Raw genomic sequence first — 220,427 nt, 5'->3', positions numbered from 1 at the left:
TTTTCGTCATCTGGTGACGCACGCGCCGGCTCCGCCTTGACCGTGGAACGCCGCGTGCCAGCGTCGAGCCCGCTGTCAGCTCTCCCGGGTGTGTCCCTAGAAGGGGACTTGCCGGGCCACATGGTACCTCTGTGTTTAATTTCAAAAGGCAACTCTAGAAAGGACATCAGGGCCTCACGGAACCGTGGGCTGGAGGCTCAGACTTGAAGACGGCACCGCCGGGGGCCCCGGGAGGGCGCCTCCCCGTCCTCCAGGCAGGCCGCGGGCTCGGACTGTCCCTCGCTCGGCCCGGAGCGAAGGCCCGGGCGGGGGGTGGCTTTGGTAGCCCCGTGTCAGGCGCGTCTCCCCAATCCTGCTGCCTTCACCTTCCGGGGTGACTCGGAAGCCAGGCCCGGGGAAGCCCCCCGCACGGGCAGGCTCCTCCAGAGCTCCAGGGGCGCCACGCCCCGGGGCCCGTTCTTTGCCCTCTCGAGCCTAATGTGGGTGTTCCCAGCAGGTGCCTCAAGCCGAAGAGGAGCCCTGGTGTCCCCGACAAGCCACAAGCTGCCCGACGGGCGAGGCGCGCCGGAAACCTGCAGGGGGAGGACGCAGTGCGCGCGGGGCGAGCCTGGGGTCTCGGGAAGGTCGCCCTTCCTTCCGCGCAGAGGAGAGCGCGGCGGGCGCCGCTGCCTTCTGAGCGGCTGGTGTGCCAGCGCCTTGAATCTTTGCATAATCCTCTGGAGTAAAAGCTGCTCCCTCCTTTTTACAAACGAGAAAACCCAGTAAACGGGCTCCGGGGGGTGTCGCCAGGGTCACACAGCCCCTCGGAGCCGGGCTCCGCACCCAGCTCGGTGCGACCTCAAGCCCTCGCTCGTTTCCCAGGTCCCACCCGAGGTCAGGAGCCGAGCTGCAGCGTAGACTTGGCAGATGCTCCGCTCGCACGGGGAGTGCAGCTCCACAGAGTGGAGCAAGAACCCACGGGGCGAGGGGGCGCTGCGGGAGAGGGGCGGGTGCTGCCCCGGGGAGGCTGCAGGAGAGGACGGGCACTGCCCCGGGGAGGCTGCAGGAGAGGACGGGCACGGTCCCGGGGAGGCTGTGGGAGAGGGGCAGGCGCTGCCCCGGGGAGGCTGCGGGAGAGGACGGGCACTGCCCCGGGGAGGCTGCGGGAGAGGGGCAGGCGCTGTCCCGGGGAGGCTGCGGGAGAGGGGCAGGCGCTGCCCCGGGGAGGCTGCGGGAGAGGACGGGCACTGCCCCGGGGAGGCTGCGGGAGAGGGGCAGGCGCTGCCCCGGGGAGGCTGCGGGAGAGGACGGGCACTGCCCCGGGGAGGCTGCGGGAGAGGGGCAGGCGCTGCCCCGGGGAGGCTGCGGGAGAGGACGGGCACTGCCCCGGGGAGGCTGCAGGAGAGGACGGGCACTGTCCCGGGGAGGCTGCGGGAGAGGGGCAGGCGCTGCCCCGGGGAGGCTGCGGGAGAGGACGGGCACTGCCCCGGGGAGGCTGCGGGAGAGGGGCAGGCGCTGTCCCGGGGAGGCTGCGGGAGAGGGGCGGGCGCTGCCCCGGGGAGGCTGCGGGAGAGGACGGGCACTGCCCCGGGGAGGCTGCAGGAGAGGACGGGCACTGTCCCGGGGAGGCTGTGGGAGAGGGGCAGGCGCTGCCCCGGGGAGGCTGTGGGAGAGGACGGGCACTGCCCCGGGGAGGCTGCGGGAGAGGACGGGCACTGCCCCGGGGAGGCTGCAGGAGAGGACGGGCACTGTCCCGGGGAGGCTGTGGGAGAGGGGCAGGCGCTGCCCCGGGGAGGCTGCGGGAGAGGACGGGCACTGCCCCGGGGAGGCTGCGGGAGAGGACGGGCACTGCCCCGGGGAGGCTGCAGGAGAGGACGGGCACTGTCCCGGGGAGGCTGTGGGAGAGGGGCAGGCGCTGCCCCGGGGAGGCTGCGGGAGAGGACGGGCACTGCCCCGGGGAGGCTGCGGGAGAGGTGCAGGCGCTGTCCCGGGGAGGCTGCGGGAGAGGGGCGGGCGCTGCCCCGGGGAGGCTGCGGGAGAGGACGGGCACTGCCCCGGGGAGGCTGCGGGAGAGGGGCAGGCGCTGCCCCGGGGAGGCTGCGGGAGAGGACGGGCACTGCCCCGGGGAGGCTGCAGGAGAGGACGGGCACTGCCCCGGGGAGGCTGCAGGAGAGGACGGGCACTGTCCCGGGGAGGCTGTGGGAGAGGGGCAGGCGCTGCCCCGGGGAGGGTGCGGGAGAGGACGGGCACTGCCCCGGGGAGGCTGCGGGAGAGGACGGGCACTGCCCCGGGGAGGCTGCAGGAGAGGACGGGCACTGTCCCGGGGAGGCTGTGGGAGAGGGGCAGGCACTGCCCCGGGGAGGCTGCGGGAGAGGACGGGCACTGCCCCGGGGAGGCTGCGGGAGAGGGGCAGGCGCTGTCCCGGGGAGGCTGCGGGAGAGGGGTGGGCGCTGCCCCGGGGAGGCTGCGGGAGAGGACGGGCACTGCCCCGGGGAGGCTGCGGGAGAGGGGCAGGCGCTGCCCCGGGGAGGCTGCGGAAGAGGACGGGCACTGCCCCGGGGAGGCTGCAGGAGAGGACGGGCACTGCCCCGGGGAGGCTGCAGGAGAGGACGGGCACTGCCCCGGGGAGGCTGCGGGAGAGGGGCAGGCGCTGCCCCGGGGAGGCTGCGGGAGAGGACGGGCACTGCCCCGGGGACGCTGCTGGAGAGGACGGGCGCTGCCCCGGGGAGGCGGCTTTGGAAAAAAGGCGGATGAGCGGGGAAGAAGGGAAAATGAGTAATCTGGCTCAAATGTGAAGAGTTATCATCAAAATATTTCCCAAATTGCAAAAAAAAAATTAAGGGGCCGAGGGGTGCCAAGAAAATAAAGTGCAAGTGGACTAGGCGTTGGCTTTTTTGGCAAAGGAAATTTGTCTGTAATCACTTTTTAAAAGATACAAAAGGAATTGCCTCAACAATGTGATCGCTTGAGCCTGGCTTTTATGTGTTTCTTCAGAAACATTACATTTTGAAAGGAACCATATTAGCTGAAGATGTTGAGTTTGCCTGTTAATTGCTTTCTATTATAAATCCAAGCAACATTTAACACCAGCTCGCTCAAAAAGATCTGGAAAGCTAAAAGTAGAAAAAGGCTTTTTCTGAGTTAAGGCTCTGGTTTCCGAGTTGAAAATGAGTGTTTTCAGGTTCGCAGAACACCCATTTTATATCGTTTAGGGAGATTGTACGAGCAGAAACCCTGGGGCTCTAAAGATTCCTGCTGGCTAAGAGACCTTAGAAGCTGCTTCCGAGGCAGATCGTGCACCTACGTGCCACCAAGCAAGGTTCATGCCCAACAGAGTATTTATGATGACTTCATAATGGGTGATCATTATTATTCTTTGTCTAATTCTTTCTGTAAATTGGCCAAATGCCACGATCTTTACAGGATTTGCCAGACAGAACCCCAGGCCTTCTGTGGCCCTGCATACATCTGTTCAGAATGTTTGAATTCATCATCAATGATTAAAAACAAAAATGTCTTGTACAAAATTCTGGATTTCCAGCTTATCCAAGAACACCCATCGAAATCACAAGACCTTGCAAACTCGAGTCCTTCTTCTGCCCAGAAGAAAGAACTACGTTCCCAAAAGCCCCCGCGCACGCCTCGCTCCGAGCCGCGCTGGCCACCCTCTCAGGGCTCAGCCGCAGCCGCCGCGTCCACCCGCAGCCTCGGCTCGCGTTTCCAGCAGCGCCAGCGGGTTGGCATTGTCCAGAGCCCCGCCAACGCCGGGTGAAGGTGGTTTTAATTTTCCCCTTCTGGGCGTGTGCGGTGGGGAATCGATGAGGTTTTGATCTGCGTTTCCCTAATGACTAATGGTGTTGAGCAATTGTTGGTGTGCTCATTCGCCATCTGCGTCTCTTCTGTGGAGTGTCGCGGTCCCAGCAACGGCTGGGGTTTGCAGCTTCTTCCCGCACCCCCGCCCACCCCTCCCAGACCCCAGCACCGGCCGGTCCATGCCGCGCCCCTTAGAGGACAAAACCCAGGTCCAGGGAAACCCAGCCGGGGCCAGCGGGCCACACAGCCCCGCCGCAGCCGCCGCAGCCCGGCCCGCACAGGGGGCGCGTCAGGAGCCCGAGCCCCTGCCGCCAGGCGCCTCGGCCTCCGTGCCCGGCTGCTGCAGGGAGGAAATTTCAGGGAAGACCCTCACGGCACAAGGGAAAGTTAGGGGAGGTGTACTGGGTTGAAGAGTGCCCCCAAAATTCATGTCCCCCTAAGCTGTGCAGTGACCAATTTGGAAATGGGGTCTTTGGAGCCGGAACCAAGTTCAGATCAGTTTGTGCTGGATCAGGGTGGCTCCTAAACCCAGCGCACCCGTGTCCTCGTAAGGAGACAGACGGCGCCGCGGAGGGGGCCACCGCGGGATGGCGGGGGCCGAGCTCGGGGGCGGGGGGCGGCCACGAGCCCAGGGCACCGAGGTGGCCGGTGAGCCCCGGCAGTGGGAGGAAGCTGGGCCCTGCCCACACCTGGCGTTTGGACTTGGCTTCTGGCACTGGGAGCGAATAGATTTCTGTTGTTTTAAGTGCGGAGTTTGTGTTGCCTTTTTTTTTAAAGATTCATTTTTGAAATTTATCTCTCCCCACCCCTTCGTTGTTTGCACTTGCTGTGTCTGTGTGCCTTCCTTGTTTCTTTAGGAGGCACCGGGAACCGAACCCAGGACCTCCCGTGTAGGAAGGAGGCATCCAATCGTTTGCGCCACCTCTGCTCCCCGCTTGCTGTGTCTCTCATTGTGTTTCCTCTTTGTGTCTCCTTGTGGCGTCATCTTGTTGCATCATCTTGCCATGCCAGTCCCATCGTGTCAGCTCACTATCTTGCTCATCTTCTTTAGGAGGCCCTGGGAACCGAACCCAGGACTTCCCGTGTGGTAGGCAGGTGCCCAACTGCTTGAGCCGCATCCATTTCCCCTGTATTGCTTTTTTGATGGCAGCCGCATCTTGGGGAGGAGCTAGGGAAGAGGCAGGCAAACATAGCAAGGAATACTTCAAGTACTACCTTCCTGCACTATTGGAGCTCTTTTGTCAGCTGAAATCCTCCATAAGGCAGAGACGCTCACTCGCTGCTCCCTCCATCTCATCCTTCTTTCTCCTACAGATAATTTATAGTCGAGCAGAGCTGTCCCGCGGCTGGCAGCGGGCCATCTGGAGCTAATTACAGACCTCCTTTGTATTCTTTACATGGTTCTGTGTGTGCTTATTTCACTTCTCCAGCCAGATTGTGAATTCTTCGGGTCAGGGGACCGTTTTTTGTCCTAATCCACACCGAGAAGCAGGCATGTCACTTGATACTTGTTTTAGATTAACGGCTGATTCCAACAAGGGCCAACTAGGCAAAAAAAAAAAAGAAAAAAGAAAAAAGAAAGCAAGCGAGGGAATTGTGGTTTTCTAAACATAGACTGGTCCTTCCCTACAGAAGGCCGACCTCAAAACAGGTCGGCCGAAGTTTCACCCAAACGAGCAGTTACGGGATCTGAACAACCTCATCTAAATATAGCGCTAAATAGAGGTCAGGAGCTTCAGGACACATGGCACGCCTCATCCGCTCTTTTAAAGTCTCGAAGCTGGCCAAGAGGCGTCTTTGTTTCCTGGTTCCGAGTGAAAGCAGGACTAAGCTCCGTCTATGTAGCGTAACGCACACTCAGAATCCTTGATCGTCGCCAGGCCAAATTACATATATTTGGAAAAACACGAGATGAACAAAGAATTGAACATATATCGAGACCAGTGCAACAAGCTGGCTTCTCAAGATGGGGAGCCCAGCAGGTGCTCTGGACTTCTTCTCTTTGGATTGGCGCAGCCGCAGGCTCACAGCAACCCGCAGGAAGCGCGGAGTTCCCAGCGCCCTCGTGCTCTAGACTTACACATACGGGGCTTCACTGTCACGTCTTGGGGACGTCCTTGTGAACACTGAAGTGCTGCTGACAGGCTGGGGGCCTTTGGGACTTTGGCCCCGCTCTCCCTTCTCCAGAGGTGTGCCCCCTCCTGAGTTTGACGCCTGTCCTTCCAGAACTTTCCCTGTGGCCTTCAGGTCCCTGTACCCAGAGACAAGGAGAGCTCGTGTGTGTTTTACGTAAATAGCGTCACATTATATTCGATTAATGGTTCTTTTGATTTTTTCGTGCAGCATGGCTGAGAGATTTCTGTGTTGAATCTGTCGGTCTTATTTACTCTTAGCTGCTGCATGGAGTTGCCAATTATGAATGTCCATCTGTTGATTTAAGCCATTCCCAAAGCTTCCGGGGGAATTCTGAAGCCTCTAAATTTCAACCAATTTGACCAGTTGCTTCTGTCACCTGAGAATACGTAATCTTGAATTTCCTTAAGCCTCTTAAAATCCCTGCCATTTTAAGGATTTCCCCTCACTACCAGCCATATGTCAGGGTTCCTTTGGGGAGAAATAGTGGAATTCTCCCATGTGGCCCCTTCTTTCTCCTATATATTCATCTGCCCAATTTACTTAATGCTATTCTCTAGCCCATTCCTTGCTAAGATAAAAACAGTCACAATTTCTCCACGATGTTGATCAGAACCTGGTCCACGGAGGTGACGGGAACAGGCCAGAGTGAGACTGGGAGCTTCCAGCATCTTCCCACGGCAGGGGGGCCCGAGAGGAAGGCGGCCTGGGGCAGGCAGAGCCGGCAGGGGCGCGGCACAGGAGCCCGCCCCTGGGGTGACCGCGAGGACCGATGGCCGGTGCCCTCGGCCGACTGCGCTTGTTTTCCCTCTGCGCGCTCAGCTGGGCTGGTGACGACGCGGCCCTCGCCGAGCCACAGAGCCTGACGTCGCGTCTCATCGCGCGCGTGGCCCGTCTCGGCGGGCTTCCTTTTCCCTTCTCCTGTCCTACCTCTCGTCCCTGTTAGCTTCCAACGTGCAAAAGGCCAAAAAAGCCAGGCCGTCTACAGCTGGACCCACCACCTGCTCGATGGCCTGCCTTAGCCGTGACCACACGTCGTCCCCACGTGGCCAAAGTAACGTGACGACAGGGCCCCAGCACGGCCTCCTCGGGGAGCGGCCCGAGCAGCAGCTACTTGGCAACATCCTTCACGGTTGCTGTAACCAAACGTCCTGGGAACGGGGCTGATGGGGACGTTTGCCTGCCCCCTCGTTACATTCATGTGTTCTTGTCTACATTTGTCATCCTTGAATCTCTGCCCAAAATTTACATCTAACTGCCTCTTCTTCATCGTTATTTCCCATCAAATAGCAAAACCCTTGCGTCCCGGAGGCTGTTACAAACACTCTCGTCGAACACGGGTTCTGTTTCCTGGTTCTGCGCCGACTCGCACGTTTGAACTCTGTACGGTACCTCGTACCTCCTAGAAGGCGGCGACGGGAGAGGAGCGCACGTCCCGAGGGGCCCACTGCGTTTCCTGGCCACACCCCCAGGCCTTGTCGAAGCGGGAAAGCTCAAGCAGGGAGCGGAGAGCCGAGGGCACTTTCACAGGCTGAAGAAAGAAACGGGGACCAGGAGGAGAGTCTGCGGGCCCTGTCTTGCGCCTACGATGGCTCTCGCCGCGGCGCGGGAATCGGCGCCCACGGGTGGCCTGAGCTGCGGTGAGGGAGCGGGACTGCGTGGCCGCGGCGACTGCGGATTTATGCCCTAAAGAAAAACGCCAAGGTGAGGGCATGCTTTTCCGTGTACGTTTTTGGTAAGGTGTGTTCTTTTTAGGAGTCCTTGGTTCCTCGGAGGCCGCGTGTTGCGGTCAACAAGAACCCAGGCTGGAGCCACGCGGGCATGAGCCGCGATTCTCCCCCCGCAGACCGTGGGACCCCGGGGAGCTCAGCCGCCTCCCTGGCCTGTGCTGTCCTCATCGGCAGAGCAGGGCCTGCCAACGGCCCACCCTCCCGGGCCCTGGCGAGGGCTCCTCGGGCGCTCAGGACAGGGCCTGCACGTGGCCATGCCCCGCCAACGACCCCGAGAGCACGGGGGCGAGGCACGAGGAGGAGGACGGCTGCCACGGCGCCCCGCTTCCGCCAGGCCTTCGCGCGTCTGCCCCCCCACGCCTCCTTATGCTTCCAGAGGCAAAACCTCGAGGGGGACCCCAAGCGTGCTTGTTGTTAAGCGTCTCAAGGTCGGGGTCGCGTAGATTTTCCCACCTGCCGGAGGGAACGCGGGCTTCGTCCCTCGTGCAGTCCCGCGGCACTTGGCGGTCTCGGACCCCGCGTGTCTCTGGATTCCCGGTTCAGCCACTGCCCAGCTTGGCGCTTCCTTTCTCCTCCCAGGAGCCCGCAAGCGGCGTGACCCCCGTGAGCCCCGCTGTGGGCTGCGCGGCTCCCTCCGGGCCGATGGGGGGGTGGCGGTGCCAGCGAGCACCCTAGCTCCCTCCGCTGCGTTACACGACCGGGGGCTCGTTCTTCTTTCCTCTTTCCACAGCGTCCTTCCCCACGCTTGGTTCTCCCGGGAAGGATTTTGTTCAGATCCTTGCAGATGATTCTGGAACCTTTCCCTGGCATGGTTAGCAGGTACACGGGGAGCCTTTCCCCAGGCCGCTGGCCAAACCCCTCTCCCCCCACGCCCCCGAGGACACCGTGTGGCACCCGCCAGGGAACACGCGGCGCAGCGGGCCGGTGGCCCTTGTCTACAGCCGGGGCTCGTCCCCAGGCGGCCACGAGCTGGGGTGGAAATTCAGAAAACATTCCTGGGGGCCTGGCGGTGTGGGCGGGTGTGATCTGTTCATGACATAGTGCACGGTGGAGTGTGGCTCAGAAAGGCGTCCAGGCTCCACCTGCCTGGCCAAGGGCTCTGGGAACCAAGAAGGTCAGGAAGGCCTGATTTCAGGCGATCCAGGTCTTCTTTTCACATTTATGATTTGACTTGGCACATTTTTTTGCCTAATGATCTCTGGGCACAGGTACAAAGGGACTAAGAAGGTGATTCCTGCCACGACAGTAATAATCTGATGAAGGGCAGGGAAGGCGGCGGCCACCTGACCGCCCCTGCAGCCAGAGTATCAATTCTAAGTGCTTTAAAGTAACGTGGAGGAGATCAGCTTCAGGAACCAGGGAGCGAGGACTTTAATGATTACATGAATAGCGTATTTTCCTTCGATGATGTGAAGCAAACTTGGAATTAGCAAGCATGAAGCAAACAGATGAGTTCAGAGCATAAAAACTTGGTACTTCCAAACTTCTTCGCACTCTGAGTTAGGCAATTTCTTCAGTGTGGTCTCTGGACACCCAAAATATAGAGTCAAGGACATTAAACTAATTCAGATCCAGAAACATTAGCTATTTAGGTTTTTCAGGTCTATCTCCAGACTGTGGTACCCTGGAAAATGTGGAGAATATTAAAAACATCAAGCAATAAATATTAGTCATCACTTCAAATGTTTTATACTCTCCAATTTTTTTTTTCCTGAGCTTAGGGTGTTGAGTTTTATTTTGAGAGTACAATTCAGCATCTTTTTATTTTATTTTGAGGTACCCGGGGCTGTGGAGGGAGCCTGGGACCTCATGTGTGGGAAGCTGGTGCTCAGCCCCGGAGCGGCCTCGGGCTCCCTGAGCTGGTTTTATCATTTGCTTTGCTTGTTGTTTGTTTTTTTTTGTTCTTTCCAGGAGGCACCGGAAATGAGCCGGGGGCCTTCCATTCAGCATCTTTTAAAATCCCGTCCCAGTGAGAGACTGTCAGGCCCTTTAAACAGTCAGTAGCCTTTGTTACTTCATTTTAGCAACAGTAAAATGTGAGAGCACTAGTCCTCACTGGAATTTTAAGTGGATTGAAAGTCTTTATGGGAAATGAGCAGACCTGGCAGGAAACCTAACAGCTGGGAAGAGAGAGGAGTCTGTTAAACCATTTTCTCCCAGGACTTACGAATGATTTTAGGACCGGAGATGCAGAGAGACCTCTTAGCATGATTACTAAGTAAAGTCCAAGTAAAGTGGGTTTTTTCCTTTCAAAAAAAAGGAAGGGCAGATTCTCTGTCTTTGGAATAAAAAGGTAAAAAGTGGCCCTGATGAGGTTTCCCTTGGCCAGAAAGGGAGGGTTTGGTAATAAGCTGTCCTCTCCCTGCTGGCACGTGCCGGCCCGCGGAGCCCTGCTGACTTCCAGGGGCCTGGGTGGGGGCCTGGGTGGGGGCGCGGGCCTGCCCGGGCGCTGGGCACTTCCCCGCTGCCCAGGACGGTGGCCGCGCGCTGGGCCCTGGGCCTCTGCGCTACTTTTAAGGAATTGCTGCGCCGCCCCGGCCTCCTGGACGCTGGTCGGGCTGATTTGGCAGGAGAGGCGCATTCCACAGGCTCAGCACAACAAATAAGCACGGGTGGGCCCCGAGGAGAGAGCAGGGCCGGGCGGCTCCAGGCAGGGCGCAGGGCCCCCCACCCACGGGAGCAGGCACCTGGGGGCCACGGCCCCCGCAGCAGGACGTGCAGGGCCCCCCACCCACCGGAGCACACACCTGGGGGCCGCAGCCCCCACAGCAGGACGCTCAGGGCCCCCCACCCACGCACCTGGGGGCCCCCGCCCCCGCAGCAGGACGCGCAGGGCCCCCCACCCACTGGAGCACACACCTGGGGGCCCCCGCCCCCGCAGCAGGACGCGCCGGGCCCCCCACCCACTGGAGCACACACCTGGGGGCCCTCGCCCCCGCAGCAGGACGCACCGGGCCCCCCACCCACCGGAGCAGGCACCTGAGGGCCGCGGCCCCCGCAGCAGGACACGCTCTAAGCCGCGCGGGACTGGGCAGGGCTCTGGTGGGCCGTGAGGTTTGAGCAGCGCCCCCACCCGGGGGCCTGGGGGCCGGGACGGGGCTGGGGGCTTCACCCCACCCAGCGCTGTCGTCCAGCAGCCCCACAAAGGCCACGGGGGCTCAGGGCCCCCACGTCCTCCAGGATGGCCCCCGGTGCCTCACGACGCACCGGCTCAGCACCCAGCGCTGGCGGTCCGCTCATCGGGTGGGTGCGGACGGCATCCCCTTCCCTCCAGGCCCACCCACCCGCTCCTCTTCCCCCTCGGTACCTCTTCGAGTACAAACCACAGCGACCCCCGGCTCACACCAGAAGCCCGGGGGGAGGGGCTGCCTCCTGGAGGCCCTGGCCACCGTCGCCCTGCCAGCGTGGCTTCAGAGCCGCCTCGACGTGACCCCTTCCCATCCCACTGCCCTTCCCAGTCCGAGCCGGGCCAGCCCTCGGCCACTGGCCGCAGCTGCTGCTTCAGGAGACACAGTGCCCGCTGCCCGTCCCCGACGATGACCTGTCAGCTCTACAGCAGCCCGAGCCAGCTTTCAGAAAATGAGCGGGCTCAGGCACTCTTCTGCTGAAAGCCTTCTGGAGGGTTTCCCCATTACACCAACTCTTTTTATAAACTGGAGAAGTTGAGGGTCTACGGAAAAGCCATGCAGGAAATAGAGAATTCCATGTACTGCCCTCACGCAGCTTTCCCCACACTTGACCCTTTGCATTAGGATGCCACGTTTGTCACAACTGATGGAACAATGTTGTTATAATTACACTATTAACTCTAGTCCATAGTTTACATGAGGGCTCACTGTTTGTGTTGTACAGCTCTATGTTTCTTTAAAGGATTTTTATTCTAGTAACATCCATGCGAGCTGAAATTTCCCCTTTCCACCACGTTAAAATATCCAGTTCTGTGCCTTGAGCTGCATTCTCCATGCCGTGCGGTCGTCGCCACCCGTTACCGAAACTCTTCCATCTCCCCAAACAGAAACGCGGACCAGTCAGCCTTCACGCCCGTTCCCGCGCCCGGGACCCTGTATTCTAGTTTCCAAGTCTATCAGTTCACTCATGCTAATCCTTCACATCAGCGAGATCATAAATATGTGTCCTTTTGTGTCAGGCAGAATTCCTTTGGCTTTTTACACTCAACACGTCTCCAAGGTTCGCCATGCCGTCACGTGGATCAGAACTGGGTTCATTCTCATGACTGGTCCCATTCCATCGTATGGAGACACCACATTCTGTGTATCCTTCATCTGTGGATGGGCACGTGGGGCGCTTCCATCTTTGGGCAGTTGTGAATAATGCGCTACGAAAGTTGATGCGCGTATGTATCTGTTGGAGTCCCTGCTTTCAATGCTTTGGGGCACACACCTAGAAACGGGATTGCTGGGTCATATGGTAATTCTACACTTAACCGACTGAACTCCCTAAATCGTTTTAGCTTTAATTATTTAGCTCAACTTACTAAATAGTTTTAGCAGTTGCCAAACTATTTTCCACATGGCTGCACCATTTAAAATCCTACAATGAACGAGTGTTCCTATTTCTCCACATCCTCTCCAACACTTGCAATTTTCTCTTTAAAATTCTGGTGGGTGTGAAGTGGTGTCTCATTGCAGTTTTGATCTGCATTTCCCTAATGGCTGAGTGATGTCGAGGGTCTTTTTCGTGTGCTTTTTGACCATTTGTATATCTTCTTTGAAGAAATGACTATTCAAATGTTTTGCCTATTTTTAAATTGGGTTATTTGTCTTTCTGTAGCTGAGTTGTAGGATTTCTTTATATATTCTGGATACTAAACCTTTATCAGATATACGGTTTCCAAATATTTTCTCCCATTCTCTAGGTTGTCTTTTACTTTAATGATGAAGTCCTTTGATCCTCAAAAGTTTTTAATTTGGTTGATGTCCCATTTATCTATTTTTTCCTTTTGTTACTCACGCTTTGGGAGTAAAATCTAAGAAACCATTGTCTAACACAAGGCCCTGCAAATACTTCTTAGTCTTTTCTTCTAGAGATTTTATAGTTTTGGTACTTATGTCTTTGATCCATTTTGAGTTAATTTTTAAATATAGATGAGATAGGGACCACCTCCATTCTTTTAACATTTGGATATCCAGTTCTTTCAGCACCATTTAGTGAAGAAACTATTCTTTCCCCATTGGATGGACTTGGCACCCTTGTCAAAGATCAATTGGCCACAGACATGAGGGTTTATTTGGTCTCTCAGTTTGATTCCATCAACCTATATGTCTGTCCTTGTGCCAATACCATGCTGTTTTGTTTACAGTAGCTTTGTAATAAGTTTTAAAATTGGGAAGTGTTGCATTCTCACTTTGTTCTTCTTTCCAAGATGGTTTGTATTTGGTAGCCCTTCCTCTCCCCTTTCCATATAAATTTAATGATTGACTTTTACATTTCTGCAAAGAAGGCTATTGGAATTTTGATTGGGATTGTGTTGAATCTGTAAATTGCTTTGCATAGATTTGACATCCTGGTATTTAGTCTTCCAACCCATAAACATGGAATGCCCTTCTATTTACAAAGGTCTTTATTTCTTTCAGCAGGTTTTGTCATTTTCTGTGTATAAGTCCTTTACATCTTTGGTTAAATTTATTCCTATATATTTGATTCTTTTAGTTGCTATTGTAAATGAAGTTTTTCTTGATTTCTTCTTCAGATTGTTCATCTGATTGCTCACTACTGATTTTTGCATGTTGGTCCCATACCCCAACATTTTACTGAATTCATTTATTAGCTCTAGTAGCTTTGTTTTGGTTTTTCAGGATTTTCTGTGTATAGGATCATGCCATCCACAAATAGGGAAGGTTTTACTTCATCCTTTCCAATTTGGATGGGTTTTATTTCTTTTTCTTGCCTAATTGCTCTGGCCAGAACTTCCAGTACTATGTTGAACAACAGTGGTGACAGTGGGCATCCTTGCCTTGTTCCTGATCTCAATGGGAAAGCGTTCGGTCTTTCACCACTGAGTACAATGTAAGCTGTGGGTTTTTCATCTATGTCCTTTATCAGGTTGAGGAAGTTTCCTTCTATTCCTAATTTTCTGAGTCGTTTTTTTTTGTTTGTTTGTTTTAATCAGGAAGGAATGCTAGATTTTGCCAAATGCCTTTTCAACAACAATTGAGATGATCATGTGGTCTCTTCCTTCATTCTGTTAATGCAGTATATTACATTAACTGATTTATTATTTTCTAATGTCGAGCCACTTTTGAACACCTGGGATAAATACCGCTTGATCATGGTACATAATTCTGTTAGCACGTTGTTGGACTTGGTTTGCTAGTGTTTTGGTGAGGAGGTTTGCATCTATATTCATAAGGGATATCAGTCTGTAATTTTCTTTTGCTGTGGTGTCTTTATGTGGCTTTGGTATTAGGCTGATGCTGGCCTCTTAGAATGAGTTGGGAAGTGATCCTTTGTCTTCAATTTTTTTTCAAAGAGTTTGTTAATTCTTCTTGGAATGTTTAGAAAAATTCACCGGTGAAGCCGTCTGATCCTGGGCTTTTCTTTGTTGGGAGTTTTTTGATTACTGATTCTATCTCTTGTTTTTGGTTTGTAAAGGTCTTCTATTTCTTCTTGGGCCAGTGTAGGTAGTTTGTATGTTTCTGGGAATTTGTCCACTTTATCTAGGTTGCTTAATTTGTTGGCATACAGTTGTTCATAATTTCCTCTTATAATCCTTTTTACTTCTGTGTGGTCAATAGTAATCACCCTCATTCATTTCTTATTTTAGTTACTTGTGTCCCCTCCTTTTTTCTGTAGTCTAGCTAAAGCTTTGTCTATTTTATTCATCTTTTAAAGAACTAACTTTTGTTTTCATCGATCCTCTCTATTGTGCTTTTATTTATCTCTGCACTAAACTTTGTTATTTCCTTCCTTCTGCTCATTTTGGTTTTACTTTGCTCTTCTTTTTCTAGATCCACCAGATGTGAGACCTTTGCTGTGTTTTCGTATAAGCATTTAGAGCTACAAACTTCTGTCTTGGCACTCCCTTTGCTACATCCTATAAGTTTTGCTATGCATTGTTTTTGTCTTCATTTGCCTCAATATATTTCCTAATTTCCTTTGTGATTTCTTCTTCAACTTTTTGGATATGTAAGAATGTGATGTTTAATTTCTACGTATTTGTGAATTTTCCAGTTATCTCTCTCTTAATGTTTTCTAGCCTCATTCCATTGGGTTTAAGATGCATGGTATGATTTTATTAATTTTGTACTTACTGAGTTTTGTTTTGTGACTTAACATATGGTCTACACTGGAGAATGATTTATGTGCATTTAAGAAGAATGTGTCTTTTGCTGCTATTGGGTGACGTATTCTGTGTATATCCATCAGTTCTAGTTGGTTTATAGCATCATTCAAGTCTTCTGTTTCCTTATTGATCTGCTGTCCTTAATAATCTTTTATTAAAGTGGTATATTAAAGTCTTCTACTAGTGATGTAGAACCATCTATTTCACCCTTCGGATCTGTCAATATTTGCTTCATATACTTTGGGACCTGCCGTTTGGTGCATATATAGTTATAATTGTTATGTCTTCTTATTGAATTGTCTCTTCACTAGTATATTGTGTCCTTCTTTGTTCCTTGTAACAGTTTTTGAACCTAGTCTATTTTATCTGATATTGGTATAGCTCCCCCAGCTCTCTTTTTCTTATTCTTTACATGGGATATTTTTTCCTTTCATTCCCTTTCAACCTACTTTGGTCTTTGAATTTAAGTCAAGACTCTTAAAAACAATGTATAATTGGATCAAGCTTTTAAAAAAATCCATTCTCACAGACTCTGCCTTTTGACTACAGAGTCTAATCTATTTACATTTTCAGTAACTACTGATAACGCAGGACTTTCTTCTGCCATTTTGCTCTTTGGTCTTGGTGGGTTTTATACCTTTTCTGTCTCTCATTTCTCCTGCTATTGCCTACTTTCATAGTTATTTGATTTTTTTGCAGTGTACTATTTTGAGTTCCTTCTCATTTCTCTCTACATATATTTTTAGATATTTTCTTTGTAGTTACTGTGGGCTTAAATTTTGCTTCCTAAATCTGTAAAATCATGTTTGATTTGATACCAATTGAGCCTCGATAGCATACACATATACTATTCCTCTACCCCTCCTTCCCTCGCCTTTTTTGTACTTTAAACAATCACATCTTCATACATTTTAAGTCTAACGCCATATACTTATCATTAATTTCAATGCATTTGCATTTTAGAGCCCATGAGAAGTAAAGAGTGGCGTTACATATCCCCCCCATAATATAATAGTACTGGCGTTTGTCACTAGCCATCTGATCACCTTTTCCAGGGGTCTCCGCTTGTCTACGCCCCTTCGTCCCTGAGCAGGGCCCTTTCCTCCCGTCTGAACGGCTCCCTGCAGCCCGGTGCAGGCAGGGGTCGTGGTGCCGCGCTCCCTCCGCTGTGGTTTTCCTGGGAATGCCTTCATCCCCCTGCGTTTCTGAAGGACGTTCTCTCCGTGTATACAGAGCTTGTCTGGCAAACATTTCCTTTCAGCACTTCAGATATATCATCCCACCGCCCTCTTGCCTCCATCGTCTTTGCTTAGAAATGGCACTTAATCTTTTTGGGCTCCCTTGTACATTACACATTGCTTTCCTCTTGCAGCTTTTGAGGAAAATGCAGTTTTGCGAGTTGTCCGAAGATTCTGCGGGGAAATGGCCCCGGAGCGTCTGAAGCTGCGTCTTTGTCAACAGCTACCTCCCTTCCCATTCCTTTTTTTTTTTGTGGAACGCTTCATGGATTTGGGCGTCGTCCTTGCGCAGGGCCACGCTGATCCGTGTCGTTCCAATTTGAGTGGATGCGCTGCAGAAGCGAGCACCGCACTCCGGCTTCAATGCATACGAAGTCCCCTTGGCCACCTCGGGGCCGTTGTGGGCTGACACCCCTTTGCTTGCTGTGCTCTAACCACACTGGCTTTTGTAATTCTCAGGAATATCAGGATCGCTCTTGCCTTGGGAAATTTGAAGTTGTCTTTATCTGGCAAACCCTTCCCTCAGGTTTTCGCAGGCTAGTCCTGTGTGATCATTCAGGGCTCAGCCCTTGGCCGCTGGCCAGCGAGGCCTTCCTCGACCACCCAACTATAGTAACACTTTCCTCCCCGTTCGCCTCAAATTTGGTGACGCAAAGCAGTGACAAATTTAAAGCACTCATCATGAGCTTATGCTTTGCACCTTTCTTATATTTTGTTTCCTTGTGTGCTGTGTCTCTCCTCACCCCTCATCACCTTCAAGAATGTATGTTCCTCAAGGGCAGACACTTTGCCTTCCGTGTTCACTGCTGTGTCTCCAGGGCCCGGAAGGGCGTCTGGTGCTCATAAAGAGGATGTAAGCGTACCCTCTGGTAAGGTCGTGGCGAACGCCCCGAGGGGACGGGCATTTGCAAGCGGGGCCTGCTGAGCTGACGGGCGTGGGTGCCTGGGATCCTGCTGCTCGCCCACCGAGGCGTCGCGGGGGGTGGGTGCAGAGCGAAGCCTGATGCTGGCACTGGGCCTCTGGAATGTGGGGGAAGTTCAGGACATTTCCTCCCTTGGGTAACAGCACTACTCGGTACCCCAAAGCTCCTGAGGCCCCGCCCAGCAGCTTCGGCTCCCTTTCCTCCATCCCTCCCACAGACGCGCGTTAATCCTGAGTTGGTTCCACGGGACATGGACCATCATATGGCGTCTGTCCTCTGGGAGCTGATGATCCACCAATGGAAGCAGGACACAGAGACTCAAAATCCAAGGCAGAAGGTAGGTGCTGTGAGACAGGTGTATTCCAGGGGTGCTTCACCTTTTTTGATCCAAGGAACTCTTGGCCAGTCAGGTGAAACCACGGATCCTAAGTCCACGATATACTGGGTGGTATTTAATAAACCTATCACACCTGCACCAACACGTCCCCGCAAGACTAATGTTTCCTTTCATTTCAGGTCAAGCTCACGGAGCCCTTGTTAAGAGCCCCTGGTGTGGAACGACCCTCTGGGAATTCAGGGACGGGATGAAGAGCCAAAAGGATGTTGGGAACACTAGTTTAGGAGCTGAGCTGCCCGGTTCAACCGCTCGTCCCCTTTTGTGTTACTTGTGTCATCTCTGGCAAGTTGTTTAACAGTTCTGTGCTTCTGTTTCCTTACATATAAAATACAGACACTATCAGTACCTACCTCATAGAATTATTGGAACTGTTATATAAAATAATTCAGATAAGCCATTTAAAACAGCATCTTAATATTAAAACTGCATCCTGGATTGAGGATAGAGGCTTTTTAGATTAAGGATGGGTAGGATTTGAGTATAAAGTACAAACAAAAAAGGGAATTCCAAGTGGAGCCATGTGAAAAAAGAAACAAGGAAGGGCAAGGGTTGGCAGTAGTTGGAATAATTCAGTTTGTTTGGAAAAACAGGAAGAGGAAGATGATAATATTGGGAAGTATGTGGGACCATAATGAGGAAGGACATGTTAGGAAACATTCTCTTTCTGGTAAGTAATTGTATGTCACCAAAGATTTCTGAGCAGGGAAGTAGGTGAGATGTCTTCATTTCTATAATTATTTAACAAACTTATTTCCTTCTGCTTGGCTTGAGCTTCTTCCTTTTCTAAATTCTTAACAGGGAAGCCGAGATCATTGATTTAAGACGTTCCTTCTTTTCTAATCTACTCATTCAGAGCTATCAATTTCCCTAAAGCACTGCTTTAACTGTACCTGACAAGTCTGGACATGCTGTGTTTTCATTTTCACTCAGTTCAAAATACTTCTAGTTACCCTTGAGAGTTGCTCTTTCACTCGTGGATCATTTAAGAGCATGTTGCTTAATTTCCGAGTGTTTGGAGATTTCCCTCTTATTGATTTCTGGTTTAGTTTATTTCATTAGGTCCAGAAAGCATACTTGTATGATTTCATTCTTTTAAATTGCTGGAGGCCCGGGGGACGGCCGGGGACACGGTCTGCCTTGGCGCCCGACTGACGTGACTTGGGAAGAACGTGCGTCCTGCGGGTGCTGGGTGGGCCCCTGGAGCTGTCAGTGGGATCCAGGCCGCTGAGAAGCGGGCCCCGTCTGCCGCAGCCCTTGCTGCCCTTCGGTCTCCTGGTTCCAGCTGTTCCTGGGAGAAGAGCGCTGTGGCAGTCTCCAGTTCTAATCGTGGATCTGCCCCCTTGTCCTGTCGGTGCTGCCGTATTTTAGTGTGTGCGTTTTGAAGCTCTGTAGTTAATGCTTTGCTATTGTTAAATCTTTCTGGTGAATGGACTCACTTATGCAGTATCCCTCTTTGTCCTTGGTGATTTTCTTTGTTCTGAAGTCTCTTCTGTCTGATACCGATACTGCCAGTCCAGGGTTCTTTTCGTTAGGGTTTGTGTGGGGTATCTTTTTTCCTTCTCTTTCTTTTTAAGACTCCTGTATCCTTACATTTGAAATGAGTTACTTGTAGGCAGCATATACCTGGGCCATTGTGTAAAATTGAATTGGACAATCTGTCTTCTAATTGGTATATTTATGCCATTTTAGTTTAATGTAATTATTCATAATTTGGTAATTTGGGTTGTGAAGGAAAAATTGCATTGGACAATGTTAAACAAAACAATGGGTTTATTCAAGGAATGAGGTTGGAATTCAATTCCACTGAAACGAAGGACGGCAGGGCTCTTTAAAGGGTTGGGTAGGCTGGTGGAAAGGGCTGGCGGACTCTAGGGTGTTGATCACTGGGATGGATGCCTGGTTCACTGAGTCTTCAATTAGGCCCACTTGATTTGGATTTTCCTTTTTGCTGTAATTAGGCCACCTGGATCTTGCAAAGGCCGGGATAGGGATAAAGAACTCCCAGATTCAGCTCCTGTTAAGAACTTGAATATTATAGAGGCCAGGGTGGCGGGAAGCCAGGGCTGGAGTCAAGGAGACGCCTGTGCAACGCTGGGTCCCGCGAACGGGAAGCGATGGTTGTCTTGGTTGGGAATTAGGTCAATCGCTTTATTATTTTTTTCTTTTTAGTCCTCTTTCCCTCTTTTCTGTCTTCTTTAGGTTTATTGGAGCACTTTTCAGTATTTCATTTTAATTTTTACTTAGTCTTTGTGTAATTTTTAGTGGTTGCTTCAAGGATTAGAAAACATTTTAAGTTTCTTAACTTTTCACAGTCTATTCAGAATCAATATTTTATCACTTTGATTTGAATTGATAGTCAAAAATGATAATGCATCGAATCATCAATTCAATAATTTATCATTTCAATTTGAATGTAGGAAACTTGACAGTCTTTTACCTACTTCCCTTTATGCTACAGTGGTCTTATATTTTAGATTTACACAGCTCCACTGGACAATGTTCTATTCTTTGCTCTCAACTGTCAAACCTTTTTTAAAGGCTCCGGAGGAGAAGACTGGCCGAGTCTCTCCACCCAGAGTCCACCAGTTCTGCTGCTCTGCCTCCGTTCCTGACGTCCCAGGAGGTCTTATTCTCTCCTGTCTGAAGAACTTCATTTAGAAATTCCTGTAGCGGACGTCTGTTGGATATGAATTTTCTTAGTTTTCCTTCACATAAGAATGTATTTCATCTCTATTTCTCAAGGATATTTTTGCTGGATGTGGAATTCTGAGTTGACGGTTCTTTCTTTTAGGCTGTTGAAAATAGCTGTTTCTTTCTGCTACTATGGCTTCCGATGAGAAACCTTCAATAATTACAAATCCTTGTTCCCTGTAGGTAATGTGCTTTTTTCTTTGGTTGCTGTCAAATTTTTTTTCTTTTCCTTTAGTTTTCAGTGGCTCAGTTATAATGGGTTTTGGTATGGATTTCTTTGGATTTCTTTGTTTGGGGTTTGCTCAGATTCTTGAATCTGTAAGCATAATCTTTCACCAAACTTGGAAATTTTACAGCCACAATTTCATAGAATATTTTTCTAACACCACACTCTTCCTCCTTTCCTTCTGGGATCCTGACAACATAAATATTAAATCCTTTTTTTTAAAAGATTTATTTTATTATTTATTTCTCTCCTCTTCCCTTCCCCCCCCCCACTGTCTTCTCTCTGTGTCCATTTGCTGTGTGTTCTCCTGTGTCTGCTTGCATTCTTGACAGCAACGGGAATCTGTGTCTCTTTTTGTCCCATCGTCTTGCTGTGTCAGCTCTCCGTGTATGTGACACGACTCCTGGGTGGGCTGTGCTTTTATTTTTTCACATGGGGTGGCTCAATGTGGGGTGCACTCCTTGTGCATGGCACTCCCCTATGCAGGGGACACCCTTGCATGGCACGGCACTCGTTGTGCACATGAGCACGGCTGTGGGTGGGCCAGCTGCACACGGGCCAGGAGGCCTTGGGTTTGAACCCTGCACCAGTGGTTGTCCCATAGGCCCTTCAGACACTGTCCCCACCCCCCGCCATTTTCCTCTCATTATTCAGATTGGTTAGTTTCTATTAATCTATTTTCAAGTCAGCAGTGAGTTTTTATTTCTGTTATTGTATTTTTCAGTTCTAAAATTTCTAGTTGTTTCACTTTATGTTTTCCATTCCTTTCCTACTTTCTTTTAGCTTTTATTTCAAGGATGTTCATGGCTGCTCATTTGGGCATTTCCAAAATTGCTGTTTTTAAAGTCTTTGACAGATAAATTTCAACATCTGTGTCATCTCGCTTTTAGTGTTTCTCTGAGGACGTGATAACTGAACCAAAACTTGAATAACAAAGGTAAAGGAAGGAGGTTCTAGGCAGAGGGGAAAGGGCATGGAAAGCTCTTGCTGTGGGATGGTTTCGGTGAGGAAGGAAAACAAGGCCAGTGTTTGGGAAGCATGGAGAGCCAGCTGGAGACAGTAAGACGAGAGGGCAGAGGAGGCCAGAGGAGCTGTGGGGACAGAAAGGAGCACTGAACTGCAGCACCACCGCCGTCTCCCTCCCTGGGAGGCGCTCCTTCTACCTTTCCATGTAGCACTTGTCACTTTCTGTCACTTTATTTGCTAGTCCTTCTTGACTCATCAACTGTCTGTTTATCCTGCAAGAAGGTAAACTCCCCAGATTTTGGGATTGTTCTCCGTTAGGCACGACCGATGGATCACGGTGTTCAGAGCAGTGCCTGGGGTGGTGCAGGCACTCAGTAAATAATGGGAGTGGTAGAGAAAAAGGAGTTCATGATGGAAGGGAAAACGGATGCTGGGCAGGTTGTGTCGTCATCATCATCATCATCACAAGCAGTTATGTAGACTTACTATATGCCAGGCTCTTTGAGAAAAGTTATATAAGATTACGTTTTTCATTTCAACCTTATGAGTTAATTGCTGTTATCATCTCCACTTTGCAGATGAGGAAACTGAGACACAGAGTTTAGTATTTTGCCCAAAGTCACCAGACCGCTAGCGAGGAAGGCAGTTGACACCAACTTTGCCTGTACGGAAACAACGCGCACCTGCTCTGTCCATGCGGTGTGTGAAGAGGGTGGAAGGGGTGGGAATAGAAGAGACAGACGGAAGATGGACGGGCAGTCCAGTGGACCTGCACCTGACTGGACGCTGTCCAGGAATCAGGAGCCAGGAGTAGATGTGGCTCTGAGGTTTTGGGTCTGGGGGAGCGATGGCACCCCAGACTAAGGGGGCACGACAGATGCAGCATCTCAGCGCTACGTGGGGGCACCCACTGACCGCTGGTCCAGTGCTTCCCTCTCTTCTTCGAGCGCCGGGCCCATCCTCCGCCGCCTTCCCGCCGCCCGCGTCAGCACAGCGAGGGCTCTCCCAGGAGCAGCTGCACCCTCTTACTGGCTTCACATGACCCAGGTTGTTGTTTGTCCGTGTGTCCAGCTTGGGCTCCTGGGGCTTAGACTCATGTCGTCTCCCCAAACGACGGTGGCCGCGTAGCCTCCGTGTCTCCAGGTCCGGAGGCGGGATGCGGGCTCACGGCCATCTGAATCCCGGCTTCGAAGCTTCCGCCTGGGAGAGAAGGACTTCACGTCCGTGCCCGTGTCATTGGCCAAAGCGGGGCACGCAGCCGCCCTTTCTCTGTTTCCCATCCCGTTCCTAAGGAAGCGCCGTCCTTCCACGTGCCTGGAGGAAGGACAGAAGCGTTCGCCGAGCACACCAGGGCCTCCCGTGTTCTCGGCTGTCTGAGGTTTGCATGTGGCTCTGCCCGGCCCTGGGGGGGCACCTCACTCGTTCCTGGGCCCATCGGGTCATCGCGTCCTCCTGAGAGGCAGCGGGCACTTGCTGCTGATGCTAAGGGTAGGAAAACGCTCCTTCCCGCGGAGCGCAGACCTCGACGCTCCAGCAGCCACCTTGCGACTCTGAGGCCTGAGCCTGCTAGAGACGAGAGCCAACAAAACGTCCGTGGAGGCTGAAAAGAGAGAGACTGATTCCTGATGACAGTCACTGAGTCCTAAAATGGCCGCACTATCCTCTGGACGTTTTGCTGTTGGAAAGTGCCCCTCCTGCTTTAGTTTAAGCCTATTTTGAGCTGGGTTTCCTGTCACTTGAGCAGACAGCACTCTGACTGGTGTAGGCTTGGAGGAGGAGGTTTGGGGGAAGGGTATTAAGATAAATCTGTTTTTTGCTGTGGTTTAAGTTATAGTACGCTAATAACCAATAAGAAAATTGGGAAACCCAATCGAATTTCAAATCCAGATATCTTTTGAAACATTTCTAGTTTAATTCCATTTTAGAGTCTCCATGAGATTCAGGGTTAGATTTTTTTTTCCCCTCAGCCCTCCCTGGAATAAATCCCTTGAAATACAACTCCATCTTAGAAGGTTTTTTCTGGGGTGGGGTCCCGCTCTCTCCCCCACTCCAAACAGGAAAACCTCAAGCCCCTGGACCTCGTGACCAACCAACAGCCCTTACACTAGAGCGTGCGCCCTGTTTCCTGCCACGATGCCTGTTCCCCCAAATGGCCTCATCACCCCTACATCAACAAACCTCCCCACCAATGTACAGCGTCTGCCGAAACGTCCGCTCCTTTAGGATCTGCCTCCTGTAGGAGTCGTGCACCTTCCCTGCACACCTCGATAACTGTTGTCGTGTACCTCGTGGTTCCTCGGGCAGCAGCCCCCGCCCCAGCTGCACCTAGACATGCCCCCCGGGAGACCCCCTCCTCTGGTGGTGGGTGCGGATGTCAGGCCTGGGAGCCCCCTACACAAATGCTCGCGCCTTGCCAGGCTAGACTTGGCCGAGCCTGTCCTCGGTCCGACGTGTGCCTGCAGTTCTGCTCAGCTCCGTGCCCGCCTCAGGACGGGCCCCCCTTCTTACTCACTGAGAAGTGAGGGGTATTAATTAATTCTAGCCCGGCTGCAGCGGTTCAGCCTGGTTTTCTAAAAAGTGCAAGGCTGCAGCTCGTCCTTTTCCATGCAGTGGATTTAACCTCCCAAGGGCGACGCGCGCTTGCTGGGAGCCGTATTAGCTGCTGGCGTGGTGAGGATCGATGACGGCTGCTCGGGGGCCCACGGCCTCTGCACACCCCCCTGGTTCACATCTCGAGCTGTCCCCCTCGCAGCAGGTGCGTCCTGGCTTAGGTGGCTGTGCTCGTAGGCAAAGTCAAAAAAGTGCACCCTGGACTGAGACACCGTCTCAGATGAGCCGTCAAGGTGAGGGTGGCAGCTCTGCCCGGCCCCGGGGACCCAAGCTGCTGCGAAGCTTCGGCTCTGCCCTCCTCAGCCCATGGGGTTTAGGGGGGCGGTTTAGGGAGGTTTGATTCCTACATGTGAACACGCGCCCTTTTTAAAATTTATTTATTTATTTTTAAAGATTCATTTTTTATTTATTTCTCTCCCCTTTCCCCCACCCCCAGTTGTCTGCTCTCTGTTTCCATTTCGCTATGTGTTCTGTGTCTGGTTGCATTCTTGTCAGCAGCATGGGAATCTGTGTCTCTTTTTGTTGCGTCATCTTGTGTCAGCTCTCCGTGTGTGCAGCACCATTCCTGGGCAGGCTGCACTTTGTTTCGCGCTGGGCGGCTCTCCTTACGGGGCGCACTCCTTGCGCGTGGGGCTCCCCTACGCGGGGGACACCCCTGCGTGGTTTGTGCGCATCAGCACTGCGCATGCTGTGGGCATGGGCCCACTCACCACACGGGTCAAGGAGGCTCAGGGTTTGAACCCTGGACCTCCCTTGTGGTAGGCGGACGCCCTATCAGTTGAGCCACGTCCGCTCCCCTGCTCGTCCTTCTTAGACTGCTGTTCCGTGGACTTTGTCCAAAGCCTAGAGTCGTGGAGCCACCACTGCAAGGCAAGGTCAAGTGCAACCCTCCCCAGAGGCGCGCTCCCTTCACCCCACCCCCTGCCTCCCCAGGGGGACCCCAGGGGGACCCCAGTCTCCCACCCCTTTCTGCTTCTGTAGGTTTGTCTTTCAAGAGGGACATAGACGGACTCATGGAGCAGAGGCTTCTGCATTAGGCTTCCTTCACTCGGGGTAATGGCCCTGAGATTTACACTTCTGGGTGAAAAGAGACTTTGCCCCTTTCCCTAGCTGGGTAGTGCTCCAGTTAGGATCCTCCACAGTGTGCTTACCCGCTCACCAGCTGAGGGCATTTAGCTGCCCCCAGTATTTGGTGCTTAGGAATAAAGCTGCTATAAACAGCTCCACACGGGTTTTTGCATGAACATATGATTTCTTTTCTCTTGGGAAAGTACCTAGGACTGGGCTGGCTGGGTCACATGGCAGGTATAAGTGTAAATTGATAAGAAACTGACAAACTATTTCAAAGTGGCTGACCCATTTTTCATCCTCAACTGCAATTTCCAGTAGCTTCGCCTCCTCCCCGGCGCTTGGCCTTTTCAGGGCCGCGCCCACCTGCCCTTCCAAGAAGGGGTGTAAGGGTATCTCGTTGCCGTAACTAGCATTTCCATAGTGCTCATGTTCCATCCATAGGCATTCTTTGTGAATTGTCTGCTCAAGACCCTTCACCATTTTTAAAAAATTGGGTTGTTTGTTTGAAGACTTGAGTTTTACATTTTGATGAAATCTAATTTCACTATTTTTTCCTGTTACGATTTGTGCTTTTTGAGTTTTATCTAATAAGTCTTTGCCTTACACACAGCCACAAAGATGTTTCCCTATTTTATTCTAGAATTTTTATAGATTTAGGTTTTACATTTGACCTATGATTCAATTTGAGTTAAATTTTTGTTGCAGTGTGAGGTAAGGCGATTGCTTATTGTTCCAGCTCTGCTTATTGGGAAGGCTATATTTCTCTGTTGTATTCCCTTTGCACATTTGCTGAAAGTCAATTAACATTATCAGTATGGCCCTCTTTCTTGACTCTGTTCTATCTCATTGATACATATGTAATTTTCACTAATACCACTGTGTTATCAGCCAAAGGGGTGCTGATGCAAAATACAAGAAATTGATTGGTTTTATAAAGGGTATTTATTTGAGGTAGGAGCTTACAGATACCAGGCCATAAAGCATAAGTTACTTTCCTCACCAAAGTCTATTTGGAGCAAGATGGCTTCCGACATCTGTGAGGGCTCAGGCTTCCTGGGTTCCTCCCTTGCTTCTCTCTGGGTTCAGGGTTCCTTCCTTCCTGGGGCTGGCTTCTCTTTCCTCTGCGTGCTGACTTCCCGGGCTCCAGCTTAAAGCTTCAGCATCAAACTCCAACATCAAAACTCCAACATCAGAAACTCTCAACACTGTTCTTTGCCATGTCTTTTATCTGTGAGCCCCACCACCAAGGGGTGGGGGCTCAAAGCCCAAATCACAACTCGATCATGCCCAGGTGCAGATCAGATTACAAGCATAATCCAATATCTATCTTTGGAATTCATAACCATATCAAACTGCTGCAACCACTCTCTATTGATTACCATCACTTTATACCAAGTCTTGAAGTCAGATAGCAGAGTTCTCAAATTTTGTGCATGTTTTTCAAATCAGTTTCAGCTATCCTGGTATCTTTGACTTCCATACAAATTTTAGAATCAGTTGTTGATTCCTACAAAAAATCCTGGTGGAATATTGAATGGAATCGTGTGACTGATATTTTCATGGAATAGTTTGGGGAGAATTGTCATCTTAGCAGTACTCAATATTTCAATCAAGAACACAGTCTACCTGTCCATTTATTTCAGTGCTCTTTGCACATATTTCATTAGATTTATGCCTAAGTATTTTGATTTTTTTGTGCTTTTATAATTGATAATTTTTATATTTCACTTTCCATATATTCATTGCTAGTATTTAAAACTATGATTCCCACAGGTCCTGTGGTCATGGCAGATGGAGTTCAGTGCCATGTCAATTGGCCCTACTTTGGAGTTTGTGTTTCTGTGTGATGGAGCTGGACTCAGATGTGATCTTTGTCCACAAGCCTCTCCTGTTACTTTTACTGGAACTGTGGTTGTTGCTGGGGTTTAATGTATACCCAGGGGACCTGAATCTCTGGACTGACCATGTGATAGCCAGGCCCTCGGCCTCAGCAGATTTGCAACCCCTACACTCTGGTTTATGGGACTTACCCCACTCAGCTAACATGGAGGGGAAGAAGGTCAACCACCACACCAGGGAGCCAAGAGTGCCTGCAACTGAAAGCAGGAGGATTGCATCCAGCATCCATGTGGAATCTAAGCCCCCTCTTGATATAGATGTGGAGTGGATACAACCATTCTAAGGTCCACAGGATGGAGGAATAGAGTATGGATTAAAGTGGACTTTCTATTCATGAACTATTGTGATTAGTAATCAAAGAAAATGTGGCATTGGTGTGGAGAAAGTAGCCATGGTGGCTGCTGGGGGTAGGGAGTGGGAGGAAGAGATGTGATGTGGGGGCATTTTGAGGGGTTGGAGTTGCCCTGGGTGGTGCTGCAGGGACAGTTACCGGACATTGTATGTCCCCCCATGGCCCACTGGGTGGACTGTGGGAGAGTGTGGGCTATGGTGTGGACCATTGACCATGAGGTGCAGCGGTGCTCAGAGATGTACTCACCAAGTGCAATGAATGTCTCATGATGATGGAGGAGGTTGTTGTTATGGGGGGAGAAGTGAGGGGAGAAGTGGGGTGAGGAGGGTGGGGGTATATGGGGACCTCATATTTTTTGAATGTAACATTAAAAAAAATAATGACAAAAAGTAAATAAAACTATGATTAACTTTCGTATTTGACCTCGTATCTTGTGGCTTTGCTATGTTCTCTGTTAGTTCTAGGAAATTTATGTTCCATGAAAACTACCCATTTAGTTTACAAATCACTGCTTTGAGTTTACTGACAGACTCAGGTAAGTATCACCCTAATCTAATTTTAGAACAGTTTCACCTCCCCAAATCCAAATAGCTTTCTTCTTAAAATTTCAAGTTTAATTCCGTCATGGCTAAAGAACCTGCCTTCTGTGATCTCAGCACTTCATCTGCTGAGTTTGTCTTATTGGCCAGAATGTGGCCTTGCCTGTGGCTGTTCCCTGTGCAGTTGAAGAGGCCCCGTTTCCTGTTGCTGGGCGCGGGGACTGAGTGTCAATCAACACACTGGTTGGTGGTGTCGCCCGCTCCTCTGTGCGCATACTCAATTTCTGTCTGCTTTTATCGATTCCTGATTCCAAATAAACAGTGAATGTGTTTATTTCGCCTCTCAGCGCTGGCAGTTTTTGCACCGTATAATTTTCAAGTTCCATTGTTAGATGCACACACGTTCAGGACCGTTAGGTATTGTTGGGGAGATGACCCTTTCTCCTTAGGGAATGACCCTGTTTCTCTTGTAACATACTGTTCTGAGGTCTCCTTGGTCTGATATTTATATCACCACTCCAGTTTTCTTTTGATTAGTGTTTGCATAATTTACCCTCTCCTTCTCCTTTTGTTTTTTAACCTAGCTATGTCTTTATATTTAACCTGCATTTCTTATGGACAGTTGGGTCTTTATACTTTGCTCAATTTGCAATTCTCTGTCTGGTATGTGGTGTGTTTGGGTCACTGATTTGTTAGTCAGCCCAAGGGGTGCTGAGGCAAACTACCAGAACTCTGTTGGCTTTATAAAGGGTGTTTATCTGGGGTAAGAGCGTACAGCTATCAGGCCCTAAAGAGTCCCACCCAAGGTACCGTAAGAGGTACTTTCTCCCCAAAGCCTGTTCCACGTGTTGCAGCAAGATGGCGGGCGACCACTGCCCGGCCTCTCAGGGCGTCTTCCTCGTAAGGCTTGGGGGGCCCAGCTTCTTCACCTCAGCCATCGGCGGCGCAGGGCTCGTCTCTCCCTGGGGCTTCAACCGTTTGCGCCTTCTCCTTTCTGCCACACGGCAGGACCGAAACGACCAAGTTCTCTCCTCTTCTGTGTCTTCTTGAGTGAGGGTCCATTTAGATCAGCCCACCAAGGGGCGGGGACTCAGCCCCAAGCCACGCCCCACTGGCGTGGTCGAATCAAAGGGCCTAAGTAGATTCAATCAAGTAAATTAAACATCGTTGAATGTAATACAATCAAAGGGATCACACCTAGAGGAACAGACCAGTTTACAAACAATCCACATCTCATCTCTTTCTGGAATTCAAAAATAATATCAAACCACCACAGCTCACATCCAATGCAATGTCTGATGTGTTTGGAATAAAATCTACTGTCTTGTTTTAGAGTTATCCCATCTGTTCCTTGTTATTTTTCCTCCATGTTCTCTCTGTCTTTGGATTGAGAATTTATTATTCCATTTTATGTCTCTTATTGGCTTATTATTTATACCTCTTTAGCATTTTTTCCATGATCGCCCTAAGGCTTCTTTCCCAGTGGTTTCCACAGGGCTTCCCTCTTTCATTCATCACAGAACACCTTCCAGGAACACTGCACCTCCCAAGAGTAAGCTCCCACTTCCTCCTTCCCATCGGCTGCCGTTTTTGTCAGGCATTTTACTTTTACACATGCTGTAAACCCACAGCACCTTTTCTTTTACATAGTCAACTTTCTTTTATAGCAATTAAAAATGAGAAAAAAATGTCTTTCATATTTACCTCGATTTACCTCAGTTCCAAAGATCCTCACTTCTTCTGGTAGGTCCGTGTCTGTCTGGTATCACATGGTCCTGCCTAAATAACTTCTTTTAACATTTCTTGTCATACTGGTCTGCTGGTAATGAGTTCTTTCAGTTTGTGTTTGTCTGACGAAGTGTCTGTCGCCTTCATTTTTTTATTGAGATATAATTCATGTCCCATAAAATTCACCCTTTTAAAATGAAAATGTTAGTGTAGTCACAAGGTTGTGCAGCCACCACCACTATCTAATTCTAGAACATTTTTTATCACCCCAAAAGAATGCTCAACCACTGAGCTACACCCACTCCCCTATGAGAGCTGGTTTTTCATTTGTTTTTAGGAGGGGCTGGGGATCGAACCCAGGACCTCGTACATGGGAAGCAGGCGCTCAACCACTCGAGCAACGTCTGCTCCCCTCTCCTTCAGTTTTGCAAGATAAATTCAGTAGGTTAACAATTATGGGTCGACAGCCTGTCCCACCCATTCCCTCACCCTACCAGTGCTTTCGATATTTCACTCCATTGTCCTTAAGCTTGCACAGTTTTGGATGAGAAGTCAGCAGAAATTCTTATCTTCATTCCTCCCTATGTCACACATTTTCCTCTTGCTGACTTCACGATTTCTCTTCTATATTTGATTTTTGACAGCCTAATGGACATAGTCCAGGTGTGTGTGTGTATTAGGTATTTATTTTGCTTGGGTTGTCTGAGGTCCCTGGGTCTATGGTTGAATGTTTGTTTCTTATATTACAAAACTCTTGGGCATTATCTCTTCAAAAAATTTTTCTGTCACATTTTCTCTTTCTTCTACTTCTTGAATTTTAATTACACATGTGCTAGATCATTTGATGTTGTGTCACTACTCTTTCATGCTGTTTTTAAAGAAATTGTCCTTTTCACTTTGTGTTTCAGTTTAGGCAATGCTAATTGACTTACCATAACGTTCACTGATTCCTTCCCTGGCTGTGTTGAGTCTACTAATGAGCTCAAAGAAGGAATGTTTCATCTGTTATCTTTTATAAATTTCTAGCCTTTCCATTTGACATCTTCATCTAATTTATCTCTCTGCTGAAATTTGCCATCTGTTCTTGAGTGTTGTCACCATTTCCCAGTAAGGCATTTAACATATTAATTATACTTATTTTCAATTCTCTATCTTAGAGTTCCCATATCTGAGTCTTCTCTGAGTATGGTTCTTGACATTTTTGAGTGTGTTGTAATTTTAGAATGAGTGCTGGGCATCTTGATAAGACAGTGGAAAATGAGGTAAATAGCACTGATGCTGGGAAGTGGGCACACTTCCTTCCAGCTAGACCATTACTCTGCATGTGTGTGTGTGCGTGTGCGTGTGCAGTGTGTGTGTGTTACATCAACCTAGTCAGGAACTGGCTGGGTTTGGTGCAGTTGCCACGGCTCTCTTCAGTGCACTGCTGCCTTTGAATTCCCCTGGCATAACCGGTGCCCGGTCGGGCTGGTTTGGCAGAGACCTTCTCCTGGTTTCTGCTCCACGCTCCGTTTCGGGTCTTTCCCGGGTGCCAGCACCTCAGAGGGGATCCCTGACGCTCCGCCTACACTCTGCGCTGGTTCTTGCCTGGTGGTGGAGACGCAGGGCTGTGCGTTCCTGGTCCGAGCTCGGTCGTAGGCACCCTAGGGTCCCTCTGTCCTGGGCAAGGGGCTCCCTCGGTGGCCCTGCCCCTCCCCCACAGAAGGGGCTCTCTGGTTGTCTGCTCCTCTCTGCGGCTTCTTTTCCTTCTCCAGCTGCTGGGGTTCTCCCCCGTGCCTGGGGGCAGAGGGTCGGCTGTTCTCCCCGGAACCTGTGGGTTTTGTTTCTTGGGGGGAAAACCCAGGCAGGCTCCCTGCCTTCCTGCAGAGGCGGTCACTGCTCTGGGCTTCGGCTTCCACCTCCTGGAGGTCTGGGGGAGAGCCTGGCCCGGGTGTGAGCTCCCTTCCACCTGCGGCCCTGGGGTCCGCTCTCCCGCGAGCCCACACCTGGCCCCGGCTGAGTACGTCTCACCCGCGTGGGCTCCGTCCCCCTCCGTGCTCTGCCGCATGTGCACGAGCTCGTGTGGGACGGTCCTCGGGGGCGCCCGCCTTTCCTTAGAGCTGAGGGCGGGTGGCTTCCTGTGCCCGCAGCTCTCTAATGGGGTTGAGGAAAGTTATGATGTTGTAGGTTACCTGGCTTGTTCTTGCAGGGGTTTTTCTACACCTTGGAGGACGAGCGTGGATTTCCATTCTCAGGCGGCGAGAGTGGCTGCACATCTGCTTACCACCTCCACGTTCCAGACGGGAGACGAGCCCCGGTGAGGGCTTCGTGAAGAGCCAAGATCACCAGGGACTTTCCTTTGAAACGTTTTCCCAGAGGTCTGTCCCAGAGATATCTGTTTTATTGGCCACACGGCCACCCTGAAAGGGAGTTTTGGGGGCGCTGCTTTCAGTTATCTCATTGCCACCTGAAGCCGTTTGGAATTCCGTACAGAGAGGAGAGAAGTGGTACTGGGCGGGCGATTCGCAAGGCTCGTCGCGCGTGTTCTGGCCTGAAACACGCCTCAGCTAAACGGCTCTTAAGCCTCTGCCCTTCCCCTCCAGCTCCGAAAAACCGCCAGCGGTGTGGACCCTCCGCTGCGCAGAGCAGCCCGGCAGCTCGGGGCCGCACGAGCCAAAAACGTCATCCCAGGGGGGCGTGACACGGGGAGTGGAGCGCCAGTCTAGTGGAGGGACCCCAGGTTGTCCCGCTGCGTCCCCAGGGCAGCCGAGGAGGACGCTTTGCCACCACAGTGTACCCTGGCCGAGAGCTTGCTGCGTGGACACCAGCCCCCGGTTTCCAGGCATGAGGGACGGGGCTCCCCTATGCACCCCATCTGCAGTACCAGAGAAGCTCAGGGCGGCTCCCTCGCGGTCCCTGGGCGAACGGCCACGAGGTCCTGCAGGGGTGAGGCCGGGGCCGCGCGTCACCCCCATGACGCGGCTGGAGCGAGGAGCGCAGCCATGGCCCGCACGTGCCCAGGCCGGGCGCTCCAGGGGCCTGTTGCTTGTCCCTCGACCTCCGCTCCTGCGCCCTCCCCACTTGGGCCTCCCCCGCACCAACACCACGTTTCCGTGGCTTCTCAAATGTGTCGCACTGACCGGACTCTTCATTGCACGGGATGGAGAAGGAGCTCACGCCCGCTGGAACCAAAGCGGGTGTCACTGGCACCACAACCGAAAACCAGGCACAGCAGGACGCAGAGGCTGAGCCGATGCCACAAGCCCTTCTCGCCCGTCACCTCGATGCTGCCCGTCACTTTCTACGACAGCCAAGTCTTCTGTTCCTAGTGAGAAAAACGGACACCAGCGATTTAACAACCGGTAGCGGCTCCAGCGGGGAGGAAGTCACCTTCTCTCTCCTGAGGCCAGTGTGCGCGACGCAGCGAGAGGCGGATTCGCTCCGGCCAGGCCACGGCGCCCCTCCGGCCGGGCCCCTGCCCCGGCACTGGACAGGCGCATGGGCAGGAAGAGTTCTCCAAAGGGGCAAAGGCACGCGTGTCTCAGCAGAAGGGCAGGGACGCCAGGCAGGCCGGAACAGCACGCATTCGCGGCGCATGCACCCGACCCTGCGCTTCTGCCCAGTCCGCGGCTTCCTTCCAGAATGTTCTTCCTTCCCTTATCCATGGAGAGAAAGAATCCCCTGTTCCCTCGTCACATCCTCGGTGAATTCACTCCCGCTACCTTCTGCGGTTCCCTGGGCGCCTCTGAACAGGTTGTTTGGGGTAAACGCAGCAAGACGCCAGCGGCCCTTGCTGCGCCTTTCAGGTAAGATGGTGTGTGGAAGGATGCGCAGCCGCCGCGGCTGTGGTTGGCGGGGATTTGAATTGGGCGTGCAGAGCCCCCCGACTCTCGCCATGCCCTTCTCCTCGGCCTGCGGGGACCCCACAGCGTCTCTGTGGGTGAGAGGACGCTGACAGCTGCGCGGCTGCCCGTCCCCAGCTGGCTCGGCCGCGACCCACCCCAAGCGTCCTGCGCAGTGGCCATTCCCTCGCAGAGGCTGCTCAGCGCCACAGCCCGGCTGCCCTCCGGCAGCCTGCCCCGCGCGGGCCTCTGGACCTGCACCGAGCGGAGCGGGCGTCCCTGAGGCCGAGGGCGCCCGATCCAGACATGCTGCTGCGCGCCCGCGGGGTGCCTGTTCTAGGGGTGCGGGGCGCCCGCGGGGTGCCTGTTCTAGGGGTGCGGGGTGAGCAAGACCAGCGCTCCCTGCTCGCGCGGGGCCCCCGCTGCCGGGAGGTGAAATAGGCGTTTACAATATACAGCGCACCAGGCGGTGCTCCTGGCCTGCCCACAGGCGGGGAAGGCCTCAGGGGCAGGCAGTCTCCCAGAGAAGGGGCACAGCCCGTGGTCCTGGAAGGGATCGAATAATGCAGGAGGAAATGTCCAAAAGGACATTTTTGGGAAAATTGAGAAAAAGTGGAAATTTTGGCTGTAGGCTGTGTGGCCACGTTCAAATCCCTGAACTGGACCCCTGCACGCAGAGTGGCCACGCGGGGAGCCTCCGTGTTCTTAGGAAACGCGCCCAGAGCGATGTGTGCAAACTGCCCTCCGACGTTCAGTAAATGGATAGACAAACAGAGGGACAGACGGGTGGACTGATAGAAGGTAGAATGGTGGCAAATGTGGCAAAAGGTTAAAATTTGGTAAATCTGGTTATCTGGGTGGGGGTATATTGGACTTCTCTGTATTATTTTTGCCAGTTGCAAGTTTCCCATAAGTTTGAAATGATTTCAAGATAAAAAGTTTCAAAAAAGAAGGAAAAGGAGGAGAAGGAGGAGGAAGGGGGGAGGGGGAGGGGGAGAGGAGGAGGAAAAGAAGAAAGGAGGGGAGGGAGGGAGTAGGGAGGGGGAGGAGAGGGAGGGAGGGAGGAGGGGGAGGAAGGAGGGGGAGAAGGGGAAGGAAAAGAAGAAAGGAGGGGAGGGAGGGAGTAGGGAGGGGGAGGAGAGGGAGGGAGGGAGGGAGGAGGGGGAGGAAGGAGGGGGAGAAGGGGGAGGAGGCGGAGGTGCCCTCTGAGCACGGCCGGGGTCTGGGGTGAGGCAGGCAGGGGCTGCAGGTTGCCGGGTGCTGCTGTGGCGCCTCCACGCCCAGGGCCCGGCTTTGGGGGGGCTCGTGGTCTGCATACCTGCGCAGGGAGAAGTGAGAAAAGCACAAGCCTGCAGGTGGGCCCGAGGGGGACGAGCCCCTGCAGCAGGCTCGGCGTCCTTGGCCTTGTGGTCAGTTTTCCTCCCGGCCCTGAGCTGGGGTCCCTCACGGCACCTGGCGGCAACTTCGTGATTTTAAAAACCGCGCGGCAGCCTCACTCAGTCCCGGGCCCGGGGGGCGCATGTTTCCGCAGCGATCTGTCGACAACTCAGGTTAAAAGCTGTGCCCAGCAAAGGGGCCGCGCGCCCGTCACCCACGCTCGTCTCCCTCCCGAGGGAGGCGGCTGGGACCTGGACCAGGGCACGGGCAGGGCGGGCCGGGGCGGGGGCAGCGCACGCCCACAACCAGCCGTCCAGGGCCCGCACGCGCCCACAACCAGCCGTCCAGGGCCCGCACGCGCCCACGACCGGCCCGGGGCCCGCACGCGCCCACGACCGGCCCGGGCCCCGCACGCGCCCACGACCGGCCCAGGGCCCCGCACGCGCCCACAACCAGCCATCCAGGGCCTGCACGTGGCCACGACCGGCCGTCCAGGGCCTGCACATGCCCACAACCAGCCCAGGGCCCCGCACGTGCCCACGACCAGCCGTCCAGGGCCCCGCACGCGCCCACGACCGGCCCAGGGCCTGCACATGCCCACAACCAGCCCAGGGCCCCGCACGTGCCCACGACCAGCCGTCCAGGGCCCCGCACACGCCCACAACCAGCCGTCCAGGGCCTGCACGTGCCCACGACCGGCCCAGGGCCCGCACACGCCCACAACCGGCCCAGGGCCCCACACGCGCCCACGACCAGCCGTCCAGGGCCCCGCACACGCCCACAACCAGCCGTCCAGGGCCTGCACGTGGCCACGACCGGCCGTCCAGGGCCCCGCACACGCCCACAACCAGCCGTCCAGGGCCCCGCACACGCCCACAACCAGCCGTCCAGGGCCTGCACGTGGCCACGACCGGCCGTCCAGGGCCCCGCACACGCCCACAACCGGCCGTCCAGGGCCCGCACATGCCCACAACCAGCCGTCCAGGGCCCGCACATGCCCACAACCAGCCGTCCAGGGCCCCGCACGTGCCCACAACCAGCCGTCCAGGGCCCGCACGTGCCCACAACCAGCCGTCCAGGGCCCGCACGTGCCCACAACCAGCCGTCCAGGGCCCGCACGTGCCCACAACCAGCCGTCCAGGGCCCGCACGCGCCCACAACCAGCCGTCCAGGGCCCCGCACGCGCCCACAACCAGCCGTCCAGGGCCCCGCACGCGCCCACGACCGGCCGTCCAGGGCCCCGCACACGCCCACGACCGGCCGTCCAGGGCCCCGCACACGCCCACAACCAGCCGTCCAGGGCCTGCACGTGGCCACGACCGGCCGTCCAGGGCCCCGCACACGCCCACAACCAGCCGTCCAGGGCCCCGCACACGCCCACAACCAGCCGTCCAGGGCCTGCACGTGGCCACGACCGGCCGTCCAGGGCCCCGCACACGCCCACAACCGGCCGTCCAGGGCCCGCACATGCCCACAACCAGCCGTCCAGGGCCCCGCACGTGCCCACAACCAGCCGTCCAGGGCCCGCACGTGCCCACAACCAGCCGTCCAGGGCCCGCACGTGCCCACAACCAGCCGTCCAGGGCCCGCACGTGCCCACAACCAGCCGTCCAGGGCCCGCACATGCCCACAACCAGCCGTCCAGGGCCCCGCACGCGCCCACAACCAGCCGTCCAGGGCCCCGCACACGCCCACGACCGGCCGTCCAGGGCCCCGCACACGCCCACAACCGGCCGTCCAGGGCCTGCACGTGGCCACGACCGGCCGTCCAGGGCCCCGCACACGCCCACGACCGGCCGTCCAGGGCCCGCACATGCCCACAACCAGCCGTCCAGGGCCCGCACATGCCCACAACCAGCCGTCCAGGGCCCGCACATGCCCACAACCAGCCGTCCAGGGCCCGCACACGCCCACGACCAGCCGTCCAGGGCCCCGCACACGCCCACAACCAGCCGTCCAGGGCCCCGCACACGCCCACAACCAGCCGTCCAGGGCCTGCACGTGGCCACGACCGGCCGTCCAGGGCCCCGCACACGCCCACAACCAGCCGTCCAGGGCCCCGCACACGCCCACAACCAGCCGTCCAGGGCCTGCACGTGGCCACGACCGGCCGTCCAGGGCCCCGCACACGCCCACAACCGGCCGTCCAGGGCCCGCACATGCCCACAACCAGCCGTCCAGGGCCCGCACATGCCCACAACCAGCCGTCCAGGGCCCCGCACGTGCCCACAACCAGCCGTCCAGGGCCCGCACGTGCCCACAACCAGCCGTCCAGGGCCCGCACGTGCCCACAACCAGCCGTCCAGGGCCCGCACGTGCCCACAACCAGCCGTCCAGGGCCCGCACATGCCCACAACCAGCCGTCCAGGGCCCCGCACGCGCCCACAACCAGCCGTCCAGGGCCCCGCACACGCCCACAACCGGCCCAGGGCCCGCACACGCCCACGACCAGCCGTCCAGGGCCCCGCACGCACCCACGACCGGCCCAGGGCCCCGCACGCGCCCACGACCGGCTCGGCGCCCGCACGTGCCCACGACTTCTCGGCTCTGCCCGTGGCCCGGGAGGTGCCCCCACCCTGCCCCAGCCCTGCGGGACCCGAGACCCTGAGAGGGTGAGCACTGAGGGCGAAGTTACAAATCACGCCCTGCGCCCCGTCCACTGGACGTGCTCCCCTCACCCTCTGCAGGGAGAACGCGGAATTCCCGGCTTTACTCCCGTTTAAAGCCAGCACGACTGAGGGGAGCGTTCACTAACGTTCATCGAGTGCTGTTCTCTGCCTCATAACAGTCGTCATAGTCTACGTGTATTGAGCAGCAGTTTTTCTTAGCTTTTGTTGAGTGCTAGATACTCCCAGCTCGGCCCCTGGGGCCTGGCGTATCATCTCATGCTTGGTCTAAACTCTGTGGAGCAGGGACTCCTGCTTCCATCGCACAGAGGAAGAATCTGGAACAGAGGAGCTGAGTAACTTGCCCCAGGGCACACAGCTGCTTAGTGGTGGAGCCAGTAAAAAGAAGTCAGTTGAGGAACCTCGCCTGGCACGGCAGGGCGGCGAGTGTCACCGTGGTGTGTGTGTGTGTTGGCACACGCGTGTGGGGTGGACTGGGCAGCTCTTCTAGTGCTGGGTAAACCGAGGCACCGGCTCGTAGTTTTCACACCGAGAGCCCCCTTCTGGGTGCTGCGGGGAGCGTGCGGGCCACGGCGTGCGGGGACCCTCGAGCGAGGCGGGCATCTGGCCTCACGGCGCCCGCTGACTCTGAAAGGTTCAGGGGACGGCTGGCGGGCCTGCCCGGGCCCCGCAGGGCGCGCCCCGTTCCCACGCGGTGGCTCCTTCCCGCTCCTGGGCTCGGCGGGACCGGGCGAGGCGCCGCGGGGTCCTGGGCTCGCGGGCTCCCAGGGCGCCCCGGCGGCCCGAGCAGGCTGCAGTTAGGACCCAGCAAGCGGCGCCCGGGCGCGGCGGGACATAAATAGCGGCGGCCGCGGGAGCCGCCCGCGCAGCCCGCCCAGGCCGGGCCGTCCCGTCCCGCCCAGACGAGCCCCGTCTCGAGCTTGCGGCAGCGGAAGCCCCAGGGGCTGCCCAGAAGCCCCGCGCCCGGCCCCGCCGCCGGCACAGGCGCCCTGGCCGGGGGGGCGACAGCTAGCGGGACGCCGGGGCCCCCCAGCCCGCGCCATGCGCTCCTGGCTGCCCGTCTGCTCCTGGCTGCTGCTGGTGTCCCGCGCCCCCCAGGTGAGCGCCCAGGTGGCCCCCGGGGGGCCCCGCTCAGCGGCTCTGGCGCGCGCGTCTCACCCGGTGCTGTTTTCCCTGCAGGTGCCCGGAGCCCCCGCCCCCGCCCGCGGCCACCCAGGTGAGCGCCCTCCGTGCGACCCCCGCTGCCCCCTCGCCCGGCCTGAGGCCTGCTCCCCGCAGGGTGCCCGCCGCGGCCTCTGTCGCGGGCCGCTGAAGCCACGCGGGTACTTGAGCGCACTCGGGGCTCCCTGGCCCGCGCCCCGCAGCCGCGAGGAGGCCCCCGAGGGCCGCCGCGCCCTCCCCTCCCCGCGTCTCACTGAGGGCGCCCCGGGGCGTCTGGGGGACGCTGCCCATGGGGGGGGGCGCGCGGTCCCTGGGTGGCCCCTCCGGGGAGGAGACCGCGCAGCTGCAAACTCTACTTGGAGCGGAAGCCCGCGGGCCCTGCGCCAGCCCGAGAGCGCGGCGGGGTCCCCTCGGCGTCCTCTGTGGGGTCCCCCTCGCCCTCCTGGGCCCCCGCAGGACGGCGCCTGCCTGGCCGCAGGCCGCAGAGGCGGTGGCCAAGGCCCGGCCTCCCTGGGCCCGACGTGCTCGGCCCGCCACGTCCCTCGCCCATTCTGGGGGCCGGGGCTGGGCCTCTCCCTCCTCGTCCCCAAGGGGCTTCTCCTGCGCGGGGCGAGGGGCAGTGGGTGCCTGGGGCCCCCTCCTGGGCCCAAGGCGCCCTGCGGGTCTCGGGACTAAGACGTCCCAGCACCGCCCCGGAGAGCGAGGTGACAGCGAGAGCCCCGCGCCCCGACGAGGAGGGCGCGGCACAGCCCGAGCCCCCAGGGACAGCTGCAGCCCCCTCCCCGGCCCCGAGGCCCCCGGGGGTCCGCTCTCGCAGGGACCCGCGGCCCCAGGGAGCTGCTGGGCCAGGTCTGCTGTGCGCCCCGCTCCCCGGGGTCCTGCAGCCCCTGCCGACCCCAGCTGCCCTCTAGGGCCGGATGGCATGGGGGGGGCGGGGGCTGGGGCAGCGGGGCAGTGGCCGGGGGGGGCGCCACGTCGTCTAACAGCGAGGCGTTCTTTCTGGTCGGGGGTCCCTTGCGCTCTCTTCCCGCTCACCCACACCAGCACCCACTCTTCACAGACCTGCCCCCCACTTCCTTCCCGCTGAGAGTCATGGCGGCTGTGGGTCCCCAGCGCAGCTTCCCGTGCGACGAGACCGCCGCTCCTGTCCTCCCTCTCCCGCCCTCGCTCCCCTCTCCATTTTCCGTCTTCTTCTCTTCTTCTTTCTTCCCGCCTTTCCCCGCTCCCTTCCTTCCTCTCTCCCTCCCGCCCTCCACAGAGCCCGCTGAGGGCGCTGAGGACGATTTTCCTGTACCTCCTCCCCCTGCTTCCTTCCTTCTCGTGCCCTCTTCCCTTCTCCCGTCCTCCCCTTACCCCTCCCTTCTCTCCTCGCCACCTCCCAGCCTTCTCCTCTTGATGGTGACCTGCCCATGACCTGCCCATGACCTGCCCATGACCTGCCCATGACCTGCCGGGCGCCCCTTCTGTCCACGCGTCCGGCCTGGGGCGGGGAGGCCACGCAGCTCACGCCTGAGGCCCAGCTCCTGCCCGACCCCGACACACACTGGCAACACCCGGGATGGCCCCAAGTGCAAGGCCACGCGCGTCCCCTGGGGCGCCCAGCGGCACCTGCGCGGCCCGTGGCAGCGCAGGGCGTGTGTGCGTTTGTGGCCCGCGACGAGGCTATGGCCCGGGCCGCGTTGTCCTGAACGAGCAGCGGCTCTTTCAGTGGTTGGCCCGAGGCGCGCAGTGACAGGTGACGGGTGACGAGTGACGGGTGCGGAGCTGCCTGGGGAGCCACCCGTGGGCGGGAGTCAGGGACGGCACGGGGCGTGCGAGAAGCAGCAGCCGAGTGGACGCCCAGCGCTGAGGCAGGCCCAGGGCTGGCCTCGCCCTCCGCATGCCCCCTGCCAGGCCCCCTGCCCTGCCACACCGCTCCCCTGCACCCCAGCGGGGCGGCCAGTGCTCCCAGGCCCTCACGGGCACCCGCCTCTGCTGGCTCAGCCGGGTCCTCGCCGCTTACTGCTGCCGGCTGCCGGTGGGGGGGGGGGGCGCAGGTCGGTGCTGAAGGCTGGGGGGGGGGGGCCCGCAGGTGGGTGCTGAAGGCCCAGGCGGGGCACCGGCCACAGGTGGGTATTTTTCAAAATACCTGCTAGCCCAGGTAGCTGCGCGGTCACAGGAGTGTCTCTCTGGCGTGTAGGTGGTGGCTTCGTGCTGTAAACAGCAGAAAAACAGCCTCCAGCCATCTTAGGCCTGTGCGTAGCCGAGCTCATCTGCGACTACAAGTTGTCATGGGCAGAACGCGAACGCGTTGAGAGGAGAGCGCCAGGATGCTGTCCCGAGAGGAGAGACCAGGACGCAAGCAGCTGGATGGTGCCCAGCATCTGGGCCCCGGCCGCCTCGGCTCCCAGGGGAGGGCTGGTCAGTCTAAATCCGTAAATGGCCTCCCTCAAGGAATCGCAGATCAGCTTTTATTTTAAGTTTATAAGCATGCCCTTTTATAGTTAACTTTTTTAAAGAGGAAAAAGGAACTTAAAGAAAAAAAACAAGGCAAACCCTGTCGTTATCCAGCAGTTTGCTTGTCGCAGGGTCAACGGAGCGGCCGGTTGCTGCCCGGGCAGGAGGACAGGGCCACGCGCCTCCTGCCCTGTTGAGAGATCCGGAGGCCGATGATGATAGCTTATAATTCCCTACGTCGATACAGCATCGTAGAGTTTACAGAGGACCGGTCGTGGGAAAAACAGGGGCTTTCACCTTCCTAGTGCAAAATGAGCATTGAGGATGGTGTTTTGCAACAATGTTGATGCCCTATGGAACAAACGGAGATTTGGCAAATATGGATTTTTTTTTGGCACCAGAATTATGATATGATTTTTCTATGTTTATTCATCCATTTATTTGTTCTTTCTTTTCATTATTCATTCTACCTATAGAGGTGGAACATATAGAGGTTACTTGCTAACATCAAAATTTGGGGAGCTTTCAAATACAAAAATCCAAATTTCACATTGTAAACACACACTCATACTCACACACCTACACGGACACCAGGCACCATTCTAGAACTGACAAAATCCCTGCGTCCAAGAGGCACGGAGCTGGACGTGGGAGAGAGACAAGAGGCTCATAATCGGGAAACCTCTCCCCGCGCCTGCCCCGGCGCCAGTGCCCCGAGACGGCGGTGACGCTGCGAGGGGCTCGAGCAAACCCATAAATGGCCTCAGTCACGAAACCGTGGGTCAGGTTGTAGCCAGGGCCACGGGAAGACCGCTAAGGGGGCGCGAAGGGGGTGAGGGTGGCCGGGACAGCCACCCTGAGGCCTGAAGAGTCAGGGTGCGGCGGGCGGCACCAGGCAGCGCGTGTGCCAGGAGCAGTCCTGGGCAGGGGGACGAGCGGCGCGTCGGAGGGAAGGAAGACGGCGCCGGGAAGCCTGGCTGAGAGTCGCCGTGCGCGGGGCGGGCTTCCGGGGTGCTGAGGGCCTGCGCCGCGCTTCCCACCACCAGCCCAGGGGGGGGGCTCCCTTAGCCGGCACCGGGCAGGGGGACTGGAAGGGGTAGGAGGAAGGAGATGAGAGGCTTTACCCTGCACACCCAAACCCAATCAGCAGACCCTTCGGGACGGCGTGCCCTGCCCACGGGAGCTCGCCCCGGGGCCCGCGGGGGCCAACACCACCGCACCCCGATTTTGAGGAAAGAGAGAGCAGAATGCACGACGGCGCAGCAGGGAGCAGGGCGAGCCTCGGCTCTTCTCCTGGAGGGGAGGGGTGGGGGTTGTTGCATGGTTTAGAGGGGCTTGGTGGAGGGGAGTGACCCCGGATGGGGCCAGGCGCTGTGGTTTCAGGCGCAGGGTGACGCCAGCGCGCGCGGCTCTAAACCGAGTTCGCTGTTCCGCGCGGTGGGCGCGTGGGAATTCTGGGATTGGAATCAGCTCGGGTGGCTCCGGCGGCTCCTGCTTTCTGCCCGTGCCCTGGGGCTGGGACTGCTCCTGGGTGGCTCCAGCAGGTGCTGCGGGCAGGAGGAAAGTCCGGATTCTTCTTGCGGTGACGCCAGCGAGCATCTTATGAACAAACATGAGGGGGCTCCAAGAAAAGGGAAGTGGAAACTTCTGCAAGCCAGTAAGGGCGGGGCTGCTTTGGAAAGTGGGTTAGCAGGTGGCGGTTCCGCTGGAGAGCTTACCTGGAGTGACCTGGAGTGATTCATAGCTGGGGTGACGTCGGCTAAAGGGCTCTCTGGGGGGGCAGGGCTGGGGGGCTGCTTAGAAGCCGCAGCGGCCGGGGGTCCTGCTGGGCGCGGGGCTGCCTTAGGCCCTCTGAGCTGCTGCAGGCCGAGGCAAACGCATTAGCTGTCAGGACACCTTGTATAGTTTTTCAAAATACTGAGATTTTCTTGTTCTGATGAAACTTTAGGGCTTGAGTTCTTTGCTCCTTGGGTTGTGCAAGGGAACCTACTGGCTGAATTTAATCCATTTGGCCATCACACAGTGTTTGGGTGTTTTAAAAATCGCTGATGTTAAAATTTGGGACTGTCAAATAAAAAGTGTGGGTTTCTGAATTCTCCTTAAAAGCTGGGAGGCCTGGCGCTGGTGAGCCCAGCTTCCCGCACAGCAGCAGCTGGCAGGTGCTGGGGGGCAGCTCCACGCCTTGGGGGGATGTGCATCTTCTAGGCAGCTGTGGCCCTCTTGCCCCGAAACCCCTAAACCCGTCAGCGTGCCCCTGAGAGTGACACAGAGGTCCGGCATCGGCACCTTCCTTTGTGTCTGCACCTTCCAGGTTGACGAGCTCCCTCCCACTGGCAGCTCCTGGCCTGTGGGCCTCTGACCTGCAGCCCCACCATTGCTCATTTCAAGTCCATTTGACTAACTCAGTTTAGCTACTCACAGACCCCTGAGGCAATTTAGAGGAAGGGGCAGGCTGTCTCCTGATGGTAGACCTTCTCCTGGTGGCAGGCTGTCTCCTGACGATAGACCTTCTCCTGAGGGTAGACCTTCTGATGGCAGACCTTCTCTTGATGGTAGACCATCTCCTGATCGCAGGCCTTCTCTTGATGGTAGACTGTCTCCTGGTGGCAGACCTTCTCCTGATGGTAGACCTTCTCCTGATAGCAGGCCATCTCCTGACAATAGACCTTCTCCTGATGGTAGGACTTCTCCTGATGGCAGACCTTCTCTTGATGGTAGACCGTCTCCTGATGGTAGACCATCTCCTGATGGCAGACCGTCTCCTGATGGCAGGCCTTCTCCTGATGGTAGGTAGACCTTCTCCTCTTAGCAGGCCATTTCCTGATGATAGACCTTCTCCTGATGGCAGACCTTCTCCTGATGGCAGACCTTCTCTTGATGGTAGACCTTCTCCTGATAGCAGGCTGTCTCCTGACAATAGACCTTCTCCTGATGGTAGGACTTCTCCTGATGGCAGACCTTCTCCTGATGGTAGACCGTCTCCTGATGGCAGACGGTCTCCTGATGGCAGGCCTTCTCCTGATGGTAGGTAGACCTTCTGCTGATGGCAGGCCATCTCCTGATGATAGACCTTCTCCTGATGGCAGACCTTCTCCTGATGATAGACCTTCTCCTGATAGCAGGCTGTCTCCTGACAATAGACCTTCTCCTGATGGCAAGCCTTCTCCTGATGGTAGACCTTCTCCTGATGATAGGTCTTCTCCTGATGGCAGGCCCTTCTGGCCACCAGTGCTGGTGGACATGGGCCCACATGTCAAATGCCAGCAGCCTCCTCCACTGAACTGAGTGGGGCCATTGTAAATAGGGATGACAGGAAGGGACCCAACCATTAGGAATCTTTTCTCACCAGTGTACTTTACGAAGACAAGGAGCCTGAGGATAAAACATCTGTTCTTCATAGAGCAAATGCTATTTCCTTTCCAAGCTTTTCCCCAGATGAACCGAGTAACAAGTCTGTGCTGCTTTCCCCTCCTTGAAATGAACAGGCTAGATTTTAGAGGAAAGCATGGTAGAAATGAAAATGAATTTTTTGGTTTTTACATTTCAGCTCCTCAATATTGCGTTTCAATAACGGAAAACCTATTCCCCTGGACATCAGCTGAAGCTGTGAGCTCCTTTTTGGATACCCCCGAGAGGGAACTTGTTGTTTGGATACTCCTCTCTAGCTCATATTTTAGACCTAGCTTTCTTCTCGGCTCCCATTTTCTTCTCTGTATGTGACAATGGAAGGAGAGATGCGGATGCAGACACCCCACCACGCAGGATGTGCACTGCTGGGCAGCCTGCAGACACACAGCCAGACACCGCACGAGAAGTGGGCGCCTGCGCCTCGTCTGAAGCCGTGTGCGCAACTCCGTAAAGCAGGTCCTGCGGTTCTTCCACGCGTGCCTGCTCTCAGATTCCTTTGGGTTTTGTAGTATACTGTTCTGAGTCCCTTCTCATTTCATTCTGTATGTGTTTTTCATATATTTTCTTTGTGGTCACCATGGGCTAACACATAAACATCCCAAATCTACAATAACCACATGTGATTTGATACCAACTTAACCTCAAAGGCATACACTGAATTTGCATTTCTTTTTCTTTGACCTCATTATGTACATTGCCCCAATATTCTGATGGGTTATTTTTAAATAGTAGGGGTTTTATTAGTATAATAAATTCAATACAATTTAAAGAGAAATAAGCACATTTCTGTCACATGTATTATGTAAAAAATTTCCCCCAGTTTGACTTAGCTTGATTTTTTTCTGTGAAGAAAATTAAAAATTTTATGTGGTCAGATCTATAACCTACTTTGCCTTTCTCAGAAACATGTATGTTTTATTTGATTACAGTTAAATTTTGATCCATCTGGAAACTATTTTGGTATAAAGTAAGGCAGAGATTTTAACTTTTTTCATATAGCTAACTGATTCTAATACATTGTACTGAATATTGTTAAATGACATTAATAGTATTAATAATACCTTTATATCTTAAGTGAAAGTCCCATAAATGATGAATGACACCTTTATCATAAAGTGAAAGTCCCATTTGGAAGGATTTGTGAATTTTTCTTCCACTAAACTGCATTCATGTGAGTGCCAAACCATCTTCTTCTCTGTAGCTTTATAAAATGTCTCCATAGCTACCCTCTCTTGTGTCCTTTTCCCTCTCTGAGTTTCCCCTTCTCTGAATTTCCCTGGTCATTATTCTTGCTTATTTGTTTTTCTACATAAGTGTCACAATCAGCTTCCTTCTCTGCACACAAAAAATTCTGTCAGTATTTTTATCACAATTTCCTACTATTTAAAGATTAATGGAAGAATGATTAAATTTTGGGGGATAACGGGTCTGCTTTTCCAAGAACAGAGTAACAGATCAAGTCCTTCCTTGATTCAAGGGCTTTTTGATGTAGTTAGGCTTCATTCTGGCATGTTTGTTTGTTTGTTTTTTTCATGAAGATCTCGTACAGCTTATCTCCAGTTCTGAGATGTTTTCTCTTTATTGATTATATGTATACATGAGAACCTTTCTTCTATTAATTGTTAGCATTTTGTTCAAATGCAAGAAAGCCACTGACACTGTATGTTACATTTGTGTAAGTCGCCTTACTGAATTCTTTTTTTGTTTGTAGTAGTTTTCCACTTACCAAATTCTTTTCTTATTTGTAATAGTTTTCACTCTGGTTATCAAGGCATGCGTCATTTGAAAATAATGATCATATTATCTCTTTTATAACTACTTCAACCTTCTCTTTTGCTCCTGTGCGAGTGCCTCGCACACAGCCTGAGAGCTGCACGCGGTAGTGGGGTCGTGGGCCCTTGTCCGGGGCTCCACCATCACGCGCGGCGACCCTTGTTTTCTCGGGTGAAGAGGGGTCTTATTCCTACTGTTCATGTCTCATCCTAGTAGGGAGTATTCCTTGATTTCTAATTTACTAAGATATTTTTAAAACCAGGACTGCTTATTCAATGTTAAGTGCCTTTTTAATATCCTGCATTGTTGCTGTGATAACTTTTACTTTGCCCTTATTCTACAAAACATACGGTAAGCCCTTCTTTATCTTCAGTTGTGTGCTTCCTAATGGTGATTTAAAGTTTTACGCTTCTCCCCACAAGGGTTTGAGGTCCTGGCTTCTGCTTCTCATTACTGGCCGCTGGAGAACGTGGACGGGATCCATGAGCTGCAGGACACGACTGGAGGTAGACGCGGGCGGCGAGGCGTCCGCAGACGCGGGGGGGTGGGCGGGCCAGGACAGCACGGGGAGCGCACCCCCATGTCGCTTCCCTGGTAACTGTCATTTCAAAGTATTTCAATGGGATTTTTAGATATTTTTTAATAATTGGAAGACAGACTTTACAATTCACATGATTATTAAGTCGTGTGGTTTCCCCAACAGCCGTGCAGTGGAAGCTGCTCGTTCTGTGACGCGAACGGGGTGTCTGAATGTGGGTTTTCTAAGTAGACAAAACAGGTGTAAGCAGCCCTGAGCGAGCTCCGGCCAGACCCCGCACGAGGATGGAGCCCGCGGGGCCACGGGCCCCCGCCCACCTGGATGGGCGTCTGCACCCAGGAGCGGCCTGCGGTGCCCGGGCACCCGAGGAGCAGGTGGCCTCGTGGCCTCAGTCCAGGGGTGCGCGGGTGGGGGGCCCCAAGACGTTGTTTTCCCATCTCCCTAGGAACACTTTCAAGAAGTCCAGGTTCCGTGCGGTTTGGGCGCTGCCACGCCTTTGCCTCCCTCGGCTCTTGCCCAGGCCGGAGGGCAAAGGGCGCTCACGGGCAGCGCCCCGCTCGGCGCCAGGCGGTGGCATTTGAAGACCCTCGGGCGCGGCGCAGGGCTCTGCTGTCTGCCCCAGCACAAGCACACGGTGCTTTCCCTCTTCCCTGGGATTTCCATCTGATTACAGTCCTCAAGTTAAAATGAGATAAGGATAATGTCCTGCCAGAAATCGCCCGGCGGCTCTAAAACGCCCCGTGGCGCTGGCCGGCAGAGGCGCCCGGTGGCCGAGCCTGTGCCATCGGCTGGCACTGAGCAGAGGGGCGCCCCGCGCCCCCGCTGCGCCCCTCCCCGCGCCCGCCCCACCTGCACCCACAGGGCCAGCTCAGGCTGGACTGAGCTGCTTCCCTGCTTACCAGCCAGTTCTCTTCTCAGGGCCTCTATTTTAAGGCTTTTAAGAAGGGATCATTTCGCCAAGTGTAAATACTTTGTCAAAACAGCTTCTGGAGGACGCGGCAATAAACGCTCAGGCGTTACCTCGCACCAGCACTTGAACAACTTCCCGCATCGCTCCTCAAAGCCCTCGTCCCAACTCACTGCTGCAGATTACATCGTGACTTTTGTCTTTCTGAAAAGCTTTACGTATGAAAAATGATTTTCGTAAGGTGATATTGCTCAGCTTCAATTACCTGGAGGTCAAATTCTGTTCACCGAATGTCCTGTCTTCCGGTAAAATCCTAACTCTACTGACGTTTGTCCCCAAAGTTCCGAAGGCTGAAGGCTCACCTGCCTCCTTCCCTGGAGCCACTGTCTATGTCATAAGCTCTGCTGGCGTATTTCCATCTGATTACAGGCCTCTTAAGTTAAAATGAAAAAAGAATAAAAGCCCCGAGTACGTTTTCCTGCAGGGAGGTTGAGCAGCTTTGGAAACCCCGCCTGGGTTTGCAGCTCTGTTATTTGTGGCTGAATTCTCTGTCGTTTTGTCCATTTGTCCTAATATCATGCAGTTGTTTTCCTTCCCTGTCTCTGTTTCGTGCTCCTGTGGCATCACCACTCTCAGTCCTTTCAGCCGGTCTCCTTGACGGCCTGAGTTCGATTTCGAATCTCTCAACTAGTATTCACACGGGGACGGGAGCCCGCAAAGGGGGACGACTGTCTGTGGCCACATTCGGCCGTGCTGCCCCCTGGCCCTGGGACGGAGCCGGGCCGCCGGGGTTAGCTGCCACGTTGGCACCGCGCGGGTGGGCACGAGGGAGGGCGGCGGAGAACGCGAGGATGTCCCCTGAGCATGGAGAGCGCGCCCTCCTGCGGGCGAGTGGAGAGACGGGGCGCCATGTGTGTTGTGTTTCACTCATCGTTGTGCTTTCTCTTTTGTTGTCTCACCCAGCTTCACGAGCCCACAACCTCACTGTGCTCCCCTCCCATAACGCCACCTTTGTGTATGCCAATGGCTCTGCCTACTCTAACTCCTCTGCGACCGTAGGTGAGCACTGGGGACCTGGGCCTTCGGTCGCGGCGGGGTCTCCCGTGAGCCTGCGGGCCGGTCCAGTGTGGATGTGTAAGGAGTCAGCGCCCCTGGGCTGGCCAACGAGCACGTACTCCAGGGGAGAGCGGTGGGGCCCAGGGACTAAGAGGAGCCCCTCAGGATTAAGCCTAAACGGGCGGCACGGCCGCAAGAGCGGGCAGGGACAGGCCAGCCCGTCCAGTTCCTGGGATCTGCCAAACCAGCCGCTCCTTTTCAGAACAAAACAGACGAAGGGTTAGATCTTTTCTCAAAATAGAAATTGTTTGGATTTTCAAATGGGTTGTATTCTTTGGGGAGGAAAAACAAGCCCTTCTAATGGAAAATTAAAGTTGATTTTAAAATACCGCATCAAAAATTTGATCTCTTAAAAACAGTTCAATCAGCATTTCTTCTTTAGCTGGAATTCCATTTCTTTACAATCATTAGAAGCTGTTTTATTAAACACACACCCACGAGAGTCCTGGTTAAACGATTATCTTACTTAATACCCTCAGAAGGCCATGTGTTTCGTATTTTTCCCAGGCCGCTCAAAGCGAAGGCCATCATGGATTTATTTGATCAGTGTAGAAAGTCAGTTCAGATGATTTATGTCTCACCCTCTGATCTCTTTTCAACAGATAATCCTGACTGCTAGTTCAGCTGGGAGGCACTGAGCTTCCCAGATCAATTTGCCAAACAAACAGTCTGGTTTAGGGTTTACACATCCTAAGCCAATTATGTAACTGCTAGTTATCCACTTAACTTTGTAATGCATAAATCCCCCCTAGCCAGGAAGGAGCTTGGGGGGGTGGGGGGAAGGAGTTTGAAAACTGCAAGGAAAACCCGGAGGCCCTCTGAGCTGGTCCCACAGGTTAGCAGGCGGGAGCCGGCGTGGGCCCTGCTGTGCCTTGAGCCCCTGCTGTGCCTTCAGCCCGGCCGCCAGGACCACCCTGCCCAGGCCTTCCAGGAGACGAGTCTCTGGGCAGCCCAGACCCCACGTCAGGCTGGTTTTTATGGCCTTTGACCTCTGCTCCGTAGCCATTTGCCGCGGGAATGGAACCAACAGAGCCGTTTAGACAGAGGGGTGAGCTAACTACAGGGGTGACAGATCCTGTAGTTAGCAGGATCTGTCGGCTTTCCTCCCGGAATCTGAAAATGGGGTTCTTTTAAAATCGTGGGGAGACACGCCTAGGAGGAGGGGCCCTCAGTTAGAATCAGAGAGTCCAGCGCTGTCCTGTGTTTAGTGTGGGGAGGGGGTGGGAAGGGCTCTTAAAGCCTGAGGCTGAGTTCAAGTGCAGGGTCACAGCTGGCTTTCACAGCCCTCCAGGCAACTCAACGCTGGGGAAACAAAATTATTATAATATTATTATACATAATTTGTTAATGACATGCAATGAATAAAAAACTATCGTTATATATTGCATCGATGTGAAGGTATATAAACAATATAAGAGCCATTATACACACATAGTTATGTGGAAATGGTATCTGCTCACATGCACGTTCCTGATAAGGCTGATGCATGTCTTTAAATTTTTAATTTCCTAAGACTATTAACATGTGATATGAATTTTCCTACGTAGATATCATAGAAGGAAAGGTCAGCAAGGGGATTTACCTCAGGGAGGAGAAAGGAATCGCCCTCCTCTACTACGGGAGCTACGAGAACTCCTGCATCAGCGACCCCGGGCAGTGCGGACCTGAAGGTGAGTGGCGCGCCCGGCCCCGCTTCTGCAGGGCGCTTCCTTCCAAGGCCGCGTCCGCTCCCCCGGCCGCGGCAGACGAGAATGCGCCGCGCTTGTGGACTGCAGGAAGTGGGAAGATTTCAAACGTGTGTGAGGGGAGGGAGGGCTGGGGATCCGGGCAAATACAATTCTAAAAACTAATGCAAAAGACCTGTTCCGAAGGCTAAAGAGCATGTAAAGCATCTCATAGAGAGGTGAGATCAAAATATCTCATCCTGAAAAGGGGAAGAAAGCCTGTACAACCAGTACAGTGATGTCGCACCAGGGTCTGGATATGGCCGTGTCATTTGTGGGAAGGAAATGGATGGTGTGGAGTTTACGAGGTTATTTCTGCCTCTGGGATATGGATGGCCGCTCTGGGCAGGACATGCTTTTGATGAGCCGTGTCATGGATTTGCTTCTTTTGTACCCACCGAGAGCAGCGGGGTGGCAGATGGAGCTGTCCCAGCAAGTCGCTGCAGGCCTGGGGTTAAAATATTACCCTGGGCAAAACACACACACCCAAAAAGAGGAAGCGACTGTGCCCCCTGTGAAAAGTACCTTGTCCTCTAGCATCTGAGCTTCCGAGAAGATGCATTTGAGCCATGTCTGAGCACTTTCTGGGAAATTGTTCTCTGCCAAGCAAACAAGTTCCCTTATCTTAGGCAAAATGAAAATTTCTACTTCTAGGGGGAAAAGAGAGTTTAGGGGAAGATGCACGGCGTTTGGTCATCACCAGGCCTTACCCAAGCTGAGCTGCGATGAGCTAACTGTGAATGATTCTGGGACGAATGGACTGCTTTCCAAAAAAAATAAACTAGAGCTGAGCAAGGCACAGACACATGGGAGGGTTTTGGACTTTGCAGAACCCCAAATTCTGAGAACTGGTTTGAGGCCTGAGCCCACGGCCAGCTCCCCTCGGCTCGAGCTGCTCCAGCCGTCAGTCGATCCGGAGGCACACCCAGCCTGTTGTCTTCCCCAAGCTGGAAACAGCCCTGGGCTGGGAGGCAGCGGCCAGCGGCCCTTGGTTTACAGCCCGTGTGATACCTGCGCCTGCCCTCTGCCCTTGGCCGGGACACTGTGGCCCGACGGGAGGTCGCTGTGCCTGCCTCAGCGCGAGCCTGGCGGGGGACCGCTGCGGCCTGCTTGTAGCCGCAGCCCACAGCTGCGCGTCTCAGGTGACCCGCCATGCGCCTTCCAGTCCCGTTTCACTGTTGACTCCCTTCAGCATTAAAACGATGACAGGAACGACCAGAACTGGGGTGGCAGAAAGGGCTGTGGGCTTTGGCGTCTCGTCTCACTCAGTTCATCACTTCCTGGGCACCGTTTAAGGAATTTTTACGTGACCGCTTTCTTTAGAGCAAGGCCTGATGTAAAGGCAGCCAGGAAGCCGCCACCTTGGCTTGGCGAGACGGCGCCGAGCAGAGGGGAGGCTCGCTGCTTCTCCCGCTGCCTCCCGTGGGGATCTTGGCTGCACAGTGACCGCCGCTGGGGCCCGGTGAGCGGCAGCCCGAGGACCCGGGCGCGTTGCCGCTTTTATTTGCCATCTCCTCTGCTCTGGAGGGTTTCCCTGGGCCTGAACCAGCTGGTATTCCTGCGTTCAAGAGGAACAAGACTTGAGCAGGGAGGGGCTGCCAGCCTTGTCCAAAGGAAAGGCCGGGGAGCCCTGGAGGAATTCGAGGAGATTCCAGGGGGGCTTGGCCCAATTAAAGAACACAACAGCTGGGTCTTTACTTCAATATACTCAGCTCATCGGACGTGTGTTTTCTGAGCGTCAGTAGACTTTAAAAATGAGTTGATTCAAGGAATACAGTTCATCTTTGTCATAATAATACAAGTAGTATTCATTTATGGGGGAAACTATGGGAGATTAAAATTTAGCAAACATTGCCTCAGCCTTTTCATGTAGACTGAGCCACCCTTTCTCCACATTTTTCTTTGGGGAGGGGGGGTGGTCCACAAATTATAACTTATTATTTTTATAACAAAAAATTAACATTTACATAAATTAGCTTAGCTTCCCACTGCAGTCCAACAGGTCAGCTGCTTTGGTGCATCTTATTTCCAGGTCCTTTTTTTTCCCTCTGTTCATATTTTTAGCTGATACTTTTTTGAAAGTCTGTTTGAGGAACAGAGTTGAGGTCTGATCTTTTCAAAGAGAATAAACATCTGCGGAATCGAGCTGTCCTCTCCGCGTGCTCCGACAGAAAGCAGAAGCTGCTCTCTGCCAGCCCTCCCTGCCTCCACCCTTGCTGCTAAGGTCGGCTCTTTCCAGAGCTCCCCTCCAGCTGCCTTTCTAGCTTCCTTCGTTGCCGGGCACCAGCTCTGGCACCTGTCTTTTTCAAACAGTGCCCCTGGGCAGTTTTGGCATGAGTGGGGTCGGGGCACTGGCTGGAAGTGGGGGAAGCTTTTGAGGACCCTTTGAGAGGAAAAGTCCTCGATATCTGACCATTCTTGAAGTGTTCTCTGAGAGATGGGTGTCTCTCCTCTCACTCCCACCACTAGAGGACCCAAAAGTGGGAAACTCTGAGTAGGAGGGGTCGTTCTCGGAATACTCTAGCTCCTTCTTCCACCCCCCTGTGGGCCCGGAGAGCTCAGGCCAAGGGTAGCTTCTGCAGAGAGGCGCTCCGGCCCAGGCGAGTTCCTCTGCCTTACTTTCGAGCGCCACGCCCTTTCCCGCCTGGCCCTTGCCCCAGCGCGCTATGGCGGGTGATCCGTCTCCCTTTCCCTCGCCAGCTCCACGAGGGCCGTGACGGTTTGCCTTAGCAGCCGCCATGTTCCCGGGGCCTAAGCAACATTTGGCACAGAGGACATGCTTACTACACATTTACCGAATAAGCACATCGAGTCTAACTACCTTTTGATGCTCGAATCCCTTTAAACGCACCCCTATCAGTTGTTTTTTTTTTACAAGCCTTTGCTTGAATATTGCAAATAACAGGCCATTCGTCACAGCTACAGATGACCGTTCCATTTTGAAGCTCCTCTAACTTCCTGAAAAGTTTTCTGATATTGGGCTAAATTCTGTCTTGAGTCACTTCCACACATTACTTCTAATTCCAGCTCAACGAAATCTCTTAGGCTGCTTTCAGTGAAGAGCCTCCCTGCCCCACCCCTTAGCTTTACGTTTCCTGCCTTCCGTGAAAGCTTCCTCCACTATTTTCTTCCGTGCATTTGAACTTCTCTGCATATAAACACGGAGAAGGTGGCTAACACTCTAGCAGCGGCCGGACAGTCTCAACTGTCACCTTGCCCTTTTCTCAGCGTTGATATAAAATTTCCCCCTTTGCTTTAGGCTATTAACTTCGAAAATCTGTCAACCAAATGCTAAAATATTTGCAGGACGGAGTTCCGGGTCAGAAGCTTCCAGCAGGCCTGGCCTGGGTCCACCTGCTGCCTTCCTCAAATGACGCGGGGTCGTGGGGACCTGGAGGGCAGGGCGGGGCACGGGCCCCAGGGAAGCCTTTACTCAGTCCCCTCACCTTAGGGGACCCTGGGGCACGGGGAGGGAGCGGGCACAGGGAGGGAGCACAGCAGTCTGGAGAAGCATTTCTCAGAGTGCTGGCAGCAGGGTCACCTGCTAAACTGGTTAAAAATGGGCGTTTCCAGGCCCTACCCAAGACCTGGAGGGTCTGCAATTTTGGCCACAATTTCCAGGTGATTCTCAAATACCACATCTTCAAAGCTGGCCCAGATGTGATCTGGTGGGGATTCTGTGGCCCTCACAACATTTTGTACTTTAGCTGCCTTCTCAACTGTTTTCAATTGACGTACTACCTTATGTCCCCAGAAAAGGAACTTCTCATGCTTCAAATAAAAAAAAAAAATCCAAATCCTAAACATGAGAAATTTTAATTTAAAAATCTATGCTTCTGGCTTCTCATAAAATTTCAGAAAATCCACCCATCCTCTGCCCACCTGCTAGCAGTGGCTTCCCTTTGGGTGGGTCCAGTCTTCTCCAGCTTCCTCAGGCGCCAGCTTCCTGAGGGAGCTTGAGGGCAGCTGCCATTTGTCACCACGGCTTGGCTTGCCTTGTTGTCCTCTTGGAGGAGCAGCCATAAGGGAAAAGGGGCAATTTCTCAGCCCCACGAGCTTATCGGGGGGCAGCAGCCTGTGTCCCACAGTAGCAGGCATTTCAAAGAGAGACAAGAGCAATTCGCACCCCCCTTATGAAAGATTATTTTTTAAGAATTTGATCTGCAAAAGAGCGTGTGGGTATTGAACAAAGGCACAAGGCGCCGTCCTGGCGAAGGCTGCCTTCTCCCTGGTGCGCTCTTCTGGCTGGACGGGCATCTGAGCACCCCGAAGCCCTGGCTGTCCCCACTCCGTCTCCCGCCGTGTTCCATCTAGCGCACGTTCTCCTGCCAGCACGTCACGCTCAAGGCTGGCTGAAGATGGCAGCCCTGGCCCTTCACGCAGTGCCCTTCTGGCGTCCTGTCTTTCTCGCACGGTGGACTTCAGCTCTTCCTCTCCTTTACAGGTCTCACTCTTTGCTGCGTCATTTCTCCCTCTCCACTTGGCTGTTAAGGCAATCGGTGTCCTCTCCTGCTAATTATGGGCTTGGAAAGCATTCTAAGGATGTTGTGTTGACACTTCATCCGCCTTTCAGCTTCTCTTTCTTAGTCAAAGTCAGAGGCTGTTGGGGCAGAGAAAGCCCTCCAGGTCAAGCTCTTCAGGTCAAGGTGAGGTCTGTGTATCTGTGAGGTACATGCCTGGCCATTGTGCTCCTCCCCTGTTGTGGGTTCTGTAGGGTTAGTGAGAGCGCCTTGGGGACCATTCTCCTTGTGCATCTTGTCACCGGGGTGTCACAATCCTGAGAACAGATAGCAGAGTGTTTGAAAATTGTACCAAGGGGGACTGCAAAGCCAGATCAGATTCTGTCCTCACACGCCACCCCCTTAACCTAACTCGCCCCAGAGTCCGTCAGGACCTGAGACAGGATGGTGTTTGCACCAAAGAACAAGTCCAAGAACGAGTTCTTGTCTGTAACTGGTGTAGGTCAAATGAGGCAATTATCTCAGTTTCCAATGATGGAAGAATATTTAGGTGATTCCGAAATTTTAATCACTTTAAAACCACTGTGGCAATTTTTTTTTACCATACACAAGATCCACCTGAGCCATTATCATACTTAACATTTTTCTTTAAATTTTTCTTACCTATGTTTGATTGAAAAAGAAACTTTCTATCACTCCCGTGAATGGAAAACCAACACTAATGCCAATAAATAGACGACACCTACCTTACTAAATTCTAACTGGGTGTCATTACCTGCCGAAGGCTCTAGGTTTGAGATGTGGTATTTCTTGTTAAAATGGGGATTAGCAATTGCCACTCACATACGAATGGACTTTTTCCTTGTCACAATCAGAAGAATTAAAAGACAACTGAAAAGGGAATAATCTTCTCACACTGTGGTTCAGTGTTACTGAAGACGTGTCTCCATGCTGCCTAAAAGTCACGTGGGAATCAGTAGCCACGACCACAGGGTGTGAACTGCCGACCCTCGAAACCCCCAGGAGAAACTCTCCCACCCCCCAGTGCTCCGCTGAAACGGGGAGGTCTAGAAAGATCCTGCGACCGTACAAACTCCACCGTCCACCTCCTGCCTGGGGAGGGCAGAGGGGCAGGGACTCGCGGCCCTGGAGGCTGAGTCGACCCTCGTGCGGTCGCCAGGCCGCCAGCCGGGCCCCCAGCAGCGCTCTCCTGGGAAGCCCTTGCTGGGCGGGGTCTCCTCGGCGCTGCTGGCCTGAGCCGTCTTCAGGGCCGCCTTCTCCCCCCGCGGCAGGTCAAGGGGAGCCTCCCCGGCCCTACGCTTGCCGGGGCCGGGGCCCGGCGGGGGTCTTGGGCAGCTGGAAGGGCCTGGTATTTGGTCACTGCGTCGTGGAGAGGCACCAATCCCAGAGCCCGGAGCGCTGGCGTCTGTCCTGCCCGGTGGCCACCCGGAACGCAGAACGACTGGGAATCCTAGAGCTGAGAGCGTCCCTGGACATCACCTGTTCCAACCAGTTCATTTTACAGATAAAGAAACAAAGGCCTGGATCCTGGGAAGCTTCTCTTAGGCCCAAACCGGGAGAACGTCCAGCTTCCGAGCCCGAGCTGCGCTCAGAGGAAGAGCCTTCCTGGCCTCGGGGAGCCCCGTCTCCCTTTCTAGACTTTTTATTTTGGGGTAGTTGTAGCTCCACATGAAGTGGTAAGAACCAACCCGGGAAAAGGGGGGACTCCTCACCTGGCTCCCCGCGCAGAGCCCTGGCATGCCCGCCGGCGAAGGTCCCGGGGACCCACCCGGAGCCGCCGCGGCTGCTGTCCTCCTTGGCGTGAGACGCACCTGTGCGCGCCTGTCGTGTCAAAGCCTCCTCTGTGTCCAGACCCGCGAGGTCTTTGGAGGTAGAAGACTTGGCCGGATTTTGATTTCTTTAAAAAATTGTCATTCTTTCTTTGCCCGCACTTCTGGGCTCCTGAGCACCCAAACATTTGCCTTTTGGCAGTTCTTTCCCAAGCTTCGAACTGTGCGTTGAGCGAAAGGCAAGCCTGTGTCTCTGATTCCTCGAAACGTCCTTAGCTGCGCTGGACACTGACGGGTGTTTGGGCGCTCCCCGCTTTTGAAGTCCTTGGACACGTGTAGGTCCCTCAGCTCGGCCAGGAGTCAGCAGCCTTTGTGCCTTCGGGGTTCTGGGGTGTAAGCGAGGCTTGGCACTGAGCTCCCCGCCCCGCCTTCCCTGACCGGTTTGTCCCATGGCTGACGGCCGTCGGGGCCAATGCCTGTAAATTAACAGAACGGCGGACGGCGTGGGTGGGAGGAGGCCACTGCCCCACGCGGGCCGTGGGCCTGTGTCCCAGGTCAGTGGAGTCTGTCCTCCATGTCCGAGGCTGTGGCTGGAAGAACATTCCCCAGTGCTGCCCTGGTCACACCAAAGCCAGGGATTGTCTCCTCACCTGCCCCAGGCCTCTGTAGACGGGACTAGGTTTCGGGTGAGATGACAAGTTGACCTGACTCAGGAAGGCAGGACGTCGGAGCCTGGCGGGTGCTGCGCAGCCAGCCTGAGGATGCCAGGGACCCCCAGCCAGGAGCACGGCCTCCGGAGCAGGAAGAGGCACGGGGCAGGATCGCCCTGGGCCCCCAGGCCCCCGCAGTCCTCCTGCACCCGGCTCCAGCCCCGAGGCTCCGGGTGCCAGGTCCGCAGTGAGCTGGGGCAGCAGCAGGGGCCGACATGCAGGCGCAGCGTGCGATGCCCCTTGGGGCCCAGTCGCAGCGTGCGATGCCCCTTGGAGCGCAGTCGCAGGGTGCAATGCCCCTTGGGGCCCAGGCGCAGCGTGCGATGCCCCTTGGGGCCCAGTCGCAGGGTGCGATGCCCCTTGGGGCCCAGGCGCAGCGTGCGATGCCCCTTGGGGCCCAGGCGCAGGGTGCGATGCCCCTTGGGGCCCAGGCGCAGCGTGCGATGCCCCTTGGGGCCCAGTCGCAGCGTGCGATGCCCCTTGGGGCCCAGGCGCAGCGTGCGATGCCCCTTGGGGCCCAGGCGCAGGTGTCAGACCTGCTCCCACCCTGGCCGCCTCTGCCCGGCACCCAATTCCCTGCTTCTCTCCCCTTCCTCTCCACCCGGGCCTGGCTAAGGCCTCTCCGTCCCTCGGGGCTCAGTTCCAGGGTGACCTCCTCCGGGAGCCTCAGGGCCTCAGCTCGGATGGTGCCCTGTGAGGTACCGGCCGTACACGTGCGTCTGCTCTGCCGCTCGCCCCGTGATCACCCTGGCCACGTGTTGGCCTCTAAGGCCCTCGGCCACCTCCACAGCAGTCCAGGGTGCAGGCCCTGTCTGCGTCCACACTTCCATCTCCAGATCCTACCTCAGGCACCAAACGGACAGCTGCAGCGCGAAGGCGCCCGGTGTGGTCAGGGCGCCCCTGCCCGGGGTGAGCCTGGCAGCCGTGGTGTCCCCGTCCTCCGCTCCCCACGCTGAAGTCCCTTCCCTGCGCTTCTGCTCTGGCTTCTCACAGGAACCCGCACTCAGCGCCAGAGCTGAGAGCACAGGCCAGCGCGCCTCCTCCGCTGCCAGCCCTTCACCAGGGGAGACCTGCCCCGCGCCCGGGGGCTGCGCTCGCTGGAACCTGAACGCCGTGAGCAGGCGGGGGAGCCCCTCCTGTACCCCTCTGCCCTGGGTGTCCTCCCTGCAGCCCTCTCCATTTGGGAGTCAGGAGGGAAGGTGGGAGCCGCGGCAGCCCTTGGGAGGCTTCGGGCCGCAGCAGGGCAGGAGGGCAGCTTGCGTCGCTTGACCGCCCGGCGCCAGCTTAGGAGTTTAAGCAGCTGGAGCTCCGCAGAACCGGGCTTGGGCCAAAGGGGAATTTATCGGCTCAGGTAACCAAATGGCCTCTGATGAGACTGGGTTCTGGTCATCTACTGCTGCGAAACCAACATCCCCAAACGTGGTTACTGCTCACCGACCTGGTGTCGCCGGCGGCTTGGTGCGTTGACAGGGCTCAGCTGCGCGGCTCTCGGCTGCGTGGCTCTCGGCTGGGGTTCTTGTGCAGTTGGGGTAAGACCTCAGCCGAGGCTGGGGTCCTCCCAAGGCACAGCACCACTGATTTCCACGACGGCTTTCTCCACTCGTGTCCCTGGCCCTTCCAGGTGACATTTTTCTCCCACAGAGCAGCCCAGACTCCTTCTGTGCTGGCTGAGACCCCCGAGAGGCAGGTACCGAAGCTGCTGGACGAGGGAGGGGCTCACCTGGGCTCAGCGTTGCCGGGTCAGCGCCATCACAGGGCCCACCAGGCCCCAGGGGTGGTGGAAGGGGCCTGGTGTCCTGATGGGAGCCGAGAGGAAGGGACAGATTGCTGTGGCTATCTTCGGAAAATGCGTCTGCCAGAAACCGGCCACTCACCCTCCTCTGGCTCTTCTCGAGAAGCTGCCTTGGCCTGACCGCGATGCCAGTCCAGGGCCCCAGGTTTCCATCTTAGCAGCTGAGGTGGACATCCCCAGACCACTCGCTGATTCGGACCAGCTCAGCCTTAGTTAGCCTGGGAGACTGGTCAGCGCCCCCACAAGACAGGAAACGAGAGTGGAAGGCTGACTCCAAAGGAACGCTGCGAGGCTGGGATGGGACGAGGGAGCGGAGGCCGGGTGGGCCAGCGCCGCTGCAGGCGTCCTGCCCACCCCCTTGCACGGGCCTGGGGAGAGCTGCTCCAATTCGGCCTTCCCCACTCCCACCCGCTCTCTCCTGCCCACTGTGGAGAGGCCAGGAGGCTGAGATGACCGCCCACTGTGGAAGGGCAGGAGGCCAAGACAACTGCCCACCATGGAGAGGCCAGGAGGCCGGCACAACCATCCACTGTGGAGAGGCTGGGAGGCCAACCTGACTGTCCACTGCGGAGAGGCCAGGGGGCTGAGATGACCGTCCACTGCGGAGAGGCCAGGAGGCTGACATGACCACCCACTGTGGAAGGGCAGGTGGTTGAGATGACCACCCACTGCGGAGAGGCTGAGAAACCAATACAGCCGCCCACTGTGGGGAGGCCAGGAGGCCAAGATGACCGCCCACTGAGGAAAGGCAGGAGGCCAAGACAACTGCCCACCATGGAGAGGCCAGGAGGCCGACACCACCGCCTGCTGTGGAAGGGCAGGAGGCCGAGATGAGTGCCCACTGAGGAGAGGCCAACACAGCCGCCCACCACGGAGAGGCCAGGGGCCTGAGATGACCATCCACCGTGGAGAGGCTGGGAGGCCAACATGACTGTCCACCGTGGACAGGCCAGGGGGCTGAGATGACCGTCCACTGCGGAGAGGCCAGGAGGCCGACACGACCACCCGCTGTGGAAGGGCAGGAGGCCGAGATGAGTGCCCACTGAGAGGCCAACACAGCCGCCCACCACAGAGGCCAGGTGGCCAAGACAGCCGCCTCCCAGGCCAGGAAGCGCAGGCTGCCTGGGTTCAAATCCCGACTCTGCCGCCCACCAGGTGTGTGGTCTGGGTCAAGTTACCCAAGCTCCTTGGGCCTCAAGTTTTCTCGCAGCAACGACGACAGCCGCTCCTGGGTGGTGGGGAGGGTTACGAGCGTCAACACATTGAAAGGTCTTGGCTGAGCAGCCTGCTCGTCTGATGCTCATAATCATACTTTCCTTTATAAAGCATTCTTTATATATTAAGGAGATCCATTTCTCATCTGTTATATCTATTACAAATATTTTTTTCCTAGATTGTCACTTGTTTTAACTGTTATGCAAATTTATTGTCTTGCAGATTTTTATGCTATTTATGCATTCAAATTTATTAATCTTTTCATGTAACTTCTGGACATATTTTATTTTTCCTTTGTCTTGATGAGAAAGATCTTCTCTTGCTTTTTTTTTTTTTTTTGGCCTGGATTAGGATTTAATACTCATATTGAGAAAAAGATACCAAAGCAAATTGTCAATGCTGTGCTTATTTCGTGTTCCCTCAGATTTTTTCTTTTTGTATTAAGAAGCCCAAGGGCATGAAGCAAAGTTACTCAAAATGCTAATAGTAGAACCTCATGATGAGCTTTTAACTGTTGAAAATGGCAGTTAGCATTCACGCGTAAGCTGCTCCTCCGAGAGAAGAGCTGGGCCTCTGGGTTCCATTGTTTGCTTCCCACCCTAACCTAACTTGACGTTTAATCTTTCAATTTTATTCTACCCCCTAGGCAGGAAGGTACTTGACCGGGACAGAACCATTTTGAATTGAGTGAGAGGAATTTTTAGATGGAGCAAAGATTTTGGAAAAAATGGACTTCTGTGAATGCTCCTGGGAATTCATTTCATAACAAAAATTTCGCAATGCACTGTGTTCATTTCTCTGTGAAACTGGCTGTTTGAGAGGAGAGAGGCAGGGCAGGGAAGCCTGGGCTTTTTCTGGGCTCTGTGAGGCCGTGCGCTCTTCCCACGAGGCCAGAAAGACCCCTGAAGCCAGCGTTCCTGCTGGACCTCCTCAGAGGCCGGGCGGTCCTGCTCCTTCCCATTCTTTCCCGCTCCTTCCCATTCTTTTGAGGTCCTGCCTGCACTACAGAAAAAAAAAATAGCAAAGCAGGGCTTGACAATTTCTGTTGCGTCGATGCCCATCACATAATGTGAGTGCGAACACGGTTCTGAACCCCATGAAGTCTGTTCATCCAGAGACTCCGCAGTGGAGACGGCCTGGCAGCAAGGCGCAGGTCTGCCCTTCAATGGCACAGGCTTGTCTTTGTTCAGGCAGTGTCTCCGTGGCCACTTGATAACGCCCACGGGTCGATTTGGTGGCACGCATGTCCACAAGGCAGCCCCTGCCCTCTTTGACCCACCTGGCCCACTGCAATGAAATTTTAAAAAAAGTAATGGTGTTTATAAACCAGGACGCATGACGTGGCTCTTTCTCTGTGAAATATATTCATAGACGAGGTTCTGGAAGCAGCAAGCGCCAGGGGCCCTGGCGACCCGAAGGCGGGCCGTCAGTGGGGCGCTGGGATCGCAGGAGCAGGCTCTGGCGTTTGTCTGCCTGGGGCTGGATCAAATACTAATCTCCTCCTAGTTTAGTGACCTTGGGGAAACTGTGCCTCTGCTTCTTCATCTTATAATGGAGGTGACAGCAGGGTTGTTGTCATTTAAAATGAGATCATTCATCGAAAACTCGGAGAGTGCCTGGTCTTTACTGAGCTTCCTATAAACATTAGCTCTTAGAGTTGTCGGCATTTTATGGCTTTGCGGGGTACTGAACAGACATTGCCTTAATAATAAAAAAAAAACTGCTTTTATAACGAAAAATAAAAAGCAGAGAGAACGCTCTGCCTCTGAGCAGCGAAGCCCCCTCTGTGTTGTGTTGAGAACTGACCCAGTGCCTCCTGTCCCCAGGGGTCACGTTCTCCTTTTTCTGGAAGACACAAGGAGAACAGTCCAGGCACACGCCTTCTGCTTACGGGGGGCAGGTCATCTCCAGTGGGTTCAAGGTCTGCTCCAGCGGCGGCAGGGGCTTGGTGGAGGTGTACGCGCGGGAGAACTCCATGACGTGGGAAGCCACCTTCAGCCCTCCAGGTAAGTGGCGGCTTCAGCCTGCGGAGGCTCTCGTGGAGGAGCAGGTGACGGGAGGAGCAGGTGATGGGAGGCGCCTAATCCCACAGAGAGCCCTGGCCCTGTGGCCGCCCGGCCGTGAGCTCCTTTCCTCTCCGGGGCTGCTTGGGAAGACTTAGCAGAGGGGGTGATGAGTGTCCCCCGAAGCGGTAGCTTTACAGAGGTGAAGGGCCCAGCTGGTTGTGAGCTGTGACCATCACAGGTCACTGATGTGCTCCAAGCCTCAGTTTCCCCCTTTGTACTGACCTCGTGGTCCTGGGGACATGACACTGAAGACCGCATGCCAATGGCTCTCCCTCCTCCTCCTCTCCTCCCAGGGCCCTCCCCACCCCCCCCCCACCCCCCCGCTGCGCCCGCTCATTTCTCTTCTTTTACTGGTAGAGGCTTGAAGTTGCTGGAAACTGGAAATGGCTGTTGGAAAAGAGAGGCCGCGGTTTCACGGGAAGGCAGGCAGGCACGGGGGAGAGGAGGGGAAGCCTGGCGGAGCAGGCGGCCGTGGGGCCAGGCAGCCGTGGGGCCGGGCGGGAAGACACGAGCATGGCCGAGCTGGCTGGAGGGCGCCGAGGCGAGCAGCAGGCCCCGCTGGGCAGTTTCCGTTCTCTGGCATTGCATGACCGGGCTACTGGGCCCGAGGTGCCAGGTGTGGGCGGAAGCTGGCGGTGGCTGGTGCAGGTCAGGGTGGGAGCCGTGGAGGCTGGGGAGGCCGGCGGGGCCTCGGGGTGTCTCAGGGCATCAGGGAGGTGGGCCCAGCGCTGGCTGGAGAGGGAGACCTGGAAGATGAAAGTGCAGGGGACAGAGGAAGGCCAGGCGCCCTCCTCAGGAGAACGTGGCGCCCGACGCAGATCTAGTTTCTGCTCCGTTTAAGGAGGCAGCACGGCTGAGCTGTCAGGGCCTGTGGCTCTGGCACCAAACACCCCAAGTTCCACTCCCCCTGTGCATGCTGGCTGCGCAAACGTGGGCACATCGTTTAGCCTCTCTGCCCCCGTTTCCTCACTCACGATGGTAATAGTGCACTATGTCAGAGGGCCGCCGTGAGGGTTCCGTGGGGGGATACAGAGCCTGAAGTGTGGGTGCCGGGTGCGCCAGCCTGCTCTGGTGCCGAGGGTCAGTGCCAGCGTGGCCTCCGCTCCTGTGGAGCAGGAAACTCCGCTGACGTGCAGCAGAGAGGCCTTGGTCCCAAGGCCAGAATCCATTTTGCGGCCCTGCATGCGGCCCGGCTGGCCGCCTCCTCCAGCTGGGACCAGGGTCTTCACCTTCTCTCCCTGCTCCTGGGGCTGGTGGGCCCGGCTCCGTGAGCAGGCTCTAAAGTGAAGTCAGCTGGCTGCTTACCCACCCAGGGACACGGGAGAACCCTAGAGGTCCGGGCCTGGCCAGGGCTCTTCACAGGCACGTTGGAGGGATGAGCAATTCTTGCTCTCGAGCCCAAGGGCAGAGTACTTTGGACTCAAGTGCTCTCCAGAGACTCAGGTTCTTAGAAAGCCGCAAGCTCCTGAGCAGGAACCCCTGACGTCACTGCGGGGTGGCTGGAAGCGACCAGCTGCCGGGGACAGCGTGTCCTCCACAGGGCTGCCCCATCCCCCCGGCAGGGGCTTCCAGGACGAAGTCTTGACACGAGCGCTTGGACACGCAGCGGGCCCTTGCCAGCGCAGGTGGCGTGTGAGCCTGTGAGTGCGTCTCTCAGGGCTGAGCACGGTCCTCGGGCCGGAAGGAGCAGGCGCAAAGCGTGCTGCTGGAGGGTCCTGGGCCAGGCACCCGTGGGCTACCAGCGGCCCGGGCTTGGCAGGTCTTCACGTAGGCGCCCCCGACCGGCATGGTGGGAGCCTCGGCAGGGGTTTTGATGGTTTTGTGTTAGGTATAGCTATTCGTTAGGATTTCATTTAAAAATCAAGACTCTCCAGCTTCTCTTGGAAACAGATGAGCCATGTATCTCCCAGGGTAGCACTGTGCGGGCCTAGCGAGAGCTACCCCTTTGGATGGGGCACCGCCCTTCACTGTGCCACGGCCAGCAAAGAGCATACCGCCCGGGGAGGCAGCTACAGCGTTTGCCTTCTCCCAGCCTGCGACGGCGGTGCGCAGGCAGGGGGGCCGTGCTGCTTTTTGGTAACTGGCTTCCCGTCTGCTTCGCTGGGGTCTGGGCCTTGCCAGGGCCAGATATTTCGCTCCGAGGCATCTGAACTGGCGACTCTTGCGTTGAAAGGTCTGGGACTCACCTTGAACTGCTTTTGGAAGCTGTGGGGTGGGGCCCAGCGCACAGAGACCTTCTGATGGCAGCCGGCGACCCCGTTAGGGGGAGGGGCCCACCCCCTGGCGCCCAGCGGGGCGCTCGGCTCACCCTCTCTCTCTTCCAGGCCCCTACTGGACTCATGTCCTGTTCACGTGGAACTCCAGGGAGGGGCTGAAGGTCTACGTCAACGGGACCCTGAGCACGTCCGACCCGAGCGGGAAAGTGGCTCACGCCTACGGGGACCCCAGCGCCAGCCTCGTGGTGGGGCCTGAGCAGGACCAGAGCCAGCGCTACGAGAGCGGGGCCTTTGACGAGTTCATCTTCTGGGAGCGGGCCCTGACCCCTGAGGAGATCGAGATGTACTTCAAGGCGGCCATGGGTCAGTGGGGGGCGTGGCCGGGCACCGGGGCTGGGGCCTGCTCCCGAGGGGGCCCCGCAGGCATCTCCCCTTCCCCTCTGCTCCAGCGGGGGTGACGCACAGGGAGCACAGGAGGTGAGGCGTGTCCTGTCGACCTCGTCCCCAGGCCCTCGTTAGCACACCTGGTCCCCAGGACGGAGGACCCACCGCTGTGCCAGCGTCAGGCAGAGCTCCGTGCGTGCCTGCTGCTTGTCCTGTGCTGATTGGCTTAGCCCGGGGCCAAGTGACCACCCCAGAAACTGCTATGGGGTCAGCCCCACCCAATATACCAAGAGGAGAGGGGAGGGCTGTGACGGTCGGGCTCTTGTGTCAACTCGGCCAGGTAACCGTGCCAGGTGTTTGGTCAAGCAGGCACTGGGCTAACTGTAATCGAAGGGCATTTATGGACTTCAATCACCATTGACTTTACTGCAGGAGTAAATCATAAATAGGTGGTTACAGTTATGTCAGTCAGGGAGATTGCCACCAGCAGTGAGTGACGCTTAACCCAATCAGTTGAATCCCTTAAAAGGGGAAGTGATTCCGGCATTGAGAGAGAATTTCCCAGCTCGTCTTTGGACAGCCAGCATCTCCCAGAACTCATCAAAAACCTTCTTTGGACTTTCATTGGAGCCCCTGGTTGCGGCCTGCCTGCGGAGCCTGGACTAGACTCTGATAAATCTCTTACTATCGACGGGCATCCCTTGCTGATTCTGTTTCCCTGGAGCACCCTGACTACCTCGAGGCCCCCGAGGACAATGGGGGCTCCCCTCAGAAGGGGCAGATGGTGCAGCCAACACAGCACGTGTCCAGGCAGCGCGGAGCCCTCCGGCCTCCAGCTTCACGGATCAGGACGGGACTCGTTCCTTTCACGGAACTGATGTGAGGACAAAACACGTTGTGTTCAGAAGAAAAAAATGACACAATCTTCTGCATGATCTTGCCCAGGTCTTAAGGACTGTCACCCTGAGACCAAGGTGCCACCTGTGTGTTCCTGCAGTCGTCAAACAAGCCTGCCTGCCTGGAGCTAGTAACTGGAAAGAGGCGCCTCTGTCCCCTCCTCACAGCTGTCCCAGCAAACCCTCATCCTAAGGCCCCTTGGGCTCGGGGAGGTGGCGCCCCTGTCCCTCTTCAGGGCGGGGGCTCTGCAGCTGAGCCGCGTGCAGGTCACCCTCGCCCCCGCCCTTCCAGGGGACTCCTCTGCGTCCTGGGGAGGGCGCATCCTGCACTTCCCTGAAGCAGGCTAGACACGTCAGAGGCCACAAGCTCTGCCAGGGCAGGGGAGGACGTAGAGCACGCCTGGGGAGAAGCACAGACGGAGGCCCACCAGCCGCTTCTGTGTATAAAATCACCTTTTATATTATGACTAGCATGAAGGATGCTCAAAGGCAATTTAGGAAATAAACAGAAAGATAATTTGAGCTGGGAAAGGACACGCAATCGCCCATTAGATTGACTGATGGGTCCTTTATCTTGCCAGGAAAAGTCCCACTTGAAGGCTCCTCAGGTCACCTCACTGTCCCTGATGCTGGGAGGTGCTGAATCAACACTGATCTTCCTCTGAATGACAAGAGGAGACACTGTCTTTGTCCTTAATTAAGCATTATCATTTTTTTCCAGGAAAGCAAGTTTTATTACCTTCGACACCACCCAATCTCTTCAGGACGCCCACAGTAGACACCGTGGTGAGAAGACGCTCTTCCTCTGGTCCCTCCATGCATGCCTTTTGGTAGGACGTTTGTCAAGGGAGGTGGCAGCCCTTCGATCCCGCGCCTGTGTCGTCATGAACTACGAGGAGCAGTAATCAACGGGGAGCCCCGTTCCACGCATTCCTGAGCTAAGCGTGACTGAGGAGGGCACCCTCGGCCCCCTGCCGCCTCGGGCGCCGAGACTGCTGGGGAGCAGGGGGCACTGCGGCGGTTTCCTGGGGGAGGTGGCCAGGACGCTCCGCTTCTCTTTGTGCCCTATTGCCCGATTTTGGAGGAAAGGGTCTATTTGTGTAGAAAACGCCCTCCCCTGGAATTAGTACTCATAATCAGAGAGCTTTTCCTACTTGGGATCTTTAATGGGTCAGGGAGCACACAGCCTCTTGAAACTGTCCGCGTAGGTTCAAACCCCAGTTGTACCACTTGTTCTAGCGTCAGCCTCTCTCTGCTTGATTTTGGCTTCTGTCAAATGGGTACGCGTTTCGTGAGGTGGTTATGAGGATGTTAATATATGGAAGGGACTTGCAAAAGTGCCTGCTACAGGGCAGGTGCTGTGAGCGTCATTTTCATAGGATAGGAGCGTCAGACCCGTGGAGCTTCGGGAGACTGTCTCGGCTTTAGTCCTGGGCAGGAACTCAGGTCCCTGATTTCTTTTTAGATGCCTACAGATGCCTACCATCCCATCATAACCAACCTGACAGAAGAGGGGAAAAACTTCCAGAGCCCTGCAATTGTCCTGAGTTACCTTCAGAATATATCCCTCAGCTTACCCGATAAATCTCTCTCAGAGGAAACAGCACTGAATCTCACTGAGGTAAAGTGATTCTGTTCCTTGGCCTTGCAGGTCAGAGGGCAAACAGCCAGACTATAGCCTGTGGATGGATTTTGTTTGAGCTGAACAGGGTTCCAAAAAATTGCACTTTCACATAAAAATCTGGATTTTGCCCGGTGTGGCCAGCTCCACTCAGCTCAGTGGTGCCCCCTTTGGACGGCACCTAAGGTTCACTCCCATGTCCCCACCCCCCACCCCTGTAGACACTGGACTTTGCAGGGAGAAGATGGAGTTGAGTCTTCAGTGGACCTCACCACGGGGCCGTGGGCCACGGTCTGATCACTGTGACCCAGTGCAGTGACTTGTACTCCCGTGGAGAGCCCCAAAGTCATCTGAAGTCCTTACTGAAGGTGGCATGCATGTCTTCAAAGTCGAGATGCTCTCCTTTCTCTCTCAACCTAATGCTTTCTAGGTTGAAGCAGAGGTGGAGTCAGGGATCTGTGGATTATTTGCTTCCATTGCAGCCCTAGGAACCTTGTCTGCTGGCAAGAAGGGGCTTTTGCGATCGGCACAATTGGAAAGTACAGCGTGAGGGTTGAGCATGGCGAGAGGAGCTGGAAGGGTTTGAACTACCATCTGCAGCTAGTGGCTGTGGGCAGTGGGTCACGTTACCTAAAGTCCCCCTGCCTCGCCTGGCTCATCTGTGACATGGAGGAGTTAATAAAAGGACCCTCCTCACTGGATTACTGCCATGATGAAGCGTGTTCCCAAGGGCCCAGAACATGGAGCTAGCACAGGCGAGCATTTTAAAAGAATTTACGGGTCTTAACTGTTTTCTTTGCTAAAGGCAGACCCAAGGGAGCAGAGGCAACCCATGCGCTCAGGGACCCAAGATGTCCTGAAGTGGGGGTCGCTGGCCTTGGGGTGCAGGCGAGACGGGTGAGCGGGAGCCTTCTCGGACTGACCCCTTCGCTCACACGCACGGCAGGGCAGCTCGAGGCACCGAGGGCGCCTCATGCTCCGAGGAGGCCCAGGGCCGGGAGGCGGCGACGACCGGAGGCCAGAAGCTCCCGGGAAGGGCGGACGCCCAGGGGCTGAGGGGCTGGGGTAAAGACCCGGGACCCCCCCCGCTCCGCCAGCCCCGGCCGCGTGTCCCCGGATTCCTGGGCTCGGCTGCCCGCTGTGAGCGCCCCCAGCTCTCCGCCGCGAGGCTCTCCGCTGTGAGGAGCGCGGCCCGCGGCCCCCGCGCTGGAGCGCCCGCACGGCCGGGCGGAGGCGGCGCCCCCGCTGCGGAGCTCGGGCCACCAGCGCCGGCCCCGGCTTCCTGCTACAGACGCCGGGCAGGACCCGCACCGGCGCCCGCGTCCCAGGGAGGCTGAGGAGCGAGCGGGAGGCTGAGGAGCGAGCGGGAGGCTGAGGAGCGAGGGGAAGGCTCGGGGCCTCGCCCTCCTTTCCTCAGGGCGGAAATCTTTCCCCGGGCACCGCGCAGGTACCGCTCACACCTCATTGGTCAGAGCTGGGTCACATGACCGCCGGGACCAATCACTGGTCAAGGGCGCAGGGTTGGCGGGTGGCTCAGGCCAATCAGAGCGAGCTCTCGGTGGTCCGAGGCCGCCAGGCTCTGAGTACATCCGGGTCCTCACAGGGAAGGGGGCTGCGGGTGCTGGGGGAAACCGGAAGTGTTTGCGCCATCTGATCGCTCGCTGTGCGCCTGCGCTGTAGGGACGTGTGGTGAGCCCGTGGGGCCGTGCCTGGTATGCAGTAAGTGCCTAATGAATATCAGCACTTCCTCTTACTGTCGCCTGAGCGCCGCGGGGGTCACCGCGACAGGCAGCACCTAGTATGCAGTTGGCACTCAGTCACCGCCCAGAGTTGGCGCCGTCACTTCCCTCTGAGGGCGGCTGTGCTCAGGGGCGTCGTCCTTCTGCGTTTCCAGGACGTTTCCAGGACGTGGAGGAGGGGACGCCCGAGTGACGCTCCAGGCGTGTTTGCTGAACGGCCGCTCGTGGGCGGCTCGTGTGATCACCCAGGAAACTGGCGTGTCCTCGCCCCCACCGCACTCGAGAGCGGCCCCTGACGCGTTACTGAGCACCTTTGTCCAGCTCCTCCTGTGTTCCGGGCGCTGGGCTGGGTGCCGGACACCTGCCACGTCCCTCCTCTCAGGAGAGCGCAGCCTGGGCTTGTCCTCCTTCAACAGGCCCTGGGGCCACTCAGAATCTTCCGGAGGCCCGTCCTGCCCCCGTGGGGTCTGGACCACAGGCCCGCGAGCGTGAGCGAGGGCCCTCCACTCAACCCTCGCCTGGCTCCCTTCTTATTCATCGGTAATCAGAAGGATCTGTTTTGCACGCAATGCTGTAGTGGCAGCAGTTAGACGTACAATTTCACAAATGAAAACCATCAATACTGCAAGCTGTGCATAATGGGAAGCAGGCCGTGGAGGCTGGCAGCAGCCACCAGGAAAAATTGGCAGTGTGGTTGGCAGGAATGAAATGGGGGAAACAAAGGAAGAATCAGTGCCAAGCCAGGCAGGCCTGCAGGCAACGCACGGCCAAGGATCGTCTGCTCTCTGCCAAGCCAGGCCGTGAGAGGGGATGGGGTCCCGTATCCTGAGAGATGTTGAAAGGTGCAGAGGCATTTTGTAGCCTGCACCAGGTTTCTGTATTGGAACACAGATCTATGTAGGAAACACCTTTTCAGAGCTCAGAGCCTTCCTCTCTCCCTGCTGCTCTCTCCATCTCAACTAAACGTGGCTGCACCAGGCCTGCAGACCCAAGACTGGTAAAGTCAGTGGAGGAAGAAGTCCTGCCGTAAGGCAAGAGAGAAGCACCACGGCTGTGGTCCCACGGAAGGCATCCAGCTCATCCACAGGGTGCAGCTGCTAGCTGCTTGGCTCCATGGATTTTAACCTGTAGGGTGACCTCTTCTGAATTTTCAAGGGAAGCCCCAAACTTCAGTTTTTAAAATGGCAAATCTCCCAGCTTTTAAAAGTGGGCTGGTGGGAAGCAGATTTGGCTCAACTGATCAGGCATCCACCTACCACATGGGAGGTCCAGGGTTCAAACCCTGGGCCTCCTGACCGTATGGTAAGCTGGCCCAGGCACAGTGCTGATGCGCGCAAGGAGTGCTGTGCCACACAGGGGTGTCCCCTGCATAGGGGAGCCCCACGCGCAAGGAGTGTGGCCCGTAAGGGGAACTGCCCCACGTGAAAAAAAATGCAACCTGTCCAGGAATGGCGCCGCACACACGGAGAGCTGATGCAGCAAGATGACGCAACAAAAAGAGACACAGATTCCCAATGCTGCTGACAAAAATACAAACGGACACAAAACACACAGCAAATGGACACAGAGAGCAGACAATGGGGGGGGGGGAAGGGGAGAGAAATAAATAAAAATTTTAAAAAATAAATCTTAAAAAAAAAAAGGGGGGCTAGTAACTAAAATTTAAAAAACAATAGATGTGCAGGCCAAATGGAAGGCAGCTGTGGGCAGATCCAGCCTGCGGCCCTCCCTGGGAGCCTCCGATGTGCACCTGTGCCGAAGCGCCTGACCCCGGTGTCCTGAGGAGGATTGCACAGATTTACCCCGAGCCCCCCTGATCTCTGCGGCTGATTCAGCGGGAAAATACCGGGGAAATCAGTGTTGGCATCCATTATTCCATCTTCCACAATGTCCTGACTTTTCACTACCAACGAGAGACAGGTGGGCAGGAAAATGACAAGGGGTCCTCTCCAGTGCTGGCCAGTTACGTCGCCATTCACCTTAGGCGGCTCTTGAGCACTTGGATTGTGGCTGGTCCAGGTTGAAATGTGCCGTAATTGCCAGGCACACGCACGCGCTTCATTTCAAAAACTACAAAAAAGAATGACGTATGTAGTAACTTTGTTATTGGTTATGTGTTGAAATGATAGTTTCAGCTCTATTGGGTTAAATAGAACATAGAATTAGTTTTACCTGTTTCAGCATCCTTCCCGTGGCTACTAGAAAATTTAAAAGGTCAAATGTGGTCCATGTACTTCTGTTAGACAGCTCTGCTCTGGGTCAAGAGTCAGCAGACTACAGCCCTCAGGCCTGTTTTCGTAAGGAAGGTTTTGTTGGGACACAGTCGTACCCTTTCACTGACGTATTTTCTACAGCTGCTCTCATGCTACAGTGGCTGATTTGAGCTTTTGGGACAGAAAATGTGCAGCAGGCAAAGCCGTCACAGCGGAATCTACCGATCCTGGTGCAGGTTTCCAACTCTACCCCCTGGACCGCAAGCCCCGAGGGCAGGAACGCGACTGTTTCCTTCATCGTTGACACGAAGGCCTTACCCTTTAGGGGCCTGATAAATACTTATCGAGTGAATAACAGATGAGGAGTGAGCAGTTCTGCGGAGGTTTTCTCTAAAGTTCGGTGTCAGAGTGAGAGGGAGAGCGCTGGTGGTGGACTGTGGGAGACCCAGGTCAGGCTCTTGGCTGCATTCTGGTGTTTATAGTGGGAGACAAGTGGTTACGAGCCTCTGGGAGTAGTGAGAGCAGGGAGGCAGGCCAGGCATAAGGCAATAGAGAGTGGTGGGGACAGGGGCGAGCTGGGAACATGTGCCTGGGCCGGGAGGCGGCTGCTCTTCAGCTTCCGTCATTTGTGGCCATGTGGGAATGTGGGCTGGGAGGCATCCACAATTCTATTTTTTCCCCCAAAGAAGCAGGAAATCCACATGTTTTTATTTTAAATCTCCCAATTTGAAAATGCTGGAAACTCATTTCAAATGTTTAGACTTTGTGGCCAAACTAAACATGATTTTAAGGCTGAGGTGGCCAAGGGACCCAGTGCCTCCCACTTTATGGCAGGTCAGAGCAAATCACACACACGGTTTAGCACCAGCTGTGTTTCCCACCCCAGATTCGGCAGGCATGATCCATCCACCCACCCACCCACCCATCCATCCACTCATCCATCCACCATCCATCCACCCATCCACCCATCCACCCATCCATCCCTCCATCCACCCATCCACCCATCCATCCACCCATCCATCCATCCATCCATCCACCAATCCACCATCTACCCACCCACCCATCCACCCACCCATCCACCCATCCACCATCCATCCATCCATCCACCCACCCATCCACCATCCATCCATCCATCCATCCACCCACCCACCATCCATCCATCCACCATCCATCCATCCATCCACCCATCCACCCATCCATCCCTCCATCCACCCATCCACCCATCCACCCACCCACACAGGCAGCAGTCACTTCCTGAGGGCCTACCTGCGTACCTGAGCAGAGCTTGTCTGACACCTGGTTGCCTGCCCCGACTGCAAGGCTGCCAGAGGGAGCACACAGGAGAACGTCTATTCGAGGGCTTTGTAAAATATATCCTGCTACACTTGAGCTATTTTTGCTCGTGACTGTATGAAAAACTGAGCTGGTGCTTGGCAGAGGCGTCTTGGGAGATGTAGTGACCACTGAAAGTCTTAGATTTCTCGGCTTAATGGTGTATGCTAAGTGGTGTCATTTTGTCTGTGTTTAGACCTTCTTGAGAAACGTGGGACAGGTCCTTCACCTGCCTAGTTGGAACGCTGTGTCAGAGGTAAGGGACAAGAACACTTGATCTCCAGACCCTACGTGCCTTGGGAACCACCTGCCTTCCTGCAAGTGGACCATGTGGCAGATGAACACTTCTTCAAGGAATGAGGCATCTCAAGCCCCAGGCTGGGCTTTTAGAGCTCGTTTTTCCTGGCTGATTCAAAATGGCTTGTCTTCTCTACGGCTCAGGAATTACGAGGGCCTCAGGGACAAGCCCTGTCCTCGGCTGCTCACAGGGCAACGCTGATTTTTTGGTGAGGAATGCATATTTGGTTGAGGTTTGTTTGTCATTTTAGATCATGTATTGTTTCTATCACATCATCCTTGAATGGTAAAAAAAACTGTATTCAGTGTTTAAAGGCCACCAGATGAAATGAAAAAGAAGTAGAACATGTAGCAATATATACTTCATAATTATATGAATCAAAAAAATAATTTTTTTCTTAAATGATTTCTCCAAATAAATAGGAAAATGGAGTAATTTTTGTTTCATTTTAAAAAATAACTTTAATTTATTTTACTTATATATAGCGTAGAGAAGTTAGAAAATACACATAAAATATGTAACATAAAAATCATCTGAAATCCTAAGACTGAGAGATAAAAATTGGAAATCTCTTACGTGTATCTCTTCTCCATTTTTCAATCCACTCAGACACACAGATGTTTTGCAAACGTGCTATAAATCTGGTTTAATCTGTTTTTCCTTAATCATGTCAAGAACATTTTCCAATGATATTAAATATTCACCTGTAAAACCCTATTAGTCTGGATAAGCTAGGTTATACTGAAGCGACAAATAGACCCTGAATCTCCGTGACTTCGCACGGTGCTTCTTACTCGTACAGAGCCTGGTGGGGTCAGAGGCGCCTGATCCCCTGGTGAGCGGGGGTGCTGGCTCTGGCCACCTGACGCAGCTCCCGGGGGCGCCGTGCGGGGCCGGAGAGGGGCGAGGAGGATTTACCCGCCAGCGCAGCAGAGTGAGAGCAAAGCCCCGATTCTCGCCAAGCCTCTCGGACACTGAGGATTTGAAAATATAAAGCCCATCTCGTTCTCTCGCGATAGCCGAGATTGCGCAAGGACAGGGTCCTTAACCTTTTTTGTTCCACAGACCCCTTACTGAGTCCACGCTATGCTGTGTATTACTTAAAAAATACACACACCGGTACCACCATGCCCCACAAGAAAGGTTTTTTTCCTAAAGATTTTTCTTTTTCAATTTGTTTTATTTCTTCTCCCTCCACCCCCATTGTTTGTGCTTGCTGTGTCTCTTTACTGCACTCAGCGTCTGCTCATTTTCTTTTTTTAGGAGGTACCGGGAACTGAACTCAGGACCTCCCATGTCGGAGGCCACCTCTCCTCCCTGCTTGTTGTGTCTCTCATTGTGTTTCCTTGTTGTGTCTCCTCACTGCGCCAACTCACTGCCTCATCTTGTTGCATCAGCTTGCTTCACCAGCCTGTCCCATCAGCTCAGCCTTGCTTGTTGTCTTCAGGAGGCACTGGGAACCGATCCCAGGACCTCCCTTGTGGTAGGCGGGTGCCCAGCTGTGAGAGCCACATGTGCTTCCCAGCATAATGTGTTTTTTGAATTTCAATTCAAGCTCATGGGCCCTTTGTTAAGAATCCCTGCACTAGGGTTTACGTTTGATGAACTTTTTATTTGAACAGTTTGGCAAAGGGAGACAAACAGGGTATGGGCTTAATATTGATACATTTCTAACTAGAAACAAGTTCTTTTTTTAAAAAAAAAAAGCACAGCCCTCGGCATTCTGGAGTGCAGGGAGCTCTGCATACAGAGCTACAGCCTGGACTCCCCCGAGAACAACCAGCAGGGACCCCTGGTCCATGGGTTTTCTGGATCATTCTAAACTTGCTTTTTCTGAATGCTCTGCTGTGAATACAAGCACTCGTGAATCTGCTCCGTCTTTGGCTGGCTTGGAACCCACGAGTCAGCCCCCAGCCACACTGCTGCGCTCCGGGCCGGGGTTCTCCACGTACTCCAGGGAGCTTGGCCCCCTCGTCTGAGCACGGCAGCCCCGGAGCTGTGGCCGGCCCGGCCCAGTCGTGTGGCCCGTGGTCCCCAACTGCTCCCCGACCCTGTGGGGTCTTATGAGGACGAGCCAGGTCCTGATGCGCCCTGGAGGGGCGAGGCGGAGCGGGTGGGAAGTGCCGAGGCCCCTGCCCAGGGCAGTTGCGGAGCTCGCTGCATTTTCACCGCTTCCTGCTTGTCGTGGCTCCAGGACGAGGCTGTCGTGCTGGGCCTGGTCAAGACCGTCGACGCTGTCATGGGGCACATCGCGCACAACCTGCATGCCGGCCGGCCCCAGGTCTCCATCGCCGGCTCCTCTACTGCGGCAGGTGGGTGAGGGCAGGTGGGTGAGGGCAGGTGGGTGAGGGCAGGTGGGTGAGGGCAGGTGTGGAGAGCAGGTGTGGGGCAGTTGGGTGGCAGGTGGGGGCAGGTGGGGAAGGCAGGTGTGGGGGGGAAGGTGGGCAGGGAGGTGGGGGGAAGGTAGGTGGGGGGGCAGGGGGGACAGGTGGGGGGTAGGTGGGCGGGCAGGTGGCCTGCTGGCCTGTCATGCACTCCCCTGGCTGGGCTGCAGCGTGGCACCTGCACAGCCACCCGTGGGTACCTGGGTGTGGGTACAGGGCCTTAGGGTGATGTGGCACCTATCCTGAGCGTGTGAGAGCCAGTGTCCTGGAGTCCGTACGGGGCTGGCGGTGGTCCTGGGTGCAGCTGCCACCCCTGCTCTGGGGGCTCCCCCTCCAGGTGGTACCGCCGCCCCTTTCTCGGCGAGCCGCGCTGCAGGCACAGGCTGGACTCATCCGTGTCCATGGCTTTGGTGGCACTGTGTCTCTGAAGACACCTGCCCGGGGCAGGGAAGCGCTTCCGTGTCAGGCGTCCTCTTCCTGTCCGGGGGCCAGCGCTGGGAGGGGGCTCCTGCAGGACATCACGGCTCCGGGGTGGGAGGCCCCGTTAGAGCGCTGGAATGCGGGGCACCCGCTCCCCCTCCCCCCTGGCCCTTGGTTCTGGCCGTTGTCACTTCCCAAAGGTACTCAGGCCCAGGGAGCTCGTCCTGTTAACAGAAAGAAGCAGGTGGGGTTCTGGGCGCCCCGCTGTGCCGCTGACCTGCCCCCGCCTCCTGCAGAGTTCTCGGTGGCCAGGCTCCTCCCCACGGCGCTGAACGCCTCGCGGTACCGCTTCCCGGCCCAAGGCCACAGCTATGTCGAGGTCCCCCGGGAGGCCCTCCGCGGCCCAGGTGAGTGCGCGGTGCATCAGGGCAGCCAGGCCGTGGCCTCGGGGCAGCCTCAGGCCCTGGAGGGCAGCGCAGGCCGTGCTCACGGCCCAACCACCTGCACTTGACCCCCACTCTACGGGGGACTCTGGCCCTCATGTCCTGCCAGACACCTGCAGATTGGCCACCCCGTCCTCTGCTCAGGCTGCCTCAAGCAGGGTGACCCTGAGGGGACGCCAGTGGCTCTGCTGCCCGCGCCGCAATGATGCCCCTCGGCCCCTGCCAGGTGACCCCTCCAGGTCTTCCCTCCCCTGCTGGGGGCTGCGTGGGTTGAGGTCGTGGCCTCCTGGCCGAGGCCATGGGGCCTTCCCAGGCTCCACCTGTGGGTCAGGGCAGGGCGGGCCCAGCTGTGCAGCATGTGGCGGCGTCTGTGCCAGCTCCCGTCCCCCAGCCTTGGGGTCCCTGGCACTCTCGCCCACCTCGACTGTGCCAGGCTCCGGGGAAGGGTGGGGACGCAGCCGTCCCCGGAGGCTGGCTCTGCTCCACTCCCCAGGGAGGCCTGCCTCTGCGTGCTCAGGGGCTGTCCTCCTGGAGGGGCTGCCCTGGGTGCTGGGTGCAGGGCGTGGGTGGGGCTCATCCCCCGCGGAGCTGACGGGTGCCTGGCTGTGCTTCCCCCCAGCTTGGACGTCCGTCGTGGGCCTGCTCTACCACTCCATGCACTGCTACCTGAACGACATCCAGCCAGCCGCCACCAGGTGGGTCTCCCGGGGCCCACGGCCTGGGGTGGGGTGGGGCTGCACCTGTCTGCTGGGGACCAGTCACCGTGCACCACGCCCGCGTCACAGCCACACACGCTGCAGCAGAGCATGTGCCATCCCAAGCCCGCGGCTCCACGACGAGAGCGCGGGAACACCACAGCCCTTTGTAGAAGACTCAGAGGCACGAGCCTGCGCTGAGCAAGCCCGTGGGCGGAGAGGAGGGAAGGAGCTGTGCCAGGGGGCACACAGGCCACTGGAACTGATGGTGTGAGCCGGGACCCTCAGCCTCTGCTCCCGTATGTCCACGTCCTCGGAGCTGTCCTGGACTGAGGGGAGAAGCCAGCGCAAGTCAGCGGGCTCTGGGGCCGACGCGAGCCTGGGCAGGGCTGGCTTCAGGCCGGCTGGACCAGGGGCCCCGAGCACAGCTCCGTCCGCGCTCCGTGCTGGCGCCCTTCTCGGCAGGCCCCTCCCGGTCCAGGGCATGGCTGGCTCCGGAGCGTCCAGCTCGCACGGGTTTGGGTCCTGAGACCTTGGGAGAGCCAGGCAGCCTCTTTCCAGAAAGTGCTGCAGAAACCCAGGCAGGCCTGTTGCACACACGCGTTTTCCCTGTTAGTCACATTTTGCCTTAGTTAGAATTGATGGAACAATATTATTATTATCATTCTGTTAACTGTAGTCCATACCATATTTTAGGGTTCACTGTTTGTGTGTCTTCTTTAAAGGTTTTTACTGTGGTAACATACATACAAAGTAAAATTTCCCATTTTAGCCACATTCAAATATAGAATTCAGTGGTGTCAGCTGCATTCACAATTTGTGCCCCTCTCACCATCATCTGTTACTAAAATGTTTCCATCATCCCAAAAGAAACTCTATACCCATTAAGCACCAACACTCCATTCTCACCCCCAACCCTGGACCCCTGCAACTGTAACCTAGTTTCTGACTCTGTGACCCCAGCAGTATCTGTCCTTTCGTGTCTGGCTTGTTACTCAGTATAATGTCTTCAGGGCTCACCACGTTGTCACACGGATCAGAACTTCAGTCCTTCTTATGGCTGAACCCTAGTCCACTGTTTGCGAGGACCGCGCTGTGCTCACCCCTTCCTCCGTGGCTGGACACTCGGGTTGCTTCCCCCTTTTGGCAAGCGTGACTAATGCTCAAACACCTGTTGAGTCCCTGCTCTTACTTCCTTTGTACCTAGAAGTGGGATTGCCAGGTCGTATGGTAATTCTATACTTAACTTTCTGAGGAACTGCTGGGCTGTTTTCCACAGTGGCTGCACCATTTTACATTTCTTCAACAATAAATGAGTGTTCCTGTTTCCCCATGTCCTTTTCAACACTTGTTATTTTCCACTTTTTAAATAGCAGCCATTCTAGTGAGTGGGAAAAGGTAAGATGGCTTTTTGGCCATTGTGTAGCTTCTTTGGAGAAATGTCTATTTGAGTCTTTCATTCATTTTTAAATTTGTCTTTTTTGCTATGGAGTTGGAAGGATTTCTTTGTATATTCTGGTTATTAAACCCTTATCAGTCATGTGTTTCCAAGTATATTCGCCATTCTGAAGGTTGCCTTTTTACTTTTGTGACGAAGTCTTTTGACACACAAAGGTTTTATTTTGAAGAACTTCTGTAGATCTGTTTTCTCTTCTGTTGCTTTTGCTTCTGGTGTAAGGTCTAAGAAACCATTGCCTACCACAGGGTCCTGAAGATGTCTCCCTGTTTTCTTCTAGGTGTTTCATGCTTTTGATCTTACATTTAGGGTTCTAATCCACTTCACGTTAATTTCGTATGTGGTGGGAGGGAGGGTCTGCCTCTGTTCTTGTGTGTGTGGAGACCCAGTTCTCAGCACTGTTTATTGAAGAAACAGTTCTTTCCCTGTCGAGTGGACTCGGCACCCTTGCCAGCAGTCAATCTGGTCCTAGATCTGGGGGTTTATAAGAACTCTTAATTTGATTCCTCTGGTCTGTATGTATGTCCTTGGGCCAGTTCCATACTATTTTGATTATGTGGCTTTGCCGTAAGTTTTAATATTTGCAAGTGTGAGTCCCCCAACTACAGTCTTCCTCTTTAAGATGGCTGTAGCCGTTTGGGGACCTTTACCCTCCATATAAACTTAACGATGGGCTTTCCCATTTCTATGAAGAAGGTCGATGGAATTTGGATGGGGATTGGGTTGAATCTGTAAACTGCTTTGGGTAGAGTTGACATCTTAATGAGCTTAGTCTTCAAATTCATGAATTCGGACTATCCTTTCATTTATTTAGGTCTCTTTGCTTTCTTTTAGCAATGTCTTCTAGTTTTCTGTGTATAAGTCCTTTACATCCTTGGTTAAATTTTATTCCTAGATACTTGTTTCTTTTAGTTGCTGCTGTAAATGGATTTTTTTTCTTGATTTCTCTTCAGATTGTTCATGACTACTGGTTTTTGCATGGTGTTCTTGTAACCCACCACTTTGCTGAATTTGTTTATTAGCTCTTGTAGCCCTGTTATGGATTTCAAGGATTTGCTGTAAATAGAATCATGTCATCTGCAAATAATGAAAGTTTTACTTTTTTTTCCAATCTAGATGCCTTTTATTTCTTTTTCTTGCCTGATTGCATTTACTTGTGTCTTTGAATTTAAGGTGAGTCTCTTGTATATACCACATAGTCTGGTTGTGCTTTCTTATTCATTCTGTCAGTCTCTGCATTTTTTTTTATCCATTTACATTTAAATTAAGTTCAATAATGCAGGACATTCTTTTGCCATTTGCTCTTTGGTCTTAGTAAGTCTCATACCTTTTCCGTCCCTCAATTCTCCTGTTAATTCCTGCTTTCTATCTTTAATTGATCAGATTTTTCTTTGTGGTTACCATGAGGCTTAAATTTAATTTCCTAAACCTGTAACAGTCATGTTTGATTTGATACCAGCTCAACTTCAACAGCATGCACAAGCACTTCCTATACCACCTTTGTCCCCCCACCTTTTTGTCATCCTTCTTTCAGATTATCTCTTTATACATTGAATGTCCCAAACTATAGTTTTATCATTACTTTTTATGCATTTTAGAACCTTAGGAAGTAAAGCGTGAAGTTACGTAGCAAACACGCAGGACGGTAGTTCTGGCTTTTGTAATTGTGGCTGCCTTTCCACCTCCACCACTGCCTCGTGTCCTTTCTTTTCGGTCTGAAGCACTTGCTCTGGCGCTCCGGCCGGGTGCACGTTGTGGCGATGAACTTCTGGAGCCCCCGCGGCCGGTGGCTTGTGGCCACATCATGGCCATCTCGACCTCCGTCTTCTTGTGGCTTTCTCTCCTCTTTCTTTTCCTCATCTGTCTCACAAGCTCTGGAAGGTCACTTGTCATCAGATTTAGGGCCCACCCAGTAACCCAGGGCGATCTCATCTGGAGATCCTTGACTGCATTTGCAAATACCCTTTTTCCAAATAAGGCCAGTCACAGCCTCCAGGCGCAAGGACGTGGGCATGTCCTTTTGGGGGGCAGCATTCTGTGCCCATCACTGACGTGGGGTGATATTCGCCTGCCTTTCTGCTCTCTTTAGAACTTCCTTCGTGCATCCCACCACTGCATGCACGCCATGTGTGTCTTGCGGGCTTTTGGTTTGGACCAAGGACATTTCCCTGCAAAACAGTCATCAGGGAGAATAATCAGATTTATTGGGTCAAAGGAGTCTTCCGAGCTGCCGGTGTCTGAGAGGGCTCTGCAGGGTTTCCGTCGACATCTCCCGGGGCTCGAGGGCCTGCTGCCTCTCCGGCTGCAGCCCCGTGTTCTTGACGGCGTTCTCGGGCAGCCTCTTTGCTCTAAAGGAGGAACGAGAGGCCGTTAGATCTTCGTGGAGCTGTTCCTGTCAACACGTCATAGCTGCAGTTCCAGGAACAGCCCGTGTGCTTCCTGGAGGCCTGCCCTTTCGGGAAATGTGCTGGAGGCCACGCAGAGCGGGCGGGGACATGTGCTGGGCCAGCCCCGCTGGCCCTCGCCAGGATGGCGTCCCGGAACTCCGCGTTCCAGCACAGCCCTGGCCGGTGCCAGGAGAGCCGAGCGCGGAGGCCACGGGGCCCAGGCGGGAGAGGCGGCACGTGGCGGGGGTCTGCCCAGGCCTGCTCTTGCTCCCCGGTGGTGGCTCGCCTCACCTCCCCTGCAGCTGGCATCAGCCTTCGATGAGCAGGTCCCTAGCAACAGCACCGACCCCGGGGTGAGGGTCCTGAGAAGGAAGCCCTCGAGGGGTTTGGGCACCGAGCCTCAGAGAGCAGGTCCCGAGAAGCAGAGGTCAGCGTCCCACCCACAGAAGGGTTCTATCTCAGAATTTCAAGTTTAACGTCGAATTCTCAGCCCAGGTTCTAGATGAGAGCCACCCCCCGCTTCCATTTTGTAATCATTTCTATTTACTTCCAAGGATTGCTGAGGCAGCGAAGTACAAAAGCTGCTTGATGTCCGCGGCCAGTTACCTCATTTCCCTGGAGATGTCGCCGCCGCCCGCGCTCTCCCCGAGCTTAGCGGGCGCCCCACTCATCACCATCCGCCTCACGCACAGGCTGGTGAGTCAGGGGGCCCACCCTCCTTTCTGTTCTTTGGTTTGATTTTGTTTTGCTTTGAGGAATGTTCGATTGTGTGAAGACTCTTAGATGGCGTTGGTGCAGGCCTAAGTGGGTGTTTTTCTCCCCCAGAGTTCCTTTTCCTTCGTGTTTGCTCTTGAACTGTGGTGGGAAGGCCCCTCGGCAGCACCCAGGCTTGGCACCCAGCTCTGACATTGGGGAAGGAGGGCCGAGGCCAGATTTAGCCTTCACAGATGTGTGCAGCAGCCGTGGAAATTTTTCTGACTTTAAATGAATGCGTTTTGGGGGTAACTCGGCCAGTTCTCAGTGATCTTGCGTAATAGCCGTTAGCATGATGAAGAAATATGTTCTGCCTGAGAGAAACACCCTGACGGACCTCGGATGGGCCATTTACACGGCGAGCTTTGAGTGACGAGCCGTTTGTCCCGATGCACCGTAACTTGAATTCTCCCAGTGTTGAACTTGTTTTCCTCGGGGGGTAAGCATGGCCGAGGTTTTGGGGCACGGATGTGCTGCTCTCCCTAGAAGCGTCAGGCTTCCTTCCACCCGCTGGATGTCCTGAGAGAAGGTGTTCATTCCGTATTCTGCAGCCACGGCGGTGCCAGGGACCGATTTATATGTTAATGAAATATTTGTCGACTTGAAGGTTGTGTTTTGCATGGAAATTATTGAAAAACTCAATATTACGGGGACCTGAAGTGATACTAAAGAAGTTTCCCACAGGATTTTCTATTAGGCTCTGTTTCATTCTGTTCCACTCCCTCCACCAAGATTACTTGAAGGCCTACTGCGTGCCAGGAGCTAGACCAGGAGTCTCTTCCACCGTCCACACGTAACTGTTACTGTTTTCCCCATGACAGTATCAGTCAGTCGTTTACTGCTAAAAACCCTCCCTCCTCCCTCCCCTGAGCCCCAGGTGACCACTCACCATTTTACTGTCTGCCTAGTTCTGCCTTTTTCAGAATGGCCTGTAGTTGGAATCCTACCACATGCAGGTTTGCAGGCTGGCTTCCTTCACGCCCCCGAGCACTCACGCTCCGTGTCTTTCCGAGGCTCTAGAGCGCGTTGCCTTTGATTGCTGGATGTTCCATCGCGTGGGGACGCACAGGCTGCGTCTCCATGCCTGGTGGAAGAGCGTCCCGGCTGCTTCCGCGTCCTGGCAGTCCCGGATGCGGCTGCCGCACATGCGTTTGCCGGCTGGCGTGGACGCCATTTCCAGCTCCTGTAGGGAAACACCGGGGCGGGGCCGCCGGGTCACGTGGCAGCAGGGGTGCAGCTTTGTGAGAAGCCACCAAACTGCCTTCCGAAATGGCAGCGCCATCCTGCCCTCAGCCACCACGGATGAGCGCCTGCGCACGCCCTCGCCAGCACCTGCTGACGGGGTTTTGTGGATTTCAGCCACTCGGACGGGCGTGTCGTGGTACGTCCTCGTGGGTGGCGGTGCGGCCGCTCATCTTTCCTCCCATCACCCGCCCGGCCCATTGCCCTTTCCCAGGGCAAGAAGAGCTCTTTCTCTGTATTTGCTTTGCTTCCCTTCCTTTCCTTTCCAGGCTCTCTGCACTGGGTCCTGCCCGTCCACCCCAAACCCACCCCAACTCAGCAAGCTCCCCCCCGCCCCCCCCCAGAGCCCTGCATGCCTGCTCCCACGCCCTCTGCCTCCTCACCCACACTTGCAAACGTGGGGGAGTTCTTTGGGTGCAGCCAGCCCCAAGGTGCTTTTGTCTCCCTGGTCTTTGAGTGTGGACGGCATCAGGCACTCTCAGGGCCTCTGCCCCGTGGCCCCCCAGCATCCGTGGTGCACCCCCTCCTCGGTGCCTCCTTCCCCGCTGCAGCACTGATGCCCACCCCCAGGCTGGTGTCCCTCCAGCTGCCCATGTAAACACTTCTCCTAGGGCAGGAGGCGCCCGTCCCGCAGTGCCACGAAGCCGTCTTCACCTTGGCCTGCTGCTGGGCTCCTGCCCCACACGGCGTCCTCACCAGGCGCCCCAGCCGGCCCTCCCCACGCGGGCCTCTGCTCCTTCTCCTGACCTCCACCTGGGGCCCTGCCGTCGCCCGGTGCCTTGTCCCTGCCCCGTGCACTTCCCACGGTGACTGTGCTTTCAGCGGGCCCTGCGTCCCCGCGGCCTGCTCCTGCCACGGCCCCAGCCCTGGTTCAAGCCCTTATTGCTTCCTGCCTGGCCGGCAGCTTCCTCGCCGGCCTCCCCCTCCTCGTTCCCCCAGATCCCCAGACCCACCTTTCAGAAACACAGGTCCAAACCCACTTCACACCCTGCGGTGGTGACTCAAGCATCTCATGGCCTCTTAGCGCGGAGTCAGCTCTCCTCGGCCCCCTGACCTTCCTGCGCCCCGCTCCCCTGGCCTCTCATGCGCTGTTTTACCTCTCCACCTGCCTCACGCTGCTCTCCTTGCCCGGCAGGCTTTCTTCTACCTGCCTCCCACCTCCACATCACCTCGGTCACCCAGCGCCCTCGGGTCTTTAAATCGGCAGAAGCCCCCCCACGCTGCCCTCCACTTTATTAGACGTCGCAGCATCACGTCGTAGCTGCGGTCACGTGTTCTGTCGCACCAATCCGCCTGCTCCCTGCCTTGAGGTCGGAGCCCCGAGTCAGCGCCTGCAGCGCCTTCCCCGTTGTTCTTGGACACGCGAAGCGAGAGGTCTTGCTGGGGACGCGCACCCCGGCCGCTCGAGTAGCGCCGCACTGCGCTCTTCTGGTTTCAGATCTCCTCATGGAAACAGGCGCCCTTCCCCGGGGCTCCTGCGTTTGGGGCCTTCCTGGAGGTCTGCTTTCAGGAGCCCCCGGGCGTGCCGCCTCCCGTTCCTAAGTGCAGGGCGGCGCGGCGCCCGCGAGAGCCTGAGCATCAGCTCAGCTCCGGTGAGGCGCGAGCGGGCGCCCGGGGCCGTGAGGCCGGTGCCAGTGAGCCGCCTCTCAGTGCGATGGCTTTAGAGAGGCACGTGTATGACAGCGGCCACGCACCCGCTGTGGACACGTGACAACACTCGCAGCCCCCCCGCGGCTCAGCGGGCTGATTCGGGGTCTGGGGTGACTCCATGGAGCGTTCCCGTCCATGGTGAAAATGGGCTTTTCATGCAAATCGCTCGCCCCGTGGACGAGTTTCTTGAGACGCGGCCCGGGCCTGGTCTGGACTCGCTCGCTCTTCGCCCACGAGGCCTGCAGAGAGCCGTGGCTCAGCGTGGCCGCCTGGCTTGTTGAGCAGACGCAGACAGCCCCCGTGCCGACGAGGGGGTGTCGCAGCCTTGCGTCGTTACTGGTTTACGTTCACAGGATTCCCGCCGATTCGCAGACAACGGGCCTTGGGGAGCACAGGCTCCCCTCTCCACCCCGGTCTGGGAGTGCCGTGGCTCGGCCTGATGAGCTGGGCGGGCTCGGAGCTGCTGACCCGAAGGGGCGGCCCTTGTGGGGAAGCGGGCACGTAGCATGACACGGGGGCGCTTTAGCGTTTCTAGTACTGGGCTCTCCTGAGGCTGCACCGAGGTAGCTCAGCCTGAACTCAGGAGCCCACGGCAGCGGGAGGACTGGAGCTGCAGGGCCGGAGCCCCCGTGGGTTCTGAGGGGGCGGCTGCCGGGGAAGGGGCACCGGGCTCAGGCCGCAGCGCCAAGGGAGACGCAGGTGTGGGCGGCTCCGAGACAGGGCCCTGAGCAGGCTTGCGCCTTTGGGTGCTGCCGGCTGGCCGAGGGGAGGCCTGGGCAGCCCAGAGAGTTTCAGTCCCAGTGACACGGCTGGGGCAGCGCCTGCCAGTAGATGCCCACCCCTGCCCACCTCCCCCAGGCATCCGGGTGCAGAGCTGGGGAGGGGTCCGCGAGGGGCAGTGCACGGGGAGCGCCCATGGAGCCAGGGCACCGGGGTCGCGTGCTCTGGTGGCGTGGCCACCTCCGCCAGGCCCTCCTACTTGTGAGCATGGCGGGGCGCGGGGCGGGCGCAGGGCCACAGGGCGTGTGGCCACGTGCAAATGCCGGCACCTTCCGACTGCCAGACGCCCAGTCAGCCGTGCACACGTGCACGCGCACGCAGCCAGCGTCAGGCCGGGGTGGGGCTGGTGTTTTGTTTTGTCACGGCTCCTTTTACTTGCATTTTTCTCAGGAGCCAACGAGCCTGGCCTTTGGTCTTGAGACCCCAGACCCTCTGGGTCCCTGCGGCCCTGCGGTGGGAGTCGGGGGGGCAGCCCAGCTCGGGGCGGTGGCGACGGGAGCGGCCCTGCGACTGCGCCTGCCGTGTGCCTCTCCGTGCAGAGGCGTGGAGCTCCGTGGCTGACCCGGAGCGCGTCAGAGCCCGGGGTTCAAGCCCCACTGCGCTGGCGCCCACGCCCTGAGGACCCCACCGCGGCCCTGTCCAGCCCCAGAGAGCCACCCGGCCATCCTCGCACGACCTGGACACGCAGTGACGGAACCGGGGTCTTGCCTGTGGGGAGGTAACGAGGCGGCCATGAGCACGTGTCTCGAGTTTAAGCCTGCCACGCGCCTCAGGCTGATGTCACCCCGCTGCTGGCAGGCAAGGACCCCGGCGCTCCGAGCACCACATAGCTGACGAGCGGCCAGGCGGGCGGGGGCCGGGTCTTGACCCCCGCCCTGACCTTCCTCCACAGAGCGCCGCCTCTGGCGTGAAGGGCCGGCCTCCTTCAGGCAGCGCTGCACCGGGAGCCGCCGAGGGCCCGCCCTGCTCCGGCCGCGCCGGGCGCCTGGTCTCTCCAGAGCACTGAGGAGTGGCAGGTGTGGGGTGCTGGCTGCCCCGACTCCCTCCTCCCCACAGGCTTCGCTCTCCAGGCCGGCCCTTGCACTTGAGTTGAAGAGCTATTTGGCACGCTTGTTAAAAACACAGATTCCTGGCTGATCCAGCAGGTGCACGCCGACGCTCCATGCACATGTGTGGAAACTGCTCCAGCCGCACACGCAAACGCCCTGCCCTCTGCCAGTTCTCTGCCCCCAGTTCCTGACGGGTGTCGTTCATGGGCCCCTCTTTGACCTTGAACCCTTGGGTTGTTGGCAGACGGCCCACCCCACACGCGGAGTCCCCTTTACCGAGTCGAGCGTCCGCCCTTGTTACCATGCTGGCGCCACCCCTTCACACACAACCACGTCCGACGCGGTGAGCGGGTTGATGAGATGCCCCGAAACGGAGTCCAAGTCGGCCCTTAGTGGGTCGCCGGCACCGGTGAGAAGCTTTGCTGGGGCTTCAGGCGGCAGCGGTGGTGCCGTGAGGAACGTTCGCAGGTGGGGGGGGCTCGGAGGGGTGGGTTCGCTGTGAGCAGGGGCCCAGCTGCGGCCAGCTGGTTAGGGCTCCTTGCTGAGCTGGGGTTCGCCAAGCGCCAGGCTGGCGGGGTCGGCGCCATCCCGGCACTGCCGGAAAAGGCCGGGCCCTTGGGCTGACAGATGTATGGCCGCCTCTGCCTGGGCGCGACGGCGCTGGCGCAGGCCTCCTGGGCAGCCGCGAGCTCACGACATCCGTCCAGGCAGGGCGGCCTGCTGCAGGGATGGCATCAGCCGAAGTGGCTGGCGGCTGCGCCCTGCTGCAGCTGTGCCCTTGCAACCTGTCCCCTCGGAGACCAGCGCGTGACATCACGTGCCAGGCGCAGGGTCTGGGGCGCGGCGGTGCGTGCCTGTGGGAAGGCTCACGTTTGCCGCTGAGCATGGGCGCTTCGGGAGGGACCACGGGGACGAGGTCCGTGAGTCAGGTCAGCTCGCCACGTGGCCCGAGGCGGGGAGCGGGTGAGGGCCCGGCGGGGGGTCACTCTGGAGCACGGGTGGGCCTGGTCCAGGCTGTGGGAGGGGTCTGCACCGGAGCGTCTGGGCAGGCCGCGGGCACGAGTGCAGGGCGCAGGGCTCCGCGCCCACGCGCGGTGGCCTGTGGTTGAGGACGTCGGTGCTGCGCGTGCCCTCGCTTCGGGCCCGGCTTCCGGGCCGTGTCCTGGGGTTCAGGCCCCTCCTCCTGGCCTCGGTGCTTCCGGCCGTGCTTGTGCCCTTTGGGCCCTGGACAGCTGCCCCAAACGGCTCCAGCCACACGACCTCTGGGGTCCCCGCCTGCCTGGAATCCCGCGTGGCCTGCAGCTCCGCGGCTCCTCCCGCTCCCCGGGGAGAAGTGTGCCCTCACCCGAGTGCCAGGGCCGCCTCTGGAGCTGGCGTGAAGTCGGGGCCCGGGCCCGTGGCCTCGCTCCCGGCCTCTGCCCGTCCCCCTGGCTTCCAAGGGCCACACCTCTCGTTTCCAGGAAACCCCAGCCCCCCCGCTGCCACGAGCTGGCGCTGCGCTGCCCTGGCGCCTCTGGGCCAAGCCCCCAGTCGCCGCTCCGTGCCACCAGCTGCAGGTGCTCCCCCGAAAGCCCCCAGCTGCAGGTGCTCCCCCGAAAGCCCCCAGCTACAGCTGGGCAGGGCCGGCAGCTGTCGCCGTACCAAAGAGCATGGGCTCCTCCCTGCTCGTCAGCTCCGGGACAGGCAGGAGGGCAGCCGGTGGGCGGCCCTGCACAGGGCAGGGGTGGCTGTGTTGCCTTAGAGGGCTGGCCAGGGCAATGGGGGTGGGGCAAGGGGGGGAGGGTTCCAGGTGGGTTCGTGGTGACCGAGCGACTGGACGGTGGGAGGACTGGGGGTGCTGCGGATTTTAGAAAGGAGAAACCGGGGCTGGTCAGAGAACCCCGCCTCTGCTCACCCCACGCTCATGGGCTTAGATCCGCCAGCCCAGCCAGGCGGCTCGACCCAGCCGAGTGGGCACCTGCCCTCGTGTCCAGCCTCGGGGCCTGGGCGGCGAAGTGCTGCTCCCTGAGGTGTGGGGAGGGGGGTCACGGGCGGGGCTGGACGGCGGGGAGGGCGGGAGCATGGGGGGAACAGCCCGTCCTAAGAGCCGGGCGGTGGCTTTCCGAGCGTCGCTCCACGCGGGTTGTCTGTGTCCTCTGCTCGGGCGCAAGCGCCACCGGGGCGAGGCCGAGCCCCTCCACGGCCCATGTCTGGGCGTGCGCTTGGGCCCTGTGCCCGCAGGAGCTGCTCGGCTCTGCGGGAGGTGCCCACCAGGCTCAGCCCTGCCCGGCGGCCTCCCCCACCTGCTGCCGAGGCGACACAGCTGGGTGCACCCTCTCTGCCCGCCGGGCCCACCCCTTCCGGCAGCTGAGCCTCTTCCCTGAGCAGTCTCGAGGCATTTGCCTTCTGTCCCCCGTCGCTCCTTCCGCGTTGCTCCCCGGCCCCAGGTATCTGTGCCCTCGTATCAGTGCAATCCCAGGGCTGTCGTCTCAGCTCCCGCCACCACGACGCACCGTCCCGTGGTTCCCGCGCTGGGCCTGGGCTGCTCCAGCTCGCACTCCCGTGGGTGCCCCTCTCTCCTGGAGCTGCATGTGCTTCGGGCCTTGACAACACCCCTGGCCCATCCTGTGCCTTCCGTCCTCGGGCTCCGGACGCGGTCCCTCCTCCAGGGCGCAGAGCCGAGGCTGGCCCCTGGCTCAGGGCTGCGGGGGCCCTGCTCCGAGGGCCTCGCACTGGCGGGTAGGAAACCGGCACGTGTGCACGGCCACGCCTGCATGCGCCGTCTCCGTCCGCGCAGGTTGCTGAAAGCCAGCCTCCCTTTCCCGGGCCGCTGAGCAAAGCTCCAGAACAGGGTTGCCTTTTAGAGCGGGAATTTTGTTAGAGGAAAAGCTTCCGGTCCCGAGGCTGTGCCATGTCCAAATCCAGGCCCTGTCAGAGGCGCCGTCCGAAGCCAGCCACTGGGCCGCGGGTCCTGCCGCGTGGCGACAGGTGCCCCTCAGGCTGGTCTCCGCCGGGGCCACGCCGGGGCCGCCCGACGCTGTGTGTGCGGTTGCTGTGTCGACACCACGGAGCTAAGACGCTGCTCCACAGGGCCTTCCTCCTGCCCTCGCCGGGGCGGATGCTTCGCCCCCGAAAGACAACTGGGCCCCTCAACTGGGCTCCTGTCTCCTGTTTGCGGCCCATCAGGGCCCTCCCTCCTGGCAGGCTTCCGGGGCTTTGTGACGCAGCTCCTGGACCCAAGCGTTGGAGCTCCTCAGGGCTTCCCTCCGAACCCTGGGCCTGCGCCCCGGCCCTGCCCTGGGCCTGTCCACCTGCCCCGTCCCCCCATCCTCCTGCCCCGGCCCTGGCCCCCCATCCACCTGCCCTGGCCCCCCCGTCCACCTGCCCCGGCCCCCCCATCCATCTGCCCCATCCCCCCTGTCCACCTGCCCCATCCCCATCCCCCCTGTCCTCCTGCCCCTTTCCCCTCTACCCCCCGTTCTCCTGCCCTGTCCCCCCCATCTGCCTGCCCTCTAGCTGGGCCAGCCCCCTGGTTTTGGGCTGGCCCTCTCTGGGTGTCTTTTCTGACGCGTGGGCACCAGCACGTGTCCCTGCCCTTCTTCCACGAGGCCGCGGGCGATGAAGGCACCTCTCCCCGAGCCGTGGAAGTTGGCCGTCAGCCACACCCGCCGTGGAGCGCGTCCGTGGCTCCCCTGGGGGCTCCTCCTGGGGCGTCGGCCGCCCTGCCTGCGGGCTCCAGTCGCTCCCACAGCCTCCGGTTCAAGCAGCGCGGCAGCGCCCGCCTCGCTCCGCGCCTCCCCGGGCTCCGGTGTTGGGGAAGCGAGCCTCTTCCCGCACGGGAGCTCCCACCGCCCCAGGCCTGCTGCCCCAGCCGACCTCTCGGCCGGAAGGGCTAAGCAGGAGTCCACCCTGCAGTCGAGCTCCGTGAGGCCACAGCCCTCACCGCGTGCCCCTCACGGGTGCCTGCGCAGGGCGCCATGGCCCGCGGCCGGGGCATCGAGGCTTCGCTGGGCTGCCGTCGGGATCTGAACAGAGCAGGGGTCAGCGGAGCCCAAAGTGGCCGCTGAAGACTGCGTGTGCCTGACCGCAGCAGCAGGGCCTGGGGCAGGGGTCCCCTGGGCTGCGCCTGCAGGTGCTCTAGCCCCTCATTGGGGGCCAAAGGCCTCCGTCACCAGCCCACGAGTGGCCGGGCCCTGGCGTGGCCGGTGGCACGAGAGACGCTGCGCCCTTGTCCCCGCAGGGCCTGCACCTCCCAGCAGCATCTCCGCTCGTGGTCCTGGCGTTCTGCCCCGAGGCTGGGGGGCCCCGGGCGGCGGCCTTCTACAAACTCGCCTCCCCCCTGCTGCAGCGCCCACTCAGGCCCCTGCGAGCCTGCGGCTCTTGGTGGAGAGTTCATCGAGGCTCCGCTCAGCCTTCTGCGGAGTAAGGAAGGCGCTGGTTTGGGAAGCCGAGAGCGCACGGCCCTGAAGGAAGGTGGGAGAGGCCGGCCTCGGTCCCTGCGGCAGAGCAGACGCGTCCATGAGAGGCCGCAGGTGTTGGCACCCCAGAGGATGGCAGCTGGAGTGTGTTTGGGCCTTGCAGCCTCCGGGCCTCGGGCTTTTCCTCTGAAGGCTGGTTCACATTTCCCAGGGCGTTCTAGAAACGCTCTGGGGCCCATTTGTCGGCTGGGAAGCGGTTTGCCGGGGGCCCCTGGTGGCGCTGTGAGGCGTTGGTGGCCCTCCTCCTCTTCCAGGGCAGGTGGGCCCGGGGTCACAGGCTGTGCTCGAGCTGTCCTTGAGGCTGGGGTGGGGCTCCTGCTTCTCCCGGCCCTGGGGGGTGCGGGCACGGGGCGGGCGCCTGCTGCATGGCCACGGACCAGGCCCACCGGCCGCCCCGGAGGCTGTTTCTGGGGCGGGAGCCCGCGCTGGTCTGAATACCTTGGGCCCCTTCGGTTAGCCTGAATGTCCAGGCGCCAAGGCCGGCAGCGAGATGAGTGGCTGTGCGGGCTGCGGCCTGGCCCCGGGCCCTGGGCTGCACACCCCAAGGCGGGCGGCGGGGCCGGCGGGGGCTGAGCGCTCCCAAACGCCGCCTTTCTCGGGCCCTGGCCGTGCCCTCTGGGGGCTGACAGGTCACCAGGCGCTTTCCTCCCTCGGGGCCTCTTTCCACGCCTGGGGGAGCGCGGGCACCGAAAGCGACAGCCCCCCTAGCCCCCTGGGCGTGTGCACAGGTCACGCCCAGCGGCACCGCCTCATAGGACAGCCCTCGGGAGCCCCGGGCCGTGAGAAGGCCGGTGGGCCTCTTGGAGACTCTGGTGCACGCTGGCAGGACCCGTCCTTGTCAGGGAGAACCCCCGCCGGCCTCCACCCGCTGCTCAGGGCAACAACTAAACGTGTCGTCAACGTTGCCCACGTCCTGGGTGCAGCAGGCGTCTCCCTGGGCCCCCTGGTCCGCCTCGTTCTCTTCGCTACAGTCTGCTCTAGAACGAGTGCCCGTTCATGCATTTAGCCGCTTCAGCACAGTTTGGGACTCTTAGGAACTGTCACTCCGCGTTCGAAGGCTCCTCTCCGCAGCTCAAGCCCGAGGATGGCTTCCTCTTTCGGGCCCCGGGGAGGGGGGCGGGGGGCAGCTGCTGCTTCTCCAGGCCTTGTAGTGAATGGAAATGAAGTTTTCTTTTCTTCCCACCGTCGTTCGTGCTGCAGCAGGAACCCAGAATGTTCCCCTGGAGACTTTCCTTCAGACCCCGATGCCCGCATAGGACTATTTAAAGCACACACAGACACGTAGACGTATGCACGCGGGGTGTCCGTCTGTCTGGTCACAGCGCCTGACGCCCCACCCCGCATCGGTGAGCAGCAGGAGCCTCGGGCAGCTCTGGTGCACCTCAGTGCCGCACCACGCAGTGAGCTGCCTGCCCCGGGGCAGCCTGTGTGTTTTCCCTTCATGAGCCCACGTTTCCCTGTGCCGTGGAGCTAGAGCTGCACGGAGCTGTCCACCCAGCGCCTTCCCTGCGTCCACTCGGCCCTTTCACCGGTCAGCTCATGAGCAGCCCACACTGCACCTGCACAGCCACCTGTGGCCTGGCCCGTCCCTGCCCTGCAGTAAATTCCTGCAAGTGCAGTTGCAGAAGTCTGCACACCTGTTTCTTGCTCTCAAGTGTATTTTGGATGTTTAAGTGAGATTGCTTTCCTGCCGGGGAGTGAGCCAGAGAATCAAAGTGCTCTGGCTGGAAAGGGCTCAGCTTACCCAGCCCACACTGCTCCCCCACCGTTTACAAACGACAGTGTCCCCAAAGCACGCCGCCCTTGCAGAAACGCGCCTGCCAAGCGCACGGCCCGACAGATTTCCACCAAGGAGCGCACCCAGGAAGTCGCCCCGATCCAGAGCAGCGTGTGACAGCCATCGCTGCCCTTCCCCGCGGCACCCGTGGCCAGTCTGCCTGTTTGGACCCGGTCCGCGGACCTGGAGCCTGGGCCTGGCCTCTGGGCCCGGCTCCTGTGGTCAGCCCTCCGCTGGCAAGGGTCCTACAGGCAGGTGACTCCCTGCTCCATGTGGTACTGGCTTATCTCCCCTCCTTCCTGTGATTCCGCACTCCCCTGTGGTGGGCGGGGACAGCGGGCGCTGCGGGGATCTCTCAGCACCTGTCTTCTGGTAGCGGCATGCAGGCATTTCTGTTTGGCCCATGCCAGCAGCGGGACGGCTGGCCCGAGGCTGTGCTCGCGCCACCTGTAACAGGTGACAGGTGATGCTGAGCGGCCTTTCCAAAGCGGGTGCCGACTCACGCTCCAGTGCAGTGTGTGAGACACGAACGGAGCATTCGGGCCGTCCATCTTCCACCGTTCCCGTCGCTCCCGTGGCCGCTGGTCTCTCACTCTGGTTTTGCTTTCCATTTTCCTAACGATTAATGACATTGCTCGGCTTCGGAGGCGTCTTTTGGACATTTTTGTATCCCCTTTTTTGGTCTATCCTATTCAAGTCTTTTTTTTTTTTTTTTTTTTTTTTTTTTAAAGATTTATTTATTTATTTAATTTCCCCTCCTCCCCTGGTTGTCTGTTCTTGGTGTCTATTTGTTGCGTCTTGTTTCTTTGTCTGCTTCTGTTGTTGTCAGCGGCATGGGAAGTGTGGGTGGCGCCATTCCTGGGCAGGCTGCACTTTCTTTTCACGCTGGGCGGCTCTCCTTACGGGGCGCACTCCTTGCGCGTGGGGCTCCCCCACGCGGGGGACACCCTTGCGTGGCACGGCTCTCCTTGCGCGCATCAGCACTGCGCATGGGCCAGCTCCGCACGGGTCAAGGAGGCCCGGGGTTTGAACCGCGGACCTCCCATATGGTAGACGGACGCCCTGACCACTGGGCCAAAGTCCGTTTCCCCTATTCAAGTCTTTTGCCCATTTTTCTTTTGAATCATGTGCTTTTATCTGCATTGATTTTTAGGTGCTGTTTATAGATTTTGGATATGAGTCACTTGCCGCAGAGACCTGTTGCCTGTCTCTCCCCGCCGGGTTCGCCTCTGTGCTCGCTGGTGCCTGCTGGCGGCCAGCAGTGTGGCTTCCTTGCCGGCAGGTCACGAGCCCTTCCTCTGTGCTTCGTGCTCTATGGGCCCTGCTCAAGGACGTCGTGAGGATGTCCACCCTTGATGCCTGAGAGCAACACGTTCACATCACGTTTAGGGCGGCCGTCCTTCTGGAACTGTCCTTTTGTTTTTTTCATATATCATATCTTATTTTCTTTTTCATTGTTTTTTTTTATTGTATTTTTTTGAAGATACATAGGTCACAAAAAATGTCACTTTAAAAAATATAAGTGGTTCCCGTACACCCCCACCCCCCCACCCCACTCCTCCCACATCGACAACCTCTTTCATTATTGTGGACATTCGTTGCATTTGGTGAATACATTTTGAAGCACTGCTGCTCCTCATGGGTAATGGTTTATGTTGTAGTTTGTATGCTCTGAAGCAGGATCCAGATTCAATTTTTCCTGTATTCACCTCCCTCCATTTGCTGGAAAGATAAACCTTTCCCCCTGCACTGCAGCATCACATTTGGCCAAGTCAAGAAACCGTTTAAATGCGGCTCTTTCTGGGCTCTGTTTCTGCAGCCAGTTGGTCTAGACTTGGGCAGTACCGCAACTCGTACTTGCTGTCACTTTGTAACAAGTCCTGAAATCTGCTAATGTAACAGCTCCAGCTTGTTCTTCAGTGCCTGCTTGGCTATTTTAGTACACGTTGGGAAACTGCCCTTCAGGAAGGGTCTAACAAATTACATTCTCACCAGTGGGGCGTGAGTGTCTGTTTTCCCACAGCCTTCCAAAATCTGATAAGTGACAACTCGTGGTTATATTTATTTGCATTACTTTGATTACTAGTGAGATTAAACAACTCTTCATATGTGTAAGTTGGACGTTTGCACCGCCCATATTTTTAGGTGGCACATTCACTTCTCCCTCTTTGCTCAAGCCCTTCCAGCCGCAGTTGTCTGCCTTAGAGTTGCCTCCTTGCCGCCAGCTGCAATCGACCACCCAGTCTTAATTTTTGCCACCTTTCCCATGTGCAAGTTGAAGTGTTTCCGTTGTCAAATGTATGTTTGTTTTCTTTGGAAGGAGCCTTGCAGTCTCCTCCAGCTGCTGTGCCAAATCCAGCGTTACAAACCACAAGTGCAGTGGTGGAAACCACAGAGCCTCGCTCACGGCCCTGGGGGGCGGAGCCGAGACGGGGCTGGGGCAGAGCCGCCGCGTCAGCGACCACGTCCCCGGGGGAGGCAGGTCCACCCAGTGGCCACCCGCCCCTCCAGCTTCAAACCAGGGAGGCGAGTCCCCCAGCAGCCACCCGCCCCTCCAGCTTCAAACCAGGGGAGGCCGCACCTCCACCTTCCCTCTCTGGCCCCTGTGTTTCCGCCCCACTCCCAATCTCAGACCCCCTGCTTCCCCCGGGCTGGCCCTCGTGATGCCTGGGCCCTCCCCACCATCCGGGAAGTCTCCCATCTCGCAATGGCCAGCCGTCCCCGAAGCCACGCGGGTGACACAGCCCCGGGCTCCGGGCTTGGCTTGTGGGGAGTCCAGGGACCCCGCGGGGGTGGGCTTTCCCTAACCCCCACCAGGTAAACAAGGTAGTCGGCGTCGAGGCCTGCTGTCTCTGGCTGTGGGTGGGAGACGTCAGGCGCTTGCTCCTCGTTCCCCCGGTGGGCGAGGCCCGGCGGGGAAGCCGCACAGCTGCGTGTCGGGCCGGGCTGGGCCGCGGAGCTGCCCGCCGGGGCTGAGCCAGATGCCTTCCCTCGCGCTGGGCAGCCAAGGCTCGACGCCCCAAAAGAAACAGAAGAGCCGGGCGGCGGCCCCACGTCGACGCTCACCGCTTGGCTAATACGCTTGGGGGGGGTCCACGCAGACCCCGTCGTGGTGAGCGCATGCGGAGCGCACCAGCGGACTCTGGAGCTGGGTGACCCCTGGGGGCGCGGCTCCCGGGACCCCTGCGTGCACTGCGGGGAGCTGGTCGTGCTCGGGCAGCAGGGCTGGGGGCTAGGCTCGCTTGCGCAGCAGCGGCTCCAGCGGAGCCCGTCCCTGCATCCTGGCAGCATGGCGGCCTGGCCATTGGTGCGACGGTACGGGCATTCACTCAGCTGATTGGTTTAGCAGCTCGTGTGCACCCTGCGCGGCTGTGATGCAGGCCTGAGCAAGACGGATGTGTCCACACACAGCCCTCTGCTTCCCAGGCGGTGGGGGAGGGGGGGCAGCACGTGGCGTTGGGGTATCAGTGTCTCTTCTCCTCTGGAAGTTTCCAGAACTCCTAGAATTCTAGTTGGGCCGGGCCGGGAGAGTGGCAGTGACAAAGGCAGCGAGGCAGTCACCGCTTAATTAAGAGCCTGCACGCAGCCCTCCTGCCTTAGCCGGGAGGGCCTGGGGCTGCCAAGGGCTGGGCTGGGGGTGGCGAGGGAGTAGCCGCCGAAGGGGGTGCAGCCCGGTCCTCCCAGTATCCCGCTCCCTGCCCCCGCGGACATGTGCTCAGCCAGAGGCGCACGTGGCCGCGCTACTCTCTGTGGCTGCTCCGTAAGCTGCCGCGTCTGCCGGGAGGAAAGCGGCAGCGTCCAGTGGGGCCCCTCCGTGGGCAGGACTGGGGGAGGTGGGCTGCCAGGCGCCGACAGAGGGGCCCGCTGGTGGCCCTATGTCCTGGTGGCACGGGGCTCCACATGCGGGTTCTGCCACATGACGGCGTGTGTGTCCTGCCCCTTCGTGGGGCGCTCCCTGGGCCCCTGCGCCAAGTGGGCTCACATCTTCCATGAATTGCTTTTCAACAAGGGGGCTAAGTGCGTGCAAGGGAAGCACCATCTCTCCAGCACGGCGCTGGGAAAACTACTCGACTCTACACGCGACGAATGAGCCAGAGCCCTGGGGATCGAGTCGTGTCCCCAGCGTGTCCTGAGCCCTGGCCCTGCGGTGGGAGCCCATTTGTGAAAAGGACCTTTGAAGATGTTATTAAAGTGTCCAAACTAAAGGCTAAAGCCCTTATAAACAGATAAAACTGGACACGGGGAAGCTGGGAGTCCACGGCCCCCGAAGAGAGAGGAGAAGACGCTGCCATGTTCATTGCCGTGTGAAGGAGAAACCACAGAACCCCAAAGAGGGCCAGCCCCCGCAGACAGCCCCCCAGGCAGAAGCCAGCCCCCGCAGACAGCCACCTGGGCAGAAGCCGGCCCCCCACAGACAGCAGACAGCCACCTGGACAGAAGCCGGCCCCCGCAGACAGCCACCCGGACAGAAGCCGGCCCCCGCAGACAGCCACCCGGACAGAAGCCGGCCCCCGCAGACAGCAGACAGCCCCCCGGGCAGAAGCCGGCCCCCGCAGACAGCCACCCGGACAGAAGCCGGCCCCCGCAGACAGCAGACAGCCCCCCGGGCAGAAGCCGGCCCCCGCAGACAGCCACCCGGGCAGAAGCCGGCCCCCGCAGACAGCTACCTGGACAGAAGCCGGCCCCCGCAGACAGCCGCCCGGGCAGAAGCCGGCCCCCGCAGACAGCCACCTGGGCAGAAGCCGGCCCCCGCAGACAGCCACCCGGACAGAAGCCGGCCACCCTCCAGCCTCCAGCCTCCGACATTGTGCCCAGAAGAAGCCAATCCGCTGTCTGGGGTCTGTGTTTTCAGCTAGGAAACTGACACAGACCCCTACTTGACACCATCTACAAGAGTCAACCGAAAACGGACCAAGGACCTAAATACCAGAGCTGCAGGCTAACGACTCCCAGAAGGCAGTGCGGGGGCAGCGCGGGGGCGGCCCGCACACCTGGGCCTCGGGCAGGGAGTCTCAGACCTGATGCCAGAAGCACACACAGCAAGAGAGACCGTGGGCAGATGTGTGACCTCATCAGAATTCAAGACATTATCAAGAAACAAAGAGACACCCTGCAGAACTGGAGAAAAGAGTTACAAGCTGGATAGAGGAATTAAGAGCCAGAATCTATAAAGAACTCTCACAATGCAGCAACAAAAAGACAACCTGATGGATAAGCGGACAAAGGGCTTGAATAGACATTTTCCAAAGAAGATATGCAGATGGCCAATAAGCATATGAAACGATGCTCAACATCATTGGCCATTAGAGAAATGCACACAAAAGCCATCAGGTTCCCCTTCACACTCTCAGGGAGGGCCATTATTAAAAGAGCAGAAAGTGTGAAGTGCAGTGCTGTGGGAGTGCAAGGTGGCACAGCCACTCTGGAAGACAGTTTAGCTGTTTCTCAGAAAGTTAAATATAGAATTACCAGGGAAGCAGACGTGGCTCAAATGATAGAGCATCTGCCTCCCACATGGGAGGTCCAGGGCTCAAACCCTGGGCCTCCTTGACCCGTGTGGAGCTGGCCCATGCGCAGTGCTGATGAGCGCAAGGAGTGCCCTGCCACGCAGGGGTGTCCCCCGTGTAGGGGAGCCCTACGCGCAAGGAGTACACCCCATAAGGAGAGCCGCCCAGCGCGAAAAACACAGCCCACCCAGGAGTGGCACCACACACATGGAGAGCTGAGGCAGCAAGATGACAACAAAAAGAGACACAGATTCCTGGTGCCACTGACAAGAATGCAAGCAGACACAGAAGAACACACAGCGAATGGACACGGGGGCAGGGGAGGACACAACAAAGGGGGGGGAAGGAGAGAGATAAATAAAATAAATTTTTTTAAAAATATATATATAGAGAGAGAGAGAGAACTACCATATGACTGAGCAATTCCAGTTCTGGGAATACATCCAAAGAGAGCGAGAACGGGGTCTCCAACAGACACCTGTACCCCCACTCTATGGCAGCACTATTCACAATAGCCAAAAGGTGGAAGCAACCAAGTGTCCATCGACAGGAACGGATGAGCAAATGTGGGCCCTGGGAGTGGGTGTCGCACAGGGTTGAGCACCTGCTTCGCGTGTACGAGGTCCCGGCTTCAGTCCCAGTACTTCCTAAAAACTGAGGTGCAGGCCCTCGTTGGAATCTATTATGACTGTGTGTGTGCCCTCATTGGAATCTGTTATGACTGTGTGTGTATATATATGTGGATGGAGTTCTGAGACATGCTGCACCTTGAACCTTGGAAACATGCTGAGTGAAGTAAGGCGGGCATGCAGGGACAGATGAATGGTGTCACCTGGAGGGGACGTCTGGAGAGAGCAAATCCGCAGGATTTGTGGTTGGAATTCCCTGGGGCCCAGGGCAGGGGCGGGGCTGTGTGTCTGGGGGACATGGAGTGTTTGCAAATGAGATTAATTTTAAAAATGGCTCGGATCTCAGAGGCAAAGCAACATGCCCTCAAATCAGCTTCAAGAGAGGCCACCCCCCTTGCTCTCATGCCCTCGGGAGCACCCTTTTTTTAAAAAGGTTTATTTTCTTTCCTCGCCCCTCATTCGAGCTTGTTGGGGCAGGCTCCGTGTGTCGTGGACCCTCACCTGCCCATGTCCTGGCTGGGGACGGGCTCCGCTGGAGCTTCTACCCCCGTGTCCCTCTGGCCTGTCCGGGGCGCGGTGGCGTGGGCAGGTCTGCCTCAGGTGTGGGAGAAGCTCGGGGCCACGGCTCGCCGTTTCTTGCCACGACGGTGCCTGTGCCGGCTTGTTCCCCCTCAGCTGGGAGTTCACAATTAACAGTCACCTGGGGAAACCAGTTTCTTCTTCCAAACCCACCGTGTAACCGACGAGCGAGTGAATCCTTTACATGGGAAGCATTTTAGCCCTGGCCTGGCAGTTTGAAGCGCTCTTATGAATTCCCAAAGGACGTTTATTTAAACTAACCTATTCCCGTGGGTGCGATGCCCTTTGATTGCGTTAAATTGGGTTGGAGGTCCTTTGATTTGACTTGATATAATGGCGTTAGGCTTCGATTGCGCCACGTCGCGAGGCGTGAGCCAGCGGGTCTCAGCCTCGGGATCTGCTGTAAATGGAGACACAGGAAAAGGAGAGAGAAGGTCCGGAAAGAGGCAAGCCCCGTGCCAGCTGCCCCGCGCTGCGCTCCGGGAGCTGGGCTCCAAGACGCGGGGCCCGAGGGGGCAGGGACCTGGGCAGAGGCCGCCCGCCGTCTTGGCTCGCCGCGCGCCTGGGTGCCAGCGTCAGCAGCTGACTGTGGTGGGGACGCACCTCGGGTGCAGCTTCAATATGGACATTTCTCAGACTCAGAATGCAGAGCTTTTCCCAAACAAATCCCCTGTATAAAAGCCACCCCCGTTCTGGTCCTCTGCACCGGCCGCCCTTTGGCAAACACCCCGGCCCCTGGTCTCACAGAGATGTAGTGGGTCGGGGGGCGCCAGGCCAGCCCTGCTCCCCGGGTGCTCCCCGGCCTCCCTGCACCTGGGCCCTGGGGACTGGCAGGCCTGCCTCTCTGAGAAGAGCCACCAAGCAGCAGGCGCTTGTGGAAATATGTCCTGATTATAAAGGAAACACGCTCTTGATAAATCACTCGGAAAACACAGGAAATCAGGGAGGAGAAACTTAAAAAGTCACGCACACCCAACCCCTCACGGCCTCTTGGCTGGTACTTGTAGCGTTTTCCAGTTACGGGGACTGTTTTGAACCCTACAGTGCTAGAGTCCTGGGCGCCAAGGCAAGTACCACCCGACGGGCTGGTTTAAACAATGGGAGTTTATTGGCTCATGGTTTTGAGGCCAGGAAAATTCGAGCATTGAGGCGCCACCGAGGAGCCTCCCTGGAGATGGCGGCCCTCAGACGGGCTGCCGGCGACGCTGGGGCCTTGGCTCTCCGCCACGCGGTGCTGCGCACGCGGCGTCTTCTCTCCCCGGGCTCCACTGCCTTCCTCTTCGGCTCTGCGCGTGGCTCTGTCTTCACAATCCTCCGGCCGTGGGGTGGAGGCCCAGCCTCACCTGGCGCACCTGAGCAGAAGTAACGGCGCCAGGAGGCCATCGCACCCCCAGGTGTGCCTCGGAACGTCGGTCGCCCCTTGGTGGCGGCCCTTCTTGGGGGCAGATGGGGCTGTGTGTCCTCGAGCCCCGTGCCATCGTCCCCGGCAGGGGCACTGGGGGAGCCTGGAGCCCTGGGCTCGGTGCAGGCCCCCCGGGGAGGGCCGGAGGGTCGCTCGTTGGGTGGAGGGGCGGCCGTGATCGGACGCGGCTCCCCGCAGCTGGGCCCGGCACCTCTCCAGGAGGCCACCCTGCCCCTCCCTGCGCTGGGCGGGACCCCGTCCCGGGGGCGCCCCGAGCCACCCCCAGCTCGGCACTTGGCAGTTTATTAAACGCACCACGGCGCGCCGTTCGGCTCGGGCCTCCAGCAGCCCTGGGGGAGCTGGGGTGCAGGCGGCACGGCCGGGGGAGGCCCGCTCCTGAGCTGCGGGTCCCCAGCCCAGGGCCAGGGCTCGAGCCGCGTGGCTCAGTTCCACGGTCGCGTCCTGCTCCTGGCAGGTCACCTGCCGCCACCGGCGCTGCAGCCCACGCGGGAGTGCCCACGGCCTTGCGGAGAGAGACGGTGTGAGGGTGGCGCCTGAGGGGACGCTGCTTCTCCCACTTGGACCCCGTCCTGCCCCCGTCCTGCCCCCAGCCTGGCCCCATCCTCACCCCGACCTGGCCCCGTCCTTGGCTCTGTCCTTGGTCGTGGCCTGGCCCGGCCTGGCCAAGATTGCCGCGGGAGGTGCCTTCATTAGCAGCAGGTGGGGGCTCTGGAAGAGGGGCGGGTGGATGGCGAGGGGCTGACGAGCACCCACAGGCCGTGTCCCCAGAAGCGGAGGGCCTTCGGGAAGAGGAGCTGAGGCGGGCCCAGGAGCGTCCTGAGAGGGCGCTGGCCCCAGACGCCGCACGAGGCCGAGGTGGGGCGCGAGGGGGGTGCTGTGAGCCAAGGTGTGCCAGGGGCGGCGGGGCGGGGGCCGGGGGCGTGGGGGCCGGCTCCGCCACACCCGCCTGGCCTGGGGCCTCCAGCGCTGGGAGAGACCCACTTCTGAGGTCTGCCCTGCCCAGCGCGGGCCTGCGTGCGGCCTCGGAGACCAGGACGCATGGTGGTCAGCGCCGCCCCCTGGCGCTGGGGTGAGCCCGTCTGTGCACTGAGGCCAGGAGATGCGGCAGCAGCTTCCCCGGGCCTGAGCGGGTCAGTGGGCCAGCGGGCCAGCGGGGCCCCGGGGCCGTCCAGGAGCTGGGCCCGCCCGTGCTCAGGCTGCGGGGGTGCCGCTGATGTGCCGTCCGCGGGCCTTCCCGGGCTTGAACCGCCTCCTCCGGGAAGGCCGCGGGGGCGGGCAGGGCCTGGCTGGCCGGGCGGGGGCCTGAGGGCTGTGCCCCAGGCGGCACATGCTGACGTCCTGAGCCGGGTCAGGCCACCATGATGAGGGGTTCCGGATCCAGCAGCTTTTTATAGTCCAGCAAACGCCCCGTCTTCTGAGAAGCCGGCCTCCTTGTGGGCAGCACGGGATTCTCAGCTGGGCGCGGCCCGGGGCCTGGGTGTGTCCACACTCAGGGGTCCAGGCCTGGGGCGCAGGGCGGGCGCGGCCCCTCACCCTCCCGACTGCGGGAGCTGGCCCCCCGCGCCCCGGGCAGGGGTCCCGCCTGCCGCCCCCAGTTCTCCCTGAAGCTTTCCTGACGGGCAGAGGAGGTGGACTAGGAGGAAGCCAGGGAGAGGGTGAGGGGGGCGCCCTGGTTTAGGGGCCGGAGGGGCAGGGCAGGGCCAGAGAGTGAGTAAGCGCCCGCTCCCCAGGGCCGGAGCTGTGTGGCCGCCGCAGTCCCCGACCTCGGCAGGGCCCTGACCCCTGGCCCCGGCTTCTGCCTTGCAGAGTTGCGCACAGGGTGGTCCCAAGAATGTGAAGAGCTGGTGGGGGCCACACAGAGCGGGGCAGGGTTGGGGGGGGCACTGGTGGGGGGGCACACAGAGCAGGCCTGGGGTTGGGGGGGACACACAGAGCAGGCCCGGGTTGGAGTCACTGGTGAGGGACACACAGAGCAGGCCCGGGTTGGGGGGGCACTGGTGGGGGGACACACAGAGCAGGCCCAGGTTGGGGACACTGGTGGGCGGCCCTGCGGCCCGCTGCAGCCGCTCGGCTCCGGCCTTTGTGCGGCCTCGGGCCCAGCCTTGTCTTCACCCCACGCTGCCCGGCTGGAACGCCAGCCTTCCCTTGCTCCAAGCAATCCTAGGCAGAGCCACCGGGAAGGGGCGGCGTGCTGTGTAGTTCTCCTATTCCGCGTGAAAGCGCGTCCGTCGCCGACAGGTGCTGCCCAGGCAGAGCGCGCAGGGTGGTCTCGGACGCCGGCCGTGGCCGGGCAGCCTCTGGCCAGTGCTGGTCCCAGGGCTGGGGCCGCTGGTCCCACTGACTCCCACGACGCTCACGGATGCCGGTGCTATGGGCGGGCGCCACGCAGTGAGGCACGTCTTGGAGAGCCTGGCTCTTACAGGGGCTCCCGGGTTGGGGGGGCACAAGCCCACATCTCCCCCAGGCTGGCGCACCTCTCCCAGGGCTGGTGGGGCGGGGCACACCTGCTGGAGTCAAGTCGAGGCCAGTCTTGTGGCTTAGCTGCCACCTGGGTGGTCCAGGAAGCGGCCCCCTTGCCCTGGCCTGTCCCCGTCCCCATCCCCATCCCCATCCCCCAGAGGGTCTGCGGGAGCTGGCTGGGCTGCCCAGCGGTCCAGGAGCCCGTGCGGGGGGCTGGGACTCCGGCGATCCCTGCCCGCCGCCCGCCGGGGCTCGTTCCTTGCCCTTTGGGGCCCCAGCTTTCCCGCGAACTCGGCAGCAGGACTGCCCCGCGGGCCGCCACAGTCAGGACTTGCTGGCAGTGCCGCAGGGACGTCCTCGACGTCAGGGCCGGGTGTTCCTGCAGTTAGCACGCCACCCAGCCTTCTCCAGCCCAGATGTTCACAAGGCAAGACCATCCTGCCTGCCGCCTCGCCTCAAACATTCACCTGTGCTCACCTGGCGAGACGAGGCTGCCGGGCCCTCGTGCCGCTGGAGCAGGGAACGACAGCCGGGCGTGAAGGTCAGGGCTGTGACCGTGCGGCCCAGGAAGGAGCAAGGTGCCCCTTTCCCTCGGCCCTGAGCCCGGGCCAACGGCACCCTGCTTTTTGTTTCATTTTCTCCTGCTTGATTTGAAACAGACCTCGGGTATTTGTATTTAAGTGGCAAATTTCTATATATCAAAACTTTCGTGTTGAAGCAAATTGGGGAATCTCAGTAATAAGGTACAGTTTTCTGGCTGGTAAAGCCGGCAGCCCCAGTGGACGCCCAGCCTCCTGAGGGTGTGAAAGTAGGCAAGAGCCTCGCTGGGCCGGTCGCGCCTGGCTCGGCTGCCAGGTGTGGGAGCAGCCAGGTCAGATGGCCCCCGGGAGGGCGGAGTCGAGCAGAGCCCCCGGCTGCCTCAGCGAGGCACAGGACTGGACAGGCACTGGCACCCTTGGTCAAAATTTTCTACATTGACCACAGCACCGGGAGGGGGTGAGCAGGGGTCGCGAGTGGAGACTCCAGGCACGGAGTTAGGGTAGAGAAAACTGCCCCCAGACCCTCCTCACCCCCTGCCCAGCTGGGAGGGCTCAGCTGAGCTACCTGGCCAAGATCAAGGCCTCGAGCCCCGTGGGGGCCTCCGTGTGCGGGCTCCCGGGCTCAGGTCAGTGCAGCAAGTGCCTGGCCAGCGAGGGGCCCGAGCCCGAGGCTGCCCCTCGCTGCAGAGCGGGCCGGGCGCGGCCGTGCAGGTGCCAGGTGAGCCTCGTGAGCTCCTCGGGGCCCATCTGGGTGGTTGGCGCAGGGGTCCAGCCAGGGCCAAACCCCCAGACGTTTCTCCACCAACAGGAGGAGAAGAGGCGGCCGTCCACTTTCCAGCGTGGCCGAGACGATGACCGAGACCCCAGGAGGGGGTTAGGCTGAGGTCTAAAGGGGAGCCCTCCGAACCCTCCCCTCCCCCTCAAGTAAGGGGGTCATGCTGTGACCCACTGCCCACAGTCGGGGACGTGTCTTCAGGAACCCGGCACGGTCTCTGACAAGGGAGGCTCCTGCGGCCGCTGTCCACGGGGCGCGCCTCTGTTAGGCCTGGAGAGACAGACGTCAGGAGAGGACGGCTGGCAGAGGCAGAGCCGGGGGGCTGGAGAGCCGGGGGGGGGGCGGGCGAGGGCTGAGAGCCGGGCTCCGAGCTCTGCCTGTCTGGGCCGGGGCCCCGTGCGGCTGCCTGTCGTGCGCGAACGGGCTGCAGCTGCGGGGAGGGCCCCAAGCCCCCCCCGGGAGCCTGGGGCAGCTGGGGACAGACCCCCGCTTCCTTCCCGCTGGTCATGCGTGGGGAGGGGAGGCCGTTGAGGAAGCCGCCGGCAGCTGAACGCAGTTCTGGTCGTCTCCTGACCTCTGGCCACGCCGGGCCCCTGCCAGCGCCTCCACAGCCGGGCTCTCGCCTTCCGACCAAGCACCGTTGTCCTGGGGCGGACGCGCCGCTCCTGGCTCCCAGGCTCCCCGGCCGGGGTGATCGCGGCTGACCGCGGAGCCGTTTCCTCCGGGTGCCGCGGGCTTCTCCTGTGGAGGAGCCGTCAGGAGGGCGAGGGCCCTGCCCGGCTCAAACCCACACAACATGGACTCACCTCCATGGCGACAGCAGAGGGGGACAGAGGGACAGAGACAGAGGAACAAAGAGGGACAGAGACAGGGACAGAGGGACAGAGACAGGGACAGAGACAGAGGGACAAAGAGGGACAGGGACAGAGACAGAGGAACCAAGAGGGACAGAGACAGAGAAACAGAGACAGGGACAGAGACAGAGGAACAGAGACAGGGACAGAGACAGAGGGACAAAGAGAAGGACAGAGGGACAGAGAGACAGAGGGATGGAGAGGGACCAAGACAGGGACAGAGCTACAGAGACAGGGACAGAGGGACAGAGAGAGAGGGACAGGGACAAAGACAGGAACAGAGATGGACAGAGGGTCAGAGAGAGGCAGGGACAGAGGGACAGAGACAGGGACAGAGGGACAGAGGGACAAAGACAGAGGGACAGAGACAGGGACAGAGAGAGGTAGAGACAGAGGGACAAAGACAAAAACAGGGACAGAGGGACAGGGAGAGGAGAGGGACAGAGCGAGGCGGAGCCCGCCCTGCGCCCCGTGCGGTGAAGCCTGCAGGGACGCGAGTGGATTCTGAGCAGCCAGAGCTGCCCGTCCTGGACGCGCCTTCCTGGGGGTTTTGTGGAACTGACTGAAGGAAGGTACCCGAGGTCCTAGCAGTTCTTGGGGGCCCTGGTGGCCCCGAATGCAGGGGTCCAGGGAGGGGCAGCTGTAGCGTCGGCCGCTGGACCCGCCGAGGACCCGGGCGGCCCTCCTCTCCTCCAGCCGTGGACGGAGCACGGCCCGCCGGCTTCCCCGGGCCCCTGGGCCTCGTGTGCCCCACAGGACGCGTCCCTGGGCCCAGCCGGCCCCACACAGCGTGACGCGTCCGGGGCAGCAGGACAGACGTCATTTTATTTTGCCCAGCGCCAGGGGCTGTTCTGTCAGGTAGCCCCCCTGGCTCCCCAGTCCCTCTTGTGACGACTTTCTCCTAGAGTGCTCCCTGGAGCTGCACCTGCCGCCGTGCTGCCACCGAGGAAGTAGCTGCCGGAGGTGACGGCCGGCTTTTAGCTGCCCCCGTCACTGCCCCGTTTTCCTGGGCTTTAGAATTTTCACCCCTGGTTCTTGATAGTTACGCCCTTTCCTTTAATAAATGTTCTTTTTTCCTTGGAAATCCCTTCTTTGTTGAAAGCTGCTTAATGATGCCAAAGTAAAAATTTTCCCCGGCAGCAGATGTGGTGGTTAGGAAAGGACCTGAAATGGTTTGTGGCCTGGAAGTGGCAGGCGCCCATTCCGGAAGTGACCGGCCATGCTCACGCTTCAGGACCTTTGGGCTGCGGCCGAGGCTGGGAGAGCCCCACGGCCTGTCCCATTACCTTTAAGCTTCGCTGTACCTGCTCAGGTCTTTAATTCTCCCCGAAGGTCCGTCTGCTTTTCCTTTTTGGGTTTGAGGTGGGGTGCCATGTACTTAGCTCGCTGTTTGCTATTGTCCAGTAAGCTGTTCTTGGCTCTCTGCTCTTAGTCTTATTTTTTTGTTTTAGAGCTAAAACCACAAATATTTATTCCTTATGGTGTTGTATACGGCTTAGTATCTGAGGCAACCCTCTAAGTTCTGCACTCTCTTTTGATTAAAACATTTCTCAGCTAGCAGTGACTTAAAGATTTCTTCCATATTAGAAGTAATTCAACTTTCTCCCTAAAATCCTGTGCCTGATTATTTCATTTTTGTTTTTTAAAATTGTGAAATGTTTTTACATATAGGAAAGTTTAGTGAATGCTTGAGAAACACCCTATACCAAGCACTTGTTCAACAAACCTTAGGTTTTGGCCATATTCAGGTACAGTCTCAGGAAAAAAATGGCACATTAGATAGAGGTGAAGCATTCCCTGGTTCCACCCCTCTTCTTTTCCCCAGGTGCAATCCCTCTCAGCCTGCAGATGCAATCCCTCTCTCCACTGTAAATGCAATCCCTCTCTCACCTGTAGGGGCAATCTCTCTCTCAGATGTAGGTGCAAATCCTCTCTCAACCTGCAGGTGCAATCCTTCTCTCAGCCGTAGGTACAAATCCCTCTCTCAGCCTGCAGATGCAATGCCTACCAATCTGTGGATACAATCTCTCTCTCCACTGTAAGTGCAATCTTTCTCTCAACTGTAGGTGCAATCCTTCTCTTAGCTGTAGGTGAAATCCCTCTCTTAACCTGCAGGTGCAATCCCTCTCCCAGCTGTAGGTGCAATCCCTCTCAGCCTGCAGATGCAATCCCTCTCGGCCTGTGGATGCAATCCCTCTCTCAGCCATAGGTACAAATCCCTCTCTCAGTCTGCAGATATAACCCCCACCTCAAATTTGGTCTTTGTCTTTCCCTTGCAAGGTTCTGCTATATAGAGTTTGGATTTATGAACCATAAATAGGGCTATTTTTCAGAATTTTAGATGCTCTGTAACAGTTAAAATGAATTACCTATCAACATGCTAAATCTTAAAAACGAAGTTTTCCAAACAAACCGGCCAGCTAGATGGAAGGGGACAGCATTTCATTTTGCAAGTGCTCCGAATGGATGGAGCCACCATTCTGCTGCTGGTTGTTCATCCAGCTTCACTTTGGGGTGATCCAGGTCTCAGAGGGGTTCGCTTTCCGGCCCGTCCTCGTGAAGACCCGCTGCGTCGCTGTCTGCTGTGAGGCCGAGCCGCTCTGGACGGTCGTCTCCAGCCCCCACTCCCGGCTCTCCTGGGCCTCCTGGGTGTCCATCGCCTCGCGGGAGCCGTGTTCCTGACAACCACGGGATCGCCTTCCGGACCGGGGTCCCCTGGGCCCAGGGCTGCCCTCAGCAAAACAACAAAACAGAAACCAGGCTATCAGGGTGGGACTGGCATGCAGAACTGCACGCAATTAAAATGCACAACGCCTGCGCCCATAAACACACCTCCCTGGGTAACAAACTCAAGACCACGGACTTGCACGTCACGTGAGCTCCCTCGTGGCCCTCGGCCATCCCTCCCTGCTCCTTCCTGGTCCTCCCGCCTCCTGCCTCTTCCAAGGCCACCAGATCCTTTCTCTGTGGCTGGAGGTCAGCTCGTGCTTTCTCGAGTTGTATGTAAGTGGACCGTGCAGTACTCTTTGTTTCCCTGGCTTTGTTCACACAGCAGTTATGCTGGGATCCCCATGGGGTCCACAGCAGTGGAAAGCTCTTCCTCTGGTCGCTGTGTGGCCATGCCTCCGTCTGTTTGCGCGTTCACGTGCCGATGGACATGGGGTCGCCCTCGCCTTCAGCTGGCGCAGATCAAGCGGCTGTGGACATCCACGCACAGGCGTGCCCTCTCTTTCCTTTTGAACAAGCACCTGCAAATGCGGTGACCAGCTCACGTGGGAGGTGGGTGTGTACCTAGTGAAGAAGCTGCCAGACCGTTTTCAAAGTGGTTGTGACTTTTGCCTCCCCACCAGCAGTGTCTGAGAGTCCTCTGCCACCACCCCTTGCTAATGCCTGGGAACACATGTCCTTCTAATTTTAACCACTTTAATTTGGTGTTCCCTCATGGTGGTTTTAGTTGCATTTTCCTAATGACCAGACATTGAGCATCTTTTCGTGGTTTATTTGCTTTGCAATTATCATCTTTGGCTAAGTGTCCAAATCATTTGCCCACTCTTTAATTTGCTTTTTTATTATTGTTTCGAGAGTTCTTTATATTTTTTGGAAACAAGTCCTTTATCAGATATATACTTTGCAAATATTTTCTTCCAGACGGTGGATTATCTTTTCATTACTTTCCAGTGCATATTAAACATTTACAGAAATAGACCATACTCTTGGCTATAAAACAAGTCTTAATAAATTTAAAACAATTCGACTCGTAAGCAGTGGGTTCTGTTTGCCTCCTCTTAGCAGGGTCTTTTGAAGAACGGTTTTCAGTTTATGAAAGCCTGACCTAAAGCCTTTCTTCAGCAGATTGCCCTGGTAGTGTCACAGCTAAGAAATCTTTGCCTGACCCATGGTTCCACAATTTTCTGTTTTTTCCTAGAAACTTTGTAAGTTGGGCTTTACATGTCGATCTGGATGTGTTTTGCGTTGAGTTTTGTAGATGGTGCAGCATATGGCTGGGAGTTTGGTTTCTTCAGCACGGAGAGCCCGCTGTCCCCGCACTGTAGGTTGTGAAGACTGTCCTTGCTCACTCAGGGCCTTTGCTCCTTTGGTGAAACGCTTGTTCATTTACCGTCGTCTCTTTCTGGACTCTGCCCTTTACCCGTCGTGATGTAAATCCGTGCTGCCTTGGTTATGGACCTTTTTAATAAGCCATTAAATCAGGTAGTGTTAGTCCTGCAACTTTGCTCTTTTTTTCTCAACATTATTGAACCCGCCAACCAATGACTATGGCCCATCTCTCCATTCAGTTAGAGCTTTAATTTCACGTAGCAATGTTTCGTAGATTTCCATGTCCAGGTGTGGTACATCTTTTGTCGTATTTCATATTTTTGGATGGTATTGTAATACTTTTTGTTTTTGTAGTGCATATGTATGGCAATGTATATGTTTTTTGTTTCAATTTCTGATTGTTGCTCATACAGAGAAATCATTTGATTTTGGTATATTGATCTTGTAATTTGCAATCTTGATAAACTCAGATATTAGTTCTAGCGGCTTGTTTGTCGATTACATCTTGTTGTAGATTACATCTATCTAGAAATAGTCTTGTCGTCGATGAACAAAGACAGTTTTAATTCTCTCTTTCCATTCTGGATGCCTTTCATCTCTTCTTGCCTGAAGTCATTGGCTAGGGCCTCAGAACAACACTGAGTAGAAGCTTTGAGAGCGGACGTCGTGCCTCGTCCAGGCTTTCATGGAGCATGCGTTCAGCCTCTTGCCGTTGAGTGGGATGTCGCCGTGGGCTTTGCGTGAGAGACGGTCCCTCTATTCCAAGTTTGCTAAGAATTTTTATCAGGAACGGAGGTTGGGTTCTATTAAATGGTTTTTGGTTTTGTGTTTAAATGTCTGTTGAGGTGATCACATGGGTTTCCCTTTTAATTTACTGTGTTAAATTACACTGATGACCTTTTGAATGTTAAACCCACCTGCATTTATTTCTGTGACAAGCCCCCTCAGTCACACTGTAGTAGCCTTTTCATATATCACTGGACTCGATTTGCTAAAATTTATTTAAAATTTTTGCATTTATATCCATGAAGGGTATTGATCTGAAGTTTCCTTTTTTGTAATGTCTTTATCTAGTTCTGGTGTCTAGTAATGTTGGCTTCATAGACTGAACCTGGAAATATTCTCTGCTGCTCAGTTTTCTTAAAGATTTTGTGTAGGATTGGTATTACTTCTTCCTTAAAATTTTGGTAAAATTCACAAGTGAAACCATTTTCTTTATTGGAAGGTTTTTAACTAAAATCTCAATTTCTTTAATAGATACAGGGCTCCTCAGTGAGCAAGAGTTACTAATTAATGTGTTTTAAGTCTTTTTTCCATTTCTTCCAAGTTTCAAAGAGTTGTTCATGGTATTTCCCTTTTGTTGTTTTGATGCTGTAAGAGTCAGGACTGATGCACCTTCCTTACTCCTGGGTTTTGTAATTTGTACCTTCTTTCTTTTTTCCCCCCATTATCAGCATGACTAAAGGTTTGACAATTTTTTTTGATCGTCTCAAAGAACCAGCTTTTGATTTCATTCAGTTTTCTATTGTTTTACTGTTTTCAAGGTCACTGATTTCCGCTCTCATCTTTATTATTTCCTCCCTTCTTCCTACTTAAGGTATAATGTGTTATTCATTTTCCAGGTTCATAAGGTAGAAGCTGAAGTCATTATTCTGAAAACTAGCTCTTTTTCTAATATTACTGCAATATATTGTCCCCTAAGTATTGCTTTTGCTGCATCTACAGATTATTTTGATATATTGTCTTTTCATTTTTATTCCATTCAAAGCACTTTCTGATGTAGTCTTTGACCCAGGGGTTATTTAGAAGTATATTATTTCATTTCCAAATATTTTGGGATTGTTCAGGTATCTTTCTGCTGTTGATTTCTAATTAAGTTCCACTATGGTGAGAGAACCTACTTTTTATGACTTGAATTGTTTTAAATTTATTAAGACTTGTTTTATGACCTAGAATATCATCTGTCTTTGTAAATGTTTCATGGGCACTTGAAAAATTATGTCACTTGCTATTTTGGGGTGGAATATTCTATAATTGTCAATTAGATCAAGTTGTCAGCATGTTTAAATCTTGCTGCACCCTTGCTGATCGTCGGGGTCTGCTCATTCGATCAGGATCAAGAAAGCAGAATTGAAATCTCTGGCTCTAATTGTGGATTTATCTATTCTTCTTGCAGATTTATCCATTTTTACTTCATGTGTCTTGAAGCTTTGTAATTAGGTGTATATGTTTAAAATCTTGATTAATTGACCTTTTTGTTTCTAAGAAGCATCCTTCTTTATCCCTGGTACTATTCTTTGTTCTAAAATTTCCTTCTTCTGAAATAATTATAGCTTCTCCAGCTTTCTTTTGATTAGTGCTATCATATAGCTTTTGTTTAATTATTTTTATGAGAGAAGTTGTGGGTTTACAGAAAATCATGCAGAAAATACAGTTTCCACCTACCTCCCCAACACATGCAGTTTTTCCCATTATTAAACTTTTGCATCAGTGTGAGGTGCCTTGTTAAAATTGACGCAGTATTATTATACTAACTATCATCCACGGTTTGCTTTAGAATTCACTTTTGTGTTGTACAGTCCTGTATTTTAAAAAAAAAAGTTTTATCTAGTAGCATATATCCAACTTCAAATTTCCCCCTTTTAAACTACATTCAAATATATAAATAAGTGATGTTAATTATATTCACAATGTTGTATATTTTATGTATTTCTATTTTTAACTTATTTGAATCCTTAGATTTAATGTAGATTTATGGTAGGCTGCATATAACCTAGCACTTGTGTTTTCATCCAACATTTCACTGTATTCCTTATGATTGGGGATTTTTAGACAATTTATAACTAATGTGATTTTGATATGATTGGGTGGAAATCTGCAGTCTTGCAATTTGTTTTCTAGTTTTCTCATTTGCTTTTTCTGCTTTCTTTTGGATTTATTGAGTATTTTTGTGGTTCTCTTTTATCTTCATTATTTGCATATTAGCTGCAGCCCTTTTTAAATTTTAGAGGCTGGCTTAGTGTTCACACTGCACCTGCTAGTTTAGCACAGGCTGCCTTCAGTGGTGTTCTCCCACCTGCTGTGTGGGTGTGAGCTTGGTGAGAATAAGCCATTTCTCCCCTTCAGGCGCTGTGCTCCTCTCGGCAGGATTTTATTTCTGTACATGTTCAAATGTCATCACATTGTTGTTATTTTGGCTTAAGCAGTGCATCATATTTTTAAGCACTTCAACAAATAAGTGAAATGTGTGTGCCCCGTTTGCAGTGCCCCCACACTCCTCAGGCACCGCTGTCCTGCAGGAAGCTTCCTTTAGCATTTCCTGCAGAGCAGGGCTCCTGCTGGAAAGTTCTGCTAGCTTTTGTAGGTCTGAAAACGGTTTTATTTTACCCTCATTTCACAAGGCGTTTCCCGTGGCTCCTGGACTGCAGGTGGGCGTGTTCTCCCCCAGCAGCCTGAAGGGGTGCCCTGCTCTCGCCTTGCTCACAGCCCTCCTGGGGAGAAACCGCCTGCCCTCGGGTCTTTATCCGGCCTTGTAGTTTTCACCACTGGAAACCGATGTGTGCCGTTTCTGGAGCATGAAGCTATTTAGCTACATCTTGAGCCTGGTCATGGCTTTTTAGTTTGGGGAGTCAGATTGTCCCAAAATTATACATAATTTGTGTATGGAAAATTGTGAAAGACATTGAAGTAGACCAAAAAGCTCACTGAGCGTCGTCAGTGGAAACCCGCGTCATCTGGGTTATCTGTTTCCACGGGATCTTTCCCCTTTCGTTGTCTTTGGGTTATCTGAGAATACCGGTACAAATTCCAAAGACTCTTGTCCATGGAAGTACCGATCTTGTTTGGCAGAGTGAGTTCATTATCTCCCGTAAATATTGATGAGTTTTGCAGCGTTGTGTCTGTCAAGCACATTTATTGTGGCATTCCCAGTGGCCTCATACATGTATGCGAAGTGACAGCAACATCTTACTGGTTCCTCATTCATTAGGGAGTTAAATGATATTTTTTTATATATTCAGTTTCTATCTGTATGAAAGTCAGGATTTTACCTACTTAAAAAAAAGTTATCCCTTAATAAGTGGGAGGAGACTTTCAAGAGAAGACTTTATCCTCCAATAACTTAAAAAGAGGTGATTTTGTTTTTGCATTCAAGGCCTAGGGAAATTTGGGTTAAGTTATTTTATTTATGAGCTCATAAAATAGAGTAGCAAAAGGGGGAAATGGGAAACGAAGGAGCTTGGCAGAAGTACGTCCCACCATACAAAGGACGAGGCTCACAGAATTTCATTTACAGTTTCTTTCTTAGCAGTTCTGGGGAGGGGCATCGCGAGCTCCTAAGCTGCTGCTCTCCCTCCTAAGTGAAACTGCTCATGTGTCAGGGAAAATAACATCATTTTTAATGTGGTAGGCAAGAGGGTTAGAGACTAAAGCATGATTTGTTAGCAGTAGCACGCACAGAGCCAGGCTGTAAAATAGATCAGATTTTTACAACCTTTTAAGCTTACCCCATTATTTTGACAGAAAGAGAAGTGCTACATTTCCTGAGAGGTTCTGATACAGCCCTCTGTGATGAGGGTGAGGCAGACCTAGAATTGAAATTTCCTGATTATTTGCAAACCTACAGCCCAGAAGATTATATTAAGAGCTCTGTTTGGTAGTCTGTTAGGGAAATTTGTTTTTCTTCGAACTGTAGCATCACTGATAGACATAGAGGCAGTGTTTGCCTGTGCTGATAACAAGCTCTTTTTCGGCATACAGGAGAGGTTCCACTATGAATTAATTAATTGGTCACAGCTCATAATCCCAGAAAAGGGCTTTCTGGCATAGGAAAAGTTCCTGAGATGTGGCATTGGAAAGAAGGTCCAATTAGCATGATTGATTTCAGCCCCAGAGGAGCTCCTTTCCCTGTCGGAGAGCATCTCCGCGGGCTCAAATCCGGCCCTCCTGGAGACCCGGCCCTTGGCAGACAACCGAGCAGGAGGCAGGTTCCCCTGCGGCGGCCGAGCAGGACATGCTGGAAGCCGTGGTTCAAGCTTCCCCTTTCCCCTGTGCTTAGATCACAGCATAGCTGGCATTAAAAGGGAGTTTGCCGAGCATCCTGGAAAATTCAAACCAGGTTTCTAGGGAAAAGTAATTTATAACGCAAATATTCTGTGATCTAGAGACATCTGGGAAGAAAGAACATTCCAGAAAGAGGCCGAGAGGCAAAAGCCGAGCGCTTCTGGGTGGAGCGCGGAATGTGGCACAGGAGGCGGGGAGGAGGCAGCAGCTCGCGGGCCAGCGCGGGCCACCGGGGGTGCTGGCGCTTCCAGGGGAGGCCAAGCAGCTCCTGCAGCTGGGCCGGGGCGCGGCAGGGGGAGGCGGGAGGGCCGCGGCGTCGGGAAGGCGCCGCGGGACCCACAGCCCCCAGCAGCCGGGGAGGGGGGCGAGAAGGAGCCCAGAGTACACTTTCCGCAGGGACCGGGGCGGTGGGACGACGCTTTTGTCCACGACGTGTGTGTTCTGGGTGGAGGATCTCTACTGGAGACAGCCCCGCATCGCAGCTGCGGCGGCCAGTGCTTCCAGAAGGGCAGGTTTCTAGTGCGTGGAGAAGCCTGCGGGGTGAGGAAAGCATGGAAGGGGACTGGCCGCTGTAGAATGACGGAGAAAAGGGTCCTGAGGACAATTAAGGCCCATCTGTCTGGGGGCGTGAGGATGAAACAGGAAACCAGCCGGCGCCCGCCTAGCCCGTCCTGCGGCCGCTGAACGCAGCGGCCTTCCTCACCCTGATGTCGTGGCGGCCCGGGCGCTCTTGGAGGACCTCACCCTGGGCTGGGAGGGTCCTTGGCACAGCCATCTAGTGGCAGGAGAACTCAGGGTGCAGCGAGTGTGCACGCTCAAGACGGGTGCAGGCGCGCTTGCACGAGTCGCGCGCGCCGCGCCTGCTGGGGCTGGTGCTCTTTGTTAAGGCAGCTCCCCCTTTTTTCCCCTTCCGTGTAAATTAGGGCTTGGGGGTCTCAACAGTGTCTTTGGCCTGCCTTACGCAAAAGAGGGACTGGAGTGAAACTGTCCCGGGAGGGGTCGGCGAAGCGTGTGGTGACCGCCGGCCCCTGTCCTCGGTGTCTTCTGGCTTCGGGCCGTGGGCCCTGGGCCTGGGCGGTCGGGGCGCTGACCAAGGATGGCTGTCCTTGGCCTCCACGGCCGAGTCACCACCCTTCCCCTCCTTTCCCTACCTCGATCTCTTCCTCCTTTCTTGCTCGCCTGTTCTTCCTTCTCCATGCAGCACTGAGACTGAGCTTTCGTTCTTTTACCTTTATTACTTTATTAAAAAGTAGAAAGTCTTCAGGAACCGGGACAGCGGTTCCTGGGTCCTGCTCGTCTGGCAGGAAGGAGCTCCGAGGCCAGCGTTCAGCTCTGTGGCTTTGGAAACTTCCATGGATCCGCTCCCTGCCGCCCCCGACACTAGATGTTCTCTGCGGGCCCAGGTCTTATATTTCTTGGTATCCCTCCAGAGTGCTCAATTCCAGTCCTTACACAAGTTCTCTGTAAATCTTTGTTGCTTGTGGGATTGCAGGGGAGGCAGCATGAAGGAATGGGAGCTGGGCACGGGTGTCTTGGGCGCTCTTGCCAGGATCTATCTGAGTTACGTTGGGTTTGCCTTGTTACTGCACTTGTGAGCTGGAGCCACAGTTTTACTCTTCTCTTTGATCTGTCTTCATTTCTGATGTTCCAAGATTCCTTCTTTGATCATTTCCATTCTGTTTGAAGAACTAACTTCAGGGAAGCAGATGTGGCTCAATGGATAGAGCATCCGCCTACCACACAGGAGGCCCAGGGTTCAAACCCCGGGCCTGCTGACCTGTGTGGAGCTGGCCCATGCGCAGTGCTGATGCACACAAGGAGTGCTATGCCATGCAGGGGTGTCCCCAATGTAGGGGAGCCCCACGCACAAGGAGTACGCCCCTCAAGGAGAGCCACCCCACGTGAAAAAAGTGCAGCCTGCCCAAGAGTGGCGCCACGCACATGGAGAGCTGACACAGCAAGATGACACAACAAAAAGAAACACAGATTCCCAGTGCCGCTAACATGAATACAAGCGGACATAGAAGAACACACAGTGAATGGACACAGAGAGCAGGCAGCAGGGGAGACAGGGAGAGAAATAAAAAATAAATCTTTAAAAAAGAAAAACTAACTTCGGACATAGAGTAGGTCTGCTGGCAACAAATTCTCTTAGTCTTCCCTCTTCTGAGAATGTCTTTATTTCTCCTTCATTTCATTTGTTATTGTAATCAATTTTATTGAAACTTATTTACGAACATACAATCCATCTAAAGTGAACAATCAATGGCATTTTGAATAATCAGAGTTGTACATTCATCACTTAATATTAGAATATTAGAGAATTTTCATTATGCCAAAAAAAAACCACTCCAAAACAAACAAAAAACCCTACCCTTAGTAATTACCTCTCAATCTCTCTATCCTTCCTCTGCCATACATAACTGCTACTCTATTTCCATTTCTATAATTTATTTGTATTTGCATTTTGTATAGATGGAGTTGAACAATAGATAGTACTTTTGTCTAGTTTCTTTCACTTAGCATGCTTCCTTTTTTACCATTGATGGAAGATTATTTATTACCATACACTACTGTCCATAGTTTGTTTTGTTTGTATTTTTTCCAAATACCACCTTGATATTAACACTTACAACATTAACGTACATTCTTTCTGTTTCTCAGAAAAACATTCTTATACATGCAATATTAACCTTACTCCTTTTTCACATGAGGGTTCACTGTTATACAGTCTCAAGTTTCATTTTTTAGCTTTCTTTCTAGTGATATGTATGACCTTAGGCTTTCCCTTTCAACCACTGTTATACCCCTATATTAATGCTACTAATTACAAACACTGTGATGTGCTTTCACCATTCCTATTCATTTCCAAGCATTTCCAAACAATCTTTTTTACCAATTTTGCACAAATTAAACCTCAGCTTTCCATTCTCTAACCTTTTATTTTCTGGTGACCTATATTCTAGCTATTAACTCCATGAGTTTGCTCATTATATTTAGATCCTATTAGTGGAATCATACAGTATTTGTCCTTTTGTGGCTGGCTGGCTTCACTCAATGTCATGTCCTCCAGGTTCATCTATGTTGTCATGCTTCATCACTTTCATTTCTTCTTACAGCTGTGTAATAGTCCATCTTGTGTATAGACCAGTTTGTTGACCCTTTCATCAGTTGACGAACACCTGGGTTGTTTCCATCTTTTGGCAATTGTTAATGCCACTGTGAACTTCACTGTGCACATGTCTGTTTGTGCCACTGCTCTGAGTTCTTCGGGCACATACCCAGTAGTGGCACCGCTGGGTCACGTGGCAGCTCTTCCTTAGAAGCAGCACACTTCCACAGTGGCTGGACCATTCTGTATCTCCACCAACAATGTATTTCCCTTTCATTTCTGAGGGTTGTTTTCACCAGATATAAAATGTAGGGTTGGCAGTTCTCTTCTTCCAGCACTTGAAAAATGTTATGGTCCTTCCTTTTGGTCCCCAACGTTTCTGATGAAAAATTCACTGTCATTCCAATTGCCTTTTCTCTCTTGCTGCTTTCAAGATTATTTTCTTTGCCTTTAGTTTTCAGACATTTTCTATGATATGTCTTGGTATAAATTTCTTTGGGTTAATACTGTTTGGGATTTGTGCATCACCTTGAATTTTCTGCAATTATTTCTCAGAATATTTTTTCAAGTATTTCAAACTGAAAGGAAGTTTTTCATCTCCTTCTAAGACTCCAAAAACATAAACACTAGCTCTTTTGTTGTTTTCCATGGCTTCCTGGTGTTCCTTTGTTTTCAGTCTTTTTTTCTGTGGTTCTGATTGGTAATTTCTATGATTTCATCTTCAAGTCCACTTATTCTTGCTTCTGTCTTCATTCTCCTGCTAAGCCCATCCATTGAGTTTTTATTTCAGTTATAGTATTTGCAGTTCTAAGATTTCCATTTCTTCTTTATATCTTCAATGTATTACTGATACTTTCTATTTTCTCATTTTTTCAAGAGTATTTATATTTTCCTAAAGCATTTTTTTAAATGATTGCTGCTTTAAAAGTCCTTGTCACTTAATTCCAGTGTATAATTCAGTGTTCATATCTGTTGACTTTCTTTTCTCATTCAAGTTGATATTTTTCTGGTTCTTAGTCTGATAAATGGATTTTAAATGGTATCCTGGACATTTTGGTTGTTATAAGACTGGACCTTATTTAAATTTTTTGCTTTAGCTGATCTCCTCTGATGTCATGCTGACGGGACAAGGGTTGTGCTACCTTGGTACTGCCCGCTGGGAAAGAGAGTCCAAGTTCCACACTCAGCCTCCTTTGACAGCTTGGTGGAGGAGCGACTCCTGAACCCGCTGGGCTGAGGTGGAGGAGTGCGCCTGACGTGCAGGTGTGCGCCTGACGTGGAGGTGTGCGCCTGATGAGGTGTGCGCCTGACGTGGAGGTGTGCGCCTGACATGGAGGTGTGCACCTGACGTGGAGGTGTGCGCCTGACGTGGAGGTGTGCACCTGACGTGGAGGTGTGCGCCTGACGTGGAGGTGTGCGCCTGATGAGGTGTGCACCTGACGTGGAGGTGTGCACCTGACGTGGAGGTGTGCACCTGACGTGGAGGTGTGCGCCTGATGAGGTGTGCGCCTGACGTGGAGGTGTGCGCCTGACGTGGAGGTGCGCGTCTGGGGTGGAGGTGTGCACCTGACGTGGAGGTGTGCGCCTGATGAGGTGTGCGCCTGACGTGGAGGTGTGCGCCTGACGTGGAGGTGTGCGCCTGATGAGGTGTGCGCCTGATGTGGAGGTGTGCGCCTGACGTGGAGGTGTGCGCCTGATGAGGTGTGCGCCTGACATGGAGGTGTGCACCTGACGTGGAGGTGTGCGCCTGGGGTGGAGGTGTGCACCTGACGTGGAGGTGTGCGCCTGATGAGGTGTGCGCCTGACGTGGAGGTGTGCGCCTGACGTGGAGGTGCGCGTCTGGGGTGGAGGTGTGCGCCTGACGTGGAGGTGTGCGTCTGGGGTGGAGGTGTGCGCCTGACGTGGAGGTGTGCGCCTGACGTGGAGGTGTGCGCCTGATGAGGTGTGCGCCTAACATGGAGGTGTGCACCTGACGTGGAGGTGTGCGCCTGGGGTGGAGGTGTGCGCCTGACGTGGAGGTGTGCGCCTGATGAGGTGTGTGCCTGACGTGGAGGTGTGCGCCTGACGTGGAGGTGCGCGTCTGGGGTGGAGGTGTGCGCCTGACGTGGAGGTGTGCGTCTGGGGTGGAGGTGTGCGCCTGACGTGGAGGTGTGCGCCTGGGGTGGAGGTGTGCGCCTAATAGAACTCCCTCCTGGCCAGGAAGGAAAGGGTGTCTGTGCCCTTCTTTTCATGTGGCACTCCCTGGGACCATGCGGGGCGCTTGTACCACTGGGTGGGGATGAAAGTCCGAGATACCAGCACTGATGCCACCTGGTACCGCCCTGGCTGGAGCGAGGTGTGGGTGTCTTGCTACGCAAAGCCCGCTCAGAGGATCCGCGTTAAATGAAATGCATCACGGGAGGAGCAGATGTCACGCCCAGGGGTCTGCAGGATTCCCCACCGCCAGGGGTCTGCAGGACTCCACCTGCGCCCCCCTGTCCCCCGGATACTGTGGGCAGGGAGCCCTGAGCCTCTGCGAGGCCAGAACGAGGCACCAAGAAGAAGCAAGGTGAGGCGGGGTCAGGCATCCTGGAGCCCACACGCAAGATGCTGAGCTATTCACACCCCGCATCCCAAGCTGGTTCACCTGGTGGCTAGTTCCATGTCCCCAAGTAGAATGCAGCCAGGCAGAAGGTCCTGGCATACGGCACAGGGGCGCCTACCCCTGCACTCACCTGCATTCCCCCTGGCTAGGCGCGTGACTTGTAGAGGATCTGAAGCTGATTCAACTCTTTTTTAAAATTAAAACACTTTCAATTTTGAAAGAATTTTTCATTCACAGGAAGTTGCAAATGGTCTCGTGTAGTCCTCATGATTCCATCTTACAGAAATACAGTGCGATATCCAACAGGAAAGAGACGTCGCTGCAGGGTGGGGCGCGGTGCAGACCCTCCTGGAGGGTGTCGGAAGCACCACCACCTCAGTGCACCAAGCTCCCCACCTCCAGAAGGAGCCCCGTCCCCTCCCTGCGTTTCACACCATTCCCGCCCCAGCCCCGTGTCCAGCCTCTGGTTGTTCATTCTGAGGATGGTGCGTAAATGGAATCACCGGGAGCTTTGAGACCCGTCCACTTGCTGCGTGCATCAGTAGTTGGCACCTTTTGCGGCTGAGCAGGGCTGCACAGTGGAGATGACCATAGTTTGTTTAACCAGTCGCCTTTTGAGGGACAAGTGGCTGTTCTCAGTGTTGGGCTGTCGTAAGTAAAGCTGCTCTGAAAAATCATGTACAGGTTTTCCTGTGGGTACGTTTATATTCTTCCGGGATAAATGTGTCGGGATGCAATTGCTGTATCATATGTATGTTTAATATTTTAAGAAGCTGCCAAACTATTTTACATTCCTGCCAACAGTGTCTGCAAGAGCCACTTTCCTGCATCCTCGCCAGCATTTATTACAATCACTGCTTTTAAATTTAGTTGTCCCCATTGTGGTCTTAATTTGCATTTCCCTAATGGCTAGTGATGTTGAACATCTTTTGTGCTTATTTGCCACGTATATATCTTCTTCAGTCAAATGTCTCCTCATGTCTTTCGCCCATTTTCTAATTTGATTTTTTTTTATTTAGAGTTGTTTCTATTTAAGATCTTGATATGAGTCCTGTGGCAGATAGGTGGTTTGCAAATATTTTCTTCTACTCTGTAGCTTGTCTTTTCATCCTCTTAACAGATTATTTTGCAGAGCTGAAGTTTTTTATTTTGATGAAGTCCTATTTATCGAGTTTTATTTTATGGATTGTGTTTTTGATGTCATAGCTAAGAACTCTTCATTGAGTTCTAGGTCCCAAAGATTTTCTCCTCTGTTATCTCCTAAAAGGTTTGTAATTTTCTGGCTTATGTTTAATCTATGAGCCATTTGAGTTATTTTGTATACGTTTTGAGCTTCAGGTTGAGATTCTGTCTTTTATTATTTTCTTGGCCTGTGGCTGTCCAATTCTCCGGACCATTTGTTGAAAACACTGTCCTTCTGCCACTGAATTGCTTTTGTATCTTTGTCAGAAATCGGTCGGCCATGTTTGTGGGCTATTCCTGGTTCCCTGTTCTATTCCATTTATTCATGTGTCAATCTACCATGCAGTTGTGATTGCTGTAGCTATGTAATGTCTTGAAATTGTTTAAAATGATTCCTTTAGTATTATTTCAAAATTGTTTTAGCTTTTCCAGCTCCTTTTCCTTTCTATATGAATCTTATAGTCTTGTTCATATCTACAAAAATTCTTGCTGGGGTTTTAATGGGAATTGCATTAAACCTGCATACCCATTTGGGGAGACTACATCTTTACTGTGTTGTCTTCCAATCCTTGAACAAGGTATGTCTCTCTATTTATATCTTTAATTTAATCAGTGTTTTATAATTTTCAAGAATATAGGTCCTGTACATGTTTTGTTGGATTTACACCTAGAGATTTCACTTTCTTTGGAGTGATTTTAAAGGACATTGCAATTTTAATTTCCATGCTCACTGTTCATTGCTAATTTATGGAGATGCAGCTGGTTTTTGAATGTGTATCTTGGGTCTGCTTCCATGCTAGACTCATTTCGTCGTTCTAGGAGTTCATTTGTAGATTGTTTTGAAGTTTCCTGTGTAGACAACTGTGTCCTTTGCAGATGGGGCCTGCTTTATTTCTTCTTTTCTGATCTGTGTGTCTTGCTTCCTCAGTGAGAGCACACGCCCGTGTGCTGTCCGCACTCCTCAGGGCAAAGCGGTCGGTCTCCCACTTAGCAGGAGGTAGCACCACGCTGTTTTTGGTAGATGTTCTTCATTAAACTGAGGAAGTTCCTCCTCTCTTCCTATTGTTTTGAGTGTTTTTTTTTTCCTGTTTTAATGGATATATGATCATGAGATTTTCTTTTTCTTTATCCCGTTATATGGTGGGTTACACGGATTGATTTTCAAATATTGAGCCAGCTTCAGGCCCTGCCGCGTTCCAAGTGCAGACCGCCAGCATCTATCATGTAATCCGTGTTCCCTCTAACCATCACCGCCCGTGCCTCATGGGTACCTGCAGCACAGTTTATGGGACCATAACAAAGAGTAATGATGCTCGGTCTTCTTAAGGAGACTATTTCTTGATGGAGAGAGGTTATTCAGGAAAATTGAGGCTCTCCTGTTTTCTATAGGAAAAAAAGTGCTATTCAGTGGATTTGTCTTAATTCAGACAAATCCTAATGTGTTGTTCATGCAAGCAGCCTTTTAAAGGAGTTTTCCCTCAGCGCGTGTGAATTAATCCCATCCTCAGGGCCAGCTTTGAGCCGGGGCTCCGTGTTCTCCTCGCCCCACCCCTCTGCCGTCCCCTTTGTCCCTCCCCAGCTCCTCCCGCTCCACGCTCCAGCTCTTCCGCTGCGTCTTCCCCAGCTGCGGCGAGGCCAGGCGGCCGCCCCTGACCCGCGCTGCTGCCTGGAACCTGCTGCTCTGCCGCCAGACGGGAGGGCTCAGCGGGGGCAACGGGAAGGGCTCGGGGGCTGCCCGCGTCTGGGCTGATTTCGCAACAAAACAGCCCACACGTGGGAAAGCCAGCTCCTGGGGAGCCCCGGGGGCGGCAGCTCTCGGGAGGGGCCTCCGGCTTGGCCGTGGGCTCAGCCGGCTGCGGGGGCTGCGGGGCTGGGGCGGGAGCCACGGGACACGCCGAGGGCAGCTGCTCTCCACCCGGGCGGCGGCGGCGGGCGGCCTCGGGCCTGTCCTGTGTACTGCAGTCCGGCCTTTCCTGATCCGGATTTGCCGCCGCAGTGGCAGTTCCCTTGGTACTGGTGTAGCTGAGACCCCCGGGCTCGGGCCCCTGCTGTGCGCGGCTGCCTCTGGCGACGAGGGCAGGGGTCTGCGGGGCCGTGGGCGCAGGCGTGTTACAGAGCGCGCTCCCTGCGGTTTCATGGCGTGCACGGGTGTGCGCTCGGCTGCTGTCGGTGTCCTCAGCAACTCGGGGAGGGGCCGGCCTCACGTCTCAGAGTCAGGGAGGGGCGCCTGGACATCGCCAGACCCCTCGACTTCTGCTGAGTGGTCTAAAAAGAAGTTACCGCCTTCCGTCCTGAGAGTCCCCCCTCCCGTGAGCGTCTCCAGGGCAGCCGGTGGGCCCCTCTCCTGTCCCCCCCACCCCAGCTCCTCGGGCCAGGGCCCCGGGGTTGGGGGGGTGGCCACAGGCCCTTTCTTTGGACTTTGGGGAGCTCTGGCGTCTTTCTGGGCCGCCTGGGCACTGCAGGCATTTCTGGGGGTTCGCAGGTAGGGGAGGGGCCAGATGGGGAGCAGGGGCCCCGCAGCGGCCAGGCAGGCCCTGCTCCGCTTGAGCTAAGTGGAAGGCCTCTGGGTGGCCGCGGAGGAGTCAGTTAAACGAGCAGGCCACGGCCCCAGTGGCCTGTCACAGGAGTGGCCAGCACCAGTGGTTGGTAAACAAGACCTGGCGCTGCGCGTCGGCCACGGGGGCCTGGGAATAGCCACCACGATGTCAGGACCAGCTGGCTCGGCTGCCGCGGGCCTCCACAGGTGCGCTCGGGCTCCGCTTTCCTCGCCGTCCCCGGCGGCGACGGGGCGAGGCTGTGCTTCCACGTGTGAGCTCGCTCCTTCCAGGGGGCCGCCCTGGGCTTGCTGTTCACGCCTTTACGTGGAACGTGGTGGCTCCGGGGCCCGTGGCCTCTGCATCCTGGAGCGCGTGGCTCCCTGCCTGCCGTGGCCCCGCTCCCGGGGGCCCCTGGAGTGGACAGGGCAGTGGCCGTCCGGCTGGGCCTTCCACCTCCCTGCGGGTCCCTCCGCAGCCCTGGCTGAGGGACGGGGAGACCTCACAGCCCTCTCCAGGGCATGGACAGGGGCGCCACGAGGCAGGCACCGCCCTGATGGGCGGCCGGTGGAGCTCTGGAACCAGAGGAGCCCCAAGCTGCGGCCGACCGAGGGTGCTGGGGCTGAGTCTCTAGGCGCAAGCAACTCCAGGTCTTTAAGGGGACGTGGCCAGTGACGGCACTCACAGCGTGTGGCGGGGGCCGGGCACCGGGTCTGGCAGCATTTAGGACGGAGCTGGTGCTGGCAGGAGGGCAGGGTGGTGAGCCTCCCGCGACCTGGGAGCTGGGCAGGGAGCAGCCTGTCCCCAAGCCGAAGGCCAGGGCTGGGAGGACGAGGTGCGGCCAAGCGCCTGGAGGGCGTTGCGCGTGGGCGCAGAGCTTCATCTTGTATCCGGAAGTGAGCCCTGTGGAGACCGAAGAAGCTAGCATGAGTGCGGTGGCAGCTGTCACCTATTTGCAACTTTATGACAAACTGTCATATCACGTTTTTCTTATTTATCTTTTTCCTTTTTTTCTTTTTCGTATTACACATATACGTATCGATGCACAGACTTGCCCCGCACCAACTTAACTGCCAGTCCTGATGGCCAGCGACCCTGCGCCTCCGCAGCGGAGGGCTTGCCGGGGATTTGGTCTCGCTCCCTCCCAACAGGCTGGGTTCCCAGCCCCACCCAGGGGGCCAGGCGCACGCTGTGGGGATGTCGGTGCGGGGGGATGCGCCTGGGGAAGGCCCCGGGGCCTCCTGCTCGGTCCTGGCAGTTCCTGGGTCACCCCCTGCAGGGCACCCGGGAGGCTTAGGCGCTCCTGGGGTGAAGGCACACAGGGCCGCCCCGTGCCGCGCCTCCTGTGGCTGGGAGAGGGCTGCACGGTGCGTTTCCCCGGCCACGTCGGCGCCAGCTTATCAGGACCCTGTTGTCCTGGTTGCTGGCCCTGGCTGGCCTCTCTCCGGCGCCGGCCACCTCGCAGCCGGGTTGTCTTGTCTCTCGGCTGCCCTGGCGTGACTCCCCTCGGCTCTCCTGCCTGCCTGGGCTGCACTAGTGCCCCTGCCACCTCTGCTCCGTCTCTTTCTATTCTGGCCCCACCAGGCCCTCGGCTCCCCACTGCCGGCCACCAGCCTGCCCCCTGCCTTCCGATCTTCTGCTCCTCGAGGGAACACAGCTGGTTTTAAGGTGGTTTAATGTGCAAATGTTGGCATTTTCCTCTATCAGCAAGAACTTTGGAGGCCCAGATGAAAGAACAATAAGCACTGCTTGGAAAACTGAAGTAGATTCACCTGCATTGGGGCCATTTGAGTTGGATTTTAGAGGGTGAGTAGGAGTTTGCTAGGCAGAGAAGGGGACAGCAGCCTTGCCTGGAGGCAGCAGGGGCAGCCCCGGCCGTCCGCCCACCTGAAGCCACAGGAGTCACCCAGCGTCCTCCCGCCTCCGCGCTGCCCGGCCTGCCATGGCCCTGCCTCTCGGTGCTCCCTGGAGACCACCCGGGCCCAGTCCTGCTCTAGGGTGCGCCAGCGCCAGCCCGTGCCTCTGAAAGCTCCACGCCCGACCAGGGGTCCCCGGGCCAGCGCAGGGGATTGGGACGCACTTTCTGATCCATTTTGGGCATCCTCTTGTAACTCAGCTCCCCGTGTAACTTCAGCGCCTTCTTTCTCTTAACTTGTTTTCTTGAGGTGTTCACATGGTCCCGTCCCTGGGTGTCGCTCCTTTCACCCGGGCAGGCAGGTGTGTCGCTCCTCTCGCCCGGGCTGGCAGGTGTGTCGCTCCTCTCGCCCGGGCAGGCAGGTGTGTCACCGCTCTCGCCTGAGCTGGCAGGTGTGCCATTCCTCTCGCCTAGGCTGGCAGGTGTGTCACCGCTCTCGCCTGGGCTGGCAGGTGTGCCATTCCTTTCGCCTGGGCAGGCAGGTGTGTCGCTCTTCTCCCCTGGGCTGGCATCACCTGGGCTGGCAGGTGTGCCGTTCCTCTCACCTGGGCAGGCAGGTGTGTCGTTCCTCTCACCTGGACAAGCAGGTGTGTCGTTCCTCTCGCCTGGGCTGGCAGGTGTGTCACCGCTCTCACCTGGGCTGGAGGTGTGCCATTCCTCTCACCTGGGCAGGCAGGTGTGTCACTCTTCTCACCTGGGCTGGCAGGTGTGCATGCTGCTCACCGCTGTGAATGCAAAAAGCAGGGTCTGCAGGTGGGGAGAGGGGAGTGTGGCGTGGGCAAGGGGAGGGCAGGAGGAGAGGGAGAGGTGGGGTCATAGGTGCCCTCGCGCTGCGGGCTGTGGCGCTGCGCCTCGCCCCGCCTCCTGGGCTGAGCTCGCCGGCTCCAGGGCTGGCTTGGCCTCAGGACGCCGTGTTTCCTTTGCTTCCAGACTCCTCGCCAGTCCCTCGAGGCCACCAACGAGAGCAACCGAGTGCTCCTCTACTGCGCCTTCCTGGACTTCAGGTGCCGGGGCCGGCGCGAGGACGGGCGCGGGAAGCGGGAGGGGTGTGGGGCTCGCCCGCCCTGCGCCAGGCGCCACGCCCGGGCCAGGGCCCCGCGGCAGTCTGCAGGAGCGCCTTACCCGTGCCCGCGTGCTCCCTGCGGGTGGGGTTAGTGTCCTGCCAGGCCCTGCGACATGGAGGTGAGGCTGGGGGCCCTGCGGCGGCATCGTCCAGCCGCGCAGGCGTGGCCTCAGGAGGAAGCAGGAGACCCCTGCTGTGCACACAGCTACACAAGCACACATGCGCACGCAGGCACCTACATGTACGCACACTCGCATACGTACACCCGCAAACGACACATCCACGCACGTCTATTCACATCACACATACGTGGACAGCACACACAAACACGCATGCCCACCTCGATGCAGATGCTTGCACATGTGTGTGTGCGTGTGTGTCTCACAACACGCACACTCCCCACGGGGGCGGGGAGGGCGGGGCCCCTGGGAGCAGCAGTGGGCGCAGGCTCTGCCCTGGAGCGGGTGACGCACACGGCCCTGGCTGTGCCATCTGCTCCCTGCCGGGGCCCTGCCGCCCTCGCCCTCGGGCCACCGTCCCCACACTCCCTGCGCAGCTCGGGGCGCTACCGCCGCCCCTCTGCCCCCAGGCACCTGTGCTGACCTTGCCCACCCCCGGCCCTGCGGTCTCGGGGGTCCAAGGTAATGCAGAGCGGTCACCCAGCCCCGGCCCCACACCCTCGGGGACGTCTGTGTCCCCTGGGCTGAGACTCAGACACTCCTAGCCTCCTTCACGGGCGCCGGCGGGCGGATGCAGGCCGGCTTGGCACCCGGCGAGCCGGATGGCGCCGCTGCTCCACACCTGCCAGGCGTCGTGGTCACACTGGTAGAAAGCAGCGGCAGCCGAGCCTCCGGTCCCTCCAGCCTCGCGCCGCTGCCGCTGTTCTAGCGCGTGGCAATGAGCACAGAGCGCGCAGAGAGCGGATGTGCAGGCGTCCTGGTCATAGCGCATTTATTCACATCCCCCCTGGTGGACTCTAGGTCCCTTCAGAATTTCCACTTGTATCCCATCGTTTGATAAAGATCCTCAGCCTGTGTCCTCAAGCCTGTCGCGGAGACCCCCGAGCGGGCAGGGCCGGTTGCGGGACGCGTGCGTTCACGGTTTTATTTCATGTGGTCCAGTTGCTTTTCCAAGTGGTTGCGCCAAAGCAGCCACGGCCTGTCCACTCTCAGGCCTCCCTGCCCGCCGGGGAGGGAGGCGCGGGCAGGGCTGCTTCCACCCGCATCTCCCCGTGGCCGGCGGCCCTGCATCCTTTCTCAGCACCCTGCCACGGCGGGCGAGGGTGCCCACGGCAGGCGAGGCTCCCAGGTGGGCGAGGGTGCCCACGGCGGGCGAGGCCCCCGCTGACCCCCCTCCTGCCCTCAGCTCCGGACACGGCGTCTGGTCGGACCAGGGCTGCGCCCTCGTGGAGGGGAACCTGAGCGCTTCCGTATGCCGCTGCACCCACCTCACCAACTTCGCCATCCTGATGCAGGTGGTCCCGCTGGAGGTAAGAGCAGGACCTGCCCCTGAGGCCCTGTGGCGGGGCCTGCGGGCGGACGGGGCTAGAGCCACAGCCAGCGGACAGGTGCCGCGGCGGCCACAGCCCCGCGTGGCCGAGGACCGCGCCCCCTCCCTGGCCCTGCGGGACAGGGCGGCCTTTGCTGCGGATTTCGAGGCAACACGTGCGGAGCCATGGGAGGCGGCGCGGCCTGGGGCTGCCCGGCAGAGCCGGCGCTGCATGGGGAGGTGGACGGGTGCAGCTCCCGCGCCTCGGGTGGCCCCACTCGCGGGACACGGGGAGGGCAAACAGCTATTTGCGTATTTCCAAAAAGCACAAACAAGGCTCTTTCTTTTTAATCCAGTCGTGGAATTGGCGCCGACACTATGCCTTAGCCTAGAGCCCCGTTGCCCAGCCCGCCACCCTGTGCCCCCAGCTCCCCAGGTGCGACCGGAGTGGGGCCCGTGCCGCCCCCGGCCCAGCTCGGACGAGCGTCAAGGGGGGAAGGCAGCGCCCCCTGGGGACGGGCGCCGGCCTGCGCCTGCCGCAGCCGTCAGGGAGGTTTCTGCGCCTGGAGGGAGGGCGGGGTACTCGGGGAAACAGGGGCCTGTGGACCCGGCTGTCTGCCAGCAGGCCCTGCGCCCCCACGGGGCCCCGGCCTTAGACCGCGCAGCGGAGAGCTCTGTGCAGGCAGGCGGGACCCCGTGTCCCCTGGAGGGCACCAGCGAGCAGCGCCCCTCTACCTGGACACCCTTCTCTCAACTCCCTCCCCCTCCCACTTCTGTCCAGAAGCCCCAACTGGACTTAGTTTTTCCAAGGTCAGGGCCCTGCACCCTGCGCTGTGAGCCTCGCGTGCTCAGGAGACGAGCGGCACCACGGCCAGCAGCTAGGAGAGGAGAGCGCAGCGCGCACCGCCAGGCGGAGAGCGAGCCGCCGGGCTGCCTTTGCGTCCACCACGGGAACAAGCAGGGGTGCCACAAGGCCCACCCACCCCTTCTGTCCATCCTGTCCTTTCCCTCCTGCTCCGCCCATCTCATCCCATCTCCCTTGTCCTTTCCACCCCGTTCCGTCCAGTCAGGAAGACAGGAAGGCGGCCGGGGGTCTCCACGGCCCCTGCAGGTGCTTCTGGGGCGCAGAAACCCTGGACCTGCATGAGCCGGGGCTTGGCCTGGCCCGGGACCCACCAACCAGGGACCCAGGCGAGCGCAGGACCGCAGGGCCAGGAGCCAAGGGCACTGCTGCCCCTGGGTGACGGCTCGGGCCTGGCCTCGAGCGCAGACTCACAGAGGAGGGGCTGTCGTGCTCAGGGCCTCGGGACACCCGGGGTCACACGAGGGGGCGGGCTCGCGCCCTGCTCTCCACGGCGCAAAGCTCAGGCTGCAGACCCCGACCTGGGCAAGACGAGCCCGTCCTCCCCGGCGGGGGTCTCCTGGTGGGCGGGAGCCGGGAGAGGGTCGTCACACCTCCCACGGGATGTGCTGTCTGTGTGCGCGGTGGGGGAGGGCGGAGGCTCACCCGGGAAGTCAAAACTTCGGGGCCACAGGCCCTCGGGCTGTCGACCCCACCCCAAAGCTGCCACCCTCGGCAGCTGGCGCCAGATCCAGGCCCTCAGCGGTGGCTTCCCCGGGCGCACAGCCCCTTCCTCACCACCAGCAGCGCCGACTCCAGGTGGTCTAAAGTTATCCACACTGACAACGAGCATTTTCACGAACATTCCAAAAACCAGGGCAGAGCGCACAGTCGACACCGAGTCTGTGGCACAGTTAGAGTCACCCCAAAACCAGCCGACTTCCCTGAAGCCCGAGGCTGCCTGGGACCCTGAGCTCTCGGGACGGCCCCTGCGGGTCGCATGGGGGTCCCCGAGACCGCCAACCCTGCCCCCCTCTGCGGGTCCTGAGAACTCCACCCCCCGACCCCATGGGTCCCCAAGAGTTCCACCTCCACCCCCCACAGGTCCCCAAGAGCGCCACCCCCACCCCCCACGGGTCCCCAAGAGCTCCACCCCCCCACCCCACAGGTCCCCAAGAGCTCCACCTCCACCCCCCGCGGGTCCCCGAGAGCTCCACCCCCACCCCCCACGGGTCCCCGAGAGCTCCACCCCCCCCCCACCCCGCGGGTCCCCAAGAGCTCCACCCCCCACCCCGCGGGTCCCCGAGAGCTCCACCCATCCGCCCTCTCTCTTTAGGTCCGAGCTCTGCCCCCCACCCCTCCCTCTGCAGCTCTCCGAGAGCTCCACAACCCCCCCTGCCCTGCCCCTCCCCGCCGCCTTCTCCAGCTCCTCCTGGAGGCCACTCTCTCCTGAGCCGGCCCTTTGTGAGGAACCTGTGTCCGCTGGAGATGGGATTTGAGTGGATTTCTCTGAAGTGAGTGGTTTTCTCTAAATGGCCTCACTTGTTCACATAAATACATGATTTTTAAGAAAAGGTATGGCATTATGATACACAGAAAAATAGACACACTTGTCATAAATTGGAAATGACTGTGATTGAGCTTGTTTCCTGGTTCCTACAATTGCATATTTTATTGTGTTCGCCGTGTCTGACATTGGGGTGCAGCCTACTGATGGCGAGGCACTTTAGTTGGCAGCATTTTTCTTCTTCTCACTTTTTCTTCCTTGTCTCTTTGCAAACATAAAATAATGGCACAACATGCAGTCAGTGGCGTGCTAGATTCAAAGTGACAGCGGCCGGAAGGCAGCGGTGGAAGGCGTGTGTCGGCCGCGCTCCGCGATGGCCTCTGCGTTCCTCCTGTGTGCGCGCACCTCGCCCAGGTTGGCCCTGAGCTGCCACAGGGATGCCCGCTGACCGAGGAGGTGGCTTTGGATGAGCAATTTACTGATACCGCCTGTGTACACAGCTCGCTGCCAGCTCTGGGGTACACAAAGAATAAGATGGGGAAACGGATGTGGCTCAAGCAATTGGGCTCCTGTCTACCATGTAGGAGGTCCAGGGGTCGATGCCCAGGGCCTCCTGGTAAGGGCATGCTGGCCCACGCAGAGTGCCAGCCCATGCGGGAACATGGCCCCACGCAGGAGTGCCCCCATGCGTGGGAATGCTGCCCCACACGGGAAAGCCGCCCCGTGCAGGAGTGCCAGCTGGCGCAGCAAGATGACACAACAAGAGACACAGAGGACAGACAATAGGAAGATGTAGCAGAACAGGATGCTGAGGTGGCCCAAGAGAGTAATTGCCTCTTTCCCACTCCAGAAGGTCTCAGGATCAGTTCCCGGAGCCGCCTAATGAGAATACAAGTAGACACAGAAGAACATCCAGCAAATGGACACAGAGAGCAGACCACGGGGGGAACGAGGAAATAAATACATCTTAAAAAATTTTTTTTAATTAAAAAAAAAGAATAAGAGTGGGTTATCTGCCTGGCTTTGGCCTAAAGGGCTTCGCATGGTTAGAACTTACTCAGAGACGTGTGAGCGGCTCAGGTATCACAGCCCCGTCCCTGCGTGGCTGCAGCAGAGACATTGCACATCGCTGTCACTCAGAGCGATGGCTATGCTTTCTGTGCTTATTTCTTTCATCACAGTCTTTCTTGTTCCCTCCCACTCTCCTCCATTCACTCTGTCCTTCCATCCACCCACTCATCGGTCATCTGTTATTCATTTTTCCATCCATTTACCTATCATCTGTCCATCCATCCATTTATCTACCTCTCCTCTATTGTCGATCATCTATCCATCCAGCTATGCAATCACCTATCATCTGTCTGTCCAGCCATTTATTTGCCGTCTTCTCTCTATTCTGTCTATCCTATCTGCCTATTGATCTCTTTCTCTCTTGTTTGTAGTTAAAAAACAAGCAGTAAAGAGCACTGAGTGAAAAGGAGCTTCTCACCCCCAGCTCCTCGTTTCCTTATTCTGCTCCCCGAGACCACTGCTGAGGGTGACTCCTCGTCTCCTTCCAGAAAGATCCTCTCGCTTCCCAGCAGAAGCACCTGCACTCTTACACAGATGCCAGCTCCCGCGAGCAGCGCCTGTGCCTTCTTCTTGCGATCTGGTTCCCCCGGAACACTGGTCCTCCCGTTTTCCCCATTTTTTCCAGCTGTGGCGGGGAGCCGGGGCCTGGGGGTGTTCGTCCGTCACCTGCTGGGGCCACTGGGGAGCTCCCAGCTCAGCACTGCGCGATCTTGTTCACACTTCTCTGCAGTGAATTTCTGGGAGATGGATTGCTGGACAAAGGAAATGAGAATTTTAATTTCGAGAGGCATTGCCACGCTGCTCTCGGGAGATGTTATACCAATTTACACCGCTGCCAGCAGCGGCGAGAGGGGCATGGACTTGAAACGTCAGTTGCAGCGGCACGAGTGCATCTCTAGGGCCTTCTCCTTCCCTGAGCCGTGACTTCTTCGAACCAGGGAGCTGGCCCTGGGCCGACCTCAGTAACCCGAGCCCAGGGCTGTCACTGGTCAGCTGGGGGGGCAGCCCCTGGGCTCAGGCAGCAGCTGTTTAGCCTCCAGGAGGAACCCCGGCTCGCCGTTCTTCACTCGGGTAGAGTGATCTCCACGTTCACTGCAGCAGTGAGAGCTCAGGAGCGCAGGAGCGTGAGGAGGAGGAGCGGGGAGGGAGACGTGCCTTCGGGGCTCACTGCGCAGTGCGCCCCAACGACGTGCTGTGACACAGCTGGAAAGGGCGTCGCCGGAACAAGAGACCAGAGGTGGGCCGCGCCCGCCAGGACGCAGCAGCGAGGGCCTGCGTCCCTGCAAGGAGGATCCTGCGTCAGTAATGCGAGCGCCCGCCAATGGCGTGGCCCGTCGTGGATGCGAGCAGCCTTGGGGGGCTCGGGAGGACTGCGCAGCTCCCGCGTGCAGAGAACGGCGGTTCCTCCACCTCCCTCCCCCCCCCCCCCCCCCCCCCCCCCCCGGTCAGGACGCCCCAGGAAGCCCGTGTGGCGGCCACAGCGCAGGCTGTCTTCACACCAGCCGTGCGGGGCCATTTCTAAGGCGCAGTTAGGTGAGGAGAGCAGGGTAGAGTAAGCCACAGGCAGCCCTGCGCATGCCGCGCCGTGTGCGTGATCGTGTCCCGGTGGGGGAGCCCGATGAGGTGGGGAGACCCTGGACTCAAACCCTGCCCTGCGCTCTTCAGCCCCAGGTGGGGCCACGGGACATTACACATGGACGCATGGGCGCGCTTGGCCGCCGGGAGGCAGTGCGGGCCGGGCCTGCGCAGGGGCTGTAGGCGCTCTTCTGGGCACGCGAGGCCGTAGCTGTGGGCCCGACACAGGCCGGGGCTGGGAAAGCGTTCGCAGGGAGGCGCGGCTCCTGAGTGGCAGGAACTCCAGCGTCCTTCTCCCGACGGCGGAAGCTTCTAGAGACAGTGGCAGCCCCCTGCCCCACACAGGCCCAGGGTGGCCACAGCCGAGGGGCAGGGGCCGGAGGCTGCGCCCAGGAGCCCTGCACGGGACCCCCCTTTCCCTTCAGGCAGAAGATGGGCCTGGGGTGTGGAGCCCAGGGCAGCAGGCGGGCCACCGAGGCGGCCCCCGCCAGCGCCCTCGCAGGTTTAAACAGATGTTTAAACGGTGGTCGGTTTCCAAGTCCAGATGCGTTACTAGACTTGGATTTCCAGCTCTTTTTTTTTTTTTAACAACAAAGGTAGGAGACCTGCTGCACGAGCTGGAAGCAGGCTGGCCGGGCTGGCAGACGGGGCGCGGGGCTCAGCGTCCTGCTCGTGGCCAGTCCCCTGCAAAGCCCTGCTCCCCTCCCATCAGCACGTGGACGCCTTTGTCGTCGTGCTGCTACCGCAGGACGGGCTCTTCCCAGCAGACGGGCCCGCCGGCCGCGCCACAAAGGACAGCGTGTCCGTTGGTCAGGAGGTAGTTCCTTGTGCGTGCTCAAGCCAGGAACTGAGCAGCTCTTCCCCAGACTGGCTCAAAGTGAGAGCGGGAGCTAGGGTTCTTACAGAGGGAAAAGGAAAAGTTAACAAAGAAGTGATGCCGTAGCGCTGCGGGGCGGGGACATGCGATTCCCAGCCCAGCATCGTCTCAGGCACAGCCAACCCCACCTCTATCTCGGCAGCCGATGACGCGCGGCTTAGATGTAGCTCTGCGGCGCCAGGCCTTCCCACTCCTGTCTCAGACAACCGCTCACGGCCATTGCGCTTTTTGTCTCTGGGGAAAGTTACAGTTCGCACACTCCGTGTTTTGCTTTGAGACGTGATCTTATTCCTGCGAGCAAAGCTGAGGAGGTCGGTTAATACCCTTCAGGGAACCGAGTGCAGGGAGGAAACTTGTGAAACTAGATGACGAGAAAACCAGCCCAGTTAGCATAGGGTTTCCAGAGCTGCTTATGAGGACGTGGCAGCGAGCGCCTTCTCCACCTGTCAGAGGAGGGAAGGGAGAAAGCAGCCGCTCGGGCAAGTGCCAGCCGCCGCAGAGCACAGGGTGATGGGGAGCCCGGGGTGCAGCGGCACCAAGGGCACCAAGCGCCCGCCCTCCCTCGTCTGCCCGCGGCCATCCAGGAGCACAGCCTCCTCCTAGGAGCACAGCCTCCTCCCAGGAGCACAGCCTCCGTCCAGGAGCACAGCCTCCTCCCAGGAGCACAGCCTCCTCCCAGGAGCACAGCCTCCTCCTAGGAGCACAGCCTCCTCCCAGGAGCACAGCCTCCGTCCAGAAGCACAGCCTCCTCCTAGGAGCACAGCCTCCTCCCAGGAGCACAGCCTCCTCCCCCTGTAAACACAGCTGGCGCTTGCGGAACGCGTCCCATCGTGGGGGTCGCCTCCGCGCCCGCCCGCCGCCCTTCCTCCTGCACCTGCCCACGGCGGCTTCCTCTGCGGGGAGGACCTGGGGGTTGCAGGCTTTTCCCCCACAGGCAGCGGCGTCCCGGCATGTTCCTCCCTGCCCCTGTTTGTGAGCGGTCGCCCCAGCAGGCGCAGGCTGCCAGGCGGGACGCACCTGTGCTTCTTCGCTCACCTTAGGGCCACGTTCACCGAGGCCTACCTTGGTGCCGGTGGTGTCTGCGTTGTCTCACTGCAGTTGCACAGGGCAGGAATCTTTAGCCATTTCACAGGTGAAGAGCCTGCGGGTCAGAGAGGGCAGTGATGCTCAGAGCCCCAGGGCCGAGAACAAGGAGCCAGGGTGCCGACCTGGGGCTTTTCTGCACTAAAGCCTTTCCTTGTCACTGCTCTGTGACTCTCAGCGACGTCCCAGGGCAGGGCCGCTGGCCTCGGCAGCTCACCTGTGCCTGCCCCCGCCCCGTGAGGCCCCTTGGGAGTGCTGGTCACGTGGTCTCTCGGGGTCCTGCGCTCCGCGGGCCCCCCACCCCCACCGCGAAGCCCAGCGCCCGGCTTGGGCAGAGATGGAGGTCACAGGTGACGAGTGAGGTCACAGGGGCCAGTCAGGCCACCCAGGCCGCGTGCCCCCGCCTCGGGGCGCTCAGCTGGAGTCCGGGCTCTCCCCGGCGCCTGCACTCGGGGTGCTGGCCTGGGACACCCCACCCGGGAACCCCTGCTGTCTCCCGCCTTCCTTCTCCCAAGCTGGGGCAGGGAGCAGTGCAGCCTCTGCCACGCCGCGCCTCCGTGGCACGCAGACCAGGCGTGGGACAGCTGCAGGTGAGGAGCTCGCGTCTGCACCCCGAAGTGAGGGCCCATGGCCAGCTTCCGGGCCTGGCTGCCCCTGGCTCTGGGCTACGCGAGGGCTGGTGTGGCCTGCAGCCCCCCTTGGCCCCTCTGAGGGGACTGTCGCCTGAGGAAGGCTGTGGCCTGGGGCTCCTGGTGAGCGGGGGAGACGCCAGCCGGCGGCGCGCAGTGGGCCTTGTGCAGGAGGCCAGCAGCCCTCGCCGTGGCTCCCAGGCTCTGGGCAGGCCGCTCAGGCTGGGGCCCATGGGGGACCTGCCGTTGACACGCTAGCCCGCACTGTTCACCGAGCTACAGCAACACTCTGCTGTGGTTTAGATGGCGCCGGGGCGCAACCGGCGCTGGCTCGCAGTCTCCAGCGCGCTCGTTTAGGAGCTGCTTCCTGACCCTGTGAGCACCACCAGTGGCTGCCCCGCCCCCCCAAAGCCCGTCCAGGCACCCGCCTACCTCAGGGCCGCCCGCCCCCAGGGCCCCTGGTCCAGGCCGCTCCCCCCCCAGCCCCGTCCAGGCCCCTGACCAGTCCCCTGACCAGCCCCCACAACCCCCAGCCCCCCAGCCAGCCCCCAGCCAGCCCCCTGTCCAGCCTCTGGCCCAGCTCCCTTGCCAACCCCCAGCTCAGCCCCCGCAAGCCCGGCCCAGACTCTCCCAGTGCCCTGTCCAGCCCCCATCCAGCCCCCCAGCCAGCCCCTGTGCAACCCCCATCTGGCCCCCCGTCCAGGCCCCCAGCCCCCCATGCAGCCCCCATCCAGCCCCCTAGCCCCTGTGCAGCCCCCGTGTAGCCCCCCATCCAGCCTCCCGGTCCAGACCCCCTGTCCCCTGCGCAGCCCCCCCCCCCTCCAGACCCCGCCTCGCTAATTCTCTCCTCTGCCCCGCAGCTCGCGCGTGGACACCAGGTGGCGCTCTCGTCCATCAGCTACGTGGGCTGCTCGCTGTCCGTGCTCTGCCTGGCCGCCACGCTGGCCACCTTCGCCATCCTCTCGTGAGCACGCTGCGGGCCCGGGAGGGCGACTGCCCTGGGGACGCGTCGGGCGCTGGGTGCATGCAGTTGGGGCCCTGCGCAGGTGTCTGGTTGACGGCGGCAACTTCCCTCGCTGTTCGGGGTCAGGGAGCTGGAGGGGCGGATGTCCTCGCGGTGTCCCCACCTGGGTCTCCCCAGGCCCTCGGCCGCCAGGCGAGGCTGCGACCAGCCGCTCCTCACCCGACGGCGTCCCCCCAGGCTCAGCGGGGGCAGGGCCGGGGACTTTCCCAGGCCCACTTGCCGGACCCGAGGGTCTGGCCAGAGCTCCAGGGCCTGGCGGGGGGCCCAGGGGCAGGCCTTGGTGGGTTCCTCGGGAGGAGGGGGGCCGACCCGGGAAGGGGGGCCTGGGGGGGGCAGGCTCAAATGGGGGGCCCCAGCCCCTGCTCTGGATGTTCCTCCCGATCCCCTCGTGGGGCCTCGGCTGCGGCTCAGCGGGCAGCGCTGAGGGTGACAGGTGCAGCCTGGGGCCCCCGAGGGCCGGGCTGGGTGGCAGTGCAGACGGCGTGAGGGCAGAGCCTCCGCGCAGCGATCAGCGGGTAGAGGAGGGGGCGCTTGTCGTGGGTGGTCAGAAAGCGCTTGGGAGGCGTCTTGAGCTGGGCACGAGGAGCCGCCCCCCGCTGGTGCGAGAGCCCGGGCGGCGCGAGACGGCGGCCAGAGAAGCTGACGAGGCGGAGGGCCGGGCGCGCCGAGGCGGGGCCCTGCGGGAGCTCGGGCGGCGGCAGCACGGCCTCCGGGCACCAGCCCTCACGCCTCCCTGTGCCGCAGCTCCGTCAGCAGCGTCCGGAACCAGCGCCACCACATCCACGCCAACCTGTCGCTGGCCGTGCTGCTGGCCCAAGTGCTGCTGCTGGTCAGCTTCCACTCCAGCCCGGCTCGGTGAGTAGGCACCGCCCGCCGCCCGCCGTCCGCCCCCGCCCGCGGTCCTCCCGCACCACGGGGACCTGGCGCTGCCCGTCGGCGCGCCCTGGGGCTCAGGCCGCCCGCCCAGTAGTGGCCGGGGCCTGCAGCTCCTCAGCCACACCCGGCTCGCAGGTCCCGGGCAGGCTGGCGGCCACTGCGCATCCTGGCCTCGCCACGGCCCGTCTGCCACGCGCTCCCAGCTGGTTTTGTCTTCATGGCGGTGAAGGTTACATAACGCGAAGGCTGCGTTGCGTCAGCAGTTAGCAGCATCTGCACCGTGTCCAAAGCCGGGCACCCGCCACCTCCATCCAAGTGCAGCACGTTGCCCTCGCCCTGAAGGAAACGCACGCACCGGGCAGCGCAGGACTCTTGACCCAACCCGCTGCCGCCATTTCTCTCCCCGCACACAGGGTTCTGCCGTCTCTGTACCCCCGCGGGGTGGGGGGCCAGCACCAGAGTCCCCAGCGGGCAGGCGAGCTGAACGCATGGGACGGACCCTACCGCCCGCCCGTGCAGGGCAGCAGCTGCGTGGCCGCAGCACAGCAGGCATGGTACCGGGCACGGCGGCCCCAGTGCCCACGGACAGGCACACAGAGGCACTCGCCGGGGGTGGCGGACCGGGGCCTGGCAACGCAGATCTGCCCTGTGCCTGCGCCTGCAGTGCCCCAGGGTGGAGCCCACCAACAGAGGCATGCAGCGAGACCCCCGGTGCCCACCTGGGTGGGGGGATGCCTGGGGCCCAGGATGTCTTGGTGTGCACACCGGTCAGCGGCTGCGGCGGGAAGCACCCAGGCCTGGGCTGCCATGGGCAGCTGTGAGAAGAGAAACAGAGGCTGGAACGGTCCACGCCCAAGGGTGACCTGGGGGCGTCGCAGCAGCCGCCACTCCACGCCCTCCGCCGCCGTGGCTCCTTCTGTCCTTGCACTCCCCGGGGGCGCCGCCGAGCCCCCACGCACCTCAGGGACGACGGCCCCAGGGTCCAATGACCAGGCGCTTCCCCAGCCCCAGAGCCCCGTGTCCCCCAAGGGCAGCCAGACTTGGCCCCAGCACCAGCTCCACGGTCCGTGCTGCAGCCACGTCCACAGAGCGACCGAGGGGAGACCAAGCGGGGGTGGCGACGTGGAGAGCAGCCCCCAGGGCCCGGCCCCTCCATCGCGCCCGGCACTGAGCGCGCAGCCCGAGCCGAGCCGGCCGTGGCCAGGGGAGGGAGCAGCAGCTCAGCGCTGGGTGGGCGCGCTGGCTCGGCGCAGGAGGCTTCCAGGAAGCCCGCGACGCCACAGCGGGCAGAGGCGGGTCATCGACCACGAGACCACGTGGGGGCTGCCACCAGGGCCCGTTTAACAAGCTGACCTCTGGGGGAAGGAGGTGAAGGCGGCCCGAGCGCACCCCCTCCTCGCCCACGGGTGGCGCACCCGGAGCCCAGGGCGGCCCGCGCCTTCCCGAGGGCGGCGGAGGCGGCCGTGCCCCACACGAGGGCGGAGGGGCCCCTGGCGCCGCAGGCTCCCGCCCGGCCGACGAGCGGCGCTGGCGCCTCGTGACCCAAGGGCGGGGGCTGAGCGCCGAGCCAGGCCGGCCTCCGGGAGCCACGGGGAGGCGCCCTGCTGCTGCTGCGGCCCCGCGGCAGCCTCTGAACGGGCGCAGCCTGCGACGGCCCCGGCCCGGACCCCGCGCCTGTCCTGGGCGCTGCCGAGAGGGGCCCCTCCTCCCCTGCGGGCCCCCCTCACGGGCCCCGGTCCAGGACGGTTCGAGGCGGCACTGGGCACGCAGCGGGCGGCTGCAGGCACGGGCCGGCCTCGCGCTGTCCTGGAGGGTGCCCTCGAGCTCCACGTGGAGCATCAGAACGAGCTTCTCGAGTGCCGTGGGGCCCTGCGCCCGGGCGACCATCGAGCGTCAGGGCACGAGGCTGCTTGTCCAGCGGGGCTGTGGGCAGCGGGGCCTGGGTGCCGCAGCGGGAGGGGCTCCGGGCTCCCACCACCCGCGGGGCTGACACCCGGGAAAGGGCTCCTGCTGGCCCTCCCGAGGGGCGTGCCCACTGGCGGCAGCTCTGCGGCCTGGGGGGCTGTGGTGGCCAGTGTCATCACGCCTGTGGGCTGGGAAGGGCCTGCCCCCCAGGAACGGGGACGGCTGGTCCTGGGAAGGGGCCCGGAGGAGCGGCTGGCAGGGGCGATAGGAGGCCCGGGACCCCATCTCGACTCCAGGGTACTGCGGCAAGGAGGCTGTCACGCAGGAGCCTGTGCGTCCATGAACTCTGGAAGTGCAGCTGGGCGCGGCCGTAGGGCCAGGTCTGCCCGGGTTCCCTCTTTTACGCGTCCCCCTGGTCTCCCGTTCCCTGAACCTTCCTTCCAGAGCCTGCGGGCGAGGACCCCACGGAGAGCCGAGGACGCTCCCAAGGCCCCCGCGCCCCCGAGGTCATGTGCAGGATCCTCGGGCGCCAAGAGTTTAAAGAACAGGGTGCCAGCCAGGCGGCTGCGTGTCGGGGTGCCAGCCAGGTGGCTATGTGTTGGGGTGCCAGCCAGGCGGCTGCCGTGTTGGGGTGCCAGCCAGGCAGCTGTGCATCGGGGTGCCAGCCAGGCGGCTGCGTGTCAGGGTGCCAGCCAGGTGGCTGCCGTGTGGGGGTACCAGCCAGGCGGCTGTGCACCGGGGTGCCAGCCAGACGGCTGCGTGTCGGGGTGCCAGCCAGGTGGCTATGTGTTGGGGTGCCAGCCAGGCGGCTGCGTGTCAGGGTGCCAGCCAGGTGGCTGCCGTGTGGGGGTACCAGCCAGGTTTGCTGCCGTGTTGGGGGGCCAGCCAGGCAGCTGGGTGTCGGGGTACCAGCCAGGCGGCTGCGTGTCGGGGTGCCAGCCAGGTGGCTGCGTGTTGGGGTACCTGCCAGCTTGCTCTTGTGCTGAGCACAGACCTCTCCCTGCCTGCCAGTGGGAAACGGGGTGTCCCTCTGGATGCCAAGCCCAGAGCCTGTGGGAACTAGCTCTGGGGAGACCTTGTGCATCTGCCCGTCGCTGCTGCTGAGGGAGCCGCCGTGCTGGTAACTGCGCAGCTGGCCGCTCCTCCAGGCGGACCAGCCCACCTGCTTCCCGGCCTCGGCGTCCACCGCCTGGCTCCTCCCGCACTCTTCCTGGTGGGCTGCGTGCCCACATCCGCTTGGAGTGGACCTGCCGGGTTGTGCGCTGAGCCGGTCCTGCTGCTCACGGCCGGCCTGACTCCTCACCCTCTGCTAAGCCGGTCACTGTGCCTGGGGACGCAGGGCTGAGTGGCCCATTTGGGCAGGTCCCTTGCACTGAGAGTGGGGCAGCGGTTTCCTGGGAAGAAGAGGGCCCCAAGAGATGGCGCTGGGAGGCACACGCAGCCCCGCACCCTTCGGGCTGACGCTGCCTTTTCTCTGCGCAGGTGCCGTGCCGGGCGCTGGCCGTGCTGCTGCACTACTTCCTCCTGAGCACCTTCGCCTGGATGCTGGTGGAAGGCCTGCACCTCTACAGCATGGTGGTCAAGGTCTTTGCGTCCGAGGACAGCAAGCACCTCTTCTACTACGGCGTGGGGTGGGGTAGGTCGGCTTGCTCCGTCCCTGCCAGTGCACGGGGTGGGGCGGCGAGAGCTCCCTTGGTCAACAGATAGCAAAAGTGCCCTCGGGAAACTTCTTCCAGCCTTCTTGACCTGGTTTGTTCATCTGGGCCATCTTCTCAAAGAACCAACTTCTGGCTTTATCACTTTTCTCTATTGCTTTCTTATTACCAGTTTCATTAATTTTTGCTCTAATTTTTATTTTTCTTCTACTTGTTTTAGGTTTAGATTGCTCTTATTTTGCCGGTGTTTTAAGGTGAAAGGTTAGGTTATTGATTTTAGATCTTTTTTCTTTCATGGAGGCAAATTTATGGTTACTGCTTTTCCTCCAAATACTGCTTGAGCTGCATCCTTTAACTCTTGCTATGCTGTGTTTTCATTTGCATTCAACTCACAGTATTTTCTAATTTCCATTTTGATTTCTTCTCTGACTCATTGGTTTTTTAGAAGTGTGTTGTTTAATTTCCCTGTATTTGTGAATTCCTCAATTTTTTCCTGTTATTGATTTTTAATTTCATTCCATTTTGGTCAATTTACTTTTTATGATTTGTCATTTTAATATTTATTGAGCTTTGCATTTGTGGCCTAGCATCTGGTGTATCCTGGATAATGTTCCCTGTGCGCTTGAGAACAACATCACTCTGCTGCCACGGGGTGGAGTGTTCCACAGATGTTTAGAGTGTTGTCCACGTCTTCCATCTTCTCAGCCTTGGTCTAGTTCTACCCATTATTGAAAGTGCTGCCCTGGAGTCTCCTGCTAGATTGATGACTTGCTGACTTGCTTGTTTATCCCTTCAGTTCTGTCGGGTTTCACTTCGTGACTTTTGGTACTCTGTTGTTAGGTGCATGTATGTTTATAAGTGTTATGTCTTCCTGATGGATTAACCCTTTTGTCAGTATAAAATGTTTCTCTTTATCTCTAGTAGCATTTTTAAAGTCTTTTTTTGTCTGATTTTAGTATAACCCACTTCCACTTTCTTGTGGTTGCTGTTAGCGTGGTATTTCTTTATCCCTCCTTTTGCTTTCAAGTCATTTGTATCTTTGACTCTAAAGGGCATATTCTATAGGTATATAAAAATATAGTTAGATCTTGTGGGTTTTTTCAAAAAAAATCAAGCCTGAAAATCTCTGCCTTTTGATTGGCTAATATAACATTTAAGATTATTATTGGTATAGTTAAATTCACATCAGCCATTTTACCATTTTATGGATGTTGCATGTATTTTCTCTTCCTCTATTCCTCCTTACTGTTTTTTTCTTGTATTAATATTTTTTAGCATAACATTTAAGTTCCTTTAATAATTTTTACACTATTTTTCCATTTTTTTTTATAGTATTCACTCTGGGGTTTACCATATACATCTGAATTTATTAGAATCAGCTTCAGATTTATACTAAATTACAATGGATATAGAAATGTTATTTTTATATAGTTTTATTCTTTCTCCCACTTTTTGGTGATTTTATTGTTATATATACATATATATTAATGTACATACTACAACCCAACAATACATTGTTGTAATTACTTATTTAATCTTATATTTTTAAAGAAGCTGAGAGAAGAAAGGAGAGCAAGTATTTTTATAGGGCTTGTTATATTAACCTTCATTTGCTCCTTTGGACTTGAGTTTCCATCTGGCACATCCTTACTCCAGTATGGCTTTGTTCCCACCTATCTCCTCTATTCTGTTTTTTGAGAAAAATATGACCTTTCTATAAGTTCAACAATGCAATTATATATGTGTTGTTTTATACCATTGCTTTTAGAATCAGGTAAGGGGGAAAAGGAGCAATATCCATTTTGTAGTCGTCTATGTTTGCGTAATTTCCTTTAGTGGTGCTCTTGGTTTGTGTGGGTGTGAGTTTTCACATTACTCTCTGGGGTCACATGCTTCCAGCCTGAAGAACTCCCTTTAGTGTTTCTTGAAGGCAGATGTGCTAGCATCAAATTTTCTCAGTTTTTCCATATTTGGAAATGTCTTTTTTTCACCTTCATTTTGAATGATAGTTTTGCTAGATATAAAATTCATTGGTTGACATTTTTTCTTTCAGTCCTTTGAACACGTCACCTTGCTGTCTTCTGGCTCAACTGTTTTTTCATGAGAAGTCAGCTCCTAATCTTTTTGGGCCCTTTGTCCATGAAGAGATGTTATCTCTTTCAAGATTTTCTCTGCCCTTTTAACATTTTACTCTGATATACCTGGGTATAGCTTTCTTTGTACTTATCTTACCTGGAGTTGATTGAGCTTCTTGGATGTGTAAATTGGTGTTTTCCATCACATCTGGGATTTTTCAGCCATTATTTCTTCATTTTTTTCTCCTTTCTCTCGTCTTTCTCATACTCCCTTGATGGTGTTCAGAGTTCTCTGAGGCACTATGCATTTTTCTCTATTATTTTCTTCCCGTGTTATCCAGCTGGCATATATTGTCTTTATCAATCTATCTTTAAGTTCCCTGATTATTTCTTCTGCAAGTTTAAATCTATTCAGCCCCTCTAGTGATTTTCCATTTTAGTTGTACTTTTCAACTCCAGAGTTTCCTTTATAGATATATAATTTCTCTCTTTCTTAATGTCCTCTATTCATGGGACATAGTCATCATGCCTTCCCTTACTTCTTTAAGCAGGCTTCCTTTAGTGCTTTGAGCTGCTTTTGAGGCTTCATCTGTTAAGTTGGACACCTGAGCCCTCTCTCAGGCAATTCTGTTGCCTGCTTTCTTACCTGTGCATGGCTACACTTCCTGGTTTCTTCAAGGGTCTTGTTGATGTTGCCACGCTTGGCACTTTAGATAATACCATATAGCAACTCAGCTCTTGATCCCAATCCCCTGCCTCTGTCTGCTGGTCTCTGCAGCCACTGGCTGTACTGCTTAGTGGACCCCTCTCCCTTGCAGCGTGAGCCTGGGAAGGCACCGCACCTCGGAGTGGTTGGTCCCTGTTGGTTTTTGCCATCGCTCTGCTAAGCTGTCTGCAGATGTGGTGGCTCAATGGTCTGCTCTAAGCCACTGCAGCCCCTTGGTGGGCTAGTTCAAGGCCATCTCTGGGGTGTGTTCTGACAGCAGGAGGGCTCCTCATAGCTGCCTCTCCCCCTGCTTCTCTGAAGAACCCGCTGGCATCGGCGCTACCCGCTGCTCTCACGGAGCTACCAGGCCCCTCCTCACTGCCGTCTCGACAGCGGCATTGCTTCCCTGCGGGTAGAAGGTCCCCGAGCTCAGTGCAGTGGGAGTTCTCCTGGGGAGAGCTCGTGGCTCTGTTCTAAGGCCTGCCTCGCCCTTGGGCAAAGCTGGGAGCCATGGTTCTGGAGCTGGGTGGGGGCAGCAGCCCACTCCTCTTGGACTGACTCCAGCCTGACGAGCAGGGTGCTGGGGGGGGGAGCCTCGGATATCAGAGCAGGGCAAGGCCCACCATGTGCGCTGCCACGACGCGAACGCCAAGCAGCCCGAGGGCCACCGACCAGGGTGGCCAGCTGCCAGTAGCAACCTCACCCCCTCCCCCTCCCCCTCCCCCTCCTCCCCTTCCCCTCCCCGTCTTCCCCTCCCCCTCCCCCTCCTCCCCTTCCCCTCCCCGTCTTCCCCTCCCCCTTTCCCTCCTCCCCTCCCCCTCCTCCCTCCCCCTCCTCCCCTCCCCTCCCCCTCCTCCCCTCCCTCCTCCTCCCCTCCCCCTCCTCCCCTCCCCTCCCTCCTCCTCCCCTCCCCCTCCCCTCCTCCCCTTCCCCTCCCCGTCTTCCCCTCCCCCTTTCCCTCCTCCCCTCCCCCTCCTCCCTCGCTCCCTCCAGCTGCACATCTCAGCCCACGGAGCCCCCGCCGTGGACAGAGAAACCACCACACATTCTGGCTGCGCTTCTTCCCTGCCAGCCCCTTATTCTAGGAGTACGAGACCTCATTTCCGCATCAGGAGCAGCCTCCCTTGAAGGTTCTCTGGGGGAGCAGCTCAGGGCAGCGGGCGCTGGCCGGCGCGTCCCTCCTGCCCCCGGCCTCCTCTGCAGGGGCAGTGGGCTGCTCGGCTCAGTGCCGAGGCCTGGACCCATGGAGGCTGCTTCGCTCTCCCCCAGCGGGGAGGGGGCTGTTTCAGCCTCAGGGCCGGATCTGTAGCGGGCTCAGAGCCCCGCACGTGTGGACGTGGAGCACGTCTCAGGACGGCCCTGGAGGGCCGAGCCCGGGAGGCGCCGTGTGCCGTCCTCTGAGATCCGGGAGCTCATGAGCGAACGGAGCCTCCGAGCGTGGGGAGGTTAGAAACGGGCTCCTCTGGCAGGGCCGCAGCTCCAGAGGCCTTCGGAGGGCGCTGGGCGCCGGGGACGCGGGGCCCGGGCGTTCCGTCCCCGTCGCCCTGGTGCTGCCTGCGCCCCCTCAGCCTGGCCAACGCCGGCCCATTCTGCTCTGGATGGGGCCATGTGGCGTCTAGAGCAGCGCGCTCAGGTCAGGCTAGTCAGCTCTTCAAAGCGATGAGTCAAAGCCACGAGCCCGGTGGTCCTCAGGGCACATTGAGGAAACGAGGCATGCAGCGGGTGGGGCATCCTGGGCGCTGGCAGCGGCCGTCCACAAACAAATAGCACTGGCTTCACCTGAGAGTGGTCTCCAGTGAGAGCAGTGCGCCCAGAGCGGCTCGAGCACAGCGGGAGTGCTGGCTCGAAAACACGGGCAGCTCGACGTCCAGTGGGCCCGGCTCCCGCCTGCCAGGCTGCCCTGCTGCCTGGGCCCTGCCCGGCCTGCCCTCCCCTGCCCTGCCCGGCCTGCCCTCCCCTGCCCTGCCCTCCCCTGCCCAGTTCTGCTCTGCCCTGCCTGACCCTATCCTGCCCAGCTCTGCCCTTCCCTGTTCTGCCCTCCCTTGCTCTGTCCTGCCCTGTCCTGCCCTGCCCTGCCGTTCTGCCTGCCCTGCTCCATCTCGGCGCTGCAGGCACCCCGTGTGTCAGAGGCCACCTGCACTCCCGCCCACTCCCTCGCCCCCGGAAGCACAGTGGAAAGAGAACCCTCCCAGACAGTTTCACTGAGGCCTCACCGTCCAGAACCACAAACCCATTCCTGACCAGTTGCATGGCCAGGGGAGCGGTTCCCCATCCGGTCCTGGTCACCTGCCGAGCCGTGCCGCCGTTCCCGCTCAGCGGTGCCCCCCGCCTCACTGGGCGTTGGTCTTGGCGTGGCCGCCCTTGGCCCTGTGTGTGTGACGGCCGCTTGGGCGGGACGTTCTCGGAGGACAGTCTGTTCTGCAGCAGCACCAAGCACAGATGGACCAACGGACGGAAGGGACTGGACGCAGCAGCTTGACGCTCTGCTCTGGCTTCCCGCAGGCCTCCCTCTCCTGATCTGCATCGTCTCGGTGGCGGCTGCCGTGGACAGCTACGGGACAAGTAACAAGTACGTGAGGCTCCTGCTGCGCGTCTGGGCCGGGAGGCCGCGGGGGAGGCCGCGGGGGCGGCTCGGAGCCCCTGGGGGCGGGCGCTGCACTGGGTGCATCTCCCGGAGCTGATCACGCAGCCTGCCGCCATGCAGAGCAGCGCAGCCGCGGAGACAGCCTCCGCCGGGAGCCCCAGCCGGCACACTGGGCGTCCCTCTTGTGGACCTTTGCCCCCTTCTGGGTGGTCAGTGCCTGGGACACAACAACTGCCCGAGAACCTCCGGCCGCGGCCTGTGGACGCAACTGTGCGGGCCCCGGCAGCCCAGGTGGACTGAGGGTCCCAGGCCCCGGGTGCGGGGACAGGAACCAGGCAGCCAAGACCTGCCTCCACTCTGAAAGCACAGCGGGCAGCATGTGGGGGTGTCAGGGTGAGGAAGGCCGGCGCGGGGGCCAGGTGCATTTCCAGCTCCAGGACCGTCATCAAAGGCCCCGCTCAGGCCGTCAGGAAGGGGCTTCCGCTGCCCGGGAGCTGCGGCCCCCGGGGTGCCCACGGCATGGGGAGGGCGTGGGGCGCTGGGGGGAGGGAGGCGGAGCACTGCCTGCTGGATGCGGGGACCCCCAGCACCTGGAGCCTAAGGATTCCCACCTTGACGACGCGCGGCGCGCCGAGCCATGGGGAGCGGGGCTGGGGCTCGAGCCTGGCCTGGCCGGGGTCCAGCGCCTCCTTTACCGTGGAGTTCAGAGGCTGAGGCGCCACTGGAAGGGGAGGGCCCTTTTCAGAGCCCTCGGGCGCCCTAGGGGCCGGCCCGGACATCCTGCGCGGTCCCCTGGAGCAGGAGCCTGAGGGGGAGGCAACCCCGGGAGGGCGCGGGGCTCCTGGGGTTCCTGGGGGCGCGGGCGGCAGTGGGCCCCTGCTCGGGACGTGGCGGGCGCACACACACGGCAAGCGCTGGGAGCCTCCACGATGCCCATTGGGCCGCATCCCCGGAGAGCACTGCCTCCTCTCTGCTCCCGGCGCCTGCCCAGGAAGGACAGCGGGGGCCGCCCTGGCCGGGAGCTCAGGGACGGGCCCGCGGCCTCAGCTTCCTCATCTCAGGCCGGGAGGAGTCCCAGGGCTGCTGTGAGAGCCAGGGGGGGACACGCACGTGGCTCGGAGGTCATGTGGCGGGAGGCTGTTAAGGGGACAGGGAAGGAGGGAGGAGCCCCCCGAGACGCCCACCCAGGTCAGTGAGGACCATGGCCCCCGGCTGCCCGGACCCCACCCCTGTGCTCGGGACCCCAGGGCTGCCTGGACCCCGCCCATGAGCCCAGACCCGCAGCTGGGTCCCTGGCCGTTCTGGGCACTCTGAGAGTGGGCGTGTGGGGAGCGGGTACTTGCTGGGTCCTGGGGTCCCGGCAGGGTCTGGGGGGCATCCCCATCCTTAGCTGCCCACTGCGGCCCCGGTGAGGCTTCGCCAGGAGGGCGGAGCCTGGCCACGACCTGCCAGCCCTGTCCCCATGGCGGCCAGCCTGCGGGCGGAGCTGCCTTACCGCTGCCCAGCAGGTGGCAGTGACCCGAGCTCCGCCACGCACCTGGCCACCGCGCCCGAGCCCCGGCAGGCGCCCGTGGGCTGGTGTTCGATGCCCTGGAGGAAGCGTCTGTGGCGACACTTGCCTCGTGTTTTCCTGGTAGAGGGAGGCTCCGCCTGGGTTCTGGCTCCCCTCGGGCTCGGGCGTCCCCCTCCTCCGGGCCCCTGCAGAGCCCCCGCTTCCCTGAGCCAGTGTCGCCTGGCAAGGCCGTCCTGAGAGCGAGGGGCAGCCCCGGGCCCACGCGTGTGCTGGAGCCAGGGCCCCACCCGCCGCACCCCGCCCCGGCCCGTCGGGGCACTGGCCGCTCAGGCCCTCCGGCCGGGTGCCCGCGGCCGCGCGCTGACACTCTGCTTCCCCCCGCAGCTGCTGGCTGTCCCTGGGGAGCGGCGCCGTCTGGGCCTTCGTGGCCCCCGCCCTGCTGGTGATCGTGGTACGTGCCCGCGGCCGAGGGGGCGGGCTGGGGGGGCGCAGGAGCCGACCCCAGGCGTCCTCAGCCGGCGGCGTCACGGCCCCCGCTGCTCGGGATGCGGCCCGGCCCGGGCGTGCAGGAGCGGGTCCCCACGCCTGCCGGGCCCCGAGAGCCAGGGGTCAGCTCTGGTGTGTGCTCTGACACGGGAGCCGTCGGCCTCACATCCGGGCTCCGACTCCGTTTCACGGGCCCCTCCCCACTGGCCGTCCTGGTGCCCGTTGTCGGGGCGGCTGCGGGGGCCCCAGCGCGGCCTCTGCCATGAGCAGCCTCCCAAGGGGTCTACAGGGGAGCCCAGGGCCGCACCCCAAGAAGGCTCCTACCGAGAGCCTCTTTCCAGTGAAAGCCAGTTCCAGGGGGGAGGCCGCGCCCTGTCCACTACTGGGTGGGCGGCGTGCGTGTGGCCGTCCCCGGCGGAGGAGGCGCTGCCTCCACGGGCGGGCGGGTGCCTTGTGGTGGGAGGCCACAGCACGAGGAGCGCCACCATGCCCGAAGCGCTGGTTCAAGAGCAGGTAGGGCCGTCCCACGCAGGCGCAACGGCAGGGCGGGCGCTCGGGCCACAGCCGCGCTGCCTCATTTTCTCCATCCACCGGGTGGAAAACTAAACCAGGCTCCAAAAGATCAAGACGAATCAGGAGCGGGACCGTGAAAGGAACCCTCAGGGCAGGTTTTCAAAAACAGCTTTTGATGGGATGAGAGGTTTTTAAAAGTTGGGAGTCCCGCCCAGTGAAAGAGCAGATGAGCTGAGCGCGCCACGCCGCCACGCGGCGCCAGCGTCCTGAGGAGGGGCAGGTGGCTCCGCCACCCCCTGGCGCCCGCCACGAGCAACCCCTGCGGTTCTAACGGGGAGATGCTGTGCCGATTACGTGCCCACGCGGTCCCCGCAGACCCGCTGCCCCAGCGCATCTTGGGTCCATGGTGGACCGTGGGTGCTGCGCAGCCGGGAGCGCAGCACGGCCGGCCTGCCCTCGGGCACTTTCCTGGCGTGCTGGGCGCGTTCCTCTCCAGCCGCTGTCCCCACGTGGCTGGACCTGAGCCCTTGTGGGTGTCACTGAGGGGACCCCGAGCTCCTTTCCTCCAGACCCCAAGGTCACTGCTGAGATTCTCACCGGAAACTGGTTTTGCCTCGCCTTTTAATTTTTAATCATGTAAAATTGAAAACAGCTGCATATTTTAATTTCAGTACTGAGCAGACATGGTTTAGAAATGTAGGAGAAAGGTCTAGAAGATCCACAGTGGAAACTCTCTGCCCACGCCTCTCTTTTCCCTGGTTCTCACCCACCTGCCCTCCACAAACACGTACCGGATCTGGTGTGCGCACGGACCTGGGGATTTTCAGAGCTAAGCAAACAGAGCTACATTCACCCTGTGCCCACTTACCCCGTGCATCTGCCTTCGTCTGCCGCACCGCAGCCCCAGAAGGTTGCGCAGAGTGGACGAGCCTCGTAGCCCCTAACCCGCCGCTGTGGACCGTCCCTGACCTCCTGTGTCACCAGCTGGGCTGCAGCCTTTGCCAGCTGAGCCTCCAGTGCATCCTCGCCCCTGAAAAGCAGGGAAATGGAAAGCAGGAGAAAAACATAAATTAACCCTGGGGATTAACCAAAGACCCACGAGCCAGAAAAGCATTATTCCAGAAAAGTTACGGAATCTTAGTGAAGAGCCGCATTTGCGCCTGGGGCTCCTGCCCTCACCCCCTGCCAGCTGGAGGCAAGAAAGTGCTCGCCAGGCAATCATCCAACATCAGCTTCAGTTAAGAGATCAGCTGTGCTCAGAGCGCAGTAAACAGCAATTGTCGGGGATTGAAATTTTAATTATGAATGACCTCAATTCCTTAAAGCAGTAATAACTATACGTGAGTAGCCTCCCTTCTCACTGGTGGAGCTGGATGTGCAGCCACTGCGTTAAAAACCCACAGCAGCCGCGGGTAACGCGACAAGCTGGCGAGGAGGCCAGGTGGTGAGGGCGCCGGGCAGCGCGGCATGCTGGGAGGTACATGGTGGCCTTGCTTCATCTCCCCTTGACCTTGGGGACTTCTGTGATCCTCAGGGTACAGCAGGAGACAGGCAACTGAGGGGTTCAGAATTTGCACACGGCCTCAGAGACCCCGGCCACACCCCGAAGTCCTTGTAGCAAGGGAAGCTGGAGGGTCCTCAGGGCCCCCTGCCCCCATCTGCTCCAAGCAGCCCCCAGCTCAGCGCAGGGAGAGACCCCTCGGCGCCCAGCCCCAGCAAGCCCGAGGCCTTCCGGCAAGCTCCTGGCACGGAGAGCTGTGGCCAGAAGAGGGGGTCCCCCTGCCGTGGTTTCGGCAGGTCACATGACCAGAGGCCTGGGGGTGGGCAGAAGTGAGTGCCGGGCGCGGTGCTTTACGACAACCTATTTGCAGGAATTATTATCCCCCCCCAAAAAAAATGGGGAGCCCTTCCTCCGTGGTGCCTGGGTCCCACGGCCAGTGCTCTGCCTGGGTTTTTCAGGTGGCGACGCATGTGGCCGGGGTTTTCCCAGGGCCGCACGTGGACGTGGGCCCTGAGGTCCGCCTTGCACACGCCCGGGGGCATGCGTTGGGGTTGTTCCCAAGGCGTCTCCGTTTGCTCAGGGGCCTTGGCTGGGGTTGGGTGGCTCAGGGACTGCAGGTGCAACGCTGGCCCTCACCTGGCCTCGCCTGGCCTCGCCTGGCCTCACCTGGCCTCCTGTCGCTGCTCCTTCGGCAGGTCAACGCCGGCATCCTCATCACCGTGACCAGGGTCATCTCGCAGATCAGCGCTGACAACTACAAGGTTCACGGGGACGCCAGCGCCTTCAAGTGAGTCCCCCGGCCACGGCTGAGCGCCTGGCCTGCTGAGCACGGTCTGGCGGGGACACCGGACATGCGTCCCCCCGGCTCCTTGCCCTCCGCATGTCCCCGGCCCGTGTCCACGCTTCTAGAGACGGGGTCCACCAGGTGGCCTCCAGGAGCCCGTCGCCCCTGGACGGGGAGGAGGCTTGGGGTGGGCGAGAGCCGGCTGCTGGTCTCTCCTCGGTGCCTCGGTTTCCTCGTCTGCTATGTGGGGGTGTCCTACAGAGGCCAGACGTTCCCGACGTTGGGGGCGGGACCCTCGCAGCGCAGCTGCACCACACAGCGAGCTGCATCCGGGGTTTCCTGACCCCATGTCACTTGGGGCTCTGCCTGTTGCCAGTGACAGAAAACCCAGTGCAAACCGGCCTCAGGAGGGCATTGGCTGACGCGGGTCAGGCCCAGCCTGGAACGGCGTGACATGGCGCTGCTCCTTTGACCGCAGCATCGCTGGGCTGTCCTCCTGGGGCGCCCGTCAGCTCCTCGTGCTCTGTCAGCTTCGGGCTTAGACTCTCCCCTCCTGGCAGCAGGTGGCTGCAGCGGGAGGTCAGGTCTGGGGCAGGAACCTGGCAGGCCCCCTGCTGGCGCGGGGTCCTGGCCCGGTGCCGCGGGTCAGGCCAGATGCCCATCCCTGAGCCAGGCCCGGAGGGACGGGACTTACCAGTTAGCCGGGCGCAGCCACAGGGCCCCAGCCTGGCACACTCACGCCTGCCTGCGGGGCCTGGCTCAGGTGGGGGAAACTCGCAGGGACACAGCTGTCACGGCCAACACGCGGCGTCGCACCCTGGACGGGGCATTTCCTTCCAGAGCCCCCGGGGGCACGTGGACAGACCCCGGCTGGAGGCAGGGGACCCCATCTGCGGGGCTGGGCGGGGCACGGGGCAGAGGGCGCCTGGGGTGACGGCAGCATGTGCGGCTCCCCGGCGCCGGCCCCGCTGCGCTGGAATTTTGGCATGGACGGTCGTTTCCTGTTACAGAGTTTGAGCTAAAGCTAGTGCAGGTGCCAGCGACTCTCGAACCTCCACGTGGGGACAGTTACGTCACCTGGTCACGCTGCCTCTTGTCTGACCCGAAGGGAAAACAGGAAATTCATCCCCACAAAACCCACACGATAATTTACCCCTCAACGGATTCCAGCCGACGGGAAGTCCACCCCAGGTGCCCCGGCCGCCCTGACACCCCGAGGGCCCCGGGGAAGACGCCTGTGGCGGGAGCTTCCCCTTCCGCCCCGCCCTGAGGAGAGCGCGGCGCCGCGGAGCCTGCGGGTAGGGGCCTTCACGCTCACCCCGCGGCGGCCAGTCTGTCTCCAGCCCGGTTCTCCAGCGCCAGCGCGCACTGCCCTCTGCCGAGCCCGGGCCGGCAGGACCCGCCCAGAGAGCACACCTGAGCGCATTTCCATACACCTGAGCTCACCTCCACGCACCTGAGCGCACCTCCACGCACCTGAGCGCACCTCCACGCACCTGACCTCACCTCACGCACCTGAGCTCACCTCCACGCACCTGAGCTCACCTCACACACCTGACCTCACCTCACACACCTGAGTGCACCTCACACACCTGAGTGCATTTCCATACACCTGAGTGCACCTCCACGCACCTGAGCTCACCTCCACGCACCTGAGCTCACCTCCACGCACCTGACCTCACCTCACACACCTGACCTCACCTCACACACCTGAGCGCACCTCCACGCACCTGAGCTCACCTCCACGCACCTGAGCTCACCTCCACGCACCTGACCTCACCTCACACACCTGAGCACATTTCCACACACCTGAGCGCACCTCCACGCACCTGAGCTCACCTCACGTACCTGAGCGCACCTCCACGCACCTGAGCTCACCTCACACACCTGAGCTCACTTCCACGCACCTGAGCTCACCTCACACACCTGAGCTCACCTCACACACCTGAGTGCACCTCACACACCTGAGTGCATTTCCATACACCTGAGTGCACCTCCACGCACCTGAGCTCACCTCCACGCACCTGAGCTCACCTCCACGCACCTGACCTCACCTCACACACCTGACCTCACCTCACACACCTGAGCGCACCTCCACGCACCTGAGCTCACCTCCACGCACCTGAGCTCACCTCCACGCACCTGACCTCACCTCACACACCTGAGCACATTTCCACACACCTGAGCGCACCTCCACGCACCTGAGCTCACCTCACGTACCTGAGCGCACCTCCACGCACCTGAGCTCACCTCACACACCTGAGCTCACTTCCACGCACCTGAGCTCACCTCACACACCTGAGCTCACCTCACACACCTGAGTGCACCTCACACACCTGAGTGCATTTCCATACACCTGAGCGCACCTCCACGCACCTGAGCTCACCTCACGTACCTGAGCGCACCTCCACGCACCTGAGCTCACCTCCACGCACCTGAGCTCACCTCCACGCACCTGAGCTCACCTCACACACCTGAGCGCACCTCCACGCACCTGAGCTCACCTCACACACCTGAGTGCACCTCACACACCTGAGTGCATTTCCACGCACCTGAGCGCACCTCCACGCACCTGAGCTCACCTCACACACCTGAGCTCACCTCCACGCACCTGAGCTCACCTCATACACCTGAGCGCACCTCCACGCACCTGAGCTCACCTCCACGCACCTGAGCTCACCTCCACGCACCTGAGCTCACCTCACACACCTGAGCGCACCTCCGCGCACCCCAACTCACCTCACACACCTGAGCGCACCTCCACGCACCTGAGCTCACCTCACGCACCTGAGCACACAGCTCTGTGCACCTGAGCGAGCAGCTCCAGCCTTGGCCCGGGCACCCCCATAAGTATCCCCGCCGCCCCCACTCCACCCATCAGGCCCTGTCCACGGGGGTCACCTGGAACTCCTGAAACACTGCGTGCTGGTGAGTAGGAAACCCGACAGGTGCAGGCGCTGAGCCTGGGGGGGCCCCGGAACGGCCTTTGTGCAGAGGCTCCACCGTGCTCCCAGCTGCTTCTCGAGACGGGCCCGGGTGTGTGCACGTGTGCGGGTGTGTGCACGTGTGTGCACCTGTGCATGTGTGCAGAGGTGTGTGCGTGCGCACTTGTGTGGGACCTGCCGTTGCTCGTACGTTCTTGGTCTGGGCACGTCCCCCGGCGCCCGCTCGCCTGTGTCCCGGCCGGTCTCTGGTGCGCCCTGCTCGCTCAGCTTCCTCACAGCCGTTGAGGACGCCACGGGCAGGGGGTGGAGACGCGCGCAGGGTGCCCCCCACGTGCCAGGGCTGCCATCGGGGCTTCGAGGGTGACGAGCACCTGGACTGGGTGCCCACTGCGCAGACCCTCCTGGCAGGGGACCTGCTCTGACAAGGGTGGGCAGAGGGGACCTCACCAGAGACAACCCCAGGGTCTTCCCTTTTGCTGCTTTACTTCTTAAGAAACAACCGATCCTCGCTCTCAGGCGGCACGTCTGGAACCCGGTTTCCACGACTGCCTTTTAGAAGGCGTTTCCCGGGAGCGACGGCGCCGCTGAGCGCCTCCCGCGGCCCTCAGCCTTGGCGCGGCCGCTCGTCCTGCAGGGACGTGGCGCCGGGAGCCGTCAAGCGGGAGCCGGGGGCGCCGAGGGGAGGCCGTGGGGGCAGCACTGCACCTCTCCCGAGCCCGGCCCACGGGCAGCCCCCTGGCACCCGGCACCCACTGTGCTCCAGGCCACAGAGATGACAGGACACAGTCCTGGCCTCTGGAACGTGCTGTCCAGCAGGGAGACGGCCATCGACACAGTCTCCTGCCCACAGGCCTGTCCGGGGGCGTGGCAGGGACGCCAAAGGGCTGTGGGGCGCCAGTGGGCAGCACGCCCCCACTAGACTCACGCTCGGGCTCAGATGCACAGCCCAGCGGGTCGTTCTCTACCGCGCTGAGCATCTGCGCGGCGTGTCGTCGGGTTAGGGTCACAGGCGGGCGACGGGCCACCGTCCCTGCAGCTAGTGCTCCTGGAGGGTGCTGCGAGCTGGCTGTCCCGGTGCCGGAGGCACGCAGTGGCAAAGACCCTTCTTGTGCACGCACACCTGCAGTGCGCCCCCAACCTGACGCTCCAGCACCCCAGCCAGGCGGCACCCTCCCCTCGCGCTCCAGCACCCCAGCCAGGTGGCACCCTCCCCTCGCGCTCCAGCACCCCAGCCAGGCGGCACCCTCCCCTCGCGCTCCAGCACCCCAGTTGGGCAGCGCCCTCCCCTCGCGCTCCGGGCAGCTGAAGGCTCTTCCAGGGCACACCTGCTCAGGTGGGCGGTGGGTGCTGCTGTGCCCAGGTGGCGCAGCCGCAGGAGAGCAGAAGCAGCGCCTCTGGACTGGCATGGGGCCTGGGGGCCAGTGGAGCCCAGAGCTCCTGGCAGGGCTGGTGGGCACCCCCGCTCGGCCTCTGCTCGGAAGTGGGCGCCCCTTGGGACTCCATGGGGAACCCTCAGAGCGAAGGCAAAGCCGAGGCCCCACTCTGCCAGAGCGCTCCCGGGGCAGCGCTGCCCCGAGCCCAAGCTCGCCGCGGCCTGGGGTGGGCCGGGAAGCGTCCTGCACGTTCTCCAGCTGGCATGGAGGGCCTGGTGTCCCCTCTTGTAAAACGGGGCGATGCCCGTGTCGCCGAGGCGCCGTGGGCCCTGACGGGGCAGTGCAGCTGTGGCCAGCCTCAGGGACCCCCGCGTCCCCTCCCCCAAGTCTTCAGGGGCATCAGAGCCCGGGCCCTGCCCCGACGGCTCGTGGAGGGCGGGCCCCAGCGCTGAGGGCTCCCAGCTGCTGTGGCCCCTGCGCGCCCCTCTCCCCGCCCTGCCCCCGCCCCCTCTCCCCGCCCTGCCCCTGCCCCCTCTCCCCGCCCTGCCCCTGCCCCTGCCCCCAGCCCCTCCTGCCGGGCAGGGTCACGGGGCCCAGCTCGGGCTCCCAGCCGGCCAGCGTCGGCTCCCAGCCTCCTGCCGAGCTGCAGCCACAGCCCCCACCTTCCAGGTTGACGGCCAAGGCCGTGGCCGTGCTGCTGCCCATCCTGGGCACCTCCTGGGTGTTCGGCGTGCTCGCCGTCAACGACCAGGCGGTGGTCTTCCAGTACGTGTTTGCCGTCCTCAACTCCCTGCAGGTGAGGCCCTGGGGCCATGCCTGGGGGCTGCACCCTGGGGCCCGTTCCCTGGGGGGCCCTGTAAGTGGGGAGTCCATCTCTGAGGGCCATGCCCGGGGGACCTTTCCCTGGGGACCCACCCCTGGAGCCCAGTCCTGGGGGCCCGCCAGGCAGCTCCTGAGTTGCTGGGTGTGGGAAGGGTGCTGGGCAGGCCCTGTCTGAGGGCCGCAGGGGCCAGCCTGGCACTGCCCCGAGCCTGCGCCCCCGGGCCACACCCAGGAAGAGGCCTGGGCGCCTGCGTCAACATTGCCGCCCCCAGCCCAGCCCCCTGGTCTCCGTGACCTGTGGCCGTCGCCTCGGGGTCAGGGCAGGGTTTCCCTGAGCTTCTGGTGTCCCCTCAGGCTGGCAGCGCGCGGTGGGAGATGCCGGCTGCGCCCCCTATGCCCGTAGTCCCTGAGCTCCCCATACAACGGGGCCAGAAGCAGGGCCCGCCCACAGCTGCTGGCGGCACCGCAAGGCTGCGCTGGAGCTGAGCCTGGCGCCTCCCTCCCCCACCCCCTCACCTGGCCTTAAACGGTCCTCACCTGTGCATCCACCTGTGTGTGTTCCCCTCTGTGTGGCCACCTGTCCATGTGCTCACCTGTCAGTGCACTCACCTTTCTGCATACTCACCTGTCTGTGTATCCACCTGTCCATGTGCTCACCTGTCAGTGCACTCACCTGTCTGCATACTCACCTGTCTGTGCATCCACCTGTCCATGTGCTCACCTGTCAGTGCACTCACATGTCTGCATACTCACCTGTCTGTGCATCCACCTGTCCACGTGCACACCTGTCGGTGCACTCACCTGTCAGCCTACTCACCTGTCTGTATGCTCACCTGCCAGTGCACTTACCTGTCTGTGCATCCTCCTGTCCATGTGCTCACCTGCTGGTGCACTCACATGTCTGCATACTCACCTATCTGTTCATCAACCTGTCCATGTACCCAGCTGTTGGTGCACTCACCTGTCTGTGCACTCACCTGTCGGTGCACTCACCCATGTGCTTTCTGCCCTGTCTATGCTTCTCCGCCCAGTGGCACGGCCCCCTTGGCTCACGTTGGCTGCTGTGTCTGGGTAGATGACATCCTCTGGGCCCCAGACCAAGCCTTCCAGCAGCGAGCAGGCCAGGCCCCAGGGCCCGGTGCGGGCTGGTCTCGCAGGGGGCTGCGGGGGGCTGCAGGCGCTGCGGGGGCTGCGGGGGCGTGGCGGGCGCTGGCCTGCGGGGGCCCGCGGGCACTGCGGCCCTGACTGCACTCCTCCCCCCAGGGGCTCTTCATCTTCCTCTTCCACTGCCTGCTGAACTCAGAGGTGAGTGCACAGGGAGCGGGCAGCGCCAGGCCGAGCCGGGGCGGGGAGGGGCCCTGACGAGCCTGGGCGCGGCGGCGCCCCCACCCCCGAGGTGGCGGGTTGACACCAGGCGTCCTCCCTCCCTGGCGCCGTGGCCGGGCTGGGAACGGGGCCCTCGGGGTCCAGGCCGTAGGGGAGCGGAACTCGGGGGCACTCGGGGGGGCTCCCGTCGGGGCGGCTGAGGTGGGCTCTCGTGCACTCTGCCCGGGGGACAGCCCCTCCGCAGGCTGCCTGCCCATCGCGACCCCTGCCGACCAGGGGCCATGTGCCCTGGATTGTGAGCCTGGCTCACCCCGAGCCCCCGCCGGGCGGGAAGCGCCCCTGGCCTGTGAATGGGCGCAGGGCCGGGGTCCCCACCCAGCTCCCGCAGGGAGGTGTCCTGCACTAGGGCCGGTCAGGCGGGTGGCGGCGGGGCGGGCAGCGGAGCAGGGACGCCCCTCATTTGCTCCGGCGCCCGTCGTTGCGCTCTGTCACCCGCATCGTTCACCCCGGCTGCGTCCCGTCTCCCACGTGGACGGTGCTGGGAGCACGCCGGAGCTGGGGGGACACGACCCGCAGCTGCCCAACGAGTCGGGCGCAGGACCTGCTGGGGCCCAGCTCCGAGCCAGTGTGGGCGCCAAGCCCTGCCCAGCCGCTGAGCGGGACGCGCTCTCGCCGTGCGCCCTCGCCATGCGCCCTCGCCTGCGCCCCTCACGCCCCCCCCCTCACGCCCCCCGTGCAGGTGCGAGCCGCCTTCAAGCACAAGACCAAGGTGTGGTCCCTCGCCAGCAGCTCCACGCGCCACGCCAGCGCCAAGCCCTTCGGCTCCGACGCGGTGAGCGCCCCGGCCGTCCTCCCTCCGCCCCGGCCCCTCCCTGCCTGGCCCCGGGTGTGAGCCCGTCCCTGCCGGCTCAGGAGCAGGCAGCTTAGCGGGGCGGGGAGGGTGCACGCCCCCCCCCATGCGCACTGGCTGGCGCTGCCCGACAGGCCCCCCGCGGCCCGCCCGGCCCTGCCTCTTGGGGTGGAGGGAGGACCAAGAGGGGCGCAGCTGGCGGCTGGGGAGGTCCCAGCACTGCCCGCAGTTTGCTCGGGCCGGCCTTGGGCGCCGCGGTGCGGGAACGGGCCTCGCGCTCAGCGTGCCCACGGCCCCGTTTCTGCCTCCCTCAGCGGCCTGAGCAGACCTGTGTGGGGCCGGGGGGCCATGGGGCCATGGGGCAGGGGCCGTGGGGCCAGGGGATGGGGGCCATGGGACTGGGAGGGGCGGGGGCCATGGGGCCAGGAGGGTCGGGGGCCATGGGGGCCGAGTGTGGGGCCTCATGGGAGGGCCCCGTCCCTCGGGGAGGCGGGGGCTGCCTCGCGCTGGCCGCTGTGTGGCGTGCAGGTGGGCGGCCTGCGGCACCTCATGTGGCCACTCGTGCTGTGCAGGTGACCGGGACGCGGCCTGGCTCAGCCTCCTCCCGGCTCGGCCCCCTGGACGGGAGCAGCCAGTCCACCCGGCCCCTGGACCTGTCCGCCCTGTGAGCCGGAGCACAGACCCCGCCACCAGCTCCGCAGCACGCAGGCGCCCGCTGCTGGGCCCCTCCTGCGGCCCGGAGGCCACCCTGGTTCTCACGGCGACCCAGCCTGGCTCGCGGGGACCATGCGGTCAGGGGGCCGGGCCCAGGCAGCCCCCAGACGCCACCCAAAGACCCCCTACCCTAGGCACACGGCGTCTGTGCGGGTGCAAGGGCCTCTGTCGGGCCCCGAGGTCAGCAGCACCGCTGGACACTTACCCCGGTGCCGGAGGCTCGAGACGTGCACACCTTAAGGACCCCATGCACCCGGGGGCCAGCGACGGGCAGGGAGGCACGTGGGAAAGAATAAGGGGCGTCTGGGACCAAACAGCAGGCGCCCGAAGCTGGCACCCAACCAGCCCGCGTCTGCACGGAGGCCGCTGCGTCCTGGCTGTCCACACATCCTGGCTGTCCATGCTTCCTGATCGTCCCCACGCCCTGGCCGCTCTGGACAACCCCGGCCCCCCTTGCTGAGCACCGGGCTGCAGTCACCCCGTTCCGCTGGGCGTGCCATGCCAGCCTGCACGTGGGTGCTCGAGCAGAGGCGGGCTGCGGCTGCGCAGCGTCCACTCCTCGCTGGGCTTCCCGTGCCCTCCCTGCCGCGTGATGCGGGTTGAGTCGGTCTTGCAGGCCCCTCCCGGCTCCCGAGGCTTCCGGGCGCTTGCGGCAGCCCGTGCAGAGCCCCCGGCCCCCCACGTCTGCGTCTTCAGCCTCCAAACCCTGTCCCTGCCAGCACACCGTTCTCACCCCGCCGTGCGCTGCCCCGCTTTCTGGTGAGCGCGCAGTGGGCGGCCCCCACGACGGTCGACACGGCCCAGCCTTTGCAGACAAGCACAGAGTGCTAAACTCGGCCTGGAGCACGACGCCAGCTGGCGGACGAGCCTCTGGACCATGGGGGGCTCCCAGGATGGGACCCAGGGTAGGCCACGGCACCAAAGCTGCGGCCACTCCAAGGTGCGTGCGGCGGGGACAGAGGGGCCTGCTCTTCCTGCTGGAGGACCCCCCGAAGGCTGTGTCCGAGCATCCCCCCTGAACAATGGCTGTCCTGAGGAGGACGGTTCTGCTGCCTAGGATCCTCTCTGTCCCCCTGGCCAGCTCTGTGGTCACCCCACTTTTCCTTGCCAGCTCTGGCTGCGGTCACCCCGTTCCCCTGCCCAGCTCTGGCTGCAGTCATCCCACTTTCTTGCCCAGCTCTGGCTGCGGTCACCTGGTCCCCCTGCCCAGCTCTGGCTGTGGTCACCCCACTTTCCTGCCCAGCTCTGGCTGTGGTCCCCCCGTTCTCCTGCCCAGCTCTGGCTGCGGTCACCCCACTTTCCTGCCCAGCTCTGGCTGTGGTCACCCCGTTCCCCTGCCCAGCTCTGGCTGTGGTCACCCCGTTCCCCTGCCCAGCTCTGGCTGCGGTCACCCGGTCACTCGGGCCTGCTGTGGCTCCAGCACTGGGCCCGGGCCTGCAGCCTCAGGTCCCCGTGCGCCGTCAGCACCTGCGAGTGCAGACACTGTGTTCAGACGACTCACACTGGGATTTTCCCCTCATTCAGCTCCCGGTGGGTCGGGTAAGGAACAGTCTTTACCTTGGAAGGAATTCTTTATGTTCCTACCGTTTAACTCGTGTATCCTCTCCACATATAGCTAATCTATAAGAGAAACAAGGAACAGAACCTGCGTAGGCCTTCCCTTTCGAACAAGAGGAAGCAGTGCTCTTTCTTCATAGGTTTTTGTTTCGTGCCTTTATTATCAACACACAATTTGGCCACAGATAGCAAATGGGAAACAAGGCGTGCCTGACGTGGACCAGGCACGGGGGAGATGGCGAAGGCCGCTGCGCGGAGGCGCCAGGGCCGAGACTGCCGTGCGGTGGAACTGCAGGCCTCGGGACGGGGCACTTGGCCAGCGAGGGGCAGGGCCGGGAAGAGGACCCGTGGGCGGAGCCCATCAACCTACTGTATCCCCAGCACATGCCAGCTCTGGGTGTGGGGACGGACCGACAGGCGCACCCCCAGCCCTCGCAGCACGTCGCCCTGGGGTGCTCTGTCTGTCAGTCCTGCCAGAAGCCTGGGAGTCGGGCAGAGCGGGTGCTCCGATGGGCGCCAGCTCCTGTGCTGGCTCCTCTCGGCCTTTGGTCTCACAAGCTTTAGAATCGAGTTGTCAGTGTCCGCTCGATACTTTGCTGGTGTGTCCACGTGGACTGCGTGGAATTTCTGGATCAGGTTCAAAGAATCGACCTCGTCAGGAACAGGGACCCTCCTTCATTTTACGTAGACTGGCTCGGATTTCTTTCACCAGCATTTTGTGGGCTCCACTGTCAGTCCAATACATATTGTTAGATTTATGCCAACATATTTCTTCTTCATTCATCTGTTTTGGGTGCTGTTGTAACTGGTATTTTTCTAAATTTAAAATTCCAATTTTCCATTGCTGGTATATAAAGAAACTATATATAGTGACCTTGCTGTACTCACTTCAGATATTTTTTGTTAAGTCTTCAGAGTTTTCTATATAAAAATCTGTGAATAAAGACAGTTTTATTTCTTCCTTCAAAATCTGTGAGCTTTTATTTACTTCCCTTGTCTCGCGCTCGCCTGGTCTTGAGGGAAAGCGCAGCTCTCGCCGCGCGCCGGGGTCGCTGCGCGCTTGGTCCACGTTCTTGATCAAGCTAAGGAAGCACCTCCGTCGCTGGCTTGCTGGGACGTGGGCGGTTCCACTAGAGGCTCCTTCTGCCTCCGCGGCCGTGGCCGTGGGGTTTTCCTCGCCTGCGGACGTGCTGCTTTGCTCGGGTGCCTGCTCATCGCGGAGCCAGCCCGCCACAGCCCCAGGGGAGGTAGTTATTTCTGTGCGTCGGCCGGGTTGCCGTGCGCGTCCTTTGTCGAGGTTTCTGCACCTCTACTCCTGGGAGCCCTGTCCTGTGGCCTCCCTTTCTTGAGGTGTCCTTACGGAGATGTGGGGTGAGTGTCGAGCTGCCCTCATGGTCTGACTTGGGAAGCGTCCCCTTTGCTCCTATTTTCTGGAATAGTCTGTGGGTAATTGGTATCACTTCTTCCTTGAGCGCTCAGTAGGTTGTTCAATAGAATTCCACACACGCATACGCTGAGCGTTTCTACCCGCTTTTCCCCGAGCGGCTGCACTAGTCCCCAGCGTCGACTGCCAGTTCCGTCTCCCGCTTCACGCCGCGCAGGTGCCTCGTAGGCGCATCCAGCTCCTCCCTCCTCCCTTAGCCGCGGCTTCGTTCATGCCACCTGCCCGACCCATAATCACCCAGGAAACGGCTGCTGTCGTTCAGCTGTTATCTCTCAGAGCAGGAGCTCTAGCCAGCGGCCCGTGAGTCTGAATTTAAATTCAAAAGTTGCTCTTGAGGGGTTGTGGTGTGGGCGTGATGTATTTATTACATAATACACAGCGGGGTGTGGACTCAGGCGTCCGTGGTTCCACCCGACTGGCAGAGGGGCGCGGGGAACAAAGAAGGTTAAGAAGCCTGTTTTAGGATAATTCAGTATAAATTTTAAAAAGAAGTTTCAGCTTGCTGTCCCGCACTCCTCTGACGCCTCCCTGCCTTGACGCAGGCCCGTGCCACGTTGCTCCCCGCGGAGGACTTGGTCTAACTTTCTCCGCAGGGCAGGTCTGCGGGCGATAAGCAACCCCGGGGTGGGGGCTGCGGCAGTCCTCTCGTCACTCCGAATGTGTAGCGGCGCCCCGTGTCGACTCTAGCTTGGCGTGTGTTTCGTTTCCCTCTGCACGAGTCATGGAAGCCGCCCTCGTTCCTCTCTCCGGGAGGCCTTCTCTTGTCATCTAGAAACGTGGCCCCCCCTGCCCAGTGCTCTGAGCTTCCGGGGTCCCTGTGGGTGGGCACCCAGGCCTGTTCTGTCGTCTTAGAAGCTCCGGCCTTCCGGGGTCCCGGGCTGCACTACCCTCAGGCCGCGGGTACTCTGTTGTTTTCTTTGCTCCCCGTTAATTTTTTCTCCCTATTTCAGCTTGGGCGTTTCTACGCGTGTCCAGGCTGCTGGGGGGCCTGTCGCAGGCGTCCACGTTCCTGTGACGCAGTTTTCTGTTTCCAGCCCTTTCCTTCGATTCTCTTGTGGATTTTACTTCACTCTGCTACGCCCACCTGCCCCTGCGAGCCCCTGCCGCCCCCGTAAGGGTCAGCCTGTTAACCTTGGTTAAGCCGCCTGCCTGACCACCGCAGCACCTGCGCCACGCACGTCGGGCCCTGCGCCGGCCTCGCCCTCGGCCTCCTGACGCCTGCCTGAGGCCGGCCGTGCCTGCGCGGGTGCCGGAGCCAAGCGGGAGCGGGACGCACCCCACATGCGCTGCAGCCGCGGGTGCCAGGCTCCTCCGGCGTCCTGGATTTTGTCCTCTCTTGGCGCTCACTTCCCTGGGCCCCCCTGCCCGGGGGTCCCGCTGCCGTCCCCTGCTGTGACGCTGCGCCCTGTCGGCAGCCCTGGTTGGAGGAGAAGCCTTCTGTGCTCACGCAGGAAACCTGACTCGGTGGGCCTGCGTCGGGGGCTGCGGCCCTCGCAAGGTGCCTCCGTGGCGTAGCCAGAGGGGGTGGCATCGAGGAGGGGTCACGCTTCGCGCGAAAGCAGGGTGCGCCGGCGTCAGAGGGTATGGGCTGGGCTCCGGGCGAGCCCCGCCACGTCGCCGCGGGGAGGGGCTCTCCCCAGGCCTCGGGGAGCGCGGGCGGGGGGCCTGGCAGGGGCAAGGCCCGCCTGGCTCCCTGCCGCTCAGCCCGGCTCCGGGAAAGGTGGCGCTGGCTGCAGGGGCCCCACGTGGCCCGAGGTGAGCTGTCCTGCGGCAGGACAGGCTGCGCAGAGCTGGGCAGTGCCCGCAGGTCAGCGCGTGGCCGCCCCGTCCTCCTGCCGGAGTTTCATGCACCACGCGCAGGCGGCGCGAGCCCTGCGCCCTCGCCCTGCAGCAGGGAGGAGTGTGCGGGGGCCCTGCGCTGCCCCCAGGGCCAGCCCCTCCCTCCCGTGGCGGGAACCTCGGCCCTCCCCGTCGGGGGGTCCGTGGTCTCCCGCAGCCCCTTCCGGGGTTGGGTTTGGGCAAACCTCAGCCTCGTCTAAGGGGCGCTTTCCCTGCCCGCCCCCCTGACCGCGGCCCGGCCCCCGCGGAGCCCTGAGGATGGCGGGGGCCCTGCTGGGCCCGAGGCTGTGGTGCCCCCTCCCCTGGAGCCGCACGGGGGCTCCCAGCCCGGCCCTTGACGTTCAGGCTCGTCCCCCGGGCTCGTCCCTGGACGCCGTGGCCGTGGCTCTGGGAGAGGTGGCTGCAGGGGCCAGGGGTGAGGACCGGGCGGTGGGCCTGGGGTCGGGCCTCCTCTGTCCAGGCCGCATCTCCCTTCTGTCCACCTGGGCCGGCTCGGGGTCTGGGTCAGCCCAGCCCACCCCCCACCAGTGGCAGCCAGAGGACCCTCCAGGGACCCCGGAGGTGTCCTGGGAGCCGAGCCAGCCAGCCCGGGCGGGTCTCCTGCTGCATTGGCCGCAGCGCCGCCGCCCGATGCCACGCAGAGCTCTGGAGCCGCCCAAGAAGGTGAGAGTCCTGTGCCAGGGGAGATGTGCCCAGACCAGCGCCTGCAGCCGCCTCCGAACCCCCCTTCCCCTTCAGGACCCGCCCTCCAGAGCCCGCTGGGACCCCTCTCCCTGGCAGCAGCCGTCCAGGAACTGGAGCCAGCAGGGCATCAGAGCTCCCCGTGCATGCGTCATGGACAGGGCCGTGGGGAGGAAACAGAAAGAGTCCGTTTGGTCCGCTGAGCCCTGGGGGCTGGTGGCACGATGGGGCTTTGCCCCGGGAAGGGGTGGGGGGTGCCCCGAGTGCAGGCAGGATGAGACGGCTGCCGTGGCCATGGCTCGGGGTCTGCTCTCCAGGTCCAGTAAGCGCTGACCCTGGCTGCCGGGAGCCCCGAGCACGGTGGCTGCAGACCCCTTGACGTCACTGTCCCTCCCCTCACTGCCCACCCCCCGTGGCTCGACAGGAGCGAGTTCTGTGCATGAAGGAACTGGGCACTTCCTGGGACACAGCCAGGGCACCGTGGCCGCTTGCACTGCTCCTCGCCTCCAGCCGCTTCGTGTCTAGAATTCAGCGCAGGCGGCGCGCACACCCGCGCACACCACTCTTACGGAAGCGGCCACTGGCCAGTGCTTGTGGCGGCCCAAGACCCGGCCCGGAGCCACGTCCACCGTCGGAGCCGGAAGAGCTGTGGCCTCCGCTCGAGGGCAGGGGGCTCTTCTCAGGTGAGGCTCCCTGAGCTGCGCCGGCAGGGGAAGGCGACGTGGCGTGCCCATAGGGCGCCGGCTCCGGGAACTTGGCCACCCCGCAAGGCACATGCCGAGCCCAGGGGCCACGCTGGCCACGGCGTCCTGGGGCGTGACCCCCGCGGACCCCGGCCTGGCCTCTGGGGGTCCCGCCTGCAGCCAGGCCCTGGGGCCCCGCGGGGGGTCCAGCCCTGCCCTTTGTTGCCCCCTGAGGCACCCCCAGGCTCCCCAGCTCCACGACGACCCCAGGCTCGTGGGTGGCAGGGGCCGCCTGCTCCCCCTGCTCCGCCCCATGTCACTCCCCAGGGCCTGACCAGACGCCAGAACTGATTGCTGGCTGGAGGGGCTCACGCTCCCGGCGCGTCAGCGAGACCCCCGGGGGACTTGGAGGGGACGGCACGCGGCAGCTGCTTCCACGGGGCCTCCCCGAAGGCCAGCGAGGGGACAGTCCAGTGCTCGGAGCGGGGCGGCTGGGCAGTGGGACCCGCCGGGCACTCGGGCCTCGGGCAGCGGCTCTGTGCCCGGCCAGCCCCCGGTCCAGCTCCCGTGGCGGGAGAGGGCCGGCTTCCGGAAGCTCGGCTGGGCAGGCGCGTCCCCGCCGAGGGGCCCTGGTCAAGGGGCTGGGCGCCGAGGGGCCGTGCCCTTGATCTTCCATTGTCTTAAACCACGAATCAAGCTAGTCCCAGCCCGTAAGGGTTTGTTTCAGTGGATTTGCTGCTAATTCTGTTAGAAAGTGCTCTGGGCTGAAGGGAAACGATTAGCCAAATGCGGCAGGCGAGGCAGCGACAACAGCACGTGCTCGCAAACGGCCCCACCACGTGGGAGGGGCCCCCAGGCCCCCGGCGCCCCCAGCGGCACGTGGCGACCTGGGGTTCCTCCCTCCTGGGCTGGCAGCTCAGGCCTCCGGAGCGGTGCAGGTGGACTCCCCGCTCGAAGCATCCGGGATGGTCCAAGAAAACCCTCAGCCAAACCAGTAGGTTGGGTGATGTCATCTGAGAACAACATTAAAGTTTTACGAATGACTTAAGTCGGGGACGCAGGAAGCCGGTGCCCCCGTCCTCGAGGCTGGGCAGGCCGCCCCAGCCCCGCTCTCCACACAGCAGGGAGGCCTGCAGGTAACGCGGGGGGCCCTTCAGCATGAGGGCTGCTGCTGACCAGGAGGGGCCCGTGGAGGCTGGTGGGACCCAGGAAAGCAGATGGCCCCGCCAGCACCCGTGAGGAGCAGCTGCTTTCCGGGGTGATTTGTTAGGCAGCGCTTGTGTGGCAGTAGCTGACTGATGCAGCATCCCCCTCCCGTCTGGGCAGCCGGGATGACCTCCCCTGGGGTCCCTGGAGACAGGTCCCGGGTGCCCGGCTCCGCCCGCCGACCCCCAAGGCCGCCGCGCCTGCTGCTGCGCGGGGTTCAAGCGCTTGCCAGCAGTTCACAGCTCACGCACTAAACGCACCGTTATGGCCTGGGAGGGCGCAAGGCCGCTTCGTAGGGAACGCCATCTTCGCTCAGAAGGAAAGAAAGCCTGTCCCCGGCTGGCCGCCTGGATGGAGCGCCGCGTGCCCTGCAGCTGCCTGGACGACGACCAGCATGCCAGGCCCGCGCGACGCCATCCTCAGCGGGCGGCCCGAACGCTGGCGGCCCGGGGGCGAAGCTGGCGTGAGGCTTCTGCTCGTGGAGAGCGGCCCCGAGCGAGGGGCGGGCAGAGCACAGGCGCGGGGCGCACGGCGCGGGGCGAGGAGGCGCGAGGAGCCCCTTGGGTTGTGTTTTGGTCGTCACAGGAGGGAGAGCAAGAGCCGCCGGCGCAGCAACAGCCAGTGGGCCCCGCGGGGCAGTGGGGGCCAGAGGAGGAAATGGCCCAATGTGGGGGCACTGCAGAGTGCAGCCTCCCACTGCCCGCTGCCCCAGGCCCGCCCCAAGCCCACCCGCTGCCCATCTGCCCCAGGCCTGCCCACTGCCCCAGGACTGCCACTGCCTGCCCACTGCCCACCTGCCCCACGCCTGCCCGCCACCTGCCTCAGGCCTGCCCGCTGCCCACTGCCCCAGGCCCACCCACTGCCCACCTGCCCCAGGCCTGCCCACTGCCCACCTGCTCCAGGCCCGCCCACTGCCCCAGGACTGCCACTGCCCGCCTAAACTGCCCACCTGCCCCAGGCCTGCCCGCCACCTGCCCCAGACCTGCCCGCTGCCTACCTGCCCTAGGCCTGCCCACTGCCCACTGCCCCAGGCCCACCCACTGCCCACCTGCCCTAGGCCCGCCCGCTGCCCGCCTGCCCCAGGCCTCCCCAGACCTGCCCACTCCCCGCCTGCTGCCCACCCTCTGCCCACCCGCTGCCTTGCTCCTGGTGAGAAGTGATTATTTCCCAGAAACGCCCTCTTCCTCTCTGGCCCCTCCTTCCCGGGAGGCAGGGGCTGCCCTTCCCCTCTCACCCGTCGCTGCAACGCGCCTAGTGCCAGGAATGTCGGCAGAGTGAGGCACTGAAGCCACGCAGGAGCTGGACGGCGCGCCGGCTCCCCGCGCCCCTGGCCGCGCCCCGAGCAGCACCTGCCAGGCCAGCCTGCCGGCCCAAGGGGGCAAGAGGCCGGGAGCGAGCCGCCCCGCCCAGCCCACCCAGGTCGGCCGACGCCCGCCGGCCCCAGCCCCAGCCCCAGCCCCAGCCCAGCCGCTGAGCCCCCGGCCCTTTCTGAAGACACCTGAGAAATAAAGGCCTGTTGGGCGTGCCCCCGAGTCTGTGCGGCTGCTTGTTACACAGCGGCAGGTGACTGATACAATCCCAGGTGCTCACCCTGCTTCTTGGCTCCAGGCCTCCCCGGAAGCCCGTCGCGTGTGCGTCTTCTCCGTCAGCTCCACCAGCTCGCGTCAGCTGCGCCAAGCTTCCCCGATAGCTGGGAGCGCCCAGCTCCCGCAGGATTCTGGAGGCACCTTGGAGGGGCTCTGGCCCACAGTGGGCTGCGCAGGACACGCCAGCGACACGGAGAAGACCCTGATGAGAAGGCGGGCTGCGCGCGGCGTTCTCGTGGGCTCTGGAGTCCGGGGGGGGGGCCGTGTTTCCTTTTCAGGGAGAGAAAGGCTTGACCGGGAGACGGCTGAGCGCGTCTTCCCCTTGTCTTGGCCGAGTGGGTGCTGAGCCCCTGCGGTCCACCGCTCTCCCGCGTTTCCCGCCTCCCGGCGCTAGCTGGCATCACGTGACGGTGGCCGCGGGCAGGAAGGAACCGCCGTTGCTGGGCCGCAGCAGGGCCGCGAGGGCAGGCCTGTCCTCCCCGGCGCCCACGGAGGGCCGCGTGGGCAGGGGCCTCAGCCACGTGGCCCGGGAGAAGCCCCTCCCCAGGCTGTGGCCCACTCGGGGTGAGGGCAGCTGGCTTTGTTGTGTTGCGCTGGGGATGCTTGTTACTGCAGCACATGCTGGCTGTTACCGGGACGGGCACCACACCCACTTCCCTCCCTGCCTCGCTTTCCCCGGAGCAAAGTGAGGAGCAGACGCCTGAGAGCGCAGGAGGCCTTGGGAACGCTGCGCGGCACCGACAACCACCTGCCCACGTGACCCAGCCCCGCGGTCCCCGAACGCCCGCTGAGCAGTTTGGGTCTCAATTCACGGATGAACCCCTGTCCCAGCGCCCTCGGCACAAGGCCTCCGGCAGGTTGTTGCCAGTGTTTCATTTCTAAAGGTTTCCATGAGTAAATCCTAATTTTGAGAATCAATGGAGTGAGTGGAGGAAGTAGCACTCATCACTGCAGAACTTGTCAGTGCCTTCGATGGGACCATGAGGACTCACCGCCCAGGAGGGGCTGGTGGCCGGGGACTGCACAGCCGCTTTCGAGAGCCGTTCTCAGGCTGGGCGGGACGAAGTAAGCCCAGGACACCCGCTCCCTTCCCTTGCCGAATCGCTGCTCGAGCCCCTGTGCGTGGATTCCCGGTGAAGCTTTCACTCACCAGGGCCTGGGAGAGCGCGCTCTCTGACCTGAGGAGCAGGCGGAGCTTCTGGCCTTGCTCAGCCTCGGGCACAGCTCGGGGAGGAGGCCGCTTCTGGGGTCAGGCACGTGGGAGCCAGCCCCCCCCGCATGTCAGCCATGCGGGGGCTTGGGGGCCCCCCACCCGCACAGGGCCCCCGCGCAGGCTGAAGACGCCGCGCTGGCTGGAAAGCTCTCTTAGAGGACCGCGGGAGGGCTCCCCGGGACGATGCGGGCAGCGTAAAATCCCTCTCCAGGCAACTAAATTGAAAGGCTTTCTAACAGTCACTTCTCCTGGAGGCGGGCGTTTAGAAAACCTGCAGTTTTGAAAACAGCATTTGGGAGGGGTGAGTCCCGCGCGCGCTGTTTGCAGAGAGCCCCAGCGGTTCTGGGCCCCCCACACCCGCGGCGGGGGCGCGCGGCGCCTCCCAGCAGCCAGCCTCTGTGCACACAGCGCCACGCTCGGCGACTCTGCGCCCGCCCTCGGTGCCCGCAGCCCGAGCTGCTTCCCTCGCGGCCCCCCGCCCAGAAACGCAGCCGAGGCGGGGCTGTATTCCAGTTACACAGGCCTGGAGCCCTTGGCCCTGGAATTTTCCACGCAATTCCCTGAATTTTCTGCCGGGCTCTTCTGTTCTGGTTTTAACAGCCTTGCTGGGGTCAGATTGCCATCAAATAGCAGCACATGTTGGTGACACGGGCACACACCCACGACGCCGTGGCCACGGCCAGCGCGGCGCCCGGCCCCACCCCCACGCTTCCTTCGGCCTCCGTAGCCCCCCTGCCTGGCAGGTAAGCCCTGCCGAGCGCCGCCCGAAGGCAGTTTGCGCTTCCTGGCGTCTTCCAGGAGCGGAAGGCTGCGCGACCTGCAGTGGGTCAGGCGTGCTCGCGCGGATAACTGCTTGGCCGCCCACGGGTGTCATGACCCTTTCACGGCTGAGCAGGCGCCGTTGCCGGGGCTGCACGGCAATTTGCTTATCCACTCTACTAATGGGCGTTTGGGCTGCTTCCAGTTTTTGCCTATTGCAAATAAAATGGCTGTGGATGTTTTCTGGCAAGCGTTTGTTTGGATTTCTGCTTTCATCTCTCACCTAGGAGCAGAACGGCTGGTGCATGCATAGGCGCACGTTTAACTCCTGCAGCACCTGCCAAGCCCTGTTCCGAGATGGGCGCCCATGACCCAGGCCGTGCACGGGGTTTCCAGCTGCTCCCAGCCTCCCGACGCTGCAATCAGGCCTTAAAGTTTTAGCCATTCTCATAGGTATGCAGTGGTACCTGCTGTGGTGGTAGCATATATATATATATATATATATTTTTTTTTAAGATTTATTTTTATTTATTTCTCTCCCCTCCCCCCCCCTCCCCCCCCCCCCCCCCCCCCCCCCCCCCGTTGTCTGCTCTCTGTGTCCATTCCCTGCGTATTCTTCTGTGTCTGCTTGCATTCTTCTCAGCGGCACAGGGAATCTGTGTCTCTTTTTGTTGTGTCATCGTGCTATATCAGCTCTCCATGTGTGCGGCCCCACTCCTGGGCAGGCTGTGCTTTTTTTCATGCAGGGCGGCTCTCCTTACGGGGCGCACTCCTTGTGCATGGGGCTCCCCTATGCGGGGGACACCCCTGGTTGGTACAGCACTCCCTGCACGCATCAGCACTGAGCACGGGCCAGCTCACCACATGGGTCAGGAGGCCCTGGGTTAGAACCCTGAACCTCCTATATGGCAGACACTCTATCAGTTGAGCCATGGCCACTTCCTCGTAGCATATATAGAACATAAAATTTTCCATTTGGTCATTTGAAACTGGGGTACAATTTACATACCATAAAACTTATTTAAGTGTGCGATTGCTTTTCAGTTAATTTAAAGATTTGTGCAACCACCACCATCGTCCAATTAAGGAACATTTTCATCAGCCCCAAAAGATCCCTCCGGGGACCCCTGACTCCTGGAAAGCACCAGCAGCTGAGAGCGGGGCGTCACCGGCTCCTCTGGCAGGTGTCACGGTGTGGGGGGGGCGGCCTGGCCCCACCCCGGCCTCGGGCCCCTCCTCTGGAGCTGGGAGGCAGCGCCTTTCTCGTGCTTGCAGTCACTGGGTCTCAGTATTCTGATTCAGCAGCCCTAGGAAATGAAGATGGGAGGTTACAATAGATATTTAATAATATGATGTAAATGCTATTTAGGTTTAAAAATCTCATATGCCACTTGCATTGTACATGTGCTTCCGCCCCCCCCCCCAGAGAAACTTAGAAATTGGGAAGGTGCAATCCTGATCGTCAAGAGTGAGTGGTCTCTGGGAGGGAATTTCGGGTGATTTTCCTTCGCAGCCTCGCAGCTCTTCCTGGCCCCTTGGCCTGAGCGTGCACTGCGTGTGCGATCGCACCGACAGGCCGGCCAGCCCGGGCTCTGTGAGCTGCAGGCGCCTGCCTCGCCGGGCCTCCCTGGGGGAGGCTGGGCCCCAACTGGGCTCCAACGGGCCCGTCTCCGTGACGGGCACCTGCTTTCTCTCTCGCTGGCACCGCGGGGACCGAGGAAAATCCAATCAAAGAAGCAGCCAGCGTCGAGCCCGGAGATCTAAACGCCCACACGTGCAGAGCGGGGTAATAGTCTACTCTGGGGCGCAGAATTGAGCTGCGTCTCGATTTCTCCTCCCAGGGGGACAAACTCCACGGCCAGCATGGCGTAGGAGCGCGCGCCAGAGCGTCTGCGGCCTTCGACGTGAGCCCATTTCCCTCTGGATTACTGACTTCTTCCTGGACGATTGACGCTTTAATGTGCCTCAATTCAACTCTGTTACCTGAGTTGGGTCACCAGGGTTGACGCCGACGGATGGAGGGGGTGGGAGGTCAGAGGCGGGCGCGGGGGTGGGTGCAGGAGGACAAGGGAGGGGGCAAACCCGTCCACCCCGCCCCGCGCCCGCCGAGCGGCCCTGGGCTCCTGCCGCCCGTGGACCATGGCTCACGGCCCACAGGGTGGGGTGCAGAGAAGCCCCTGCCCGCACCTGCTCTGGTCGCCGTCCTGGGCATGGAAAGGGAGCGCCCTGCCGGGGGCTTCTCCTGCCGCTCCTGGAGCCCCGCGCTCGGGGAAGGCCCCCCTCCCCGCACGTCGCCGCGCACCAAAGCGGTGGTCGGCGGACGGCGCCCCCACAACCTTGCCCTCCAGCCCGGGTCCCGCTGTCCCTCAGGCCCCGCCGGGCAGGTGTCGCAGACAGGTGGGAACGGGGGCCCAGCGATGTGAGGGAACTCGGGCGCCGCTTGGTTTCCGGGCGCCTGCGTCCCCAAGCAAGTCCAGTCCTCGCCGGCGACTCGGCCGTGCGCACACGCGCTGATCTTCCCAGAGAGCGGCGAGGTGGCGCGAGGAGCGCAAACGGGCGACGGCAACGTCGCCGCTGGGCTGGCAGCCGGTAGAGCCGCTGAAGCGGCCGGGGATCCTTGTGCGGGCGGCGGTCCTGTAGTCCCTGGGTAAAGAGGTTCAGGCCGTGACCCCTGTTTTCATTTCGTGATACTTCATCTGCTGGGAGCCCTCCGGCTGGGCTGGGCCTCCACACACCTGGGCGAGGAAGGGGTGAGTGATCAGAGCAGGGGGGCCCGCTGCGCCAGGCTGGCTGTTGGTCCTCCCGGCCTCTATCGGGGGGCTGAGCCCCACACGTCTCCCCCAAGGAGGGACAGACCTGGGAACAGGCGAAATGTCCTAGAGAAGATGACCTCAAACTTGAGCAGAGCCTGGCTTGTCCAAGCGCAGGCGGAAGGACACGCTGGCGTCGCCGCTGCCTGGGTTTGGATTTGGTGGAAATCCAGGGACCCTGCTCGGCGAGTCGGTCCCGGGACTTGCTGCACAGAGAGGCTCCCTGCCCCCAGCCCCCACAGCTCTGGGTAGTGGGTGTCAGCCTGCACCAGCCACAAGGGCACGGAGGAGACCGCGTCAGAGGGCCCCACGGGCACCCAGCACCCACGGCTCTCGAGCTCAGTGGGAGCTTCGCTGAGACGGAATCGCCCAGCCTCAGGGAGGGCAAGATCCCCAGGGCCCCTGGATAATTCCAACAATTCACGGCAAAGGGAGTGGTTGAGGCCCGAGAGCTCGGAGCGGAAAGCAAACCTGGGCCCTTGACTCCCTTAGCACACCCCACGCCACGGGCTTGCCTGGAGTCCAGCAACGGGGAAAAGAGCTGTCGAACGGGCGCCCCTCTCTCCTGCACACGGGGTCTCAGGACCCCGGCGAGGTCCCTCAGAGGCCTGGGAGCGCCTTGTCATCCACAGGCAGCCTCTGCCGAGCGGAACACGCCGTCTGGTTTAATGAGATGATCGCCGTCCTCACTACGTGGTTACGAAGGAGCCGTAATCGCACACGTAGACCTGAAATCCCGGGGAGCTGGGGCCGGTGCTGTAGGTCGGATGGCAAGTTCCAAGGAACGTCCCACATCCCATGCCAGAGAGAAGGGAATTCCTGAAGCGACGGAGAGGGGGGCCCTGGAGAAGGAAAACAAGCGGAAGAGGCGCTGGCGTCCATCCTCAGCTTGGAGTTAAGCCGGCCACCGAATGACAGCCGCGTTTCTGGAACACTCTCGAGCAACAGCTCGCGTGTTGTGTGTGTTTCGAAATCACTAATCCGATAAGGTGGCCATGTGCTCCGTGTTCTCCACAGACAAGGGTTGGGAGTTTTCCCAAACATCTAGAACCACAGTGTGAGTGTGTGTGCACACGTGTCATGTGTGCAAGCGTGTGCCCGTGTGGGTGTGTGCACAAGGCTGTGCTTGTGTGCGTGTGTGTGACAACTCCCGTTGTTGCACTGACTTTGCATCGTTAAGCCCACATCCTTTAAAGGTCACTCGCGGGCGTCGTGTGGACGTGGACCCTCCCGGAGCAGGAAGCTCTGCGCAGAAGCCGCGTCCTCGGGACCTGAGCTCGGGGGCCAGGCCAGCCCTGCAGAGGACGCTCCGCGCTGGTTGCTGAGGAAGGACCAGGGGGTGGGGGTGAGGTCGGAGCCTGCCTGTGGCCCTGGAGCCCGCCTCAACTCATGGAAACTTCTGGAACCCTGCCTGTGGCCCTGGACCTCAGCCTGTGGAACTTTCTGGAACCCTGCCTGTGGCCCTGGAGCCTTAGCCTGTAGAATTTTCTGGAACCCTGCCTATCGCCCTAGAGCCTGCCTCAACTTATGGAAACTTCTGGAACCCTGCCTGTGGCCCTGGACCTCACCCTGTGGAAGCTTCTGGAACCCTGCCTGTGGCCCTGGACCTCACCCTGTGGAAGCTTCTGGAACCCTGCCTGTGGCCCTGGACCTCACCCTGTGGAAGCTTCTGGAACCCTGCCTGTGGCCCTGGACCTCACCCTGTGGAAGCTTCTGGAACCCTGCCTGTGACCCTGGAACCCGCCTGAGCCTGTGGAACCTTCTGGAATCCACTTGCACCGGCGTTCCTCACAGAGCTCGGCCTATGTGGGACTTGCTGAGGGTGGCCCAGCTCCCCCTCCCCAGCCACAGGGCAGCGCTGAAGTAGAAGGGACAGGAAGGGGGGCTCCTGGTTCCCCACCAAAGCCGGCAGCTCAGAGGAGCCCCTGAAGGGAGCGGCGAGGCCTGGCTGGCGCGGCGCAGGGACCCCCAGCCCCCAGGAGGAAGAGGCGGGCGCGAGCCTGGGCAAGAGGGCTCAGCGGAGCTGGGCCGCCGCCTCGTCCTTTCTCGGGCGCTCTGTGAGCGCGTCCTGCTCCCGTTGGGCCACGCCCTGAGGAGGGACCCCCGATTCCTCGGCTCCTGGCGCAGGCCTGCAGCCCCGGAGGGTGGGCTGGGGCGGCCCCGCCTGAGACCCCTCACGCCCCTTCTGAAGGGCCCGGGGGAGAGACGGAGAAGGGAGAGGCCGCGCCGGCGCCTCGACGCGGCTGTCCAGGGCCGGCGCCCCGACGTGGCCGTCCAGGTACCTATACTTCAGGCAGAAGCCTCTCTTCAAAACAGTTAAAAAGTGATCGCAGCTTTTTCTATAAAGTTTCCGCCTCGGTGCCTTCGAGGGAGGAAGGCCTGGGGCTCGGAGAGCGCGTCCTCCTGAGGAGAGCCCCAGCCGAGCGCGTCTTTCTCCAGGTGACCCTAAGAGGCCCCAACCCCGCCGCTGTCCCGGGACCCTGGGACCCCCGCCGGGGCGCAGGCGGGCTGGGGGGCCGACCCGGGGGCAGCTCGGAGCCGCCCGTGTCCCAGGTCCAGGCCCCCTCCGGGCACCCCCCACCCCGCTCCTCCATGGACCTGCTGCCACGGAAGACACCGCCCTCCACGTGGGCACCAGAAAGGCCCGGAACCTTCTGCCCCTGCCTCCTTAGCCTGACCCCGGGCTCCCGGCCGGCTGCAGCCCCGTCTGCCCAGGAGGGGCCCGTCCATAGAGACGCGGTGACGCCAGCCAAACGACGCAGCGTGTTCATCTGCGCTGTTGATTTATTTAAAACACCCCCGTCCGTGCTTGCCGGGGACTGGGGTTGAGTGGGGCGGGCGGCAGCTGATCATCTGTTCCGTTGTGCTTTTTAATTTAGGTTCTTTTCTGCAGGTAGCACAGGCGACTTTATTCCTTGTCCGGAGAGAGTACGAGGCTTTAATCAGCTGATTACTACTCACGGCCGTCCCGGCTCCCCTCCGCGAGCCGATGAGGCTTTCACAGGAAAAGGGCCCGTTCTCCACCACAAAAGCTGTGGCTTTGTCGTCTGTGGTTTTTGGAAGGTTAAGGACAATTTTAATAGGCTTTGATTTAAGATACACAACCTTCATACTAAACGATTTCACGACATGATACCTGAATTCTAAAACTGAGCAAGAAGCCAACATCGATTTTTTACCCAAAGACGTGGGCTGAATTTCCAGGAAATGAGCGTTTTTTCACACTCTCAGAGTTCCGGTGCTTCTGGAGCTCACATTGGCCAGCACAGGGGCCCGAGAGCCTTGGCAGCCCCTGTGCCCGCCTGCCCACCTGCCCCCCTGCCCCCCGTGCCCGCCTGCCCCCCGTGCCTGCCTGCCCACCTGAGAGGCTCAGCAGCCCCCCGTGCCCGCCTGTCTGCCTGCCCGCCCATGGGGCTGGGGCCGCCCACATCCTCATGCCCCAGGCCCGGGGACCCCACATTCCTGCGGAGGCTCGTGTGTGTCCGGCCGCCGGCCTGGCTGCGGGGCTGCGTCCTGCAAGCAGTGCTCGCCTGCCTGCAGCAGGGAGCTCCGCCAACGCCCAGCTCCGGCAGGGAGCCATGACCGATGAGTTCTGGAGAGTTCTGGGGCAGCCACGGGACGAGGATGAGAAGGCAGCCCAGGAGCCAGGACGCAGGTTCTAGGCCCCCTCGGCCGCCGGTCCAGCACCCTCCTGCCTCAGTTTACACTCAATAACGTGAAGGGAGGCCAAGCCAGGTTAGGCTAACTGTTTTTCGGCAGCAGCTCTTGGATCGACCCCGCGTGTCGCTGGGCCCTCAGCCAAGGGCGGCCGGCCCTGCAGGGAGCGCAGCGGCCGGCGAACACCACCGTGCTAACGATACACAGGCAAGCACACGGGCGCTGCGACTCGACACTAAAACCTGAGAAGCCAGTGTCCGTGAAAGTGTTCCGGATTACTTCTCTGCCCCATAAATGTTCGAACTTAAAACATCAGAACTAGTTCACGAGACAACCAGTAATAGGTCCAGGGAAGCAGAGGTGGCTGCAGAGACAGAGCATCCGCCTGCCACGTGGGAGGACCCAGGTTCCATCCCCGGGGCCTCCTGGTGAAAAAGAAGAAGAGAAAGCGTGCCTGCGCGGCGAGCCGGTGCCCGTGTGGTGAGCCGAGTGCCGTGTGGGTGCCCGCATGGTGAGCCAAGCGCCACGCAAGTGCCTGCATGGACAGCCAGTGCCTGCGCGGCGAGCCGGTGCCCGTGTGGTGAGCCGAGTGCCGTGTGGGTGCCCGCATGGTGAGCCAAGCGCCACGCAAGTGCCTGCATGGACAGCCAGTGCCCGCGCGGCGAGCCGGTGCCCGTGTGGTGAGCCGAGTGCCGCGTGGGTGCCCGCATGGTGAGCCAAGCGCCACGCAAGTGCCTGCATGGACAGCCAGTGCCTGCGCAGCGAGCCGGTGCCCGTGTGGTGAGCCGAGTGCCGTGTGGGTGCCCGCATGGTGAGCCAAGCGCCACGCAAGTGCCTGCATGGACAGCCAGTGCCTGCGCAGCGAGCCGGTGCCCGTGTGGCGAGCCGAGTGCCGCGTGGGTGCCCGCATGGTGAGCCAAGCGCCACGCAAGTGCCTGCATGGACAGCCAGTGCCTGCGCAGCGAGCCGGTGCCCGTGTGGTGAGCCGAGTGCCGTGTGGGTGCCCGCATGGTGAGCCAAGCGCCACGCAAGTGCCTGCATGGACAGCCAGTGCCTGCGCAGCAAGCCGAGTGCCCGCGCAGTGGGCCAGGGCCTGTGCGGTGAGCCAGTGCCTGCCAAGAGCGTCACGCAGCAAGATGATGACGCAGCGAAAGAGAGACAAGGGGAGGGTCAAGGTGAAGCGCAGCAGAGACCAGGAACTGAGGGGGCGCAACTGACAGGGAACCTCTCTCCACGTCAGAGGTCCCCAGGATCAAATCCCGGTGAATCCTAGAGGAGAAAGACGAGAAGGGAAGACAAAAGAGAAATAGACACAGAAGATCACACAGTGAACAGACACAGACAGCAGAAACAGCAGGGCAGGGGTGGGGATGGGGGAGAGGGAGGGGAAGGAAAGAAAATTAAAGTGATAATCATTAAAAAAAAAAAGGTAGGTCTAATTAACCAATCACGTGCATGATAAAATGCAACGCTTTAATGACGCTATTTTCTCTGCTGATACAGCCATCTAGTTTCCGCCCTTTGAGACCTTTATTGGATATTTAAATTTTGTGGGCTAGAGTGCTTTGTAAATGCGACCGTCTTTGGGAGCGCGTTGTCCAGAAGGACGGATTGAACAGCAGTCACTGACGCTGGCAGGCGGCATTCCCGCCACCACGGGTGGGACGGTCTCCCCTTGCCAAGCCCTGGACCGGCCTTCTCCCGGGCCCCCTCTGCCCTCTGCGCAGTGGCAAAGCCACACACAACCAAGAGGAGCGCGGCTTGGCCAGCCCTGCTTGCGTCCAGCCTGCAGGGCCCCGGCCCCATCCAGCGTGACCCCATCAAGTAACATCGCTCCACAAGAGGGCCGGCCACGGAGCACCGAGGACGCCACTCGCTCCAGCACAGGCTGGTCGGGACCCACGTCCATGTCCACGTCCAGGCTGGTCAGGGCCCACGTCCACGTCCACGTCCAGGCTGGTCAGGACCCACATCCAGGCTGGTCAGGGCCCACGTCCACGTCCAGGCTGGTCAGGGCCCACGTCCACGTCCACGTCCAGGCTGGTCAGGGCCCATGTCCATGTCCATGGCTAGGCTGGTCGGGGCCCATGTCCAGCTCTCCAAAAACGCCCCCGCCACGGGCTGCATCCCTCACGTGCGAGTCCACAGCCACGGCCTGTCTTTCGACGTGGAAAGCACACTGCGTGGCACCCAGAGGAAAAATGGTTCAAAGCAGGGAGGTAGCGTGAACTTGGTTAAAAAAAAGGTGGCGTCCAAATAAGTTATAGAAGAAACTGGGAAAAAATGGTGACCTTTTTTTGTTGGGATCTGAAGCAGACACAGCCAAAAACAACCCTCTTCTTCCTTTCGTCTGCACAACGCTCCTGCTGTCACCTGCCCATGACATCAAACCACTGCGCGGTCAGCGGTCCCTTCCCAAGGACCTGCCGTCCGCTCCGGGAGCCCCGCGCCGGCCTCTGCGGCACCGCCAGCCCTTTCTCGTCCTCCTCCTCAGCACGTTTCCAAATGAGAAGTGCATTTGTCTTGCCTCACTCCGTGAAAAGAGGACTTCACAGCATTTAACATCTTTTATGCGGCAGTAACCCTGACAGGCGGGGCGCGGGCACGTGTCCCAGCAACCCATTTCGCTAAGTGCTCTCCCACATTTCAGAGCCGCGGCGGGCTACTGTCACCCGGGAAGCCCTGGAGCCCGGAAAGCGGCTCGCGCCCGACCTTGGCAGTGTGGCAGGCGGGGCAGGAGCGGCAAGAGCTTTTTATTTTCTTTGGCAGGAAGTTCATAAAACGAACAGAACTTTTCTGTCCACCTTTCACTCTCTGCTGATAAGCATTAAAATTGGCAAAGTCTAGCTTATGTTTGTACAAGACATCAACGGTCATTGTTTAGTTTTCTGTGTCTTCATTAAAACCATAGAAACACCATAGAAACCATGCAGATGACTTAAAACTCCATGTCCCTCAACGTTTCCAAGAGCCGGGGCGCCCCTCCTGCTGCTGTGACTCAGCACCCACGAGCGAGCACGACGGCCGGCGCGCGCTGGTGGCTCCCCTCGGGCGCACCTCTCTCCACAGCCCCTTCTCCGCCTCCAGAGGGCACGGAGTCAGGCGGTGCACCCATGCAGCTTCCTCGCACAACCGAGGGAACGATGCAGCAGTGCGTGCATTTGCGAGGCCGCCGGTTTCTACAATGGCTGGTGTCTTGGTAGATGAAATTCTGGGTTGACTTGGAGGCAGAGCTGGTTCTTGGTCCTCGTGGCATCGTGTCCTGGCAAGTCTCTGTGGACGCTGAAGTGGCGAGTCCTGAACCGCTGCTCCCAGGAGGCAGGGTGAGGGGCCACAGGCCTCAGGACAACGCGCCCACCAGCCGGGCCCACGCAGCCCCTCCAGGGGCTTCAGTGTAGAGCGTCACTGAGTCCACACTGCTCACCCATGACACGAACGCACAGCACCAGCCACCGCGCCTGGGGGAAGCCGAGCCACGCCGAGGCACGTCACGGCCTCCGTGCACCCAGGAACACTGGACCACACTTCAGCAACGCCACGGGCCATGTTATTATCTACTTATTTATTTATTTGTTACACTAAAAAATATGAGATTTCCAGATACGCCACACACCCCCACACACCCCTCCCACATCGACAACCTCTCTCATCACGTGGCACACTCATTGCATTGGGTGAGCACCTCTTGGAGCACTGCTGCACCGCATGGGTTATAGTTGACATTGTAGTTGACACTCTCCCCCAGTCCACCCAGTGGGTTATGGCAGGATATAGAATGTCCAGCATCTGTCCCTGCACTATCATTCAGGACAACTCCAAGTCCCCAGAATGTCCCCATGTAACACCTCTCCCTCCCGCTCCCTGCCCTCAGCAACCCCTGTGGCCGCTGTCTCCACATCAACGCTAGAGGTTCTTCCATTGCTAGAGGAACAATAGTTCTATAGTAGAACACCAGCAAGTCCACTCTAATCCATTTTTTAAAAAGATTTATTTTATTTATTTCTCCTCCCCCCCCATTGCTCTCTGTGTCCATTCACTGTGTGTTCTTCTGCGTCCACTTTTATTATCAGGTGGCACTTGAAATCTGTGTCTCTGTTGCGTCATCTTGCTGCGTCAGCTCTCTGTGTGGGCGGCACCACTCCTGGGCAGGCTGTGCTTTTTTCACGCTGGGCGGCTCTCCTTACAGGGCGCACTCCTTGTGCGTGGGGCTCCCTACACAGGGCACATCAGCACTGTGCGTGGGCCAGCTCACCACATGGGTCAGGTGGCCCTGGGTATAGAACCCTGGACCTTCCATATGGTAGGCGGACACTCTATCCGTTGAGTCACGTCCACTTCCCCCTCCATTCCATATTTTATTCCTCCATCCTGTGGACCCTGGGATAGCGATGTCTGTTCCACCCCTATATCAAGAGGGGGCTTAGATCCCACACGGAGGATGGATGCAATTCTCCTGCTTGCAGCTGTAGGCACTCTTGGCTCCCTGGTGTGGTGGTTGACCCTCTTCACCTCCCTGTTAGCTGACCTGGGTAAGTCCAATGAACCAGAGAGTAGGTGTTACAACTCTGCTGAGGCTCAGGGCCCAGCTAGCACATGGACAGCCCAGAGATTCAAGTCTCTTGGGCATACACCAACCCCAGCGCCAACCAGAGGTTCAGTAAAAGTGAGAGAAGAGGCATGTGTAGAAAGGTCACATCTGAGTCCAGCTCCATCACACTCAGGAACACAAACTCCAAAGTAGGGTGCCCTGACAGGGCACTGAGCTCCAGAGCCAACCGCCGTGACCGCAGAACCACAGATCATCAGCAAGAAGCCTGCAAATGTGGAAAGCGGGGCACTCGATGTGCCACACGAAGGGCACTTGCTGAGCACATGGGAGCTGAAACCCGGGGCAGGGTGCCGCCGGGCCCGACCTCGGCTGGGAACAGGCACCTGGGGCCGCTCCAGTTTTCTCCACTCTCTGCATGTTGCCAATGCCTGGGAAAGTGCCAAGAAGGCTGGTTTTGGGGTTACAGATACATTTTAATGAGCAGGCAGATTTGCAAATACAGACTCTGCGGTGTGGGGTCGGCTGCACTTGCCCGGCCCATCCTGTCCTGGGAGGTTCGCCGTCACCTGCCTTTGCCCCCGGCCACCCCAGATCGTGCTCCCATCACCCAGGAGTGGACCACAGGACACGCACCGAAACGTGAGGGAGAGAGAATGAGATGGGTGAAGAGAGAAAAAGGCACGGCGCCGGCTCTGTGGCCCACACATACCTGAGCCACAGCGTCGGAAAGCATCTCCGGAGCATCACCCACTTCCCTCAGGGAGCCAGAGCCTGGGCTGGAGGACAGACCCCCCGTGGGCTCCACGCCGCTGTGCACAGGTGCAGCGTAGCGGGGACACCAGACAAGAGGGGCCCCGACAAGACGGGGCTCCCGCCCTGCCAACAGCCCAGGCTCATGGGGCAACCCCATCATGCCAGGGGAACTGCATCTGCAACTTTGCCCCCGGTGGCCCTCAGTGGCCCACGCTGTCCTGCGCCCCAGCCGGTGGGAAGCCGGGGGCAGACCCCAGCCTCAGGCAGGCCCTGGAGAGGACACGGCAACTGCTTCCCAGCCCCTCGGCCAGAACGCGTCCCAGGCCCCCCCAGCTGCAGGAAACATGGGTGCTATTGCCACAGCACAAAACTGGGGCAACAGATGCGGGGTCCAGCCAGGAGCCACTGCCCCGGGGGGGCCCAGGGGCAGCTTCGGAGCCTGGAGGACCCTTTTCAAGTGAATGAGCAGAATCAGGGCCTCCCGCTAGGAAGGCCCTGCAGACAGGGGACGTCAGGCCAGCCGGGCTGAGCCCGGGAGACTTGCTTCCTGTGAGCAGATGGACGGTACCCACGTAACAAGGAGGAGGCAGCACGAGAAGGAGACATGCTCCATGGCCAAAGCCCCCGTGCCTGGCAGTGTCTTCAAGTTGCTTTTGTGCTGTTGGACTCTCCGTAACGTCACTGCTCCTGTCGTCTGGACCTGTGACAAGCCACCTCGTGCATGCTACAAGAGCATACGCCCGTGTCCTCCTCTTGCAATGCAAATCCAAATGCGCTGTTCCCTCCGGCAGCCCCTTCCCGCGTGCTCTGTGACCCCGCCAGCACAGCTGTCCCTGCAGCCACCTCTGGAGGTCTCTGCGGCCAGGCCAGGGTGTGTCCTCCCAAAACAGGCTCCGTGAGGGAAACGCAGCTGAGAGCAGGGACGGCATGCCCGGGCCTGTGTGTGAGACGTGTGCACGCGCACGCGCGTATCTGCAGGCCAGCTTCCAGCCTGGCGGCCGGGGGCCGCTCAGCCCCTCCCATCGCGAGTCGTGTCCCTGCGCACCCTGACCTCCTGCCTTCACTCCTTAGTGCATCCGACTGTCACGTAAAGACGGAATTCGTCTCAGAGACATGCACCAGGAACGCAGGACGCCCCAGCTCCGAGGCAGAGCCTCAGCTCTGCCAGCGTGACGTTTGCGCAGCCACACGCCTCATCTGTCCGGCCGGAGGAACCCTTCAGGGTGAGGGTCCCAGGCCCTAATCCCGGCGACCTAGAGATGCACACCGGGTGTGCGTGTCTAACGGCCCCTCGGCTGCGCCGCCCTGCCCACCGCCTCTTTAAAGGGAGCAGGGGAGCCACAGCCCCGGCCTCCCCTCCAGAAAGCCGGAGCATGTCGAGGCGCTGCCGTGGCCACAGGCTCCCGTGTGTCCGCTGGCGAGCGTGTGGTGGTCCCCGTGGAGTGGAGCCGAGGCCCAGGACGGAGGGACGTCAGCCTCGACCACCCACCACCCGGGCGCAGAGCTCTGGGGAGGCCCCGGGATGGGCTCGGGACCCCCAGCCCGAGGGCAGTTCGGCTTGGGGGGCGGCTTCCGTGGACCCCTGCAGGGTGGGCCCTGGAAGGCGCCTGCCCGCCCTGGGCCCCACCCCAGGACCGGGCTGAGGAGCCAGGCCGGCCTCCGGGAGGTCACCAGAGGGCCCCGCCCCTCCCCGGGTGGGATGGGACAGATGCCCCTTGGGCCGCCCCGGGAGGCCGGGTGAGTGGAGCCCGCAGCCCCGCTGCAGCCGGAGGCTCCCGGCAGCCTCGGGCTTGGGGGTACGGGCTGGACCTCCCTGAGGTTCGCGCTGCCAAAGCCAGGGGGCCCGCAACGTAAGGCGAAGAGAGAAAGCCACGGGGCGACGGGCAGCTCCTGCCAAGACCCCAAGGGCGCGCAGCCCCTGGCCCTGAGGCTCGGAGGCCACGAGCCCTGACCCGATCACCATCCTCCCAGCCTCTCCTCTGCCTGGGGTGGGGGGACCACAAGGCCCGAGGGCAGACGAGCCCCCCGCGGCCCCCAGCCCCGGCGCCTCCTGCCCACCCTTTCCAGGAGGGAGCTCCTGCGTCCCCGAGCCCCCCCGCGCCCGTACCCCCCAGCGGGCCCCGCGGCCTCCCCGCCGCCCGCAGGGCTTGGGCCCTGTGTGCCCCCCAGGGCGGCCTGTCGAGGACCCGGGACCCGGGTCACGGCGCAGGCGTCCAGGCCAGCCCCTGCGCTGCCCATCGGGCTCCACGAGCAGCACCACCCCTGGGTGCAGGACAAGGGCACCCGGCGGGGGGGGGGGCCTGGGGCCTCCCAGGGGTCCTCCAGTGCCTTCGCCAGCAGCGGGAGTCACCTGGGGCTGTGAACCCACCCGGCCGCGGCCTCAGGCTCGGAACAGCACAAGCTCGGGCCCGCTGCGCCCCAGTGCCACGGTGGGTCCCCGAGGCGGCGTTTCCTGAGCGTCCATGCACGGGGACCTGGGGGTCTTGGGAGCATGCAGGGCCTGGTTCCCAGGCCTGAGGCGGGGTCCGGGGTTTCCAGCGAGGCCCACAGGTGGGGGGAGGCTGCGCTCCCGGGGGAGGGGACGCCCGCGTGTGCACCGACGATTGGGGTGGCGGTCGTCGGGCCTTTGTGAGCGAGGCACAACGCCAGCTCAGCTCCGAGCACGACGCGCGCACCGCCACTCAGACCCACTGCCCGCGCGTTCGAGGGAGGGGTCTGTCGGGGGGCGTGGGAGGCCTCAGGGAGCCGAGGCTCAGCCTGGGGGCTCCTGCTCCCACCCGGGGGTCCCACCGATGCGGGGAAGGGACCTGCCAGCAGCCCCCGGGAAGGGGGAGACACAGACGCCCTTGGCAGATCCAGGCCCATCGAAAGGAAGCTGAGAGCCGGGCCGCGTCCTGCCCTGGACGGTCCGCTTTCCAGGACAAGGGCCCTTCCGCGGCTGCAAAGCCGAATCCATCAGGGGCCTGGAGGCGGCGCGGGGCCCCTGGAGCAGGGCCCTGAGGGCATGGGAGCCACGCCAGGTGAGGCCAGGTGAGGCCAGGTGGGTGCCTCCAGGTGCAGGAGCCGGGAGCCTCTTCCAGAGTCGAGCTGGCGGCGGGGAAGCGCGCCCTGGGGCCCCCGAGACAGCGGAGGAGCCCCGACCCGGCAGGTCCCGGCACCGCCCTGGCCTCGGCCCCCCGCCGCAGCCCCCGCCTGGGCTCTGAGGTGGCGCCCCTGCAGGCCCTCGAAGGAGCTGCCACCGGGCGCCGCGTGCCTCCGCCGGCGACGCGCAAGGACACGCGATTGAGGGCAGAGACGAACACCGGCGGCGCGCTGGCTCCCAACCACACGGCGACAAGCGCTCGCGCCCCGCGTTTAGAAGAGCCGGCCCGACTCCCGCACCTGGGCCAAGAAGGAGCCATGTCAGTGGAGGAAGGTCCGCCGGGGGCACGTGTGGCTGGGGGCGCCCGGCGCCGTCCCCTCGCGCGCTGCGTCCTCCCCCGACGTGCGCAGGAGGGTTCGTAGGCCCACGCCTCCCCTGACGTCCTTCGAGACGCCCGCGTGTCCTTCCACTGCCCGCACAGCGCGAGTCCGGGCGCCCTGGCTCGGGGTCGGCGGGCCGGTCCGGGAGGCTCCGGGGCTCGTCAGGTCATTGGAACTCGGCCGTGTGGACGGAGGCGCAGGGTCCCTGGCCCCCGGCGGGCCGGGCCTCCGTTGGTCCCGCGGCTGCGCTCGCGCGGCTGCCTCCGGCTCAAGCCCGCGAGGGCCGTCGAGCTTCTCGCCCTTTCCGTCGCTGCCCCTTCTGCCGCCAACGCGGTCTGCCTTTGAGGGCCCGGGCTCGCTCGGGCGCAGCCGGCTCTGGAAGCCCCTGCCCCCGGCAGGACTCGGAAGGGAACGCACTCCCAGGCCCCCCAGGGTCCCCGGCCGACCCTGCACTGGGCATTCACGGTGGCAGGCTCAGCTGGGCGGGGGCGACGTGGCAGGGCAGGGGCGGCGTGTGCCAGCCCTGGGAGGGGGCTTCGAGGCCACCTCCCGCCGCTCGCTGCCCACAGGTGAGGGACGAGCCGTCCTGGGCCCCAGGGCTGAGCTGGCCTCCGTCCCGGGCGTCCCTCTCCCCCCTGCAGAGGACGGCGGGGGCAGGGCGACGCGGGCTAGGCCCCCAGGCCACCTGGACCCGACGCGGGAGGCGGCCACGGGTCCTTGGGTTTCGAGGAGCAGCCGTCCAGGCCGGCCAGTGAGGACCCGCCCCTGGGATGAAGCACCTTAGACGTGCCCTCCTCTGTCGAGCTGATGCCGCTCACTTGACGATTGCCCAGATCAGCCCCGGCCCAGCCGGGTGCCGTGAGCCGAGTCACTCAGCAACCCGGGGCAGGGAAGCGGACGTGGCTCAAGTGATAGAGCGTCTGCCTACATATGGGAGGACCTGGGTTCAATCCCTGGGGCCTCCTGGTGAAAAGGAAGAAGAGAAAGCGTGCCCACGCAGCGAGCCAGTATCCCCGCAAGTGCCCGCGTGGTGAGCCAGTGCCTGCGCAAGTGAGTCACCCAGCAAGATGATGACACAACAAAAGAGAGACGAGGGGAGAGTCAAGGTGAAGCACAGCAGAGATCAGGAACTGAGGCGGCGCAATGGACAGGGAACCTCTCTCCACTTCAGAGGTCTCCAGGATCGAATCCCGGTGAATCCTAGAGGAGAGAAAATGAGAAGAGAAGACAACAGAGACAGCAGAAACAGCAGGGCGGGAGGAGGGAAGGGGGGATAAATAAATAAATAAATAAATAAGTCTTCAAATAAATCAATCAACCTCGGGCGCCCGCCGTGCTGCAGGCGAGGCGGCTCCACAGGTGGCCGCAGCCGCGCTCCGGGCAGGGGGGTCAGAGCTGGGCACCCGCCCTGGGCTCACAGAGCGCCTGCCCCCACTGGGGGTCACCAGGGGGCCCCCATGCCCCGCAAACCTTCCTCTGAAGCAAATCCCCTCTTCTGCTGACTTGTGGAGACGACGCCTAATCTCGGGGCAGCCGAGGACGGGGCCATCCTCCTGCGCCCGGGCCGGGCTTCCCCTCGCGCAGCACACGGCCTCCTGGCAGAGGGGAAGCGTCTCGCTCGAAAGCGGTCTGGGAGCCCTGTCCCCGGGCCCCAGCGCGTCCCACGCAGGCCCGCCGAGCACGCCGCACCCCGCCGACACCCACGGGAGCTCAGCCAGCAGGGCCGCCTCAAGGGCGGAGGGGCTGTTCTCTTATTGTGCCACCGCCAGGGTGTCCGCCAGGACTGCTGGGCACCGCTGGACGCGCTCCCCGCACCCGCAGCCCTCGGGCCTGGCCTCTGCCTCCCGCCCACGGGCACCCCTCGTTCTCGGGGGCTCTGCACGGCCCCTGCCCATCCCTGCTCCGCTCTCCGCCTGGCTCACGCCTTGTCACCCGTGGGTGTCGGCTCGAGGTCCCCCTCTCCAGGCCCCACGCTAGGGCGAGGGGCTGTCTCTCCTCTTCCCAGGGCGAGCTCTGCCTCGCTGCTGCAGGTGCGCTCTGACCAGCTGCTGAACGCAGGACCCGGGCTGCGGTCCGGAGACCCCCGGCCGGCCTCAGCCCCTGCCGCCGGGTGCTTGCTGAACAGTCGGTGACGCTGAGCCGACACCTTTATTCTACAGCGGGAGAAACCGAGGTCCAGCGGGCAGGGAGCTGAGCTCCTCCAGGCTGACCCGACTCTCGCGGCCCACGGACGCCTTCAGGTCACAGCCTCGGGGACTGACACGGCCCCTGCGCGGGAGCCACGCGGCAGGCCGGTGACCTCGACAGAGCAGGGGTGGCCCCGTCCTCCAGACCGCGGCGGGGATCGGGGCCCGGGCTCAGGGGTGGAAGGTGGCCAAGGGGATGGCAGCCAGGCCTCCGTGCAGGGGAGCCAGCTTCCATGGCGCTGCCCGCTCGGACGGGCCCCCGTCCCCATGAGCCGAGCAGAGCCCCCCTTTTCTGTGAGCCATCCTGAGCCCCCCATTCCCATGAGCCGAGCTAAGGCTCCAGCCCCTGTCCCAAGTCCCCAGCCCCCAGTCCATATGAGCCTTCCTGAGCCCCTGGTCCCCATTGTTTGAGAGAAAGCTGCACCTGTAAGAGAACCAAAGCTCACCCGATTGTGGAGGAGAAAAGAATTTTATTAACGATCTTGCAAGAACAGACACGACCTGGATAAAATGGCCGGTGGGCCCAACAGCAGAGACGGTGATGTTTATACCCTAAAGCTAACGCGCAGGCCCCTCCCTGCTCCCCGTCGATGGGGTGCTTTGGGGGTTACAGCCCATCCGGGGCGTCTAAACAAGTTACGCGGTTCCTGCCTGAGTTGCCGCTCCCACTCCCCACGTCCCCGTGGCTTGGTAGTCGGCGCCAATTTCAAACTTGGCACTCGTTTTCCTGCTTCCACTGCGCTCCTCCACCTCTCTCCCAATCACGACTCCCAATGCCCTTCATTCCAGAGTTGGCGCCACTTTCGAATTGGCGCCACCTCGCTCCGGCGCGAAAGCTGCTGGCGCCCCTTCCCCTCCCTCCCTCAACTGCAGAGCCAGCTCTGGCTCCCCTTCACGTGGAAGCCAACTTAACCCTTTCCTCACACCGTGAACCGGCCTGAGCGCCCCGTCCCTGGTCCCTGTGAGCCGTCCCGAGTCCCCTGGCCCCCCCAGCCCCTGTCCTGAGCCCCCCAGTCCCCATGAGCCCTCCTGAGCCCCCGCCTTCTCCATCGGGTAAGCCCAGAGCAGCGAGAGGAGCAACGGGCCTGGGAATTAGCATTTACCTTGGCAGAAAAAATTACAGCAAATAGCAGCAAGGCTGAGAAAGGACATTGCAGGAGCATTCAGAGAGGAGAGCCCGGCCCACGGCCTCCCCAGGGCTCTGGGCCGTCCCTGAGGTCAGGCCCCCGAGGCCCAGGCGTGAGCCCAAGGACACGGCGTCCAAAGGCACCCGTGCAAGAGCCATGGCCAGTGCCACAAAGAGCTCGACCACTTGTTACCGCGCCCAGCGTCTAGAGGCGCCTGCCCAGGGGAGCATGTAAATATTTATTAAGTAAATGAGCGAGGGCTTCGACGCCTACATGAAGAAGCACAGGCTGCAACGAAATTTGCTACATTGCCGGCGTGAAGAGGCACCCCTGCTGACGGCGCAGCCTGGAGGCCACGCACCCCGCCCCCGCTCGCTCCCCCAGCGTCGCCTGCACCCCTGGCGCCCTCCGGGTCGCGTGGGGCTCCCGTGGCCTCGCTGGCTAAGTGCCCAGGCCCGTGGGTGCCGGGTCCTGCAAAGGCAGCCCCATTGCTGGGAGCAGGCATGGGCAGGACAGCTCTCCAAAAAGAGGCGCCTGGTGGTGGGCCCGGGACCCTGGAGGGGAGGGGGCTGCTGTGAGAGCAGAGGCCGGGCACGCTGGGTGCTCTGAGGGCCCTGAGCTGGCGGAGCTGGGCCTTCAGCAGCAGCGTCACCATCGTCATCGTCACCGACGCGGCGTGAGTGGCTCTAAACGCAGGTACTGGGCGGGGGCGGGAAGTACGGTGAGCACCGTCTGTCCTCAATGCAACGAAACCGTTCACCTCCAGTCCCTCAGTATAATTATATTTTGCACTTCCAGCTCCAGAAAAGCATTTCCCAAAAAAACACTTCGTCTGCTGTGTCACCTTACAGGGAGAAGGCTGAGTGTGGGAGCTATAAAGCATGGCATGGGCTTTTAGGAAGGAGGTTATTTTTGCCAAGAATATTGGGTAAGGATTCTTTTAGCTCCCAGTCACAGAACACATAGCTTCAGAGACTCTTTTTCTCCTATAATGAGTCTTCTAGAGCTGGTCCAGCTAGTCAAGGATATCAGTGACACTGTTTTGGGAATTCTCTTGACTTTTGCCCCATGGGTGCAGAGACGCTACTGCAGCACCAACCATCACATGCACGTTCAAAGCAGGAAGATGGGGAAGAGCAGGAGGGCGTCACCAGCCACAACAGCCCTTTATGTCAGAAAAGAAAACCTTTCTCAGAAGCTGCCCCCTTTTCCCGGTGTAGATATTGGTCATCTCGCCGCTCAGAACCGCAGAGGAGGCCGAGCGGGTCGGCTCGTGACTTCCTCTCCTGTCCAGCTGGAGGCAGCAGGGGACAGGCGTGGGCATAGCTCGGGGGTAGCCCCTCCACGGCGCCTGTGTCCATGGGCCCAGCACACTGGGTTGCAGTGAAAATCCTGGTTACGCAGTAACATGCCACCAGTCAGAAAAAAACAGCTAAAGAGACGGCCACATCTCCTCCTTACTTGCAATAAAATTTGCCTCTTAAAAGCGCTTACGGTTTTCTTCTAATGAATCACGTGTTCAATTGCTAAGGCGCTTGCCCATCCTGGACGACGGCAAATGAGGGCCGATGCTCTCTCAGGCTTCGACCCCGAGGGCTTTGCTGAGTCCTTGCAGCGAGCCCCCCACGAGGCCACGCGGGCCTGGAGCGGAGGTCACCCGCCCAGCGCCCTCGAGCCTCGGCCCTCCCCAGCCTCGGCAGCCTGTCCCCGCCCGGGGGGAGCCAGGGTCGGAACTCAGCCTCGCTCCTCGCTGTCCATTAAAGAGGAGGGGGGGAGGGGGGGAGGGGAGGGGGCTGCAGGCCCGGCGTGAGCAGCCAGACGAGCACCAAGAGGCGCACGCGGACGCGCTGAAGCTCTGCCTGTCGCCCTCGGGCCTCCAGAACCGGGGTGGCCTTCTCCGTGCCCCTATTCCTCTCCAGCCCTGCCCCGGCTGCTTTGGGTTTCGATTTGATTTGATTTGTCTCTGCTCCTGTGACCGCAGCTCCCTGAGTGCCCTGCTCCGGCCCTGAGCGGCTGGTGGTGCCTCCCGTGTCCCCGCCTCCAGGAGGGCCGCGCGCCCGCCCAGGCCGGGGCAGGGCCCGCCGGAGACCTGACAGTGCCACCACGAACCACGCGTGGTCACCACGAGACGAGCACGCAGGCGCTGGCAGCGGAACGGCAGGCCCCGGGGGGCACCGGGACCCCTTCCCGTTCCCGCTGCGTCGCCCTTGGCCCGGGGCTGGCCCCAGGCCCTTGGCAAGCGGGCACCGGCAGGTGAAGGGCCCTTCCAAGGAGCTGCCCGGTCCTCAGGGGCCAGCCCGAGGCTCTGCCCACCCAGCCTGAGCACGTGGACCCCGGCGGCCCTCAGACCCCCTGCTGCGGCCAGTGCGCTCGGGCTGGGGAGGTCATGCTCCTTTCCTGGCACTCACCAGAGCCGCTTCCCAGCCACCAGAACCTGAGCGCAGAGGCCGAGGTGGGCAAGGTGGGGGAGGGGGGAGGCGGCGAGGGGGGCGAGGGGGGCGAGGTGGGGAGGGGACCGGGCAGGTGGAGGCGGGAGAGGCAGGCGACGCAGGTGAGGCGGGCCAGGCGGGCGAGCGGCAGGGGCCTCGGGTACTACGCCCTCTGCCTCCACCCAGCAAGGGCCCCACGGGACCCCAAAGGAGGAGTTCAGAAAGGCTGAACCAGGGAAGCGACAAGGGCGCAGGGCCGGGCGCCTGCAGGGTGCTGTCCCCTAGGCTGAGCTGTGAGGGCCAGGGGCCTGCTGTTGGCAGGGACAGCCGCTCCCGAGGGGCGGCCAAGCGGGCGCAGCCCCGGGGCAGGGGGCGGGGGGCGGGGAGGGGTCCGCTGAGGGGCCCGGCTTCACCAGTGTGGCGTTTGCAGGAGCCCCCGTGACCTCCCCCAGGTCGCACCTGAGCCGGCCGTGCTCACGGGAACCGCGAGGGAACTGAAGGGAGCAGCTGTGGGGCCACCTGCGCGGCGTCATCGAGGCTGTGGCAGGGACGGGGACCCCGTGGGGTGGGGGCTGCAGCTCTTTGTTTAACCCCTGGAGAGGCAAAGTCGCCATCCTAGGCCCCTGGGAATGACCCAGAGCCGTGACGCCACCACCTGCCGGACGTTCACCTGTATTTGTTTCAGTATTTTGAAGTGACTTTTGATTGTTTAATACATAAAACAACAACATAGATCTGATGTCAGACCTAGTCCAGATCCCATTTGGAGACGCCAGCTCCTTGGGTGCCCGTCGCCCTCCTCCTGTTGATTAGATCTGATGGGAAGTGGACTTTGGCCCAGTGGTGAGGGCGTCCGCCTACCACATGGGAGGTTCACAGTTCAAACCCTGGGCCTCCTTGACCCGTGTGGAGCTGGATGGAGGAATAAAATATGGAATAGAAGGGGAAGTGGACGTGGCTCAACTGATCAGCATCTGCTTACCATATGGAAGGTCCAGGGTTCTATACCCAGAGCCTCCTGACCCATGTGGTGAGCTGGCCCACGCGCAGTGCTGATGCGCGCAAGGAGTGCCGTGCCACACAGGGGTGCCCTGTGTAGGGAGCCCCACGCACAAAGAGTGCGCCCTGTAAGGAGAGCCGCCCAGTGCAAAAGAAAGTGCAGCCTGCCCAGGAGTGGTGCCGCACACACAGAGAGCTGACCCAGCAAGATGACACAACAGAAAGAAACAGATTCCCATGCCGCTGACAACAACAGAAGCAGACAAAGAACACGCAGCAAATAGACACAGAGAACAGACAACTGGGGCGGGTGGCAGGAGAGAAATAAATAAATAAATAAATAAATAATAAATTAATAAGAGATTTGATGAATGCTTCCGTGGCCTCTTCTCACCGTGGTAAGTGCACACACACATACATGCGCACACGCGGATGACTGGTACATGCATACATGCACTCAGGCCGACACACGTATGCACGTGTGCATCCTTACATAAATATATATCATCACGCATGCTCCACCACCTTTTCCACGAGAGTGTCGTGGCCCATCTCCCTGCGTCTGGAGGCGGCTGCGGGGCTGAGTCAGAGGCAGGGGCACTCCCCGTGGGGGCTGCGCTGCAATGACCGCACCAGCGCAGGGGGAGCCGCACCCGGCCGCAGCCACACATGTGGGAGCAGCTGGACTTGGCCTACCATGCCCAGCGCCATTTCCACCAGCTTTTCCTGCTACGGCCCGGGGCCGAGCCCCCCCACAGTTGCACTCGTCACCCCCCTTCCCTGTCCAGCTCTGGCTGGTGCTCAGAAGAGAGGGCCCCCAAGGCGGCTCCTCGGGGGCCTCGCTGCAGCCAGCAAGTTGTGGACAAGACCCCTCAGCTGACACAGCACGTGCACTCTGTGTGAACACGCCAGAGAAAAGCACGAGCCACGTGTGTGCAACATTCACCAGAGGGCCACACATGTGCGAGGCATGGACACGTGTAACATGTGGGCACACGTTGTGACATGGACCTGTAACACATGATATGGATACATGCAACACATGTCAGCGTGTGTGGCACAGACATGGAACGCATGCGTGGCACAGACACACGTGACACACGTGGGCAAACGTGCATGCATGTGAACTCACACACCCTGCATACATGTGCACACTCACCCTCTGTCTCACCTCCACCTGCCCCCCACCCCTGAAGCCCCCAGGGCCTGGGCTGGCCAAGCGCCGTCCACAGGTGTCACCGCGGGGTGTGTCCGTCTCGTGCAGCCAGCGCAGAGGCCACGCCCCTCAGGCCCTCAGACGGGCACACCGCTCAACGGCCTCTCTCCCCTGCGGGCACCGGGCAGTGTGCAGCGTGGGCGGCCCAAGGGGTAGCCCTGCCCAGCCCCGGTGGGATGGGCGGAGAACAGCTTTCCAGGCAAAACGCCTTTGCCCAGCCTGTCCTTTCGTGGGTGCCCAGGGAGCAGGGGCGGGGGGCTTTGTTCACGACATCGGAAGAGCTGGGGTGGCCAGGGGTCAACAGCGAGGCCTCACTGAGGAGACGGCCGTCCACTCTCCAATGTGCACGGGCGGGCACTGGAGTCGGGCCTGCTCTGCACACGGCCACCAGCAGGACGGGGCCTGCAGCGCGTCCCCATGATGATGCCCAGGAGAGAGGCTGCCGCCGGGGAGCCGGGGAGGGGCCTCGAGGACACGAGCAGAGCAAGGGCGCGTGTGGCCGATGCAGGGACGCCCGCGCATGGACAAGAACAGAGCGAGGGTGTGTGTGGCCCACGTGGGGACGCATGCTGTACCGGCTGCATGGTGACGCCCGCACATGGGCACGCAGGTGCTCGCTCCCAGCAGCCTCTCTGCCAAGGCCCTTCGCGGTCCACGAGGCCGCCCGGCGCCTGTGGCCACGGGAGCCGAGAGGGAAGCTCTCGTCCACCCTCTCGCCCTTGGCCACGTCCGCGTCTAATTCTGAAGCGCCGCCCGCTTCCGAGGAGCCCGGGCCCGGGTCGCAGCCGTCACTGCTCTGCCGCCAGAGCCCACAGCCTGGCCTTTACTCCATAGGGCAGTCAGGGTCAGCCGCGGCCAGGGCCCCTCTGCGCGTGCCTGGGGTCCTCGGATGGGGCCCGGGGGGAAGGGGCCCGGGTGCTCCTGTGGCTGCCCCGGCCCAGCGGGCGCAGCCCCCTCCCCGCAGGAGAGGCAGCCCTGGCCCGGGTTCCAGGGCAGGGCAGCCCCAGCAGAGGGCGGGGGAATGGGGGAGCCCAGCTGCCCTGGGGGGACGTGGGGGTCACTGCCAGGCCCCTGGTCTCGGCCCCCCACCACCTTGAGGCTGGGCCCGTCGCTGCCCCCTGCCTCGGTGGGCGCTGGCCTGGGTGGGGAGCAGGGACCTGGCCTGGCCTTCCCGGGCCCTTCGGCTGCCTCTGCTCCCTAGACGGAGCCCAGAGCGGGGATCCCAGGAGCCGGGGTGTCCACGGATAGCTTCAGAGCACGAGGGATGTGCGAGACCGAGCGAATGGGGGTCTCGGCAGCCCCCAGGAGCCCCATGGCTTCCAGCGGCCCCAGGAAGGGGCCTGAGGGCAGCCCACTCCACGGGAGCCTGGGCTTTGGCTGGCGTGGCCCCTCCGGAGACCTCCTGAGCTGGACGCCCCTCGCGTCCTGGCTGGGACCTGCCCCTTCCCGGGCGATCCAGTGGGGACGGGACTCTCTTTCTTGCACTATTTAAAAGACCAATCAGTAGGGAGGGGGGAGGGGGAGGAGGAGGAGGAAGGGAGAGGAGGGAGGGGGAGGGGGATAGGGAGGAGGGAGGGGGAGGGGGGAGGGGCGGGGGGGAGGGAGGGTTGCTGTGTCGCTGCAATTTCTTGCCCAGGACTCAAGCTGACCCTGCTGTCCCCGCGGTGACCTGGGGGTGCAGCGGAATCGGTGGGAAGGAATCTGGCAGCAGGTGGAGGCGTCCCCCCACCCCGCCCCTGCCCCTGGGGTCTGTGGGGAAAAAAGCCTGAACCACAGCTGCGGCCAGGGGGAGAGTGGCCCCAGGTCCCTATTCTGGGGCGTTCCAGGGTCCAGGCAGCACCCCAACCTGAGCTGTGCGGGGAGGGGGAGGCAGGCTGGGAGGTGGGCAGCTCGGAGCCGGAGCCCCACTCACAGCTAGGGACCACGACAGACGAGGCCATGGCTCTGACTCAGTTTACCCAGCCGTGGGAGGGAGGCGCTCCGCACATCCACGTGGTGGAGTCGAGGAGTAACCGGGCGCCCGCGCCCAGCAGGCCACACACACCGCGGCCCCCGTGGAGCCGAGGTCAGGTCGGGAGACCACAGCAAGACCGAGGACCGAGCAGAAAGCGGCTCCGGCAGGCGGCGACGCGGCCTCCCTGGAAGCCTCGGCTGTTAGACCCGGTGCCCGCCGGGAACCACACAGCGGGACGCGGTGACGCAGGAGCAGCCGCGACGGCCTGGGCACCCGCATGCAGGCGCGCAGGGCGAGGGAGGGCGGGCAGGGCCGGGGGCCCCGGGCGCACCGGCAACTCGACCTCGCACGAGGGCCGTGGACGTGGCCCCGAGCAGCGACTTCCGGGAACGCCGCTTTGGGATAAGGAGGAATTCTGTGTCCACCGATACGAGACTAAGGGTTTACGTTTCAGTAATTTTATTGGCTATTTATTTTGTACTTGAGCCAATTTTTACTCTGCTAAGGTTATTACGGCAACTGCTTAGTTACTTCTGGTTTTGGGGTTAAAATAAAAGAACTATTAAGCCTGGGACGATGTCTGGCGATCTCTTACCTTTTCAAGGCTGTTCTTGGGGGGGCATTGGCTCAAAGTCCATGGATTTCTGACATGGCTCCTGGTGCCAAGGCCAGAAGGGAGGGGAGGCTCAGCGCCTGCCTGCTTTGCCCGCCCAGCGGCCATCCCCTTTCACCCCCTTTTCCTGGAACTCCCACCCTCCCCCAAACCCAGCCTGTGCATCCTGCTGATGTGTGCCTCCACAGCCCCTGCCCGCCAGCCACCGCGGCCGCCTGCTTGCTCTCCCCACCCACCAGGCACCGCCCCGGGGGCCTGGAGCCCAAAGGCTCTTCTTTGCCGGTGGCTGCGGGAGCGCCAGGAGCCTGTTTCCTTCAGCCGGTTTGAACTGGACACTTACTTCTCAGGCCCCTTCCAGAACCGGTCACCTCCCACTGCACGACAAAGCTCGCCAGCTCTCGCTCGGTGAAACCACGCCAGGTACTGAGCTTGTTTCCTCGTGGGTCCTCTGGGCTGGGCTCCACGAAGCAGGTGCCAGGTGGGCGCAGATCGCTCAGTCCCGTCTGGCGACTGGCCGGCGGTCAGCTGGGGCCCCACGCTCTCCCCACGGCCGTGGCCACCAGCCGCGAGCTCCAGCTGACTTCCCGGTGGGCGCACTGCAGGGCTGGTGGAGGGGCTTCTCTCTCCAAAGCGCTTGCTTTCGTCACGCTCGCTAGTGTCTCGCTCCAAAGCAAAGCGCGTGGGTAAAGGTGCGACGATGAAGGTTGGGGAACGAGGCTCTCCCTCTAGGTGAGAGGCTCTGACTTACCAGCGCCAAGGCCGGGACACAGGGAGGGCCGGACCCCATGCCGCCGTCCCGGGGCAGCTCTTGCAGCCAGGTAGGGGCACACGGGGCCACCGAGTTGGCGGAAGCATCATCAGAGCAGGAGTGAGCAGGACAGCCTCACAGCCCGTGCAACACAGGGACTCTGACCGCAGAGAAAATGAACGATGGACCGCAGACGGTTCCCCGAGGCCGGGGTCTCAGAAGACCCCTGCTGAGCGATCTCATCATGCCGTGTGCAAAGAAAACTGCACGTGCCGAGGGCCGTGCTAGAAGGTCACAGCAAACCAAGGCAAAGGGGCAGAGCCAGCCACGAGGTTACAGCACGGCCTCGAGGGCAGGGGGCCACGTCAGGTCTCTCCATGGCCCCTGTGGGCTCTGTAACCGTCAACTTGTGTTAAACTTAATAAAATTAAAAGCTGGTTTCCTTATCCACACCAGCCACACGGCTAGTGTTCAGTAGTCCCGCATGGCTAGCGGCTGCACTGCTGGACAGGGCAGATACAGAGCACTTCCTTCGCCGCAGAACGTTCTGGTGGACGAGAATGCTCTAGAAGCGACCTGGGAGGGGACGCGGGTGTGCTTGATTTGTTATTTTGCTCTAATCCACCCAAAACATTTCATACATGCTGTGGTGGTCTTCTCAACTCGCGTCTCCTCTGTAAGCTAACAGAAGCCGGGATGGGGGCGGCCTTGGGTGGGCTGCGCGCTTCTCCAGGGGCCGTTCTGGCCTGGAGGCCTCAGCGTGAAGGGCCGGGCGGAGGGGTGGGGTACTGGTCAGCCAGAGGGGTGCCGATGCGGGGGCCCGGGCGTCTGGGGGCTTTGATAAGGGGTGTCTATTTGGGGAGGATCTCACAGTTACCAGGCGGTCAAGTGGCCCTCCCCACAGTCTTTGCCACATGCTGACGCAAGATGGCGGGCGAGGACCGCGAGGGCCCAGGCTTCCTCTCCCCCTTCAGGCTCCACGGGCGGTCGCGGCTTCTTCCAGTATCTGCTGCAGGCTCAGGTAAGTCTCTCTCTCAGGGGCTGGCCTTTCTCTGGGCTCAGCTGCTCTGCCCTCCCCACAGGCTGGCTGTGAATGACCAGGTGAACGCGTGTCTCTCTCCCGTGTCCACTGGAGCCTTCTCTCCTTCCCCGCATACCTGCTGCTCTGTGTATTTACTTCCCGGGCTCCAGCATCAAAACTCCAACCCCCCTTCTCACCCAAAGGGGTGGGATGCAACGTCCTACTGACGTGGCCCAATCAAAGCCTTGATCGTTATTTAATCAAGTAAAAGTGAAGCCTCTGAGTCCAATAGAATCTCATATGCCCAGATGGACATAACCCAATATCTATTTTTGGAATTCATAAGCAATATCAAACTGCTCCGGGTGGGGTGCCCAGGCCCCCTTCACGTCCCAGGGCGGGCAGAGGGTCCGCAGGAGCTGGACGCGCGTCCACGGGGGCCGTGCCCGCGGCTGGGGAACCCACAGGGCCTCACGCGTCCCACGCACCTGCCCGGCCCCAGGAGCGGCCAGCGCAGACCCCAACCCGTCTCCCCCCGCGTCCCCTCAGGACGGGCCCCGGACATCAGCCCCAGCGTCCACGGCGGCCTCAGGCCTGGTGTCCAGGGTGGACACGCTCTGAGGGAAGCCGAAGGCGCATGCCCGAGAACCGGGCCGGTTGCCGTGGCGACCGCCCTCGACCGCAGGCACTTAGTCACCCTGCCTATGGAGGCCAAGAGCAGCCGCGGAGGCTCAGACCTCTGGGCGCCTGTGGGGGGACCCTCTCCACCGCCGCCTGCAGCCCCCCCTGCCCCCGAAACCGCGCGTCTTCCCGCCCCAGGCCTCCCGCGCCTCGTCTGGGGCCAGCCTGTCCCTCCGGGTCCAGGCCCCTGCCCGGTCCGCACGGCCGGCCGCTCCCCTCCCTTCCGGAAGCCTCCCGAGCAGGAGCACGTTGCGGCTGCTCGTGACGTGGGCGAGCAGGGCCGGCGGGGGCCGCGGGGGGCGGGCGGGGGGTGCCGAGGCCAGGAGTCCCAGCGAGAGGGGCCGCCAGTTTCCCCGTGTGCGCCGAGGCCGGCCCTACCGCTCCCTGAAATGGTAACCAGGACTTGCTCCCCGAAAGGCTCCCCTCCCTGGGGGTCTAGGCCACCCACGCTCCCCGGCTGGGGGACTAGGCTCAGGAAGGGGGGTTCCTGCAGAACAATTTGGAAACCCAGAGTGTGTCTAGCACGAGAAGAATAAACGCGCTATAGTTTCAATCACGACGGAGCGGGCAGCCGGCAGCGCCAGCGGGGGCGGCAAAGGGCCGTCTCGCCATCACGAGAGGAAGGCCTGAGGGTCTCGGCCACGTCTGCGTAGAGAGAAGGGTGCTCGTGCGAGGACGTGCAAACACCACTGAGCAGAAGCTCCCGCACGGCGGGCAGGCGCGAGGAGAAACCCTGCGCATCTTGGGGCGGCAGAGGCCGGACAGGGCTCAGGTCTGGGAAAGACCCGGGAGCTCCGCGGGCCCCCCAGGGGCCACAGCGAGCAGCTCCCACCTCAGGGCTGGTTCCCTGAGCGTGGCCCACCCCTGGGTGGGCCGCCACGGGGCCGTTTAAGCTTGCAGAGGCATGAAGTTTATGCAGGAAGTTCTGGCAAACAGTAAGCGAAAAAATAACATCTAAGTTTATTCCCATGGTATCATCACAATGAAATAAACAAAAGCCTGCGCGTGATTTGAAAAGAAGATGGAAGACTACGTAGTGCGTATCCACGAAAGAGCAGGGGCAGCACAGCTGAAAGGAAGTATCCCGTAGGGGTGGGCGAGCGGGATGCCTGAGAAAGGTTCACTCTCACTGCCTGTTGAACTACACGCATGTATTACCTAGCCGAAAACTGAACAGCCAATGTTTTCAAAAGGATTCTATGCATAACAGAACGGTTAGAGGAAATTTAATACATTCTCACAGCAATCGTGTCTTCAGGCAATTTTTACGCCTCCCAATCTAACCAAATTATCTTGTAGACATCGTCTCACTATTATCAGTTATCTCTGTTACAGACCTAGCGAATCCCGTTTGTAGGAGAACGCCCCACGCAGGGTCTCCTGCCCCTGCCCGCCCGCCCCTCCACTGCTGAAGGCATTGGGCCTGGAAGCCTCCGGGGAGGCTGGGGTTAGCCCTCAGGGCCTGGCTGTTGGGGCCTCGAGTTGGGGGTGGATCCCCACTCCCTCCACCCCGCGAGGCCAGTGTGGGCTGCCAGCCCCAGCACTCGCAGAGGGCAGGGGTGGGAGCAAGTGGGCACGGCTGGGCGCCGCGAAACCACGCAATGAATATGAGAAGCAGAAACGCCTCTTCCCCAGACCACCCCTGCCCTCGGCTGGAAACCTGTCATCGCAAGGAAAACCTCGGGTGTCTGCGATGTGAGCAGCGCCCCCTGGAGTTGTGCAGAGCCCAGTGCCTGGGCCGGGACTCAGCGAGGAGCACGCTGGTCGGAGCTCCTCGGGGGGAGAGTTTTAATCACGTGAGCTCTGGGCAGGTGCGAATCCGTGAAAGGGGGCTCTGGCCTGCTCTGTTCTTCAGCAGCGGGGAGGGGGCAGCACCCGCTCCCAATCCCGCTCCCGCGTTCCCAGGCCAGCCCCCTCCCAGCCAGAGGCAGTCATGAGCGCGCTGTGCCGCTGCCAGGGCCCCTGCACTCAGCATTCTTTTTTTTTAATTAAAGTTAATAGATCACAAGGAAGGTTACATAAAAAAACATTAAAAAACAGAAAACATAAGAGGTTCCCATATAACCCACTCCCCACCACATCGTTTTTGTAAACTGTATTTTTTTGAAGATATATATATCACCAAAAAAAGTTACACTAAAAAGTATAAGAGGTTCCTGTATACCCCCCACCCCCACCCCACTCCCCCCACACCAACAACCTCCCTCATCATTGTGGCCCACTCATCGCACTCAGTGAACACATTTTGGGGCACTGCTGCACTACACAGACAATAGTTTACCCTGTGTTCACACTCTCCCTCAGTACATTCATTGGGCTATGGCAGGATATAAAAGTCCAGCATCTGACCCTGCAATACCATTAAGGCAACTCAAAATCCCCAAAATGCCCCACATCACATCTCTTCTACCCTCTCCCTGCACTCAGCAACTACTGTGGCCACTTTATCCACCTCGATGCTAAAATTTCTTCTATTACTGGTCACAATAGTTTTATAGTAGAATATCAGTAAGTCCACTCTAATCCATATTTTATTCCTCCAACCTGTGGACCCTGGGATGGTGATGTCCACTACACCTCTAGATCAAGAGGGGGCTTAGATATGGATGATGGATGTAATTCTCCTGCTTTCAGTTGCAGGTACTCTCAGTTTCCCGGTGTGGTGGTTGACAATCTTCACCTCCCTGTTAGCTGGCCTGGGTAAGTCCAATGAACCAGAGGGTAGGAGTTGCAAGACTGCTGAGGCTCAGGGCCCGGCTGGTACATGGACAGTCCAGAGATTCAAGTCCCCTGAGCATGGACCATCCCTAGCGCCAACCACAGGTTCAGTAAAAGTGACAGAAGAGGCATGTGCAGGAAGGTCACATCTGAGTCCAGCTCCATGACACTCAGGAGCACAAATTCCAAAGTAGGGCCCTCTGACATGGCACAGAGCTCCAACTCCATCTGGCATGATTATATACCCTGTGGATCTCCATAGCCTTCAGGAGAACCAGTACCTGGGGTTGCATCTACTTTGGCTTTTTCTGGGATCATTCTTAGTTAAGTTGGGGACGACCCCGCAGCTCAGGAGCGGGGGTTTTTCTCCAGGAAAGATGACTGACACCCCCCTCTGCCCACCCCTACCTCCTGGACCACCTTTGGTGACTTCACTGGTCATGTGGAGTGGAGCGGAATGATGCCCTGCTCTTAGGAGGAGAAAACGAATGATGCCCTGCTCTTAGGAGGAGAAAACACCCGAACCCTCAGCACGGCGCCCGGCTTGTGGCGTGGTGGCCTCAGCACAGAGGCAGAGGGCAGGGCTCACGGGCTCCCCGGCCAGCTTCCTTCCATGTGGCCCACACGGGGTCCTCTCGATTTTCTGTTAGTTGCTGCCCATGAAGTTAGGGGCGGTCCACGAGGCCGCTCTCTCTTCTGACACCAACTACAGTCTGGGGTTTCCCCAAAGCACCCTTTGTTTCAACATTCCCTGAAGGACTCGGGAAGCCACTGAAAACTTGTCCTCAGTTACGCTTCCGTTCAGAGAAAGGACACGGATTACATCAGCCAAGGGAAGAGGCGCAGGGGCGCAGTCCTGGGAAGTTGCACGCCTGGAGGTGGCAGCTGCCCCTCGGTAGAGCCGCGGTCCACGTTACTTTCTCTTGACTCACGTGTGACAGCGCCTGGAGCACTGCCACTGGGAAGCACGCTGAGCCTGGGTGTCCAGGCTTTTCTGGGGTCCCTCATGTAAACCAGCTGACTGCCCACTTGGCTGACCTCAGACCCAAAGCCCTCACCTGAGTCACACTGTGACTCATGCACAAGCCGGGGTCCCCAGACAAAGACACTTCTACCAGACATGACATTGCCAGCCCTAGGGGTCACCTCCCAGAAGCCGAGGGCGAAAGCCAGCCCACCCTTTGGACGATGTTAAATTCTGTACCACACGGGCCCAGCCTGGCCTTGGCAAAGCCATCCTATGCCTGACATTTGGAGGAGCCACGTGGGGGACCCAGGGATAGACCAATAAACAACCAGCCCACCCGTAAAGCCAGTGTGTACGTTTTATGGTTTTGACACTTGACCTACCACTATTCATACCTTATCATGAACTTGTGCTGAACTATTTATCACAGAAATTAGCTGAAGCTTAGCTAAATCCATTTCTTCCTCAGTCCAGATTACTTCCTAATGGTATTACACTCCCAAGAGGTTTTAACTCCATCTCCTAAAGTATTTGATCTTCAGTATCAGTGTGATTTTGGATCGTTTATATGAGGTCATGGGATGTTACCAAAGCTAGCGTCACACAACCACAACTGTGCTACTGGCACATTCCAGCTCTCCACTCAGCCAAAAACCACTGGCCCGTCCATCTTCATAGCGCAGGAGAACGTCTCAGTGGTGCCACTCAGGCTGGCAGGCTTCCATCTGCCCTTGTCAGGTCCAAAGCAGCAGTGTCTTAGCAACATTCGGCTTCACCCTTTCAGACATCTGGTATAAATAGCTGAAATAAAAGACAGTCATCTCTCGCCTGAGCCTCTCTCAAGGCATCAGTGTAATATTAGGTTTCCTTCACGGCACAACCTATTTTTCATGCCTTTACTCTTAGCTTCCCTCCATTTGTCACTTAATTTTACCCTAACTGTTCCACCTCTGGAAGGGACGTTAGCTCCAGCCGCTGCACTGGTTGAGACTGCCAGCAGCAGTACCGGTCTACAAACGCCACCCCCACTGCCTCCCCTTGACGTACAGCCGAGTTCACAGGCAGGAAGGGGGTGTCCCGCTGTTTAAGTCCATCCACGTTCCATCCCGCAGGCACGGGAGATGATGAAGGTCCCAGAGGGGCTGTGTTGATGAGAGGCTGATGTCCGCCCTCTTCGTGCCAAATCAGGCGCCCTTGGGTTCAGGCAGAGTGAAAAGTAATTTTTCTAATGCATTTTACCCATCTCTGATTGAATCCCAGCTCTGGGAGTGTGGACTGGAGGAGGACAGCTATTTTTGTCCCTCTCTTAGTCTAATCACAGCTGAGCTGTCCCCTTTAGCTACGCGGTGGGGGTGTCCACCTCCCGCCCTCCTGGCTGCGGCCGCACGCGGGCGGCTGGTAATTCATGGAAATGCAGTTCCACGGGTGCGCCCCCCGCCCCATCAGAACCTCCCGGCAGCCCAGGGCCTGGCTCGGCCACCCACGCCGGCCTCGTGCTCCCAACAGGCAGGGACTGGGGCCTGCGGGCTCCCAGCGGGTCCGCCACCCGCTGCCGGCCTCTCCCTCGGGGCCCTGGAGGGGCCGAGCCCACCGCAGACCCCCGAGGAGGGACTTGGCCAGCGTGACAGCCGGGCCTGGTGAGGCGCTCCACCATGACAGGGAGAACCCAGGACCGGGCACGGGGGAGCCCGTGGGAGCCGGGCGCCAGGACGCAGGGCCACGTGACCGCCCTGGCCCAGTCACACAGCCAGGACAACAGGCTCACCCAGGAGAGTTAAGCCAGGTCACTGGCCCGCTGTGGGTCACATGACCTCTCTGACCCAATCACAGTGGCCAGGGGAATGGGCCCACCTGATAGATTGAATCCAACTCAGGTCATTGGACCACCAGGTGTCACATGACTACCCTGTCTTTACATAAACTAATTATCTTGTCCCAGCACCTAGGGACTGTGTTAAAATCATTAACCTGATAAATGAAGACAGTTAAAATCTACCATGATTTTAATCTACCCACTCACCCGCTGTGGCGCCCGTGTTATACGATGGTTATTTCAGATCAGAGGACTCTCTAAACCTGCGTGACCTAGGGCTTTCTCCCTTCCGAGGGGCACTGGGGACAAGCCAGGGGTCCCCCAACTGCTGGGTCCAGGCACAAGCCAGGGGTCCCCCAACTGCTGGGTCCAGGCACAAGCCCCATCTAAGATGGTTTCCTTCCAAGAGGGCAGTGGGCGTATCTGCCTTGGGATTCCCCAGCAGCCCCCGAGACCCTCCCCGAGTCCTGCGGTCAGTGGCTGGTGCCCACCCAGCCCCCTGGGGGAGTGGACTCAGGAGGGGAGAGGGAGGGGTGTCCCAGTCCCCAAGGCAGGGACCTGCACCTGCCCCAACCCCAAGGCTGGGGCCGCGCAGGCCCAGGGAGGGACGCGGCCCGGGCCCTGGCCAGGTGGCGCTCAGGCCCAGCCCACGGCTCCCCGCCGGCCCCTCGGCGCCCCTCCTGCTGGCTTCATCCTGGGATCCCCCAGCATGCCCCACCCAGGCTGCCCCACCCTGCCCACCTCCTGCCCCCAGCACCCATTCCAGGAGCTCCTGCATCCCAATCACCGCTCACTCCAGCAGGGGCCCTTGACCCCTGGGGCACGTCCCGGGGGTGGGCACTGAGAGGATTCAGGATGTTTTCATGAAACGAATGCCTGGGCAGGGCCCGCTCTGTGCGGCCAGGAGGGTGGAAGGCGGGCATGCAGGGGCCGCCGCGGCCTCCCCCGTGGGCAGCCCTCCTCCAGGGGCTCGGGCCTGCGGACTCCACGCAGCACTTCCCGTTCTCCCCGCGGCCCTCCCCTGTGCTGCTCCCCACATCCACCCGTGCTCGGGGAAATCCAGGGCACCCGTGCTGGGAATCTTTTTGCTTCAAACAGGCCCCGTCTGCTGGAGAGCCAGGACTGCTTTCCCCCGAGTTCCTGCCCCCGCCTGCGGTCCAGCAGCTCTCGGCAAACACGCCGAAGAACGCTGACGTGGCCTGGACCTGCATGAAGCTCAGCACTCTTCTCTCCTCGGAACAAAGCCACGGGCAGTGGTTCCGGAATCTTCTTTACAGCACATCTTTACCTGCGCCAGCATCTTCTTCCGTCTTGAGACGATGGGTGCTGCGCTGGGGGGCATTTAAACAGTCACCCAGCAGCTTGCTCTCACCCTTGCCTTCGGCATTTCCGACAGGGGAAGGTTTGGGGCCTCCTGTCACTGAGCTTGGCGACTCTGTGGCAGTGCCCGAGAGCCACCCTGGGAGGGAAAGGTGAGCCCCCCCAGGCCGTGCTGACGGGCTGTCGCAGAACAAGAGGAGGACAGGACGGGGGACTGAGTGCTGGTGGAGAGGGACGCAGACAGCGCACCGCGAAGAAGGGCAGAGGGGACAGCCCCGCACCGCCCAGTGGGGACCGGCAGTGACTGCCCCGTCCCGCCGAGCCTGTGTGCCGCGGCTAGCCGGGGTATGAGGACAGTGGTCACCAAGCAGTGGCCCGAGGTGCCACTCTCCTGGCCTGGAGAGCTGCCTGACATGGATGTCTCGAGACGGCCGTTCACGAGGGTGGACATCGCCTGCGCCGCCCTCAGAGGAAGCAGGGGAGCTTTGACAGAGAACTGGACCCGCAGCGCGGCCACGGGCCTCGGGGCCCTGGGTCACAGAGCTGGAAGAGCAGGGGACGGCCCTGAGGCCCCGGCAGGGAGCACGCCCACCCATGCCTCGAGTCCGGCTCCGTGGCCCTTGTTTCAGACCGCTGACCTCCAGCTGTGAGAGCACAGATCCCTGCTGTCCTCAGTGCCCCCGTCTGGTCATTTGCCACAACAGCTATGGTAAAAGGAACGGGGACGGGAGGCAGCGCAGTCTGTGGGGTACATCAAGGGTGCCCAGCGGGGAGAACTCTCTAGAAGCAGCAGGTCGAGCTGGAGACAGCGGGAGAAACGAGCCTCCTCCAAAAGACCTGAGTTGGGTGAGATCGGGTCTTGAGCCAGTGACATTTCAGTCCTGATAGACAGGTGACCCCGCTGGCTGGAGGATCTGGGGGACACCCAGGCAGCTGACACCCTGATATACAAAGAGTTTGAGCGAGGAGAATCTCACCTCTCAGGGACCTGAGGCAGGGACTGCTGTTGGGGCTCACTGCCTCTTCTCCCGAATTCCCTAATCACAGGGTGCTCGTCTTAATCCAGGTGGAAGTCAGCCCTGAGCAAAAGGCCCCCTTGGAGCTGGCCTTGGCCAAGTGGGGGGGACACCTTGGAAGGCAACTTGGCGGCTGAATCAGCTACAAAGAATGGCCCTCGTGCCTCCTTCAGCATCTTCCTTTCTGCTGCCAGAAATGTGGGAACCCCAACAGCCACAGTGGGCCATGAGGCCACCCACTAAAGATTATGGGGCAGAAAGATAGAAGAATTCTGGGTGTCTGGTGCTGCTTTGGCTGCCCACGGTCTATAAGCCTTTGTTTCTTCAAGCTGCTGTTATGAGATTGTAATTTGTCCTGATCACTCTTGCTAACTGATGTGAGGAGTAACCATAAATTTGATCTACTGCTGTCAGCCACTTTGCGTCAGATCTTCTCCACTGGGCTCCATCTCCCGCAACATCTCAGATGGAGTCACTTTCCCGTTGCTTTCAGTTCCGTGTGTGTGTGTGCGCGCACACGTCCACGCTCATATGTGCCCAGGCCACGCAGCTTGCAGGTGCTCATCCCTCTTATTCTAAGCTCCCGTTCTCCTGCAAAGCCCAAGCTCTAGTTTGAGGACCTGCCGAGGAGGCAGGTGCCTGCCTGAGTCCTCTCCCTGCAGCCCCTCAGAGTGGGCGTGGCCCCCCCCACGCTCTCCCCCAGGGTCCAGCTGCCCTGAGCTTGGGGAGGGTGGAGGACGTGCGGGGAGGCAGGCTCTGCTCAGACGTGCAGTCGCCCAGCGGGGGCGGCTCCCGCTCCCTCTGGCTCTCCTGCCGGGCCTGCCCAGTGTGGCCTGGGGGGGCTTCCTGGAGTCGTGCTCACTCTCCCGTGGGGGTCTCCTCTGCCACCTCCCACCCACGAGCTGCCTGGTGAGCACCTGGGGGCCCCAGGACCCGCCCCAGCTCCCTCCACGCTCCCTCCAGGGACCTTCTGGAACTCCGAGGTCCTTTCCTTGTCCTTCAGGAGCCGTGGGGGGGGGGGTCCACCTTTCTCTCCAGACCCCATCCTCCAGGGTCCTTTCTGGCCTGCTGTGTGGGCTGCTCTGGGGGCTCGTTCCTTGAGAGGCCTCCAGGCTCCTCCAGGGCCTCAGCCTCCAGCTCCATGCACGGCAGCTCGGGGGCTGCTCTAGTGTAAGCGTCCGGTGGTCCAGGAGCATGTGGCCGTTGCCCCTTCCTGCAGGGCTCCTTGACCTCAGGGGCCATCACTGGGCTTTGGGGCCCAGGAGCACTGCCCGCCCAGCAGGGAGCGTCCCGCCTCCCTGGGCCTGCCCTGGCAGGCGTGGCAGGAGGGGCTGACGGCGCAGGCCGTGCTCAGCCCCTCTCAGGCAGCCCTGCGGGCACCGTCTCCCAACTTTACAGTGTGGGAAGTCCCGCTCAACCCCTGCTTGCAACGAGAAAGAGCGCCTTGCTCTCCGCTTGGTTAGTGAGGAGCTAAGGATGGAGCTGCAGGACCCAGCGCTGCAGGAAAAGCCGCGTGTTTGGCAAGTGGGCGTGCCTGCCCCCGTGGCAGCGCCTTCCAGCCCCCATGCCCACACTTCCTCGTTCTCATGGCCCCACGTCATCCACCCCCTGCGCTCAGGACTTGGGAGTGGGGCTTGCGAGGGTCTGGAAGGATGAGGGAGAAGAGGAGGCTTCCACCCTGTGGCTTCATCCTCACCTCTCCGCCCTGAGCTCCTCGTGGTCTCCCAGCCGTGGCCTCCCCAGCCGTGGCCTCTCCCTGAACCCTCCGCCAAGGCAGTGGCGGCTCCTGGATATCCCACCAGGCCCACCTCTGAGCCCTGGACCTTCAGTCCCCCGTGCTCTCCTCTCAGCACAGCTGACGGCAAATCCCTTTAGGGTCTGTTCCAGGGAAGAGTGACCTCCCCTCATGGAGGCCCCCGGATGACGCGGGAAGACGTCGACAAGGTGCAGAGCCTGGGGTCCTCTCCAGCCCTCGCGCAGCCCCTCGACAGCAGAGCCCCTACCTGGGAGCAGCGGCTGTCGGGGCGGCTCTTCCCACTCGGGCGGAGGCTGCCATGCAGGAGGGAGAGGAGAGAAGAGCCTCCAAAGGCTGGCGGCCCGTGAGCTCGCAGGAGACATCCCCTCGGCACGTGAACCAGGAGGTCAGCGCTCAGAGGACAAGTGGCTCTCGTTAAGACTAAGTGGCTCTGCCCGTCCCCTCCTGTGTCTGCGTCATGCTCCAACAGTCAGGGACGGCTGAGGGCCTGCCTTGGTTCGCAGAGCGTGTCCAGGTGAGCTCCGCGGCCTCACACGGTCAGGTGTCAGTTAAAGGAAGTAGCCTCTGATGAAACGAGGACATCGGGGTGTGCTGCCTGCGAGGTCAGGGAGCTCTGGGCCTGGTGGTGAAAATCTTCCCATTTCCTCTAGGGTGCCCCAGACAAACACCGAGCCCCCTCTCCCCCACAGGCCTGATGGTGCTCTGCCGGCATTTGATAAAGCAAGAGCACAGCTGCCCGTGCAGGCGCTGGCGAGTGATTGGCCAATGGAACGGGTGGATGGCGGGGTGGGTTAATGGACAGACGAAAAAATGGCAAACAAGTATCTGCTTGTTAAAATTAGCATGGATGGATGGATAGATGGATAATGGATGAAGGGTGGACGGATGGATGGATGGATGGACAAACTAACATGATGGCTGGATGGATATATAGGTGGGTGGGTGGGTGCGTGGATGGATGGATGGATGGATGGATGGATGGATGGATGGATGGATGGATGGATGGATGGATGGATAAGCAGACCGTGCAGGATACATGAATGGAAAGGTGGAGATATGAAGGAGGGGCATTTAGATTTGGGAGTGGATGCTGAATTGTTGGCTGAACACGTTATCACATGGCTGGGTTGTTGGCTGACTGGGTGGATGGATGGATGGATGGACATGGGTAGATGGGTGGGTGGGTGATTTGTAGGCTGGGTGGGTGGTTGGGTAGGTGGATGGATGGATGCACGGATGGGTAGATGGGCGAATGGGTGGGTGGATGGAAGGATGGCTGGATGGACAAACTGATGCATAGATGGGTGGGTAGATAGATGAATAGGATGGACAGATGGGTAGGTAGGTGGTGGGTGGATGGATGGATGGATGGATGGGTGGGTAGATAAACAGACCACTCTGGGTAAAAGATTCCAGGCACCAACCATCCAGTGCCCCTTCGAGCAGCACCTCACTCCCCATTTGAGGATTCTGGAAACATGTTCCAAACTAGGGTATCAAGACACTCAATTTCCTGACAGCTCTGGAAATGTGATGTGCCAGTAATTCCACATTTCTCCATCTTCAAAAGGGAAGTTTTGACCCCAGGGCCTCCTTCTAGGAACACATCCTCCAGCTATACTCTTGAATTTGCTCAAAGACTTTATTAAGTACGGTCATTGCACCATCATCCCCGTTAGCAAAAGACCAGACGGCATGAGCAGGTAGGTCTGTAGGAGCCCGGTCACATGGGCTGTGGTGCACCCGTCAGCGAGACGCGATCAGCCGTGGGAAGGCAGGAGGGGCGCTCTGTGTACGATGTGGACTGTGGAATGCCCACAGCAGGTGCAGTGAGAAAACAAGCCTCTAGGAGACGGGCAGCATGCCGCCCTTTTCAAATCAGGTGAGCAGATAATTCCGAGGGTGTTTAGCTTAGACCAGGGGCAGCGAATGACAGCCTGCGGGCCAAGTCCACCGGCTCCGTGTTTTGTAAGGCCCATGAGATAAGAATAGTTTCTACAGTTTTTTGTTGTTGTTGTTGTTTTTTAAGATTTATTTTTATTTATTTAATTCCCCTCCCCTCCCCCGGTTGTCTGTCTTCTGTGTCTTTTTGCTGCATCTTGTTTCTTTGTCCGCTTCAGTTGTCGTCAGCGGCTCGGGAAGTGTGGGCGGCGCCATTCAAATCCAAAGAATAGTAACATTCATAACATATGAAACTTACATGAAGTTCAAGATTCCGTGTCCACAAATAAAGTTTCGGGACACAGCCACACCCATTCATTTGAGTGTCCTCTGCGGTGGCAGCGCTGAGCCGAAGGCTGCCCAAGCCCGAAGTCTTCCTCATCTGGCGCCCTGCAGAGCAGCCTGTCTGCCTCTGAGCACCGTGGAGGACACACGGGAAACTGGTAACAATGTCTGTTTCCAAAAAGGGATCTAAGGCTGTGGGAACAGAGAGGAGTACGGAAGGCATTTTTCTTTTATATCCTTTGGATCCTTCTGAATTTCACTCTGTTCATGTATTTCCTCTTCAAAAATTTATTTTAAAACATGACAGGGAGCGGTTGTAGCTCTGTGGTTGAGCGCCTGCTTCCCATGTACAAGGTCCTGGGTTCAATCCCTGGTACCTCCTTAAAAAAAAAAGTGACTAAGAAGACACATTTTAACATGATGTCATGAGGACAGCTCTGCCCTTTCTCCTCTCACTCCCCAAAACACCAGGCGAGCAGCAAGAGCGCAGCGTTCCTCCTCAGAGCCCTCGAGCCCTGAGCCCCTCGAGGTCAATGGGAACAGGGGGGAGGCGGCGAGGAAGGACCAGCCCAGGGGTCTGCAGAGGGACATGGGGGCGGAGGACAGGGAGCCCAGGGCCCGGGGAGGGCGTGGCACGCCGCGCTGGGGAGCGCGAGGCTGAGCGGCGGCTGGGAGCAGGTCGCTGGCCCTGTTGGCCCTGTGGTGCCGCGTCCCCCTGCAGCCCACCCCTGCCCCGGCCCCCAGCCCCCGGCCCCTAGCCCGCGAAACGGCAGGTGGCATCTCTGGGGTGCACGTCCACCTCTGGACCGAGACCTACTATGAAGGTGGGCATCTGGGGACAGGCAAGGAAGTGGGTGAGGCTTGAGCGGCCATCCTGAGCCCCCTCCAGTCCCGGGCCACTTCCGAGGGCCCAGGCACGCGCAGCCAGGGGGCTTCTGCCCGAGAGTGGGGGGCCTCCCGGGAGAGGCTGAGCAGCCACGTAGATGAGGCCCCCTCAGCTGACCTGGGGTCCCCGGGAAGAGCCCCTGGTGACTGGGGTCCCCTGAAGAGCCCCAGTGGCTGCCCCAGGTCCCCGCCCCCCCCCTCCGGTGGGCCCTGCTCTTCAGGAAGCTTCCGCTTGACTTCGAAGGGCCTCAGTCTCCAGCGCCGTCAACAGCCAGAGGCGGCCAGAGGCGGCCAGAGGCGCGGCGCGGCGAAGGCCCACCCGGCACGGGCCAAGGCGGCGCACGGGGCGGTGGTGGCCCCACGCTGAGCTCCTCCTGGCTGGTGTCCCCTTTTCCTTCTCCGTGTCCTGGGGCTCTGGGTAGCCTGCTCCGGCCACCCGCCCGCGGGGGCCGTTCCCCTTTGCCCTGGGTCCCACCTGGCCCGGCTGCCCCCTGGGCCGCTCTGTGCAAAGAACTCCCTCCCCTCGGCCCATCCTGGCCACGCTGCCCCTTTCCTGGCGCACTCCCTCACTTGGTGCACCCACTCCCAGCGCTCCCCGAGCAGGCCGAGAGGTGGGTGGGCCCCCCAGCGTGTCAAGACCCACTGCGCCAGGAAGCGCTTTTCGCTTCCCCACTCCGGCCGTGGTGTGCCTGGACACAGGGCCCTGGACGCAGGCCCTGGAGGAAGCCTTTTCCTGGGATACGGAGGCCCTGCTCCCTTCTCCCTTGCCTCCCGGGCAGCCACTGAGCGGCCCCGTGGCACTCCAATTTCTGGTCTTTAGAATACAGCCTCTCCAGAAGGGGTTCACTGCCATGACAGATGGCCCTTCTTTGGAGCTGGTGTTTCTGCGTGATGGAAATGGACTCAGAGGGGATCTCTTTTCACAAGACTTGCATGCTACTTTATTGGAATTGTAGCTGGTGCTGAGTTTAAGATATATGTACGGGATTTGAATCTCTGGACTGATAATATGACACCCAGGCCCAGAGCCTCAACAGACTTCAGCTCCTACACTTTGACTTATTGGACTTACTCCACTCAGCTAACATGGAGTTGAAGAAGGTCAACCACCACAACATGGAGCCTAGAGGGTCTACAACTAGAAGCGGGAAGAGTGCATCCAGTACCCATGTGGAATCTAAGCCCTCACTTGACATAGGTGTGCAATGGACACAACCAATCCAATGTCCACAGAGGAAATGTGAAATGGGTGTGGGAACGGTAGCCATGGGGGCTGCTGGGTGTGGGGAATGGGAGGAAGAGATGAGATGTGGAGGCGTTTTCGGGACGTGGAGTTGTCCTGGATAGTGCTTCACGGACAATTACGGGACACTGTAGATCCCCCCAGGGCCCACTGGATGGAACGTGAGAGAGTCTGGGCTATGATGTGGACCATTGATTATGGGGTGCAGTGATGCTCAGAGATGAACTTACCAGGTGCAATGGATGTATCACGATGATGGGAGAGAGTGTTGCTGTGGGGGGAGTGGGGGGCGGGGGCGGTGGGGTTGAATGGGACCTCATATATTTTTTTTAATGTAATTAAAAAATAATAATAATAAATAAATATTTTTTTAAAAAATATCATTGATTGTACCCTTTGGATGGACTGTATACTTTAGTAATCTGTATCAATAAAATTGATTTAAAAAAAAAAAAAAAAGAATACAGCCTCTCTGTTCGCTTGTCCTTGTGGAAGGTTTTAAGGCCTTTAAATCCGACACTGAGGGGCCTCTGTGCGGGGCTGCCTCGTTCACTGGCTGACCCTGGAGTGCTTTCATCTCACAGCGTGCCCTGAGGGTGTGCACTTTTTTTTTAATATTTTTAAAATTTTTTTAAATTGTCTTTTTTTTTAAAGATACACAGATGACAAAAAAATGTTACATTAAAAAATATAAGAGGTTCCCATATACCCCACACCCCTCAACCCTCTCCTCCCACATCAACCACCTCTTTCATCATCGTGGCACATTCATTGCATTTGGTGAATACATCTTGGAGCACGGCTGCACCACATGGATTATAGTTTACATTGTAGTTTACACTCTTCCCCAGTCCATTCAGTGGGTTATGGCAGGATTTTTAATGCCCCGCATCTGTCCCTGTAATATCATTCAGGACAAGTCCAAGTCCCAAAAATGCCCCCACATTTCCTCTCTTCTTCCCTCTCCCTGCCCTCAGCAACTACCGTGGCCACTTTCTCCATATCAATGATACAATTTCTTCCATTACTAGTCACAATATTTCTGTAGTAGAATACCAGTGAGTCCACTCTAATCCATATTTTATTCCTCCATTTTGTGGACCCTGGGATGGTGATGTCCACTCCACCTCTAAATCGAGAGGGGGCTTAGATCCCACATGGCTGATGGATGCGATTTTCCTGCTTGCTGTTGTAGGCATGCTCATTTCTCTGGTGTGGTGGTTGACCATCCTCGCCTCCCTGTTAGCTGACCTGGGTAAGTCCAACAACCAGGAGAGTAGGTGGTGCAACTCTGCTGAGGCTCAGGGCCCAGCTGGCACATGGCCAGTCCAGAGATTCAAGTCTCCTGAGTATACACCAACCCCAGTGCCAACCAGAGTTTCAGTAAAAGTGACAGAAAAGGCATGTGTAGAAAGGTCACATCTGAGTCCAACTCCATCACACTCAGGAATACAAATTCCAAAGTAAGGCCCTCTGACAATACACTGAACTCCAGAGCCATCTCCCATGACCGTAGAACCTGTGTATCTCTGTAGCTCTTAGGAGAACCAGTACCTGGGGTTTATCCAATTTGGCTGTCTCTGTGATCCTGCTGAGACCTGCGTAAGCGTAACCCCTCTGATGACCTCCTGACTCATTCTGAAGTCTCGTAACCATGTAAGCTCATTTGTCTTTACCATTTCCCCCTTTTTTTCAAGGTCTTTTTCTAGTTGCATCACCAGCTGGTGCTTGGAGTAATCCCTCAGTGCCAGGGAGGCTCATCCCCAGGAGTGATGTCCCATGCTGGGGGAAGGTAATGCATTTACATGCTGAGTTTGGCTTAGAGAGTAGCCACATTTGAGCAACTTGGAGGCACTCAGGAGGTAACTCTTAGGCACCCTGCAGCTCTAGGCCTAGTTCAAATTTCAGGCACACAAGCTTATAAGCATAGTCCTCAGTATCAAGGGCTCATCATTGGACCATCCTTCTTCACTGGTCTTTTTTGCCCTTGCATTTGGGGGGTTGTTGCTGTTCCATTGGGTAATGTGACAGAGCTCTCCTGGCTAGGAACTCAGCATCCCCTCAGTTGTTGTTTGTAACTTTACCTACTATGAAAATACCCAACTATATCCAAACATTTTTATATGCCCTATACACATGCCCTGGACAACTCCCTTCCAACCATGTGCCCCCCACCAATAACACCCCCCACCAGTGCTCCTCCCCTGCCATAGTTGAACCCTCTGTGGTCCCAAACTTCTTCAAAATTGAAGCTTAATATATTGCCAAACTCAATTAGTAGGAAAATGAAATCATAATGATAGGTTTAAAGATTATAAATAGAGTACATTCTAATTTAGAAAAATTAAAATAAAGTAAAAAATAAATTGGGGTATTAAAAAATGAAAAATACCGTAGAACTTTGTTTTTGATGTTTTGCCTTTCATCACTGTAATAGGTGTTGCCCTATATGTACAGTGCCAAGGCAATCTCTTCCATTCCTTCCTCGTGTCTACATCTTTTTTTTTTTTTAATTTTGTCTAAAAAAAGTTTTAGAGCACAGTAAAGTCACACATGCAATATAGGGGACTCCCATATATCCAACATCAAACCCTTTTCCCCTTCCCCAACAATGATCTTTTCACACGTTCATGTTTTATTTGCTACAGCTGATGTACCGATATTGAAACATAGCTACCAACCATGGTTCCATTTTGATTTACATTATGGTTTATATTTTAAACTGTACACTTTTCTAAATTTTTACATTATGGTTCACATTATGGTTTACATTTTAGATTATACATTTTATCAATTTTTGGTGAAATTTTGCATGTCCTATATCCATCATTGCACGATCTTGTGGAACACTTCCATTGGCCCCAGTTACCCCGCTTCCATCTACTCTGTTCCTCTCCCCCCCGCCCTTCAGGGCCCACAGCGACAGTCACTGCCTGAAGTCAAGCTTCACAGTGACAGTCAAGCTTCTCTGCCAGATTCACAGATACAACAATGCTGAGGGCTTGACACGCTAGGCTGTCCTCCCCATTGGGAGCCACCCGTGCTCTCGAGAGACACCCTCCCCTCTGTGTGAGAGCATCAGGCCCCCCAGGATGGGGTGCACCTTCCCACTCATTATGGGTCTCCAAGGGTGTGCACCTGTAAAACTTACATCCTCGTAAATTCCTCTCCTCTTTTCCCTCTGGAAATCCTGCTCTTCAGCTATTTGCCGTCCCACCTCGAGTCTCTGTCTTCATTTTCCCGTAGTCCCACTCCGTTTCCGGCTCTTCCGGCTCTTCCAGCTCTTGTCCAGCGGAGGCTACGCAGCCTCTGCTCCAGGCTCGCTCTGCTGAGGCTGTCGGGCTCATGGCCTGGCCGCCCTGCAGCCTGCCGGCTTCCCCTGGGAGGGTCTCCACCACCGAGGCAGCCCCTGCCCTGCCAGGGCTCCCAGGGGAGCTCGGACCATCTAGGGGTCACCCCAGGGGAGGAACTGGGTCCCCACAGCCTCTCGCTGTCCCCTCGATGCCAGGTGCCAAGCCGCTGTCTGTCCTCCCGCCTGCCCCCCTGGGGCTCCCTGTACCCCTCCAATGTCTGAGGGGGGGGCATGGGCCACGAACGGGGGTCTCGGGGAGGCGGGCTCCCGACTCACCCACCGAGTGACGTGGAGGAGGCGGGTTTTCACTCGGCACCTACTTCCTCCATCTTTAAGCACGTGCAGCCACATCCAGGCGGGTTTTCACTCGGCACCTACTTCTCCTCCATCTTTAAGCACGTGCAGCCACATCCAAACATTGGGGGGATCAGGGGCCTCCTTGCCCACGTCCTGAGCCCCGGCCAGGAGGGGAACTTGATGGGAAATAGGGCCTGGAAGGTGTGAATAGGTCAGAGAGGCCAGCGGGTGGGCCTGGCCAACAGGAAAGGAAACATTACCCTGGGGGAGGGGGGAGAGGCCAGACATCCAGGGAGAGGACAGACATCCAAGGAGAGGACAGGTGGACAGAACAGGGACAGGACAGACAACCAGGGAGAAGATAGATGGACAGAACAGGGACAGGACAGATGGACAGACTAGGGAGAGGACAGACGACCAGGGAGGGGGACAGACGCACAGATCAGGGAGAGAACAGACATCTAGGGAGAGGACAGATATACCAGGGATAGGACAGATGGACAGACTAGGGAGAGGGACAGATATAGCAGGGAGAGGACAGACGGACAGACCAGGTAGAAGGCAGACAGACCAGGGAGAGAACAGACATCCACAGAGAGGACAGACAGACCAGTGAGAGGACAGACATCCAGGGAGAGGACAGATGGAACAGGTAGAGGACAGACAGACCAAGGAGAGGACAGACAGACAAGGAGAGAACAGACAACCAGGGAGAGGACAGACAGACCAGGGAGAGGACAGTCGGACTAGGAAGAGGACAGACATCCAGGGAGAGGACAGACTGACCAGGGGAGGGGGCAGACTGACCAGGGTGTGGCCGCAGAGAGGAGGCCGAGGAAGGGCGCGCCCACTGCATCCTCAGGGCCCAGGAGGCTGAGGGAAGCCCCCACGGGCTTGTGGGAGCATCCCCCCTACACCTCCACTTTCGGCTGGGGACTTCCTGCTGTTGCTGGGGCTTCGAGGCCCCTGCTGGGGACACTTGATCCCAGCAGCCCCCGAGGCTGGACTGGATTAGTCAGTGCCTCCTCAGGGCTCAGGAAACATTACCTGCCCGTGGCCGAGGTGCAGGGCTGAGGCCAGGTGTGTCCTCAGCTCCCCTCTGTCCTGGCAGGTGTCTGAGCGCAGGAGCCCGCCCCAGCCAGCCTGCACTGAGGGGCTCCCGGGCAGCGGCTGCTTCTGCGGGGACACCTGGGCAGAGGTGGAGGCAAGGCAGCGACCTGGACAGCTGCCGCCCAGGACAGCCCTCTCAGGGGCCGCTCAGACTGCAGGTGCCCCACAGAGCCCCCCGCTGTGCACCCCACTCTGTACAGGCGCCCCACGGAGACCCTGCTGTGTGCAATTGCCTCACAGAGTCCCCTGCTCTGCACAGGTGCCCCACAGAGCTCCCCGCTCTGGGCAAGTGCCCCCACAGAGCTCCCCCCCGTGCAGGTGCCCGCAGGGAGCCCCCGCAGAGGGCGGCCGTGAGCCGTAGGCGCTGGCAGCCGGCGCCTCCCTCTCCTCTCTGGGAGCAGCAGCCCTATCTTCCTCCAAACAAACCACGCCGGCCCTCTGTCGAGCACAGACAGGGGCTTTGTGCTGACTTCAATTTGCATTTTAAATAAACTTTCTGGATAGGAAGCAAAATCCATCAGTGCTGTAAAACGCCATTTTCAGCCATCCTTGTAGAGAAGCCAAACCCCAGCTCCCCAGGGGGTGACCTCAGCCGCTCCGACCCTGCCCCGGTCACCAGCTGGGGCTCGGCTGCCCGCGTCAGCAGCGCTGGACCCCTCCCGGGGCCGAGCCGGGGGGCCCGTGTGGCATTTGTCCTTGCGTCCTGTCCCCCAGCAAAGGACTGGGAACCTGTGGAACAGCTCCTGCCAGGCACAGGCGGCGTTTCTGGACACACGTGCAGGAGAACAAGCCGTTCGGCCGGAAGAGGAGGCTGCTGGCGAAGCACAGGGCGACGCTGTGACTTTCAGATCAAACACTGAGTGGTTTTGCTTTTGCATCTAAGTCTATCCCAAGTATTGTATGGGACACACTTACACAAAAAAACCATTCGTGTTTATCTTCACATTTACCTGCGCATCCTGTATTTTATCCGACAAACCTTAAGACCGGAGCGCCGGGGAATTCCAGGGAAGTGTCCTGGGGCCAGCAGGGAGGGCAGCCCCGGGGAGGGGCCACGGGCAGGAGCTGGGGCGGCCAAGGCCAGCCCCCCTGCACCTCCACTGCCCTTCGTGGGTGCCCCAGACCTTCAAGGTACAGTGAAAGTCTCCAAAAGACGGGCCGGGGGCTGCCGAGGGGCCAGAAGGGGGACTCCTCTAAAATCCAGGGGGACAAGCTGATATTTTGGTTTCCTAAGAGTCTAGTCCTCATGGCGTGTGTCGGGACCCTCATTAGCTCCCTCACGTGATTTCAGGACGGGGCGTCTGTGATGGGTAAACTCCCCGTGCCAACCCGGCCAGGCAGTGGTGCCCAGTTGTCGGCCAGGCCCGCACTGGCCCGTCACCGTGAGCACGCCCCATGGACTTGGGTCACCAGTGAGTCGATCGGTCCACAGTGGACGACCCCAGCCTTCAGCTGGGCAAGGGGGGCCCGGGAGGCTTGCCCCTCCTCCACCGGCCCCGAGAAGCCGCGCCGGGGCTGGGGGTGGGACCCCGAGTTAGCGTCCTGGGTCCACTTGCCAGGTCAAGAGGGACAACCTCCCGAGGGCCAGGCCTCTCCCCTGAGGAGGGTGGCGGCCCCTGCGGCTGCGTGGTTTAGGGAGCAGCGCCCCGCACACGAGCGCTTCGTTAACCCATCTGCGATTTGGGGAGCCCGGCAGCAGCCCCCTTTGGAACCGGGGACCTACGGCTGATGGGGATGTTGATTCTGTGCATCGTCTTCTCCAGATACACCTGTGCCCGCCTGCCCTGGGCACAGCCGCCCGCCTCCAGGCCGCTTTGAGAACCAGCCGCCCCCTCTCGGGACCAGCCTGCGTGAGTCAGGATCTCCAGGGAACGGGCTGGCAGGAGAGCTCTGTGTGCGTACACAGAGAGAGACGGGGGTGACTGCTGGGGACACCGCAAGGTTGGCTCCGCAGGGCAGGCCGCAGCTGGGGGGCTGGGGAGGGGTCCCGTGGCTTCCCCAGGGGAAGGTGGCCGCTGAGCAAGAGAAGGACATTCTCTCCTGCGCGCGGGAATCAGCAGCCCTCCCTGCACGGCCTCCAACGGCCCGGTGAGCTGCGCTCAGCGCGCTGGCGTCTCCGCAGCTGATGGTGGGGTGCTGTCAGCCGTGTGTCCAGCAACTCAGCGGGTGACCCAAGTCCACGGGGCGTGCTCACGGTGACGGGCCCAGTGCGGGCCTGGTGGAAACAGCTGGGCACCACCGCCTGGCCAGGTTGGGGACAGGAGCTTACCCATCACAGACGCCCTGTCCCGAAATCACGTAAGGGAGCTAATGAGGTCCCGACACACGCCGTGAGGACCAGAATCTTAGGGAAACAGCAGGTTCTCTCCCTGGTTTAAAGACCCCGTCTTCCGGCCCCTCCGCAGCCCTCGGCCTCTGTGGACACCTGCGCTGCACCTTCAACACCAGGGCAGGGGGGCGGCGGGAGGCGAAGGGAGGGGGACGGGCCCCGGCAGGGCCACCTACCTGCCCGGCCGTGGCGGGGCCCTGGGAGGGGCTCTCGCCCTGGGCCCCCGACAGCGACCCCCCGTCTCCAGGGGCTGAGCCAGGGCCCCCCCAGCACGGCTCCTGCTGCCCCGACCTAGCAGCCCCGCGCCCCTGCGCCTTCCCTCCTGAGTCGCGCTGCCCCTGCAAGCCTCCTGGCTGCTCGGAGGAGACAAACGGGGCCTCGTCTTCCGCGGAACTCCCCCGAAACCTGCGTCACCCCCCCCCCCTCCCAGGCTTGACAGCCCACCCGGGGCGTTAGCAGCAGACGCGCAGAGCGGGCGGCGTGCGGGCTCCAGCCCCCCACCTGCTCCTCGCACA

General features: G+C 59.1%; 1 protein-coding gene and 1 pseudogene across 1 annotated transcript; one reads left to right on the top strand and one right to left on the bottom strand.

Moving 5' to 3' along the window:
* Positions 1 to 16,443: 16,443 nt before the first annotated feature.
* LOC111763459 (U6 spliceosomal RNA) lies at positions 16,444 to 16,544 on the bottom strand (annotated as a pseudogene).
* A 21,750-nt stretch (positions 16,545 to 38,294) lies between these two features.
* Positions 38,295 to 162,233, top strand: ADGRD1 (adhesion G protein-coupled receptor D1). The gene is given in 26 exon segments (XM_058281207.1): positions 38,295 to 38,521; positions 38,603 to 38,639; positions 46,624 to 46,707; positions 48,610 to 48,705; positions 50,310 to 50,432; positions 62,280 to 62,459; positions 64,844 to 65,098; positions 66,737 to 66,801; positions 67,481 to 67,636; positions 73,117 to 73,176; positions 75,413 to 75,530; positions 76,319 to 76,429; positions 77,085 to 77,160; positions 81,558 to 81,699; positions 126,852 to 126,925; positions 128,350 to 128,473; positions 136,916 to 137,019; positions 137,824 to 137,947; positions 141,343 to 141,496; positions 146,799 to 146,865; positions 148,778 to 148,844; positions 151,589 to 151,680; positions 156,665 to 156,791; positions 158,081 to 158,122; positions 158,883 to 158,975; positions 159,566 to 162,233. Coding segments are annotated over 26 exon segments (2,724 nt in total). The 5' UTR covers positions 38,295 to 38,464; the 3' UTR covers positions 159,662 to 162,233.
* Positions 162,234 to 220,427: the final 58,194 nt, after the last annotated feature.

The sequence above is a fragment of the Dasypus novemcinctus genome, chromosome 19 (assembly GCF_030445035.2).
Source record: "Dasypus novemcinctus isolate mDasNov1 chromosome 19, mDasNov1.1.hap2, whole genome shotgun sequence".
NCBI lineage: Eukaryota > Metazoa > Chordata > Mammalia > Cingulata > Dasypodidae > Dasypus > Dasypus novemcinctus.
The sequence above is the reverse complement of the archived record's forward strand: the minus strand, read 5'-3'. Positions and strand labels throughout refer to the sequence as shown.